The sequence below is a fragment of the Chiloscyllium punctatum genome, chromosome 26 (genome assembly GCF_047496795.1).
Source record: "Chiloscyllium punctatum isolate Juve2018m chromosome 26, sChiPun1.3, whole genome shotgun sequence".
In the NCBI taxonomy this organism is placed as follows: domain Eukaryota; kingdom Metazoa; phylum Chordata; class Chondrichthyes; order Orectolobiformes; family Hemiscylliidae; genus Chiloscyllium; species Chiloscyllium punctatum.
Genome location: NC_092764.1, coordinates 25,425,595 through 25,713,952, shown reverse-complemented (window position 1 = coordinate 25,713,952; position 288,358 = coordinate 25,425,595). Strand labels below are relative to the sequence as shown.

The window sequence follows — 288,358 nt, the reverse complement described above, 5'->3', positions numbered from 1 at the left end:
TATCCATTTCTCTCTCCATTTTCACCACCCTTCTTGCTTTCAAGAACCTGAGCAAAATTCTTCGCTGTGCACACATTACCAGTTCCCCATTGCACCACCTTCATTTCTTTCACTATGCTCCTTTATTGTCAAATAAAATGAGACATCTTTCTGAATGTAGGAAGCACTATATAAAAACAGGTTATTGTAATATTACATTAATGGTGCTGAGAGTTATCTGGTTACCCCACTAGTGATGAAATTCTATTTTTGAAGTTATCGTGAATTCTCTATTTTGTGTGTAAGTTGCAAATCTCTGGTGCTTCCTTGGTGTTCAAGTTGGACAGATTTTACATAGGAGTGGTTTCAAATAATAATTATTGTAATGTAATTGTCTATTGATCACATGTAGTATTATGAAAGAGTGAATGATAAAGTAGTTGGTGATTTCAATATATTAAATCCTAAGGCTCCTTACAGTCTGACAAGTATTCAATGTTATATTTTTCCTCCTCAGTTACATTTCTTCTGAATGTGGTGGCTTGTTCAAGGATCTAGTCTTGTGTTCTCTTGCAGCTTCTGGTAGAAGATATAATTTGCAGTGTTTAATTCTGATTTATATGAGTTAAGGCAGTAAATGCTAGCAACTTAATTGATCATAGAAGGCTTTAAATTTGACCTTGCTCATGTCCCCTTCCAATGTCAATATATTCACATTCTTGTGCCCGCATGCGCAGATTATTGTAAATGTTATTGGTTAAAGACTAAGACGCACATCATTATTGATTCCCAGCTTTATCTCTAGGAATGGGGAAATCATAGAGAACAATTATACTGTCTTTCTTTGCTGCCCCAGTTTACACCAGTTAAAGTAGTGTAGAGCATCATAGAAAAGAACAACAGAATTGAGTTTCGCACTTCAGTTTTGTGTAGCTAAGCACCACAATTGTATCCATGCATTGCACTATGCTAAAGCTGCTTAGGATGTACATTTTTTCATGTGGAATAATCTTTTTTTGCTTTTGTGGCTTCTTTTGAGTCACTGATGTTCACATAACATATCTTGTTGAATCATTGACCTCCATACAGTGGAGAGCAGTATTTTGGCTACTTATTAGGCAATCTTGTCAAATGCAGAAACAAAACTAAGTTTGTTGTTTAAATTCAATGTTAAATTTGTGCTGTAAATACAGTTAAATGCGGAGTTTGTCTAATTGACTCTCTGCTCAGCATTGAGACATGCAGGCCTGATTACATTTGGCTTCAGCATGTCTGGGGCAAAAATGAAAAGAAACCGCTTAACTTTCTAGCCCTGTGATTAAACTTCACTGATCTATTGGAAGTGTGCCTTTGGATTACATGCTTGCAAGAGTTAGGCCTCCATGGTGAAATAATTTGCTGTTTTTCACTGCACCGTCTCATGTAATTGAGATACCAAAGCGTGACTAACACCTGCTGATTTGTTCTTCATTATGAATCAGTAACTTCAGGACGGGAGAGAAATAAGAGAAACAAAGTAGAAGGAAAATTGAAGATCACTTTTTTTTAACTGGGTTCTAAAGGTGTTTTTTGACAAAATGGTTAAACATTATTACTTGAGCATCTGTTTTATAATTAAACCTGAGCAATATTACCAGGTTAATTTTGTGGTAAGATACCATAAAAATCATTGCCTTATAAATGTTCTATGCTGTCATTATTAAAGAGCACACATTCTTGCTCTAACAATTGAAGCCTAAATTACCACTAGGATAGTTAACTTGTGGTGCACATTATAGCAGCATGATTGGCCATAATAACAGGAACAATGTACATGCTGCTGTATATTAGGCCATAATGTAGTTTCCCCAATATAATTTCACATCAGGATTATGTACTTTTTTAACTTTTCTAATTTAATTATATTAAAAGCAGAATAAGGATAGGTACAACAGGACAACAATACGTTCATTCTTCAACAGTGGTAATTAGTTTAATACAGTATAAGATGCAGTGATGTTGCCCAATCAGTAAGGGAGAGAAATTGAATTTGGATGGAGATGCATTGAGCAGCCTTGTTAAGATAGCAACTTCCAATATCAGAGATTTTACATCAGTGCTATCCAGCTCCAGCTATACCACTGCATGTGTACCACTGCCTATTCCAGTGAATTTGATTTTATTTGTTACACCAAAAAACACGCTATCCAGTAATTTGCATTGACAGACTTCAAAGTAACAAGTATAGACTATAATAGGTGCGTTTCTCCATTTCACAGACTTTGACCATTTTTGCATTTGTGTTTATACAATTAAAATATAAAGTTTATTCAATCTTTAATTCCTTTCCTTCACCTTCCAAAAACACATTGGTACTGTTCATGTAACTTCAAGCTGACAAAATCTTCGTAAGCAGGTACAGCTGTTTATTCAATTTAAGAATGCTCAGTAGTCGTTAAAGAATTCCTATAAAGTGTTTTTGATATTTAGTATGATTTTTTTCTAAGTACTTATCAGACATTAATAATTATATTTAAAATATGGCAATAATTTTTGCATCAATTTCCATGAACCTTTGCAGCTTGGAAAAATTTGAATCCCAACCAATTATTTTGTGGCATTCTTTGTAAAATCTTTTAAATTGACCTATGATGTTCCTGTAGAAATACAAAATTATGAAATTATCACTGGGGCATTTGTCTATATCAGAAGGCTTTTTGCATCTGATCTAAATATTTAACATGGTATATTTAAAACTATTTATACTCCTTTACTGAAGTTTCCCTCCCTTCACCAATGTAACAGGTGAACTACAGTTTCAGTCAGAATTACAAAATTTAGTTAATGTTTGCTATATTTTCATAGATTTAGGATTTTCATTGTTTTATGTAATGAGATATCTGAATGAATTGAAACAGGGACAGAAATATTCAGCGAAATTCAATAGGTCTGGCAGCATCTGCGGAGTGAAAACAGAGTTAATGTTTCAAATCCAGCGACTCCTTTTCAGTTCTGAAGAAGGGCCACTGGACTTGAAATGTTAGCATTGCATTCTCTCCACAGATTCTGTCAGACCTGCTGAATCTCTCTGTAAATTTGTTTTTGTTTCAGATCTTCCCCATTTGTAGTTCTTTGCTTTACTTTAGCTGAATGCATTAATTTCTAGTAACATACCAACAAAATAATTTTTATCAGCTTGCGCAGTATCCTGTAGAATAATGCATTGTTTGTTGTTTGAAAGCCCTCAGTCCAGTGAAAGGCAAAAAACATTTATAGTAATTGCCATTATAGAGTCATAGAGATGTACAGTATGGAAACAGACCCTTCAGTCCAACCCGTCCATGCCGACTAGATATCCCAACCCAATCTAGTCCCACCTGCCAGCACCTTGCCCACATCCCTCCAAACCCTTCCTATTCATATACCCATCCAAATGCCTTTTAAATGTTGCAATTATACCAGCCTCCACCACATCCTCTGGCAGCTCATTCCATACCCTTAACAACCTCTGTGTGAAAAGGTTGCCCCTTAGGTCTCTTATATATCTTTCCCCTCTCACCCTAGACCTATGCCCTCTAGTTCTGGACTTCCCGATCCCAGGGAAAAGACCTTGTCTATTTATCCTATCCATGCCCCTCATAATTTTGTAAACCTCTATAAGGTCACCCCTCAGCCTCCGATGCTGCAGGGAAAATAGCCCCAGCCTGTTCAGTCTCTCCCTATAGCTCAAATCCGCCAACCCTGGCAACATGCTTGTAAATCTTTTCTGAACCCTTTCAAGTTTCACAACATTTTTCGATAGGAAAGAGACCAGAATTGCACGCAATATTCCAACAGTGGCCTAACCAATGTCCTATACAGCCGCAACATGACCTCCCAACTCCTGTACTCTGACAAATAAAGGAAAGCATACCAAACGCCGCCTTCACTATCCTATCTACCTGTGACTCCAGTTTCAAGGAGCTATGAACCTGCACTCCAAGGTCTCTTTGTTCAGCAACACTCCCTATAGATGAGCATTCATATTTTTCTCCCAAAATCAAGCAGACATTTAAGTTCCCAAACGTTGATAAATAATAAAAATTAGTTTCTAGAATGTGCAAAATATTGGAGTGTTTTATGGACAGAATATATTAACTTTTACAAATGGCTTGACCCTCACTGTTATAGTTTCATGTCTTCTAAAGTGAGATGTGTTCAAGTTTTATAACTCTCTTCAGCGCAGGGCTTTGCATAATTGTTATGACTCCTGATAGACTTTAAGAACTAACATTGGACCAAAGAACCCTTCCAAGTGTCTAGTACTGTAGCATCAGACTTGGTTATAAATGAATTTTTTGTATTAAGGTAAACATGTGAAATGTACCGCATTGAGGTTCGTTGGAGAATGGAACCAGTCTTGAAATTTGCTTTCTGTTTTTAGAGAGATGACACATGTAATAAGTCATTGAACTGCCAGTTAACTATCTTCAGCTCAGCAATCCAAGCCATGCTTCATTGAATTGGGAATTGGAAAATGTACAGTTCCTTGCTATCTCTTCTAGTACAGACATGTTAAATAACAGATGATCATTTGATTGTTAAACTGGTTTCCTCAATGTGGTGTTGCTATGTGCTTATTGGTAACTGTGCCGCACACGAAAGATAAATTATTGATTGCAACGATAGCTGAACAATGAAAAGCAGGTCACTTACCTCTTTCAAACTTCACTATACTTGCTGAACTATTTTGTGGATATAACGCACACGACAGGGATTTACATGCTGAAAAATATCTCTGTTCATGAATTATGTTGTTCTATTTTCCATGAAGAAATAATTCTCAACCTGTGGGGCTCAGAGATGATTCTTGACTTTTTTAGACAAAGTAATCTTACAATCACCATAAAGTAGCTGGTTCTTAATAGAAAAGGGGCTCAACACCCTGCTTTGTCCAACAAACCTCTTTAAGGGCTTAATCTCTCAAAGTTATAAATGAATACAATCCTTTTTCAAAATTCAGTAGTACAGTACAACTTTCAAATTATGATATTCTCTGCCGAAGTTTGGGAAATGAATGGAACATAAAGCTACTTGCTCTGACAGATTTCTAAATTACTGAAAGTTAATGTGTTACTGATGTGTCAACATCTCCTGTACTGTGCTTAATCACTACTGATATAACTGTGCAGGTTTAGGCAGAGATAAAATTGGTTGGTATCTATTTTAATAGCATTATGGATCATTACGTGTCTGCTATTAAAATACAGTAATCTTATTTTTGGTTACCTAAATAGAGAGGTTTTCCTAAACAGAAGTCCCCTTTTATTGAAAATAAGTTTTGCCAATCTTTTAAAAAATGAATAAAATGTCACAAGCAAATGAAAAGGAACTCCTAAGACAAAACAAATACGAGAAATTCAAATATATTTTTGTGCAGAAGGCGATAGTCTGTTGTGAGATGTATGCTCCTTGATTTCTGTTGATGGACATAACATTTTGCATCCCTCATTTTAAGTTGCATGCATTCTAGATTGAGTTGAGTGTGTGTTGCTGGAAAAGCACAGTGGGTCAGCAGCACCCTTCATCAGGCTCCAGCTTGAAACGTCGATTTTCCTGCTCCTCAGATGCTGCCTGACCTGCTGTGCTTTTCCATCAACACATTCTCAACTCTGATCTCCATCATCTGCAGACCTCACTGTCTCCCTGCATTCGAGATTGAGCCTATCTTTTATATTATCATGTTTTTAATTATCCCTATCATATGTACTGCCAATTTACTTAGTATTGGCCTAAAACTACTTACAATGTCCAACGTGGCAATGGTAGTAACAAGAAAGTGTATCATTAGACCACTCATACTTCCACTTTGACCAGTTAAACCAGAATTAATGAAGTGTCTAACTCTGGACACACCAGGTCTAGAAAAACTGTATGGCTATTCATAAAATCTTGCTTCCTTGGGTGAGTAGGGGAGATGCTGGTGGGAAAGATAGCAATAGACAATAACTATAATCAAAATTGCAATACAACCATAAAGTTGTTACTCTAATTGCATATAGATTAGGGAGATGATGACCTTAATTTGGAAAAATTCAGATTTTGAGCTATAGGATACAGGCAAAGTGTATATTGCCTTTCCCTGTAATTTGAACTATTAATATTCATTGCACAAGATTACAAAATCAAGATCATCAGTTGCATTTGGCTTTGTGAATTACTATTATTTGGAAAGTAGTTCGATTGTGATTTTAAAAGCCACTGCTTGCTTTGGTGAATCTTATGATTAGGATTAGGTTCCAGTGAAGTGAAGCCTATAGGTACTTCAATAAATATGTTTTTGCAAAGGCCATAACTGGAGTTGTAATGTGTTCTCCTACGTGGTTCATTTTGACCATTTAGAAATGTAATCCTGCATTAATCACAAAGCAGTTTTTGCTTGTTTATAAATACAACAGAACAATTCATAAAACCATCAGTCTATTAAGTGAATCTTGCAGCAAGTGTTTTGTGCGGTTTCACATTTGATTGTACTTGTCGGATTTCATGTGTTGGTTGCCTTAAAGGTTTGTGACCAAAAGCTAAGACTATCTTGAGCAAAAGTCGATTTGATAAATATCCAGGAAGCGATATGTAACAGTACCCATATACAAACTATTGCTTGCCCATTGGAAAATTTGGGCAAGTCATTTCTGTGGCATAGATGGGATCCTATGGGATCCCAGCATGGCAGAGTCCAAGACAATTGCCTGAGAAATTGAAGGTTCCACTAGGCTGTTTCCTGTTGACTGGAACATTCTAAAAGTATCCACTTAAATCAGAAAATGGAGAGAGTTCCATTGCAGTAAAGTAAATATTTACTTAGGAAAAATTAAGCAACTTAAAAACCTAGAGTACCTCCTGAGTATATATTCAACTGCCTCCCAACCCCCCCACCCCACCAACTTCACCTCCCCACATCTTGACAATCATCAGGACCTGATCTTCCCCTGCCTGCCTTGGACCCTAACACCCTGAACACCAATATTTGGCACTCTATCCCCTACCCGCCTCTTTTGTTCGATTGAAATTAAGGAGCAAAGTGCCCATTTTTGTGCGATTGCCATTCCTTGGAAAATCTAGCCTAGTGAGCTCATTGGTTTGGTTTTGTAAGGTTTTGTAAGGTTTGGCAACTAGGTTTTAATAAAATTATCACAAAGAAAAGTGGAAGGGTCGCCATGAATGAAATTGGCACAGCTTTCCTCTCATTCAAACCATTTGGGTAAGAGTGTGTTTGACATCTGAAGTTCTATGTTAACATGAGGGAAGTAATGATCGACAAGATTTTTATTTGGTAGAACCCTGGCATCTATACTAATTTATTGTGCATGCCGGATTGCAAAATGGCACAGGGTATGTTTCAAACTTGAATCGAGACTCATCCAAACCCATGGTAAACTCTCCAGGCCATTAACATACTGATAGTTTGGAAAAGACAGTCTTTATCAGCAGAATAACTTGCTTTCATGTATTATCTTAAACAATCCCTTGTTGCTTTCTCCACATGTTTCTGATGCCTGCTTTGTATTCAACACAAAGCTTGCTAAGAACCCAAACCACTTTATATGGAACAATCAGATATATCTTATGGTTCATTTAGTCCACCCTTACAGATGCATTGAAACACTTTTGGCCTCACTTCCTTGGGCTTACTAAGTTAATATTTCAGCACTTTGCGATATATCCTGTTGCAATAAAAGCAAATATTCTCCAGAGACTCAGTTAAATGAGTAAACTTGACTTGAGTTTGTGTCTCGGATGTCACATACTGTTTCACCCCATCTTTTGTAGAACACCAAAACAAAATGCAGACACTGGGCAGAATAGATCACAAATCATATCCTCTGTCCTGTGAATTTATTCAATCTCTGACTGAACTACTCAGGCAATGAATATCTTTGCTTCAAACCATGGTATGTACCATGTTATCTGACCTTAGGTCAGCTGTACTAGTTAGCCTTTGTGCCCCTAGGTTAGCAAGAAGAAATTAGCCAGGTTTTCCACTTTGGATCCTGGTCCTCACTTACCACTCCACCAGTATCCACATCCGAAGAGTCATTAGCTGCCATGCCAGCAGGCTCCCCCCGCCCCATCCCAAATCAGCTTCTGCAGGGATCATTCCCTTGGGATACATTGGTCCACTCCAAACACTTTCCCACCCACCCACAGCACCTTCCGATACCATCACAGAAGGTGTAACACCTGCTTGTTTACTTCCTCCCTCCTCACTATCCAAGACCCTAATTACATCTTCCAGGTAAAGCGTCTATTTTCCTGCACTTCACTCCATTCAGTCTACTGTATTTGCTGTTCAGAATATGGTTTTCTCAATATTGTGGGAGATGATAAGCAGACTGGTCAACTGTATTGCACAGCATCTATATCCTGTCTGCAAAAATGACCCTGAACTTCCTGTTGCCTGTCACTTCAATAGACCACCATGTTCCCTGTCCAATATCTCTGTCTCCAGCTTGCTGTGTTGCTCTAGAGAAATTCAGTGCAATCTGGAAAAATACCATCTCGTTTTCCACTTAGGGACTTTGCAGCCTCCAGGACTCAATATCAAGTTCACTAATTTTAGGACCTGAGCTCCTTCTATGTCCTTACCCCAAACCTCTCACACCAAGCCTTGTCATCACAATTACTAAGGTGAAATCCAACATTTCTGCAACTTGCCAATGGTTAGATCTCATAAAATCTGTGCAGAATAATATTAGAATTTTACCTCCTGGGCTTCATTCACTCTGTGTAAGCTAAATCCCTGGCTGAAACACAATATTTATAAAATGATTTACCTGTCACATCTCACAAGCACACTTATTCTAACTTCTACCTCTACAAGATTTAGATGAGATTAAAAAACATACTTTTCATATCATTAAACCATCAGAATATCAAATCTCTGCAGTAGTACTTTTAAAATAGTCATTTGGTCGTATAGAATTTACATATTGCTGAAAAAGACCCATTTTATCTGAACTTTTCGTCTTTAACTCAGCACAATTTCCAACAAAGCTAAAGGAAAGACAGGCAACACTTTTATTGTATGGAGAGTGCTGAATGATTGGCAGGTATGCTCTGGTGGAGACATGACTGTCTGTCAGTTATAGCCATAACTAACTGGTGTCTCCAGTGGACTCCACTTGCCAATCAATCAGCGCACTCTTCTCATACAGCTTGTGTTTGTTTCCTTTGTTTTGCTAGTTCTTCCTAACTGTGCTGAGAAAAGCAAGATAAAAAGCTTCAACAAAGTGTCTTTTTGGCAACAAATTGAAAATAGTAATTTGCAAATTTTCCCAAAGACAGAAGTGTGTAACCTTTGCATACTTTTACAGCGCCAGAGACCCGGGTTCAATTCCCGCCTCAGGCGATTGACTGTGTGGAGTTTGCACATTCTCCCACGTGTTTGCGTGGGTTTCCTCCGGGTGCTCCGGTTTCCTCCCACAGTCCAAAGATGTGCAGTTCAGGTGAATTGGCCATGCTAAATTGGCCATAGTGTTAGGTGAAGGAGTAAATGTAGGGGTATGGGTGGGTTGCGCTTCGGCGGGTTGGTGTGGACTTGTTGGGCCGAAGGGCCTGTTTCCACACTGTAAATAATCTATCTAAGTAATCTATCTATCTTTTATACATTTAACTGCATTTATTGCTGAGACCACCACGAGAGAGTGCAGTGAGCGCCACATTCAGAAAGAAAGAAAGCAAGCTGAGCATAAGGGCTGCAGGTAACAGTGGGCAGGGAATGGAGAGGACGTGGGGTGTTTGTACCTGGCACCTCGAGAAGGTCGTGTCAGCAGGCAGCGAGCAACAGCAAAGAGGTGTCACAGTGATCAATAAAGGTGATGTGAGTGGGACAGTCACTTCCCATATCGATTTGCTTACACAATCATGGAACAAGAAATGGTCCTCTGACCTAACTAGCCTGTTGAATTATGATGCATCTTGTATCACAATAAAAGAAAATCTACTCCACCCAAAAGTCATGCAATAATCTCCAGAGAAGTGCGAATCTACAACACAATACCTATAGCCATAAACACATTACATGTAACATTTCACCATCATTGGACAGCAGTATGAGCTGCTTCTTTGTTCTGTGTCCGAATTCATACCAGTTTAATTTTGAAGGAAATGCCTTGTACAAAAATATTGTTTTAATTTTAATTGAACTAGATTGCGGTTAGTTAACATTACATAGTTCATCTTTAGTTTGCACACTCCCAGTTTCTCTTTAAACTGTTTTTCTTCCCTTGTATCATGGAAACAAAGGCTGAAACAGGCTATTCAGCCAATCGAGTCTGATTAGATTAGATTAGATTACTTACAGTGTGGAAACAGGCCCTTTGACCCAACAAGTCCACACCGACCTGCTGAAGCACAACCCACCCAGACCTATTCCCCTACATTTACTCCTTCACCTAACACTACAGGCAATTTAGCATGGCCAATTCACCTAACCTGCACATTTTTGGACTGTGGGAGGAAACCCACGCAGACACTGGGAGAATGTGCAAACTCCACACAGTCAGTCGCCTGAGGCGGGAATTGAACAGGGGTCTCTGGCATTGTGAGGCAGCAGTGCTAACCACTGTGTCGCCATGCCGCCCAAATTGACCATTGCTTGACCATTTAATACAATCATGCTGAACAAAAACTTCAACGGCTCATATGCTCACTATCCCCATCACCCTTTATGCCATTGGTAATCAAACATTTGGTAACGTTAGCTTTAAATATAGTCAAAGACTGAGCTTCCACAGCCCTCTGGAGTAGAGAGCTCCTAAGGTTCACCACCCTTGAGTAAAACAAAAATCTCCTCATCTGGTCCTTAAGGACACATCCCTTAATTTTAAATTGTGTTCTTGGTTCTCGACTCACCATCCAGGGAAAACGTTTCACCTGCAACTGCCCTGTTTACCCTTTAAATGTTTTGTATGTTCAAAAAGAACACTTATCATTCCTTAAAACTTGAGAGAATACTGACCCAGTCTGCTCCACATCTTTCACATGACAGTCCTATTCAGACAAACTTCCTTCCTTACTCCCGTTGTGCAATAATACCTTTCCTGAGAAAGGGACCAAAATTGCACATAGCACTGTTAAGTGTGATCTAACCAAGCCCCTCAGAATATAGGGAAGGCTTTACTATTCCAGAACTTAAATCCTCTTCCAACAAAGGCTCATCTTCCATTTGCCTACCTAATAGCTTGCTGCACCTGTAGGACATCTTTATTATAGCTATCATTATCTCATTCTTAGCTAAGATGATATAGGGTGGGAAATAAAACAAGTGACTTCACACAAGGCACGGTGGCAAGTGGGTGGCACGGTGGCACAGTGGTTAGCACTGCTGCCTCACAGCGCCAGAGACCCGGGTTCAATTCCCGCCTCAGGTGACTCTCTGTGTGGAGTTTGCACATTCTCCCCGTGTCTGCGTGGGTTTCCTCCGGGTGCTCTGGTTTCCTCCCACAATCCAAAGATGTGCAGGTCAGGTGAATTGGCCATGCTAAATTGCCCATAGCCTTAGATAAGATGTAGATGTAGGGGTATGGGTGGGTTGCGCTTCAGCGGAGCGGTGTGGACTTATTGGGCCGAAGGGCCTGTTTCCAACTGTAAGTAATCTAATCTAATCACAAGCCTTCGTCAGTAATGTTCTTTAGCCAGCCTTTAAGAATATAGAAGCAATTCTGTACATTGAAGCCATTGGTGCGAAGTATATCATTTGAGAGAGTACAGAATCATGAGACATACCTAGATTCTGTTGATTCAGCAACCCTCTCCAAAATTGTCAGCTGCCTAAAGATCTTTTTCACACTCCTTCCCTAAATACATCTGTGAACTTAAACACTATTTTGTCTCCATATCAATTTAATATTGCATATCCAGCACTTATATTGGAAACCACTGAATAGGAAAATAACTGGTGGTTGAGCTATAATGTACTTTGCTATATTTCCATCTATGCATGTATCTGCACTGGCTGTGTTAGAATAATTGACAATTATCTGCACAGGGCAAGGAATGGCAGTCTAATTGTGCACAAATGACCAGTGTTAACTTTTAATAATGTGATGTTTAGTCATTTCGTTCACATTTTTGATGTGATAGTAATTAAAATTCTGAATGTTAATATAAATTATAAAACAATGCTGCTGAATTATTTAAAGCAGAACTACATTCTGTATGGAAGAAAACAGCACACTAATTCAGTGTTCAGTGTGACTTGTTAACATGTCTAATGGATGTAGTCCTCAAATATAGTTACCTAACAATGTTGTAAATGATCAGAATTTTATGAAAAGTACTAATATTTTGCTGAAGCAATACTGAACTTCAGAATGTCTACAAATCTTTGATAACACAATGTGTTATAATGAAGCCGTAAAAGCAAAATGGCAGAGGGGCTAACCATTCTAAGTATTTCACATGTGACACTAATAGCAGTTTCTCAGAGCATACTAAGTTATTGTATTCCATTTAAAAGAAATTGGAAGCACTTGAGGCAAAAATAATGAGCTTGTGAATACAAGAGTTCTCCTAGTGCATTGTGGTGTTTTAAAATAAACTGTAAATTTGTCATATTGCATTTGCTCACACTTTATTGGAATTCCCATGCACAACAGAATAATAGTTAATGGATATAAATGAGTGAAATCAATAGAGTGGTGTGGGAAACTGCATCTCACCTTGTGCAATCAACCATTTGTGTTTCAATTCAATAGTTTTAGAGTTAACTTTGTACAAAGTAGAAAATGAAACAACTTTAAAATAACATAGACAATTGGAATGCAAGCTGGAGTAAATGGCAGATAGGACTTTATCTGTTTATCTATAGCTAGTTGCATTTATATCCCTTTAGCAGCAGTCAACCACTTGAGATTAAGTGATAAGTATTGCTTAGTATAGTATTAAAATGGAGTAAATGGAAGGGAAAGGGTAGAAGGATTTATTAAGTTACAGAACAACCCCAGCTCCTGTGAATCACTTCAGGTTTGCATTGTGATTATTCAATACATGAATAATGCTTTATACTAAATATAGCTTTACATTTAAAGCTAAAATATAAAATAATCTGTTGTTGCTGTGTGAAAGGTGTTGTTTTCTTTAAGTAGCTGGTATTGTAGCAACCATTTCTTTGGATGAATGGTGATGCTATCCTCACTTGAGATTAAACATGTGATGTAATCAGTTTAAGGTTACCAGAATTTAATCCAGAGTGGATTTTTAGGAAGTAACTCTGCACAATTTTAAGAGTTAATCAGCATTGAGTAAAATGAATCCAGTATCAAATCCACTGTTTTTGTTATATGAAGCTGCTTGCAATATATTGGACCATCTTCTTGTCTTACACTTGGTCATGAATTTCCCCAATTTTGGCAGCCAGCCAACATTACTTCAGAAGTGTGAAGAGTTGATTCTAGTTCAAATAAAACAAAGAACTTATGGAACAACTATTGTGTGTAATGAAGAGGAAAATCATCTTTAAATAACACTGGGCCAAATAAAAGTTTCTTGTAGTCTTCAGCTAGCCAACAAATTTTGATAGCCTGTCAAAATATCTAATCTATTCACTGATGACATTCCTTGTACATAATATATTTCCAGTTATTCCTATGAAACAATAAAGTCACAAACATCTGCATGTTTTTACCTTGCAAAGAATTATGTTTCATCAGTAATTGTACTTGAAATATGTACTATCAAGTAGCCACTTTTAATTTTCCACTTAGTACTTACTCAAAGTAGACTGGGCAGCCAATGTAAAGTGACCATTAATGTTCTTTCATATCAAACAGAATAACAAGAATTATTTTACATTTTAGCCTGTTGATAACTTGACTTCATTCTGACATCATTCATAATCATTCTGACAATCAGGAACTTTGTGAATGTAACGTGTAACTTAAATAAAAAGAAAATCATTCATTTGTGTTTTATACCTTCTATTGTATAGTGGTCAGTCGATCACCAGTGTTTATTTGTATGCACCAGTTTTGCAATTGACATATCCAAATAAGGTTTTAATGTTTAAATTTGCCTGTGCATGTTCCATCTCTACTTTCTTCTGATCACCAGTATCATTGTAATAAAAGATAAAAGGTGGGGTTCAATATTGCTGTTTTGTGGTATTGTATAGACCGTAAACTTTGTGTTTGAATTGTTTGAAAAATGTTCGAGATTTTTATGGTGGTGACATTTATATTGATATCTTTGTGTGTTTTTCTTGAGTTTTAACCAAAACGTCAACTGTAATGCAATGTTTAATCACTGTGCCCCTATTCTGCCTCTTCTAGCATGTTTCAATGCAAAGCCAGTTATAGTGCTGAAAAGGACCTCTGCTGGACATGTGTTCCTTTCTAAAGTGTGGTTAGCATCTTTAATGCTGAAATAGAAATTTAAACAAGATGTGTACACAAGCAGTAGTGCTGACTATTATATTATTTAACGCCAGGATTTTTAAACAGTGCATATTTTATATTTTGAGGAAGGCAACTAAAAATGGAGGCAAATAAATTAACTAATTTTCCATATGTATAATTTAATTCAACCAAATAATATAACATTTGGGACCTTTATCACATTTCCTTTTCTTACTGTTTTCATTGTACTTTTTGTTGTGTGACATAACATTTTCTGGCAGTAAGAATGCCAGTGATTAGTCTCACACCCTTAAATAATCTCCCATCGTCAACATGTGAAATGAAAACCTGGTACTCAGCCTTGTTGGAATGAGCAAATGTTGAAAAGTCTGAAGTATCACCCAGCTTAAATTTCAAGATCCCATTGCCCCTGTCCTTGTATTTCAGATGCCAGACAATACAAGATATGGAGAGAACAGAGATCACAAACTCAGTGTACTCACATAAAAATATCACTATAACTTTTTTTTTGTTCTATAACCTTCAGCCATCAGATTCCAGGCTTCTGTGCAGGTGCCATTCCCTCTTGCCCTATTCGCAACTGCATATTGGGTCAGCTATCTCAGTTGTACTCTTTGGATTTAATTTATTTCTGTCAGCTTCCATTAATCTCCAACTGATGCTCAGATTTGTTTCACCTCTGTGAACTTTCTATTTCATTTTACTCATTCATGTGATGTGCAAATCACTGGCTAGACCAGCACATATTGCTCTGGAGAAAATGGTGGTGAGCCATCGTCTTGAACTGGTACAGTCCTTGGGATGTAGTACACCCTGTGTGCAGTTTGAAAGAGTTCCATGATTTTGAGTCAATGACATTAAAGAAATGGTGATAGTTCCAAGTTGAGATGATATGGGGCTTGGAGGCGAACTTGCAGGTAATGGTATTTCCATGCATCTGCTGCCCTTGCCTCTGTAGATAGCCAAAGATTATGTCAAAGGCACCTTAATGAGCTACTGTAGTGTATTCTGGAGATGCTGCACAATGCTAAAGATTGTGACTGGGGTGTCAATCAAGTGAGCTGCTACTTCATGGACAATGTTAATGTCAGAAATCACAAAATACCAGGTTACAGTCCACTTCACCTAAGGAAGGAGCAGAGCCTCTGAAAGCTTATAATTTCAAATAAACCTGTTGTACTATAACCTGGTGTCATATGACTGCTGACTTTATCCACCCCAGTCCACTACCGGCAACACTATGATGATGTTGATGGCCTTGAGTATTGTTGAGACTGCATCCATCCAGGCAATTGGAGAGTATTTCATCACACTCCTGACTTATCCATTATAAATTCTGGACAAGCCTGAAAAAGTTGGTGAGTGACTCACTGAAGAATTCCCAGCTTCTGGTGTACTCCTGTAGCCCCACAGTATTTATATTGCTGCTCCTAGCAATTTTTTTCTTTCCAGTTGCTATGTAATTGTAAATTGTGGGAATTTAGATTAGCATTTGCAATTCAGTGTATCAATTGATATGAATTCTGTTGCTACTAAGAAGGATGTTATCCGCAGGGACAAAAATAGAGAATTATCGTCGCTGAACCATCTCAAATTTTTATTGAAGCTGATCTCTGTTTGACATTTGTTGGGGTGAAGGAGCAGATAAATTGTCACTTAGATGGCTGTGTAAGTCAAAAATGAAACAACATTTTAAAGAGAATTTAGCCATTCTTTTTTGGCCCACACCCACCAAAAAGCAAAAGACCGATGGTAACAGACTCCTTTTAATAATGTTTGAACTTTAACATGCTTTGTTGAAATTTGGGGCTAGAATTAAACACTTGTGTTTCAGAAAAGGTTTTGTGTAATAATGTTACCATATTGCCTTACTTGAATGTAATCTTTTTCTTTTTTTGGTGTTAACAAATGCTTTAAATTATACAAGTCGCAGCTTTTATTGCTATCCAGCAATTTGAGGAACATAGCTGCCTAAAATTTGATTGAGAGATCTATTTGAACTTAAGGCTAATGTACAACCAGTACAACTGCTATATATTGATACAAATCGTTGTGTAGATTATCTATATAACTGAGGCACTTCTACTTTTTGATTACAGTTCAGAAAAATGTATTGCATGAACACATTTTATTTGACATAAAACTTGGTTTCAATATTGAATATACCAGTGTCTGAAATAAAATTGAAGTGCCAGAGGAACTCAGCAGATCTGGCAGCATCTGTAGAGAGAGAAATAGACTTGAATGTTTCAAGGTCAGTGTGACTTCCTTGGGAATTCCTCAGAATTGTGAAGAAAAGCCATATTAATCTCAACACTCTTTTTCTCTCCAAAGATGTTGCCAGAACTGCTGACCTTCTCCAACAGTTTCTGCTTTTATTTTAGATGCCCAGCATCCATAATGCTTTGTTTTCGCCTGAACACTAATATTTGAATTGGAGAGAAGTTTGCTGATTTCAGTCCTGTGGTTTTGAGCAAAATAAACTAGTATATCTGGACCATACAGCTTTGTAATTTGTCTCTATATGGCAGGTGTACAATGGTTGCTTGTATTTGTTACTTCTTAGTGGTAACTGCCCTTGAATAGACCGTACTCTCATTGGATTCCTCATTAAAACATGTTCTCCATTGTTGTATTACACCTGACAAAAGCAGCTCTTGTTTTTAATTGAGCAAATTTCCAAATTGACTAAGTTAAAATTGGTGTTACTTTTCATACTGGCAATCTTGATGCAACCTATCAAATGAAGCACGACAAAAAGTACAATCTTTTTCAAGTGGCCATATAAATGATAGATTTAAAGGTGTTGAAAATTGTCTTTTTCTGAAGATTATGAATATGAAATAGTACTGAACATGAAAAACTGATGAAATGACTGCAATTGGCATTTGGTTTGTACAAATTTAATTTTTATTCATGTGATTAAATGTTATCTAATTTATCTTGTCATGTTAACAAAAATGGTTGGGTTCTGCTTGCCTTTATGTATTAGGGTGTATTAAAACTTGACAATAAAAACTATTTTACCAGAAATAGGGTTATGATGGTCAAAACCTACTATGTAACTTTGACAAACACAACATTAATAAAACTGGTGGAAGTAAACTGGTGTCTAAAGAATATCACTCAACTAAAAATAGTATTTTCTTCTGGAAGTTACTGCTTTTGGCTCACAATTAATTTATTCTCGTTTTGATTTGAAAGAATAACAAAAGAATCTTTCTTCTATCACAACTAAATGTAGCATCCACACTGTTAGATTATTCCAAATACGTTTATAAACTATGCAGCTGTTTCAGTGCTCAGAGTTAAATCTAATAACACTAATATTGTTTTTGTTTAGATAACTAAGTGTAAATGGGAAAACATGCACCCACAAAGGAGAACATTCACTGTAACTGGGAATGTGTTAAGAAATTTAAATGAATTTACAGGTAATATCATTACATGAATGTTGAACTCTAAAATCACATTTATTGAAACTGTTTACGAGTGTCTTTAAGATGTTCTACAATCATTTATCAATGCATGTATCACATAAGTACATGCCATGCCTAGTTCATTCGAAATACATTACTAATCAGTAGTTAGTGGATATGAAATGGGCACAGTTCTGTAGGTGTTACTGTTCCTTCAGTATCTTGCTGGGTGGAAGACCTATATACTTCAGGGTAACAAATGTATTGAAAAGAATGCAGAGATTTGTAGAGTTCATATTAAAGTTCAAAACCAATTGATTTTCATCCGACATTGAACAGAACACTAGGGTCCATGTTCGTATTTTCAGTCATTTTTGCCTTATCTTAGCCAGGCTAGTTATTGTTTGCCTCAGTTTCCTTTTTATTAAGGAGGTCAAAATCAGATGAGTTTCTTCTCTTGATGGTTTTCCATTAACTTCTGTGAGAAAAAACATTAAAGTGGATATTGATGGGAACAGTTGCTTTTCGTTGTTTTGTGAATATACTAAAACTAAGAACTAAGGATGCTGGAGAAACTCAACATGTCTGGCAGCATCTGGACGAGAAAGCATAGTTAACATTTCAAGTCCAGTGACGACTCTTCAAAACAGATCAGGTATTATACATCATGGATACAGTTTTCTATTGTATTCATGTAAGAATAAGCATCTTCAGAAGAGATGGGGTGTAAGTTTGTGAACACACAGATTATGTTCATGTGACAATTTGATATTCTTTATCATTAGATATATTCTGAGAAACGAGAGAGGAAGAGGAATAGGAAAAATGAGGAACAGGAGTAGATTGTTTGGCCATGTGAGCCTGCACGGCCATTCAACAGGATGGCAGATTCAATGTTCCTCACGTCCATCTTCCTGACCTTTCCCCATAATGCTTGATGTCCCCCTTATCATTAGGAATCTATCTACCTCACAGCTTTGTGGCAAGGAGTTCCAAAGTTGCTCAACCGGGAAGAAATTTCTCCTCATTTCTGTCTTAATGGTGTTCCTTTATTCTGAGACAATGCAGTCTGGTAGCTGACTCTTCCATGAAGGGAAGAATCCTTTCAGCATTTACCATGTCATGCCCTTTTAAGGATCCTATATGTTTCAACAAGATCACCTTTCATTCTTCTAAACTCCAGTGAGTAGAGTCCCAACCTGTTTAGCCTTTGGTCATTAGATAATCCTTCCATGTCAGGGATCATCCTTGCAAATCTGCTCTTCACTGCCTCCAGTAAAAGGTTACCTTAAATAAGTGGACAAAAACTGCCCACATTACTCCAGATGTAGTCTCACCAACACCTTGTACAGTTGCAGTCAGACTTCCTTACACTTACTTAAAGGGATTGGAGTATAAGGCCCAACATTTTACCTATTTTTCTAATCAATCTGTTCAGAGATGTTATTACGCACCTCTGGAGCAAGTGGTACTTGAATTTGAGCCTCCTGGTCAAGGGGTAGGGACACTACCACTGTGCCACAAGAGGGCCTCTGCACCAACAATCCATTTGACTTCCTATTTCCTTGATTATCTGCTGCACCTGTGTGGTGGCTTTCTGTGTTCTATACACAAGGACCCCCAAGGTCCTTTGTGTTGCAACTTATTTAGTTTTTCTTTCTTTGTTCTCCCTTCCAAAATGAACAACTTCAGATTTTCCCACATTGCTGACTTTTTGCCCACTTACTTAACCTACCAATATCTCTCATACAACATGCCTTTCCGCTTATTATTGTGTTGTCTACAAATTTGATGACAGTACATTCACTTCCTTCCTCTATGTCATCAATATATACTGTAAAACCCGTTGCAGTCCCAGCACTAATTCCTGTAGAATCCCACTGGCTACCTATTATCAACCTGAAAAAAAACCCTGATCTCCTCTCACTGTTTCCTGCCTGTGAGCGAATTCTCTATCTATGCTAGAGCTTACTGGACCAACCTCTCCAACCTCTCTTTACAGGTTAGGGAAAATAATTATTACCAGAATCACATTCCTCCCCTCATACCAGTAGACTCGAGAGATCCATTCACATGGTAAGTATTTGCAAAGTTTGTAGTATTAAACCCGAATTATTCTCAATGGAGTACTCTTCTGAGGGTCGGTGTGGACTTGTTGGGCTGAAGAGCCTGTTTCCACACTGTAGGGATTCTGTGATTCATTGTTTCCTTGCAAGTTCACTTGTTGTTGAAGTTTTTGATATTTTAATTGACTCCTTTCTAATCTCTTACTGGTAATGCATTCACAGTGCAAGGGAGCAAATATTGCATAAAAATGTTCTAAAACTACAGTAAAATCCCATAAAGACTGACCTCTTTTGGAAAGGGATTGTAATTCAAAATAACTGACTCAGAAGATCTTGTAAAATTTCATGTTTTGGAATTTAACAGTAGTAACCTAAAATCAACTTCAGCTAGATACTGCTTAGGGTTTCTATGATTATGACTGGCATAGATAGGGGAATAGCCAAGGTATTTTTTTCTGTGGTAGGGGAATCCAAAACTTACAGGGCATAGGTTTAAGGTGAGTGATGAAAGATTTAAAAGGGACCTAAGGGGCAACGTTTTCACGCAGAGGATGTTGTGTGTATGGAATTAGCTGCCAGAGGAAGTGGTGGAGGCTAGTACAATTACACCATTTAAAAGGCATCTGGATGGGTTTTTGAATAGGAATGGTTTAGTGGGATATGGGCCAAATTCTATATTACTTTAGAATTTGATGGGTCTAGATTACTTTAGATGGGTCTAGATTACTTTAGGACATATGGTCGGCACAGATGAGTTGGACCAAAGGGTCTGTTTTTGTGCTGTACAACACTATAACTGTGTCATAGGACATTAAATTTGCCGATGATTCATAAGTTTTTGGCAGCAGTAAGACCTGGTGCCTTTTCTTACAGGGCACAAAACATTCTTTTTGGGGACTTTTCTTGAGATTTACATGAGGGCTATATTTGAATTTGTTAAACATAATGCTTTCCTGTGTACATGTATTGTGGATTTTAATTTTTTAGATGCCACAGTTTTTAAATTTAAACAAGACAACAGGCATAAGTCAGCAACAAATATTTCTTTCAAAATAACTGGTGCATATTTTAACACAAATAAAAAAATCCACCCCAAACATACCTCCCACGGTCTGGTGAGGTCAAAGCTAATATGTTTCTATTACATGTGCATTAAACTAGAAAGTTTTAACTTGCCATTTGTTGCACACTTTCCTGCTCTAAGATCTCAATTTCAAATTCAAATTTAAAAACTGGCAGACTTCATTACAAGAGCATCAGAATATTTGCCCAATATTTTAGTTCTTACACAAATAGTGTTGTACTAGAGATTCCACGTGCGAGGAATTCCTGACCAAAGTGATTTTTCTGGTTCCCAATTGGCTGAGTATTCCTTTGTTTACAAGTTTTAAACACTGCCCCCGTTGCAGCTTTCTTCTTTCTCCAGCTTCCCCCGCTCCCACGGTATCTCTCATACGACTTTTGTTGAATATTTAGAGGAGCAATTACTCACTAACTCATTATTCACCTAGTAGACAAGTTTTCCTTTCGTGTTTTGGGAATTTTGGGGCAAACTTGCCTGTTGACCTCATGTTGTTTTTTGAACGCTCATCTCCAGGCGTTCAGAATTTGCAACTTTGTTTCAATAGGGCTTCACATGCATGACCTCCAAGTCACCAGGGAAAATTAGTGGTTGGTCACATTTGTCCCTTCACTACTCCGCTTTGCCTTGAATTAAGTATGAATGCTAAAAAAATCCCCCTTAAAGAAGTTTGTACATATAAAATTGATAATGTAAGTTTACATACATCACATAAAGAAATCATAGAATGCCTACAGTGTGGAAGGAGGCCATTTGGCCCAGTGAGCTCCCCTCCGAACAGCATCCCACCCAGACCCATCCCCCCACCTTATCCCTATAACCCTGCGCTCCCCCTGGCAAAACCACCCACCCTGCACATCTCTAGCCCCTGTGGGCAATATAGCATAGCCAATCTTACCTGCAAATTTCCTCAGTCATTAAGGCATTGCAATCTGCTTACTTCTAGTCCTCTCAAAACCTTGACCACGCATTGAGCTAATAACATTGGAGAGACTTAGTATGAGAAAGAAGTGGAGGAAAAAGCACAAAATCGTGGGTCAAATAGCACCTGTGGAAGAAGAAACACGGTCAATTTTTCAACTCTTCAGATGTCCAAATGAGCAACCTGTTTTATGCCAGGATGAGAACTCTACACTTCTGACTTTGTAGAAAGAAAAGACAAGCATACAGCTTTACGTGTTCAATAGATTTTGTCCTTTTTTTTCATTTGAAGACAGTGATAATATCCCAACGTTTGTGAACATCTCCACAATTTGTGTCCTTGTCTATAAGACCTTTTTAAAGGAATTTGATGTCTGGATGAGGATTTGCACTCAGGGTAGGAGTCACTGTTAGACTATCTTAATGCAGTGGAATAGTTTTTTTAACCAATGAGCAATGTTCCTCAAAATGAATTTCTGTGTGACCAAAAGAAAAGTGAAACTGGAATTGAGTTGAAATTAAATAACTCCTCCTTTATTCCTGAGAAGTATAAACTCTATACACAGGGGTTGCACAGTGGCTCAATGGTTAGTAATTCTGCCTGAGCACCAGGACCCTGGGTCCAATTTTAGTCTTGGGTGATTGTGTGGAGTTCACATGTTCTCCCTATCTCTCTGGCTTTCTGTTGGGTAACCTGATTTCCATCCAGAGTCCAAAGATGTGCAACTTAGGTGGATTGGTCATTGTAAATGCAGTGTTATCAGGACAAGGTTGAGGGCTGGGACGGGGTGGGGTGGTCTTTGGAGGGTTAGTGGACTTTTTTTTCCACTTCTTCAGGTGGGGTCAGGTTGCTGTTACAGTGAAGAACAGAGTGAAGCATGATGATACCAGAAGCACAATATCCATAAGTTGGCAGTATTTTAGGAAGAAATTTCAACAGCATACCTCAAGGCCTGTGCTCATAAACTGAGCAAGTTCCAATCAATGTAATTAAAGTGTTCCAACAACCATCAAGCATTGAATTTTTTCCTCACCTGTTAATAATTGCTATTAAAATAATTCCTTATCATCAACTGCTGAGCACAGGAATAGAATCTCCCTATTAAGTCGGTCCTATACTGACATTCAAGCTCTGATCGGATGGTAATAAAAATGAATTGTGAGTCGACTTGTAACAGTAATTAGAACTATTTGCCTGTCTGGGGCAAAACACCATGCAAAATGATAGGGCTGAATAATCTGTCAAGGAGCACGTGAGCAGGAGTAAGCCACAAGAGTATGCCTGTTTTGTTATGCAGCTAAATCATGTCTGATCTGCACCTCACAACCATTCATTGAGCTGCAATTCATATCTCTTGATGTCCTTATCAAGCATCTACTGATCGCAGCCTTCCACATGTCAATTAATCAGGTACACTGAACCTTTCAGAGAAGTAAATTCCAGATTTCCACTAAGGTATTCAAGGAATTTACTCCTAAATAGCCTAGATTTAATTTTAAGATTGTGCTGCCTAGTTTTGGATTTCTAAAACCAGATATGAAGAGAATATTTCATCAATGAGAGAGAGAGGTTGATAATTGGGTTATGGGAGGTGTAGCAAGGTTGGGAATAGTAGAGTTTAGGGCTTAGGCAGCTGAAAGCATGAATAAATAGTGAAATGACTGAAGTAGGAAATTATCAAGAAGTCATAATTGGGGAAGTGTGGAGATCTTGAGGAAATTTCAGGGATAGGAAGGGGTGAAGCCATGACTAAATTTTAAAACAAGGTTGAGAATTTTAGAATTGTGGTGTTGGTTCTTGGTTTTACAATGTAGAAACTCAAAGGATAGAGTTTTGGATAAGTTCTTGTTTATGCAGAGTGGAAAATGAAAGGTTTCCCAAAAGACCATTGAAGTATTGTAGGAAAAGATTTGCTAACCCACGATAGGCCCACAAAAGCAAATCGGCCCAGGACACCCAGAATTCCTGAGCAGCTCACAAACTGGGTCAGGTAGCACACAGACAATGGAATATGCTTTAATCACCCATGGACATGACAGAGATCTGAAAGCCCTAAGGGCAGTTTCACAACCCAGTAATACTAAGCCACACAAAGAGCAGGACAAACAGAGAGGCATCACAGGACAATGGAAGCACCTCACCACTTCAGAAAAGATCTTTAACACCTACCTGTGAAGATGAATGGAACCATGATACTGTCAGGATGTTGCATTGTGTGAAGGAACAGCACATTCATCCGATAAATTGTTTTCCAATTAGCATCCTTGCAACTAAATTACTCCATTTCCAGAAACATTGTAGTTTCCCATTTCTTAATCAGTGTCATTGTGCAGCATTACTATAAAACTGGTATCATCCTCAGCTCTGGGAGGAGACATCTGATCCATCTGTGCAGACTGTCTTTTCTGTGTCAGCCTGAGTCAATTTCTCCTCCAGCGATATCGCTTGCAATAAATTGTTTGTCAATTTCACTTCAAGCTGCGTTTTGTGATCTCTAATCTATTGGGCAAATTTCTCCAACAACTATGAACAAGGAACACAAGTGGACCACTTGGCTCTTCAAGCCTGTTCTGCTTTTCAATCAGATCATGGCTGATCTGATTTTAACCTCCACTCTACATTACTACAATACTCTTTCATCTCCTTGGTAATCAAGAATCAATCAAGCTCTGTGCTGAAAATATTTAAAGATTCTACATCCTTCCTTGAGGTAGGGCATTCCTAGAATTAAAACTCTCAAAGAAAAAAAAGTTTCCTTGTCTCAATTTTAAATGGGTGATCACTTATTTTTAAACTCTGACCCCTCGTTCCAGAGAAGAAACATCCTTTCAACATCCGGTCAATCCCTTCAGAATTTTATCTGTTTCAATTACATTTCTGACTTTTCTAAATTCCAAAGGATACATCTAACCTGTCCAGCCTTTCCTCATAAGGCAATCCATTCTTTCTAAACATTAGTCTAGTAAACCTTTTCTGAATCACTTCCAATGTGTTAACAACATTATGGGCAAGGCTAGATCTAGCAAAGACATGAGGGTGATAACAGAAGGTGAAATGAAGTCAGTGGGGTTCAGACAATGCTACAGAGGTGGAATTAGTTTTTGGTGATTGCATATTGTGCGGTAAATTGTTTACCTGGGGGGGGTCAAATACAATACCAACGTTGTGAACAAGTTGGTTCAGCCTTAAAAAATTCTCAGAGAGAAGGATAGAATCAGTGGCTGGGAAAATGTCTTTGGAAGGGACCTATGACAATTAATTGCTGCTGCACCTCGGATGCTGCCTGAACTGCTGTGCTCTTCCAGCACCACTAATCCAAAATCTGGTTTCCAGCATCTGCAGTCATTGTTTTTACCTAATTGATTTGGACTACCTATACTTAGAAGCAAATTTTGGCTCATGCACCATGGGATTCTGGATGAGCAGTCTGACAATTTAAAGACAAAAGAAATGTTCAAGAGAGGCAGTGTTGAGGTGGAGCTGGGTGTCACCAAAATACATGTGGAATGGGCTGTGTTTTTGGATGATGTCACTGAGGTGCAGGATATAGATGAAAAAGAGAAGGCCAAAAATCATTCCTTGGGCAACACCTGAGGTCATGGGTGCGAGAACTGAAAGAACAATTGTTGCAGGTGATTTCCTGGCTTCATTTGGAGAGGTTAAAATGGAAGCAAGTGAGTGGGTACGCAGCTCAGAGAAGTGTTGCAAAGAATGTTGCCATCAAGCAAAAGACCACACATGGGCTGAAAGGAACGAGAAAGAATAGTTTTCCATAATCATAGTGACATGGGTATAATTTCTGACTTTGATGAAAGTTGTTTCAGTACTGTGGCAGTGTGTGAAAACAGATTGGAAGGATTTAACCATGGATGGACCATAAAAATGAGTTTAGATCTGAGGGGTAATAAAATAGTCAAGTTCTGTAGTTTGCAAGTAGAGCGAGTTCAAGGATCAGATTTTTAAAATGGGATGATAAAGCAGATTTGAAGGTGACAGGACCACATCTGAAAAAAATGAACCATTGACAATATCATTTAACATGGAGGGTGCTATTTGGAGGGGCAGCATTTTGGTGGGATCAGGGTTGGCTGAGCAGGAAGTAAGCATCTGAGCAAGCTGAGCTCCAGGACAGCATAGCAAGATGGGAGAGAAACTTGAGGGAGATTCTGGTTTAGGGGTAGGGCACAGTATTTAAGCATAAGACATAGGAGCAATAGTTAACTATTCAGTCCATCATGCCTTCTACCATTTAACAGTTGATCTGATCATCCTCAATTCTTCTATCCTGCCTTTACCTTATAATCCTTGATTACCTTACTGATTAAAATTCTGTCTATTGCAGCCTTGAATATACTTAATGACCCAGCCTCCATAGCCCCTCTGTGGTAAAGAATTCAATACCCTCTGAAAAAAGAAATTCCTCCCCATCTCTGTCTTAGGTGTGTAACCTCTCATTTTGAATTGTGTCCTCTGATCCTAGACTCTCCCACAAGGGGGCATTGCATCTTCATTTCTACACTGTCAAGGCCTAAGAACTCTAATGAGTACAGGCCCAAACTGTTCAACTTCTCCTCATAAGAAAGTCCTTCCATACCTAAAATCAACTTAGTGAGCCTTCTCAGGACAGCCTAATGTCATATCTTTCCTTAAATAAGAGGCCAAGACTGTTCACAGTTTCCTAGGTGTATTGCAAGTAACATTTTGTATACATTTTGCAAGTCTCCTCTACCTTTTATACTCCATTCCTTTTGAAATAAAGGTCAGCATTCCATTTGCCTTCTCTATTATCTGCTGAACTTATATGTTAGCTTTTTGTGACCTTTGTACAAGGGCAACCAAATTCCTCTGTGCTGCACATCTCTGCAGTCTTTCTCTGATTAAATACTATTGCACTCCTCTATTCTTCCTGCCACAATGAATAACCACTTTGTGTTCTCCTCACAACATGCCTTCCCATTTATTTTTGTATCATCTCCAAACTTAGCAATAGTTTATTCAGTTTCATCATTGAAGTGATTAATACATATTGCAAAGAATTGCAATACATGCACTGCTCCCTGAGGGAGTCCAGTAATTATAAGTTGCCATTCCAAAAATGTCCATATATCCCAACCCTGTCTCCTGTTAGTTAGCTATATAAATGCTATGGCTACAAAGACAGGCAGAGGCTAGGAATCCTGCAGCAAGTTACTCACCTGACTCCCCAAAGCCTTCCACCATCTATAAAGCACAAGTCAAGAATGTGATGGAATACCCCCCATTTACCTGGATGAGAGCAGTTCCAACAATATTCAAGTAACTTGATGCTATCCAGGACAGAGCAGCCTGCTTGATTGGTTCCACATGCACAAACATTTGCACCGTTCACCACTTATGTTCAGGAGAGACAGTGTGTACCATTATGAGATGCACTTAGCAAATTCACCAAGCCCTCTCCAATAGCACCTTTCAACCCACATCCATTACCATCTAGAAGGACAAGGGCAGCAGGAACATGAAAACTCCACCACCGTAAGGTTCCCCTTCAAACCACTCACTGCCCTTACTTCGAAATATATTACCTTCGGTTCCCTCAGTGTAATTGTGATTAAATCCTGACAGTTCACTAGCACATTCTCAAGGCCAACTAAGAATGGGCAAAAAAGTAGGCCCAGCCAGTGATGACCACATGCCGTGAATGAAGTTAAGAAAGGCTAATCCTCCATCCAGGCTAATATCTTACACCAGGAGCTCTACTTACATAGCCTTTAATGTTAGTAAATAGTCAGGCATGATTTCCCCTTTATGAAGCAATGCTAATTCTCCTTGACTATATTATTTCTAAATGTACTGCTATTACATCTTTTAAAACATTTTCCCACTTACAGATATTAAGCTAACTTGTGCATATTTCCACTTCTTTTTTTCCCTTTCTGTATGAATACAAATGTTATATTGATAGTTTTCCAGTTATCTGTTGCTACTTATTTTAATATCTGAGGATACAACCAATCAATTCCAGGAAAATTGATGACTTGGAGATGCTGGTGTTGGACTGGAGTGTACAAAGTTAAAAAAAACCCCACAACACCAAGTTATAGTCCAACAGTTTATTTGGAAGCACTAGCTTTCAGAGTGCTGCTCCTTCGTCAGGTGGTTGTGGAGTATAAGATTGTAAGACACAGAATGTATAGCAAAAGTTTACAGTGTGATGAAACTGAAATTATATATTGAAAAAGACCTGAATTGTTTGCTAAGTCTCTCATCTTTTAGAATGTTAATGTTGGTTTAAGTTCTTTCATATTGTAAATCGCAGAACTTTTTAAAAGTTACATTTTAACAATAGGTGACATGTCGGCCGCGATAATGCATTTGCTTATATTTCATTTCTCCAAAAATACATTTCTGGCATGTTTGTTTTCAGGCCATACATCTGGTATGGGAAGAGGTCATAATTAGGTGTAAATGCAAGAGTAGGTGATCATGCTACAAAACTAGACTAGGATTTTCAGTTGTATGTGCCTAATGAAGATGCTTTCAAAATGTAATTAGCATGTACAAGTGAAATATAAATTAATGGAGTTGAAACAGCTGAAACAGATGACTGGTTTTATGAACAGTTCTGACTATGAACAACTAAATACAAACAAATACCAAAAATAAAACCATTGAAAGTTAAGGTAAGGGTCAAGGATATTCAGGGAAGTTATAGAGTGATCACAGGAAACATAACAGAATGAGATAAGCAAAGCAGTCTTGAGGATACTATAAAACAAGGACAAAATGTACATTTATGGTTTGCAAAATCCATGGAATAGGCAAGATAAAATAAGGGTCAGTTTTACTTTATGGTTTAAACAAAGAGCTTGATGCACTACTGATGCAGTAGACATTGAAGAGAAACTACCTAGGATGGATCCATGTTGACTTTGCTCTGATACTCTTATGTTGTTATTTGAGGCTTCAAGAAAAGAACAAGGCACAGAAAAGGTAAAGAAGAGAAAATGACAAGTTTGGTACATACCAGTTGTGTGATCTGATCTGGACTGGGTTTTGGTACTAATCATGGTTGTATGTTTTGCTGTATAATAATTATTATATTGATCTGAATGATATATTAAAACCCAATCAAAGAATATAACACGTTACAGCGCAGTACAGGCCCTTTGGCCTTCGATATTGCACCGACCTGTGGAATCAATCTGAAGCCCACCTAACCTACACTGTTCCATTCTCATCCATATGCCTATCCAATAACCATTTAAATGCCAGTAAAGTTGACGAGTCTACTACTGTTGCAGGCAGTGCATTCCATGCCCCTACTATTCTCTAAGTAAAGAAACTACCTTTGACATCAGTCCTATATCTATCCCCCTCAATTTAAAGCTATGACCCCTCGTGCTAGCCATCACCATCCAAGGAAAAAGGCTGTCACTGTCCAACCTGTCTAACCCTCTGATTATCCTAATTAATTCTTCTCTCTAATGAAAACAGCCTCAAGTCCTCAGCCTTTCCTCATAAGGCCTTCCCTCCAGACCAGGCAATATCCTGGTAAATCTTCTCTGCACTTTTTCCAATGCTTCCACATCCTTCCTGTAATGGGTGAACCAGAATGGTATTCCAAGTTAAACCGCACTCGTATTTTGTACAGTTGCTGCATGACATCACGGCTCAATCCCTCTATCAATAAAACCTAACACTGCTTTCTTAACAGCACTATCAACCTAGGTGGCAACTTTCAAGGATCTATGTACCTGGATGCCAAGATCTCTGCTCATCTACACTACCAAGAATCTTACCATTATCCCAATACTCTGTATTCCTGTTGCTCACCTCACACTTTTCCACATTAAACTCCATTTGCCACCTCTCAGTCCAGCTCTGCAGCTTATCTATGTATCTCTGTAACCTACAACATCCTTCATCGTTATCCACAACTCCACCAATCTTAGTGTCATCCATAAATGTACTAACCCATCCTCATCCAGGTCATCTATATAAATGACAAACAACAGTGGATTCAAAACAGATCCTTGCGGTACCCCACTAGTAACTGAACTCCAGAATGAATATTTTCCACTAACCACCATCTTCTGTCTTGTTTCAGCTAGCATATTTCTGATCCAAACTGCTAAATCATCCTCAATCCCATGCCTCCATGTTTTGTGCAATAGCCTACAATGGGGAACCTTATCAAACACCTTACTGAAATCAATATATCAAGCTTAATATAACAACCTTAATGATTGTGGTCAACACTGTTTGATTATACTCATTATCAACAATATTGTCTACAATTAGGGAACTTAAAAACCAACACAATCTCTCCCTCTGGTACAATCCCTCCCTCTGGGCTAGAGGTTTGGTTTCAAGCCCACACCCGCCTCAGAAGTGTGCTATGCCAAGTACAAACAAGGTGATTAAAAATAATTATAAGCTAACAAATGGAGTGTTGCAGAGAGGAGTGAGAAGGATTGATGAAATATAAAAGCATCAAGGTAGTGTTCAAAAAAGCAGACACACACTTGCAATCTTCAGTTCTGATGAAATGTTAGCTTGCTTTCTATTGCATGTACACTGCCTGACCCGTTGTTACCTCCAGCATTTTTTGTTTATAGTGCAGATTCCAGCGTCTGCAGTAATTTGCCCCTTACACATTTGCAGGATGTGTTGTTGGTAAGCACACATCAGTGCCATATTAGTGACACGAAATCTCTACTCAGACTGCAGACCTCTCCCAAGTCCATGTGTCATTGACTGCACTTACTCTATAGACTACTTTACATTAATCCCACTATTTCATGAAATAGTAGGATTAATGTAAAGTAGTCTATAGCATGAGTGCAGTCAGTGACACATGGACTTGGAAGAGGTCTGCAGTCTGAAGAAACCCAACAGGTTGACCCTGCTCCTTCCTCCTGGCTGTTGCAAGCATCAAATGCAGATGGACTGACATTGCTGATATTCCCTGTGGCTGTGTGGAAGAGTCAAAGAAACTAAGGACCACATTGATCTTGTGGCAATACTGAGCCAATGGGTGGCAGATCCTATGCCAGGATACCTCTGTAATGACATCCTTAAAGAAGGGCCGCTTCTTGTACACCATTGCTCAGAGAATTATGTGTGCATTCTCCTGGGTCTGCAAACTTTATTGGAAGAATAAGACCCTTCCAGATCAGCTCCCCTGATGCAGCTTTATGTGCTCCTTTGCTGTTATTTTTCTCGTGTACACATGCTAGAGGGATCTAAATGATGCAAATACGTTGCCAGAAATCCTTTAAATATGCAGAATATTTTGATGGCACCAAAAACGTTTTAAAATTATTTATGTAATCAAACTTTACAAACTATGGAAGCAAATGCCTCATGATCATCTCATAAATTTATCCATCACCAAGAATAATCACCATTTCCACTGGTACCAGCCTCGATTTGTTGATCAGTTGAAGGTAAGACAGAGATGTAAGATAGAGAAAAAGAAATTCCAAATTTCAGACAATGTTATTTGAACCTGCTTTGTATATCTTCATTTCAATCTTGCCATTTGGAAGGCTTGAGTGGGGGCTATATAAGTTGAAAAATTCCAGATAAATCAGATTTCCTGTAACACATTGTCCATGCTTTTCAATTAAGGCTTTTATGTTGTTACCAGCCTAATGAAGAGGCAGTAGCAAGTTGAAAATGTTTCCCAGTGTGTTTCAGTATCTCTCTGGATGTGGTTAGTTGCCTGTGCTTTTACTCAATGGGAAGGTTGAGTATAGAATATTGGCTAACTTATAATTCAACACATATAAGGATGCTCTCAGTATGCCCTACCGGTTTTCCAACTTGCTGTAAAGATTCAGTTTCTATCTCTCACATTGATGACCCAGCACTGAAAAACTTGCTGTGAAAATTCATATAAAACAGCTGACAGGAAATTATAGTGAAGTAATTGTGGTATAGCTTTTGCAGTTCAAAGGCGGAAGTGTTGACAAGCAAAGCGAAAAATATGATTTTTAGCGTGGGAGGGAGTGGAATATTGCTGCTTCTTTGTAGACGCATCATTTTTTTTCCATTGTGTAATGATTAGTGTTGAGTGATTTTGGCTGAATTTTACCACAAATTGGCTGACTGTCAATTTTGGGGAGTTTCATTGAGGGTTTCTCTCCAGGAGCTCTTGCAAGTTGTCCCCCACAATTCTCAGCTGCTCACCTCATTATCTATCCATGATAACTCAATGATGCCCTGCTCTGCCCTATCGTGCATTGTGCAATGGCCTCCCGCGATTCCAGGCACCTATGCAGTTGTGCACAAGGTCGGCCTGGAGCTGTCTTTTACAGTTCCGGTTTGTGAAAAATTGCCTCAGAGATGATGAAGAAAGAAAAGTTAGTTTCCTGCTCTGTAGCACAGAGAAGGGCATGTCAGAGAAGACCATGGCACCAAACCCTATCATTCTGGTCAGATATTGCCACCTGAGTCAGTGCAGTGTCCATGATCTGAAGGAATGTCCACCAATGGCCCTCTTGTCTCTGCGAGGGTAAGTGCCATCATCTCTTTTTTACCTCACACTTCCTCTTCCTCTATTACTGCCCCCACATCCTGCCAAGGTTCATGGTTTACCATTCTGACTTTGGCCAGCTTGTCTTCCCTCTCTCACTCTCAACCCCCAATATGGCACTGACAAACTCACTTGAAGCTTGGAGCCGCACACCAATGCTGTTCGTACCATCCTGATCCTGCCATGTGAACTTCTGACTGCTCCCAAGGACAGGTCAGCAGCTGCAAAGTTGCCTGGCAACAGCATTATAGCAAAAGGTGCTGGAACACTCCAAATCATAGTATTGAGGTGAAGGACGAGATTGTAAATGGATAAGGGATGATGTGGTGAGGTTGGTGCATGGTCAGTGTCACTCTCCATGGATGGGGTAAATGAGATGCAGGCAGTCATGGACCATAACCTGAGCTGTTAGGCACTGCTTTCTAAGATGGTAAACGGCAAACTGGAGCCCCACGTACCTGCTCTGACTTTCATACTGGGAGTTGTGGGCGGCACGGTGGTACAGTGGTACAGTGGTTAGCACTGCTGCCTCACAGCACCAGAGACCCGGGTTCATTTCCCGCCTCAGGCGACTGACTGTGTGGAGTTTGCACGTTCTCCCCGTGTCTGCGTGGGTTTCCTCCGGGTGCTCCGGTTTCCTCCCACAATCCAAAGATGTGCAGGTCAGGTGAATTGGCCATGCTAAATTGTCCGTAGTGTTAGGTAAAAGGTAGATGTAGATGTAGGAGTATGGGTGGGTTACGCTTCGGCGGGGCGGTGTGGACTTGTTGGGCCGAAGGGCCTGTTTCCACACTGTAAGTAATCTAATCTAATCTAATCTAACTTCGATCTGGTACGTAATAGAATAGGAAACTACAGATCAGTGAGGTGAGAATGGGTACTGATAGAAGGCTAATGAATATAAATAGACGCAGATCTCTAACCGGTGAGATTCCAATCTCACCGTTCAAAACTTGGTTACACTTCTGAACTTGTTGTCCATTGTTGCCCATGTTGTTGAAGGGCTAGAAAAACTCCTCCCATTGTTTTGAACTAACAAATTTACTGATGAACTTTATCCAGTTATCTTAAACATAATCAGTAAAGCAAATGGGAGTTCATAGAGTCATAGAGCTGTACAGCTTCGGTCCGAACTGTCCATGCTTAACCTAATTTAGTCCCATTTGCCAGCATTTGGCCGATATCCCTTTAAACCCATCCTATTCATATACCCATCCAGATGCCTTTTAATCAAGAGACAGATCTCAATAAAACAAAGAATTTAAAAAAACACTCTACTCACTATTGTAGATTAACAGAGAATAACGCTTTTAAAATTAGTTTCCCCACACAGGTTTCTCCAAGGTCAACTGTGAAGTTCACTGTTTGTTTAATTTTCATGGAATGACCTCCAAGGTCCATAGATTCTTGAAACGAAACAGTAGAGGTCAGATAGATGTGCAGGTTCATTGCCCGGTCAGACAGCTGTGCAGGTTCACTGCCCAGTCAGACAGCTGTGCAGGTTCACTGCCCAGTCAGATAGCTGTGCAGTTTCACTGCCTGGTCAGACAGCTGTGCAGGTTCACTGCCCGGTCAGACAGATGTGCAGGTTCACTGCCCAGTCAGATAGATGTGCAGGTTCACTGCCCAGTCAGAGAGATGTGCAGGTTCACTGCCCAGTCAGACAGCTGTGCAGGTTCACTGCCCAGTCAGAGAGATGTGCAGGTTCACTGCCCAGTCAGGCAGCTGTGCAGGTTCTTTGCCCAGACAGACAGCTGTGCAGTTTCACTGCCTGGTCAGACAGCTGTGCAGGTTCACTGCCCGGTCAGACAGATGTGCAGGTTCACTGCCCAGTCAGATAGATGTGCAGGTTCACTGCCCAGTCAGACAGCTGTGCAGGTTCACTGCCCAGTCAGATAGATGTGCAGGTTCACTGCCCAGTCAGGCAGCTGTGCAGGTTCTTTGCCCAGACAGACAGCTGTGTAGGTTCCCTGCCCGGTCAGACAGATGTGCAGGTTCGCTGCCCGGTCAGACCGCTGTGCAGAGTCACTGCCCTGTCAGAGAGCTGTGCAGATTCACTGCGTGGTCAGACAGATGTGCAGGTTCACTGCTCAGTCAGAGAGCTGTGCAGGTTCACTGCCCGGTCAGACAGCTGTGAAGGTTCACTGCCTGGTCAGACAGATGTGCAGGGTCACTGCCTGGTTAGACAGCTGTGCCGAGTCACTGCCCAGTCAGAGAGCTGTGCAGATTCACTGCCTGGTCAGACAGCTGTGCAGGTTCACTCCCCAGTCAGACAGCTGTGAAGGTTCACTGCCTGGTCAGACAGATGTGGAGGGTCACTGCCTGGTCAGACAGCTGTGCAGAGTCACTGCCCAGTCAGAGAGCTGTGCAGATTCACTTCCTGGTCAGACAGATGTGCAGGTTCATTGCCTGGTCAGACAGCTGTGCAGGTTCACTGCCCAGTCAGACAGATTTGCAGAGTCACTGCCTGGTCAGACAGCTGTGCAGGGTCGCTGACTGGTTAGACAGCTGTGCAGGTTCACTGTCCGGTAAGACAGCTGTGCAGGGTCACTGCCTGGTCAGACAGCTGTGCAGGGTCACTGCCCAGTCAGACAGATTTGCAGGGTCACTGCCCAGTCAGACAGCTGTGCAGGTTCGCTGCCCGGTCAGAGAGCTGTGCAGTTTCACTGCCTGGTCAGACAGCTGTGCAGGGTCACTGCCCGGTCAGACAGCTGTGCAGGGTCACTGCCTGGTCAGACAGCTGTGCATGGTCACTGCCTGGTCAGACAGATGTGCAGGTTTAGTGCCCGGTCAGACAGATGTGCAGGTTCATTGCCCGGTCAGACAGCTGTGCAGGTTCAGTGCCTGGTCCGACAGATGTGCAGGTTCAGTGCCTGGTCAGACTGCTGTGCAGGTTCACTGCCCGGTCAGACTGCTGTGCAGGTTCACTGCCCGGTCAGACAGCTGTGCAGGTTCACTGCTTCATTGTTTTCACCTCCCACATGGTGTCTGCTTATTCTCTCTTCTTCCATTTTTAAAATGCCATTGTTTTGAACTTTTAACCCAGGCCTCTTCATTCTGTGGTAGAGATCTGACCACTGTGCCACAACAGCCCCCTATTTACAGTAGTATGTGAGTAGGGAGGAGATGGACTGGATTTCACAGTCACAGGAGTGTGCTGGCACACAGCAAGCTGGTTTGAAGTGTGTCTACTTCAACGCCAGGAGTATCTGGAGTAAAGTAGGTGAGCTTGCAGTATCGATAGGTACCTGGGACTTCGATGTTATGGCCATTTCAGAGACATGGATAGAGCAGAGTCAGGAATGGATGTTGCAGCTTCCAGGGTTTCGATCTTTTACTAAGATTAGGGAAGGTGGTAAAAGAGGGGGAGGTGTGGTTTTGTTAGTCAAGGACAGTATAATGGTGGCTGAAAAAACTTTTGACGAAGACTCGTCTACTGAGGTTAGATATTGGAGAGGGAGAGATCACATTGCTGGGAGTTTTTTATTGGCCTCCGCAAAGTTCCAGGGATGTGGAAAAGAGAATTGGCAAAACAATTCTGTGTAGGAATGAAAGGACTAGGGTGATCATTATGGGGGACTTTAACTTCCCCAAAATTGACAGGAACAGCTATAAGGTAAAAACAATGACTGCAGATGCTGAAAACCAAATACTGGATTAGTGGTGCTGGAAGAGCACAGCAGTTCAGGCAGCATCCAACGAGCAGCGAAATCGACGTTTCGGGCAAAAGCCCTTCATCAGGAAAAGCTATAACTCTAGTGTTTAGATTAGAGTGGTGCTGGAAAAGCACAGCAGGTCAGGCAGCATCCGAGGAGTAGGGAAATCAATGTTTCGGGCAAAAGCCCTTCATCAGGAACTTTTGCCTATGCTATAACTCTAGTACATTGGATGGATCAATTTTTGTCCAATGTGTGCAGTGGGGTTTCCTGATACAGTGTGTCAAAGGGCCAACAACAGGGGAAGCCACATGGATCTGGTACTTGGTAAAGAACCACGACAGGTGTTTGATTTAGTGGTAGGTAAGCACTTTGGAGACAGTAACCATAATTCGGTTACATTTAGTTTAGCAATGGAAAGGGATAGGTACATTCCACAGGGCAAGATTTATAGGGCAATTATAATGCGATTAGGCAAGACTTAGGAGGCATAGAATGGGGTAGCAAAATGCAGGGGATGGGGACAATCAAAGTGTGGAATTGGTTTAAGGACAGATATTGCATGTCTTTGATAGGTATGTCCCTGTCAGGCACAGAGAAAGGGAACCATGGTTACTAAAGAAATTGTATCTCTTGTTAAGTGGAAGAGGGAGGCTTATGTGACATTGAGATGAGATGTTTCAGATGAGGCGATGGAGAGTTACAGATAAGCTGGGAAGGATTTCAAGAAAGAGTTAAGAAGAGCAAGGAGGGGATATGAGCAGTCTTTAGCAGGTAGAATAACTGAGAACCCTAAACCTTTCGATAGGTATGTGAGGAATAAAAGGATGACAAGGGTAGGAATACGGCCAGTCAAAGACAGAAATAGGATGTTGTGTGTGGACTCTGTGGAGATCAATGAGGTGATAAACCAAACTTTCTCATCTGTTTTCACTCAGGAAAGGGAGAGTATTGTAGAGGAGAAGACGGAGATGTGGGCCATTAGACTAGAAAGGATTGAGGTTAGTAAGGAGGCGGTGTTATCATTTCTAGAATGTGTGAAACTAAGTAAGTCCCCTGGGCTGGATGGGATTTATCCGAGGATATTCTGAGAAGCTAGGGAGGAGATGGTGGAGTTTTTGGTCTTGATCTTTGAGTCATCATTGTCTACAGGTTTAGTACCAAAGGACTGGAGGATTGCAAATGTTGTGCTCTTGTTCAAAAAGGGCAGTAGAGATGACCCAGGTAATTAAACACTCATGAACTTTATGCTGTGATAGGAAAAGGTTTGGAAAGGATTATAAGAGATAGGATTTATAATCATCTAGCAAGCAACAATTTGATTAGAAATAGTCAACATGGTTTTGTCAAGGACAGTTCATGTCTCACAAACCTCATTGAGTTTTTTGAGAAGGTGACCAAGCATGTGGATGAGGGTAGGGCAGTTGATGTGGTGTACGTGGACTTCAGTAAAGTGTTTGATAAGGTTCCATGTGGTAAGACTTTGGAGAAAATGCAGAGGCATGGGATTAAGGGTGATTTAGCAGGTTGGATTAGAAACTGGCTTTCTGTAGGGAGGCAATGAGTGGTGGTTGATGGCAAATATTCAGCCTGGAATCCGGATATTAGTGGTGTGCCAGAAGTATCTGTTTTGGGAACACTGCTGTTTGTCATTTTTATAAATGACTTAGACGCAGGCATAGGTGAATGGGTTAGTAAATCTGCAGATGTCACTAAAGTCGGTGGATTGGTGGATAGTGTGGAAGAACGTTGCAGGTTGGAGGGCGACTTGGATAAACTGCAGAACTGGGCTGAGAGGTGACAAATGGAGTTCAATGCAGAAAAATGTGAGGTGATTCATTTTGGGTAGAATAACAGGAAGACAGAACACTGGGTTAATGGAAAGATTCTTAATAATGTGGATATGCAGAGGGATCTTGGTGTCCATGTACATAGATCCCTGAAAGTTGCCACCTAGGTTGATAGTGCTATTAAGAAGGTGTGTTAGGTTTTATTCGTAGAGGGATTGAGTTCTGGAGCTGTGATGTCATGCTGCAACTGTACAAAATGCTATTGCGGCCTCACTTGGAATATTGTGTACATTTCTGGTCACCCCATTACAGGAAGGATGTGGAAGCATCGGAAAAGGTGCAGAGGAGATTTACAAGGATGTTGCCTGGTCTGGAGGGAAGGTGTTATGAGGAAAGACTGAGAGACTTGGGTCTGTTCTCATTGGAGAGAAGAGGCTAAGAGGGGATTAGTAGAGACGTACAAGATGATCAGAGGATTAGATAGGGTGGATAGTGAGAGTCCTTTTCCTGGGATGATGACATCAGCTTGTACGAGGGGGCATAGCTGCAAATTGAGGGGTGACAGATGTTAGAGACAGGTTCTTTACTCAGCATGCTAAGGGTGTGGAATGCCTTGCCTGCCAATGTAGTTAACTCAGCCACATTAGGAGCATTTAAATACTCCTTCGATAAGCATATGGATGATGATGGGATAGTGTAGGGGAAGGGGCTTAGATTAGTTCACAGGTCGGTGCAACATCCAGGACCGAAGGGCCTGTTCTGTGCTGCATTGTTCTATGTACTATGTTCACTTTGTCCCAGTGGAATAGTTAATTTACTAATGCCGATGTCCACTATCTAAAAAATGGCCTTGTCCCTTCAAAGGCAAGAAAGAGTAGAAGATGAATTTGTGAACTCAGTCTATTATAGCTCATATCAATCAATAAACAGTCAATCACAGTCTGAAAATCTGGTGTTTCCCAGAATCTTATAAATTCAGTGTAAAATTATATGAATTCAAACCTTTTAAATCTCTTGTTGTTTTTTGTGGTGAATACTCTGAGTTGGAAAATGCAGAAGTATCATTTTTAAGCTTAAAATCAAACAGTTCCAGATCAGATAGAATATCTTGTCTCGTGTCACTCTTGAATGGGAAAGTGCAGAAGCTATGAGTACTTGTCTCTGACGTGCAGTAAAATCATTTCATCTTTTAGAAATTTGATAATGGAAATATGAGGGTTTTTCCACTTGGAAAGGAAAAGTATCACCGCAGGGTATATCAGGTAATTTTAAAGTTTAGAACATAAGAAAAGCCTGTACTGACTACATTCATAATTCATTGACAACTTCTCTAAAATGTGGCAAAATATTGCAAAACAATGATGCAAAATATGTAGTATAATATTTAGGACATTGGATAGAGAGTGGAAAAGTCTTCTTTCAGCATCCACTCCCTTCTCACTTCTCACTTTAATTTAAATTGTGTGAATATCTATTCCCAATCTTGAGTTCTACTGACAGGAAATGATGTTGATTCACAGCATAAGCCAAACATAGCAAACATTTCAGATGTACAATTGCAAAGAACTCAATAGTTCTGAATCAATTGTCCTGGATTTTTTTTTTCTCCTTGGTAGTCACTTTACATTGCTATTGGTAAGCTGTAGGAATGCCAATGTTCTATTCCTTACTTATACTCTATCATAAAATTGGCCAGCTGTTGATGCAATTTCCTAATCAAAGAAAGATACGGATAACATCCTAATCAATTCAAGATTCCATCCCAAGTTTCTGCAAACTGTACTCTTACATTGACATTAGGAGGAAGTAACTAGTTTCCTCTTGAACGTTTTCCTCCAGCTTCATAAATTCATTCTGCAAGTCTGAGGTAAGTGAGAGAGCTCCAATCTCCGAGCCAGAAATTTGTGTAGCCAGGCTCACTGCAGTGACATGAGCACAAAAACTATGCTAATATTACCTTACGTTGTCATCTGGCCTGCCATCCATCTTTGACAGTTATGTGTTTTTTCTTTAAGTTTGATTTTATGTTTACATTTTTTTACTTATGGCACAGCTGGTTGATCCTCCCTTGGGATTGTTCTTTATCATTGGAAGGTATCAGTTCTGTATATTCTGAGATATCCCACTTAAATATCTATAATTGCATCTCTGTCAATCTATCCCCGAAAAATAAAATGCCTGTGCACCCCCCCCCCCCACCCAAACATGACACACACTTTGAGCCACTCATTAATTTCTATCATCTTATTTGCTCGTGATTAGTTTGCATGTGGCTCAAGTAATAATTCAAAACAGAATTACCTTTGATGCCATGCTTCTTAATTTGGTGCCTAGCTCCTGATAAAGAGCACATGAACCTCAGCAGTCATCCCTTTTCTTGCCTAAGCTGTTGGCATGGAGTACAGCAACTGGATCCTCCCCTCCCTCTAAATTCTTCTCCATCTGAGCAAATAACTTGAGTGCAGGCACCGCGTAGGCAACACAGCTTCAATCTTGTTTTCAGATATAAATGCCAATTACCCTTACAATGAGTGATAACCTTACCCCTAATGCCATGATATTCCTTTTTGGTCCCCCAACTCCAAACTAGAATTGCTTTCTCCATCACAATTTGCTCATCCATTTCATCCAAACAAAGAACTTTCAAGAACTTAAAACCTGTTAGACAATTACAAAGGCAGATACACCTGCATTTCTGCCCTCTGTCATCCCTTACCTGACTCACTGAACAAGTTATTTCACTCTGAACAAGTCAAATCAGAAGATTCTATCCTAAGGGATATAACCACTTCCTGGAATAAAGTGTCAGGGCGGGTTCCCCGTCGCTGATCAGTTGTTGTGTCTGACATTTGTCCTCTTGATCATACACCGTGAGCCAAAGCTGTAAATATGTAGCACAGATGTGTTTGCGTTGGATCATATTGGTGTCCAGGAACACTCATATACTGGAGTCACATCTCATCACCTGACCTTCCACTGTTATGGTATTTCAGTAAATAATTAACTAAATGATTGATTGATTAATTAATTAGAGTAAATTACTATCTCTTGTCACCACCAGTTACTGCATTAATTAAAGCTTAGAATCCAATAAACTTTACTACTTAAGAAGAAACATGATTTCCCTTTCACAAAACCATATTGATACTGTTTAATTACATTAATCTTCTCCAAGTTTTTTTTTCTCTTTAATGGAACTTTAGCATTTACCTAATGCTGGATGTTATGCTAACTGGCCTATAATTTTTGCTTCCTATCTTCCTTTCTTCTTGAAAAGGGGCATAACATTACTGGTTTTTCAAACTGCTGGAATCCTCCCAGAATCCAGTGAGTCCTGGAAAATTTCAGCCAAAACCTCTATCATCTCTTCAGCCACTTCCTTTAGAATTCTTCAATGCAGGCCAATGGGTCCTGGTGACCTACCTGCCCTTAGATCTATTAATTTGTCAAATTCTTTGTCCTTTGTGATAAAAACTTGCACCCTCTATTCGCCCATTAGCTCCTCGCTTGTCTGTCATCTTGGTATGTCTATAGTATCCCCCACAAGAAAGATCAATGCAAAATATGTTTTAAATTGCCTTCCAGTTCCCTGTTCCCTGTTCCCTGTTATTAATTTGCGAGTTGCATGCTGCAATGGTCCAAAATTTACTTTAGGTACTCTTTTTTAATTTTTTTTCTGTTCTGTCATGAGATGAAGGTGTTGCTGGCTGGCTAGCATTTACTGCCCATCTGATTTTGCCCTTGAGAAGGTGGTAGTGAGCTACCTTCTTGAACCACTGCAGTCCATGTGCTGTAGGTTGACCCACAATGGCAATAGGGAAGCAATTCCAGGTTTTTCATCCATTGACAGTGAACGAACATGATGTATGTTTCCAAGGCAGGATAGCAAATGGCTGAGATGGGAACTTGTAGGTGGTGTGTTCCCACATAACTGCTTTCCTTATCCTTCTAGTTGGAAATGGATCTTGGGTGAATTTCTGTCATGCATCTTGTAGACTGTACGCACTGCTGCTGCTGAGTGTTGGTGGTGGAAGGAATGAATTCTTATGGATGTGGTGCCAATCAAGTGGGCTGCTTTTCCCTAGATGGTGTCAAGCTTCTTGAGTGTTGTTGGAGCTGCACTCCTGACTTGTGCTTTGTAATTGTTGATAGGCTTTGGGAGTCATGAGCTCTTGCAGTTTGTTTTTATTTTTCTTGCCAATTTACTTTCACAATCTATGTTCTCCTTCTTTATGAGCATTTTATTCATTATCCGCAGGTTTCTAAAGAATTTTCAATCCTCTGCCTACCACTAGTTTTCACTGCTTTGTTTGACTTAGTTTTTGATTGAACACTCTCCTTGACTGCTTTTGTTAACTATTAGTGGTTCATCCTTCTCAGCAAGTCCTTCTCTTTGATCTGAATAAGTTATTGCTGAGCATTATAATATATCTGCTTAAATGTCTCCCACTGCTTCTCAATTAACCTTCCCAGCTCATTTCAGACAACCCTTTCTTCATGCTTCTGTAATTATTCTGACTTACATTGAGGACATTGGTTTGAGACCTGTATTGCTCTCCCTCAAATTGATTTGAAATTCACCAATGTTGTGATCACTATCCCCGAAAAGATCCTTAACCATGAGATGGCTTACTAATCCTGCTTCATGTCATGTTACTATATATAAAATAGTTTGTTTCCAGTCTGTTCTATAATGTACTCCAAAGAAATAATGCACTCTCCAAATTTGTTTTCCATGAAACACTTTGTCTAGTAAATATGCAGTTTAAAATCACCTGTGATAGTTATAGTGCTCTTCTTTTGTGCCTCAATTGTTTCCTACTTTCTACTTCGTCCTGCAGTAAGGCAACTCATTACTGGCCTTCTGGATGATTCCCACATATGACTTATTTCCCTTGCTATTCCTTATTTCCATTCAATTTGACTCCACGTTATGATCTATTGCACCTATAACACTACTCACCACCATGACGATATTTTCCTTTATTAAAAAAGCTTCCCCACCACTTTTTGCCTTAGTTACATACCTTTGAATATTGGGTTCCCAGTCTTACTCACCCTAAACCCGTATTTGTATCTTAGCTATCAAGTCACATTAATTTATTTCTGATTTTTAGGTGCCAGTGTTGGACTGGGGTGTATACAGTTAAAAAATCACACAACACAGGGTTAAAGCCCAACAGGTTTATTTGGAAGCACTAGCTTTTGGAGCACTGCTCCTTCATCCAGTAGTTGTGGCAAATGAGATTGTAATACATAAAATTTATAGCAAAAGTTTACAGTGTGATGCAACTGAAATTATTTATTGAAAAGGACCTGGTGCTGTGAATCATCTATATTGTTACAAATGCTGCATGCATCCAAATACAGACACTTAAGTTTTGACTTTTTACCATTATTACTTATTCTAGTTCTAACTTCATTGCATTCATCTGCATATATTTGCTATCATTTCTTGTCACAATACCTTAATCATTCACCACTTTACTTCCCGGCAACCCATTCCTCTGCTATCATTTTGATTTTTAAGCTTCCTTTCAAATGAATCCAAACTAATTAGTTTAAAGTCCTTTCTGCAACGTGAGATATTTGATTTTGCATGGCTCAGTACCAATATGGTTCGAATGAAACCCCATCTCAAAGAAACTGCTCATTCTTTCCCCAGTACCAGTGCCAGTGTCTAATGAATCAGAACGCATTGTTCCCATGTGCATTTAAATCACGCAATTACCTCTCTAATAGTATTTGCCCTATGGCAATTTGCTTAGTTAGTAATCCAGAGATTATTACCTAGTGATTCTGCTTTTTAATTAGCCCTGACCTGCTCTTAATGCTCAGCAAAGTGTCTTTCCTAGTGCTAACTGTGTCATTGGTATCTATGTGGACCACAACAGTTAGATTCTTCCCCTTCCGTTCCAAGTTCCCCTCCAGCTCAGCAGAAATGTACTGAACCTTGGCACAGGGAAGCAACAGAATCTTCAGGACTCACTGTCTTTGCTCATGAGAATAGTATCTATTTCGGCAATTTTGCTATCCCCAGTACTACTGCATGTCTCTTTTCTTCCCCAACTTTGCTGTAGTCAGGTTGCTCCTCCTCCTTGCAGTTTGTGCCCTTGTCTCCTTCAGGGGCGAGATTCTTGTATCCATTGGACAAGGGCTCTTGCTGAGACTCCTCCAAAGCTAAATTCTGGATCGCACACTTGCCTCTTTCATGGCCATACCCTCCTGTTCCTCGTCATGGACTAAATTTGATCCATTTAATCTAAGAGGAGTGTCCAGATATTTCTCCTGCTCTCTGATGTGTCACAATGTCAGCACATGGAGTCCAGCTCAGCAGGTCTAAGCCAAATTTCCCCAAGCAGCCAACACTTGCTACAGAAATGGCAACCACGGGCCGTACTGGTAATCACCAACTCTCACATACTAAAGCTACAACACATTACCTGCCCAGTCATCTCTATTTTATTTAATTAGCTATTTCGGATGTTAAATATTTAAAAGTTGTATTTCTTAACTGTACTCTTCAGCTGTAATTGACCTCCTGATTTAAACCACTTGGCTGATCAGCACAGACAGGGAAGAAATACCCATCTACGACGTTTTCCTGTGGTGTCACACTTTGGTTCTGACAGGTAGAAATAAGTTGAATAGGCTCACTCTCATTGGTTTTATCACTGACCATCACAGCCTTTCCCATGCAGTTCTGCTGTTCTCTTTTATGAAGCGGCTATACCTGTGCTCTCTCACATCTTTGAAAGGTGCTAACTCCTCCCTCTCCCATTGTTTATAAAACTGCTGTCCCCACTCTCTGTCACCCTCTTGATGAAGCTTCTGTTCCAGACATACAGGGTCCTTCTTGCTCTTGCTCTTTTAATTGTTGATGACTGCCTCCGGGCTGAAATTTTCATATCATGGGTTCCAAGGGACTGTGACAGTGTCAAGTCTTAAAATGGGTCAGAGGGGGCAAATATTTAAGAAGAACTGCTTTAGACATTGTAGCAGTGACTACAATGCTAGGTCACTTCAGGGACGAGTTGAGCATCAACTACATTGGTAGAACATAGAACATAGAACATTACAGATGTTGCACTGATCTGTGGAACCAATCTGAAACCCATCTAACCTACACTATTCCATTTTCATCCATATGTTTATCCAATGACCATTTTAACGTCCTTGAATTTGGAGAGTCTACTACTGTTGCAGGCAGGGCTTTCCATGCCCATACAACTCTCTGAGTAAAGAAACTACCTCTGACATCTGTCCTATGTCTATCACCCCTCAATTTAAAGCTATGTCCCCTCATGCCAGCCATCACCATCCGAGGAAAAAAGCTCTCACTGTCAGCCCTATCTAACCTTCCAATTATTTTATATGTCTCAATTAAGTCACCTCTCAACCTTCTCTCTAACGAAAACAGCCTCAAGCCCCTCAGCCTTTCGTCATAAGACCTTCCTTCCTTACCAGGCAACATCCTGGTAAATCTTCTCTGAAGCCTTTCCAAAGCTTCCACATTCTTCCTATAATGTGGTAATCAGAACTGTACACAATGCACAAGTGCGGCCACACCAGAGTTTTGTACAGCTGCAACGTGACCCCATGGCTCTGAAACTCAATCCCTCTACCAATAAAAGCTAACACACTGTATGCCTTCTTAATAGCCCTATCAACCTGGGTGGCAACTTCCAGGGATCTATGTACATGGACACCGAGATCCCTGCTCATCTACACCACCAAGAATCTTACCATTAACCCAGTACTCTGCATTCCTGTTACTCCTTCCAAAGTGAATCACCTCATACTTTTCTACATTAAAATCCATTTGCCACCACTCAGCCCAGCTCTGTAGCTTATCTATGTCCCTCTGTAACCTGCAACATCTTCCGCATTGTCCACAACTCCATTGACTTCAGTGTCATCCGCAAATTTACTAAACCATTCTTCTCTGCCCTCATCCAGGTCATTTATAAAAAATGACAAACATCAGTTTCCCCAAAACAGATTCTTGGGGTACCCCACTAGTAACTGAATACCAACATGAACATTTCCCATCAACCACCATCCTCTGTCTTTTTTCAGCTGGCCAATTTCTGATCCAAACCACTAAATTACCTTCAATCCCATGCCTCCATGTTTTGAGCAATAGCCTACCGTGAGGAACCTTATTAAATGCCTTACTGAAATCCATATTCACCACATCAACCACTTTACCCTCATCTACCTGTTTGGTCACCTTCTCAAAGAACTCAATAAGGTTTGTGAGGCACAACCTACCCTTCACAAAACCATGTTGACTATCCCTAATCAACTTATTCCTCTCTAGATGATTATAAATCCTTTCTCTTATAACGTTTCCTAACACTTTACCCACAACCAATCTTAGGCTCACTGATTTATAATAACCAGGGTTGTCTCCACTCCATTCTTGAACAAGGGAACAATAGTTGCTATCCTCCAGACTTCTGGCACTATTCCTGTAGACAATGATGACATAAAGTCCAAAGCCAAAGGCTCTGCAATCTCCTCCCTGGCTTCCCAGAGTATCCAAGGATAAATCCCTTCTGGTCCAAAGGACTTAACTATTTACACACTTTCCAGAATTGCTAACACCTCCTCCTTGTGAACCTCAATCTCTTCTAGTCTAGTAGCCTGCATCTCGTATTCTCTTCGACAGCATTTTCTTGAATTTCCAGTGTGAATACTGATGAAAGATATTCATTTAGCGTTTCCCCTATCTCCTCGGACTCCACGCACAACTTCCCACTATTGTCCTTGATTGGCCCTAATTTTACTGTAGTCATTCTTTTATTCCTGACATATCTATAGAAAGCTTTAGGGTTTTCCTTGATCCTATCTGCCAACAACTTCTCATATCCCATCCTGGTTGTTCTTAGTTCTCTTTAGGTCTTTACTGCCTAACGTGTAACTCTCAAGTGCCCTAACTGAGCCTCCATGTCTCATTCTAACATAATCCTTCTTCTTCCTCTTGACAAGAGATTCAACTTCTTTACTAAACCACAGCTCCCTCGCTTGAGCACTTTCTCCCTGCCTGACAGGTACATACTTATCAAGGAAACAGTGTAGCTGTTCCTTGAATAAGCCCTACATTTCAATAATGCCCATCCCATGCAGTTTACTTCCCCATCCTATGCATCGTAAATCTTGCCTTTCCCCCATCTATAACTCTTGCCCTGCGGTATATACCATCCCTTTCCAAAGCTAAAATAAACATAACCGAATTATGGTCACTATCACCAAAGTGCTCACCTACTTCCAAATCTAACACCTTGCTAGGTTCATTACCCAGTACCAAATCCAATATGGCCTCACCCCTTGTCTACATGCTGTGTCAGGAAACTGTCCTGCACACATTGAACAAAAACTGACCCATCTAAAGTTGAACTATAGTATTTCCATTCAATATTTGGAAAGTTAAAGTCCCCCATAACATCTACCCTTTTACTCTCACTCCTGTCCAGAGTCATCTTTGCTAACCTTTCCTCTACATCTCTGGAACTATTTGGAGGCCTATAGAAAACCCCCAACAGGGTGACTTCTCCTTTCCTGTTTCTAACCTCAGTCCATACTACCTCAGTAGACGAATCCTCAAATGTCCTTTCTGCCATCATTGTACTGTCCTTGACTAACAATGCCACACCTGCTCCTCTTTTACCATCTTCTCTGTGTGACTGAAACATCTAAATCCTGGAACCTGCAACAACCATTCCTGTCCCTGCTCTATCCATGTCTCCGAAAAGGCCACAACATCAAAGTCCCAGGTACCAACCCATGCCACAAGGTCACCCACCTCATTATGGATGCTCCTGCCATTGAATTAGACACACTTCAAACCACCTTCCTGCTTTTTGGTGCACTCTTGTGAGCTTGAAATTATTTGTAGATTGGCAAATTTCCTTTGCAAGGAGGACATTGCCAAACTTGACTTTTTTAATATCAAATGTTACATGGTGACCCATTAGAGTTAATTCCAAATTTTATTGAATTCAAAATTTCACTTTTTGCTGTGGTGGGATTTGAATAAATGTCTCAGAACATTAGCCTGGAGCTCTAGAGTTTTATTTGAGTAACATGATCAGGACACCATCTTCTCCCTGCAATTACTTTAATCTGAGATCAAGTAAAATTCTTAAAGATTTAACAGTTTTTAACAGATGTCTGGAAATGGTGCAAAGGCGATATAGGCATCACCAGGTACACAGCCCCCAAACTGTTATGACACATGTAAACCCTCCTGCTTAATTCACTCCTGAGGACATGGGCCTCGCTGGCTGACCACCATTTACTACTCATTCCTAGCCAGACATTGGGTGAGTTACTCGTCGCTAGATTCCTATCCAAAGCATACATAGAACAAGAGAATTGAGAAGGTATTACCTGATTTCCAATGAACGCTCCTTATTTTTGATTTTGCAAGCATTTTCTGACCTCAACATCAGAAAGGTAGCAAAAAGTGTTCAACCAATTCCAATAAGTAGCAAGAAGGTCAAAAGAAACTAAATTACGCCAACACTGTTGAAGGGGACGTCTGTCAGAGCAAAATCGCCAAGGCACAATTGGTGGAAGATTCATTGGGCTTCCTAGACTCATGGTAGAATCCAAAAAGAAGAAAGAATGTCTGAGATTATGTATGATGGATTAAAATAAATATTTCATATGACCAAGAAGATAAAGTAGCCACAAGAGACTAAAATAAATTCAACAAGAACAAAAAGATCCGAGAATAGGCTACCAGTCATTTGTATTGTGTTGAAGGATGGCCAGACCAAAAAACTCAGTTGTCCAAGAGTAGATACTTTAAGCACCAAGAGTATCATATTGTCACAAATAACTTATTAATGTATAACAGGAGTTCAATTATCCCAACTTCCCTTTGGGAAGATGTCTGGAAAGGATGCGTTAGGGATATAGGCATCACCAGGCACATAGCCCCCAAACTGTTACGACATGGGTAAACCCTCCTGCTTAATCTAAAATCAGCAACACAGAAAAGATTTATCCAGTGCAGTAATATGTAAAAATTGAGTGGCCAAGAATTATTTAAAGTAAAAGCTAACAAATTTATTTCTTAAAGGAAAACAGAGATTAATTAACTAATCACTGTTTACAATTTCTTTCTCTAACCTACCTTTTAACTTCCCTTCTATAACACTAGTCTGATAAAACTCCCAATTAAATACTCAGTCAGCAGTGGTGACCAGAGATCTCAAAAGAGCTTCAAGATCTCATTGTTAACCCTCAAAAACTACAGGATTGTCAGGTCTGGAAAACACTCTTATCATTGTTGAAAACAGATCAAGACAAAGTTTGCAAGAAGTACTGTGTGCAACAATGCACAGTACAACCTACTGAGAAATCTTCAACAAGTTGTTCAGGAAGCAAAACTGTCTCAAGAAGAAATTGTTAAATTAGAGTTGAACTTAATGACAGATAATGAAATGACACATGTTCAAGTAGCACATTGCAACACTTAATCTTCCAAAGCAGTATTATGTGTACCAGTGAGAGAAATAATCTTGAGTAAGCAGCAATGGATAGGAAATGTCGGCTGTACCAATACAACAACCAGAAAGGATGCATGATGATGTCAAACCTACTCAATGCATTTCAGTCAAGAGTTTACAGACCTCAATTGGTAGATTGAGAATAAAGATTTGCTCGCACAAAAAGAAGTTGAGCTACTTTGGGTGTGAATATAGGAGCTATGGTTAGTAAATTTGCAGATTACATTAAAATTAGTGGTGTAGTGGACAATGAGGTTTATGTCAGAGTGCAATTGAACTTTGATCAGATGAGTAAATGGTGGTAGGGATTATTTTTCAGACTGGAGGCCTGTGACCTGCAGTGAGCTGCAAGGACTGATGCTGGGTCCACTGATTTTCATTATTTATATAAATGATCTGAATGTGAATATAGGAGCTATGGTTAATACGTTTGCAGATGACACCAAAATAGGTGATGTAGTGGAGAGTGAAGAAGGTTATCTCAGAGTCCAATGGGACCTTTATCAGATGGCTAATGGGTCAAGGAATGTCAGATGGAGTTTAATTTACAATAATGTGAGGTGCTGTATTTTGGTAAGGCAAACCAAGGCAGGTCTTACAGTTAACTGTAGAGGCCTGGGGAGTGTTGCCGAACAAAGAGACCTCAGGATGCATGTGCAAAGTTCATTGAATATGAAGTCACAGGTAGACAGGATGGTGAAGAAGGCACGCCTGCCATCATTGGTCAGTACATTGAGCATAGGAGTTGGGATGTCATGTTGCACTGTACAGGACATTGGCGAAGCCACTTTTAGAATACTGTCTTCAGTTCGGGTCTCCCTACTATAGGAAAGATACATTGAAACTTGGAAAGGTCCAGAAAAGATTTACAAGAATGTTGCCAGGATTGGAGGGTTTGAGCTATAGAGAGGCTGAATAGGCTGGGACTTTTTTCCCTGGAGCATTGGAGGCTGAGGCATGACTTTATAGAGATTTATAAACTCATGAGGGGCATGAATAAGGTAAATAGCCAAGGACTTTTTCCCAGGATAGGGGAGTCCAAAACTAGAGGGTTTATGTTGAAAGTGTAAAGATTAAAACAGACCTGAGTGGCAATTTTTATTTCACACAGAGGTGCATGCACAGGACAAGCTCCTAGAAGAGGTGGTGGAAGTCGGTATAATTATAACATTTAAAAGGCATCTGAATGGGTATGTGAATAGGAAGGGTTTAGAGGGATATAGGCCAAATACTGGCAAATGGAACTGGATTAATTTAGGATATCTGGTTGGCGCTGATGAGTTGGACCGAAGGGTCTGTTTCCATGCTGTATAACTTTATGACTCTACATGTGACTCCATGGAAGCCTGGCCAAAATCCTCACGTTGAGGACATAGTCAAGAATAAAACTACCCAGCACAGAGATCCAGGATACTATCAAGAAGAACTTAACTGGTCCAGAAATCCAGAAACGGGTAAAACAAAAAGCTGTTTCATCAAGGCAGCTGTCTTTTATGAAGTGAATTCATGAGATTAAAAGATGGATCAGATGTTGTTTTAGGGTAACTATCTGATTCAACAGGGAAGAGTTCCTTCAAAAAGGCTTTCAGGAGATGAAGGATCCTTCAGAGAAGTTAGTAATCAAACATCTGGCATAGCATGAACAACATTCCCCAAAAAGGACTTCAAAAGATTAAAACTTCTCTGGTGGAGAGAGAGTTTACATGCAAGGTCAAAATCAGGGTTATGGTCAACATTCCCCAAGACAAATTCCTCAATATTTTGCAAAACTATATTCATAAACTAAATGTAAGTACAATGAGACTATCACATTTCCCATCTGGGTATTTTCACATTTTGCTCCTTCAATCAAATATAAAACTGGAATATTTACTAAATATGACAAGAAACTATTTACATTGCAATATGAGTCGGGGCCTTCAATAAGTTAACTGGTTTGGAGTATTGTGTGCAATTCTGGTCTCCTTCCTATTGGAAGGAAATTGTGAAACCTGAAAGGATTCAGAAAAGACTTACAAGGATGTTGACAGGGTTAGAGGATTTGAGCTATAGGGAGAGGTTGAATAGGCTGAGGCTGTTTTCCCTGGAGTGTCGGAGGTTGAGGGGTGACTTTATAATGGTTTGTAAAATCATGCAGGGCATGGTTAAGATAAATAGACAAAGTCTCTTCCCTGGTGTGGGGGAGTCCAGAACTAGAGGGCATAGATTTAGGGTGAGAGGGGAAAGATATAAAAGAGACATAAAGGGCATCTTTTTCATGCAGAGGGTGAAACGTGTATGGAATGAGCTGCCAGAGGAAGTGGTGGAGGCTGGTACAATTGCAACATTTAAAAGGCATCTGGATGGATATATGAATAGGAAGGGTGGATGGATATGGGCCGGGTGCTGGTAGGTGAGGCAAGATTAGGTTAGGATATCTGGTCGGCATGGACGAGTTGGACCGAAGGGTCTGTTTCTGTGCTGTACATTTCTATGACTCTACGATCAACAATGTGTCATGGTACTTGGATAATGGCCTTTCTCCACTGTGTCTTGGCGAAGCTGCCCCAAGCTTTAATGTGTCCCTCAGCACGTTGTACTGGAACTTGGAATGTACCAGTCTGCAACACTCCATCACAGACAGCACTTTGCACTGGAAGACCAATAGGTTTTGGGCAGACCAAATTAGAGTAGAGTAGAGTAGAATAGCTTTTGAATTGTCATTTCTACCATATACAAATGATACAATAAAAATGACACAGCATTCCTCCAGGATCAAGGGTGCTATATGGACAGCACAAACTACACACTCACACACAGCATAAAGTGCATAAATGCAAAACATGCAAGTTAGATTGTAATAGAAGAATGATAAATAATAGGCATTTTTCTAGTAGCAATTCGAAGTTGTGCAAGGAAATTCAGAAGGAAAAGAATCCAATCATACTGTGTTAAGGAGCCTGATGGCTTGGGGGAAGAAACTGTTGCACAGTCTGGCCGTGAGAGACTGAATGCTCCGGTATCTTCTGCCAGATGACAGGAGAGAGAAGAGTTTGAGTGAGGGGTGTGTGGGGTCTTCCACAATGCTGTTAGCCTTTCAAATGCAGCGTGTGGTATAAATGTCTGTAACGGAGGGAAGAGAGACCCCGATGATCCTCTCAGCTGTCCTCACTATCTGTTGTCGAGTCTTACTATCAGAGAAGGTGCAATTCCCGAACCAGGCAGTGATATAGCAGCTCAGGGTACTCTCAATGAACCCTCTGTAGAACGTGGTGGCAGGGGTGTGGTGGGAGGTGGGTGTTCCTCAGCTTTCCTGATGATTTCCTGATGAAGGGCTCCTGCCTGAAATGTCAATTCTGCTCCTTGGATGCTACCTGACCTGCTGTGCTTTTCCAGCACCACTCTAATCTTGACTCTAATCTCCAGCATCTGCAGTCCTCACTTTCTCCTTTTCTCAGACTATGCAAAAGTAGAGGGTTTTCCACAGAATATTTGGTCTTCCAGGTGCAGTTAATATTTGTCTTGATGTGCAGCCCAGGGAATATCTGTTAAACCACAGAGTCCTACATCATAAGAGTTTCAGGATGAACCGCAACAAGAACCATTGCTTCTCTTTGCAGATATTCTTTGTTAAAGGCACAATCCAGAAAGAGATGTATGACAGATTCTTCATCAGTGCAGCTGGCTCGAGGACACCACACAATGACACACAGAAGCTTTAATCTTTTGATATCCCTTTGGGGGGATGTTGTTCATGAATATGTTGTTCATGTTCATGGAAACAGACCCTTCAGTCCAACTCATGACACATGAAATATCTCACAGATTGTCAGATCTCACCGCGAGCAAAACCCTGTGTCTTTGTGCTTGCTGATATTGTTGTCCAGTTCCTTCTTAAACAAGTTAGAGACCTTCAAGCAGAATGTTATGAATGAATTGTCCCAGATATCTCACAATACCAGAGCGGTCTAATCAAAACAAACACAAGCTGATATCAATGCAAAACAGTCCCAACTTTATCAGAAAGAAAGTTACAGTAACGTTTAATGCTACCTCTAATGCTATTTGACTTCTTAATGTTACAATTATTCCTGAGTCTCTTGTGGAGTTACACAGTTGCCCTCTCTCTCTGTCTCTGGGTCTGTGAAGCTGCTTTCTTCCTCTTGTCTGGTTGGTCAGCTGGTCATTGCCTGTTGCCATGTTGGTTTCCTCGGAAGACTTTATTTAATTTCAAAAATATATTTTATTCATTCAAAAATCTCTTTGCATTGGTACAGCCACAAATGCAGTTCGTTTCTGTACAGTTGCATATCAAGAAAGCAAACAAAACATTGGACATCCAAAAACGCAAAGACCTCTCTTATAAATGCATATATTTGAGGGACAAGGAGGGTCTGATAGCTGAACAGACCCTCATTTATCTTCAGTAGGAAGACCTCAGGCAGTGCAACAGGTAGATGGAGGTGGGGGTAATATTGCTATCTATCTACCTTTTACACTCTCACGCACCTTTTCCCAGCCCCACCCCATTCCCATTTATCTCTCCACCCCCTTGTCTCACAGCCCCATTCCTGATGAAGGGCTTTTGCCCGAAACATCAATTCTCCTGCTCCTCAGATGCTGCCTGACCTGCTGTGCTTTTCCAGCACCACACTCTTGACTCTAATCTCTAGAATCTGCTGTCCTCACTTTTGTCTAGACCTCAGACCACTTTTGTCTTACCCCACTGCGCATTGACAGCAGCTGCCCTAAGCTTTACTGTGTCCCTCAGCACGTGGTTCTGGACCTTGGAATGTGCCAAAGAGCATTCAAGAGATTCCAAGAGAGGTCTGCAGTGAACTCTGTTTTTATATCTTTTAGATGGTTTTCTGAAACTTTCTATAGTTGTGGCCAATCAGGAAGATTAATTTAATAGTTTGAAACAGAGTCCAGCATTTAGATGGCATGTGACTGTTAGTTTATTTTTGTAGCAGGATTCGGTGCCTTTCTGTCTGGGCCCTCTTTTGTTTAGTAGATAAGTTGTTGGGGGACTGTCTGTCCTGGATAACTATTGCCTTTTACATTATGCTAATGTCATTAGCACCTGGCTGCTGTGTTTGTACTGTGTCTGGTGTGTGGATTTTGTGATTTCAGAGTTTTACTTGGCCATTGTACCCAGCATCTCTTGCTGTTTGGCCAGTTTAGCAACCTAGTTGTGTATAAACAACCAGGAGACTACAGAATGTTCTGGCATTGAGGCATTCTACTAAATGGGATGTGAAAGTTTCTCAGGAAGCCCAAGGAGTTCTAACAGGACTCGACAAGGTAGACAGGAAGGATGTTGAGGATGGCTAGGGATTCAAGAGGAAGGAAGAGAGCAGTAGGGATTCAAGAGCCAGGGCTCACAGTCTAATCATATAGGGTAAGCCATTTAGGACTGAGAGGAGAGAACATTTAATTGCCCAAAGAGTGGGGAGCCTGTGCTGCAGAAAGCACAAGGCCAAAACATTGAATGCTTTCAAGAAGGAGGTATATGTATTCTTAGGGTTAAAGGGATCAAAGTGTATGGGGAGAAAGTTGGAATGGGGTACTGGTTGGATTAGCAGCCATAATCATAATGAATGGCAGGTAAGATTTAAAAGGGCTGAATAGCCTACTCCTGCTCCTATTTTCTGTCTTTGCATGATGCATCCAACAGGTTTGAACTTTCCCTTTTCCCACAGGGCTTCAAGGACATTCCTTAATGGAATTGTGGTCAAAAGTATTTTCCTGTACAAACTTTTTCATGAGGAATAGGTGTTGTGTAAGGGTCAAATTTACAGCCATAGAGTCATAGAGATATACTGCTTGGAAACAGACCCTTTGGTCCAACTTGTCCATGCCGACCAGAAAGCCTAAATTAATCTAGTCCCATTTGCCAGCACTTGGCCCATATTCCTCTAAACCCTTCCTATTCATATACCTATCGAAATGCCCTTTAAATGTTATAGTTGTACCAGGCCTCCACCACTTCCTCTGGCAGCTCATTCCATACATGCACCAGTCTTTGCATGAAAATGTTGCCCCTTAGGTCCCTTTCAAATCTTTCCCATCTCACCTTAAATCTATGCCCTCTAGTTTTGGAGTCATCCATCTTGTCTATTTACCCTATTCCTGCCCCTCATAATTTTATAAACCTCTATAAGATCACCCCTCAGCCTCCAATACTCCAGGGAAAACAGCCCCAGCCTATTCAGCCTCTCCCTATAGCTCAAATCCTCCAACCCTGGCAACATCTTTGCAGCAGACAGCAGCGGGAGCTGGGTGGAAGTGAAATCAGAGCGCAGAGGCTGTTTGGAAGATGGGTGAATGTTATTTAAGTAGATGTTTTCTAGACCCCAGATCCTACACAGTAAGGCCTCCTCTAACCTAAATTAAAAGTCCACAGACTTGCAACAAAACACGGGGATCGAGGGAAGTTTCTGTTGAGAAAAGAGTGAGTCTTTGGCTCAGGTGTCTTCAACAAAGAAGTTGAGAGAAGTGATTACGCCGCAGTTGAAGAGGGTGAAGACATGACTGCTAAGCTGATTCAATGTACTGCGTGCATGATGTGGGAGGTCAGGGACTCTGGTGTAGCTGGCTCATATAACTGTGGAAAGTGTGTACAAGTTCAGCTTCTGACAGAGCATATTGCAGCACTGAACAAAGAACTAGATGACCTCAGGCTCATCCGAGAGAATGAAATCTTTCTGGACAAGACCTTCAGTGAGGTTATTACACCGACCATACCAGAAGAGAGTAGAAGGGAGAAGATGATGAGGAAGGCAGAGAGGAGACAAGTGCAAGAGACCCCAGTGGAAGTACCTGTCAGGAACAGGTTGAATCTCTTGGAAACCGTAGTGACAGACGTCACTGCCAGTCCGAGAGGCGTTCAGGTCTGCCAATCAGAAATTGGCGTGGAGGCAGAGCCGAGGAGTCAGACATCACATAGAGCCGTGGTAATAGGGGACTCCATAGTGAAAGGGACTGAAAGGGGTTTCTGTGGCAACAGTTGGGATTTGAGGATGGTGTATTACCTTCCTGGTGCCAGGATTAAGGACATCGCAGACAGAGTGCAGGAAATCCTCAAGGGCGAAGGTGAAGAGCCAGACGTGCATGTTGGCACAAATGACGGCGGGAAGAAGAGGAGGGACATTCTACAGCGGAACTTTGGAGAACTCAGAAGAAGGCTGAAAAGCAGGACATCCAGGGCGGTTATCTCCAGTTTGCTTCCAGTTCCTCAGGCTGGTGAGGACAGGAACAGGGAGATAATGGACTTGAATGTGTGGCTGGGGAACTGGCGCAGGAAGCAAGGATTTAAATTCTTGGATCACTGGGGTATGTTTAGTGGTAAGGATAAATTATACAAGAGGGACAGTTTGAACATTAATAGGTGGGGGACCAGCATTCTGGCAGGCAGGTTTGTCACTGCAACACAGCTACATTTAAACTAAATAGCAAGGGGGAGGGGACAAACTGGAAGTTTAAGAAAAAGTTAAAGGGAAAGTTAGAACAAGAAAAGTCAAAAAAGACAACGGTATCAATGGAACAGAACACTCAAAAAGGGATCATGCCGTAAGGTCAAGTGAAATAGGAGTTGGTGGGAAGGGTAAGGGGAGTAACAAATTAAAAATATTATATATGAATGCACAAAGCATTAGAAATAAGGTGGATGAGCTTGAAGCTCATTTGGAAATTGGCAGTTACGATGTTGTAGGGATAACTGAGACGTGGCTTCAAGTGGACAGAGCCTGGAAAATGAATATTCAAGGCTATACATGCTATTGTAAGGACAGACTGACAGGCAGAGGGGGTGGGGTGGCCTGTTGGTAAGGAATGATATTCAGTCCCTTATGCGGGGGGACCTAGAATCGGGGGATGTAGAGTCAGTATGGATAGAGCTGAGAAATTCTAAGGGTAGAAAGACCCTAAAGGGAGTTATCTACAGGCCCCCAAACAGTAGCCTGGATGTAGTGTGTAAGTTGAATAAGGAGTTGAAATTGGCCTGTCGCAAAGATATTACTAGAGGATATCACACATGTATATGAGAGATGTTCTCTCCCAAATGGGCTTTGGGGATGGAACCTACAATTGGATCAGACTGCTCTACACCAACATTGTCAGTGCAGTCTCAGTCAATGGGTGGGAATCAGATAGCTTCCCAGTCAGATCTGGAGTCAGGCAGGGCTGCCATCTCTCTCCTGCCTTGTTTGTGTGCTACATAGAGCCATTTGCCGAGTCCATCAGGAAGGATGTGAGCCTGAGAGGGGTGACTATTCCTGGCAGCAGGGGCCTACAGGTTAAGGCCTCCCTGTACATGGATGACGTCGCCATTTTTTGCTCAGATTCGCTGTCAGTGCACAGACTCATGTGCATATGTGACCAGTTCGAACGGGCCTCGGGGGCCAAGGTAAACCGAGGCAAGAGCGAGGCCATGCTCTTTGGGAACTGAGCCGACCAATCTTCAATCCCCTTCACCGTCAGGACTGACCAACTGAAGGTTCTGGGTGTTTGGTACGGGGGACTGGGGTGAGCACCATGCCTTGGGAGGAGCATGTCAGCAAAGTGAGGCAGAAACTGGGCAGATGGAAGCTACAGTCGCTCTCCATCGCTGGAAAAAACCTGGTCATCAGGTGTGAGGCACTGTCATTGCTATTATACGTGGCACAGGTCTGGCCTATTCCCAGAACCTGTGCCGCTGCAGTCACCCGGGCCATCTTCCAATTTATATGGAGGTCAAAGATGGACCGGGTCCGAAGGGACTCTATGTATAAAGATCTGGGCAACGGGGAAAAAATACACGCAATACCACCCTCACCCTGATGGCCACCTTTGTGTGTGGCTGCATCAAGATGTGCGTGGATCCCCGGTACGCAAACACCAAGTGTCACTACGTAATGAGGTTCTACCTGTCCCTGGTGTTGCGAAGGATGGGCCTGGCCTTGCTGCCACGGAACGCTCCGAGTAGTTGGACCGTTCCGTATCACCTGTCCTTCGTGGAGAAGTTTATGAAGAAAAACATCTTTGATCACAAGTCCATTAGGAAGTGGTCAGCACGTAGTGTCTTTGAGAGCCTTCAGGAAAAGGAGAGGGCCGATCCTATCGAGCGGACTGTCAAAGCCATTTGGCAGAATGCCTCATTGCCAGGACTTTCCAACAAGCAACAAGACTTGGCTTGGCTGGTGGTTAGAAGGGCTCTGCCTGTGAGATCCTTTATGCACGCCCGGACTCTCAGCTGCACCGCACACTGCCCTCGAAGTGGCTGTGGAGGGGACAAGACTGTCACACACCTCCTTCTGGAATATGCCTACACAGAAAAGGTCTGGAGAGGAATGCAGTGGTGTTTGACGAGGTTCGTCCCGAGCAGCGTCGTGACGTGGGATTCCGTGCTCTACAGTCTGTTCCCCAGGCCGCACACCGAGACGAACATCAGCTGTGCCTGGAGGATCATCAACTCTGTGAAGGACAATCTCTACGCAGTCCGAAACCTGTTGATCTTCCAGCTGAAGGAGTTGACCCCGACTGAGTGTTGCAGACTGGCACATTCCAAGGTCCAGGAAGACGTGTTGAGGGACGCGCTGAAGCTTGGGGCAGCTGCCGCCAAGGCGCGGTGGGGAAAGACCACCATGTAACATCTGCCTGCCTAAAGAAGAACAGGGGGCCCACGCAGTCATTTGAGCTCCGCTGATGCCTCAGCTAAGTATATGGATATACGATTGATAAACGTACAGACCTGTATATACAAATGATAAATTCTGATCTCTGTATGCAAACAAATGGAATGTTTATGTATGTATGGCATGACGAACTGTGCAGCCCATCAAAATATTTTATGAATAAAGTATATTTTTGAAATAAAAAAAAGATATTACTACAGTTGTTATGGGGGATTTCAACATGCAGGTAGACTGGGAGAATCAGGATAGTACTGGACCCAAAGAAAGGGAGTTTGTGGAGTGCCTCTGAGATGGATTCTTAGAACAGCTTGTGCTGGAGCCTACCAGGGAGTAAGCAATTCTGGATCTGGTGTTGTGCAACGAACCGAATTTGATCAGGGACCTCGAAGTAAAGGAGCCATGAGGAGGTAGTGACCACAATACAATAAGATGTAATCTGCAGTTTGAAAGGGAGAGGGTACAATCGGAAGTGACAATATTTCAGTTGAATAAAGGGAACTATGGAGCTATGAGGGAGGAGCTGGCCAAAGTTCAATGGTGCAATACCCTAGCAGGGATGGCAGTGGAGGAACAATGGCAGGTATTTCTGGGTATAATGCAGAAGATGCAGGATCAGTTCATTCCAAAAAGGAAGAAAGATCCTAAGGGGAGGCAGGGTTGGCCGTGGCTGACGAGGGAAGTTAAGGACTATATAAAGACAAAAGGGAAAAAATGTAACATAGCAAAGATGAGTGGGAAATCGGAGGACTGGGAAGCTTTTAAAGAACAACAGAGGATTACTAAGAAGGAAATATGCAGAGAAAAAAATAAGGTGCAAAGGTAAACTGGCCAAAAATATAAAGGAGGATAGTAAAAGCTTTTTTTAGGTATGTGAAAAGAAAAAAAGTGATTAAGACTAAAATTGGGCCCTTGAAGACAAAAATGGGTGAATTTATTACGGGGAACAAAGAAATGGCAGAAGAGTTGAATTGGTACTTTATTTCTGTCTTCACTGGGGAAGACACGAGCAGTCTCCCAGATATAATAGTGGCTGAAGGACCTGAACTGAAGGGAATTATATTAGGCAGAAAATAGTGCTGGAGAGACTGTTAGGTCTGAAGGCTGGTAAGTCCCCGGGACCTGACGGTCTACATCCCAGGGTACTGAAGGAGGTGGCTCTAGAAATCATGGATGCATTGGTGATAATTTTCCAATGTTCTATAGATTCAGGATCAGTTCCTGTGGATTGGAGGGTGGCTAATGTTGTCCCACTTTTTAAGAAAGGAGGGAGAGAGAAAACAGAATTATAGAGCAGTTAGTCTGACCTCAGTGGTGGGAAAAATGCTGGAGTCAATTATAAAGGACAAAATTACGACACATCTGGATAACAGTAACAGGATAGGATAGAGTCAGCATGGATTTACGAAGGGGAAATCATGCTTGACTAATTTTCTGGAGTTTTATGAGGATGTAACTCTGAAGATGGACAAAGGAGATCCAGTGGATGTAGTATACCTGGACTTTCAGAAAGCCTTTGATAAAGTCCCACATAGGAGGTTAGTGAGCAAAATTAGGGCACATGGTATTAGGGGCAAAATACTGACATGGATTGAAAATTGGTTGGCTGACAGGAAACAAAGAGTAGTGATAAACGGCTCCCTTTCGGAATGGCAGGTGGTGACCAGTGGTGTGCCGCAGGGATCAGTGCTGGGACTGCAGCTTTTTACAATGTACATTAATGATATAGATGAAGGTATTAAAAGTAATATTAGCAAATTTGCTGATGACACAAAGCTGGGCAGCAGGGTGAAATGTGAGGAGGATGTTAGGAGAATACAGGGTGACCTGGACAGGCTAGGTGAGTGGACGGATGCATGGCAGATGCAGTTTAATGTGGATAAGTGTGTGGTTATCCACTTTGGTGGCAAGAACAGGAAGGCAGATTACTACCTAAATGGAGTCAAGTTAGGTAAAGGGGCAGTACAACGAGATCTAGGTGTTCTTGTACGTCAGTTAATGAAAGCAAGCATGCAGGTACAGCAGGCAGTGAAGAAAGCTAATAGCATGTAGGCCTTCATAACAAGAGGAATTGAGTATAGAAGCAAAGAGGTCCTTCTACAGCTATACTGCACCTGGAATATTGTGCGCAGTTTTGGTCTCCAAATTTGAGGAAAGACATTCTGGCTATTGAGGGAGTGCAGCGTAGGTTCACAAGGTCAATTCCCGGAATGGTGGGGCTATCTTACACTGAAAGATTGGAGCGACTGGGCTTATATACGCTTGAGTTAGAAGGCTGTGAGGGGATCTGATTGAGACGTCTAAGATTATTAAAGGATAGGACACTGGAGGCAGGAAACATGTTCCCGCTGATGGGTGAGTCCCTAACCAGAGGACACAGTTTAAAAATAAGGGGTAGGCCACTTAGAACAGAGTTGAGGAGAAACGTCTTCACCCAGAGAGTGGTGGGTGTATGGAATGCTCTGCCCCAGAAGGCTGTGAGGCCAAGTCTCTGGATACTTTCAAGAAAGAGTTGGATAGAGCTCTTCAGGATAGTGGAATCAAGGGTTATGGGGATAAGGCAGGAACAGGATACTGACTGAGGATGATCAGCCATGATCGTAATGAATGGTGGTGCTGGCTCGAAGGGCAGAATGGCCTACTCCTGCACCTATTGTCTATTGTCATCCTTGTAAATCTTTGCTGAACCCTTTCAAGTTTCAAAATCTTTCCTATAAGAGTGAAACCAAAATTGCACACAGTATTCCAACAGTGGCCTAATCAATGTCCTGTACAGCCGCAACATGACCTCCCAACTCCTGTACTCAATACTCTGACCAGTAAAGGCAAGCATACTTCTTCTTGGAGTGTTCTACAATACACGTCGTCTGCTAAAATGTGCGTTTCGTCAGCTCGAATTGGTTATAATGCAATTGACAATTTGTGGTCATTGTTCGGATAATACGAACTTTCTTGTGAAAGGGTATAGTGATTTTGTATTAGCGATCTTCTACAAAGCGATTTTCTGTAGCAGTTTTCCATGGCAGGATTTTCTATACCGAAAGGTTGCAGAGGAACACAACTGTTGCAATTATAGCAGAATGACCTGTACCATGGCTAAACCCATCATTTGCAACTGGGACACAGAGAACCTCAGCACAAACTTGTTTCTAATCACTCTTATCCAATTGTTAAGACATGAGTCTGTCTTGTTAATACCCTGTTGAAAGGAAAGAGAATTAGTGATAGCATCTTTTCATTCCTCCAAGAAAGGGAAAGAAAACGAATTGTAATTTATCAGTAGTTACAATCTAGAAGTGGAAATAATGGAAAACTATAACTAAATTTAAGATCAACCACTTGGAAAGATTTAATGATGTTCAATTCCCCAATGTACTTATGTAAGCTATGATTTGTCTGGTTAGTAGGCAATATAATACTTTTCACTGTCTCAATTCGTGACAACAATAAATCATATCAAATTAAAATCAAGATGTGACAACTGAGTTATTTATTTTACAGCATCATTGTCTTCATGGTTAGAAGTGAAGTTTGACGTTTTTAACAAATATGGATTGATTTGACGGCTGCCTCTTATTGTGAAGAGGAGGAAGAGCAGTGGCAAAATACTTAGAAAACATTTTTGAAATCTGAAAAAAAGGAAATGTTGGCGAAACTCATCGGTGGAGAGAGGAACAGAGTTAACGTTTTCAGTCCAAAATGACTCGAAAGAATTCGTACTGGATTGGAAACATTAATCCTGGAAACATTAATTCTGTTGCTCTCTCCACAGTTGCTACCAAACCTGCTGAAGTGCAGCAGCAGCGCTATGTATATTTTTATATCAGAACAAACAGATAGTTGTGTGCAAAAATCTAATGTTGACCATTTGCCAATTATTTATAACAAGGTTCCAAAAGTCCCATTTTGATAAAGCAGAAAATTTCAAATGGTAGATTAATATGAATCCAAAGACGGCACAGCTCCCTCTACCGGGACATTCAGGTTTCCTGTATCTATTCGGATTCAATATGTAGATAGTCGTGTTGCACGCTTTTCTCGTTAACAATTGATTGTCATGGCTACATCGGTCGTTTTAAATGTCATTACTCCTTCCGCGAAACACTGAGTTGTTGGCATTCCAGTTAGTCACTATCTAGTGTGATTTCAAAAGATGCAGAAATTCATTTTTGATTTCCACGGTGATACACATTAAAATGGTGGATTTTCTCTGCTTTGTGTTGCAAGCTCATTTTTCGCAACAATTGGACTTGCACGCCTACAGTATCCGGTAACAATGCAAACAGCGTCTGTTGGCTGCTATTGAAACTTCACTGCTGAATCAAAGAGCCGAAGCAGATGTCACTGCATTTAAAACAAAATGAACAGAGGAGGGAAAAATGGTGGGACTCAATGCCTTTAAGAGAGACAACTGTTCATAACCATGTGCACTGAAGGTGTGGGTGTGATAACAGCCAGTCCCAGTCATTAGTGCTAGGGGTCATTGTCACGCCAGATGAAAAGGGCGTTAAAATGTGTGCGTTGGGAGGAAGGTTAAATATCGATTCTGCTTCGATCAGAAGAAGTCTTCACAAAAGGATCACTGCCCGTTAATATCAAGGGTGGAGCTCGACTTGCTTTGTTCTCTTCCCCCTCTGGCGCTGACAATATGAACGGAGCTGTTTATATTGATTAAGTTGCTGTGTAAAAAAAAACAAAAACGACAGATTTTAAAAAAATACAAGGGATGGGGAGGAGAAAGAAATGCGCTTCTTAAAATGGTGGTATTTGTCGCCTCTGAATCTATCCCTTTAAAACCACGCAATGCATCCGCTCTGGTCAGTTTCACCAAGTCTATTGACGTCAGTGAAGAGCCACATGATCAGGCAGAAACCAACCAGACGGGGAAGGGTTTCTGCGATGTTCATTGCTCTGCTTCTTGGAGTTACATTATCCCCACTCAATTAACCACCAGAATCGTGACGTTTCAGCCTTTGTCTCTCTTTCTGTTTTGGGAATATCTGCTCCGCTTCGGTTCAGAGAGGTTTTGCTTGACCATTTGTTTGGGGGTGGTGGGGGGGAGGAGGTTACACCATGGCTTTCTTTCCCAGAACCCAGATCTAGGACCAGAGGAGGAAGGAGCTACTGAAAAGAGGGGGATCTTGTTGTTGGCTGCGGAGGACGGCGCCTCTCGCTTGGTCTCCCGGTGGTTGGGGTGGTCGACTGGGAGTGCTCGGGGTGACTGCTATGGATTTGAACAGCAGTGGCGGAGGAGGAGGCGGCGATCACACGCAGGGCTCCGAGGAGAGGTCCTGCCTGCTCGCCGAGACCTCCGCTTCGGATCTGAACAGACTGGGAGCAGCGCCCTGCAGGCGGGCTACTTACTGTACTAATGGCATGAGGTACAAACTGCTGCAGGAAGGGGATATACAGGTGTGTGTGATCAGGCATCCCAGGACATTTCTCAGCAAAATCCTCACATCCAAATTCTTGCGGAGATGGGAGCCCCACCATCTGACCCTGGCTGATAATAGCCTGGCTTCCGCCACGGTAAGTGTCGATAGAATATACTGTATACTGTTCCCTATGATGAAGGCAGCTGACAAGACAGATACATTGAAAGGCACAGTGTTCAACTGCAGAATCAAAGGGGACTCTGTGTCTTGTCAGTGACATTCTTAGTTAAGAAGATTAGCTCTGAGTGTTATTTGATTAAAATCAACGTTGTACAATCAATGCGCAGGAAACACAAGGACATTCGTGATGACAAAATGCAAAACCAAACCAATTTTCATTGGGTGTCCGTGACCTTGCTTCATTCATATGTTTTAACCTTGATGATTGTGTCCAGGTTTTCCTTTCATTCACTTTTTTTTTGTTTAAAAACGAATATTTGAGCTATTTCAGATCCGAACACGAGTTTCCAAACGTTAAATGGCTGTCCTCTGATATAGGGATCAAACACCTGGATTCCAGATCACTACCCGTGGCGGTAAAAGACGGGTCCAGTGTCGTGTAGAAAATGTTACAGATTGCATGCAATTTAAATCTGTTTCCCCACCCCATCCTTCATAAATGAAAAGAGAAAGTAAATATGTTGAGCTGGGTATTTCGATCTGAACGTGAAGATGGTCTAACGCAATCCAATGTGTTACTGTATCGAATTCAATGTTGCTGTTTCCCCCATTGACACCCAAGTTGTAATTTGATGGCAACGTGTGAGTTCACTCCAAAATAGTTTGCCCACCACAGGAGGGGGAGGCGATTCCTGTTGTTACTGATGGACCATGAGCTGGGAAATTGGCGTGGAGGGCAGTGCTGTTTGCTGTGTATTTATTGGATCCAGGTTTGAGGGAGCAAGGGAAAGGAGTGTGGGTGTTATTTCCAGTAGATACATCCGGGAGCGCGCTCGCTCGCTCGCTCTCGTTCGGCTAAGCGTCTTTGTGTTTCATTTTTATTTTGAAGCGATACATTTGTAAATTAACGATTTGTTTTTATTAAGGGGCTGTGAGAGTAATTGATGGCCAACTTGTGTTCTGAGCAAGTCTCCTTCAGCTCGGAGACATTTCGGGGATGTATGTTGTTGTTTCAGTGTTGTTGAGGACCATTTGGAAGTGAACATGTTGTATTTCAGCAGATGGGTGAGCGGGCAAGCCTGTGAAGAGATAAGGGGGCTCATTTCCAGCATCTTTCGTTACCTTCTCCAACTGATTAGTGTTGGGAAGCAAAACGATGGAATTCTTGATACCAACAGGTCACATTGTAACAAAATAAGCCTCAAGAAACCTAGAGAGAATACAATTTGTAATTTCAAGCTGTTACCGCATTCCTCGCTTCTGTTCTTTCATGCAGAGATATGACAGCACAGCGGCCAGTGGCAATTATTGGGCAAAACGAAGGGTTTTTCTTTACGCGTTTGTTTCCGATGGAGCCGGTCTTTCTGCTTTAGTGACCCGGAGGGGGGGGGGGGGGGGGGAATTCTCGAGCTTTCGGAAGCGCACGCAGATTAGTGTGCAGTTCATACCCTGAAGTAAATCCCAGTGGTTAATATTACACATTCAGTTCCTGCAGCTGCCTTTTCGGATCGATCATGTTCCAGCCGCATTGCTGTAGCTTTCCCAGTCTTGCCAAGAGTCCGACACTTATACACCACAATTAACACACACACACACATAGCTATTGAACGGGGCAAAGGGAAGAGGAAGTAAAGTAGTTCCACAAAACGTCCAGTTTATTCCGTTCAGTCACGTTTCCTTCAACTCCTTTTTGTTTGGAAAAAAAAGATAAATAACTCCGTGGTTATGAAACGTTTCAGTTTGGCGTATTTCTTTTTAATATTAAACGTTCCGTACCAGGTGAAACGAGTTACTTAATACCGGGACATCATCTACACCGGTTTCAAGATGACAGCCAAACATTTATTGTTGCAAACCCACTCAGTTTTCTTCGAAGTACAATCTCGAAGATGGTTAAATATCAACGCTCAGATCAAATCCGTTAATTAAATAAAAATGAGAATGATACTGTTGAAGCTCCATATACCAGTCTATGGGATTTCATCCAGTTTGCAGTGTTAACAACATGCTTCACTTGGATTAGATAAAGGTTGCGATTAGGAATTGTATCACTCCAGCGAGAGCGCTATCTGCTCCCATATATATACATTTAAAAGACCAAATTTGACAAATCAAATACAACTTATTATAAATTGAATCTTTTTCTAAACTAACTACCCAGTTTCAAATTTGTATTGGCATGCGTGTACTTTTATTTATTGTCAAATTGATATTTTAACGAATGATTAATACTGGGACAGAAATAAAACCCTGTCTCGGTACTTGCTGAACTCTACTGGACTTCAAGCCAATTTAACATCTCATCCCTGATTCCTAGCTCACCGTATGATCTTTATACTGAGCCCCATTCACAATTATAAGCAGTTAGAATTTAAATAAGAATAAAAGAAGCAATTGGGTTGCATCTGGAGACCTCGACATAATGGTGCTTCAATTGATGCTTTATACACTTTGTACTATGACACGGGTTCATTTTTATTGGTGTTCTGATGGAATTGTTGTCGAGATCTTTTTTTTCAAACGAGTGGTAATGGACGTTGCACATTTGACACAGTTCCTAGAAGACTCTTATCCCAGTGAAAAATTAACTGTTTATCTCTCCATAGATGATGCCAAACCTGCTGAGTTTTCCCAGCACTTTGTATTTATTTAATATTTCCAGCATTATTTTGTTTTTATCTAATGCAAAGGAGTTGACCAAACAGCCTGAACTAAAAGCATACATAAACAGTTTTTAGATGTAGGTTTAAACAGTTTCTAACTAGCCCCAGTTTGATTTGATGAACAATAGCAGAAAATAATTCTCATTAACCGGACAATGAAACGTATCTATACAGGAGTGATAATTGTATTCAAACAGCTTCAAATCTATGTGGCAATAAGGGAATTCTGCAGGCATTGCTGTTCTCTCACAAAGTAACAGCTACTCATCCAATTTCCATCATAACCATTGGTTCATCATGTTAGTGTATATAGGTTGTCATTGAAATATACCCAGGGACTGGAAAAATCTCATCAACAATTTAGAATTTGACTGTCAGGATAGGGCCCTATCTTAGTGTCTGAGTGAAAGAACACATTGAATTTATAGTACAAAATAAAAGTTCTTGTATGCAACACTAGAACGTATTGTTTCACTTTTCTGTAATTTTCTCTCAATATTTCTGAAATCAGTTGGTGCTAAGATGGGATATACATTGCTTGTAACAATGCTGTAACCTATCTTCTGTCTCTTGGGTTACCTTAACCTCAAATCCCTTTACCATATGTGTCTGGAGTTATTTTCATTCTTGCGGAAAGTTGAATTAAATAGAGATTAAAATCATTAGCAGTTGTGAAAAAAATTAAGTGGCTTGAATAAAAACATTTTTTGAAAAAGTGAAGTGAAATTAAGCTATGGCCCATAAATACACTTTTGTTAGTTTCTGGTTGCTGTACAAATCTTGACAAAGCAATCTGACATATTGCAATGTCAATTTTTATCTTGATTTAACTTTTTAATAAAGTCTACCAAACAAAATATCGCAATTCTGAATGACAGTGAAAGCAAAACCTATTTACTAACTACTAATTAATAGTAATTGGTGAATGGAAAGTGCATAATTGCAAGTTCTTAATTTGTCCCAGTGGTTGCAGTAAGCATGATTTGCCACATTGTACTTCACACACCAAACATTCTTTGGCTTATTCTGGTGGAGGCTTCTATTATTAACTTAAAACTCCATGAGACTAAGACAAAAGTTGTCAAATAGTTCCAAATTTTCAGAATGTGCAACCTTTCATTTCCCATTTTTGATAGGAAGAATAACAAGAACAGATGCTGCTTAGAAAATGTGTTTAAATGGGTTAAAGCAGCAAAGAAACCCAGAGCTTCCAAATCACTAGAATTAGTTCATAAGAAAATAGGGGACCAAGTATTCAGGTTCTTTTCCAGAAATCTGTAATTCAGGAACCGAATTAATGTTAATGTGCATAGAACCTTTTATTTGACCACACTTGGAGTATTGTGAACAGGTCAGGTTTCAATCTTATCAAAAAGATGTAGAGTTACTTGTGAAGGTGCCAAAAAATCACAAGGATGATAGCAAAACTGCAAGGTTACAGTTATCAGGCAAGATTGAAGAGGCTGGGATTCTTTGGAAATATGAAGGCTAATGGGTAACATGTTTGAGGTATTTAAGTTAAGGCACATGTTGATAAGGGAGATTTGGAAAAGATGTTTCTACATTTGGAAAAGACAGAGTCCCATTCATTAAAGATAATTACTCAGATCCAATAGGAATTCAGGAGAAATTTCTTGACCCAGAGAATGGTCAGGATGTAGAACACAATGCAGGGAGTAGCTGAAGTGAACTGTATGTGTAAAAAGACACTAGCTAAAACTTGAGCATGAAAGAGATATAAGGAAGTGCTGATACGAATAAGAGAAGGTTCAGGTGGAGCAGAAATACAAGCAAGAACTTGTTGGATGAAATACCCTGTTTCTGTGCTGTATGTTAGATGTCATGTTGTTATTAAATAAACCAACTGCTGGCCAGCATCCTTTTTTTAATGCAATGCATTGTAAATTGGAAAATTATACATATCCCTAGAAGTGATTTATAATTACAATTCATGCTATCAGTAAGCTTCGTTCTGGGCTTTATTTGCAATATGTGACACCTTATGCACTAATTTTAAACAGAAGTTACAATGTGGCAAAAATAATTTAAAATCAGAAATAATTATTTCATTCCATTTGTACTTTGTATACATGGAACATACTAGGGTGGGTGATAATAAAAAAATGTCACTGAAGCGTATGAGATACCTGTGATTTTTATTTTTCCTAGCTGCCTTTTTTAACAACCAGCATCTAAATTTAGAATGTAATTTGAAACGAAACATGCATGTTTTTGTGGTAATTGTGTAGCAAGCTTGTATAGGTGTATGAGAAATATCTGTGCTAATTTGTTAGTGTCAACCAAACCGGTTTCTGGTGGAAGAGAATACTGTCTGCAAAATAAATCGTGATTAAGATTTTGAAGCTATAACAATTGCAGAATTGCTCATTTGAAATTTGCCTTTTTCCACAATAGAAGCAAAAAAGGTAGCATTAGCGAAGGAATGCTTTGTCATTTCAGAAATCTAGTGCCAATATTGACCAGATAGATAAAACTTTCTGATTGTAGCAACATTGTACCTTGGCCCCTTCTGCCAAGGGAATTTGTTTGTTTATTTCCATGAAATTAAGGGTAAGTCTATTTTGTAGCTACAGCTTCACAGCCACTAGAAATGGATTTGCAATTAACAAAGCCAATTTTACATATTACAGTCAAGACATTCAAATCATAATCCTGAGCTGGATTACATGCAACTCCCTAGAGGGGAAAGCACAAAACGCTAAGTTACTGTATCCTGTAGTACCATTACTTGAAATTTAGCTCATTTGTAGAATTGGAAAAAATGATTCCAAGGAAAGAAAAATCTGTAGATCGGAGCTGTTTTCCAATTCCTTGTGATCCCATGTGAGTGTCCGACAATCTGTTTGCAAGCTGCATCACACACCCCGCATTGTTGTAAAAAGAGCTTGTGGAAAGAACTTGTGATTTATGTACATTTACTGAATAAAATTGTCTGAAATGTATTACTCAAGGATATTGTTTAATATCCTGGCTTTGTTAGATCTTTGAAAGATCGTTGCAACAACATCAATCACATTTTTTTTTCCCAGTGGAGACTGAATTGTGCAGACTAGGAAGGTCTTGAGTACAGTTTCTACTCTGAGCATTCTCCCAATTTTAATTGAAATGGCAGGTTGCTGTTGGAAAGGAGCAAACACAAGCCAGAACACACGCCGAGCATTCCTGACACTTGCTGAACTTTGTGCATGTGTGTGTATGCCTGTTGAAGACAAGATTACATTTTGATGCTGTATTCTGTTCATGATGAAGTAGTCCATTGATGTTTATTGTTCAGTTCCAAGCATGAAGAACTGACATTTAGTTGATGTGCAGAATGCTCGATAATAGTATGTGAGCATCTTCAGCAGGGGAGAAATAAACATGTAATAGTCACTATCTGAAATTGCAAACTAAAGGCCAAATTATAATTAAAGGATAACTGTTAGAAGTGATGAGTTTCTGTGTAATTTCATGTTGTGACCAAATATATAGCAATTAATATATAATATACAAATTACTTATGACCTTTAATTAATAAAATGTACTGTTTTGAAAACTAATGAAAAAAATATGACAAAGAAGCTGGAGTTGCAGAGAATCCATGCATGTTAACATGCTAATGTTACTACTATAGAGTTTAGAGCGGACAGGTTTTAATAAACAGTGACTGGGCTTTTGTTTAGACAGGTTATTACACACCAGAGCTAGTAACAATGATATTGAAATCCCCTTTAATTAAATGGAACAGTTTTACTAAATATTGTCTTGGCTTTTATTAGTTTACAGCTTGTCATCAGCAATCTCAAGTCAGACATTCAGATGTGTTTATATAAACATGTTAGAAATCCCAAAACGCTGAATCCTTTTTAAACACAACTCCTCCGATCTAATATTTGGATCATTTAAAGTGAATCAATGAGTTGACATTTTCGGCTACCTTTTGTACCTTTTACTAATATTATTAACCACACCAGAATTCCAGCAGCCACAGTCAAACTTTATATTAGTTCAACACTTTCCTTTTCTCTTCCTGAGAAATAACCGCATTGTACTTAACATTGGCCTACTGTGGAAAGCTGTGATCTTAGTTTATTCAATTATGACTATGTGCATAGTCTCACGATTTTTTTTCAAAAAAGTTTTGTTGTGGAATTCCATCCATTGTATTTTATTCTGGTCTGGTTGTTTTGATAATTAGTTAAACTGTCTGCACTATTTGTATTCCTGAAGGAATACATACTGTGATTACAGTTAAAAATAAAACCAGCCTGATAACAAACAAAAAAAAATCAAGTCTGCTAAATTTAAACTGGCAAAAATCAATGTAAAACCTAGAATTGGTCCCTTTTAAAATAATTACTACCCATCGTTGTGAATTCCATTTTTGTTATGGGTTGGTCTTTTCAATTTTAATTCTTTCATCATGTTTGAGCCAGTGTTGATGTGAATGTGTAGAAAAGTGTAGTATATCAACTGTTAACAAAGACTTTTAAAATTTATTTCTTTTTAGTGTTTGCTATGTTAAAGACGCAATATAGTGCAAATTCTTGATTTTGTGGTGTGGGTTACATTAGCAGCAGTGATCACCAATCTCTAATAAAATATTCAGGTGCTGGTGGACTTTAACTTGGGTAGTAACTGTTTTTCCAACTGAGGGGTTTTCTCAGTGATGCCAGTGAGTATTAAGAATTCAGCAAATACCTGTAATCAGTGACTGGAGTTAGATGTAGGTTAATTTGAATATAGATGGGTAGCTTCCTTACCTTGGAGGATGTGAATAATCGGTTACGCTTTTCAAAGATCAAGCAGTTTTTGTGGTTGTCTTTGGTGCCAGTGCTCATCTAGCAGATTTATTTAAAAATGAAATAACAGTGGATGCTAGAAATCAGAAACAAAAACAGAAATTGCTGGAAAAACTCAGCAGTTCTGGCAGGATCTGCAGAGAAAATCAGAATTAACGTGTGGATTCAGTGACCCTTGTTCCAAACTTAGTTTTAGCAGCAATTTCTTTTTTGTTTGTAAATAGATTTATGAAATAGATTTTCACAATTTCTCAAAGTAGAATTTGAGTTCACAACTTCTTGGTTATTAGCTCAGTATCATGTATGCATAACCTTTTTTGAGCTAATATATTGATTTGGATTGCGTCCAAATATGTCAGAAAACTGGACTATGTTGGAGACAGGATTCAATCTAGATTGCTTTGCACAGAGTAGGTACGCAGACTTTTCATAATTTTACTGAGTATTTGTACCTATATATGTAATTTTGGTCTCAGAGGAATGAAGTGCCTTGAAATATTCAGATACTTTGAATATGCTCTAATCTCCTCAATCTCTGAGAATGACCTGATGATCCCTTCCAAACAAAGACCAAAATTTTATCTGAGACTTTGGCTATAGTCCCAAGCTTTGTAAAGACCTTTCTTGCAATTGGTCTTGCTCAGAGAGTCATTTAGGATTGTAATCAGATTTTGATGTGCAGTATAAAAACAAATTCACTTTTCCATCTTTTAAAAACATTTAAAACATTATAATTGAAAAGAATTATCCTAGCTGAGACATGCATAATTCTTGATCTTCCTTTGCAATTTTATAACACCAGTATAAGTCACATTGATATCTGTAAGTTTGTAGCAGAAAACATAAAAGCATTTCAATGCCTGTTGTGCAGGAATCGTGGCGAAGGAAGTTGAAACTTCAATATTGAGACTTAAACCAGCAAAATATGAATGTTAGTCCCAAGCTTTCATTGGGACCCAAACTAAAACAGAAATTGCTGGAAAAGCTCAGCAGGCCTGGCAGCATCTGTGAAGAGAAATCAGAGTTAATGTTTTGGGTCTGGTAGCCCTTCCTCAGAACTTAGCCTCCGTGAAGAAAAATCGAAGTTACCAGACCTCCTGAGCTTTTCCCGCAACTTCTGTTTTTGTTTCTGATTTTCAGCATCTGCAGTTCTTTCAGTTTTGCCTTGGGTCCCAATTGTTTATGTTCACTCATGTTTTATTTATGTTTGAGCATATGCCAATGAGACTGACTGGAAACTTTGATATTACATTGGCTTAATGGGTGGTACACCAGCGATAATTTTGGGTGGAAATTCAGACTCTCAGCTCTCCAGGAAATTCTTGACGCAAGATTTTTTGTATCAAGGGACATCTAACAGGGAGACTTTTGGCATGTTTTGCAATTTATTTCTGAAGTAATTTGATATCTTCAATGCCATTTTACCTTTTTGTTTTAAATCTTCTTTCAACTTTGACTTTTCTATTTCAGAAATTTTGTTTTCATCATACAAAATAGATTTCAGTTTTCTAATTGAAGATCGAATCTGCTTATATTCTGAAAGTGTGGCTTGTAGTTTTACTGTTTTGTAGTCAGTAAACTTCTAGTATGGAAGGCAGCAATCAGATTCTTGTTTTGGTACGGAATTCACCATGTGGTACAGCAACATATTTATCTGAGCTTGCGTCTGAATCGTCCATTCTACTTCCTTTGCATGTGCATTTAACTGGATTAAAATCTTTCTGGGCCACTAGTGCAAAATTAGGTTTCCAGTTGACTGATCAGTTTGTCTCAGTTTCCATCCTGTCTCCCAGTCATTTTGCTTTTGAACACGTCTCTTCTTTCAGCATTTACCTGACAACCATCTTTTTTGCCAATGTCAGTGAGTATCAGACTTGCCTGTTTTGATACAAGAAATTTGCAGGCATACACACAGCCTGGGACATAGGGTGCAGATGGTGCTATTTGCCATGACCCCTGTCTCAGGAGGGGGAAGATGTTTGTAGGGCTCTTGCTTGGGCAATATTGCCCTATCTGTGACCAATCAGAGCAATGTTGTCCTTGACTGTAGGAGGTGAGGACCAATCCAAAATTCTATATGACTTCCCATTCCTCCAATCACCGGCTCATTCTCACCCATGTCTCCCACGTATAGGAGAGAGAACCAGCCTCTGACTGGAAGAGCAGCGGTGAGGCAAGTGGTTGTGGTGAATGACGCACTGGAATTGCTATCAGCTTAAGCCTAGGCTTCTGGGATTGCTGACCCTGGGTCTGGGCTTTATGGGGCTTGCTGTTCACCAAATCTACAGTACTGCGTGTGACCTGCTGCAGGGAAGGGACAGAGAAAAAGAGGAACTTACTGAGGGAGGGGAGTGAGGCTGCAAGGTGGAGGCTAGAAAGAGTTAGGTGGAGGAAGAGACTGCAAGGGAGAGAGAACAATTTTAAAATAGTTGACAAAGCAGTACTTGAAACTGGGAAATCTTGAAATCACTGAGGTAAGTAATTCATTAAATTAGAAGCTTATGATTGCATAAAGTCAGGAATTAATATTTGGGAAAAATGTACGTACGAAGAGCCAGGAGTAGGCAATTCATCCCCATTCAATATGATTCAACATGATAAAGGGTGATCTCATCTCGGCCTCAACTCCACTTTCCTGTCTGCTCCTCGGCCTCAATCTGAAAGTCTCTCTGTCTTGTGGATTTTATTGGAATGGATTCTGTTAGTTGTTTAATTTAAATCTAAGATGCAATAAAAATGTTACTAGCTGTCTGGTTAAAAGGTTCTAGCTTTGTGAATATGCAATGGAAACACGTTAGCTGTGACCTCAGTGGTCTGTGAAAGGTGATGTTTTATTTTTGTTTACGAGTGTTCCTCAGTTGCACTGCAAAAAAACCTTTTGTTGTTAACTTCCACTCCCTCCACCACTGATGCTCAACAGCAGCAGTGTGTATGCTCTCCAAGGTGCACTGTAGAAATTCATCCAAGATCACTATATAGCACTTCCAAACCAACAACCACTTCCATCTAGAAGGACAAGGGCTGCAGATACACAAGAACACCATGTTCCCCTCCAAGCCACCCCCACCCCTGACCTGGAAATATAACTCCTATTCAAAATGATTGGAGGAACCAAAAGGAAATGAGACAAAAGGGAGCGCTTTGTTTGATCACACTGACTGGATTTCTCTTTGAAAGTTCTGGACTGAATGGCCTCCATCTGCCTCACACTGTTTTATTGTTGGATCCAAAACACATTACAAATTTGCTTAACATAAGCTCTGGAGGGTTAGAAGTGAATGGGGTGTGGGCAGAAATAAAAAGGACCAGAAACAGAAAAAGCACCAGGGCCCATGATTTCCCCACCAACCTGGGCACACACATTTAGCTTTCTGAGCAATGCTCAGTTGGCATTTGGAACAGAAATAATCAAACACTTGGCAGTGTTTTGACTGGACAGCTCATATTTGCTGTAAGTTGCATTTGACTTTCAACATTAATTGGATGTTTCCTTTTTTAAAAAAAAAAGTTCTCCTTTCATGAACGAATTCCCTACCACATGAATTAGCAGCAACGATGGTCACATTTATGTGATTTATGAGATTTACCAGGATGTTGCCTGGTCTGGAGGGAAGTTCTTATGAGGGAAGCCTGAGAGACTTGAACCTGTTCTCTTTTGCAAGAAGAAGGCTAAGAGGGGATTTGATAGAGACATACAAGATGATCAGAGGATTAGATAGGGTGGACAGTGAAAGTCTTTTTCCTAGGATGGGTGATGTCGACATGTACAAAGGGGCATAACTACAAATTGAGGTATGATAGATTTAAGGCAGATGTCAGAGGCAGGTTCTTTACGCAGAGAGTGGTAAGGGTGTGGAATGCCCTACCTGCTAATGTAGTCAACTCAGCCACATTAGCGAGATTTAAATAATTCTTAGATAAACACATGGATGATTTTGGGAAAGTGTAGGGGGACGAGCTGAGAATAGTTCACAAATCGGCGCAACATTGAGGGCCGAAGGGCCTGTTCTATGCTGTATTGTTCTATGTTCTATCTGTTTAGCCATTGTACCAACACTGCTAGAAGGAGCTCCTGTCTACCTAAGAACAGAGAGGTTGCCAAATGTTTATTTTCATCAAAGCAATGCATTTTCTTTTAAATAGCTATCATCTACGGGGAATCCTTCCAGTTGTTCTGAATAACTGTTGGAACCGATAAAGCTGTTATAAGAATTGGAAGCTATACAGGAATGACCATTAACTGACCTAGTTAATTGGGAATGCTTGAGACAGGGTTCACATAACTTTAATGTTTTTGATCAATGAATTTGGCAGATCTACAACCTTTCATGCCATCTGTAGTCCACTATTAATCTGTCTTGTTCAAAGTAACCAACCAAGTGATTATCTATCACTTCTTTTACAAGAACAATTGTTGCAAAATGCATAACTAAATGCAAGATTTTTAGTCAAGGTATACAAGCAAATGAGATCAAGTAGCACTTAGAAAGTCATTGTTTTAGCATCAAAGCATAATCAAACATGACATGACTTGCCCAGCTAAGTCCTGTTGGCATACTTTGAACAGGAACAAGCTTTAAACAGAAATTTTTGGAAAGCTGTTGAAAAATAAGTTGTAACATGACTGATACGTTTGAAAAATATTTTTGTATTATCACAAGAGTGTTGTCATGTGCATGGTTTGCAAGAAACTACAATCGATTATAGCTTGATCGGGGCTTTTGTTTTAAATTTGCATGGATGTGGCATTGCTGGTTGGTCAGAATTTATTGTCTACCTCTATTTGTCTTTCAGAAGGTGGTGGTGAGCTGCTTTCTTGAATCATTGCTGTCCACGTACTGTAGGTAGACCCAATATGCCCTTAGAGAGAGAATTCCAGGATTTTGACCTAGTTACAGTGAAGGAATGGCAATATATTTCCAAGTTGGGATGGTTAGGAGAGGAACTTGCAGGTGTATCTGCTGTTCTTGAAAAGTGCTGGCTTAAGGATCTTTACTGAATTTCTGTAGTGCATCTTGTAGATAGTACACACTGCAGCTACTGAATGTTGGTGTTGGAGGGTGTAATGCCAATCAAGTGGGCATCTTTGCCCAGGATAGTGCCAAGCTTCTCGAATGTTGCTGGAGCTACACTCATCCAGGAAAGTGGGGAGTATTCCATCACACCCCTGACTTGTGCTTTGTAAATGATGCTTTTGGGGAGTCAGGAGGTGAGTTACTCAACACAGTATTTCTAGCCCCTCTCCTGTTGTAGCCACTGTGTTTATATTGTAAGTCCAGATAAGTTCCTGGTTAATGGTAACCCCAAACAGGTTGATAGTAGCAGATTCTGAGATGGTGGCACCACTGAATGTCAAAGGCTAGAGGTTATGTTTTCTATTTTTAAGAGATAGTCATTGCCTGCCATTTACGTGGCAAGAGTGTTACTTGCCATTGTAGCCCAAGCCTAGATATTGTCCAGATTTGCATTTGAACAGGATTGCTTAACTATCTGAGGAGTCATGAATGGTGCTGAACATTGTGCAATCATCGATGAACGTCCGCACTTCATCCTCGTGATGGAGAAAAGGTAATTGATGAAGCAGCAAAAGATGATTGGGCCTAGGACACTACTGAGGAGCATGCCCAGGGTGGTTATGGTGGTGTCTAGGACATCATCATACTCAGAATCATAGCTTATAGAAAATGTCAGGCTGTTGCTTGACTAGTCTGTGAGCCAGCTCTCTCAATTTTGGCACTGGTCCCCAGATGTTAATAAGGAAGACTTGGCAGGGTCAATAGGGCTGTTTCTGCCATTGTTTTTTCCAGGGACAAGGTCAATGCCAGGCGATCTGTCCAGTTTCAATTCTTTGTTAGCATTAATCACAGCCTGAATATGTGTGTGTGTGTGTCTGTGTATTTCCACCCCACTAAGATTTATTTATTGAATGTCCATACAGCATCTGCTTTAAGATCATAAGTGGTCCATTTGAACTATTGAGTCTGCTTTGTATATTGTTAACCACAGCAATTCTATCATTTTAAACTCAATTCCCTGATTTTCATAGCCATTAACGTAATTGGAGAAGGTCTAATTTACAGTCAACAGAATGACAACTAACAAAGTATGCATCATCCTTTTAATCACCTTAATGAATATCAAATTGTCGTCATGATAGTCATATACTGACAGCATTCTGTTTAAAATGTTTTCTCTGGATAGGTTGTTAGCCATTTGCTGAAATTCTGAAATTGTGTCCATTTAGCTCTGGATTTCCTGATGAATGTGAAAATCCTTACTGGCCTGTCAGTGCTGAATCAGAAGATTGTTCACCTCCACTCCAGGAACACAGCCCAGTTTTACTTTGTCTTGTGTCATAACTTAATCCCTTCATCTCAGATATCATCCTGATGAATTGTCGCTGGACTTTGTCCAACAACAGTGTATCACTCCTAAGATGGGGCACTGGAGGCTAAACTCAATCTATTAAACAAGGTCTGATTATAACACTGCTATCACAGCCTTGTTTTATTTCTCTAAAATCCCTTGAAGGAGCTGAGAATTTATTCGTCTTTTGCTTATTTTTCAGGCCTGTGAGCTATTCTTTAAAAGGAATATACCTGAATCCATGAAGAACTTCATTTATATGTTGTGTGGTGCTTCCCAGTTTTGATTATACTTGCATTTCCTATTCTTTCTTTCTCTGTACTTTACAATTTTGCCTAGTCACTTAATCTATTAATATTAATTTGCAAATTTGTTCTCCCTCTCAATTTACCTCTAACCTTTCGTTATTTGTAAATCTAATATGTTCCGAGATAGCATTTTTATAGACACTACCACTAGCCTCCAGTTGCCAACATGTGGAACCTTTCTCCTACAATTTTGAAAATGTGTGCGTAGAACATCCATTGAACCCCCTCTGTTCATCTTAGTGACTCAAATTATTCTATTTCATTTGTTGCACATAACTTATAATTTGCAAAACCATCCTGATTCTCCCTATTCTGATTACACATTCATGTGTTACTCCAGTGATTTTCCTACTGCTATTGTAAGTGGTTTGGCTCTTCCTTTTTAATGTAAGCTCTTTTTTTTTTGTTTGCTCATGGGATGAGGGTGTCATTGCATTTATTGTCAACCCTAACTGTTTTGGAGAAGTTGGTGATGAGCTGCAGCATGAATGGAATATTGTGTATTTTATGGTCCCTGGAAAACACAACTGCTTTGGAACAATATAACAAAAGCATCCCAAATGTTTTATATAAGACAATAAGAAATAGGAGCAGGGGTTAATGATCTCAGCTTTTATTTTCAATATCATACAACATACATTGTGCAGAAAGTATGTTGTAACAATATGGAAAAAGACAAAAAAAGTCACCAATCTGAAAGACAGCTGTTGACACTCTCTGACCTCACTAAATTCCATTATTCCGAAAGGACAGAGATCTGTACTCCGTATTTGGCTTCTTCCTGACTGGTAGACTGTTAAGCCATCCAATGATTTTTTATGTACTTGCCATCTGACACTATAGAAATGGCATAAATATCTTCAATGGAGCAGGATCAAAGAGGCATGCTTTCATAAATTAGTAATCTACTGCAGAAAACATGCTGCAAGTTTTGAATTTCCTTAATGTACACATTTGCATTGTTTCTTTCCCCCATTTTTACTCACATCTTATGTGGAGGAGAAACATCTGACATTTTTTAAAGCTCACAATTTAGCTGCTTCTCCTTTCAAATGCTGAATTTATTAAACAAGTTGCCCCAACTTTAATTGTTTTTCTGCATTGCACAAACACAGCTGCCTTCTGTATGGCTCGAAATATGGCAGCTTGTATAGTCAGGGATTCCTGGTACTTTTTTGTTGTTGTTTTGATTTGTTGGCCAAGAAACCGGTGACATAGTTGCAATGCACAATTCCTTCAAAAAGAAACTTTGATGACGAAACAGTCTTCAAAGCATTTTTAGTTTACTGTGGTGATAAGTTATTGCTGCTTTTGAATCTATAGCTGTGATAAGCAAGTGGCAATGGGTGGGGTGTCGTGTGTTTTTTAAAGTATTTGTAGAGATATTAAAAAATGACCAATGGAAGACATTGAATAAAAAGCTCTCAAGTCATGAGTACAGATCAGGATTTCAAAAATAGGTCATCTTTCTCACATCAGCCACTCCCTTAGTAGGGGGATGGTGCTAAACACATTAAGAGTTGACTCATTTATTACATCAGGCAACCAGTCACCTAGAGGGGAATGAATGACACTGCCTCTTCAAAAGCCACCTGACTACCCAGAAATTAGATTGGAAGTGTTAATTATTCCCAATTTTAAACAACATTCATTTTATCGTGTTCCTACTTAATCACTCATGCGCAACAGGGAAAAATAGAAATGGATTATGTTCTAATCAATCTTCTCTGTGTCACTGATCTTAAAGATACATCCATTGGATTCTATAGAGCCCTGAATGATTTGGGCTATGGCAAGATTTCTGACAGAATCATAGAAGGTCAAACTCAACTTTGGGAGAAACTTGCTGCCAGGTATCAAAGGGAGTTTTTCACTAAGCAGCAGCAAGTTATCAATTAAGGGTGCTTTATAGCCTGTTAAATATCGTATAGATTAAATTGCTCGGCTCCCTAATATTCAGCTTCCAATCTTAGCAAGCTAGACATTGAGAAATCACGAGGTGGACATCAGACCCTGTACCTGTTTGATTTTGGTTCACTGTTTGCTCCAGAGGATCTCCCTGTTGGACCCATTCTATGCCCATGGATATTGGTATCCAACACATGCCAGCCTCTAAGAACCTTCATGGCACATCTCCAAACCACTGATTTGCTCTACAGTGCTGCACCTCAGAATGCCCACCACAAAAGGGGGGTGAGGAGCTGAATGTTGGGCAGCCTACCAACTGTGTCAACTCTACTGGCCTATTATGGGTTGCTGTCCTCATGGAATGAGAGAGACAGGCAGGTATAAAGGAGGTAAAAATAAGTGGCAGAGCTGTTACTGTCAGTGTGTGAAGTGGGGTATCCTGAGCAAGACAGGAGGCAGCACAGAGGACAGTAGTGGTGTAAGAAGTTAGGGTAATTGAGAACAAGTGATAAAAATGTTTGCAAGTAGTAGTAAACATTGGTACAGAATGAACCCTGGTGGGAGGTATCGAAGAGAAGATGATGGCTTTTACTCTGCCAGAATGGAGGTAATCTCCTGACACTATTGGGTACTCCTCCAGAGGATTACGATGGCACTGACTTAGGTGGCAACCATAGACAAGACTGGCATGGTCTAATCTTGTTGCTTCCTCTGCTGGTCTTGGAGTAAGAGGAGGTCCTGTCTCTACATGATCCTGATTTACAGAACCTACAGGTCTCTGCCAGCAAAGCAGAGTGCAAGAATTTTCTTGTCTGCCATGTTTGGGAGCACATATCAGGAACCAATGAATTGGGCTTGTCTGGGCGCACATCAGGCTTGTAAAGATGGTGCTGGTGCCAGGGATGCAGGTCAATTCCCATGGTTATCCCAAGAGTGGAGAGTTATTCTGGGAACGGCATGTGATCAAATAGGGATTGAATCATTTAAAAAAGGATGCCAAGAGTTTGGGTAGGCAAATAGTGACATGAGTTTGATATCATGAGAAAACTCAGTGAAAACATCTTCAAAAATCTTGACTCAGTCTTTTTGGCGAAGAATAAATTAAGATTCAGACCATAATTTTTGCCATTCAAAATGGCTCTATTTAAGCTTTTATTCCTAGCGTTTATTGTTGGTATAGAGCAGATAATAAGATGCAGTGGATGTAGTAATATTTAATCTTTTGTTTCTTTTGAATGATGAAATGCCATATGGCCAGCGTTTTAAACACTTACATAAAATGGCACCTGTTTCTCAGGTGACCCTGTTTAACCAGGAAAGAGACTGCACCTTTTGTTTAAGGAGCAGAATTGTTGCATCTGGTCCAATTATTATTCAGTATGTTTCAGTCCAAACTCCAACCTTATTTAAACATCAGGCTGAAAAATTCATAAGAGGCTCATTTGCATCTATTTGTCTGTCTAAAATCAGGTGTTTTGTAGTCCAAAAAGGAAATGTTCTTCCTTACTATTTATTGTTGCATATGTATATTGACTCATTCTGTGTAGTTTTCAGTTTGAACAGGCAATGTGTTTTGGAAAGTAAATGGTTGGCAGTGGTATTACAAGGTGGTAATTCAATTAAATTTGTCTTTTGATAAGCCTCGAGAATGCAGCTCGAGCAGTTTATGGGCATCAGTGTTTCCACTCAATTTGGATTACAGCCGTAAAACCACTGCCAAGCATTTGTAACATTGAAATTAAAAAAATTAACAAAATACCTTTTGTTTTTTAGGAAAGGAGAAAAGCATGTTTATTATTTATCTGGTGACTACAAAATATGATGCGTTTAGAGTGATGTGGACAGTGTAGTAAATATTGATAGTGAGATAGGAGCTGGCAGTAAATTCATTCATGGCGCTAGACAGCTTCAAACCTATACTTTTATCAGTCTATTCATGAAGATCCTGGACTCTCAAGGTTGCAGGCAAACTGTTGAAAACACTGCTCCTTGGCTGTACCTGAACCTAAGCAGTCAAAAGGTTTGCTACCAGGAAATTTGGTTGATACTGGCACAAATGATCCTGATGTCATCAGCCTCTATAATACAATCTATTATTACTAGCGTTTTGTTGGTAGCAAACTACTGTGGAACAGGCTAACATTTATGGTTTAATGTAATGCTCAAATGAGTCATTTGGGAAGGCAGCAACTTCGTGGTGTTATTACCAGACTATAAAACACAGAGTCAAAATGTATGATACAGGAATTCCTGATGAAGGCCTTATGCCTGAAACATTGACTCTCCTGCTCTTCGGATGCTGCCTGACCTTCTGTGCTTTTCCAGCGGCACACTTTTCGACTCAGATCACCAGCATCTGCAGTCCTCACTTTCTCCTAGTAATACAAAGACCCAGACTAATGTTCTGGGAGCAAGTGTTGGAATTTTCCCACGCCTGTTGGTGAAACTTAACTTGACCCACAGTATTGTGACAGTCTCTGAAATGCCATCCAAGCAATCAGTTCAACAGCAGCAGTTATGGATAGGTAGTAAGTGCCAGAAATGCTCATTTCCCATGTAAGGATAAAAAGAAGTGCAGAGCTTGAATTTTGCTGAAATGCTTATAGTTGTGATTAAAAAATAATTATATAATACTGAAATGGTTACAGCACAGAAGGAGGTCATTTGACCTATCTGTGTAATCATTCAACAAGAACTTGGGTCACCCAAAAAATGTGAAAATGTACTGAATTATTTGTAGAAATGTCCCAAATGTGTCAAAAATGCACAGCTAACAAAACCAACCTGGCAATTAAGGACATTTGGTTCTAATTTTCAGAGGCTGTTAATTTTTCTACATGGAAAACTGTGGCCAAATCTTAGAAAATTCAGCTCAATATCCCTCTGTTCGGTAATGTTTTCTTGGTATTTTGAAAAGCATTTTTGACTTTGTTCCCATTTTTCTTTAATATCAAAATATTGTCACTCAAGTGACCTATGCTGACACACAAACCAACTATTGTGAATATTTGAAACTGCAAAATAAAAGCAGAAATCGCTGGAACTGCTTAAGCCAAGCGGAATCAATAACATTTCACCAAAAACAATGCGGGCATTTAAATGTGCTTAATTTTTTACTATTATATTTGCTTATAGTCAGCTGTGCAATCTTCTGTGATGAAGATGATTGAGAATGATATTCCATTTGTGCTGTTTGGATCATTGATTAAGTACATGTTTAACTGCTTGATTCTTATCATGAAGAAATGGGAATACTTGTTTTGCTCTTCAAAATATCAACAGATAATGGGAGACCAAAGGTGTACTTCACAATAATACTGCATTCTTTCTAGATCATTGGGTGATTCTAGTGTAGACGATATACCTATTCATCATTCCAAATCCATCTTCAATTGTAGATACTGAAGGACAAGTGCAGTAGGTTGTAACTTTTCTATAACTGCATCGACAAGGGACTTTCAGAAAACACTGCTGTAAAATCTTTTTATCACAAATCTGTTTTTAATTTTGTTTTCTAAGCAGCTTTTGCAGAGTGGTTACCTATGGCAACAATTCTTAAATTCAGAGCATGGTGACCTGGCACATAGGTTTGTCGAAGAGTGTTGCTGTATTTTGTGTGTGATTGAGGTTGATGGGCAGTACTTTAATAATGGTAATGACCTGTTTTTACTTGTTGAAAGCACAGCTGCTGTGGGTTATATATTTTGGCAGACCTTTCGACAGGCTCCACAATGCATTCCACTTTAAGCTTCACTAATCATCTCACCAATAGAAACATCATAAATGTCCTGTACTGAATAAGGGTGGCCATGGATATTTGCAAAATTACATAAAAATGTAAACCATCATAATTTATCGAGTTGGTGTGAAATGAATTTTTTTTTTGCTTTGTTGCTGTTATTTGTATTAATTGATTAAATTATATCATTGTGGTGGATAGGGGAGTGGGGGTGCTAGAGGATTCTGTCTGCAGTTACCTGTTCAGCATATCATGATTTTCAGTGATGTCACTTTCTTAATGCTTGTTGACAATCCAAAATTCTGACAGAATTGCTCCGTGCTTGTTTGGAAATAAACTGTGGTTATCAGGCAGGAAGTTGTGTTTTGGTGTGTGTTGGATCATACTAGGCTAACTACATATCGTAGTCCCTTCTGGTGATCCTCAGGGAAGAGGACATCCATCATCTGTACTGCCCATTCAACAGAACTTCCAGGGCCCTGTCCATAAAGTGAAGCATGAATTTCCCCTTCTTTGCCAGATCAGGGCAAATGTCTATACACAACAGCCTGTTAAAGATGACACTGATGCCATGGATTCCAACGTCCTCCTGCCAGTGCTGTGTACTTCCAGCTGTGGTGAGTGTGAGTGAGACTAGCACCAGACAGGAGGGGTCCACAGGGGCCTGGTTGGTAGTTAATGAGGCAGGTTTTAGATGATAGTGTCAGAAAACTCACTGGGCCAATCATGAAACTCAATGAAAATGGCACCACCGACATATTGGAAGCAGCCCATTATCACTTGATTTTGAATTTTTTTCTAACTCAAGTGGGAAGATTCAAAACATTTTTTGCAATGATGTGCAGACGATGAGCAGCACAAGGTCATGCTGTTCTACCACTTGATAAAAACCGAAGTCTTGCATCCTGCAGATTTGACATGGAGCTCAAATGTACTAAAATTGCTGATAACTTTAAACTGTTTTCTTTCTCTCGCTCGCTGCAGTTAGGGGTGGTTTTCTGCCTAGGAATGGCACATGTTAAAACTTAAAGGTTACAAAAAGTCAAAATATTTTCTCGGTGAACTAAGACAACCAAAGATGGCTTACTGCCGCAGAACTTTTTACTGTTACAGGAATATTTTTTGTCAACTCGAAACGAGAGCAGAGGGATTTGGTCTCTGGTTTGGTATAAACAACATTGAATTGCCCAACCCTGAAACTTAAGTGCATCATATCTTCATTTCACCATGTCCGGATCTTTCCATCACAATACTTCCCTTTTATGTCTCACTGGACAGCTTTACGTTGGTTAGCTTTAACCCTTTTGAGAAGGAATCTAAATGAGAAAATAATAACAAGATTATAAAGGCACTTACTAAATTTTAGTAGAATTGTTCCGATAAAATGCTAAATAAATTATGGAAATACTTTTAACTGAAAGTTAATGCATGAAATGACAACAGAATGATAATTAGACTGGCATTTGACCAAGTAATGCCAATGTTCACTTAGGTAGCTCCCACACTGGTACTTCAAGTTTTTTTTTGCAGAAAGGAAACCTAACAATCTATGCAAACTGAAAAGTACCTTAAAAACAAAGCAAGATCTTTCAATTATACAGTAGCTGCTCTTGACTGCTTCTATCAGAAATCAAATTTCTGAAGTAATGCTGACCCTGATGTTCATGCATCGTGCTAAGTTGCTATTGAAGGAAGTTTCTGGTGGTTCCTTGAATGGACTTGAAACCGTAGAACCCACCAAATGAAAGCAAATAGTGTTTTCTTAAGATTCTTATGTTTCTGATGTTTTAAAACAAAATTAAAAACTTCTGCTCTGTTGACGAATGAGGGAATGACTTCTGATTTTTCTAACTATATAAATATATATATATAAATGTGAAGCCATTTCTGGAAAATGATGTGGGATAGTTATAGTGAATTCATTGAAGTATGTTGATTCTTTAAGCCATTTGTGTTGAAGGTTTAGGCAATTTTCATACAATATTATGAGGGGCATGAATAGGGTAAATAGGCAAAGTCTTTTCCCTGGGGTCACACAGAGGGTGGTACGGATATGGAATGAGCTGCCAGAGGAGGTGGTGGAGGCTGGTACAATTGCAACATTTAAGAGGCATTTGGATGGGTATATGAATAGGAAGGGTTTGGAGGGATATGGGCCGGGTGCTGGCAGGTGGAACTAGATTGGGTTGGGATATCTGGTCAGCTGGACAGGTTGGACTGAAGGGTCTGTTTCCATGCTGTACATCTCTATGACTCTATGAGGTACATAGATGGCAATGACTACTTTATCAGTAAGAGGGTAGCTCATCACTATTGACAACTGAATTCGGTGCAATTTATAATAAACCGATTCTGCCTGATGTTCTGTACACTCTCTGAAGTTATCTTTGACAGTAGGATGATACAACTGCCTTTGGTTAATAGTTTATTTAACTGTAAAATAACTTTAATCAGGAGTGAAAATGCAACTGAATTGCAGAACACCACTTTTGTTAAACCTGCTAATTACAGGGCCTAATTGTAGTTGTGTGTAAATCGATGGGTTTTGAGAGTTAGAATTTTGCCCACAACAGTATCAGTTCTTGATTTTCTCATGAGATACCCGTTGGATCTCTCAAAACTAGAAAAAGACAATATGCCCACAATGTTCATGATTCTTTTTGATTTCCTGTCATATTTTCCCAATTTGTCCCTTCACTCATTTACCTTTGCAATGTTTTTTTTCTCTCACTTCATGGACTCCATCATCTGATTGAGGATGGACAATAAATGCTAGCCTAGCCATCTGGAGATGATGCTTTCCTTTGTTAGAAATGAAGAAATAAAGGTTTAAGCCCTGACCCACCTGAGCCCAGAATTTTCTGTATTGAACATTGGCCAGCTGACCTGCTGAAAACAAATTGCTCTTGTCGCCAAAGAATCGGTTTCTGATAACTGTCCTTATGCGAAGCCCCTTCCCAAAAAGATTTGTCTTACTGATAGTGTAGGAATGTAAATTTTCAGATGAAGTTTTTAGAACACCTGGTCCCCTGTTGTTGATGGCTGCAGGTTATTTTTTGTCCAATATAAATAGTCATAGAATCAAACAGCAAGCAATTGTCCAAATTGATCATTTGGGCCTTAATAATTGGAACATTGAATCTGACCCTTGCAACAAAAATATAGAATAAAAAAATCCATTTAAATTGGACATTTGAATGGGTGGTTCAGTTGCCTGAAACTGCTAATTTTCTATACATTTCCATGTACTGTAAATGCTCAATAATGACCTCATCTACTTTGATATACTTAACCTCAAGCCCACATAGCAGACCTTTAGTACTAATGTTGCAGTAACAATATACTTACAACATTTTAGTAATTTTTGACCTGTCCTTCAGTTGTAACTTGCAGAACACATTTCAATGCACATTTTGAGCTCAAAATGGTAGGTTTTCCACCAGTGTGAACTTGGCTAATAATGGCTCATTTTTAACAGGCGCTGCTATAGAGACTTATTCTGCCTCATTTACTATATTTGAAAATTGGATCACACTTCACAAGTTCAATTTTATTGGCTCACTAGCAAGGTATTACATGGCATTATATTCTAACTATCAGAAATGTGAATTGCTAAGGTATAGAAAGACTGAAAAATATCAGTTTAATTGTTCCTTTAATTTACTTAGCATGGGATTAATTCTGCAATAATGTTTTCAGCAAACCAACTCTATAATGGCAGTTGAATGTTCTTATAATAACAGCTTTTTTTTTGACCAACTTCCTTCATAACTTTGACTAAACCTTTTACAACAGATTCAGCATTTCCACAAACCTTCTCTCAGTTCTTTATTTTGACACAGTCACATTTATTTCTTATATTTGAAAACCTTCCTTTCTATTTTCTCCAACTTTTATCATTTTAAAATCTTTGTTAGAACACTAGTATGCTTTGCCATCAAAGTTAAATAAATGACAGGTCATTTCTCCAATTAGTCTCTGTGCAAAATTTGAGATATTATTTGCATGCACCAGCTGTTGACTTTTAACTGAAAATCCCAGTCGTAAATGATGTTGACGTAAGGCTACCTCTTCCTCTTTCTTCTTCAAGGTCAGCTATATCGTGAGATGGGAAATGCCAGTTTTGAACTTTTCAGTTCAGATTGTATCTGTTTTGCATAATAATGCCTTGGTTTCATTTGGTTGCCATTGAATCATAGAATCCTACAGTATAGAAGCCTTCAGCCCATTGAGTCTGCACTGACAGTAACTAGCTGAATCAACACTAGTCCCACTTTCCAGCACTTAGTCCATGACCTTTTAAAGCTATGACCCTTCAAATGCTTATCTAAGTACGTGTTAAAGGCTGTGAGGCTTTCTGCCTTAACTACCCATTAATGTAGTGCATTCTAAATTATTACCATCCTCTAGGTGAAAAGGCTTTTCCTCAAATTCACTCTCAAGCTTTCACCATCAAATTATGCCCTCTTGAAGTTGACCCTTTAACTAGGAGGGACTACTGTTTTCTGTCAGCCATGTTCATGCTCCTCATAACACATACACCTCAATCAAGTCTTCTCTGTCTTTTCTGCTCTAAAGAAAACAACCCAAGCCTGTCCAGTCTCTATTTGTAGCTAAATGCCAACCAAGGCAGCATTCTGCTAATCTCCTCACAAACCCTGTTCCAGGATAACCACAACCTTCTGATAATACAGTGACCAGGACAGTGCATTGTACTCCAGCTACAGCCGAACCAAAGTTTTGTATGTTGACAACATAATGACCCTGCTCTTATGATCAATGAAGAGTGAGCAGTTTGGAGCATGCAATAAGTGCAGTCATTTTGTCCTGCAAACGGTGATTATACAGTGGTAGTGCACAAAATGGACTAGGCAGAATTGTTACATCTATTAAGCCAGTTCTGTTCTGCCAGGTTGAGGTTGCCATGGTGATATTTTGCTCTGTGCCTGGGAGAATCATCAAATGAGAGTTTCAGTAGGAAGAGACTGGATTACTGTTCGAACTGTTATTGTTTGGTGTTCTGTCTGATGTTGCAAATTTATGGAACTAATACTCAGGATAAGGAGAAATATTTGTGTACCATTCATAATAAATCTCTTAGGAGAATGTGAGGACTGCAGATGCTGAGATCAGAGCTTAAAAATGTGTTGCTGGAAAAGCACAGCAAGTCAGGCAGCATCAAAGGAACAGGAGTATCACGTTTCGGGCATAAGCCCTTCTTCAGGAATGGGGAGGGTGTGCCAAGCAGGCTAAGATAAAAGGTAGTGAGGAGGGACTTGGGGGAGGGGTGTTGGGAATACGATAGGTGGAAGGAGGTTAAGGTGAGGGTGATAGGCCGGAGAGGGGTAGGGGTGGAGAGGTCGGGAGGAAGATTGCAGGTCAAGAAGGCGGTGCTGAATCTGAGGGTTGGAACTGAGAAAAGGTGGGGGGAGGGGAAATGAGAAAGCTGGAGAAATCTGCATTCATCCCGTGTGGTTGGAGGGTTCCTAGGCGGAAGATGAAGCGCTCTTCGTCCAGGCGTCGTGTTGCTAGGGTCTGGCAATGGAGGAGGCCAAGGACCTGCATGTCCTTGGCAGAGTGGGAGGGGGAGTTAAAGTGTGCAGCCACGGGGCGGTTGGGTTGGTTGGTGCGGGTAAATCTCTTTCTTTCTCAAAAAAATTACTTAATTTATATTGCATCATTCCACCAGGATGTAACTATTTAGCACCCAAGTTCTTGCATTAAGAGGTGAGAGCATGTTTGGCGGTGTTAGAAATTAGTCATGCTTTCTATTCTTGATTGGTGACCTGTTATGAGAGTCTTTCATGATAACCAGCCATCCAGCTAACTGGGCTAATTGTGATCCCCTGTAGATCCTGTACAGTGACAAATTCCTGCTGATATCCTAACAGGTAGAAAATATTAACCCAACTGCTTGAGTTCTAAATTAAAAATATCTTGGTCTTCAATCAATGAACAGATTGGACTATCAATCCTCTGTATCCAATAGAAAGTTTATTTCCGCTCGTGAGATGTGAGCTGGATCACCACTTATTACCCATCTCTAATTACCTTTGAGGTGATGGCGATTAGATACAGTGTTACAGGAGTTAAAAATATTTAGTATCAATTTAAGTATGCAATTGTGCATTTTAAAGGCCTAAAATGGACATATTTATAATACATGCGTTCAGTATTACTCATGAATGTGACGTTAGACATGGTTTGATGTACAAAATGCTTTGCCACAAGGAGTGTTCATGCAGAGAGTGTTGCATTGTTTAAAGGAAATTCAGTCAATATTTGACATGGGGAAATATGCAGACTTATTAGAAGAGAGGAGGCAAGTGATGTTAGTTTTAGATTGCTACAGCAAAAAGCTGGCACAAAAACAGCGGGATGAATGTCCTTTTGTTTGTTCTGTCACCTATGCTTCTGCGGGTTGAATGAGTAGGCTAGAAGGGTCAGCCACCCGCTTCTGCCATAGCATTCCTATATAAGTGCATGGTGTACATATTTAGTAAAATGTAGATAAGACAAATAATCTTCATAAGGAAGTAAAGTTTATGAGAGACAAAATTTCATCTGCAGTAACTGTAAACAATATTGCCATTCTATGGAAAAAGGTTTTTTTTAAGATACTTCAATTCCATTATGCCATCAGTTTGCTGATGATAACTTTTGTGTGATTATTGAAGTTCTGATGACCCCAATTTCAATTCTATTTACAACAATGAACCACAAAAAGATAAATAATTAATTGGTCTATTTTTCTTTTCCTGTCTCTCACTTTCCACTGTATCTTTCTTTCTTGGGGGGAGAAAAAACTTCCTAAATTCTAGTTCCCTTTGTAGGTGTCTTTTGTGTGGCTAGTGTGAGGTATAAGGAGATATCTTCAACGTGCTCACTTCCCCTTCTCCTTGACGTTTGTTAGTCGAGCATCTCAGGGAAAGATAGACAACAGCAAATGTCATAAAAAAAGAAGCCCTGACACTTCATTACTTTCCAACTACGTAGTATCTTGAGTTATGTTTGAGCATTTCTTTAAGTTTGGGTTGGTAATTTTTTGAGGATTTATACTTTTAGAAGCAGATTATTGGTTGGGCTGAAGGGTCTGTTTCCTGTGCTGTGTGACTCTCTGACTCGATCAACTCTATTAATATCCTCCAAGTACATTCTAAAGATTTTTAACTTTGCATCAAACCTGTTAAATTTGTGATACCTTTCAATTGACTGCATTTTTGACCAAAAAGATTATGGTAAACGATTATTCCCCAGTACTAAGTCACGCAGATTTGGTTTTCCACTTCTCCTGAACTCCAAAGCAGACAAAGTATCCTAAGTCACTCTGACAGTCCCATATTGAAACAGCTTCACATTCTTGCAGATTTCTCAACAGAATCAAAACCATCACATTTTAACATTGCTCAACATACTATTGCCTCAATATTTGGTAGTAACTATCAGAGCCTTGTTCCTTGGAGTACACATGCCACCAAATAGTTCATCCAAATATAAAGTTCATGTGAATTGATATAATGAATTTTTCAGGGTGAGAAATGTGTATTATCTTCATGACCTTTTAGTGAAGAATGATCCCTGCCTTTCAAAAGTAGTCCCCTCAGCTGGTCTTCCAAATGGATTAAACTTTCACCAGTACAGTGACTGTACTTCCATCTCACAAATTGGACACCATTGTTCCTGCGGTGTTCGTATTAAGCGTGAGGGGGCTCTGCTCTGGTGATTGTGTTCATCCATAACTATTTGCACCAGAGATCAAAAAGCAGTTTTGCAACAGGAAGTAGAACTCTCAACTCCAATCATCCCAGTGCAAGTTGTAGAAATTGCAAGGCAGGATAACATTAGATTAGTCTCATACTCCTTTTAATGGATACGTTGCTTCTTAGTTTTCTAATTATCAATGTGGGGGAGGAAAGATTTCTGCACATTTATCTGTTGATTAATAAATATGGCTGTTTACAATCTCCTTTAAAGTTAGTCTCTGAAGAGAACAAACCTTCCCTTTTGTAAGCATTTTCTACTTCAGTGGAATTCACAGATTAAAGATGTAACAGATCATTCACTCAACGAAATGTGCTGTATTTTGTTCCTTTCTTTCCCTTCTTGGCTTTTAATTGAAGTATAATTTTGTGTCCCTATCTTCCCTAGTTCCACACTTTGCATCATTTTGTGATTCCTAAATTAGAAAAACAATCTAGCTAAAATAAATCTATTTGTATGCTATCTTGTCTGTGTCTAGCAGTAAACAAAGTAGCCAGCTATTGCTTGTTATTGCAGAGAAACAGGACAACCATTTTACATATCAACTGTTGGAAATGGGGAAAGCAAAAATAATGCATCATTTGTTGTTAAGGATCTATCTATGCTTACTTTCCATTCCAATATAATTCACAACCTGTTGAGACTTGATACTTGAAAATGCTTCAGTATATTGTGATTTGATGCAACAGTGCCCATTCAAGTTGTAAGATATTGTAGAATTTCTCTCTGTTGTCTGAGTGAAATAAGCCAAATTAAAATGCTTGTTGTCTTGTGTCCAAATGTGAAAATTTTCACTGTTACAAATTTGACATTTTTGTTCCATTTTAGGATTTATATTTGTGCCTTTGATGTTACAGGTCCATTGTCCTTGGCTATAAAGTGACCACTCAGCTGTAGAGGCAATATGTTAGAGCTCTGTTTAGGACAAGGATGGAGTTGAAAGAATTTATGGTACAAATGAGAGCATGACTTATTGATCTGAGTGGTCACTTATCCATCTTTTTGGGATTATACAAACACGCTTGGCAAATATTGACCCCAAGCCAACTTGAAATTTCATACATCATAAAACAAAGTGCTGGGAAACTCAATAACTGTGCAGCTTTTCTTTAGACTCATACAGCATGGAAACAGTGTCTTCGGTCCAACTCTTGTTGCAATTGTACCCACCTCTACTGCTTCCTCCGGCAGTTCGTACTATTTAAGCTCCACTGTCTGTGTGAAGAAACTGCCCCTCAGGTCCCTTTCCCCTCTCACCTTAAACCTATGCCCTCTAGTTTTGGTCTTAGTGCCACCTGCAGATATCTCCCAAAATGCTTAAATAAAGTAAAAGTGTAAATCCCACACGCAAACAGTTTCAATAACTAACTTGTTTTCAAAAGTACAGCAATTCCTTGCACAATCTTTGGTTTTAAAACTTTACCATTTTCGTCTACAGTCAAAAATACAAAAAAAATCTTTATATCCTAGAGTTTCCTCTCTTGATATTGCTAAGCTCCCTGACATTTCAGAGCTGCCACCCCTCCCTATAACCCTCAACCTGCAATCTGTCATCCTTGAACCTCCCTCGAATCTTTGGCCTGACCTTGTTACTTTCAACTCTTCATACTTCACCAATGATGTTCCCTGTGGTTTCCTTGTGTAGTTCAGTTTCCTCCTCCTGTCCCTCATGAGCCTTTACAAGGCTGCCTCTTCACGTCATTGGTCAGCCATGCTCCGTTTCCATGTTCACAGCCGCAACCATGATTTTACGGCATCAATACTTCCCTCACTCTTGTCCAGAGCGCCCACAAAAGACAAAAAGCTTCCACTCAGTCCAAATTCAATATGAGGACTACTTTGCCTGCTACATGTCAGACTTTGTGGAGAGAGAAACAGATTTAATATTGTGTGTCCATTATGACTTACCTTTGGAACTAGATTATTTCTGATTTCCAGCAACCACAGCGTTCTGTGTTTTTTATTTGAAATGGGCGGGTGGGGGGTGTTGTACCTTCTGGGCTCCACCTGTGCATCTGCCATTCTTTTGGAAGGTACACGAAAACCCAGGAAATATGGTGTTGACAGGTGAATGAGAAATTCACCTTTTGCTTTCGTGAATCACCCATATTTAACTGTTCTCATTTAGTTGTTAGATTTGGTGTCGGCCAAAGTCCGTAATAATCAATGTTGGAAAATCTATTTGTTTGCACTTGTTGCTGGCACTCCCAGAGAGTTTAAACACAGGAGAAAATGTCTTTTACAAACCATAATCTGCAAAACCCAGCACTGAACAGCATCTCCTCTTTCAAAGTATATCATATAGGCAGAGATGGATGAATTGTTTAGTTGTAATGCTGTGACTGTCATAGACTGGGGAAGCTTTGATAGACAAACTAGTCTTTCCCTACACATCAACTTGTATGATTCCTTTTTCCACGCAAGTGTCTTTCAGGTCTCTTGTGTCTGGTTGAATTCCTGTACAGGGGAAACTGAATGAAAGAAACTTGGATTCATTGCATTCTAGACTTTAAAAGCTGACTTGGTTGAGAGAGTACAGGGCTGGATTCACTCTCAAGGTCACACCAGTTAAATTGCTCAGCACACATTTAAATATACTCTGATTTGGAAAATTTATTATTTTTTCCACTGTAGAGCAGCATCCAATGTATCCAAATTCATTAAAATTGAATTTAAATGCTGGATCTGCATCAAAAGTAGAAACTATATTTTATGGAGAAGGAACAGTACAGAGGGTGGACTTTGTTATGAGGAGGCACTGTATGAATAATTGCCATAGAGTGTTCCTGAAAAAACATGATTGAGGCATGCAGCTGCTATCACATCTAGGTTAAATTAACTGCTTGAATGAGATATGATTTTCCAAAATAAAATTGTTTCCTACCAGCATTTTTGCATTTGATTGATTAGAAACAAGGTACTCTGTACAGTTTGAGAAAGGGAATTTACAGCATGAATATAATTTGGTTAGCCAATCCTCTTTGTATCTTGACTTTGACAGCACAGCTTCTTTCTGTTGTGGGGTTGAAACAATTTTAAAGGTATCACTATATGACTGGCATAACCGTGACCTTTTAAAAGTTCAAAGCTTTCTCACAATGCCTTCATGCTCATTGCTAAGGAGGTAGTATTGAATTAATCTGGTGGTGCTACTCTCTGTGCTACAAGTTAATCATGTCTGTAGCTTTCAGTGATGCCTTCTATGAAGGTTCCTTAATTTTAGTGGAAGGTATTGATTGTTGTTTTGGTTATCGAAGAAGTTAACATGCTTATTAATTAGTTAGATTTTCCATTTGTCTAAAAAGATGTATCACAGATAATTTTAAAAAATTATTTGTTGACCGGAAGTGGGCCTTACTGGCTAAACCAGCATTTATTGCCAATCCCAAGTTGCTGTTGAGAAGATGGTGAGCTGCCATTTGAACTGGTGTACTTCATAGAAATTATTTATAGCTACAGATGTTAGATGGAGCTCCAGGGGTTTGATCCAGTGCCACTGTGATATAGCCCTGCCTTGTTAAATCATCATCGTCCAGAACACATTATCGTTGGAAGGACTGAAACGGTCTTCCAATATAACGTATTTATCTATCTTGTATTTTGAGTTATAATGCATAAATTGGAAAAGCCAAATTAGACTTTGGATTGTAGCAGAGACAGTATGCGGCGGGCTCTCTGACATATTTAGGAACTGGCTGATTCTGGAACAAAGCTTCCATCTATTCCCAAATACAGAGGCAACAATTGAGTCTTTCATATATGCTGTGATTCATCAAACATAATAGGATTTCTCCTGACTGTCGTGGTGTTGTTTGCTATGGCTTGGAATGTGCTGTGGCATGCTGGTGATGTCTTATGACTGGTATCAAAAATGCAACACAATAAAGTAAATCAAAAGGAAGAACTAGTTTCACAGATAATCAAATATACTTGAGCTTACAATATTTGAATCCTGATGGGGACTTAGAGCTTCTAATCACAATTGCCGTGTAATTTTCATCATTATGTTGTTAGTCGACCTGATGATTACAAAATGATTCAATACCTACCCCTACTATCGACGTGCACTGACTTGATGGGCTGAAAGGCCTTTTCTGTACTATAGATCTCTATGGCTTCTAATTTTGATTGAAAAATTAAGGAATTATTGAATCCAACCTTTGGCAAAGACAATCCTTATCTCGCACTATTCATGTTACTTTGGCTTATTGCCTGATATGTTATTACTTTCAGGTTCAGATATCCAACGCAGTTTGAATACATCTGTATTTTGGAATAGAAGACTAATGACAGTATTTTTTAAAAAAGCATGAGAATTTGCAAAATACGAAGTCTTACCTTAGACTGTGAATAATGAATGTGATTTAAAACCTTCTGAACAGGAATGAGGGCAATTAAATTGAAAAATTATTCTGTTGAAAGGCCTTGTATTGACCACATTCTTATTTCAATCATGGAGTATTCCAAGAAGTTCTGTAACAAAGAGTTCTTGCTTATCCTGGGATTGAGTAATCGCTTTGAAAATCAGAGACCCAGCTAACAGTGTTATTAGGCACTCAACTTAATAGGGCAGATTACTTGAGAAAACTAATGCTTAAGTTCCATTTGGCTTTTGTTTAACACTGAAGTGTTCACAGACCACTGATCTCAAGATGCCACCAAATATGTCCCACTGGAAGCATTAAGCAGATGCTAGATATTTATTATAAAAGCTTTCAATATCAATCTATGCACAGGAAGCTTGTTTTTGGAAGCCGGGTTTTAGAACTGATTCACTCTATATTCTGTGACATAGTAAGACTCCAGATCGCTGATTCAGACATATGAATGAGAAACAAGAGTAGGCCACTTGACTCTTTGTGCTTGCTCTGCTATTCAATAAGTTTATGGCTGATGTGATTTTAACCTCAACTCTACATAGCTGCATATACCCGATAATCCTTCGTCCTCTTGATGGTCTTAAATCTATCCACCTCTGCCTCTAAAATATTTAAAAGTTCTGCATCCACCCTGTCTATTGAGGAAGCGAATTCCAAAGACACTCAACTCGTTGAGAGAAAATATTTCTCCTTGTCTCTGTCTTAAATGGGCAACCCCTTAATTTTTAATCGATGGCTCCTAGTTCTGGATAGTCCAACAAAAGAAAACATCCTTTCCACATCCACCTGGTCAAGTCCAATCAGGATCTGATCATTTCAATTAAGTCACCTCTGACTCCTCTAAACTCCCGAGGATAGACACCAAACATTTTGAGCTCTCCTTCATTAGACAATCCACTCATTCCAGGTATTAGTCTAGTAAATCTTCTTTGACTAGCTTCCAATACATCAACAATGTAATTTTGGTAATTATGGTTATTAAATAATAACTCCGTATTTCAGAAGATATCCATACCAAGAAGATGGACATCATCTGGGAAATGGGCACAGATGGTATCAACAAACAAGATCTGTTGTATTTTTTATCACCTGGGGAATCATATTTTCAACAAATTTTGAGATAGAAGTATAAAATCGGTCACATAAGAAGGGATGGGTTGTGATTATTCCTCTTAACCTTGTGAAAATGTTTGCTATTTGTATTGCCCATTCGTGAAGGTAGTGTCAGCAGAATATTTGACATGGTGAAATCTTAACACACCCTATTGCTAGGGATCAATAAAGCCTTTATTATATGAAGAGTGTTTTACATGACAGTGGAATTCAACACAGGGTCAACAATTCTCCTGTTTTTGCTGTTTTATGTGACAATGATTGATAGAAATTGGCACCAAGTAGTATTTGTTTGGCATCCTTAACACAAAACACCTCAAGATGTTTCTCAGGGGCACTTAAGTCAACATGACCCTGGGCTAGATAAAGGGATGCTAACCAAAAGCTTGGTCAAAAAGGTAGATTTTAAGAAAAGTCTTTAAAGGAGTACAGAACTTAGGAGAAGGAAGTCTGAAAGCAGCCATCCAATGACCTTAAGGAAAATTATTATCACTCAATGGGGAAAGAGACATTTCACTACAAAGAGACAATCAAAAGAAGGTGGCTTTGAAAGGAGAGGTCTAAAGGGAACCTCATATTGTGCCCATGTATGTTTCAGAGTGTACCAAAGGAGAATTTTTCTTCATAAATGTTCATCACAATAATGCTTGGCCTCTGAAGGCACTGTCTGTATCTTGTAAAGAAAGACTATATCCTCCTTTAACCCAACCCACACTCAGGTCACAATTCAAAGAATGTGTTGATGAAGTTTAGAGGCTGTGACGTCCAGCTGAAATAGAACTTCCTTTTTCTCAATTTATAATACAATACTTTCCCTGTGTTTGAGGTCATGCACTCTCAGTAACTCAAAATGCCAGAAGAGTTGAATAACAAAGTTCAAAGAAAATATGTTAGAATACGAAAACAGCTATGACTAACTTGGACAATATATTTGGAGTTATACGCATGTTCTTTTAATTTAGTCAATAATTTTCACTAACTCTGCTTATCACTTATCCAGGGGTGAAAGTTACCTGATGTATCAGAAAGATGAATATGATTGAGCTTGAATTTGGTAGCATCTTTTCAAGGAATCCTCTAGAATCACAAAATGTGTCACAGCTTTTAAAGTGTAGTCACTATTACAGTGTCGGGAGCAACAACACCTACTTTGTGCACAGTATTTCCACAAATAGCAATGAACTGAATGACCAATTAACCTGGTTTTAATGATGTTGGTTGAGAGGTAAATGCTATCCAGACAACATTTCTCTCAACAGAAATTATGCTGTATGAATGCGGGTGTCTGCATTTGTGTGTATTTTCCTGGCTATTTAATGTGTTAATCTCCCTGTATAAAGGCTGTTATAGTAGTACCAGGCTGCCCTTCAGCTATTGTCATGATATTTAATTGTTGTTTAAGTAATTTTATTTAAGCCCTAAAACTAAAATGAATAACTCAAAATTAATGTATTTGTGCTAATCTCATGCTGATGTTGCGTAGAATTTCCAGGTCATTGCTATCATCTTAATGGTCATTGAATCCCAACAGTGTTTAAGCTGTCAGAATACAGGAATTGACTGGGTGAGAGAATGTACGCAGCGGTGATATTCAGGAGCTAACGCATTATTATCTACGTATGTTTACACATAATAATATAGTTGAGCAAAGTTCTGAATGCACTTAACATTTGTGACGTTAGTAGCATTTCAAAGTGACCAAAAATTGAACATTTATAGTACATTACTTGTTGAATTATGTCACCACTCTTGACCAGTCAGCAGTAACCATTTTGTTTAAGTGAAGGCAGCAATGCATGTTTAATCTTGTCGAATAGCTCAGCATTGCCTCTGATATTAGTAGCTGGAATGTTTCAGCTATATTATTCTGACAAGAAAGTAAAAAGCCTCTACTTTGTTTTTAAAAGTCCTGGTTTATTTGAGACCGTTATATTTGTAAACATTAAAAAAATCTGAGGCCTTGGAGTTATGATGGATGGGAATAGATTTATGCTTAACACAATTGTGCAAAATGCTCAAAGCCAAAGGTTGGCAAGTTGAATGTATTCCTGGAGGTTTCATTAAATGATTTGCAACTGCCTTACCCTGTCATTGGATGTTCAACATGTCCATCCTTGTAGGTCATTGCCAGTTGGAGAGCAACTAGATTTTTCTATAGCTGATCGGGTAACTTTTGACTGTCAATCAAATAGGTTTTTCTCCCCACATTCCCTCTACTATTATAATCTGAGAACAAAAGTAGTTAGAGAAAATGAAAAGGGGCTAATTATTTTGTTCATCTGAAATTGCTCACTGCAGTGTTCAAATTGTAATATTTATGTGTTGGCTATTCTGCTCAGCTTAATGCAAGAACAGAGTGCTGAAGACAACATACGAAGAGTTAACATTTGAAGTTGGTGGCCTTTCACTGGAATTCATTGTCGGACCTATTTTAATGTAAATGGATTAATTCCCCTATAAAATATAAAGTAAAAGTGCTGCTTGCACTATGTAATTTTAATACTGGAGTGATCACCATTTATCCGAATATCTGCTTGTTCTGTTTTCCATACTCTGGGGAAGGCCTAACCGTTAAGTAAAAGCACTCTTGCAAAACCTGATTTTATAAATTTTGGGTGTGTGCACGCGCTAACATAGAAACTCTTAATTTCATATTATTTTATATTTACTGGTATTTTCTCATAGAATTTTGGTCTTTGAATAGATGTGAAGTCATTTGTCTGTCTGACCATTAATAGTTAAAGATGAAAGCATTAAGTCGTTTCCAGGGTAACTGAGCATGATTTTGTTTCCAAGGTGACTGCTTGGCAGTGTTTTAGATAATGTAAGCTAGTCTGTTACCATTTTTTTTGTTCCACTAATCACTGTGTAGACCTGCCTTTGGATACGTGAAATAAAGAGAAAAAATGCAAATCAAATGTTACTGGGAGCAATGCAAATGATTGAATTATTAATTGCTGCAGCCAAATTAATAACCTTTTTGTTTTCTCTGTTTACTAACTAATAATGTATTAGTTTGATTTGATGTAATTTAACCATCTGAATTACTGTCTGTTATTGGTTTCTCATGTACATAATTTGAAAATACATCTGCTCACATCATTCTTAGTCACCAAATAACAAGATTGCTATTCATGAACATTCAGACTAACCTATGGGGTGTGGGGTTCTTTGAATTTGAGACCTGTACATGTCAATGGAGTTTGGAACCACAGTCTACAGCAGAGTGGATAGTTGGGTACTGAAGCAAAGTTGTCTTACTGTCCTCCAAGGAGCAATGGATTATTGACCAATTAAGCTGACTCTTTGACAGACCTAGAGAAATTAGATGTATCATTGGAATTCATTCCAGCTCCAGACAAGTGAGGTGGTTCAGACGCTACGTGGAGAACTAGAATTATCACTGGAAGTCTTCGGATCCTACAGGACTTCTGAACACACATGCTCACACTTTTGAGTACAGTTTAATGAACAAATTTCCTTTTTTAGGTGAATTGACTATGTATAACAAGGAGGAAATCTACTGGGGAGATCCAAATTGTAGTCATGTGCATTTTTCAACCACTTAGAAACCAAGCGATAAGACCGCACAATTCACATATCCAACTGCTTCCTCAAAATTCAGAATTTATACTTAATAACATTTACTTCAATACTAACGTAGACAATGGGGAAAAAATACTAATTACGTAAACATTTTCCTTCCCGTTTTTCCCATTTACATCTTGAGGTATATACCATAGCAATAGGTTTTCCTGTATGAATCTGCCTAAGTTATCTTTCTACACACATGAGCTTAAAACGTACATACATAAATAGCAACAGGCAATTTTGGCTCCAGGTATCATGGTTGAGCTGATTCTACACAAATACTGTTCTGCAAAGATGTACTGAAAGAACCATTCAGTCAGGAGTATGGGGTGGGTGGGGGTGGTGGTGGTGGTGGTGGAGGTGGCGAGGTGCCTCTAACACCACCCTGGCTACAGTCCACCAATTAATCATAGTCCATGGAATGAAACACAAAATGTCCTGGTCTGGATGGCTTGGCAATCATTTCCTCAGTGAATCATCAGCAACGGCTCATGTTTTAATATTTTCATCTTGGTTTTAATGTAATGGAATCTGCAATACCAGTCACCAGTGGATATAGAGTTTATAAATAAATATCAAGGGCCGTTTCCAACACAACATACTCCACAAAGACAATACTGTACCGTAAATTCCTTTAGTTATAGAAGCTCAAGTGGCTCCTTGTTCTGAGTCAATGTCAAGTAATACTACGACATCGTAGCCTTAAAGATGCAGATCTCAAAACCAGTTATTCTAACGGTTAATGTGAACTCGTCCCCTTTAATTCTATTACTCACACCTTTTATAGCCTAGTGGCTGGAAATGTTTAATCTATTGTTCTTTTGGTCATTGAGCTGTGCATGGGCCTCTTCAGGCCATCTGTGTTTCCTGACACCGTTCACCTCCTATGAGCTAAGACCAGTAATTGTTGCTACTACATACACAGTTCCTGTAAAGGTTCTCCCTGATGTATACCACAGGTCTGATTTTAAGTAGCACACACCCTCTGTCATAAGGGGTGAATTTTACACTCAAACTAGAAAAGGATATTATCTTATGTGCAAAACGTTTAATGAATGAGAGAATGCAATGGGGGGAATAACTTCTGTAACTTCCGCAGTTCATTTCAGCTTTAGTCACAGCTTTGAGTGCTGGTAATAATTAATGTTCTGGTGATCTTGATCAAATCCTGCGTTAAGAAAGATATTCATTTTCTTCTGTGGATAATTTATAAAGAAAATAATGTTGTTTATCTGGCATTCGGAGTGAGAATACACTGTGGAAGTTGATAGGTTGCCTACACCTGCACAGTGCTGTTGTTGCAACTTAAACACATAGAGGAGTTTTCATCCCAACATAATGGGTGAGGTGGGCATAGCTGGCTGTATCATCATGTGATTTGAGCAAAGCTGGAGGAATGCCACTTGTAGTGTTAACTCTTCCAGGGAATAGAGGAACTGCACAGCCCTAGTCAGTTGGTCACCTGGACAGAGGAGCAGTGTTATAAGTTGTAGGGGACTGTGACTGAGGTGTACCATCTGGATCTTGATGATCTTCATGCAAAGCCAAGCATTCAAGATGACCTTATTTGTGAAGGAAATGAGCTGGCTGCTGAAGTCTTTTTTTTCTTCAATAGCTCTCTGCTGAAACTTAGCAAAAATAGTGCTTCATGAGATATGTTTGAGATGTGTTGAATTTTAAGTGAGGTTGAATTCAAATTGTGGTGCGATCTGGAAGTTAATTTAATTTTGAGTAACACCCTAGGAGGATCAATTTTTTTTAAAAAAAGCTATGTTCCAGATTCAGACAGGGTCATATAGCATGGAAAGAAACCCTTCGGTCCAACCAGTCAATGCTGACCATAATCCCAAACTAATCTAATCCCACCTGCCTGCACTTGGCACAATTCCCCCCAAACATTTCCTATTCCTGTACATATCCAAATGACTTTTAAACATTGTGAATGTACCTGCATCCACCACTTCCTTTGGACGTTCATTCCACATACAAACCACTCCCTGTACAAACAAAAAAAATTGCCCTTCGTGTCTTTGTTAAATCACTCTCCTCTAACCTTAAAAATATGTCCCTAATCTTGAAATCTCCCACTCTTGGGAAAGTACCCCTTGTACCCCTCATGATTTTATAAACCTCCTATAAGGTCACATCTCAACCTCCTATATCCCAATCTTGACCAATCAGCCTCTCCTTATAATTCAAAACTTCCATTCCTGGCAACATCCTGGTAAGTCTCTTCTGAACTTTCTCCAGCTTGATAATATCCTAACAGGGCAACTAGAATTGGACACAGTACTGCAGAATTGGTCTAATCAACTTCCTGTTCAACTTCAACATGACGTCCCAACCCCAATATTCAAAGATCTGAGCAATGAAAGCAAGTGTGCCGAATATGTTCACAAGAATTTGTAACTGGGCCATTAATTATGGAGAAAAAGATGGCAATGCATGATAGGAAAGGTAGCTCCACATGGAAAAAGACAAATGCATGGGGAAGATTGTTTTCCCGACATAATTTAAAACATCAACAAAATGCTGGATAAAACTGCTCAGAAAAGAATAAGAGATGTTTGGATGTTCAGGTGCTTAGATAATTGGGATCACCTGCAAGTCTGGAGTTTGGTCCACTATCACAACCCTGAAACAAGAGCAAAATAATGCAACAAAGCACACTGCTACACTTCTACACCTGTCTAAATTTACATTGCTCTTCAACTGCTTGGCTGCTGACTGCTCCTTCTCTGTCTTTCTAAGTATATGTTGGTGCAGATGTAGAATCCGGTCAGCTGCCACGTTTTCCTGTGGTCCACAGCTGTTCTCACTGACCACAGGAACTGTCAGGGGATGGGGGAGAAATGGAAGGAGATAGCCATCCTTCGGGTCGAAAACGAAGGTTTGCAGGAAATTCTTTTCAGACCTTTGGGTTTGACCTCAAAAACAGAGAATTAGCTGGAAATACTCAGCTGGTCTGGCAGCATCTACAGCAAAGAAGAATCACTGGACCCAAAATGTTGACTCTGCTTTATCCTACTGAATTTCTGCAGCAATTTCTGTTTTTGCTTTTATTTAGTACCATGCAGGAACCCCTTTTGGGACTTTTGGGTTTGACCTCAAAAACAGAGAAATTGTTGCAGAAATTCAGTAGGAGAAGGCAGATTTAACGTTTTGGGTCCAGTGATTCTTCTTTGCTGTAGATGCTGCCAGACCAGCTGAGTTTCTCCAGCAATTTCTGTTTTTGCTTTTATTTAGTGCCTGTCTTAAATTTTTAAATATTGTTAGTTTAGATTATTGCAATTAGAAGGGATTTACTTTGATTGTCAAGTTTCACTACATTATTGACCTTAGTTTAATTGAAAATGCTGTCTCATAGAATGTCAACCTTGCAATTTAGCTTTTATGATCTTCGTTCACATTCTACTGACCTACTAAAATTGTGTATCAAATTCTTCATTTGCAACATTCAATTTTGAGTTTGCCACTTTTAGTTGATGTTAAAGATTTCATGGTGCATAACAAAGATGGTGGAAGTTATGCAGAAGCAGACTGTTTTCTGTAGATGAAATGTCAAGAACGAGGGACAATAGACACAAGACTATCTTAGAGATCTAGTGGAAATCAGGAGAAGCTGCTTTGCATAGAGGGTTATATTAAAAATAATTTCTTTCCAGAAGTAGTAGTTGAAGCAGAAGATTTTGTTAACATTCAAAGTTAGATTAGATGGATGAAGGAAGTTTTGAGGACTCTGGGAACAGGGAGCAGAAATTAACAGACCTGAAGTGGAAAGGAAATGTAACATGGACAGGAAGGGCTGCATCCACATTTTAAGCTCTTCACAAGAACTGGGAATACTCTCAGTATGTACCCTGGCAAATATTTTTGTTTCCTATAACAGTCAACAGCAAAATGAGATTGGCAAATAAGATTTTCAAAATAGATGACAAACTTGTGTATATATAATCACACATCATTGAGTTGGACTGAAGGGTCTGGGTCTGTGCTGTATGATCATCTGTCAAAGCAACTTATGAGGTTGGAAGCACTTTCAGATGTTTCTTAGGAGTATAATTTAGGTGCTTGATATAACTTTCAGATTTTAATACTGAAATCACTCAGTTTTTCACTTTTACTATATTCCTATGCTAACAAATATTATGTATAGCTTTCATGGCCATAATGTGTAACGTGCTCCCATAACTTAATATTTTTTAGTGGCACTTTGTTTATCTTTGAGCACAGTTATGATGGAATTACTTGATCAGAAAAACATTCAATATTTTCCTTCTGAGGTATTTTCATGTTAGGTTCCCATCCTCTGAGTGAGGATTGATGATTTCAGTTTCTTGGCACCGTGAGGCACTGTGTGCAGCGTGAAACTGCTGTGATGTTTTGATGCAAGTAGTCCTTGATGTCAAGCATATCTTTCCCAGAAGGAGAGAAGGAAGACTGGATGATGCACCATATTGCAATCCCAACCAATAAGGCAAATATCATTGGTGTGAGACTCATGGGATCTTGGGCTTGAGCAATCAATCCACCAAGTGAAAGGTATGGAGATCAGATTCAGAGATGAATCTAAACAGCCTTGCTGCAGCCAATGACGCAAAATCCAGTGAGGGTGTCAAATTGGGTCAGGAGTGCTGCAATCCCAAGGCCTGGGGTTGGGAACAAGCAAGGGTGCCAAAACATCATGAGGGCCTGAAACCACAATCAGGCCACCATCAGACAGATTGCATTAGTTTGCCCTGGCATGGGTGGACAGTGCAACACCACTCTGCCTCTGGTAAAATACTGGTAGAAGTAGGTATGGCGGCAGGTACAGGGAGAAAGTGAGGACTACAGATGCGGAGATCAGAGTCGAAGAGTGTGGTGCTGGAAAAGCACAGCAGGTCAGGCAGCATCCGAGGAGCAAGAGAATTGATGTTTTGGGCATAAGACCTTCATCAGGATTGAGCCCCTCACTCCTGACAATGAAGGGCTTATGCCCGAAACGTTGATTCCCCTGCTGTTCAGATGCTACCTGACTGGCTGTGCTTTTCCAACATCACAGTCTTCGACCATGCTTATAGGAACAGACCCCAACCCCAAACCATACTACCAGATTTTACCCACCGTCTTCCCCTCCCCTGCTAGCCCACTCCCTGCAAGAATTTCAACAGAAATTTCTGGCTTTGGTATGTGTTTGGGAGAGATTGGAGATGGAGGAAGAGATCTTGAAAACAGGCGTAGTTCAAATACATTAGGAAAATAATAATTGTAAGGAGAACATTAGCTAAATAGAAAAGCAAGAAATCATGTTTAACTGGAAGAAAATACTCATGCAGGAAAACAATCTTGATCACGGACCTATGGAATTGATTCATTTCTATTGGCACAGGATGTAACGTAGCTCTGCATGAATGTCTATCCCTCCAGCATGCCTTGGTGTTGTGGTGCCTGTTATTTACATATTTCACATAACTTTCTGATATGTTTACATCTACAGCCTGATTGGGGATTCCTTTAATCGGATAGGTTTTGTACAGACACATGCAATACGGTTAGTATCCATCTTGTTAATTTGGCCAAACTGTATCAATTTGTCCATTGCATATTATGTACAGCTCCGATGTGTTAATGAGATAGCTGATTATTGGTGTGCCAGATCTCATTATTTACTTGATGTATTATTGCTGCACAGACAACTGTTTATATAGCACCTCGCCTTGCCTGGTTGGCACTGCTCCTGACTTTAAGTCCCTTTTTACACACAGATGGAGAGTTTGGATTAGTTGTCTCATCGCCCGGATTAATATTGCCTCAGAGGGTTAGATATGTTTACTCATGTCTTGTAAACAGTATTGTGAGTTGGTTGACATGCGCACAGTTTGATGTGCATGTGTAATGCACAAAATTTGTCCAATACTTTTCCCATTTGAGCATTTTTTTTTCAAAGAAACTGTTGTAGAAATTGGTTGATCACAACAGAATGAGAGTCTTTAACGAGACTCTTTTACATCAGGTCATAGGATCATTTTACTTAGTTTCTGCTGCACTTTGAATACAACTAATGGACTTTCCTGAACATGGCTCACTGTAAGTCAGATGTTGTTGTTAGTCAAGTGTAGCTTTGTACTGACATGCAGCACATTATTCTGCTGTGAAGATGTCCTGCATATAATCTCTCGACGCTACTGAGCTGTGATTGTGTCAGTTCTGACATCAACTAGAATTGAATGGCTTACGATGAGGTAGTTCTGTTGACTAGCTGGTCTTATAAATTTATTGGAAGAATGCAGTTTTGATTCACGTTTTTTTTTCTGTATTTGACATCTTAGTGTGTAATGCTTGGAGTACAATGGAAGCCACTGTATATGTTTGTTTTGTATTTTTATAAAGCTGGATTATGGTTGACTCTCTCCAGTCTGCTTGAGTTTCTTTTTGTTGTGTAGTTGGATTATTGAATGGAATTAGTAGAGAAAATGAAGTTGCTGATCTCCAACGGAGCAGGAGCTTGGTTAATGTTGATATTTTCCAGTAGACAGGCGTTATTAGTTCGGAGTTATCAATTCTGATGAAGGGTCATTCGACTTGAAAATGTTAACCTTGCTTTCTCTCACAGATGCTGCCAGATCTGCTGAGTTTCTTCAGCAGTTTGTTATTTTTTTGTTTCAGATTTCCAGCTTCTGTTCATACTTGTTTTGTTATAATAATTAGATGTTCCATCTAATATGGATGGTATGGTGACTCAGTAGATAGCATTGCTGCCACACAGTGCCAGGGATCTGAGTTTGATGCCACCTTTGAGCGACTGTCTGTGTGGAGTTTGCACATTCTCCCTGTGTCTGCATGGGTTTCCTCCAGATGCTTTGGTTTCTTCCCACAGTCCATAGGTGTTCAGGTTAGGTGGATTGGCCGTACTAAGTTGCCCCAGTATGCTGGGATGTTCAGGCTAGGTAGATTAGCAATGGGAAATGCAGAGTTACAGTAATGCGACAGGGGCTGGATCTGGGTGGGATGCTCTGTGGAGAGGCGGCGTGGAGTTGATGGGCTGAAAGGTCTGCTTCGACACTATAGGGATTCTACGATTCCATGATCTTAAGCTGTTAAAGGCAACATTTAAGCACACGTGTTTGACAGGAATTTGAACGCCTGAATTAGAGTATATAAGAGTGCACCCTATTATATATATCTAGTATATAGGATAGCTAGCCCAATAAGGACACACTGGTTGATACAGAAAATTAAGAGAAGTATTGCTCATTCTCTCTTTTGATGTAACTTTGTTTTACCAATGATGTACATCCAGCAATGCCCAGGATAGGGATATTTCACTTTACTGGATGCCCTATTCCTCACTGTCATTACAAAGCAATTTTCATGATTTTATAATTTCAAAATGCAGCTGTTAATTCTGCTACGTCATACTGTCAAGCTTGCCTACTTAACTCTCATTCGTATCCCCTTGATGACAAACATCTGGGAAAGCATAAAGGTAAGAATTGAATATTAATTATAATTTTCAGACTGTTGTTCAGATCTGCTGGTAAGATCCTCCAGCATTCATGGTGCGTTAATGTACAGTCAGGCTACACTGTCTATTTTAGATGCAGGGAAAATGTCAAATTGACAGCGAAATGTTACGTTGCCAAATAAAAATCAAAAGAATTGTAGATGCTGTAAATCAGAAATAACAACAGAAGTTGCTGGAAAAGTTCAGCAGGTCTGGCATTCAGAACTGAGGAAAGGTCACTGGACCTGAAACATTAGCTCTGCTGTCTCTTCACAGATGCTGCCAGATCTGCTAAGCTTTTCCAGAATGCTTTTGTTCAACATTGCATTGCTAATGGGCTTAAGTTCGGAGCTTAATTGCACTCAGGAGGCTGGGAGTAGAAAAGAGCAAATACTGTCTCACCTGTATGAGCTGGATCAAGATGTTCCTAAGACAATAATGCAATGGTTTTCTCCATTTTGCAAGGATTTACTGGTCTAATGTTGCCATGTTAGTGAAAATAGTCTAATGACCATTCGCTCATCAGGGATTAACTCTTTGTAAATTTGTTCAAACACATTTCAAAGCAGTTATTACGACAAAACACCTGATTTCTGACTGTGGTATTTGCAGAATGACTAACTGCAGACAAACAGCCAGGCAGAGTTGTCGTAATGTACACACACAGCACGAGGCATTCTTTAAAGGCAAATTCTCTTAAAGGCTAGGTACAGGCAACAAGAAGTATAACTATCCACATAAAACTTGATTTCATCTGAGGGAAACATACTGAACCAAAAGTTAATGAGAAACTGAGATTATTTTCAGCAATTTTGTATAAACTGTGTGTATTCTTGGATGGTGCCTGGGAAGGGCACCACATTCTTTTTGTGATGGAACACACAGGTCCCATGTGCTGAGGGCATTGACATGCCTACAACCACTTAACATGCTTATACCAGCACTGTCATGCTGTAGAGTGAGCACATGGCTTAGCTCGGTTTGTGGGATTCTCCAGGATGTTGAGTATCACTGATAACACACAGATCATTTTGTGGGCGCAACATGCCAACTCTATCCGTTCCCACTCTGTTGCACAACCACGTACCCAATCCAGGGGGAATGCTGACACATTGATTTCCAGTTTTGGGAAATCCACATGGTAGGAGAAAATGAGAGGGAATGTTGATTTCACCCCCTCATCATCCAGCCAGTATATGACGATAGTGAATCATGCAGGTCAATGCCTGGTATCCTGGTAATAACTATGTTAATACGTGACAGTCCATATGCCATCTATATTTGAGCCGCTGCGTCAAACCAAGGCATGGCTACCAGGTGACGCAGCTGACTATATGGCAGATCACTTTGATGTGCATGATGTACAACATCATCAAATGCGATAGAGCTGAGCATTAGTGCACTGAAAATATGCTTCATCTTAAGTTCTCTACTACACGCCGGAGCTGTGATATCAGGATGACTGTATACTGCACAATCTCATCATGGTGAGCAGACAATCATCAACACCAATTATATGGTAAGCAACTAAGGAGGAGAAACAGCCCACACAGCCCTCCAATCAAAGACTTAGCTAGCACATACTGGACACTATCATTGAAATGATCTGGCAAACCAAGTTGTCTTCTGCCTGTATTTCAATTAATCAGTGGTAGTTAATTCTGCAATGTGATCCCTCTGCCTGCACTTGGGGCCACGAAATTTAGTTCCCACAATTTCCTCTGAGAGAAATGTACAGTACTGAGTGAAAAATCTAATTGCGTTTACAAAAGAAAGTGGTAAATGGCGCACTGAGCAGTAATAGGGAAGTTTATTTGATAAATAAAGCATCACGCCCAAGATTTGTAAGATTTTTGAAGTGCTGCCCATATCTTTGGTAACACCCACCAGGTATGAAAAGAATGAATCCATTCAAAGTAGGAGGATTTTCCTTTCTGTTGTCTTGGCTCATTGTGACCTTATGATAACCATTCTTCCAATTAAAGGTATACTTCCTTTTATAGAATCACTTTATTTCCACAGCTTTTTTCATGGTACTTTCGAACATTTTATTTTGCTAATGAAAAGGCTATGTTGCCATGGTGGTGTTTCTCCAAATTTTCTTTACAAGGGGAATTTTGCTTGAAATGCAGATAAAATGTCATCAAAAATATGTGAACAATGTTAAAAATGAGAATATACTATTTAGGGAGTACCACACTTGTTATGTTACGATTAAATCAACTTTAGGACTGTGTGAAGATTCAAATATGTGACCTTTTCTTTAAAATAATTGCTTTTTAATACTAATGATCATACTTGGGTCTGAGATGGATATAAGATTCAGGTTGAATTGTGTGTGAGTAAATCAGTTCTGACGCAGACTTCATATTGGCTTTTTTTTTCACAGTAAGTCTATAATTTCAAGGGTCCTACCTACATCTTGCCATGCTACCATTCTTCTTGTGTGAATCAGACAGTGAGTAATGGCAGGTTATTTGAAAACCAAGTGTTGACCCAGTGAGAAAGTGTATAATGAATGAGCAGGTTGGGAAAGAGTTAAATTTTGGGTTGTGTGAGACAAAGGCTCGGCTAGCATGGCTTGGATCAGATAAGAACTTCCAGTAAACAATAAGGTGCTGGAGGCAAGGGTAGTGGATTGACGAGATTAAAAAGTATTCATTATGTAAAGCCAGTTAACAAGGTGAAAAGCATTCATAGAGTCATAGAGATGTACAGCATGGAAACAGACCCTTCGGTCCAACCTGTCCATGCCGACGAGATATCCCAACCCAATCTAGTCCCACCTGCCAGCACCCGGCCCATATCCCTCCAAACCCTTCCTATTCATATACCCATCCAAATGCCTCTTAAATGTTGCAATTGTACGAGCCTCCACCACATCCTCTGGCAGCTCATTCCATACAGGTACCACCCTCTGCGTGAAAAAGTTGCCCCTTCGGTCTCTTTTATATCTTTCCCCTCTCACCCTAAACCTATGCCCTCTAGTTCTGGACTCCCCAACCCCAGGGAAAAGACTTTGCCTATTTATCCTATCCATGCTCCTCAATTTTGTAAACCTCTATAAGGTTACTCCCTCAGCCTCCTACGCTCCAGGGAAAACAGCCCCAGCCTGTTCAGCCTCTCCCTCTAGCTCAGATCCTCTAACCCTGGCAACATCCTTGAAAATCTTTTCTGAATCCTTTCAAGTTTCACAACATCATTCCGATAGGAAGGAGACCAGAATTGCACGCAATAGTCCAACAGTAGCCTAACCAATGTCTTGTACGGCCATAACATGACCTCCCAACTCCTGTACTCAATACTCTGACCAATAAAAGAAACCATACCAAATGCCTTCTTCACTATCCTATCTACCTGCGACTCCACTTTCAAGGAGCTATGAACCTGCACTCCAAGGTCTCTTTGTTCAGCAACACTCCCTAGGACCTTACCATTAAGTGTATAAATCCTGCTAAGATTTGCTTTCCCAAAATGCAGCACCTCGCATTTATTTGAATTAAACTCCATCTGCCACTTCTCAGCCCATTGGCCCATCTGGTCAAGATTCTGTTGTAATCTGAGGTAAACCTCTTCACTGTCCACTACACCTCCAATTTTTGTGTAACCTGCAAACTTACTAACGGTATCTCTTATGCTCACATCCAAATCATTTATGTAAATGACAAAAAGTAGAGGGCCCAGCACTGATTCTTGTGGCACTCCACTGGTCACAGGCCTCCAGTCTGAAAAACAACCCTCCACCACCACCCTCTGTCTTCTATCTTTGAGCCAGTTCTGTATCGAAGCCAGTTAACAAAGTTAAGAACATCCATTGAATAATGCCAGATGGCTTAATCTTTACTGTTGATGCTCACTGATTGTAACGGCCACTCAATCAATATAGATATTGCCTTATCTGGATGCTGCTCATTGTAAGTGACTATATAATTAATTAAGAATCTGCTGTTCGAGAGAAGACCAAGAATTCGTGTTTCTGTGCACATGAGCGACTGTTCTTTCTCCCTCCAGGGCCCTGAATAAAGATGAAGGAGGTAAAGCCATACTGTATCTTTGAGTGTTTGCTTTGACTGATACGGAGATAGGGAAATGGGGTGACACCAGAACCTTCTCATTGAAGACTAGAAGTGAAGTCCCTGATAAAACTCAACAGATAATGAATAGGAGAAAAAAGAACTTTGGTATTTTCTGCTCATCCTACTCTGGGAAGACAAAGCCCAGTTTTAACACTCAACTGCTATTCCTTCTGTGATAAGTTACAGAAACCTGGGTTAACCGTTCAGGTATGCGTAGCCTAGTGTTTTTCTGTATATTTTCTACTGTACAGATGCAAGTACAATTCTGTTCTTCTGTTCATTGATGTTGGATTTTTTTATTTTGCTTTATGAACCAAATTTTTCTTTCAATGGTTGAAATTTTAATATCCCATTTATTTGCTATTGCAGTGACCAAAAGACTTCCTGTTAAGATTTTGTTTTTACAGAGGCTGAGCTTACTTAGAATAAAATAATTAAGTCTGACTTTATAGTATCTGTTTTAATTTCCCTCAGTCATGGTGCTTTAGTTGACATTTTAAAATTGAGCTTTAGATGTTATTTGTGCTTGTGGCATTTTGTAATCCATTCATAACCAGTCGGGTCCTTTACCTGCCAATTAAAAGGTCAAAACTAGCAAATAAGAAAATGCTGGACATTTGTACAGACAGGACCCTAATTTTTTGAAAATTCAGATTTCCAATCAGCCTTTGTGGAGCCACTGGATTGATGATGTTTTTCTAACCATACAGGTCTCTGGAATTGATTTACAGCTTTGTGCTAATACTATTTATTTTAACTAGGTAATTTGCCTAGATGGAAGAAATATAACAACCAACAGACAGGAGCATTTAAGATTTGCATATAAGTAAAATGAACCCTTCTGTCAACAGCCTTTCTGGCTTTTTAGATATCATCAGTGATGCATGCACAAATTAAAATTAAAAAAAATTGTTTTCCAATGTTTGTGACTGTCAATGATGCTTCCTGCCTTCGCTCTGGACTGGAAAATTTCAAAAATACGTTGTTTCCTGTCCTGTGATCCATCTCTAACTTTTTACTTCCTTGACGTTTATATCTATATTTTGTATGACTATAAATCCACTCCCACCTATCGCATTTCCAACGCCCCTCCCCCAAGTCCCTCCTCCCTACCTTTTATCTTAGCCTGCTGGACACACTTTCCTCATTCCTGAAGAAGGGCTCATGCCCGAAACATCGATTCTCCTGCTCCTTGGATGCTGCCTGACCTGCTGCACTTTTCCAGCAACACATTTTCAGCTATAAATCCACACCTTCCACCAGTATCTTGATTGCTACCTCTTGCTTCTTGTAGGGATTCTATTATATTCTCTCAGTTTCTGTTGTATCTATTCTGATATCACAAGTCATACACAAAAGTCAGAAGCTAAAATTTTCAAATGTTAGACATCTGAAATACAAAGTAGAAATGTGGGAAATGATCAGGCAGCAAACATGGAGAAATGGAGTTCATGTTTCAGCTCAATCTCAAGAGAACTGTGGGTACCAAAAATGTCTTCCTTTTATGAAGACTTTGTTTCCAATGTGACTGATAAGGCTTCAGACTGTGCAAGTCCAATTTACTGCAGGCCTACTCTTACACCTGTATCTTTTCTCCCAGGATCACCTTTGGATTCCCCTTGTCCTTAATTTCTATCTAGCCCCCAAGCTTCATGTTCAGTGGATTATCTTCAACCATTTCTGCTACTTGCTGCAGCATGATATCACAATGCTTTTCCCTTTCACAATTCTAAAGCCACAGTTGATTTCATTTGAGTGCAGATAGATGGAATGAAGAGCCTATCTTTTACAGAGAAAGGCATTTGCATTGTCAGAATTTGTGTTGTTAGAATACCTTTCGTAAAATTTCTAGCTTTCTTCAGACTGTAATATTTTTAAGTAAACATAGTTAATTAAGGTTAACCTGCCTTCTTGAGCAAATCATACTAAAACATATCCCAGCCACAAGATGGGTGTAACTTCATCATGAAGATTACTCTGTTATTTTTAACAATAAAGTATTTCCATTTTTGGATGTAATCAACAATGGAGTTACAAATTGTACTCAGAATTATATCTGCCTTGAAACTTGCTTTATTTCCCTCAATTTCCAGCAAACTCATTTGTATTGCTGAATGCAGAATGCCATGAAACAGGGCAACTGGATAATATGTTAAAGCAGAACATTTTTAAAAAAATGTCTTATAAACATTCATTGATATATCCCCACGAAAAATTGCAGAAGTTTGATAAATATGACTGAAGCATGGCTTGATCACAGGATCTGAGCATTTTCTTAGCAGGTTCAACCTATCACTTATGAATAACCCAGGTTTAAATAACTGATGACTTTTATAAAAGCAGACTTATGCCTGTTAATGGGGATAATAGTCAGTTTCTTTGTTTTGTTTTTTAGTGACATCCAGAGCTTTTCAAGCCTGTCTATTATTGGAGACATAGTGAGGCTTGTGTATGGGCCAGCTTTTATTTCAATATATTTTAAGCAGATGGAAAAGATTGTGGAAACTGTGTGTTTGCATTTAACATAATTTAGGTTTAAGATTTTATGACCCTGTGCTCGAGTAACAACTTGGGGCAACTCAGGGGAACCTCCATTCCAATGGATTTAAGATGAAGCAAGCTTTACAACCATAGAATCATAGAGATATACAGTATGAAAACAGACTCTTCGGTCCAACTCATCCATGCCTACCAGATATCCCAATCCAATCTAGTCCTACCTGCCAGCATCCTGCCCATGTCCCTCCAAACCCTTCCGATTCATATACCCATCCAAATGCCTTTTAAATGTTGCAACATACTAGCCTCCACCAATTCGTCTGGCAGCTCAGTCCATAGACGTAACACCCTCTGCATGAAAAAGTTGCCCCTTAGGTCTCTTTTTTTCATATCTTTTCAAGATAGATTGAATGAATCCTTAGAGTATAAAGGCAGTAGGAGTATACTGAAATAGAGGGAAATCAAGAGGGCAAAAAGGGTATATGAGATAGCTTTGGCAAATACAGTTAAGGGGAATCCAAAGGGTTTTTACAAATACCTTAGAGACAAAAGGGTAATAGGGAGAGAATATGGCCCCTCAAAGATCAGCAAGGTAGCCTTTGTGTGGAGCTGCAGAAAATGGGGGAGATACTAAACAAGTATTTTGCGTCAGTGTTTACTGTAGAAATGGACATGGAAGATATAGAATGTAGGGAAATAGATGGTGACATTTTGAAAAAAAATGTCCATATTACAGAGGAGGAAGTGCTGGATGTCCTAAAACACATAAAAGTGAATAAATCCCCACGACCTAATCAGGTGTAGCCTAGAATTCTGCGGGAAGCTAAGGAAGTGATTACTGGGCCTCTTGCTGGGATATTTATATCATTGATAGTCACTGGTGAAGTGCCACAAGACTGGAGGTTGACTAACATGGTGCCACTGTTTTAAGAAGGGTGGTAAGGACAAGCAAGGGAACTATAGACCAGTGAGTCTGATGTTGGTGGTGGGGAAGTTGTTGGAGGGAATTCTGAGGGACAGGATGTACATGTATTTGGAAAGGCAAGGACTGATTCGGGATAGCCAACATGGCTTTGTACGTGGGAAATCATGTCTCACAAACTTGATTGAGTTTTTTGAAGAAGTAACAAAGAGGATTGATGCGGGCAGAGCAGTGGGCATGATCTATTAAGGGACTTGACAAGATTCCCCATGGGAGACTGGTTAGCAAGGTTGGATCTCATGGAATACAGGGAGACCTAGCCATTTGGATACAGAACTGACTCAAAGGTAGAAGACAGAGAGTGGTGGAGGTTTGTTTTTCAGACTGGAGGCCTGTGATCGGTGGAGTGTCACAAGGGTCGGTGCTGGGTCCACTCCTTTTCGGAATTTATATAAATGATTTGGATGCGAGCATAAGAGGTACAGTTAGTAAGTTTGCAGATGACACCAAAATTGGAGGTGTAATGGACAGCGAAGAAGGTTACCTCAGATTACAACGGGATCTTGATCAGATGGGCCAATGGGCTGAGAAGTGGCAGATGGAGTTTAATTCAAATAAATGCGAGGTGCTGCATTTTGGGAAAGCAAATCTTAGCAGGATTTATACACTTAATGGTAAGGTCCTAGGTCGTGTTGCTGAAGAAAGAGACCTTGGAGTGCAGGTTCATAGCTCTTTGAAAGTGGAGTCACAGGTAGCTAGGATAGTGAAGGCGGCATTTGGTATGCTTTCCTTTATTGGTCAGAGTATTGAGTACAGGAGTTGGGAGGTCATGTTGCAGCTGTACAGGATATTAGTTAGTCCACTTTTGGAATATTGTGTGCAGTTCTGGTCTCCTTTCTATCAGAATGATATTGTGAAACTTGAAAGGGTTCAGAACAGATTTTCAAGGGTTGGAGATGTTGCCAGGGTTGGAGGATTTGAGCTATAGGGAGAGGCTGAATAGGCTGGGGCTGTTTTCCCTGAAGTGTTGGAGGCTGAGGGGTGACCTTTATAGAGGTATATAAAATCATGTGGGGCACGGATAGGATAAATAGATAAAGTCTCTTCCCTGGGGTGGGGGAGTTCAGGTGAACTTCCCTCGTTTTCTTTTTTGAAATCGCATCCTCGGTGTGGTTCGGCTATTGATGATAGTTCCAGACAGCATACACAAATTGTCAAGTACCTGGGTAAGGAAAGATGAATTGGTTGCCTTTCTTTATACAACCCCCTCTTCTCCACACTTACACACAAACACACACACTCCTCATCAATTGGTTGCAGTCTCCTTCCTTGTGGATACAGTGACTCATCATAGAATCCCTACAGTGTGGAAACAGGGCTTTTGGCCCAACAAGTTCACACCGACTCTCCGAAGACCATCCCACCCAGACTCACCACCTCCCCCCTACCCGATCCCTGTAACCCTGTATTTCCCACAGCTAATCCACCTAATTTACACATCCCTGGACACAATGAGCAATTTAGCATGGCCAATGCAGCTAACTTGTGCCTCTTTGGGCTGTGGGAGGAAACCCGCACAGACATGGGGAGTATGTGCAAACTCCACACAGTCGCGAGAGGCTGGAATAGAACCCAGGTCCCTGTTGCTGTGAAGCTGCAGTGCTAACCGCTGAGCCACCATTGCACCTGAATACCTTCCTACCAATAAATGATTTTTTTAAAAAATGACTCCATTTAACCATGCTTTCTCAGTTAACAAAATGTGTTTATTTGTAACTGGATGTAAGAAGAAATATTTACGCAATACGCACAAATGAGAAACAAGAAGCACACCTCTGGGTTTGCAAGGTTTGCCTCGAGACCATTTGTAAAAATCAAGTTAATGGATGTTGATAGCTAAACAGTCAATTTTTAGGATTCTTGGCTTAGCAGATTAATTGAAACTCTTTTGTCCAGTCCTTTTTGACTGTGGTTTCTTGGCAGCATCTGGAATGAGAAAGCCCTCATTCTGACCTTTTGACTGGCTTGCTTGCTAGCTGACTTCTAGCACTTGGAATGAGACTGGTGGATGATTCTTTAACAGTGACTTCCACTGCGCACTACCTCAAACCCAGGCTCCTAGACATGAGTGCCTCAGCCCAATGGCGCGCTCACAAAGCACTTCCGCTCATTACCATACTTTCTTCCACTAACCCAACAGGTTGAACTTGCTTTTAACCCCTGATCCAGTGTGTTCTTGCAAGGGTAAGGTACAAAGCATGTCTCTCACCCAGTCTGTTGTCTTTTCCCCCATTATGTCCACCGTGGGCGGCACGGTGGCACAGTGGTTAGCACTGCTGCCTCACAGCGCCAGAGATCCGGGTTCAATTCCCGCCTCAGGCGACTGACTGTGTGGAGTTTGCACGTTCTCCCCTTGTCTGCGTGGGTTTCCTCCGGGTGCTCCGGTTTCCTCCCACAGTCCAAAGATGTGCAGGTCAGGTGAATTGGCCATGCTAAATTGCCCGTAGTGTCAGGTAAGGGGTAGATGTAGATGTAGGGGTATGGGTGGGTTGCGCTTCGGCGGGGCGGTGTGGACTTGTTGGGCCGAAGGGCCTGTTTCCACACTGTAAGTAATCTAATCTAATCTAATCTATCTAAAATAACACCTAGTAGATTTACTCCCACTTGTGTTACTCCCAATTTAAGTCCATTCCTTTGAAACTTTCTTGATACCTCATCAAGCGTGATATTCCAGTCTCTCTCTCACACACACACGTTTATGCTCTCTCTCCCAGCAACCACTGAATTTAAATCTGCAGAATTGTAAAGAATTTATTTTATTTTTAATTTCCTGTAATAGTTTCTGTAACAGTAAAAATAAGTCCTTTCAGGAATCGCACTGTTGGTAAAATTGTGTTTGTGCCAAAATGCTTCAATGTACCTCTCTTTATTCAATGTTCACAAGTTATGAGAGACTGTGCTATCTTTTTCAGCCAAGTACACTCCGTTCCCAAGTGTAGTGGTGAAGATAGTTAGTTAGTTAGTTACAGAAATTTTATCATGTTAAGCCTCCACCTCCAGAAGATTACAGTGGAGTACTTCCAATTGAGATTTTAAATCAAGCAGAGTCAACATGATTTCACTGAAATTTAAGCCACATTTGGCTAATTTATTGGAGTTATTGGATTTCTTTGAGGAAGTAACAAACAGCTTGGACAAAGAGGAGTCTGTGAATATACTTTACTTCAGTTTCCTGAAAGCATTTGATAAGGTGCCATTTCACAAGTTACTATGCAAAATAAAAGGGTCATGGATTCAAATGATCCATATGAGAGAGGATTGATTAGCTAACAAGAAATAAAGAGGAAGGCCATGTATGGATCAATTTTGAGTTGGCAGGATGTGAAGAATGGACTTCCAAAGGGATTAGTACTGGGACCTTGACCATTTACAGTTTATTTCATGCCTTGGATGAAGGGACCAGATGTACAGTTGCTAAATTTTTTAATGCATCAAAAATGGTTGAAAAGATTGAGAAAATGACATGGGAAGCTACAAGCGGATATAGATAGTTTAAGCAAGAATATGAAAATTTGGCAAATGAATTAAAACATAGGTAAATATGAACTTATCCAATTTGGCAGGAAGAAAACAAAAGCAGCATATTATTTTATTGGGAGAGAAATTGCAGCTCTATGAAGAACAGTGTGATCTCGGTGTGCTAGTTCACTAATCACAAAAGGTTGGGTTGCAGGTATAGCAAGTACTTAGGAGGGCAAATAGAATGTTGTTACCTATTGCAAGGTGAATGGAATACAAATGAAGGTCACTGGAGTTGAAATGTTAACTCTGCTTTTCCGAAGATGCTGTCAGACCTGCTAATTTTCTCCAGCCATTTCTGTTTTGATTTCCCATCATCAGCATCTGCAGTTCTTTGTGTTATATAAATGTAGAAATGTTTTGCTTCAGTTGTACAAAGTGATACTGAGTCCACATCTGGGGAACTGTGTACAGTTTTGGTCTCCTTCTTTAAGTAAGGATGTAAATGTGTTAGAAGCAGTTCAGAAAAGGCTCATTTAACTAATATCTGGGATGGGTGGGATGGGGGTGGCGGCGGCACAGTGACTCAGTATTTAGTACTGCTGCCTTACATTGGCAGTGACATGGGTTCAATTCCAGCCTCTGGAAACTGTCTGTGTGGAGTTTACACATTCGTCCCGTGTCTGATTTTCTCCCACAGTCTAAAGATGCACATGTTAGGTGGATTGGCCATGGGCAATTGCCCCATGGTCTCCAGGGGTATGCAGGCTAGATGGATTAGCTATGGGAAATGTGGGGTTCTGGGGATAGGATGGGATTTTGAGTGTGGATGGGATATCCTTTGGAGGGTTGGGGCGGTCTCAAATGACCCTTTCTGTACTTTGGGGACTCATGATTCTATTATAGTATGAAAGGTTAGACAGGCTGGAGGTAAAGTTGGAAAATGGAGTTGAGGCCATAATCCAATCAGCTGGGATTGAAGAGTGCAAATGGCCTTCTTTTGCTCTTAATTCATACATTCAAGCGATCATGACAAGAAGAGCCTGAGCAGGCTAACACAGACATCTTCTGCACTTACCTCTCGCTTTCCCTTCAAGATACTCAAGCAAGAAAAGAATATTCAAGGAGATTTGGTGGTGAGATTTGTGCTAGAACCATTCACAGAGTCTAAAGCCTATATGGTTCCAGAAGGAAAACTAGTATTTTCACAAAATTTTCTCTCTCTGGGCAAGCTACCGTTATCCAATAGAAGACTATTGTTGGAGCTGGGTTGTAGGCATTGCTGGCTAGCCCCCCCCCCCCCACTTAGTTGCCCAACCCTAATTATCCTTCAGAATGTGGTGCTGAGCCACCCAAGGCAGTCACACAAATGAATAAAATTGGAACAATAAACAAAACATTTAACTATATTCTATTTTGAATTATATAATTTTTTTAAGTTCAAGAGACAATAGTTGTATTTAGGCATTTGGATGGGTGAATGAATAGGAAGGCTTTAGAAAGATATGGGCCAAGTGCTGGCAAGTGGGACTAGATTGGGTTGGGATATCTGATCAGCATGGACGGGTTGGACCGAAGGGTCTGTTTCTGTGCTGTACATCTCTATGACTAGAACTCTGAGTTCTAATTTAGAGGAAGTGGAAATACAAGTAGAACGTAGAACACTGAAATGTTTTCAAGTGCTTTTTAAGGGATATGGAAGTGAAACAGAAATAACAAATACTGTTGTCAGTGTACAGCTAACTAAGAAAATCAAAAGTAACCTAAAGATGAAGGAGTTTAATCTGTTTAGATTTACAGCAGCCATTTGATACACATCTGGTTACTAATGTCCTTCAGGGAAGGAAACTGCCATCCTTACCTGGTCTGGCCTACATGTGACTTCAGACCCACAACAATATGGTTGACTTTTAACTGCCCATTGAGCAATTAGGGATTGGCAATAAATGCTGGCCTCACCAGGGATGCCCGTCTCCCATGAGTCACAGTCTTGAGAATTTGATGGCCTCTTACTTGAATCTTCAGAATAACTATGCTTAGGCTTTCTCAGTTTCAAATAATCTCTTCAGCATTTTAATCCACATACTTCTGGCGTAGAACTTTAAAACTAACCTCCTTACACTTGCTTCTTACCATCTTGTAACAGTTCTAAACTATCTCTGCTTCAGGAGAAGCTATGATAAGCATCCAGTTTCACCAGGACTTCTGCAAACTGATCTGAAACCAAAGTTTACTTCAAGCTTTGGGTTTCTCCCCCAACCCAAAACAAAACACATTCCAGATCTTTCTAACTAAATCTAATATACAACATTGTTTGTTTTGTTTTCTGGCAAAAACTATCAATATAAACACATTCCCATTAGCCTCCATTTACATACTTTATTTTTAAAGAAAGGCTTCAGGAAGTTTTACAAGTTAATCATTAAACACCTTCACAGAGACAGACCATAACCCACATGCCATTAGTTAGAAATCAAAACTCTAAAATAAATGGTAATAATATATAATCATCCCACAACTTCCATTATAGTACAAAAGGAAGAAAACAAACAGAAAACAAGCCATATATACATATTTTCATTCAAAAAATCTTAACACAAACATCAAAGCAAAGTTTCACCTTCCTTCCTAACACCTTCCATTAACAGGGACTCAAGTTCAGAGATACTCTATCTCAACTCCAAGTTTCCACTGAACTGAATCCTTTCAATGTCTCTTTCTTGAACTGTGAAAGCAATTTGATTCTTCTCCAAGTCTGATCACACCAACCATTTTACTGTTCTGATGGTGCAAACCTGTTAAGGCTAACAATACCAATATTTCTATCCCAAGCTCTTCCAATTTGGGGAGCTACCACAGTGACTGGCTTCCTTTCAACTTAACTGACTTATGTTCAGAGGCAAAATGTTCTCTTCAGAACTGATCCCCACTGGGAGAGACCTTCAAAGTTTGGGAGAAGATTTGTAGCTCGGGTGCTCGTTGTTGTGGTTCTGTTCGCTGAGCTGGGAGAGATCTAGTTGAGAAGGACTTGGGTTGAGAATGGGTGACCAGCTTCCAAACTGCAGGAAATGTACACCTGACCGTGCCCAGAACAGAGGGAAATATCCAAGGGATAAAAACAAGGAGTTTTTTTGCTTTTTTGCGACATAAGTATTTTTTGAATAATAACTATGTCAAACATTTGTCTTATGCTGCTGATAAGTTATACATTCCAGGTAAATTTTACAATACTGACTAATTACTGACAATATAAATTCCTTAACTAAACATCTTGACAAAATGTTTTCCTGGAACTCATAAGTATAGCGCTTAATCAGTCCTTTGAGTTTAATTATTATATGAACCTGTTTGAATGATCTTTTATAATGCATGTAAAATGCAAAAATTATATTTGTGATGAATTGGATTTAGTAAGAGAAAAGTTGACTTTATGTTTACTTGTACTGAAGGAAAATCCTGGAACTTGCTACATCAAAGGTTTCCATGTGTATTTTGTAAAGTCAAGGCAAATAGGTTTTTTTGTAATGTTTTTTTTGGCACCGTAGTGCTTTCTGGTAAACTTATTTGTTACTGCAGCTCGTGTGCTGTCATCTTGTGCTAAATTGCTGCACAAGTGTTGTTTGGATATACCAACTGCATCGTGAGTTCCCTGGAGTGCTAGCAGATGAAGGCCTCTCTAAGAGTTGATCTTGTAAATGTGCAAAGACCTACTTTCTGCAATCACATCTAATCCACATCCCTGAATTTTTCTGTGTCTTGTACTTAGTTGCCTGAAACTATAAAATATTTTCCATTGTATTTGCTTAAAACCCATGTAAATCTACCTTTATGTATGTCATACAACATAAAGCACTATTTGAATGATAGAAATACATATAAATGCAATAATAGCACAATCAGTTGAACAGTGTTAATACGTTCAGTGGTTTTGTGCATTAGTTTCTATTCTGCTCAAGAAACCACTTGCAGTGAGGAATGAAAATATTTGACGTTGAGCGGAGACATCATTATCAGCAGCATGTGTGGAGTTCTGCTAATTTGTGAATAGTTAGTATCATTGCATCAGCCACTGAAGATCTCCTTGCTTGGTCTGAGGTAGCGTTTGATGGTTCACTGTTAACATTAAAGAGGGCACTGATAGCCGTACTCTCAGAGGAAATGGTGATTTAACAATGGTCAAGTTATCAGCCAACCTTGAAAAGTCCACATTTAGCCAAGTACAATTCGATGCTACAGCTGCCATAGTCAGTCTTTGTTTGAGGCCAGTTTGGTCCTCTTCAAAACATAAATCTTTAAGATCATTATCAGTGCTACCTGGGAACCTAATCAATTCGAAGATAGAAGGCATCTGTTGGTCTAGCTTCCACAGCTTCAGACATACTACAATTCTAACCCACGCAAGCCTTGTTGACTTTATTAATAAGATAATTATTTTGATTAAAATAAATTACATTTAATGACTGATGATATTAGACTTGTGAATACAGCACATGCTATAGCATCTAAATGGTTCTCATCTGTTTTGATCTATGCACTAACAGAGGACATGGTATAAGCTATAATCAGCATTATATTTAATATGTCCACAAAGAAGAACATTTCTGGTGTTTTTAGTCCAGCTCTGCTCCATCCTTTTCTTTTAAGTTGACCTCCAATTCAAAACTGCTATCCAGGCTTGCTATAAAATGTACAGTTTTCCTTCTCGAGGTAATGTACGTTGGTAGACTATTCAGTTATGAATGTGTCATAAGCAAGTGTGATTTTTGTCTCCTCACCTCCACACACATACGTGTTTTGCATCAAGAGACACTGGGTAACAATCAAAAACAGAAGCATTGGTTGACGTTTCTCTCTCTAAGACTACAGCACACTGAGACCAACTCTAGCATTCCCAACTGTTATCCTATCTGAGATTCGAAACTGTAGCCAGTTTTACTTGGGACCAATGATTCTGTGCTGCATCTGGTAGCATTTTTATCTACTCAGTTATCAGGAATTTTGAGGAAGGCTTACATGTGAATGCATTGACATGTAAGCCTTCCTCAAAATTCCTGATAACTGAGTAGATAAAAATGCTGCCAGATGCAGCACAGAATCATTGGTCCCAAGTAAAACTGGCCACAATATCGAATCTCAGATAGGATGACAGTTGGGAATGCTAGAGTTGGTCTCAGTGTGCTGTAGTCTTAGAGAGAGAAACGTCAACCAATGCTTCTGTTTTTGATTGTTACCCAGTGTCTCTTGATACAAAACATGTATGTGTATGGAGATGAGGAGACAAAAATCACACTTGCTTATGACACATTCATAACTGAATAGTCTACCAACACACATTGCACGTTGACAGTCATATTTATTTTTGAATTTCAAACGTTTGGAACCTATGTTAAAGCACAAACACTGATTTCCATGCAACCTTTGTCTTTTAAATCAGACCTGGTACTTTTCTTTTAAAACAGATAAAGCTAACATCCCATATCTTGTTTGTGGGCTGAGAGTCAAATTGAGTTCATGCTCATTCTGTAACCCACAAATGAGCAGATTTATGGAATTCAATTTCAATATTATGTGTAGAGTTTAGGAGCTCATTATTTTTGGATTGTGGTGACAGTGTCATCACCACTATACTGTCACACCCTGTTCAACTATTACTTTCAAAAGGATATTCCTGAGTAAGGGAGAACTTGAGCATTAGTTGAATTTGCAGAGTGATGGTTTGACTTATCAAGAATGGCTAAACATAAGGGTAATATAACCATACTCCGATCAAATCACAGGGCTGCTGTCTCTCATTAGAGAAAGAGAAAGATTATTGGTGGTTTAACCTGAGGGTCACCATGCCTCAGGTGAGGGAAGAGGTTGAGAAGCAAAGTCCTCCTTGGTAACCGCAGCCGTTGAAAGAATTGAACCCATGCTTTTGGTATCAACTGCATGGCAAACAAGCTGTGCCAACTGAACTAACCAATTCCAACATGTTAGGTCTTTATTAATTAGAGTTTACAAGAATGAGGCATGATCTTATTGAAACATGAGATTCTGAGGGGTCTTGACAGAATAGATTTTGAGAAGATATTTCCATGGGTAGGGGAGCTGTGAATGAAGGGGCATGGTTGGAGAAGTGGCCATTCGTTTAAAATTGAGGTGCAAATCTTCTCTCAGATGGACGTGAGTATCTGGAATTCTCTATCCCATAAAGTTACGGAGGCTAAATTACTAAAAGTATTTAAATAGGTAGATTTTTGAAATATCAGGGATTTTTTGGATATGCTGAGCTGGCACAACAGAGGAGTTGAGGCCTGGAGCAGATCATTCACGATCTTGTTGAATCATAGGGTAGGCTTGAGGGGCCAGATAGCATACTGCTGTTCATACTTCTTATGTTCTTATTGATTTAGACCTAGAGGTTTGCTTATACAGGTAGTTCTTCTATAACAGGAGAAAGTGAGGACTGCAGATGCTGGAGATCAGAGCTGAAAATGTGTTGCTGGAAAAGCTCAGCCGGTCAGGCAGCATCCAAGGAGCAGGAGAATCGACGTTTCGGACATCCTGGAGAAGGGCTCATGCCCGAAACGTCGATTCTCCTGCTCCTTGGATGCTGCCGGACCTGCTGCGCTTTTCCAGCAACACATTTTCAGTTCTTCTATAACACCATGGTTGCATTCTTGTGCAATCACACTTTAGAAAACAGCGCTTAGTGTTGGCAATGTAATCATGTTACAGCTGACACATATTTTAAAAGTTCACATTTTAGAAACAGTGTCTCCAATTCATCGATCGCATTACAGCAAAGTTGTGTTAATGAAACACAAGACTCAACTGTCCTGTCCACTGATGTTGATTGACCTGTGTGTTTCTAGCATTCTTTGATTTTGTTGCTGAATTCCAGATTCTGCAGTTATTGTTATTTGTTTGAACAGAAAGTTAACACCTTTCTAAGAGATTTGACTGACTTGTGTAATCCCTTTTTACACCACACACACTGTAGTATTCAGTGTCGTATCTAGTCTCCCCTCTACTCTTTTGACTTTTCCCTTGACAATTTGAGTCATTCTAGTTTTACTTTGAGTTTTAAGTTTCTGATTTGTCTGTTCATGATTATATCTGGATTTGTCTTTTTTCTCATAGGAACTCAGGTTAGAGAGAAGAAGGTTGAGAAGTGACTAAATTGAGACAAAGAGGATAATCAGTGGGTTAGATAGGCTGGACCGTGAGACCCTCTTTCCTCATAGTGATGGCTAGCACAAGGGGACATAGCTTTAAATTGAGGGATGATAGATATAGGATAGATGTGGGAGGTAGTTTCTTTACTCAGCAAGTAGTATGGGCATGGAACACACGCCTGCAACAGTAGTAGACACGCCAACTTTACCGGCATTTAAATAGTCTTTGGATAGACAAATGGACAAAAATGGAATAGTGTAGGTTAGATGCACTTCAGATTAGTTTCACAGGTTGTTGCAACATCGAGGGCTGAAGGGCCTGTATTGCGCTGTAGCGTTCTATGTTCTAATCAACTTCCATTAGTTTTGTCTTGATTGCAATTCTTCGCGAACCTCAATGTTACACCACAGTATGGTGTTTGTGAACAGGTGGACATGGAAAGGATTTTCCGAGCGATTTTAGAGAAGATTTGTAGCTCAGGTTGATGATAAGTATGTAGTTAGCTCGCTAAGCTTGAAGGTTTGTTTTTAGACATTACTATACTAGGTAACATCATCAGTGAGAGTCTCCAATGAAGTGCTGGTGGTATGTCCCACATTTCTATTTATAGGTCTTGGTTTCTTAAGGTGGGTGATGTCATTTCCGGTTCTTGTTTTCAAGGGAAGGTAGATAGGGTCTAAATTGATGTGTTTATCAATGGAGTTCTGGTTAGAATGTCATGCCTCTAAGAATTCTCGTGCATGTCTTTGTTTCACCTGTCCTAGGATATGTGTGTTGTCCCAGTCAAAGTGGTGTCTTTCTTTGTCTGTATGAATAGAAACTAGTGATAGTGAGTTGTGTTTTTGGTGGCCAGTTGGTGTACATGTATCCTGGTAGCAAGTTTCCTGCCAGGTTGTTTGATTGTAGTGTTTTTTTTTACATTTCTTGCATGTTGTATTGTAAAATAACGTGAGTTTTGATGGTCATATCTATTGGATGCTTTAGGTTCGTTAGTCGCTGTTTAAGTGTGTTGGTAGGTTTATGGGCTATCGAGTTGTCTGGAAGTCATTTCTGATATATCTTTGAATTAAGGTAATGTGGCTATAGTTTTTGGTTGCATTGCGTCGGCTTATTTGGGTTTCTTTCTGAGGAATTGAAGGATTGTGTTTATTGGGTATCCGTTTTTCTTGAAAACCTTGTATGGATAACTTCTGCTTTTTGTTGTTCTTGGGTGCTGCAGTGTGGTGTAGCTTGTTTGAAATAGTGTCTTGATGCAGCTTCGTTTGTGGGTGTTGCGATGATTGCTTCTGAAGTTAAGAATTTGGTCTGTGTTTGGTTTTCTGTAGACGCTGGTTTGAAGTTCTTTGTTAACTGTCACATCTAGGAATAGAAGTCTGTTGTCAGTCTCCTCCTCTTATGAATTTTCTGCCTGCCAGGATATAGTTAATGGTGTTGTTTCTTCTAATTTGTTCCATTTTGAGATGACAAAGGTGTCATCTACGTAGCAGACCCAAAATTTGGGTTGGATAGGTGGGCGAGCAGCTTGTTCAAGTCTTTGCATTACTGCTTCCGCGATGAGCCCTGATATTGGTGATCCCATAGGTGTTCCATTGCTATATTTGTAAGTTTTGTTATTGAATGTAAATTGGAAGTGAATGAGGATTTTTCCTCTTGGTGGGTGAGCACAGAGCCAAGGGATTCCCTTTATTAGGACAGAATAAGGAGAAACTCTTTGAGCATTGTGCGACTTTTGTCTTGGAAGGATGAGTTTTAGAGATGAAGCATGCACTTGGATCACCTAACAGCAGAATGAGAAACAAGTCACATATTTTTAGCTAGATCTCTAAAATGAAACAGTACTGTTGGCCTGAAAGGATCCTCTCTTTTCATTCTTTGAAATCAATGGAGGTCTGACGTTTATTGGATTTTCATGGGAAATTGCAGCTGAACTTCAATAGAGAAGAAATATAATCTGATAGTTTAAAATCAATTACCTCTTTTTTCACTGCCTAAGATAATTCAATATTTTAGACAGAATTCCTCTCTTCTTGCCTGGTGGTAATCCCATTGTGATTTGTACCCAGACTCCCTTGCCCTGGGCTGTACTTGGTAGATTTAGATTTGCTATTTCTAGCTAGTTTAGTTAATGTACCCAGAATCCAAACGTTCATTGTTTCCACAATTGGTTTTGTCATAAACTACTGACACACAATAGGGATGAATAGTAGCTGTTCACACCTACTTGTGATTAAATGGTTTCATCAAACTCCTTTTTTTAACTTTTGAGTTTGCAGTTCCCATGTCTGGGGTGAACATCATATTTGGAATTCTGTAAACATCCAAATAATGGGAACTGTAAATTCCACGAATGATCTTGCATTGTGAATATCTTTTTGAGAGAGTCCACCACCCACATTAATTTTAATGACTTTAAAGATATGAGGCAGTCCATAACTTTAAAAAAAGCACAAAAAAATCAACTGACTTCCTGGACTCCATCTTATTTCAAGGCACGCTACCATACTCCATGCTGCTTTTTAAGAGTAAAAATATTTATTATCATCTTATGTTCACAGGTATATGATACATGCATAACAATGATCATCTTTCACAGGATCTCCCAGTTAACAAACATTCATTTTGTGTCAGATATTAATAATGTCTCTGTTTATTGTTCAGGTTTTAGCAGCTTGTGAGGGATGTATCCTAACAATCACAGGAAGCCAGGCCGAGGAACTGGCATCACAGATTTTACTTCCAGTATCAATAGAGGTGGCCTTTTACCATTTGAATTGAGTAACAAATCAGAGATATCAGTTATCCATGTCTATTTAGTGTGTAATATGCAGGAGGAGATATGATGGCCAGTAGAGAGAAAGAGATGAGCCATCTAAAACTCAAAAAAGGAGAAAAGGCCAAATGAGTCACAAGTAACAATCTTCTGAGTAAATTATGGGCATGCATATGAATATTTACAGTGCCTCCTTGTTGAGCTTATTTTTTTTATCGCCTGTGTTTCATGTTTTTAAAATTAGTTCTGCCTCAATTTGGTTGTTTTTTTTACATTATAAATAATATTGAATAATTCCCCCAGTTTTGCTAAAGCTTACAGATGGCTAAGGCTCTATTTCACTGTTGACAATTTAACCTGGCCATCTATTAATGGTTCGGAGCATTATACAGTTCAGAATTTAAAATTAGAACTGTACAAATCAATCAACAGGATTATTCTGATGCTTAAAATTAAACTGTAATTTATCTGGTAGTTTTCTGTATTTTCAAGGCTACAGTCTATGGTTTCCATTAGGTTTCCATTTTAAATGTGAACATTTGCATTTCATAAATATCTCTGACACTATATTTTAGACAAATACCAATCCATAACTAATCAAATTAGACATGTCATTATATGGTATATTAACAACTTTTGTTCCTTTAAGCCAGTCGAAAAAAAAAGAACAAAAATAGAAAATGCTGGAAACACTCAGCATCTGTGGGGAAAATAAACAGTGTTTACATTTTTGGTTAACTCTGTTTCTCTCTTCACAGATGCTGTCTGACTTGATGAATACTTCTAGTATTTTCTGTTTTTGTTTCAGATTTCCAAGATCTGCAATATTTTGCTTTTGCAATGAGAAGGAATAAACTCCCCAAAATATTGAGGCAAAAGTTGACACTCTCTGAGTACAACTTTCCCCTTCCTGCTGGTGGCAGAGAAGACACTTGAATGGGTACGTTGGTTATGGGGAGATGCTTGCCTCCCTTCATGCTACCTCTGCAATTAACTGCTGGATGAGAAGGTCCACTGGTGATCTTCTCGACCTGTCCACTTAAGGCCCTTACAGCTGTTAACAGAATCTACTTAAGTGACTTGCTTCATTGCTGCTCTGATTATTTGCCTTCCCATCATGGAAGAAATGTGGTTGGATTCCTGACTGGGATACGACAGTGACCAGCCTACTGGATGGAGTGGAGAGGTGGGTCCTCCATTTGCCCTAGTGTTAGGCCAATCAGGATCAGCTATGAGAGGCAAGGGACTGGCTTCTGAAAGCCCCTTTTGAACTCCCCCCTTCCCACAATGCCCAAAAGATCATCTCACCAATTAGATGCCCTGAAGATTAGACTTCCACCAATGATCTGTAGAATGCAGAAACTGCTGGCTTCTGATTGGATGGCAGCTTCTGATGAGGGAAGACTTTAAAATGGAAGCCTGCAATTCACTGAAGAGTGTGCTGGTTTGCTCTTAAGCTGAGTGGAGATTGTTCTGAGAGCTTTCTATTTCTGACAGTGTAGCCACCAATTTACACTACAAACTGGGAAACATTATGCCCAGCCAATATTTATTTCAGAATAATCATCCCTTCAAAACAGTAAGATAATTTCATTCAATTTTCAGTGACACATTCTTCAACTTTGCAACAGTAACATTTATCTGTTGGCTTTCAATTGCGAACATTTTTATTTTTGATGTCAGAACTGACCTCAGGCATTCAGTCAAGTTCTGATGAACTGGGAAGGTGATGGACTAGTGGTTTTATCACTAGACTATTAATTGAGAGACCCAGGTAATGTTCAGGGGACCTGGGTTCGACTCCCATCAGGGCAGCAATAGTCTGGAAATATGAGTCTAATGATCATGAAACCATTGTTAATTGTCTGGATAAACCTAACTGGTTCACTAATGTCCTCTTGAAAAGGAAATTTAACATCCTTATCTGGTCTGGCCTATACATGACTCCAGACCCACAGCAATGTAGTTGACTCAACTGCCCTTTGGACAATAATTGCTGGCCCAGCCAGTGATGCCCACATCCCATGGATGAATAAAAAATTAACTTACTCCAGCGAAGATGTTCAAGTCGCAGCCAGTCCCCAGAGTGCAAAAAATGTGGTCAATTCTTATTTTCATAGTTTTCTAAAATGGTGAAGCAGGAACTGAAGGTGGTTGATGGATTGCTTGACAAAGTGAATACCATTCTCTTCCATTCAATCCAACCTGATCAATGATGTTATTACATACTTCTGGAGTAGGTGAGTTTTGAACCAGAGTAGGGACACTACCACTCTACCGTAACAGACTGAATGGGTGTCTAGAATCTTGTATACTTTCCAGATGGTAATCAAAATCAAAGCCAAGTGGTTTGAGTGAACCAGTTTGAATTAATCGGTGAATATCCTATCCTTGAATCCATCTGGTTCACAAATGTCCTTTAGCAAAGTAAATCTGATGTCCTTACGTGGTCTGCCAATACTGATTGCAAACCCACAGCACTGCGGCTGAGTTTTAATTGCCCTTTGAAATGGCCCAGCAAGCCAGTCTGTTGGTGAGGGTGATTCATCACTGTCATCTTGAGCAATAGAATTGTGGCAGTTAAAGTTGTCCTGACCAACGATGCCACATCCTGTGAATAAAATCTGTTGCTTTAAGCCAATTGGCAGCGCAAATGCACAAAAGAATAAACTATATTTGCGCACATGGTACTTTATGTCCTGCCAAAAGTTTTCTACATGTCAATAGCTAGAGATAGTACTAATGACTTTAATGTTTATGTTCAATTCATTTTGTGGCAATATAATGCGTATTGAGGAAAGGAGAGTGTATTACATGCAGTACCTATTTAATGTTAATGTGTCACATTCAGTACCTTTTCAGTGAGTGTCAAATCCGGTATCCGTGTCAGTTTTTCCTTTATAATCCAGTACAAGCATAGTATGTTAATTAACCAATATTGTGGCAAGGTCAGGGATTGGTGATGAAAGAGCCTTCAAAGTTTAACTATTGTGGTTTTTCTGAGATTTGAATAAGTGTACTTACAATGGCATTATTTTACAATAATCCCTTCTCCAACTTTGTACTTTTGCTGTTATCTCCATTCCCTTCATGACATCCCAGTCCACAAAACATTCTGATCACTTGTGCTATAGGAAGGATGTCACTGATTGTACTTGAGGGGGTGCAGAGGAGATTTACCAGAATGTTGCTTGGGACAGAGCGCTTTCGTTATGAAGATAAGCTTGGGTGGTTTTCTTTGGAGCAGAGAAGGTTGAACAGGGACCTCATATGTTGTACTATTTTGCACTTAAATTGAGCTCAATTTTAGATATTTACTAATGTCTAAGCTTTATTAACATCTGAATTATTTAGCTAATGTTGAAGCATAGCAACCAATAATTAGGCCCTCTCCATAAAGTGGGACCAAATTAAACAGCTATAAAAATAAAACACAAGGGCAGTGCATTAGACTTCAACCTGGGCCTATAAAATTGTTCAATGTACAGATTGTGTACCTTTAACCCTTACTTAGATTTGCCATTGAGATTGCTTTTTGAATCATTTCTACAACTGCCATTGTTAATACTTTATTTGAGAGATGGTAAGGATGAGAGAATAGATCCCTGAGGCTCCTTCTATTAAATGTATTATCTAGAAATTTCCAATAGATTGTCAATATTTGGACCACCAAAAGCCATTGCTATGACATTGAAAGTTTCCAGTTTGACAAATATGTGTTGCACCAATATGGTATACAAAATTTGAATTTTGTGTTTTTAAAATGTCAGTTTCCCTTAATTCCCCAGGTGAAAGGCAAGGCTGAGTCTTCAAACTTCAGGAAATGCCCAAAAGAAAGGGCAGCACGGTGGCTCAGTCTTGGGAGAGAGAGAAACAGTTAACATTTCAGATCAATGACTTTTCGTTGGAACTCTGTTCAAAATTCCAGATATCTGACATTTAGTGCCTTCTATCTAAAATGGAAACAAATCAACACAAATTAACAAATGACAAATCAGGAAGAAAAAAAATTAATTAATCCTAATTGGTCAGGCTATTTAAATTTGAGAGAACTAAATGATTGAAAGTACTAAAGATGCTGGGGAATATGTGTGGCACGGTGGCTCAGTGGTTAGCACTGCTGCCTCACAGCACTAGAGTCCCAGGTTCAATTCCAGCCTCGGGTGACTGTCTGTGTAGAGTTTGCACATTCTCTCCGTGTCTGTGTGGGTTTCCTCCGGGTGCTCCAGTTTCCTCCCACAGTCCAAAGATGTGCAGGTCAGGTGAATTGGCCATATTAAATTGCCCATAGTGTTAGGTGTATTAGTCAGAGGGAAGTGAGCGAAGAGTAACCCACCCAGACTCTCTTCGGAGAGTCAATGTGGACTGGTTGGGCTGAAGGGCCTGTTTCCACGTGTTTGGAATCTAATCAAATAATCTGTTTCAAGTTTGTCTCCTCTTTCCCCTCTATCATGACTGAAATTGTGATGGTACAGTATCGTAGGAGGAAGGTTGTAATAGTGAATGGCAATTTGGGAAAGAAGTAGCTGTTCCTCTCATGTTTACTTTGACATTGCACCTCCACACATTTGCAGGCAACTTGGAATGTTATAACTGAAGCGAGGAAATCTGGAATGGAGATTGCATTCAGGTTTGGAAGCAAAGCAGAATAATGATTAATGAAGGCTTGCGTTAAAGTGTAATACTGATTGAGGTTTAGTTTGTTGGTAATGGCTTAACGTGCTTCCAGTTTTTGGCAGTCATTTTCATTATTGAATGGTTTAATGCCAATATAAACTGGGGTTAATTACTGAAGCCAAAATCTGTGGCTGCTGGAAAACTACATTTTTATAATGGACATGAATGTGATTGTGCTCTGGCCTGTTGCTGAAGTCATCTCTGGTCTGCATATGATTCTTGAACAACAGGATGATTTACTGAATTAGATTTGTGCACTTGTGATTGTGTGTTTAGATTGATAATGATAGATCCAGACTGCATGAAAATGAAAACTGAGTCTTTGTATTTTTTGTTAAATGTATACCTGCATGAATAACTGCTACAAAATGTGGTTCCCCTTGCTCTAAACAGCCATCAACTCTCTACAACTGAGTTCTCAAAGAGGAAGTTCTAATTGGTCACTTCATGCACTGAGCTTTCAGTCTCTCTACACAGTTTCAATTTTAAACCACACACCTAAGTATTTAAAGAAAGTTTTAAAATTTATCTCCTGAAATGTGCCCTTGTTTACCTGAGCCAGTTTTAGCTTTCATTTCACAGTAGACATTCTTATCTGATGTTTTGGATATGGTTGTATAATGAAAGCCCTTGGCCTTATACCAAATAGATTGCAGAGTGCTTTAATGCACAGTCAATACACACTTCATTTAGGATTGTTTCATAATGGTGCTGCAGCTGATCAGTAATTTTGTACTGTTCATAAATTTGACTAATATTGAAAAATCAAAAAAGATCTAAAGCCTAAGGCTTATATGTAAGATTTTCATCTTTAAAATGTACAAGCCTTTGGCTAATTTCTAATGATATATTTTAAGAGCAGAATCTAATATTTCAAAGTAATTAAAAGTGAAAGATATTTGAGCTCTGGCTCCTATCTGCTTTTACTATTGTATAGTTGCCTTTTTATTGGCATTTCGAATTTTGATGAGGGGGCAGGTGTTGTGTATATTTTCAATTTTGCATTTGTTCTTCCAAGATCACCTTTTTACCCAATAGGAACTTGTATTTGCATAGTCCCTTTATTTTCGCGAACACTCCAAGGCATTTATGTACTGCTATCTTCATCAAAACATAGGCTCTTTCAGTTATCTGAAACCATTTCAAAATTTCAGATTTTGGAACCTGTTCAGCAGCAGTGACATGTAAAATAATGTTTTCTTCACAAAAATATTTAAAAAGGAATTCATAATTGGAATATGAAACAAAGAACAGGCCTTCAGCACCTCGGGCCTGTCCCAACATGAGTTAGTTCATGATCATTATTCCAACCACTAACCTTAGTTCCATGTGCAATATTAGTTACATAAAATCTGTCAAAAGCAGCACGGACATTTTCAGTTGGGGTGATGATAGGTTTGTTTGGGTAACAGTGTTCCTACATTTCACTGTTCCTCCTGTGAAGAAGGGCCCCGACAGATTCCCTGAATGGGATAGGTTCACATTTAAAGTTACGTCTCCGTTATTGTGAACTACCCCAGCAGACTAAATAGCATCTCTCTATTGAACCTATCAAATGCTTTAATAATCTTGAACAGCCCAATTGCATCTCTGGTTAATCTTGGATACTCGAGGGAATAGAAATCTAATCCGTGCCGAGATTAGAAGCTGATTGTCCGAAAAAAGTTTTCGAAGTGTTAAATGATCGTAAGGAATTAATATCGCAGAACCTTATTATTGGAAATGCTAATTTTTTTACATTATTGAAATCTTTTGGATATACATGTGGTAGCAACATTAGTGTTGGATGATGTGTGATTGCAAAGTCATGCTCGATGCAATGATCTCATTCCAAAGCTTCATTGAATCTCTGCATTTTTGTTCTTAGATCACTTCAGATTAGTTCAAAAGAGAAAGTACTGGAAAATCTCAGCAGGTCTGGCAGCATCTGTAAGGAGAGAAAAGAGCTGACGTTTCGAGTCTAACTGACCCTTTCAATCCATCCGTGTGCAGTGGCAATCAAAGTAGATTCTTCCCAAACCCATGGTATACTTCAGTGATGTAGAAGTCAATATTTTATGGCAGCTTGGAATTCTTTTTCATAATTTCCTTAATTGCATGCATTGTAATAGAACGCTAATATAAGAACATAAGAACTCTGAACAGGAGTAGGCCATTCATTACAATCATGGCCAATCTCATCACTACCTGACTCCACATTCCTGCCCATTGCCCATAAACCCTTTAACCCATTACTAATTAAAACTCTGTCTGTCTGCCTCCTTAAATTTAGTGAGTCCCAGCATTCACCACCCTCTGGTGTATAGTGATTCCACAGATTCACAGGCCCTTGAATGAAGTAATTCCTCTTCATCTTTGTTTTAGTTCTGCCACCCCATAGTCTAAATCTAAGAGCTCCTAATTCCAGAATGCCCCACAAGGGGAAATGTCTGCCCAATGTCTATTTTGTCAACCCCGTTTTGCATCTTGCATACCTGAATTAGATCACCTCTCGTTCTACTATACTCCAGCAAATATAGGCTGAAACTGCTCAGTCTCTGCTCATAAAACAATTCCTGCTCAACGCTGGAATTAATCTATTGAACCTTCTCTGAACCACCTCCAATGTAATTACATTCTATATATTATAGTCTGTACTTTCATGTGCTGGTCATTTTTTTAATGAGAACAACAGCATAGTTACTTAGTGAAAATCTAAAGTATTTGTTCACATGTGAAGCATTTTTAAAATGGAATTATATGGTCTGCAGACATTGATCCCAGATTTTCTTTCTTGTGCCAAACCTCATGGAGTAACATATCCATTGAATTAATTAAATAACTAAAAGTAATATTCATTCAATGTAAATAAAAAGACTTCTGGAAGCACGTTATGGCTCATTTCTCTCTTAGCAAAGAACTGCCATAAGTCATGTGAAAAAATGTTCTTTCCATTCTTGCTGTGGAAATCTCTGTGATGGATTGGAAGACCAAATTAATTTGAGTTCCATCTATCAGTGATGGATTTTTCAGAATAAAGCATACTCTGGCATTGAAGGACTGCTTTAATGCCAACCTGATCATTTGCCAAAAGCTGACATGATCCAAGGCCATTTTCTTGGTCAGGAATGGTAATTTTCTCATTAATATTAAGAGATCATACGAGTGGAAAATTCAATTTGTCTCCTGATCTTAACTGAAGCTTTATTATAGTCAGTGGAGGAGTTTGGTTCTTGATAATGTGACCTGATAATGTTCCCACATGTAAGAACTGCACTGTTTGTATGCTGCTGCTGCTACCATCTATTTATATTGTTGAGATCTGGAGTTCGCTGCAGTGTATCTGACTTGATCATTTCCTGTCAATAATATTAAAAAAAAGGCTTTATTCTATGAAACATGTGTTTAGGAAGATATCAGATTAGATTAGATTCCCTACAGTGTGGAAACAGGCCCTTCGGCCCAATCAGTCCACACTGGCCCTCCGAAGAGTAGCCCACGCAGACCCGTTTCCCTCTTACTAATGCACTGAACACTATGGGCAACTTAGCATGGCCAATTCACCTGACCTGCACATTTTTGGATTGTGGGAGGAAACCGGAGCACCTGTGAGTCACCATGCCTCAGCTGCAGGGAGAGGTTGAGAAGGCAAATCCTTCAAGGTAACCTTAGCCAGTGTGGGAGTTGAACCCATGCTGTTGATGTCATTCTGCTTCACAAACCAGCCATCCCACCAGCCACCAGAGCCAAACCAATCCTTTATCAGTTACAATTGCAACAACTTGCAATGAAGCTTTCACATAGACCGAGAATAGAAAAGTGAGGTCAGCACTCATAAAATTACAGACAAAGCTGTTAACTATTGAGTTCTTTTTGTTTGCACTTTCCATTTTCTTTCTGCTGCTTCTTCATTTAAGCTCTTTTTATAGATTTTGCCTCATCTCCATTTCTGGTATTCCATGTGCTAACAAACTTTGGGGGGGGAAAAGAATCCTAATATGATTAATTTGCTTTTGGTAACACTCTAATGCTTCTGCCTGGATTTTATAATCACTCCAAATTCAATTTATTTTTTGTATATAACTCATTTAACACAAGTTCAGCAACTGGATTTTGTAAATATTAAATTAACTCTGTAATAACACAAAACATCATATTCAAATACTTTGAAGCAATGAATGATGGCTGTGAAAATGTTTGGTGTGGGAGGAAAGATTTCCCTACTATGTAAATTTTGTACTATTAATATGACATTAACATGTGCAAAATGTCATCCAGAATTGCTGTTTGGGAACTCTTCTTTATCCAAATGCCCGTATACACCTAAAAGCTGAAACAAACATTTATTTGTCAAGTGTGACAGATATCACAGTGATATAAACATAAAGAAACTACACTGCAAGATGCTGTAAAGCTGTATCCACAGTATATTTTATGTTTCTTAGCAACACTTTAGCACTCACCACACCACCTGTCAGCACATAACTTAAACTCCATTTAATGTTTTAGACTTGCTTCTCAATAATATAATAGTAGTGACTGAACACACTTGAAGAACAGTTTCATGGTTTAAGCTGCGAGTTTGCTCAATGCATTTGTCATGAGGATGTTGTGGGGAAGGGGTTAGCTGGTAAAGTTTCCATCGTCATCATAACAGTGAACGAGAATTTTTGGACAGGAAGCACATTTAAACACATGGAGAACTTCTGCAGTATTACAGGAAATTACAGCTCACACTTTCAATGGCAATTTCTTTGAACCAAGCATGTGTCACAGGATTTGCTCACAGAGGGATAGGCAATTTTTTTTTGAGGCAGAGTCAAAAGCATTCTCTTGGCCTGTGTTGCTTTTCTCATTGCCTTTCTTTGGAGTTCATGGAGTTAATTGCTAGAAAACTATGTTATCGTGGCCAGAGAAAAATCATAGCAATAGCTGGAAGCCCAAACGTTCATGCCTGTATGTTAATCAGAGGTTAACTGTAGGCTATGTGAAGCCTTTTAGGAGAAACCACTGACTGATACACAATTCTATTCATTTCAGTCTGTGGGCAAAATGTGGTTCAAACGTCCCACACAGTGAGCTAGCTAATGGAAGGGTAGATGCACTAATCATCTTAATCATTTGTAAACTGCAATTAGGGGGCAGTTAAACACCTGTAATTGTACTGGGAGTACAAAACTAGATGCTTATCCTCCAAAATTACTGTCGAATTTGGCATTACCAAATGTACAGATCAGGGGCTTTATGTCCTGTTACTGAAGGTCAAAGAAAGAAGCATGAGATTCCAACCCCTTTCACAGCTCACCCCACCTCCCGACAGAGTCATATCCAAACCCCTGCTGCCCCAGGCATGGACTAGGCAGCTTCTACTAAGATTGCTTTTGTTAATTAAAAATCAACAACTTCATATCACAGCAGCTTGTGAATACTTAAAACATGACACTTTTTAAGTGAATTGAGTCAATGATATTGTGCTGTTCAGAGGATATCCACTGCATGGCCTTTTAAATTGTGTGCTGACAGGTGGGGCAGTCAGTACAAAATTTATTGGCTTATCCTGAATGCATATTGTTTAAAAGTTTAGGGCTAGCAGAATCCTAGCAGGTTGCCAGCAGGATGCTTAAACCTTCCACAAGGTTTTAGGAGTCACAAATATGAAATGAAGGCACCAAGCTGTTACCTTTTCAGGCAAACATAATGAAGGAAATAGCTGTACTGCACACACCTTCTGCTGCGGACTTGCTGATTATAACACAATAGGAGTCGGCTTAAAGTGACAATAGATAGAATTGAAAAATGGGCAAGGGGTTTTCGGCACCGTTGTTTAGCAACTGGAGTCATAATGTGGTACAGCACAAAAACAGGCCCTTTGGTCCAACTCGTCTATATATTCTATAAATTTATCACGTCCCATTTGCCAGCATTTGGCCCGTATTCCGCTAAACCCTTTCTATTCATATACCCATCCAGATGCCTTTTAAATGTTGTAATTGTAACAGCTTCCACCACTTCCTGTGGTACTTTAAGAAATACTGGCACTTAGGAATGGACTTGGATTTAGTCCTCAATACATCACTCCCTTTGATGCGTTGTAGGTGTCACTGCTAATTACTTGTGTAATCTTCTCAGACCACTATGGATTCGCTATCCTGGTTGGTGACATCCATGCTGAGACCTCTATTATCCCAAACATAACAAACTCTTCCATCAAGAATGGAGAACTCAGAGTGGACATGAAGGACAACCCCACCCTCTAATTTTCCACTCCACTGAACTTGATTGGATGTAATTTTGAGTTGTCAGAATCCAACCTATTCCTTTTTGAAGGTGGGTAAGGTTAAAGTTGGGGCCATTTCAGTAAGACTATGGAGTACAAAGTAGTTGGCAATTTTTCTGAAAACCCTGGTGAAGGGGTCATAAACTAAGACTACTCCAAATAGTCCCAACATGTAAACTAACAAAATTGGCTGCTCTTTGAATTGAGGATGATGTTTAGTCATGGGTCTTTATGGCATGGGTCTTCATGGGGGCTGAGCAGCGTGATTCTTGAACAGCAGATCTTTGTCAAGCAGGACATCCCCTAGGTTGTGCATTGCAGAGTGTAGGATTTGCTTAGTTTTCTTTGCTGCAGTGTTGCCTCATCATTCAAATATTTGGATATAAAACATATTGCAGCTTGATGAACTTGTTGACATCATTTTGAACAAATCATGGCTGACTCCTAATTATTATCATCATATGGCTGCATTTCAAGGAGATCCTCTGAGTTGCTTTAAGGTCAGCCTGAAATTTACTTTCTATTGTCTTGAACCTGTTTTCCTTTGTTGTGCTGTAGTAAGTTACATTGAAATAATGCTGTAATATTCCTGATTTAGCTTTTACATTCCCCTAGCCAACATGACTTCCAGTTGTCCCCTCCCAAGAGTGTAAGTGATTGCTTTTTAGTGCACAGTTCCCATTTCTTTGTTTTGCTCTGGGTGCTGACTATACTTGAGAAAACAGGACCTTGTCAGGGAGATGCTTCTGGGCCTTCCCAGACATATTGTCCGGATGTCTGTAGTTGATTTTTCCAAGGGTTTTACCTGAATTATTGCAGGAATGGCTTCAAGAAGAAAAATGATGTTTTCTCAGCAGTCTTCCCAATGAATCTGGACATTGTTATAGAGGCATTGCCAATGGGATTATCTAGTACTCTTGTGTTGCTGACACGTAATCCAGATCTCACTGCCCTCAAGAGTGTGGTGATAACAATTACACTCTGTATGAGGACATTTTTGACTTTCAGCGGTCTTTGTTGGCAAACATACACTGCCATAGTTTGTAGAAGGCGGAGTAGGTAAAGCTAACCCAGTGCTGAATCTCCTTGTTAATGGTTGCCTTTAGGAGAGCCAGCTGCCATGGTATGATTGGTGCTCAACATTTTCCCAGATTGTTCCTCCAACATATATGGGGAATATTTAGCTGATTGGGTGTGTATTGATGTACACGTTTGTTTTGGCAGTGTTCTCGGGTAGAAGCCGACTTTCTTCTACTTCTACTTTTCTCTATTTAAATTAAGAGCCAAGTTTAGCCACACGACAACCCACCTATCACACAAAAGATTAAACTGGCGTACAAGTTTGCATTTTGTACAAAGGAGGCAAAAATTGCAATGTGTCTATTTGTTTGACCCATTTCTGACATAGAATACAATGATCTTATTAATCAAATATAAACGAGAGTTGCTATATGTGGTGTAGTAACATACTTTTTTTGATAGATTTTCATCAGGTGTTCCTTGACTATTAAGTTGCAGATCATGATAAACAATTGATTTCTTTCACCCTTGAAAGTGTGGAATTTTTTCATTGCACTGTTAATATGACAGTTAAAAGTAGAGTTGTTTACAATGCAAGCATTTTTCTGAAACTTTGGAGGCTGTCTGTTTATCTGCTGATAGCACACTGACCGCTGCCATTGCCTCCACATGTAAACAGCTTGCATCTTTTCAGTGAAAGAACCTGCATCCTATTTTAATCTCTAACAACCAAACTACCCAGATTTGCTCTTGGGCAGACTTCAGAACCATTCACACAGTTCTCTTCCGTTTATTTTGGGATTGAGATTTCAGTAATATTATAAACCCCAAATTTACACAAAATGGATGGCTTCCATTCGGGACTGCATTGCCATCCCTAACTGGACAATAAAAATATCCTCTGGCCACTAATGGAATTCAAGCAAATATCAAATAAAAACTGAAAGAACTGCAGATGCTGTAAATCAAACAAAATCAGAAGTTGCTGGAGAAGCTTAGCAGGTCTGGCAGCAACTGTGAAGAGAATTTAGAGTTAACATTTCAGGTCCGATGACCCTTCTGAGAATGATTTACAGCATCCATTGTTCTTTTTAGGTTTTCTTTAGTTTTTAATTCACAGCCACATCTCTTCCGTGCGTGCCCACCTTGGAAAAAGTTCTGCTGCCCTCACCAACGGGATTTCAAGTTCTGAGGAAGGATCACCAGACTTGAAACATTAACTTTGATTTCTCTTCACAACTGCTGCCAGACCTGTTGCTAGAAAAGCTCAGCTTCTGTTTTTGTTTTTTCAAGAAAATATCAGTTGTTTATTTACAATATGGTGAGGGATCAGGACCACATTTGACCCGAAAGCAGGGTCCTGACCTAGAAAAAGATAACCATTGCGTTTATATTTTGTTTGCCTTTGTTAAATTACATCAGAATAATTGTTTTAAGTGCATAATTCTCTCAGAACTGTAGTCATTTGTACCAAATGAATCTTTGCATGTTCATTTGCTGTGCATCTTTTAGCTGAAATAAATTCAAACTATTTCCTGTTTGCTGTACAAACATGTTTTTTCAAATATAGTGTTAAAGAACAATGATACTTCCTTTTAACACTTCCTGTTTCATGCCAGAGTACACTTGCTCCTCCAAAACAGTAAAAGGCCTCATTATATTATCATCTACCAAATATCGCACTTTAAGAGTAACTGTTAGGCATTATGGTTAATGTGTGACATATGTCCATTTTTACTTCCAACAGACCAAAAATAGTTCAATTTTTTTTACAACTATTATTGCAGTTTATTTCATTCAATCTGATTTAACCTGCCAGGTTGTTGGTGCTTTAAATACATGTACTTATTTCACAGATGTATGAATTATGAAACTCTAGTGCACCCTATCACTAAATCCACCACCACAAACATCCAGGGATTGCCAATGACCAGAGATCTAAAGGGACCAGCCATGTAAATACTCTTAACTACAAGAGCAGGCCTGAATTTGGGAATTCTGCAACCTCTCATTTCTTGATTTGCCACCATTTACAACCTAGGATTGAAATGAAATATTCTACACTTACCCAGATGAGTGTGTCTTCCAACAGTATTCAAGATGTTAAGCACAATCCAGGTCAAAGGATCCTGTTTGATCAGCATTTCATGCACCATCTTAAAGATGTTCTTCCTCCACCATCCATATAAGTGAACTGAGGCAGCTGTGTACAATAGAAGATGTATGCCAAAATACAGTTGTGATTTGGAGGTGCCAATGTTGGACTGGGGTGGACAAAGTTAAAAAATCACACAACACCAGGTTGTAGTCCAACAGGTTTATTTGGAAGCAGTAGCTTTCGAGGCGCTGTCTCTTCATCAGGTGGTTGTGGAACATGATCATATGACACAGAATTTATAGCAAAATGGTTACAGTGTCATGGAGTTGTAATGATATATTGAACAACTTTAGGTAAAAATCACAAAACACTAGGTTATAGTTCTTAAATTTAAACTTCATGACACTGTATCACTTTTTTGCTGTAAATTCTGTGTCATGTGGTCATGTTCCACAACCACCTCATGAAGAGGCAGTGCCTCGAAAGCTAGTGCTTCCATATAATCCTGTTGGACTATAACCTGGTGTCGTGTGATTTTTAAAAATGAAGTTGAGTTTTGTCAAGCTGTCGACTAGGCGCTGTAGGTTGGAGTAAGTGTTTGGATGAGGGTAGAACAGTTGATGGAGTTTGAATGAATTTCAGTAAGGTGTTTGACAGTGTCCCACATAGGAAATTGATAAAGAAGGTAAAAACTCATGGGATATAGGGTAACTTTACAATTTGGATCCAAAATTGACTGACTAACAGGAGATAGAGTAGTGGTAGAAGGCTGTTTTTGTGCCTGGAGGCTGGTGTGCAACAGTGTAACAGAGGGATTATTGCTGGGTCTCTTATTGTTTGTGATATCTATAAATGATGTAGTTGAGAATGTGGGGGTGGTGAAAATAAATTTGCAGACAACAAAGATTGGCTTGGTGGTTGACCATGTGGAGGAAGGTGCTAGGTTACTGGAAGGCATAAACAAATTTTGATGAGCAGATCCATGACAGATGGAATTTTACTTTGGATAAATGCAAGGTGATGCCATTTGGAAGAGGAAACAAGACAAGGGAGCACTCAGCGAATGTCTGGAAACTGAGAAGCTCAGAGGAACAGGGGGATTCTGGGATGTTTGTCCACAGATCCCTGAAGGTAGCAGGACAGGTAAATAAGGTAGTTAAGAAGGCATGTGGGTTGCTTGCCTTTATCAGTTGTGGCAAAGGTTGAGAGCAGGGGTGGTCAGTTTGGAGCTGCACAGAACTTTGGGGCAACAGCTGAGGACTGAGTACAGTTCTGGTCACTACACAATAGGAAGGATGTGATTTGCATTGGAAGGGGGTGCAATGTAGATTTGCCAGGATGTTGCTTGGCCTGGAACATTGAAGCAATGAAAAGAGATTCGACAAGTGTGGGTTATTTTCTTTTAGAGCAGAGTAGGTTAAGTGAGGGATTTGGTAGTGGTGCATTTTGTTATGAGGGACATGGAGAGGGTGAATAAAAAGGGAGCATTTTTAAAGTTGAAAAACAGCAGGTTTAGAGGGTACTTGAAAAAAATAGTTTTTCACCCTGGAGGTGGAAGGTGTTTGGAATGCATTGCCTACAAGGGTAGCCTCACAGTCTTTAAAAATTATTTGGATGAGCACTCAATTTCATAACATTCAAAGTTATGGTCCAAATGCTGGAAGGTGAGACTGGTGTAGGTCCCACTAGGAGAAAGTGAGGACTGCAGATGCTGGAGATCAGAGCTTAAAAATATGTTGCTGGAAAAGTGCAGCAGGTCAGGCAGCATCAAAGGAGAAGGAGAATCGACGTTTTGGGCATAAGCCCTTCTTCAGGAATGAGGAGGGTGTGCCAAGCAGGCTAAGATAAAAGGTAGGGAGGAGGGACTTGGGGGAAGTGCGTTGGGAATAGGTGGAAGGAGGTTAAGGTGAGGGTGATAGGCCGGAGAGGTCGGGAAGAAGATTGCAGGTCAAGAAGGCGGTGCTGAGTCTGAGGGTTGGGACTGAGAAAAGGTGGGGGGAGGGGAAATGAGAAAGCTGGCGGAGTGGGAGGGGGAGTTAAAGTCCCACAACACTATTTTTTGACAGTACAGACTTGGTGGGCTGAAAGGCCTTAATTGTATGATTCCATGAACATTACGGATCACTCCGCCATATTTTATATTGTCTCTTGTTGGCTTAGCTGTGAGTTTGTTTATTTATATTTAACCACTTAACCAATGATGAAACTCATAAAAACAGAGTTAATGGAATTTTCTCCTTTCTGGGGCCGGCAGGAAGGAATAATTGAACGAGTTGATTCTAGAGGAAAATGCTGCGTTACTCCTCTGCAATTAAGTGCTGGGTGAAAAGGTCCCATGGGTGATGTTCTTCACTCACCAGCTCTTAAAACCCTTAAGTGATCAATTAATAACAGCTTAATGGCCAGGACTCGCCACCTCCCTGATCAGCTTTCTCCCCAAAGGGCAAAAAGGAGATCTAGTTTCCTGAATAGGAAAGCGCGGTGAACTGCCTTTCAAGTTGGACGGAGATGTTGTTGGGTCTCTGATTACCTCATTCCTGATGAAGGACTCCTGCCCGAGACATCGATGTTCCTGCTCCTCGGATGCTGCCTGACCTGCTGTGCTTTTCCAGCACCACTCTTAATCTTGTCTCTGATTACCCCTATCAAAGAGCAATCTGCTGCCCAGAGATATGCACGTGTGGCCTTTACAAGCCACTCACAACCCCTTCCCTGTGAAAAGAAGAAAATTTATCCTAGCTGAGGAGTATATGTTGACTGTTTGCTTGTTTATAATGGCCACAGGCAGCTGGTGACCCATGGCTCCAGTGTTAAGGGCTGTGATGGGATGAGCTATCTCACCAGTGAGCTTGACACGTTAATCTTATCTTAACATGCTCTATCTAACACTTTGAAAAATATCACAAAATCAACATTTCCTCTTTCCATTTGATTAAATGTTCTGAAAAGGAATATTTATTTTTAACATTTAAGTCTTTAAAATGTATCTTCCTTGTCCCACATTTTTGAAACTGAATTCAATTGGAATATAGCTGTGCTGTTTGCAACTAAGTGGGAATGAAAAAAGCCAGCATTGCTCAGATTGAGAGGTGCACAGAGAACTGCTTCGGACATTCATGTAACGTACTGCATTACATTTAAATGAGGAATTGGAGGACAGTGGGTCAAGTCTGTTGGGGTCAACAATAAAATCCATTTTATAATCAACTGATTTCTGTTCATGCTCAAGGGAAGGTCTTGTGTGGAGAAGAGCAGCAAAGATTTTGCTGTGAGTGTTATCAGATTTTATACAGGGAAAGCTGTACACATCTTAAATCAAAATGAGCAAGTTCTAAGTGTTAGTCAGATTTTAGCCTAGATTTTGACATCCTGATATTGTTTAAGTTGTTGGACAATTCAGCATGGTGTATTTTCTGGATTAAATTGCAGAACATGGATGTTCAGTAAAATCACAGAATGGTTATTGCACAGAAGGAGGAGACAGCTTTTGGCCCTATGTCTATGCTGTCTCTGCAAAATCCACTTAGCTAGTTCCACTCCTCAGCCCTACCCACATAGCTCTGAACTGTTTTTCTCTCTTGAGAAAATTATCCAATGTCTTTTTGAAAGTCACAATTGAATGTGCCACCTCCACATTCTAAAGCAAGCATTTTGAGTCCTGATCATTCCTTGCACATGATTTGTTTTCCCTCTTGTCACCTTTTGATTTCTTTACCAGTTGCCTTATATCTGTGTCCTTTGGTTCATGACCCTTTTTTGTTAGTGGCACTGGTTTCTAACTGTCTGCCTTGTTGCCTTATACTTTTTAAACCCCTCTCATGGATTTCCTGTCAACCTGCATTCTTTAGGCAGATCAGCCCGAGTCAATTTATGCTGCTTGCAAAATGTAATTAAGTTAAAATAGTTCTACAAAATGATATAAGATTGGATGGAAATTATACTGCAACAAGTTAAATTGTGAAGTTCAGATAACATGATCTGCGTTCTAAGATTGTGTGACACGCTTGGATTCCTTTCCAGGAATTATTTTCAAAAGCTATATTTTGCAATGTTTTGTCTAAAAGCATTGAAAACTCTCTTCATGTTATGGCTAAAATGGTTGTCAGCTTTGTTAAAATGGTACTGTCTTCATGAAAAATGTGTTTGTTTGGAAAAGGCGAAAAGAGTTGGATCATATTTGTCATAATGATGCATTTCAGTATGACTCATTTTATTGTGTGTCTGTAAATAAATTATAAGATGGTTTGCCAGACACTTTTGTAATGTAAACCATATGCCCATTTAATGATTTTCTTTTGAACAGCAAACAAGTGTTATCTTCAATGAGTTGTGTGCTGAACCCAATGCCACAAAACTGACTGATCAGTATACTTAATTCCTTACATATTTTCAACCCTTGTTACCAATCTCATCTTGCCAATGACAGCCTGAGTTCTTTCATGCAGGTCATATTGGTAACATCATAACACAGTTAATCATACAATCAGATTTGCACAAAACCAGCCAGTAACACTCATTCCTTTTTTCTCGACCTAACCTACCCTAAACCAACATTTTCAAATGGTTAAGTTGCGAATGATGATAAAGTGATATCATGAGAACCACGTTAATGGGAATAAATGGAACCTCTTGGAATGCTCAGTTGGATGAAAAAAAAGCTACCAGATCTCTATCCTTCCATTAAAATATAAACTTTATGGGACTTTGTGCTACAATCCCCTTTGACCCAAGGAGAGTGTAGTGCCTGTGCAAACAACAAATGTTTGCTGCCCTTCTGCCAAGTTTATGGAAATTTGTTGGAAACTTAGGGACACTTGATACATCTGTCCCTAGTTTTCTGTCCCCATCAGAAAGGCAAAAGAGCAGAAAAGAAGAGAATTGAAACCACAGAAATGTAAATAGCTTTTTGTGTTAGTTTCTGTCTTTGTAGCAAGAAGCCACATTCCCAATGACCCTCATTGCTGCTGCAGTTTACCTGGCATTCCATCCTGACCTCTGGAGGCAGGCATAGCCATGAGAAAGGTTGACAAGGGGGTGCTGAGAGGAAAGTGTGGGGGGTGGTGGTGCAGTGGTGGTGGAAGGAGGAGGGAGAGTGGTGGTGGGGGTGGTGATTGATGGCAGGAAGGGAGATGTCAGGATCGTGCAACCAACCTGAACCCACAAGCCAAGGTGACTGGAGCCGAGGTATTGAAATCCAGGAATATCAAAAACAAGATTTCTTAACATTTAATGTATCTCCTAAGATCCCATTTTTATGTCATAGACATGTACAGCACAGGAACAGACCCTTTGGTCCAACTTGTCCATGCCGACCAGATACCCTAACCTAATGTCGTCCTATTTGCCAGCACTAGGCCCATATTGCTCTAAACCTTTCCTATTCGTGTAGCCATCCAGATGTCTTTTAAAATGTCATCTACCATCAATAAAGCTCTTCAATTCTAGTCCATGTTAATTGTATTATTAACAAGCTGTATTGTATGCAAATAATGAATACCCATTGGGGATACAGTATAGCCCTCTAAGTAGACTTAGATGATCAATGAGGCAGCTGGGTTAAAAGGTAAATGCTAATAATGTATGAACCTGTAAATAAATGTAAAAGCATTAAAAGATTGGCTTCACCCGGCTTCCTGGAATAGAACAGTCTCTTTCATAGATTCAACTGAGGAATCACCATCCCTGGTTTCACATACTGCTGTGGTCACTTTGCAGTCAGTTGACACCTTTCCGTTCATTGAAATGTTATGTGTGGTTGCAGACAGGCAACTCGACTTGCAGAATCCAAACCTTGTAAATATTTTGTATAAGGACCCTGAAGTACCATACACTACAATGGTCATGAAGAAAAGGCCTAGTACTTTGTTGTGAGATCATTTAAATGCTTTTATCTATTGGAACGTTGAAGGATTTGTTGAACCTTGAGTTAAACAGCCGTTTTTAAAAAAATTCCAGTAAATGTATATGCTTCCATAATTCTATAATTTTTAGAGCACAAAAGCTTGAGTGCTGCCAAAACCAGCTTCAGTTTCTCATTTCTTTTGGCAGAATTCTCTGCGGCTCTAGCCTCATTGACGTAAACAATGTAAGCCTTTGGGAACTAAATGAACACCAGCTTTTTCTATTTGAATAGTTCTCCTTTATCGAAGCCATAAATTTGACTCACTGTTGCTCTGATAGATAATCAACACATGCTCTGTTCCTGTGATCAACATTACTAAATGAACCTGAGTGACAAATTACCCTGCTTGTCAACTGACTATTAACATGACCAAGGTCTTTTTGTAAGTCCAAGATAGGATTCCAGTATTTAATTATGAAAGGGGCATTACTTTCCTCAAAATGCGTCAGGCAAATTGTTTATCCCTTAAAAAGTCCACGTTGGTTTCAAATGCTTCTACATGACAATTGTTATCACCTTAAATGAGACAGATGCACTGTGACCCTTTTTTTACTTCTTTCCCTCCAAAGAAAATCTGAACCAAATGCATGTTCTTGTCTTTTCAATGCAAATCTAACATAGTAAACTTTAATCTATTATTTTATTTGTTAAACTGTAAACTATATGATCAGTTAGTTGTTTTCTGCTCAGGAGTTAAATGCTAGATTATATTACCGACCGTTTACTTATACCGGATCATTAAAAGTTCATTTCAGGCAATGAATAGTGAATTGTCGTTGTTGCACTTTCTATAGTTTGTATTACGTCAAATGGAGAATGTTGGTGTTTATATGCATGTGGTGGGCAAGAATCATTAAATTACCAACAATTAAAGACATCAGTCTGTGAATTGAAGTTCACATCAGGATTTCTTCACTCGTTTCTGGGTTGAGCTCAGGCTTTACCCCCATTTGCGACCAAACCGATTGAAGTTGAATCCTTTCAGAAACCATTAGGCAAGGCTGAATTGGTACTAGACTATCCCAAAATGTAAATTTGCACATTCGATGAAACTGAGGCATTATAATTTGAGTAACTGGGCACATCTTGTTCAGTTTAGAAATCAGTCCAATGCTAATAGAACTGTGGGGAAGAAAATGAACGAGAATTCACTGGAGACTATTGAAGGGATAAAGAAGTTCTCCTTTCAAAGAATGTGTACACAGCTCAAATGCACTGAAATTAGTAAACAAAATTTGAAAATACTGGAAATACTCAGCTGGTTAGGCAGCTTCTTAGTGGAGTTATGAACAGAAATTGACTGACCTGACCTCTTGGGGGTCAAACTGATTGGCCAGTGGAAATGATGTGGTGTTCTCCTTGGAGTGGTTTGGTCATCAAAGAAATGTTTGGTCTTCATTAAATCCAGAAAAGGCTGGTTTGGTGGTGGGTTTGAGTCAGAAAGGAGAACTTTGAGATTTTATCTTCCACCTGACTGAAAGATGTCTGTTTCTTTAGGTTAAAATTCCAGTATTTCAGGGCAATGACTTTTCATTAGAATTGGGCAAAAGCTGGAGATTTATATATTTTTGAGTAAATCCAGAAGCTAGGAAAAGGGGACAAAGATGGAGGGATAAAATCAAGGGGCAGGGTATTAGGGTAGCAAGTAGTGACCCATTACTTCAGAAAATGAATGATGATGATACAAAAGATCCATTTCTAAAGCAATTGATCTCTACTTGCCACCTTCATGGGATGTGGCATTGCTACCTTGTCAACATTTATTCCCTGTCCATTTATTTGTCTTTGAGAAGGTGCTTGTGAGCTGTCTTCTTGAACTGTTGTGATCCAAATGGTGTAGGTAGACCTACAACTAGAAAGGGAATTCCACGGTTTGATTCCAGTGACAATGAAGGAACAGTGATACATTTCCGAGTCAGCATGGTGAGTGGCTTGGAGGGGAACTTGTGATGGTGTTACATGTATCTACTGCCCTTGGCCTTCTGAATGGAAGTGTTTGTGTGTTTGGAAGATACTTGTCGAATTTCCATAGTGATCCATTCTGGTCTCTCCTGTGCATCCGTTGTGGTGAATTAACTGGTTTCATGGAAGGACCCTTCAATTTTTGAACAACTTAGTTTTATTTTAAAGCAGCACTTGTTTATTTTCATCAAAGGAAAAAAATGAGCTTTTGGGAGCCAAAGACCAAAAACAACAGGACTGTTTAATATTTTTAAAAATGGCCTTGCCATGTAGCAGGATTTTGAAGGACTCTTTTGGAGACTCTATTGCAGGAAAGTTTTCTTTTTAAATTCTACTAACGCACATGTTTAAACAATTAGAATCTGAATCCTTTTGCTGAGTGTTCTTAATTTACAAAAAATCAAGTACTATAGAAGCTACCATCATGTATTGTGCTTATGATCATTGGAATAAGAGGCCATTTTAGTTCCTCAAGCCTGCTTCACTATTCAAGTAGATCATAGCTGATTCTTTGTTTACCTTGATTCCCATGCCCTTAAAACTTTTTAAAAATTTGCTCATGGGATCTTCATTGGCAAGGCCAGGATTTATAGTCCCAACATAATATCCCAAAGGTCACATTGCTATGGGCCAAGAATTACATGTAGGCCAGACCAGGTAAGGATGGCAGATTTTCTTCCCTAAAGGACATTAGTGAACCAGATGGGTTTTACATGGTTGCCATCAGACTAGCTTTTTATTGAATACAATATTCACCAAATGTCATGATGCCAAAATAGAGCCTGAGACTGGGAATTACAAGTCTTGTGACAGTCCACCCCTGCCTCGCAATGACATGATGCTGTCTAGTAAACTCAATGCTTTGTTAATGTTAAACTTTATGTTTTGTTGCATTCCTTAAAAAAAAGTTTAAAGTACATTGAATCCAAACATTGCATTACCAATTATAGAATGGTTATGTTGTAGGCCTTTTCAGAATCGGTAATGTGTGGTGATCTAGTTACAATGTCTCCGATCAAGCATTCCATTGGTTGGAAGCAACATCAGTTACCTCTCTGTAATCCTGCCGATGTGTGGATTTTGCAGCCTTTTGAGGGTATCACTTGCCTATTGCAAAGATGCAAATGTTTCACAAAGGCTGCTAACTTTATATTTTTAAAGTCCAAAAATTCTCTGTTCACAGTTGCTGCCTGACTTGTCTCGTACCTCCAGCACTTTCTGTTTTTATATTACAGTGTATAATATTAGTGTGGGTTAATGGATTCAAGCTGGCAACACAGGCTGGGAAGTGTATCTGTACAAAGTTAAAAATCACACAACACCAAGTTCTAGTCCAACAGGTTTATTTGGAAGCAATAGCTTTCGGAGTGCTGCTCCTTCATCAGGTGGTTGTGTATCTGCATTTGCATGTGTTTATGTGTAGCCATCAATAGATTATGGGTCAGCTCTGGTACAGTCCAGATTGAATAGTCTGACTCATGCCTTTATTACCTCTAGTTTGAGCTGTTCTGGTGCTTTTTTTGATTGATGTACTATCTTCAACCTTCCACTAACTTGGGTTCATCCAATACTCAGCTGCATGTATCCTAAATTGTGTCAGGGCCTGTTCAACCATTGCCCCAGTCTCAAGGACTTATAATAGTAAATGATCCATTAAAGTTTAAATCTTTGTTTCCAAATGCCAGCCTTGCTTTGACCTCTCCAAGCTCTGTAACCTCGTGAGTCCAACAACTCCTTTGAGATCTCTGCATTCTTCCCCCAATTCTGATCTCTTACACATTTCTGATTTTAAACATTTCACCACTGGTGGCAATGCCTCTAGATGCCTGAACATTAAGCACTGGAATTTCCTCCTTTAAATCTGTCCACCTTACTTAACTTCTTTAAGGCACTCCTTGAACGTTACTTCCTGACATCTCTTTCATATGACTCAAGGTATTTGACAATGCTCCTGTGAATCATTGTGGGACATTTACCACATTATAGGTGCTACTTGATGTTGGCAGTCATATATAAGAGAATACATGGAAAATGGACTTCGGGCTCATAAATATCTCTACTCTGTTGTATGTGTACTTTGACTTTAAGAGAGTTCGCACTTAACAACTCTGTGCTGTGTGAGTTGTCACTTTGTGTGCCTACTGTGGGACTGCAAGCTGCACACTCTGAAATCAGTTGGTTTGTTATAATGTCTGCTTCATTACTTATTATATATTTTACTGTTTTAAATAAACTAACCCATAGAATCAAGTCAATCCATGATGAGCAATTGATCAATAGATCAGGTCAAATAGAAGTCAAAGGTGCTTTGCGCAAACACTTATGAAATGTCACACTGCTGTAATAAGTTAAATGCACTTTGGAATAATTGCTGAAGTGCAGCTTAGCTTTTGTGTTATCAGTTAGATTCTGGTGGGAGGGTCCCAAAAGAGCTGCCAACCTGCTGACTGTATTAGAAGTATACCGTGGCGTTTGAACCATGACTCATTCTCCAATAACACCATTTACGTTATTCGCGTTATGTTCGAAAAGCAGCTACTAGTGCATACAATTTGCTGTGTTGCAAAGTGCACTTGAGGCTGTTGCATTGTAAATTACGTATCTTACAAATGAGTAGACAATATGCAACCATTTTTTATATTGTGTTGACAAACGTTTGGAGAGAGTGCAGTACCTTGGCTTGCATCATCAGGACAAATTATTCACCTCCTAGCAACTGTGGTTTAAACCTGGAGCACTCATTACTCCGGGTCTTTTTACTGCCAGTACTGAAATTGACGAGGATAAAAGTTCATTATCCTAGCTTTCTTTCCACTAATACTGTTCTCCCACATTCTTGTTGCTTATACTTAAAGCCATATTTTATTGCAGATATTAATATAGGGACTGTGTCCTCCTGCTGAAAGCAACCATCTGGAATAGAAAAAAACTGACCTGAAACTGACATGGTTGTTTATGACTTGGAGAAAAGGGAGCACTTCTGTTTTTACTAAGTGTATGATTAGTTTTTTTTGGTGACAGTTTAGGGAAAAGGTTTCTTATTGTGAGTATAGCACTTCAGTTTCCAAACTGTGTAATGTTCAGACCACCTAAAGTTGTAGGTTAACTAGAAAGCTCACCATCCTCAGATGCAAAATGTCGCTCCTAATATCAAGGTTACTAAGAATTTTTTGCATTCTTCCTGGCAGCTCCTTACATCCTCTATCTATGTTAAATGTTGCATTGAAACTTGAATGACTTTGGACCTCTGGGGGAGTACAGAGTTAGCACTGGTGGATTGACTGCCCGTTTCTATGATAGAGCCTATAAGAGGTGGTCAGTTCACAACCACCTGCTTTACACCCTGTCAAAGTTTGAGCTCATTCATTGCTACGGTGCTTGAGATCTTTTAACTTTATCTGCAATCATGTTTGGGACTTCTAGTTGGAATTTTAAATGTGAGATTTCCTTGTTGTACTTCATCCTTTAAATCCTTTAATATAAAGTTTTAACTGAAATGAATTTTTAAAAAATTCAAGACCGAATGATCCTCACAGATAAAAGGTGTCATGGATTCAATCCCCAATCTGACATGGATTAACGGATGTTAGCTGGAATTTGACAGCCATTCAGTGAGCTCTCTTGGAAAGGAGTGAGGTCAGTGAAGGTCTGGGCTGAGCCATACCGTCTTATATGGTTGAATAACTTACCCACAAAAACTTTCTCGGCTCACCAACTATTCTAAGGTGGAGGTGAAAATGACACACTGGCAAAAGGAATAGAGCCATTTTAAGAAGAATAATGGAAACATCCTTCTAGGAATACAACGAAGTGGTGGTGTTTTCCTGCTTGAACTTCTTAATTTAGCTGTGAAACTGTTGTCATATCCAGGGGGTCAGTTTATCTCCAAGGGTAGGAATCTGCCGTTGCTGTAGTCAGTTAAAGTAGTTTGACAAGCTTCTGTGATAGGCTTTTACAAAACAGTCTGAGGAACAGAAAGTTTCAATCTTTAACCCTGAAAATTGTATACCGTTAACCAGCTATAGAACATGAGAGTTAAAGGGTGAGTGCTTTTCAAATGTACAATTTAAATTGCATACTGCAGTGTTCATAACATATAAATAGGAATGCCGTAGCTTGAAATGTAAGAGACATAAGAAATTGGTGCTTGATGAAAGTGTGGTTGTAATTATAAATGATAATTCATATGACAGATGGAACAATAGACTGGATTTTTCTGAGGGCCTTGGGACTTTAATCTGGCGACTATGAAGGCATTCAGAACTCATGATTGTGAGTAAAACGGACTCCACAATCTTCCTGGAGACAATCTCTAATTGACTTCGGAGGCTTCCAGCTCAATCAGGCCAGCCACTGGATAAAAGCAAATTACTGCGGATGCTGGAATCTGAAACTAAAAGAGAAAATGCTGGAAAATCTCAGCAGGTCTGGCAGCATCTGTAAGGAAAGAAAAGAGCTGACGTTTCGAGTCTAACTGACCCTTTGTCAAAACTAAATAAAGGGGAGAAATAGGGAGATACTTATATGAGGCTGAGAGAAGGTGAGTCATGGCTCCAGAAGCAAAGGTAGCAATAAAGAGATGATAATGACAAGTGCATAGAGGGATTATAGGGAGGTTAGGAGCTGTGAATGACCAAGGCTGAAGCCAGTGCTATGTGACAAAATATGTGGGGAGTGGGGGATGGGGGGAGGGGTGAAGCAGAGGCAAAATGGAAAACCAGGAGAAGGGTAGCAAAGGGGGAAGAGGAGAGATAAAGGTGATGAGAGAGTGGGGAGCGAGAGAAAGAGAGACAATCAAGAAATAAGAGGTACAGAACAGTGTAAAAAATATATTAAAAAATAAATAAAATAAATGAAATAAAATTATCTGAAGTTGTTGAATTCAGTGTTGAGACCGGCAGGCTGTAACGTGCCTAATCGGAAGATGAGATGCTGTTCCTCCAGTTTGCGTTGAGTTTAGATTACTTATAGTGTGGAAACAGGCCCTTCGGCCCAACAAGTCCACACTGACCCGCAGCCCACCCAGACCCATTCCCCTACATTTACCCCTTTACCTAACCCTACAGGCAATTTGGTATGGTCAATTCACCTAACCTGCACATTTTTGGATTGTGGGAGGAAACCGGAGCACCTGGAGGAAACCCACGCAGATACGGGGAGAATGTGCAAACTCCACACAGAGAGTCGCCTGAGACAGGAATTGAACCCAGGTCTCTGGCGCTGTGAGGCAGCACTGCTAACCACTGTGCCACCATGCCGCCCACTACCTTCACTGGAACATTGCAGCAGGCCAAGGACAGACATGAAGGCTGGTGGGTGGAAGGTGAGAACAAGAGGGACCCTATCCTTGTTTTGGGAGGGGAGGGAGGGGGTGAGGGTCGTGGTGCGGGAGATGGACTGCACGCTGTTGAGAGCCCTGTCAACAACGGTAGGTGGGAAGCCATGGTTGGAGAAGAAGGAGCACATATTAAGAGCACCACTTTGGAAAGTGGCCTCATCGGAATAAATGCGGCAGAGGCGAAGGAGCTGAGAGAAAGAGATAGAGTCCTTACAGGACGTAGGGTGAGAAGAGCTGTAGTCCAGATAGCTGTGGGAGTCAGTGGGCTTGTAATGGATATTAGTGGATAGACTATTACTGAAAGTGGAGACAGAAAGGTCAAGGAAAGGAAGGCAAGTGTTGGAGATGGTCCAGGTGAAGGTGATGGAGGGATAGAAACTGGAAGCGAAGTTTATGAAATTTTCCAGGTCAGGACGAGAGCATGAAGCCACACCGAAGTAGTCATCGATGTACTGATAAAGCAGTTGTGGGAGGGGACCTGGGTAGGCCTGGAACAAGAAATGTTCCACATACACCATGAAAAGGCAGGCATAGCTAGGACCCATGTGAGTACCCATTACTACACCTTTGATTTGGAGAAAATGGGATGAGTTGAAGGAGAAGTTGTTGAGAGAGAGAACAAGTTCAGCCAGGCGGAGGAGAGTGGTGGTGGATGAAGATTGTTTGGGCCTCTTCGAGAAAGAAGTGAAGAGCTTTCAAGCCGTCTTGGTGTGGGATGGAGGTGTAAAGAGATTGCACATCCGTGGTGAATAGAAGGTGGTTATGGCCTGTGAATTGAAAGCTGTCAATGTGTTGCAAGGCATCAGAGGAATCCCGGATGGAGGTGGGGAGAGAATGAACCAGAGGAGTGAGGATGGAGTCGAGGTAGGAGGAAATAAGTTCAGTGGGGCAGGAGCATGCTGACACAATGGGCCTGCCGGGACAGTCCTCCTTGTGGATTTTGGGGAGTAGGTAGAACCGGGCTGTCTGGGGTTGGGAGACTGAGGTTGGAAGCTGTTGGGGGGGAGGCATCCAGAGGAAATGAGATCAGTCACAGTGTTGGAAATGATGGCTTGATGCTCAGTGGTGTAGTCATGCCCCAAGAGAAAGTAGGAGGAGGAATCTGAGAGTTGGCGCTCAGCCTCTACGAGGTAGAGGTCAGTGCGCCAGACACCAGCAGCACCCCCTTTGTCAGCAGGTTTGATGACAAGGTTGGGATTGGACCTAAGGGAGCGAAGGGCAGAAAGTTTGGATGGAGAGAGGTTGGAATGGGTAAGAGGGGCAGAGAAATTAAGGCGGCCAATGTCCCATTGATAATTGTAAGTGAAAGATCAAGGGCAGGAAATTGTCCTGGCGGGAATGTCAATTAGAGGTGGAATGTTGGAGGGATGTGAAAGGATCTGTGGCGCGGGGGGAGGACTCTTGCCCGAAGAAGTGAGCACGAAGGTGAAGGTGACGGAAGAAGAGCTCAGCATCATGTCGAGCCCGGAATTCATTGAGGTGGGGACGTAAGAGTACAAAGCTGAGTCCTTTGCTGAGAACAGCACGCTCAGCCTCAGAGAGGGGAAGGTCAGAGGGTATGGTGATCACATGGCAAGGGCTGAGGCTGGAAGAAATGGGATTGAGAAATTGAGACTGTTGGAAGGTGCAGGGTGGGCAGGGGTGTGGATGAGAAGTTGAAGCTCCACCACTAAGCACATCTTCTCTTCCCTCTCCCTGTCTGCATTCCGCAGAGATCTTTCCCTCCGGGACAACCTAGTCCACTCCTCCATCACACCTAACACCTCTCCCATCACACACGGCACCTTCCCATGCAATCGCAGATGGTGCAACACCTGCTCCATTACCTCTTCCCTGCTCACCATCCAAGGCCCCAGACACTCATTTCAGATTAAGCAGCGTTTCACTTGTACCTCTTTCAATTTGGTCTATTGCATTCGTTGCTCCCAATGTCTATATCGGAGAGACAAAACGCCGACTGGGTGATCGCGTTGCTGAGCGCCTTCAGTCTGTATGCAATCAGGTCCAGGACCTTCCTGTGGCTTGCCACTTCAACACCCAATCCTGCCCACATGTCTGTCCTTGGCCTGCTGCAATGTTCCAGTGAAGCTCAACACAAACTGGAGGAACAGCATCTCATCTTCCGATTAGGCACGTTACACCCTGCTGGTCTCAACATTGAATTCAACAACATCAGATAATTTTATTTCATTTATTTAATTTATTTTTTAATATATTTTTTACACTGTTCTGTACCTCTTATTTCTTGATTGTCTCTCTTTCTCTCGCTCCCCACTCTCTCATCACCTTTATCTCTCCTCTTCCCCCTTTGCTACCCTTCTCCCCTGTTTTCCGTTTTGCCTCTGCTTCACCCCTCCCCCCATCCCCCACTCCCCACATATTTTGTCACATAGCACTGGCTTCAGCCTTGGTCATTCACAGCTCCTAACCTCCCTATAATCCCTCTATGCGCTGTCATTATCATCTCTTTATTGCTATCTTTGCTTCTGGAGCCATGACTCACCTTCTCTCAGCCTCGTATAAATACCTCCCTATTTCTCCCTTGTTTTGGCTTTGACAAAGGGTCAGTTAGACTCGAAACGTCAGGTCTGCCAGATCTGCTGAGATTTTTCAGCATTTTCTCTCCAGATCAAATATCTGGCATCTCAACCACTACATAAATTGGGTCGTAGTGGAAGTGCAAATGCAAGATTGGACTCGGGTGCAGTTGCACATATTTCAGCTGTCTCTCTTTATGTCAATGGAGCCTTTGGCTCTAATGATTCCTCTGACATACCATAGTGAGACCTTCATCGTTGGGTTGGCAGACCATTCCAGTGCCAGATGAAATACAACAATGCTGCAAAAGTGTCTCAACAAGCATCAGTGCAATTAATGCGCTTCCCAATCTAATCTGGGAAAGATTGCCAGCAGCAAAAGTGCATCAGGGAATGCAACTCGTCTCTTTTTAAATTGTTTTGAGATTGAGAAGTATTAATGATAACTGTGTATTGTTATTAATTCACGATATGAATCGAGTCAAGTTAAAAGTTTGAGTTCAAGCTCTATTCAAGGCATGAGTAAAATATCTGCATTGATACTGCAATGTATCACTGAGAAAGTACTGCCCTATTGAAGGTGTTATCTTTAGGGTGAGATTTTAAACTCAGGCCCTGTCAACTTTCTCACATGCCATTAACGATCTCACTATTTCAGAGAACTCTAGGAGTTTCCTATTGGATGCTTTGTCAAATATTTACTCCACAACTGCTCTCAGTAACACAGGTAACTTAGTCAAAATGTAGCTTGTAAGGTCATGCTGTGTATATCTCATAACCATATTTCCTGCATTAAACTGTCAATATTCCTGCAAGTTGTTGATTGTAAAGTTATTCCAGGGCACCCTAAGATTATGGAAATGCTACATAAATACAGGTTAGGAGGAACTGTTTCAAGTAAATTCAATATCACCTAACATTATATCGACAAACTTGCAGTGTCAGAACTTCAGAAATGAATTCATCCTAACAATGTAAATTACATTCATACGAAGGAATTTTCTTCATTTTTAATGCATCATTTTTAATGGCCTAGCCTGGTCACATTTGAGTTTTGTGATATCAGAGACTTTGAAAGTAGACCATCTGACAGAGAGTTTATTTGTAATGAGTCAACCTAACATGTGAGTTGATCAACAAAGGTTTGTCTTCACAACTACTTTGCAAGGAATTGTCAGTTAAACTGGGGAATGAAAGATGAAGTGAAACTGCTGAAGGTTTTCTTGCTCCTTCAGTCAAGACCATGATGATTTCCAAACTTCTCCAGCGTTTTCAGGAAATGCAGTACTCTGCTGTTGTGTACACTCTGCTAGTAACTTACAGCAGTTCTCTTGTTGGTGATCACTTCAACAACACAAAAATAAAGTGCAATTACATGACTTAAAACATCCCAAACTCTCAGTATTATTAGACAGAATTTGATGCTAGGCTACACAAGAAGATATTAGGGACGTAACCAAAAATTCAGTCAAAAGATTAGGTTTGAAGGAGTGTTTTAAAGGAAGAGGATATGGATAAACAACGAGAGGTTTAGAAAGAAATTCTAATATTGGAGGTTAGGCAACTGATAGCACAGATGCTAATGGTTATAAGTGAGATGTAAAAGTACGCTAGAATTAGTAGAATGCAGAGATATAGTCATAGAGTTATACAACAAAGAACTAGCCCCTTTGGTCCAACTTGTCCATGCCGACCAGATATCTTAAACTGATCTAGTCCCATTTGCCAGCATTTGGCCTGTATCCCTCTAAGCCCTCCCTATTCATGTAGCCATCCAAATGCCTTTTAAATGTGGTAGATGTACCAGCCTCCCTGACTTCCTCTGACAGCTCATTCCATACACACACCACTCCGTGTGAACATGTCGCTCCTCAAGTCATTTTTAAATCTTACCCCTCTCACCTTAAACTTATGCTCTCCTAGGTTTGGACTCCTCTATCATGGGAAAAAGACCTTGTCTATTTACCCTATCCATGCCCCTCATGATTTTATAAACCTCTGTAAGGTCACCCCTCAGTCTCCACTCCAAGGCAAAAAAGCCCCAGCTTATACAGCTTCTCCCTGTAGCTCAAAACCTCCAATCCTAGCAAAGTCCTTGTTAATTTTTTCTGAACCCTTTCAAGTTTAACAGCATATTTCCTATAGCAGGGAGCCAAGCACTGAACACAGTATTCTAAAAGTGGCCTCACCAATATCCTGTATAGTTGCAATGTGACATCCCAACTCCTATCCACAATGCACTGACCAATTTGTTTGATGGGGTTGAGGAACTTTTGAGATAAAGACACTTATTTTTGGTTTAATAATTGCCATCAGACCTTTATGAGGAATTAACAGAAAGACTAATATTGAGAAGGGGTTTGTTTTGGCTCCATTAATATTGACTATTGAAAATGTTCTTTTTAAATCACTCCATTTTGAACTGGAGTCTCCAGTAGCTAACCTGTTTGAGATGCTCAGCATTGGCTAATGTAGTAAGTTTGCTGCTAGAATCCTCCATTGTTCTCAAGGCGCTTGTCAAAGATATTGCAGGAAGCTCTATTCTTTATTGTCGTCACTCAGAGAGTCTGTAGTTACATGAAGAATTCTTTCTGACAATAAACTCATTATGGAAATATTAGAACTGGTGTCACCAGAGTGTTGAAAGTTAAATCAATGCCAGGTCAGCTAGGTGGTCTCTGTATGTAAAATAATTGACTTTATCCAGCAGAGATTTGGGGGAGTTTCACTTTTGAGATGCTTTGGCTGAGATACCATTTTGGCAGGGTCAGTAACACCCCTGAATTACCAGAGGAAAGCCATAATAACCCAGCAAGGCTTCCATTCTCTTTCTATCTGCAAATCAGCATGTATTTGAGTCGTATTTAGATTAGTGGCACAGCTAGACAAGGTTTTTAAAAAATACAATTATTAAAAATTGGTATTTTTATGAACTGGTAACACACACTTTTTAAACAACATATATTTATGCCATGCAATTTGGATAGGAATGTGTTAACATGGCTTAAACTGAAACCTGTAGAAAATTGACTCTGAGTTTTAAAGTTGTAATTGCAGTATCAACTGTGGTGCCCGCAGTTCAGTATCCAGACAAGTGGCAGTCCCCTGTTTGAAACTTGTCGCTGTCCTGCCTAGTTTTCAGAGAAAATGCTGTGTATGTCTGGATAAAGGATTATTTATCATTCTTGTACCTCTCTCTCCTGCCAGCTGTAACAGTTAGAAATTTCAACATTTGGAGACTAAGGAAAGACAGAAGCACTACACCTAACGTTTCAATTTATCACAAGGTCTACGAAAAATGTTCACTGGATTCTGAAAGTAAACTTTATAAGTTAGATCCGACACCTTTTTGGAATTGCATTCTCCATGGTACTGAGCTGAAGGGAGACTTGCCTGCTGAACAAACTCTTCTAGTCACAGAGGCCGACAGCATAGAAAAAGGCTCTTTGGCTCATTGCATCCACGCCAGTCAAAAACAAACACCTAACTATTTTAATCCTATTTTCTACCACTTGGCTCTTAGCCCAGTATGCTTTGGCATCACATCTAAATCATTCTTGAATGTAATGAGGGTTTCTGCCTCTCCCACCCTTACAGGCAGTGAGTTCCAGATTCTCACCACCCTCTGGTTGAATACGTTTTTCCTCACATCTCGTCTGAACCTTCAGTCTCTTACCTTAAATCTGTGCCCTCATCCCCTCCCCCACCATCATTGATTCCTCCATCCAAGGGAAAAGTTTCTCCCTGTGTACCCTACCTCCACCTCTCATAATCTTATACCCCTCTATCTCCTCTGTTCTGAGGAAAACAACCCCAGTCTGTCCAATCTCTCTTTGTAAGTGAAATTCTCCAGCCCAGGCAACAACCTGGTACATCTCCTCTGCACCCCCTCCAGTGCTATCACCCCCCTCCTATATCCACCGCAGCCCCTCCAGTGCTGTCATCCCCCTCCTATATACTCTGCATCCTTTCCAGTGCTATCACACCCCCTCCTATATCCTCTGCACTCCATCCAGTGCTATCACCTCCCTCCTATATCCTCTGCACCCCCTCGAATGCTATCACCCCCTCCTATAGTGTGGATTCCAGAACTGCACACAATACCGTAGCTGTGGCCCTATTAAAATTTTATACAGTACCAGCATAACTCGCTGCTCGTAAACACTATGCCTCAACTAATAAAAGCAAGTATACCATATGCTGCCTTAACTGCATTAAGCAACAGCCTTGATACATTAATGAACCAATATGCACGCACACCAAGGTCCCTCTGGTCCCTGGTGCTTTTTGGGGTCCGACTGTTCATCATGCATTCCCTTGCTTTGTTTGTCCTATCCAAGTGCATAACCTCACATTTGGCTGGATCTAATATCATTTGCCACTGACCAGCCCATCTATATTTTCTTGCAGTCTAAGTCTATCTTCCTCACTATTTGCCATCCCACCAATTTTCGTATTATCTGCAAACTTACTGCTCAACACTCCCACATTAATGTTCTAGTCATTCACATTAGCCACAAGCAAAACGGGTCCCAGCACAATTCCCAGTGGGACTCTACTGGACACAGACTTCTTGATAGCTTTGTTCCAACGTTGGTTTGAATCACAGGATAGTTGCAGAAAAGGAAAACCATTATATTCATGTTTAGCATGAGACTTGCTAAATCTTACCTCACACTCTTTAGAAATTACTCCTGTGTGGAGAATTTCCTGATCCCTGTACAAAATGTAGCTGGTACTAGAATCCATGATTCTTCTTGAAACCTTTGTAGTTTAACTTGAAATAATGTTCTGGAACAACATTTTCCATAGACAATTATTTGTGTACCACTGTAAGACTAACTCTCAGCCTCCCATTAGACTGAAAAATGCACAATGCAAATTTTCACTACTTAGGTCTCTTTATAGTTCATCCAACACTTGCTCTGTTCTGTCTTAGTGACAAGTCTCTGAATTTAGACATCAAGTTCAGCAAAGTCCACTTTGCACTTAAGCTAAACCTGGCCTATGGTTGCACTTAAAAGGAGGGGAATGGTCGGAAATGATCAGGTTCTGGTGTGAAACCATACCACAGTATGGCAGTATCTTCAGGTTCAAAACTGAGAGGAAAGAAATTCTGCATAACCTTTATTTGACCTAGACTATCTACTGCTGACTCTGCAGACAGAAAAAAGTGGAGGAGATGTTTGATTTCCAGCTTTGATATCAGGCAGTGCATTGATCAAAGAAACTTTCCTGACAAGTAATGAATAATTGCATCCTGGAATCTCAGCAATGCCTTAAAATTAATTCTTCGAAAGCTGTAAATTTGGAAACTGATAACTTACTCATACATGCCTCACTGCTGTGAGCTCTGCTTCTCTGTGAAAATAATGCCATTCCTGAAGAATGAAGTAACTGAGGATATTGAAGCACAGCTTACTTGTCGATGTGAACATTTTAATTCACCCAAATGGTCTCAAAAATAAAATAACTCCTAACCAAAGGATTTGTGCACTGAGTGCATTGTATTCACTCAAAATCCAACCCACTAAGACTTATTTTTCAGTTATGTTGGAATGGACTTTACAGCCATTTTACAGGAACATGTTGTAATCACTAATTATTCACTTTCGTATTATGTTAAAAATATCTTCCATTTGCTCAAATTTCTCACAGATTTATATTGGCAATGGTTATGTAGGCTAGGCATGCTTATCAACTCTTTTCTGCCTACAGAACATAGAACAATACTGCACAGAACAGGCCCTTTGGCCCTCGATGTTGCGCTCACCTGTGAACTAATCTAGGCCCATACCCCTACACTATCCCATCATCATCCATGTGCCTATCCAAGGATTGTTTAAATCTCAATGTGGCTGAGTTAACTACATTGGCAGGCAGAGCATTCCATGCCCTTACCACTCTGAAAAAAGAACCGGCCTCTGACATCTGTTTTAAATCTATCACCCCTCAATTTGTAGCTATGCTGTGCAAGCTGGTGTCATCATCCTAGGAAAAAGACTTTCACTGTCTACCCTATCCAATCCTCTAATCATCTTGTTTATCTCTATCAAATCCCCTCTTATCCTTCTTCTTTCCAATGAGAACAGACCCAGGTCTCTCAGCCTTTCCTCATAAGATCGTCCCTCCAAACCAGGCAACATCCTGGTAAATCTCTGCACCTTCTCCGATGCTTCCACATCCTTCCTGTAATGGGGCAACCAGAACTGTACACAATATTCCAAGTGCGGCCGCACTAGCATTTTGTATAGGGTGCAGCATGAAATTACAGCTCTGGAACTCAATCACTCTACCAATAAAACCTAACACACTATGATGATGCTGGAAAGCTTCAAGCAAGTAATGAGCCAATTTCTCATGTTACAGGAATCTTTCCTTCCCAAATTACTACAATTGATCATTTTTCCAAAACAACAAATGGTACACATTTGATCCTTACTTCTATATAATATTATGTTCCATCAAATGCCTATATACTAAAGTTTGCTCCAGATGCAAATGCACAGTAAATTTCCATTCTTACATTTTACAATTGCAACATCTAAGCAGAATTCCAATAGGACCTTCAGTGCTAATTTTACAACTTGCCTGCTACAGTTCTTTGTCATTACTGTCTTTTTTCCTACGTTAAATGTTTACCCCACATGTCAACCAATGGACAAAATATTTCATCTATCATTTTCTTTTGGTTGTAGGTTTGCTCGCTGAGCTGGTAGGTTTGCTCTCAGACATTTTGTCACCATGCTAGCTAACATCATCAGTGAGCCTCTGGTGAAGCGCTGGTGTTCTGTCCCACTTTCTATTTATGTGGCTTGGTCTGTTGAGGTGGGTGATATCATTTCCAGTTCTTTTTCTCAGAGGCTGGTAAATGGGATCCAAATCAATTTGTTTGCTGATGAAGTTCTGGTTTGATTGCCAGGCCTATAAAAATCCCTCTGTGTGTCTCTGTTTAGCCTAGTAGCTACCTCCGATATGTCTTTAATGTATGTTAGTGTGGCTGGAGTGTTTGAACATGTTGTGTCTTCTTGTTTGCTTTTGTTGTTTAAGAATCAGCGGGCTGTGTTTGTCGGGTATCCATTGTTACTGAATTCTTTTCTTCTGATGCTTGTAGTTCCTGGATGCTGCAGTATGTTGTGACCCATTTATATAATGTCCTGATACAGCTCCATTTGTGGGTGTTGGGATGATTGCTCCTGTAGTTGAGTATCTGGTTGGTGTGTGTTGCTTTCTTGGAGATGCTGGTCTTCGGTTCACCATTGACTGTTCTTTCCACTGTGACATCTAGGAAGGGGAGTCTTGTTGTTGTTTGCTTCCTCTTTTGGTGAATGTATGCCAGTAAGGATTTGTTAATGATATTATAGGGTTCCTTTAGTTTGTTCCGTTTCATGACGATAAAGATGTCATCCAGATAGCGGACCCAAAGTTTGGGTTGGATCATGGAGAGGACTGTTTGTTCTAGTGTCTGCATCACTGCTTCTGCTAAGAATCCTGATATTGGTAATTCCCATGGGTGTCGCGTCAATTTGTTTGTAGTTTTTGTCGTTGAAGGTGAAGTGGGTAGTAAGGCACAGATCTACGAGCTTGAGGATGCTGTCCTTGCTAATGGAGTTGCTGCTGTCTGGTGTTTGTGTCCTTGATTCGTCAAGTAGTGAGATCAGTGTTTCTTTGGCCAGGCTGATGTTAATTGATATGAATAGAGCTGTTACATTGAAGGAGACCATGACTTTGTCCTCTTCTATATTAGTGTCTTTGACGTTCAGAAATTCTTGGGTGATGGATGGAGTGGCATGGGTCATCAACTAGGTGTTCTACTATGTTCTCAAAAATCACAATCATTTTCTTTCTCACTAAGAACCAAGGTGAGACAAGTGACAATATAACAAGGTGAAGGCAGGTGGATGGCTGGAACTGGAAGACAGAAAGATTAGATTAGATTAGATTAGATTAGATTACTTACAGTGTGGAAACAGGCCCTTCGGCCCAACAAGTCCACACCGCCCCGCCGAAGCGCAACCCACCCATACCCCTACATCTACCCCTTACCTAACACTATGGGCAATTTAGCATGGCCAATTCACCTGACCTGCACATTTTTGGACTGTGGGAGGAAACCGGAGCACCCGGAGGAAACCCACGCAGACACGGGGAGAACGTGCAAACTCCACACAGTCAGTCGCCTGAGGCAGGAATTGAACCCGGGTCTCTGGCGCTGTGAGGCAGCAGTGCTAACCACTGTGCCACCGTGCCGCCCAAAGGTGAAGGAAAAAGATGGCAGAGTGGAAAGCTAAATGAGTATTGAGTGTGATGGGATTTCTGAGAACTACAGCCTGCAGTCTTTAGCCCCTGTATAGACATGGCACCTCCCACCTGAAAAGTAAAACAAGTGAATAAAGCAACCCTCTCCCAAAGAAATTATCTTATTTATTTATCATTTGTTCTCCCCTTATTTCTTAACCATATAAAATGACCATATTTTTCTTGCACTTAATTTCATAAGAACATAAGATTTCAACATTTCCACTGAGATATAATTCATTTCTTCATTAATGTACAACAAAATGTGTTACATAACCTTAAAGGAACATTAAATCTTGGAAGAAATTAATTTGTGCTCAAGTATGAAATATTTTATACATTCAACAAAATAACTCAATAAAAATAAATTATGGTGTGTGTAATCCTCACAGTTATGGAACATATGAATCCAATGGAATTGACTTAAAACTACTCTGAATTTAGCAAGCGACCTAGCTGTGTTACTGTCATCACAAGGCAGCTAGGGGCAGGCAATAAGTACCTCATCCATGATATCTCGGTTTTAAGAAGGAATAAAAATAGATGTAATGTATCCATGTTTATTATTGTGCCTCTTTGCATATCAGGTTCACTCATAAATATTGTATCACACCTTACTGTTTGGTGCTCTGATTTTTAATATTACAAGGGCAAGCAATAAAACTGACAAAATGTTCACTCTTGCTCACTTGCAAATGAATCTGGATAGGTAACTAATTTATTTAATTTTGATTGGCTATTTCAGGCAGTTCCCCAAAAATGAGCAGTAATACCTCAGAACAGTCAAATGTAATTCAGCTCTCCTGCATGTCATTTTCTGTGTGATAAAGTCAGCATATTGGTTACAATGAAATTTTGATTTGACCTGTTGGCACCAGTTTGCAGGATTGGTGTTTACATTTCAGAAGTGATGTAACGTCAGTCAAAAGTCTTGGGATAGGATGAGGGCTTAAAAAGGTTCATTATAAATTCACATTGTTCATTGCAAGCAGTATTTGAAATATTTTGGAAATTGATCATCTGTATAATTATGGATTACATCTGGGCATGTTTGCAGTATCAATTTCAGCCAAAGCTGAAATACCTGTGGAAAATTGGAAAGTAACATTGGTTGGTTAAATCAGTCTATAAAGTATATAATCCATTCATCCATGCCTTTGATGATTCTAGACTTGATTATTCCTATGGGGTAATGTAATTCTGACTGGTCTCCCACATTCTACCCTTTGTAAACTACTGATCATCTAATACTCTGCTGCCCATTTCATAACTTGCAGCAAGTCCTGTTCCCCTGTCATTCCTACATTGGCTCCCAGTCAACCAATGGCTTGATTTTAAAGGTCTCACCTTTTGTGTGCAAATTCCTCGATTGCCTTTCCCTTTCTAATTTCTGCAATATTCTCCAGCTTCAGAGCCTGCTGGGATATCTCTGCTCTTCTACTTCTGGTCTGACATGCCTTCCCAGTCCTAATTCTCCATCACTGGTGGCTATACCTTTTAGTCATATAGGCTCTGAGTTCTGCAAGTGTGACCCTGTACATCTCCAGAAAGTAAAGGAATATGAAGAAATATTGTCACAGTATTACGATGGAAATTGAATTCTTGGCTCCATCAGGATCAAAAGCCTATTTTGGAAAGAAGTTCAACACAATGGACCTTGAGATTAGTTTCCATAAAAGTACTTGTCCCCTTAGCTGTTGTATGAATGCTTGCAATGAGTTTTCTTCTGTGTAACCAAACTCTTGCTAAAAGCAAACATTTGGTAGCAGATATAATTGGAATGAAATTACTGCACCATGTAATCAGTCAGGTGTGGTAACAATGAAATACAGACATTTAGTCTGTATTCTCAGCGCCAGAATGTCTAATTCCAAGCTTTGATTCATTGCTGGTTCCTATTCATTGCCTGTGAACATGCCTTTTTTACCCAGGTCTCACTTCCTCTGTCTCCAAATACCGATGATAAGGCATGCTTGTGTCAAACAAAGCTCAGACAAGAGTTTGTAATTTCTCTGTAGGGCAACTTCATTCTTGAGGCCCCTTGGAAAGAGAAATCTTTCCCAATGTCAATAATTTGAGGGAGAGTTAGCGGAGACACACAATGAGTTACGAGTTCCAAATCTGGAGTTTTGATTTGATTGGGATTGTGGGGTTCAGTTCCTTTTTTATATTAAGCAGGAGTCCTAGGTATCTGCTGTTAATATTCATTTAAAAAATGCTTAGGGTGTTCACTATCTTTTGATCTGCAAATTCATTATAAAATACAATAGACAATAGGTGCAGGAGTAGGCCATTCATCCCTTCGAGCCTGTACCGCCATTCAACATGATCATGGCTGATCATTCCTAATCAGTATCCTCATACTTAGGGTGTTCAGTATCTTTTGATCTGCAAATTTACACAATATCTATAACCTATCCAGAATTATATTGCTGAAGAGGTGTGAAGTTTAAGGAAAAAGATCTGTGGGCAAGCATAATTTACAACTTGACAGTCCTTAGTAATGTGTGTTAGTGTGTGTGTATATAATGTAGGATTCATTTTCTACACTTTCAAACATCAACCTATCACAAGGTTCATTAACTGTATAGAGTTATGTGTGCCAAGTAAAGGAGTGGGGAGCATATGACTGAAATCTAGTGATTTTTAAATAATTGGTAAATGCTTTTGTTCACACTGTATTCAGTGCACGCTTGTAATTTTAAATGATTTTGAAATTCAATCAAACAGGCCAAGTTGTTTTTAACAGAGGACAGTAGTCTGCTTTTCTTTGGGATTATAAGTTTGTTTTCTTCAGTATAAAAGTGGGGCTTGGCTTGGCATCTCGTTTGTAAATCAGGTAAAATTATCCTGAACATCACATCATTCCCACGCAGTTTCCTTTTCATTTATGTGATTAGTCCTGCCTTATTGAGTAAATTCACAGAACAGGATTCAAACTCTAGGCACAGTTTAATGCAGAAGAACACCAAACGATTGCAATTGTTACTGGCATAAATTATTCTAAATTCCTGCTGAATGGGGTCTGTTTGTGATTGCAGAATGCCTTGAGAAGTGTTTAGGTCTAAAAAGGGTGCAGTGATGTGCCTCTTGAACGTGCCTCCTGATGATAGTTTAGACACAAGTTGCAGCTGCATACAGTCTTGGGTATGGTAAGACAATGCTGGACATCAGCACACAGCACTGTAGCCAAGGGAGGAATTTAATGTCCTCCTCTGTAGTGAGCAGTCGTGTGGAGCTGGGAAGCAGGTATTCAATGGGGAGGGAGGGTGTGGGGTGCAAACCCCAACTTTCTTTTGCCTGTGCTTCAGTGAAGTCTTTGACAGGAAGTCCTATGGACTGTTGTCCCTTTCCATGGCCAACAGAGGCCTTGAGGTAGACAATTAAAGCCCATCTAAGGGACTGTTACCGATGCTTTTTAACAGTGGGTGGGAACCCACAAGTTCTCTCTTATGGCACTACTGAGCAATGCTGAACCTCCACCTCTGGTGCCAGCTCTTGGAGGAGGTACTTTATCCCCTGTTGTTCTTGACCTCGCCTTTGACCAGTTAAGTGTTTTGGTATAGTTCACTGAGTCTCCCAAAAGAGAAGTTAAATGGTTCACTCACTTGACAACCAGCCAGTGGTCAAGACTCTTGTTACTGTTGTTAACTATTGGCCTGAGCAACTCTACTTGACTGAAGTACTGTTAGTACAGAGGGGAAGAAAGGATTGCACTGTTGTGCTACCTTTAACTCGATAAAATACAAGTGCTTAACAGGAACATGTCAAACAAAATGAGACATCAAGCCGTGCAAGATGATGATAGGGCAAAGGATCAAATGTATGTTCAAAGAAGTAAATTTGAAATCGAGTCTGAAAGGAGAAAAGCAAGGTAGCGAAGCAGAGAGATTTAGGGAGGAAATTCCATAACCAAGGAGCTATTCCGTCAAAAGCATGGTAGCCATTAGAGGAAATATTAAAATAGTGGTTGAGAAGGTGTCAGTAAAAAGTTTTGTAGATGGCAAAGAGGGATTTGCAAGTAAAGGTGAAAGTTTTAAAACTGTGACACTGCTAATCAGGAGCCAATGTAGCTCAGAAAGCACAAGGATGACAGATGTGTTTTTTGTTGTCCTCTCCTTAGGTACAGAATAGAAGCTTTGCAGTACAGGATGTTTGCCATACAATCCCAAGCACTGATGGTTAGGGCATCAATTTAATATTTTGATATTTCACAAGTTGGTCCTAGTGTTGCCAGATTGGATGTAGAATGTCGTCAACATCAGTCGTTTCACAGGAGACCTCTTTTGTGGGGGAAGGGGAAGGCTGATTGTTCAAGTGGAGCTACAGTGTAAAAGGCAGACATGAAACAGTAACTGCCTTCAACAAAGCATTTCGTGTGAATTTTTCCTGACAGTGTTATATGTAGCGGCTTTGCAGTGTATTTTGCGATTTAATGCCTATCGTTTAGAACTTAAAATTTGTTGGTGGTTTCTGTGTTTATTCCAATATATTTATCTGAGCCATAAATCCCTGAAATTTTGATACATTGAGCTCCCTCCCTCTCTCTCTCTCTTCATTTAAAACGGTCTGGATATGGGTGCAACTGGATAGCCTAGTATAGGGGCATGGACCATAAGTGTGATAGTGGGGGATAAACAGTACATAGTCTGGCTTTGGAAATGTTGAGGGCCATGGGAGGAGGGTAGGGGCATCACATTGATGATTTTTCATCTCGAATCATATCCTAGCCATAAGAGGTAGGATCAAATATAGGTTATCAAGGCCAATCCATCAAGCAATGATTATGAAGAGTTTTGCCTGAAGTGTGATAAGGAAGTTTGCAACTTCTTTCTGACATCTTCTCAACCATTACTTTAATATTTCCTCAAATGTTAACTATGCTTTCAACTGGACAGGTCCTAGATTATGGAAGTCCCTCCCTAAATCTCTCTGTCTCACTGCCTTAGTTTTCTCCTTTCAAACCCGATTTCAAACTTGCTTATTTGACCATACTTTTGATCCTTTGCCCTAGCATCATCTGATACCGGCAGGACAAGTACTGTATCTGCAGTGTAAATTTGATTCTCATTCAGGATTACTTGGGAACCCTGCTCAAAGAGTCTGTGGAAGCTTGTGAGAGAAATTGAAGGAAGGTTACGCTGGCACAGCAGATGCTGGTTGTTCTTCTGAGGTTGGGGCTGAGACATAAGTATCTGAACGGAGTCCAGGGGAATTTACACTGTTTCTGTCTGACTTGTTAATCTTGGTATGGAATGAGGCGAGTTTTATTCCCCAGCACTAATACTTGATGAGTGCAAAAAGCAGAATGCTTAATAGACGTGATGTTTGAAGGAAATAACCTCTAAGCTGTGAGTGTTGTTAATTACTCCATCGGAAGTTTGTTAGTTACCAGCATTTGTAGAACAAATTTCAGTTTTCTTTCTATTTTTTGTCAAGTGAGTGTACAGGTATAGCCTCTGACCTTAAAGCGTTAAAAAGCATTACCAGTCACAAATAGGTACTGTCTTTTCTATGTATGAGTTTCTTTTCTTTTGTATGAGTTTATTGTCTTATTATCAAATTACTACTTACTACTTGCCTCCAAGTTTAAACTTGCCTATGCAGGTAGTGCTGAGAATTCTGTCAAAAAAACAAAAAATAGCAAAGTAAACCATCTAACTAAACGTGTTCTTCAATTCTCAAACAAGTAGACAGCTGAATTTATCAGACAAACACAATTTACATGTCTTTGATGTTGACTGCTGAGGTATTGTTTGATTATTGTTAAGAATAAACAGTAATTTTACTGAGCACTTTACTTCAATGGTATGCATCAAAGAGAATTACTTTTAATTTAAACAAAGATTTAACCACTCTAAAACAAAACAGTGCTTTTAATCATTTTACAGTTTTCCCAGTTAGATACTAATGGTGTACCTGGAGGGGATGTAAAAATACTTTATACCATTTACCTTATAAATGTAGAAAATTGGAAAAGTGAGTCTGCTCAGCTTCACATCACAAAGAGGCCCTTGTTTCCTCATCTTATGTCAATATGCTTATGTTTATTGAGATATCTTGTGTAGCTTTATAATTGCTGTGTAACTTTGGTCCTTTAAGAAATTCAGCAGGATTTGAACACCGGAACTTTGTTAAACAGGTGCTTTCTTCACAAGAATACTTTTGACAAATGCTCTTTGTGTTTGTTGGAAAGTAATATTTATCTGATCAAGGCATAGTTCAGTGACTCAGTTGTAAGCTTCAACCCATTGAAGCAGCTTGTGATTTATAAATACGTTTTTCACCCACAATGCGCACTACTTCCTTAACTATTTCCAGTGCCAAAGTGTGAGAGGGGTTAACCTATGTCTTCAGTAGCTGGGTGGTAATCTGGCTCAGTGAACCTATCCCTTTTCAAATGTTCACTCTGCTAGATTCTGTTGCAGGTGGTGAAAATGAAAATCCACTCCTTAGTCACTTATTGAAGTGTTTCTTTTTTACACACTTAGCATCTATAAATTTGTGATTTTCTTTGTTTGATTGGTCACATGCAGATGCAGATTATTGTGTTTGAATCTTCTTTTCAATACTGTCACTGGGGCTATGCCAACTTTATGCCTGCAAAATAACATCATTGCATCATTTATAATTTTCCAGGAATATTTTGCATCTGGTTCTTTGCCTTTCAATATTTGTAAATTTTAATATTCTTTTATAGCCCCACGATTTTTTGCTCTTGAGTGATCCAGTTTCTGCGTACTTTGTCTGCTGGGAAGAATTTTCTTCTTGGAAATGTACAAGTGGAATTCATTTTCTCCCTGGAACAGTAGGCTTATTAACAAAAGTGAAGCTAATTTAATCTTTAATACGAGGTTTTTGTCCAACTTTTTTTGTGAGAACGCAACTTTCAACATACTAATCTAATTTCTGCAGAATTGCTTCAGAAGAACTGAGTCATTTTATGCACAAGTTCTTAAGGATTGTAATACATACAACTCATGTACGAGCTGTATTCTGGTGTATGTATTCTGGCCCTTCCCTTACCTTACAGTGCCTTGTAAACTAAACATGCTGGAACAAATGAAAGCAGGATGCTGTAAAAGAAAAGTGCAGTTTAAATTGTGTTGCAATCCAAATTTCACAAAACTATTCCCAGTGCACCCGGTCACACAACATTTAAATTGTCTGAACTAGTTACTTTTGGGTGAATGTTAGCTATCTTTCTAAGCTCGCTAGTATACTAATACACACCTTTAGTATCTAGAGTTAATGTAGCCTCGTGTACTACTCGAGTCACAGATAAGGCACAGATGAAAAGAATACAGCACTGACAGCCAATCTGTTGTAAGTGATGGTGTCGTTTAGCAATGAGTAAAACAATTAGCTTCAACAGTCGTAGTCTTGAAAAGAGAAAAGCAGTCAACTCTGACTATCGTAAGGTCATAAGAAGTTGGATCAGATATAAGCCATTTAGCCCATCAAGCCTAGTCCATCATGCAATGACATTATGGCTTATTTGACTGTGGCCGTAACTACATTTTCTTGCCTGCTCCCATAACACTATTGTCAATGAATAATCTGTCTAATTCAGCCTTGAATATATTCAAATGACCCAGCGTCCACTGCTGTCTGGGTAAAGAATTCCAAAGACCGGCTACTTCCTGAGAAAAGAAATTCCTCCTTTTCTCTGTCTTAAATGGATGATCCCTTCTTGGTTGTCACTTGGTGATTGCTGTCTACATATTCTCTTGTTTAAACATCGAGGGAAAATAGAATTGAGCTGACTCCATACATCTCAGGAGTGAATAGCCTGTTTGTAGTCTGGACTGGCATTGGGCCATTTAGGTGGTGATCTCAAGGGACATCAATACCAGGAAACTATAACTCCATCAGTCAGCACCTACATGAGGGAAGGTGAGAAAGCTAACCATTAAGGTTGACTAATGACTGATAATTACAAAGCAGAAATTATACTGAGCAGTTTTAATAATTTCATAAACTGCATGAACAAAGCTTGTTCTGTCCAAGAATGCCATCAGAATCTAGGCATTGAATTACTGCTTCATGTTCATTCTAACAGTCTATTACTTCATAGTCTACATCAGATATGCCCATGATTTTGATTTTATGTAACTCTGAGCTATGTAGCTTCACAGGCTACATATAAAGTTTAAAGCAATGTTTCTATTACTGTGCATTTATTAAGCTCAGAGGAGAAAGTGAGGACTGCAGGTGCTGGAGGTCAGAGTCGAAAAGTCTGGCACTGGAAAAACACAGCAGAGGTCAGGCAGCATCAGATCTGATTTAACATTGACCATCAATGATGCAGCAGGATTCAGAATGGTGTCTTGAATGCCTCTAAGCCTACAAAATTCAACCAGGATCAATCAGCAAATGACAAAAAGAATGGAATTGTCCTGCCAGATTATCAGAACTTGTGCATTATCAGCAACAACGGCTTGCATTTATATAACATCTTTTAACATAGGAACATCTCTGTAGGTGCTGTGGAGGATTAGCCACATATAGGATGATGCTGAGGCAAAGTTGGTGTGGGAATATCCAACTGCAGGGCTCAGCTGAAGGTACTGCTATCAACAGCAGGAAAAAGGAAGTGGGTGGGAGGGATGTGTGCAGCCAGAGTTCCAGCGTGTGAAGTTCCTGCAGGGTTTACTTCCACAGGATAATATAGTGATTAAAAACCAATCCCATTTTAGGCGGCAATTTTTGTTTTATGTTTCGTGATTTGTTGGATATTATGGAATTGACATGATATGAACGTAATTCTTGAAGCATGGTATTAGATCCCACAAGTATTTCTTCCACAAATCAAGTTCCAAAACTGACACAATTCCTCTTGGCATAGATCAGTCTAATTGCACCCGTATTTTAAAATTGCATTACATACAGTCAATCAGATTGATCCTGAATTGTCCTGTTGAGTGGTTTTTAGCTGAGTTCTAGTCTAGTGGGCTCCATGATTCAGACAAAATCAACACTTTCACAGGCCATCTTCTGATGCCACCAAATATTTTCTAGTAAAGTGTACAAACTGATTTATTTTCTTATTTGCTGTTAGTACAGGTCATTTAATGCAGAGTATTTTGTGCTTTCTTCACAGCCTGCTGGTTACATGGAGGATGCCATTTCATACAGTGCTATTGAGGATGTTCAGCTGCTGTCGTGGGAGAATGCACCAAAATACTGTTTACAGCTCACCATCCCTGGAGGCACTGTTCTACTTCAGGTAAAGGTTTGCACACTGCCTCTGAGATATTCAACCACAGACATCTTATCATGAGCCAGTTTGCAACTATTTCATTTTGGTAGGGAGGATGGAAGAGAAGTGGGCAGGTATTTTCGAAGGATGGCCAGAAATGTCTGAAGGATTTGAGAGGGATTATTTAGCTAAAGCGAGCAATTACCACTTGCCTCACCCAACACCTGGACATGGTTTCTGCGATCAAAAATGAAGTGACACTGACCATTGACCTTGAGCAAAACAGCTACAAAGACGTATTGATTCTTGTAGAATAGGATTCCCCTTTTGAAACATTAAGTTGAATCTGGCTCGATATAGGGGGAATCTTTAGATACTCAGGATCAGTGACGTTACATGAAAGAGAAACAGTAAATCACATTGAAAAATTCTCACAGTGTGCAAACCAAGAAATAAAGCTGATAGATTTTCTTCATCTATCAATGCTCTAGGGAGCCAATTCGAGATAAGAACAGGCATTTTATAAACTTTGATTTTTATCATAATGGAAAAAATAATCACAGATATGAAATTATTTTGCCAGGGTCAAGGAGGTTTTCAGTGAATTAGTGTGCTGTCGAGTATTGAATCTTGTGGAACAAAGATCTTCAGCGTTCATTTGCTTCTTTTTCTGGGACCAAACCAAGAATGCCACAGCTCTCTGAAATTCATTTTAATTATTCCGCCGTGTTCCAGTTAATCCCTAGGATTTCATAAGAATTCTCCTATTAATGTTTGGCCAAGTGACTTATAACTTGTAGACATTAGACCATCAAGAGAGAGTTATGTACCGTAGAATTCCTAGACACTCACTATATGACTGTCAAGTTCAGTTTCTGGTCAATGACAGTGCCCAGAAGGTGGGGGAATTCCAGGATGTTAATGTCATTTGAGTGTCAAGAGAAATGGTTAGATCATTTCTTTTATTTGAGGTAGCCATTGCTTAACACTTGTGTGGTGTAAGTGCTATTTAAACTTATCTGCCCAAGCCTAAATGTTATCCAAGTCTTGCTGTTATAGGCACGAGCTGCAGTTGAGACTGGTGATGAATTTTGTGCAATTATCAATGAACATCCCCACTTTTGACCTTTTATGATAGAGTGAGTGTCTTAATGAAGCAGTGGAAGATGGTAGGTCTAGAATACTAATCTGAGGAATTCTTGCAGTGGTATCCTGAAACTGAGATCATTCATCTCCAATAAATAAAATCATCTTAATTTGTGCTAGCTATAATCTAAGACCAGATCAAGTGAATTGGTGAAACAGAAACCACAGAAGTCTTCGATATTTTCTAATCAACCTGTTCAGAGGATTATTATTACCCGCCCTGGAGTAGGTGGGACTTAATTACTCTGTCCCACAGTTACTTTCACTCACCATTCCCACCTGCTTTTCCTTTAAATCGGTCTGAGCAATTCATTAATAAATTAAACCCAATCACTACTTAACTACTTATGACATTGACAGACTCCCTTCTTTAGATAAATGTTTTGACAACATAAACAATCCTTGAACCAAAACAAATGAAAATGAAACAAAAATGTTCTTTTGTATTTTATATCTTCCCTTATAACCAATCAGAAACATTTTTTCATATTTTGCATAATACAATAAATTTTCCATTTCCCTCTTTCATTTCTTTGAACAATCCAAACAAAAATTGATTCGTTTTCATAGTCTTAACTTCTTTTGATTTTTTTTTTTGAAGGTCTCCAATTATTTATTGGAGCAAGCACTTTTTTGTGAAACAATCTGACAACTGATGTCTTGCATCAACCCACTTTATTTTGGCATTTTTAAAAATAATATTTCCTTTCTACCAACAAGGCATATTTTCAAATATTAATCAGCAATATCCGTTGTCACACTTATGTTATCCCAAGGAGAGCTGTTACCCTCGTAACATTCTATGTATCAAACTTTTTCAGATTGCCCTCGTATAGAAAATTAAGTGTACCTCTGTGTCTATCATCATGCTGAAATTTCAGCACAAAAGTATTTGTCACTTCCTGGGATACCGGACAGCATGTTATTCCTTCCCACCAAGAATATAATAAATTTTGCCATATTTGAATAGGTTTCTGAACTAAAAAGGGCTAGCTTATATTGAGTCACTGAAGTCAGGAAATTTGCATGAACATTTTGCTGAATTTAGTTTCTGTAATCTTTCTCAAGACTTCCATGAAGGGAGTACGTTTCACCACTATCTAAGTGTGCAACAGATTTCACTGTCAAATCAAACTACATAACTGGTCTGTTTCTTTCCTGGATGCACCATTTTCTTTCTGTGAGGACATGTTTCAGTTTATTTTTTCAAGGCCGACTATGATGTAAAGTAACTCCAAATTTATTCTGCCTTATTTAATCCTGTATATATAATGCTTCCAAAAGCCTGACTTCAATCTTAAATTCAATTTTTATTTTATTTATCTTGCGTCGCTCATGTGTTTTGGAGCCCATCCACAGTAAATTATTGGCGTGTGTCTTAGCAATGCTTGTCAGTTTATCATTGTGATTGTAATAGAACGTTGCTGGATCCGCTTTAAGCTAAATGCAACCTACCTTCAGCAAGATAGAATTAATTGAGAAGCAGCATATCTTGCCACATCATTCAGCACAAATATATTTGTTTCATTTCCAAATCTTTATAAATGCTTGGTACTACAGAACTTAAATTATTTCTAAAACGAGACGATAAGTTGAAAATGCAAGACCAAAAGCTTCAGCTTCTTGTTTCCTTTTAATGAAGTTCCATTGCTTCCCTTCGATATCAACTGTTCCTTTTGGTAACTTCTCAAAAATATCTTCCTTTCAAATTTTTCATCCTGCATCTTTTATAGTGATTGTCTTAGATTGCGAGGGATATGTTGTTTTAACAGCTAAAAGGATCTTCGAGATCAGTTTTCCTGCATTAGTGATATCCACTCGAACAGCTTCATCACCAGAATTGTCTTTGAAACTCCAGACCACTGTCTGACCGTAGCCTCATATGTCCCTTCAGGGAGTACATGTTTCCATCTGTCTGATGTGGGGGATTATCTCCAATGTATATATCAAGTTCTTTCCAACATTTTATTTTGGCATCTTTTATCAACTCCTCTTCTAGCTTATTTGTTGCCACTAAAGCTTTTCAATCATAAACAAGTGGCACAGTGGTGAGCAATGCTGCCTCACAGCATCGGTGATCTGGGTTCGATTCCACCCTTGGGTGACTGTATGTTTGGAGTTTGCACATTCTCCCTGTGTCTGTGTGGGTTTCCTTCCACAGTCCAAAGATGTGCAGGTTAGATGGATTGGCCATATTAAGTTGCACATGGTGTCCAGGGATGAGAAGGCTAGGTGGATGAGCCATGGGAAATGCAGGGTTACAGGGATAAGGTAGGACTGGGTGGGATCCTCTTCGGAGGGTTGCTTTGGAAGGTGAGCTGAATGGCCTGCTTCCACACTGTAGGGATTTTATGATTCTGTGAACTCTAAGCTTTATATAGTTTGTCTATTTTGAGTTTTGATCAAAATTAAGTTCAAATTGGAATTGGATTGAACAAAAGTTGTAAAGAGTTTTGTTTGCTACAAGTGGAGTTGCAGGCCATGTGTGAAACAATCATGTTTCACCTTGTTTATGAAGAATGTTTTTATATTTTATCCAATATTGGGAAAGTGAATTACAATGGGACACTATGGTATTCATTCTCCATGCATCACAATTTACCAAGTAAATGACCAAAGATTTGTTCCAATATTTCTTCACCACTTGAGAAAATACTTGTATGTTTTAAGAAACGTGATTACACATTAGTTAGGCATGATTAGACAAATGCCATCGAGGGCTTCTTTTCCAGAAAAAGCATGGACATATATGGACTTGTTAATGGATGAAACATATCCTAAAGTGCTTCAGGGAGTTATAAGGAGAAAACTGAAAGAAGGCAACATTTCAAAAAGCAGCTAAAAAGCTGAGATAAAGCGGAGGAAGCTAATAAGGGTGTTAATGGAATTGAAAAGGTGGAGGGGATTAGAAAGTGAATTCCAGAACAAGTGAGTTACGCAGCAAAAAGCAAGGCAAGCAATTCTGGCATATGGGAGAAGGGGGCTGTAACAGTGATTGTTGTTAACATTGGGATCCCTCTTGTAGGGCTGGAGCAGGTTACAGCATTCAGGAGGAAACGAGGCTGTGAAGAGATGGATAACAATAGAATGATAGTTCTATATATAAGTGACATTCGGAGATTGGGTGCCAGTGCATGGTTAATTTTTCACTTGGGATTTGGTGCAATATGGGATGCGCAGTAAAATTCTGAGTGAGTTGAAGTTTACACTGAGATGTTGAGAGTGAAGACTTGCAGTCTGGCTGGGAGAAGATTGGAATAATAGGGAGTGGTGCTCGTAAGTCATGGATGAGGGTTTCTGCAAATGGGTGAAGCAATGGTGGAGAGATCTGTCAAGATTGAGGATAAATGGGGTCAAAAGCTCAGCTGGCATTTGAAAAGACACTAAAATTGTGAATAATTTTCATTCAGCTTAAGACAGAATGCTTTGCCACATTATCAGGATATCTCTGATGGATTTCAAGGAATGAATTGTTTTTTGACATTGAATCGGTGTTGATATGAAGGCAATGGCAGCAACTAACTGTACATAAAGATTCATAGAAACATTCAATTTGATGATTGATGAGTAGAATTAATTTTTGGTGGAGTAAGTTGAAGGAAGAAGACGAGCCACAACACTAAGAAACACTATTTCTTCCTTGAATAGCAACATGAGAGTTGCCAAATCCAGCAATTTAACATTGTTTCAGGACTGCTGTCTGATATTATTTTAGATTATCACAGATACAGAGAGGATGTTTTCTCGAGTGCACTGGAGCCGGTCAATGAGCAGCTACCGTGGAATAAGATATGTCTAGTTGATTTCTTTAAAAAAAAACCTGGATTCCAATGGTGACAACATGGGGAGCTGTTGGGTGTGCAGCACTAGTGTATGGTACAGTTTGGAGAGTAATAATATTTGACCGCATTTCATTCATTGGGTGGGAATTCAAGAAAGAATGAAGTACTCATGACCTATTGGATGTAGATAAATTAAGACAAGTGACCAGTTGCCTTATACATCGGGACAATCTAGATTTTTCTGAAATGAGGATTTCTATTTTTGAACATTAAAGCAGGAATAATTATTTACAGCCTTTTGAGGATAGCTGTGTTAATGTGAAACATATAACCATATCCACTTCAGCATTTTGTCTCCTGAATCCTCAGACATTTTGAATTTTGCCCCAGATTACACCTTCAACATTTAAAATGGGAAAAAAAAAGTGAAAATTGATGGAAAATGATGCTACAGTTTCCATTTAAAAATCAAGCAGCACCCACTTCAAACACATTTGAGGTGTTTTTTTTCCTGAAGATTGCAAGTCTTTGGAATTCTGTACCTGAAAAGGTGGTAGAACACAGGCAGAGACAGAGAGATTCTTGTTCAGCAAGTGGGTGAAAGGTTATCAGGGTAGATGGAACTGGGATTTGAGGTAATAATCAAATCAGCCATGATCTTATTAAATGGGAGAGCAGGTTTGGGGGTGGGTTGAATGTTCTATTCCTGCAGCTATTTCGTAAGTACACATGTCAAAATGCAATCACCAGCTTTCTGATCCAAGTGAATTTAGAAATTAGTGATTTTTTTTGTTGAAGAACTGGCTTTTAAGAAATAAAAACTTGCATTTATATAGGACCTCCACCAGCATTTTGAAGTGAATTGTGAAGTGCAGTCACTTGCAATGTAACACCCAATCTTTGGCAGCAAATTCCTACATATCGCAATGTAATGATGACCAGATACTTTGTGCTTGCAATGTCAATTGAGGAATAAGTAATATCTAGAAAATTGGTGGAATAGCTACCTGCTGTTTTTGTTTTAAATACTGTCAAATATTGGGATCCTTTGTACCCACCTGAAAGGGCAAAGGGGGCCTGAGTTTAATGTCTCATCTGAAAGGTGGCACATCTGATAGTGCATCGCTTCCTCAAAGTGGCAGCTTTAATTTTTGCGTTCAAAACAAAAGTGGGAGTTGGATCCAAAACCTTTGGACACAAAGGCAAACATAATCCCAAACTAAACTAGTCCCACCTGTCTGCTCTTGGCCCATATCCCTCCAAACCTTTCCTATTCATGTATCTGTTCAACTGTCTTTAAAATATTGTAAATTACCCACAGCCACCACTTTGTCAGAAAGTTTATTCCACAAGTGAACCACTCTGTGTAAAAAAAAATTGCCTCCTGTCCTTTCTAAATATCTCTCCTCTCACCTTAATGCGCTTCCTAGTCTTGAACTCCCTCATCCTAGGGAAAAGACCCTTGCTATTCACCTTATCTATGCCCCTCATGATTTCATAAACCTCTATAAGGTCACCCCTGAACCTCCTGTCCTCCAGTGGAAAAAGTCCCAGCCTATCCAGCCTTTCTTGATAACTCACACCTTCCATACCCAGCAACATCCTGGTTAATCTCTTCTGAGCTCTCTCCAGCTTGATAATATCCTTCCTATATCTGGGCCACCAGAGCTGGACACAGTATTCCAGAAGAGGCCTCACCAATGTCCTGTACGACCTCAACATGACGCCCCAACTCCTATACTCAAAGGATTGAGCAATGAAAGCAAACATGCCAATGCCTTTTTAACACCCTGTCTATGTGCGACACAAACTTCAAAGAATTATGTTCCTGCACCCTGAGGTCCCTCTGTTCTACAACACGAGCCAAAGCCCTACCATTAATTGTATAGACTCTACCCTTGTTTGTTGTACCAAAAAGCAATCCCTTGCGTTAATCCAGATTGAACTCCACCTTCCATGTGAAAATAGACAAGTCTCCTGGGCTGGATGGGATCTATCCTAGGATCCTCTGGGAAGCAAGGGAAGAGAGCTTTTGGCATTGATCTTCAAATCATCATTATCTATAGGAATAGTGCCTGAGGACTGGAGGATAGCAAATGTGGTTCCCTTGTTCAAAAAGGGTAGTAGAGACAACCCTGGTAATTACAGACCAGTGAGTCTCACTTCAGTTGTTGGTAAAGTGTTGGAAAAGGTTATAAGAGATAGCATTTATAACCATCTAGAAAAGAATAATCTGATCAGGGACAGTCAGCACAGTTTTGTGAAGGGTAGGTCGTGCCTAACAAATCTTACTGAGTTTTTTGACAAAGTGACCAAACAGGTAGATGAGAGTAAACAGGTTGATGTGGTGTATATGAATTTCAGCAAGGCGTTCGATAAGGATCCCCACAGTTGGCTATTATACAAAATGCGGAGGAATGGGATTGTGGGAGACATAACAGTATGGATCAGTAATTGGCTTGCTGAAAGAAAACAGAGGGTTGTAGTTGATGGAACATGTTCATCTTGGTGTTCAGTTACTAGTGGCGTACCACAAGGGTTGGTATTGGGTCCACTGCTGTCGTCATTTTTATAAATGACCTGGATGAGGGCTTAGAAGGGTGGGTTAGTAAATTTGCAGATGACACTAAGGTCAGTGGAGTTGTGGATAGTGATGAAGGATGTAGTAGGTTGCAGAGAGACATAGATAGGATGCAGAGCTGGGCTGAGAGGTGGCAAATGGAGTTTAATGTGGACAAGTGTGAGGTGATACGTTTGGATGAAGTAATCGGAATGCAAAGTACTGGGCTAATGGTAAAATTCTTTGGAGTGCAGATGAGCAAAGAGATCTTGGTGTCCATGTACACAGATCCCCGGAAGTTGCCAACCAGATTGACAGGGTTGTTAAGAAGGCATACAGTGCTTTGGCCTTTATTAATAGAGGGATTGAGTTCCGGAACCAGGAGGTTATGCTGCAGCTGTACAAAGCTCTGGTACGGCCATACTTGGGAGTATTGTTTACAGTTCTGGTCACCGCATTATAAGAAGGATGTGGAAGCTTTGGAAAGAGTGCAGAGGAGATTTACTAGGATGTTGCCTGGTATGGGAGGACTGTCTTACGAGGAAAGGCTGAGAGACTTGAGGCTATTCTCCTTAGAGAGAAGAAGGTTGAGAGGTGACTTAATAGAGACATACAAGATAATCAGAGGGTTAGATAGGGTTGGACAGGGAGAGCCTTTTTCCAAGTATGGGGACGGCAAACACGAGGGGTCACAACTTTAAAGTGAGGGGGGGATAGGTATAAGACAGATGTCAGAGGTAGTTTCTTTACTCAGAGAGTAGTAAGGGTATGGAATACTTTGCCTGCAATGGTAGTAAATTTGCCAAGTTTAAGTGCATTCAAGTCCTCATTGGACAGGCATATGGACGTACATGGAATAGTGTAGGTGGGATAGGCTTCAGATTGGTATGACAGGGCAGCGCAACATCGAGGGCCGAAGGGCCTGTACTGCGCTGTAATGTTCTATGTTCAATGTTCTATGTTCCATCTTTCAGCCCACTGACCCATTTGATCAAGTTGCCTTTGTAATCTTAGAAAAAAACTTATTCACTGTCTGCTATGCCACCAATTTTGTTGTTGTCTGCAAACTTAATAACCCTGCCTTCTATATTCCCATCCAAATCATTTGTATAAATGAAAAGCAGAAGATGGCCCGGAAATTATCTCTGTGGAACACTGCTGGTCACAGGCCTCCAGTCCAAAAAGCAATCCTCCACCATTACTCTATCTCCTCTTGTTAGGCCAATTTTGTATCTAATTGGCAAGCTTGCCCAGAATCCCATGTGACCTATCTTTACTAATTAGTCTAACATGCAGAACCTTGTAAAAGGCTTTACTAAAATCCAAGTAAACCACGTCTATTGCTCTGCCCTCATCAATCTTTTGGGTAACTTCCTCAAAAAACTCAGTCAACTTTGTGAGACATGATTTTCCTCGCACAAAACCATGCTGACTATCCTTAATCAATGTTTGCCTCTCTAAATTTCCATAAATCCCTCCGACAACATACCGACAACTAGTCAGATTCACAGGTCTTTAGTCCCCCCGTTTCTCCTTACAGCCTTTCTTAAACAAAGATACAATATTAACCACCTTCCAGTCATCAGGCACCTCACCCGTTATAAATGATGCAAATATTTCTGCAAAGGGTCTCATAATTTCCTCTCTTACTACTCATAATGTTTTGGGATACATTAATCAGGACCCGGAGATTTATCCACCTTTATATTCTCTAAGACATCCCGAATTTCCTCTTTTGTAATGTGAACTTTCGTAAAATAAAATCAAAGTTTATTTCTGTACATTCTCTAGACTCCATTTCTTTCACCACAGTAAAACCTGATGAGGAATATTCATTAGTATCTCTCCCATTTCCTGTGTAAAGATGACCTCCTTGATCTTTAAGAGGCCCTACACTCACTCTAGTTACCCTGTTGCTTCTAATGTATTTGTAGAATCTCTTTGGATTATCCTTAACCGTATCTGCCAATGCTATCTCAATTGAGATTCAGTTGAACGAAGTTGTCAGTGTCTAAATTGAGATTCCCTTTTATTCTTGACTAGAACCTCAATATGTTTATTCATCAATTGTTTGTTAATTTTATCAGTCTTACCCTTCACTCTAACAGGAACCAAGTGCCTCTCTACTCTTGTTATCACACTTTTGAAAGCCTCCCACTTGTCAACCGTCCCTTTACCTGTGAACAATCTACTCCAAACAACTTTTGAACATTCTAGGAGAAAGTGAGGACTGCAGATGCTGGAGATCAGAGCTGAAAATGTGTTGCTGGAAAAGCGCAGCAGGTCAGGCAGCATCCAAGGAGCAGGAGAATCGACGTTTCGGGCATGAGCCCTTCTTCAGGAATGAGGAAAGTTTCCTCTTTCCTCTTTCCACTTTCCTCATTCCTGAAGAAGGGCTCATGCCCGAAATGTCGATTCTCCTGCTCCCTGGATGCTGCCTGACCTGCTGTGCTTTTCCAGCAACACATTTTCAACTTTTGAACATTGTCTCTTACCATTAAAATTTGCCTTCTTCCAACTGAAAGCTTTAACTTTTGTGGAAGGCTTATCCTTTTCCATAACCAAGTTGAAGTTAATAGAATTATGATCGCTAGAGCCAAAGTGTTGCCCCAATTTTACATCAGTCACCTGCTCTGACTTATTGCCCAAAAGGTCTAATTTTGCTCTTTCTCTAGTAGGAGCATCCACATGTTGATAAATCAAAGGGTTTGTTTCTGTATTACATTACTCTATGACTCTATGTTGCCAAATGAGCAGTGCTGACACAGTTGAAATAAATATGTTGCATACTATTTTGGTAATCCCATAATGGAAGGATACATTGAATGCATACATACTCTTAAAATCTATTCATGATATTTGTCTTTTAGATCCAAATGGTGGAGAGTTATCATTTGGAGCATTGTTTCTGTGGAGATTTTTGGATGGACTGATAGTGAAGATGGTTAGCTAAGATTACAAAGAGAGCTTGATCAGTTGGGTCAGTGGGCTAAGGTATAGCAGATGGAGTTTAATTTTGCTAAATGTGGTGTACTGTACTTTGGTAAAACAAACAAGGGCAGGACTTATACAATTAGTGGTAGTGCCTTGGGTCATGTTGTAGGGTAGAGAGACCTACAGGTTCAGGCACATAGTTTTTTGAAATTTGCATCAGAGGTAGACAGGGTGGACAAGAAGACGTTTAGCATGCTTGCCTTCATTATTCAGACCTCCTGAGTACAGGAGATGGAATGTCATGTTGAGGTTGTATAAGACATTGATGAGGCCTCTGGAGTACTGTGTGCATTTCTGGACACCCTGCTAAAGGAAAGATTATTATTCAATTGAAGTGGGTTCAAAAAATGATTTACCAGGATTTTGCTGGCAATGGAGAGTTTCAGTTATAAAGCTAGGCTGGAACTTTTTTCACTGGAGTGTAGGAGGTTGAGGGAGTGACGTTGCAGAGCTTTATAAATTCGTGAGGGGCATATTTAAGGTGAATAGCAAGGGTCTTTCCCCTATGGTGGGGGAATTCAAAAGAAGGAGGTGTATTTTTAAGGTGAGAGGAGAAAGACTTTAAAAAGGCCATGAGGGGAAACTTGGTTTTTACACAGCTGGTGATTCATGTGTGGAGTGAACTGCCAGAAGAAATGATGGATACAAGTACAGTTATAATATTTAAAACACATTTGGATGAGTACTTGAATAGGAAAGGTATGGAGTGTTCTAGGCCAAAAGCAGGCAGGTGGGACTAGTTTAGTTTGGGATTATGTTCAGCTTTGGACTAGTTGGACCAAAGGGTCTGATTCCATGCTGTATGACTGAGTATATTATTTTTTAGATTATTTATTACGACAGATGCTTTGTTAAAGCATACAAAATGCTTTGTTTCCAAAGGCAATGGCACAAGCCATTGAAATGTTCTTCTGTCTATTGGTTTGGAGGGGAGGAAGGTACATCACAGGTTAAGGCAACACCAGTAAGTTAATCCAGTGATGCCATAAACTGTTGACATGAGCACTTGCATGATAAAAGCAATGATGTATTGTCCCAATAAAAGCACTGCAAAAGGATGGCTGCCATGGGCATTTACAAATATTTTGTAAAATTGCACACAAGTAATTGCTTTGTGACATACCACCTAAGATGGCTCAAGTCAAATTGTTATTCACCGAAAAGTGAACTCCAATGATAGGATAGAATGGAACCAATATGCTGTTTATTATTTTCTGAAGGGTTGGCACTTAGCTTGGTTGATTACACTCAACAATACACTTTTTCACAGCATGGATTTCCAAAACAAAGTACCTTCATGATAGTAATTTGTAAGTTGTTTGCCAGCAGACATCATTTGCTAAAAGCCCTGTGTTTATTGATGATAGTGATAACATTGTTAAATATTAGCAATTGCAAACAACACTGGCCAGTCACTGGTTGGAATGTTAAACACTATTAATCTACCATTCTAAAACTCGTAAGTTTAGGTGACCTTTGTCATGTGCTGGATCAAAGCCTATCAACATTGAGCTAAGTATATTTTGCAGTGTATATATAGTGTGAATTTTTATCCAAGAGAAAGTTATTGTTCTCACCTAAACAATGTGCGAACACTGTTTTACAGGTGTTTTAAGACACTTTTGGAAATTTGCTTTTGATTTGGGAAACATGGATATAGTGCCAAATGCTGGACTATTTTAATATATAAATCTTTGGTTGTTTGCAACCTTCAGACTTGACTGAGACCTAAGTGGTGTGTTTGTTGTAGGATGAGGGAGGATGTTGATTTGTGTGGAAAACTTGGCAAAATGAGCCTGTGTCTACTGAAGTTTAGAAGAACACAGTGTTTTTATTTGAAACAAGAAGAAACTTGGCAAAAAAAACCCGAGTGAACTGCGAATGTTGGGGATCAGAAAGAAACAGAAATTTCTGGAAAATCTCAGCAACAATGGCAGCATCTACAAAGAGAAAGCAGGGTTAACATTTCAGGTCCAGTGACCCTTCAGAACTGTAAATTTTTAAACTGTTGTGAAGAAGAGTCACTGGACCCAAAATAAGAAATTTGGCAGGTCTGGCAGCAGCTGTGGAGAGGGAAGGAGTGTTCACGTTTTGAGGCTGGTATGATTTTTCTTCAGAAGTGAGGGTGGTAGCTGAAAAGGATGTTTCTCCTTGGAGAGACAAGAACTAAGAGATACAGAGGTCTCCCATTGAAAATGAGGATTTTTTTTCTGGAAGTCAGGTATTTTTGGAACTCTTTCTTTTCACCAGAGAACGGTGGAGGAGGCTTACTGAATAATCTTAAGGCAGAGGTAGTAGATTTTTGACGCAACAAGGAGGCCATGATTATTATGGGGCAGGTGGTATTGTGGAGTTGAAGCCATAACCAAATCAGCCATTATCGAGTTGAATGGTGGAACAGGCTGAAGAAGCTGAATGACCTACTCCAACTCTTAATTCGCATGTTGTTTGCATGTTTAACCACCAGTCTTAATCATTTTGAATAAAAAGTTTCATTTTCGGAACACTACTCAAACTGTGGAAGTATTTTATTTGTGGAACTCTGTTAATTTATCTTGAGGTCATACATAAAGGATTCCTCTGTGATACGTTTGGATTCAGTAATTATTAATTTTTTAAAAAAACTCTCATCATGTGGAATCACTTCCTAAAATGGCCATAAAGCTTTTTCAAAAGAAATGCTTTCTGCAGTTCTTTTCTGTCTATCCTCCCCTAGCATTAGTTACCGTAATAATTACTAAGCTTTCCCCAAGGAAATCTGGAATGTGTGTCTTTATGCTATTTTAAAAAATAAAATAAATGGATATTGGCTCATTTCCCAGATACAGGGCATTATTCATTATGATTTGCTGTGAAGAGACAAAAATAAGAGTAGGCTTTTTTTCTTTTAATGTCTTCAAATAAATTTAGTTTAGTTTTGATTATTTCCCGAAATGCTTTTCCTTTGTGAATGACAGCCAGATGAAGAACTGAGGCAAATGTAATGTTTTTCAATAGAGAAACATTGGAAAAAGGCTATTTCATGTAGCCTCTCTGTTTGATGATACAGGGCAACAGGACTTGTGCTTGGCTAAACTATCATTTATTAAAAATCCAATCTGAATTGTTCAGTCACAGGAAGCAGAAGGTTAATTTGAGACCAAAAAAGAGAAAATGCTGGAAAATCTCAGCAAGTCTGGCAGCATCTGTAAGGAGAGAAAAGAGCTGACATTTCGAGTCTAACTGACCCTTTGTCAAAGATGGCTTTGACAAAGGGTCAGTTAGACTCGAAACATGAGCTCTTTATTCTCATTACAGATGCTGCCAGACTTGCTGAGATTTTCCAGCATTTTCTCTTTTTGGTTTCAGATTCCAGAATCTGCGGTAATTTGCTTCTATCCAGGTTAATTTGAGAGGCAAGTCAGTCCGTAACATACCACCTATTGTCTGACCCTAAAGAGGGATGAAGCAGCACTTGGGACTAATTTGCCAACCCATCCTTTGGTCAGTTATGGGCTTAGACTTTCAATTTGGTGTCAGGAGTTCCACACCTGGATCACTCCTTGACCCTGGGCCATGTTATTGTCACTGACTTCATGATTTTGATAGTGAAGTCCTAATTATAAACATTTTTAACATATAACAAAAAAACAAGAGGAGGCCACTCAACCGCCATTCAATAAGATCGTGGCTGCCCTGATATTATCCTCAACACTGTATTCCTACATATCCCCCAAAACATTTCATCCCCTTAGTAATCAAGAGTTTATCTACCTCTGCCTTAGAAATTTTTTAAGATTCTGCATCCACCGTCTTTGAGGAAGAGAATTCCAAAGTCGCTCAACCATTATTAGGTCAGAAGCAATTTGTGAATGCTGCCTGGAAATAGGAGCTGCCTTCAGAGTGTTGTTCCCACCCCCCCGTTACAGCAAAACGCTCAAAGACGCAGTATGGTATTACCTCCTTAATCTTTATTCCTGGAGGGAGAGAGAATGATCGCCCATGTGCACAGAGACATAAGTTCATGGTCTTCTCTGGGAGAGCAGTTTCTCAATCAACAACATAGTCATTTTACAGGGAGGAGCATCCAGATAGGGCAACATACATATTAAATGAGTGACTGTTAGAATCAACGAGTATCAATAGCAGAGACCAAGCCTTTTACAGTTATACAATGAATGTTCTTAACCTTATTAACTGGATTCATACAATGGATACTTTTTCCCCTTGTTAGCTGACCTTATATACTGAATGCTCCCAATAATGTTAAATGGCTCTACATAATGACTGCTTCTCCACCTTGTTAACCCATTACCCTTGCCTCCAGCACCCCATTGTTAACTAAGTTCTTATCTGATCTGAGTCATGCTCAGCTGAACCTCCTGTTTTACAAAACTCAGAGCTTAACTCTTTCCCTGCCTGCCATTCTCAAGAGGGCAATTCCTACTGGGAGATGGCAGCCATAACTGTGTTTGCTGCTGCCTTGCAGAATGGAGCAAGCAGGAGATCAGGAAGACCACAGCCTTGTAGTCTAAACAAATAGTAAATGCTTTGAGAAGTGGTAGTTAATCCACTTTTCTCGAGTAATGACAACTTTAGGGCACGAGCGGCCACCACTGTTTCACTTTTCCTTCCCCAAGTTCATAACTCAACAACAATAAATTGTAGCTTATGCTGAGTTCTTGATTTAGCTGTACAAGTATTTCCCAGGGATTCCACTCATCCCATTCTTAGTTTTGAAGATTTCCTCCTGTCTCTTACCAATTCACCAATAAGCTCTTCAATGACCTTACCAAGCGGTTAACTGGAGTTATGTGCATTGTCAGTTGCGCTTCTCCATGCCTTTACTTTCTCTTGATAATTGAAGTGTGCAGTGGAGATGTGGGATGACTGTGCCAACTGAGGGTGCTATTTTCAAAGTGCACATCCAACTGCAATTACCCCCTTGACCAATGGAAAACTCAGTCCATAGTGTGTGTTTCTTAGAAACAGGGATTGTGTTTTTAAAAAACATTCCTCAAAGAATTTAATATTGTACCCATTGTGAAATAGCCCCTAGGGAACCATATAGCCATGGCACTGAATTACTATTCCTTATTTATTTTGAAGCCAGTGTTGTAGTTGGGCTGCATATTTGAATGCCTTACTGGCAGATTCCCTCTATTTTTATGCAGAATGGGATAGTTCTGTGGCAGTCATATGGGTTTATACATCTTACTCACTGTTTGAGCCATCAGTTTATAGAAGCCTTCATCATATCCTCAATAATATGTCAACCCTGAAATTGGGAATGTGGGATCTTGAGATGTGAAATTCTGCAGACATTTTCCCAGTTATAACTTTGAAACCTCCCCAGAGATATATTTTTCTTAATGTGGTGATTTTCATCAGTGTATTTGATCCCATTCTTTTTCTTGACTGGAAAGCTCAAGTGTACATACTGTATTAAAGCTTTGATTCATAACATAATTAACTTTGACGCATTAATGTGTTTTTAGAATAAGATTGTCTTGATACAGTGTTATTGTGTTGGAGTAATAGAGTACTATCACTCAAATTTAACTAGTCGATGTAATTAGATGTTCATAATATATTTGATTTTACTGCATGATTTAACAGCTTTTCTTCATCTTTTCAGGCAGCCAACAGTTATCTGCGAGATCAGTGGTTTCATTCGTTGCAATGGAAGGTATGTCGCTGGCCAAGTGTCCAAAAATTGCTGATAGCTAAATCTGTGTAAAAATTGACTTTTCAAAGCAGAATGGCACAGGGTAATCTGGTAAGAGGTTGTGAGCTGTATTTAACACTCAAAGCCCACATAACCGTTGGAATGGCATTATTTGTCACCTTAGTTGAAATACATATTCATTCTGAAAATGTGCTACAGAAGAGAGAGAAACAGGTTCAGTCCCTCAAACTTATGTATTGTAAGTTGTTATTCATTGACGGATGATAACTCTCAAAACAGAGGAAACGTTGATTGGCGTATTGACCAGAAACCACAGCAATGATGATTAGTTAAAAAGTCCACCACTGGCACTATCCCAGCAGCAGATAACTTGGCAGCTGCTTCGACAAGATCAAAAGTGATAAGTGAAAATCACTAATGCTTTGATGCAAATATGCATATCAGACTTCCCCAGTTTTAGCAATTAGTTAGTCATCATCAAACACACCAAACTGATGGGAGTGTGTTTGAGAGAGGTGAAAGTTTTGTCTAAGACAGTTTAAAGACAGCAGCCTGGAATGGATAAATGTGAGACATTGATTTTAATTTGAACATCATTCTCAGGAATAAACATGAAATTGTTATTGGGAAAAAGATCTTTATTTTTGTATTTCAACTAAGGTGACAAATAATGCCATTCCAACGGTTATGTGGGCTTTCTAACCCAGAATACATGAAATAAGCCATGCACAACAGAAGCTAGACTTTTGCTATTAGTATAAAGGCCAAACAGCAACCAATGATTGTAATACAGAAAAAATGACATGTGAAACACTTGCTAACTAACATAGTAGTTCTAATATATTAATACTTGTTTGTTATTAATTATGACCTTCCTCGTAAATATAAATAGATGGAAATTTGATATATCTTTTTCTAACTGAGCATCATTTAAAAGAAAATCACGTCCTGTTCTTCCTGTTTGAGTGTTCTTTGTCATAATTGTTACTTGTCCTTAAACTAACAACAAAAATATTATCTCTACATTTCAGTTGCTTTGCAAATTCAGATTCATTGTTACTGGGTCTGATATACAAGACCAGTGAGCATCAGGGCTCACAACTGCTAAGAAAGTCATCCTCAATGCTGAGGGACAGCCCAAGAAGTAGTATTTATATTCCCTGTCATGTTGGCCTCGTGGCATTAAAGCTTTTGAGTACAGTATTGGTGCTTTATAATGTGTGCATAAATACTGCAAGTGTCCAGTACTTATCTTGGTAGTGAAAGATTGATGGAAGATTGGTCAATTGGCTACAACTACATCCAATCCTGCCCTCAACAGGATTGGATGTAGTTGTAGCCAACCCTCAACATGCACTTCAAATTAGGAGTTGTAGATAAGACATCTGGCGGGGAACTCTAGTTAAATTTTTCCCTCTGAATTTAAAGACTCAGAAGTCAGTTACAGTGAAATTAGTAATTACTTCAGTTGAGGACACGTAACTTTGCAAGGACTAGAATAGAACTCTTGGAACACTGAGGTCTATATGGTTTCGGAGATTGAGCCTGTAGGGTTAATTTTGACCTTGTATGGTAGAGTAAAATGGATGACAGTCAGCCTACAGCCCAGTTTACATCTCACTCTTAACAATTCCCTTGACTTAAATGGAAATATAACTTAGGAGAGATGGAAAATATGAAGTTAAGATATAGAAGCAGAATTAGGTCATTATGCCCATTGAGTCTGTTCTTCTATTTTGTCATGGCTGATATGTTTCTCAAATGCATTCTCCTGCCTTCTCTCCAAATCCCTTGATCCCCTTACTAATCAATTACCTATCTATCTCTGTCTTAATTACACTTGATGAATTGGCCTTCACAGCCTTCTGGGGCAATGAGGGAATTCTTCTTCTTCTCATCCCATCATCTTGAGCCTGTGCTTTTGGATCCTAGTCTCTCCTTGTGGAAACATCTTCTCCATATCTACCCTATCTGGGCCTTTCAGTTTCTGGAAGTTTCAATCAGATCCCTGTTCATCCTTCCAAACTCCACCAAGCAGACACCCAGAATCCTCAACTGCTCCTCATGACAAGCCATTCATCCCTGGAATCAGTTTGTGAACCTCCTCTGGAACCCTAACGTGCTCCAATATCCTTTCTTAGATACAAGGTCCAAAACTGCTCACAGTATTCCTAATGTGGTCTGGTCAGATCTTTACATATCCCCAGTAGTACATTTCTGTTTGTGTATTCTCGCCTTGGTGAAATGAATGCTAACTTTGCATTTGCCTTCTTAACTGCCAACTGAATCTGTATGTTAACCTTAAGAGAATCCTGAACTAGGGTTCCTAAATCTCTTTGTGCTTCAGATTTTCAAAGCTTTTGTCCTTTCAGAAAATAGTCTATGCCTCTATTTCTCCTATCAAAGTGCATATCCTCACACTTTCCCACATTGTATTCCATCTGCCACTTCTTTACCCCATCTCTGTCTGTCTAAGTCCTTCTGCAGCCTCCTGCTCCCTCATCACTCCCTGTCCTTCCACCTATCTTCATGTCATCTACAAACTTAGAAACAATGTTCTCGGTTCCTTCATCCAGATTGTTAATATATAATGTGAAAAGTTGTGGTTCTAACACTGACCCCTGTGGAACTTGACTGGTCACTGGCTGCTACTCTGATAAAGACCCCTTCTGCCCCACACCCTGCCTTCTGCCAGTCAGCCAATTCTCTATCCATGCCAGTGCCTTGCCTCTAACACTATCGGCTCTTGTCTCACTAGCAACCCCTGAAAGGCTTCCGGAAATCCAAGCTGATCACATCTACTGGGCTCTCCTTTGTCTACCTTGCTTATTGCCTCCTCAAAGAATTCTAATAGGTTTGTCAGGCATGACCTTATCTTGATGAAGCTGTGCTTACTCTGCCCTATTTTACCATGCACTTCCAAGAACTCCACAATCTCATCCTTAATAATGGACTCTCAAATTTTACTAACAACTGGGCTGCTGACTTGAGACCATGCATTTTACACGAAGTCATAAAGTCAAGATCAGCTCCCCTGGATTCCAGAGCAAAAGGAGAGAAAGTAAAACTGACAAAAGCTATCAGAAAAACTATAGTTGCTAATCGAAGATTACTGTGTGTTTTTCCAGGATTTCCGAGGTATGTATGGATCAAGAGAATGATTTACTGTCAGTCTGCTATATTTGTTTGACTTGGTTAGAAAATGCATTGGGGCCATAGAGTCATACAGATGTACAACATGGAAACAGACCCTTCGGTCCAACCTGTCCACGCCGACCAGATATCCCATACCAATCTAGTCCCACCTGCCAGCTCCCGGCCCATATTCCTCCAAACCCTTCCTATTCATATACACATCCAAATGCCTCTTAAATGTTGCATTTGTACCAGCCTCCACCACATTCTCTGGTAGCTCATTCTATACACGTACCACCCTCTGCGTGAAAAGTTGCCCCTTCGGTCTCTCTTATATCTTTCCCCTCTCACCCTAAACCTATGCCCTCTAGTTCTGGACTCCCCGACCCCAGGGAAAAGACTTTGTCTATTTATCCTATCCATGCCCCTCATAATTTTATAAACTTCTATAAGGTCACCCCTCAGCCTCCTACGCTCCAGGGAAAACAGCCCCAGCCTGTTTAGCCTCTTCCTACAGCTCAAATCCTCCAACACTGGCAACATCCTTGTTCCTTTTCGGAACCCTTTCAAGTTTCACAACATCTTTCCAATAGGAAGGAGACCAGAATTGCACACAAGAAATGATTTTGCGAAGTGGTGAGGGAGACACTGGTCATGCTCATTTGAGGATAAAGTTTAGACTGGAGAGAACCAGTTCACTGGTGCATTCACTAACACAAGTGCACTGGTGTCCAAATCAGTGGCTTATGAGTCCTGGAGACAGTTGTCCAAATAGGTGTAAGGTCTCTTGAATGTGGCTTCTTCAAGCCCTTATTGCCAAATATACAAGAACCTGAGCAGAAAATGCATGTGACTGTAAGCTAGCCCCTGGCTTTTGAAGGGATCACTGGAGGCTGCTGAAGAACATTTAGATTTCTTTGATTTCCTTAAATGTGGGGTGAGGAGCAGAGTTAACTGTCCTCGTATGGCCCTTTATACATCTGCCATTCTCCTGCCCGTGCCCCACGCATAACTACACTGTTTGTGCTGCTGGACTTATCAGTATTAAAACATTAAAACCAGAAAGTGCTTAATTCAAACATTATGTATTAGGATACATTACTGTCTCACTTACATTTAAAACGTCCCTCATTTACTTTCACATTTTTATCTTTTTGTTTTCATTTCTAATCACTAATGGTTATAATTTCAAAAGTCGCACTAACTGCCGCTCAGTTTATTTTAAATTTCGGCCATATGATTGCAATCTCAATCTTAAGAGGCAATGTGTGGTGAAGCTGTAAACATTAACAAAAATATAATGTTTACATTGTTGCTGCACATACTGATGAAAACAATTCCTTTTGATGGAAAAGTATGAACTAGGGTCCTTGCTGAGGGGTTGAGGCATGTACCTCACATTTCTGTCCATCCATAAAGCAAGTTTCTCTAATTTTGTGTTAGGTGTATTTTACAATGCACTCTCTCTGTGGCATGTCTAAGTGTGTGCCACCCCTTTCATTGAACTGTCAGTGTTCTAGGTGATGTGCAAGTAAATATGCTGTAGGATGTTTCTTCAACTATCAAAGCAACCAGCTTTTAAAGCAATGAATAAACACTGCATCCTTGCATCTCATAAATTACCTTGTTGTGCATGACATATTTTATTAATAGGCTTGGGTATTGCACCTGAGCCTGTTGATGTGGCTTGCCTCAAGAGATACCGAGCAATGTGTATCCTAGGTACCTAAGGAGCAAATTAAACACCTCTTATCCTCTTTGTTTGGTCTGTCTGCACGCTGCTTTTGATAGGCAGTTGACACAGAATTTCCATTCTCATTCTAAGTGTCAAAGGAACCAAGTGCTCAAAGGCATTTGAAAATGTTGTTTGGGACACAAAGTTGGACCATGCCTTTTTCTTACTTTATATCCATATTTCTGAAATATATCAGAGGCTCTGCATATGATGAGGGGTAAGAGGTTATAGAGTGCTAAGTGATTCTTGACTCATGAATTCAAAGCGGTCCTGGCTCTAAAATCCTAAGAAATGTGGAATGAAAGGGTTAGGAGAGTAATGTTGATTGCACGTGCAGATATTCTCCTTCAGACATTGAAGGACTCCTGACTTGTAAAGCACTTTTGACATTCTCCCAGCAATGAAGATTTCTTCATTCTGAGCTACTGTCAGACTAACTGTCTCCTGTACAGATTAGTGGAATATGTAGCACAGGTTTTAATCTTGCATATCTGGCAATCTTCCTGGTAAGTTTGCCTCATTGGTCCTACCCTGAGAAGTGTGAGATAGGGGGTCAGTAACTTGGTTTGTGGTGCAAACTTATGCCAACAGCATGGGTTCAATTCCCACATCGGCTGAGGTACCGTGAATGGCTTTCCTTCTCGACCTCTCCCCTTACCTGAGCCATGGTGATCCTCAGGTTAAATGCCCATCAGTTGTTAATCTTTAAGAGAGAGTATTATTTCTTCTGAATTCCATATTTGGTTTGGGGTTACTATCCTGTAAATTGTCTTTAGTTTTGCTGTTCCCAACACTCCCTCTGTGTCTACTTGAACAAAACCATTCATCATTTTAGAGACTTCTATTAGGTCAGCTGTACAACTCTTCTTTCCAATAGGAAAGAGACTCATCCTATTCTCTTTGGCTAATGTGTATAATCTCACAGTTCTTTGTCATTTTGTTTTGCATACTCTCCTGTGTCTCTATATCCTTTCTATGATATGGTGACCAGAACCTCTCACTAATTGTGGTCTTCCAAGATTTGGTCTAAGTTTAGTACTGGTGCTCTACTTTGCAATATTTTTCCTTTTGAAATATAGCCTTATACTCAGATTTTACTTGTTATATCCTTAATTCTGAGAGTTATTGTTGCACTGCACCTATCCAGGTGAGTATTCCAACACAACCCTGGTATCTGAATGCCTTGAAACTAATTGGCCCTGATGATTTTTAACAGGCTCTTTCAAAAAAATTATTTCAGATCATAACAAAACCCCCATGGGACTGTTGAATTGGGAGTTTTCCATCATTACACTGACTCCCTGAGCACTCTGCTAGTCTTCAGCAAGAATTATGATGAAAAAACCTGTAGACAATCTACAGAGGATTAGGACCATCCTTCTGGTGCAATATTTTAAATACCTACATCTCTACATCAGGTCTGAGGCATTTAATTGCATTTCTTCATTTATTTCCCTGTCTGCTTTCCTAAGCACAGTCCATTTACTGAATGCTTGTTGGCTCATAATAAAACCAATTCAGAAGAATAAGCAATACAAAGAAAAATATTCACAAAGTATATAAGGGTAGTCTTGAAAGATGAGCCTTCCAATGCGGAGACATTTGAGACTGGATTGTTAGCTGCGGAATCAGTGGTATCTCCAATTTGTGCTACTGTCTTGTGTGGCTCTAACTTGGGTGGGCTGTGGCTAGGATGGTGCAGGTGGAATCAGTAACTTTTATTGATTCCTTTTCCTCACCCAGTGACAAGTTTCCTTCTTACTATTCAGTTACCCCTTGCTGGAAAGTGTATTTAAACAGACGCTGAGTGGAAATAGGATCAGGCTCAACTTTGGATACTGTGCTCAGTTAGTCCACGGGCATGCCTAGTCAATGCCTCTGTGAGAAAAATTGCTACTTTGGTGAGGTACAGCACTGTTGTTAATTCATGCAGTTGTGCACTTGAATCTGAAGTTTTAAGTATGTTGAGAAAATTGGTCGAGGCAGCTTTTGTTTTATAATTTATTGTGACAAGTAAATATGTATTCCTGCAAAATGTTGACAAGTTGCAAGATACATGCCAGCACAGTGCTCAAAGGCGCTCCTGTCGTAACACAGGCAATGCTGTTTCATAGAAGGTCTGGTGAAAAGCCAAAAGGTTCTCCCTTTTCTTCCAGATTCAAGCAAGTATTTGGCTGAAGAATGGAGGAAGAATGATTTTTGCTTTGTACCTTTACTGCGCAAAGCCAAGAATGCCTTGGCTGGACTGTAAACAAGACCGTAACAGTGAATAATAGACTAGCATAGAGCATAAATACCTTGAAAGACATGCTACAACTTATAATTAGAAGAGAAAGAAATATTAAGCATGGTTTATTTTACGAAACTTGATAGAAATGTTTCCGGACCTTTGGCTAATGAGATGTGAGAGTTGGGAAGCAAAAAGGTTGTTTGAAAATATCCCAAGAGAAAGTTAAACAGAAAGTAAAAATCTTGCATTCTGAATTGGAAGATTTTCTGGCAAGCATTCTGACAGTTTGAGTTTGTCACAATGTACCGAGGTAGTCTCTGAATACCAGAGTAAATCTGTGTGTGAAATGAGTCAAATTGTCTGCTCCTTGAGAAAGACTTGAATGTTCTTGCAAATTAGCCGCACGTAGCCAAAATTAACCACAAAAGTGGCAGCCTGTTCAAAATAAATAGAAGGGGAGACTTGATGGAAGGAAAATTTTTAAAGGACACTACACATTGATTTTTCACCTTTGGCAATGGGGTCAGGTCTGATGTAATCGTCATTTTCAGATTAATAATGTGCAGGCCATGACAGATGTCCACAAGACAAACTTTGAACATCAAATGGTGCTTACAATCCATACCTTTCTTGGATCCTTGAAGGACAGGTGTGCGGCACTGAGAACATTTCTTTTCCTTTTCGTCCCCTTTAACGGACAAATTCGAATAAAAAGGGGAAAGGATTGCGTAGGTTTAACGCCAATCTTCCAGAAACTTATGCAAACCTTTCGCTGTCAGCTTTGGATTCCCACATGGGCGTAGATCCAGAACCCAGAACTGTTGCCAACTCAGCATTAAATTGCAGTGTTATCATTGAATGGAAGGCAGAAGAACGTCATTGTAATTCAAAAAGGGACTAGTTCTTTGAGGCTGGGTCACGGGAGGAGCACAAATCTTGGCTTACTTCACAACTTATATCTGATCTTGGGAGTGCTTCATGCTGATGGGGTTTAATATCTTAGCATTGCCGTTCCTCAAATTAACAAGGACAAAGTTCACTATAAAGAAGTCAAATGCAAAACAAATAGAAAAGCACATTTATCTTTGGCAAACTAGTTTGAGGTGTTAAACACTACTTTGCAGTATGGACAAAGCAAACTGAAGCTACCGTTATTTGATGCAAACTTATGCAGGGACACCTTGTCTCCAGAGAATCTGCTGTCCATAGCTGTGCTTTGTATCAGGATAATTTGCCCAGCTCCTTTTTGCAGAACTTAAGCCACCATACATTGCATACTCAAAAATATCTGAAATTGAATGCTTTCGAGCAAAGCTTACAAAATCCAGTATTTCATTGAGAAGATTTTTGCAGCCCACACAATCCGATTCAAGGCTAAAGAGATCGGAATGCCACAGAATGTGAATATTATCAGCATCATGAGATATACCTGCACTTGGAACTTTTTGTTAAAACTTGGTACTTTCTGTAACAGTGTGTTTGACATCATCAAACCACACAATAATATACAGTTGCAAATTTTCTAAGTTATGTTTAACAAAATTGCAATTGCTTCCATATATGAATCTTAGAGAGTACTGATTAAAGCTGATATTTTCTACACCATTAGGCTTCTGATCTGACGCAAGACTTTAAATGCTTTAAAGATATAGTCCAAACTATCTGTGTTTCAAAGACAATTTGTTTTACAAAAAGAAAACAATGCAACATTCAGAGATAAGTTTGATGTGGAACTCCGCTGGCTCAGTAATTATACCATAGAATTAATGCACTTTTGCCTCACTGTTGCCTTCCACATCAATGTCAGACACCACAGTTCAGATATAACATTAAGGATAAAACTCTATTTGCATTGTTGTATTGTGCTTCCATTGTGCATTGCCCAGTTGTGAAATACTCACCATTTTATTTCACCCAAATGCCTGTGTTGTGAGAAACCAAAGTCTGTAAATGTCACTTTTGCACCAATGTGTGAATGTGTGCATGTCTAAACTTTCTCATTCAGGATTTAAAATCAATCACTTCTATATCTTGCAATGATTTCAATTTGGACATGGACTGATTTCTTTCATAAGTAAAATGAGCTTAAAAAGTGCTCTTAGATTTTGCCTGTTTTTGTTAACCTATCAGGATAATTTGATCCAGTGTGAAGTCAGGGTTCAGAGCAAAGCCTGGTACCTATTTATATATAGGGGCTTTGGGACAGGGAGTGGTCATGTGAGGTCACCTGTAAATGAATAATAATGCACTCATTATATTTGGTCATTTTATTACCTCTATTATTTAATTGAAATAACTCAATGCTGATGAATTTAATCAGTGATTCAATATCTGCATCAGTGCACAATAGTAGTAGTGTGTACTATCCACAAGGTACAATGCAGCAAATTTCCAAGCCTCTTTCAACCGTATATTAAAAATATATAATTTGTAACATCTAGAAGGATAATAGGTGTAGCGGCGTAGAATGCTATCACCTCTTAAGTTTCCCTCCAAGCCACTTGAAACTGTATTGCTGCTGCTTTACTGCTCCTATGTCAAAATCCTGGAATTGGTGTACCTATGGGTGTACATAAACCAGCAGGACTGCAGCAGTTCAAAAGGAAGCTTACCACCACTTTTCAAGGGTCATTGGAGATGGCTGACAAATACTTGCCCTAAAGGTAATGCTCACATCGCATGAAGGAAAGTTCCATCATTCACACATTGGCGTTTGTCCGATTGGTGGTGCAGTTGAGTCTGACATGGGGTCTATGCCGTGGCCGCAACTTTTTACAATTTACATCAATGTCTTAGATCAGCAGAGCAAGGGAATGCTGACTAAATTTGTAGATGACACCAAGATAGGCGGGGAAGTATGCCATGAAGAAACCACGGGGAAGCTGCGGACAGAGATAGATAGTTTGAATAAGTGGTCAAAAATCTGGTAGGTGGAGTATAATATGGGAAGGTGTGAACTTGTTTACTTTGGAAGGAAGAATAAAAAGCAGAGTTAAATGGAGAATGACTGCAGAATTCCAAGGTGCAGAGGCATTTGATGTTCTGGTGCACGAGTCACTAAAAGGTAGTGTGCAGGCACATAGTCAAGAAAGCTAAGGAATGCTGTCCTTTGTTACGAGAGGTATTGAATGTAAAAGTAAGGATGTCATGCTTCAGTTGTACAGGGTATTGATGAGACCACATCTTCTACACTGTGCAGTTTTGAACTGCTTGTTGAAGCAAGATGCTTTGGAGATAATTTGGAGGAGGTTTACTAGATTGAGAACTGGAATGAGCAGATTGTCTTCTGAGGAAAGGTTGGACAAGCTGATTTTTTTTCCTCATTGGCAAACAATGACATGAGACAAGTGGGTCCTACAGCAGAAGCACAAAAGTATCTTGATGCTGAAGTCCCAAATGAAAAATAGCCTTGTTGGATGCAGTCAATGATGCTAAAGCAAAAGGGTATTGAAGAGAATGGCCTAAGTTGGAAGAGTCAGCCAAGGAGATTTTGAATCAAAACCTGACAGCACATTGTTCCAACCAGCAGACATTGGTGAAAAAACAGACAACCCCATGTTACAAGACACAAATATGTTAAAGTTCATATGTGCCCTATGTGTAAATATCTGCACAAAGTGGGACGAGCTAGAATACCAAATAGTTGCTAACGTTTGAAAATAGTACATGTATAAAGTCAGACATTTGGGTAACTAAAAATGTACATGATGCATGCTGTTTTTACCTTTTTTTGTACCAATAGCAAGGTGTTTGGATTGAAATGCAACCATGTAGATGTCAGTGTAGCCTGCTGTGACCTCTAACGCAAGGCTGTAGTAGACAGTATGTCTGAGTATACTTCAGTAAAGTCTTCATGTTAACACACTGCTGTGTTGTACACTCAAAACAGCAGCAGAAGGTAGAACTCTAAACCAGAATTGTGAAAGAAGGAGACTTGTCCAAGGTGATTTTTGGTCTGTCGATGTTGATGAGCAATCCTCTCAAAATACTGAGAGCTAGGATCTGGGCCATGCTCGATTTCAGGCACAAACCTAAGGGTGATCAGGTACCATTAAAGTGAATCCACTGTGCTAGAGGACCATGCAAACTTGTTCCTATTGCATTATTGTGTTGGTGAAAGCCACTTATGCTCCAAGCTAAAGGAGAAGTGGTGACAGGTCAGCCTATGCTGATTCTAGACCTATGGGACAGTGAGAGGGAAGGAAGTGGGAAAGTGGAGGACAGGCAGTGAACAACAGAGGCTTTAGTTTAGATACTGAGCCAGGATAAACTGTCTTACTCCATCTGGGTCTACATTCTGGAAAGTTACTTAACTTGATGACAACTTTCCACAGTTTTGGTGAGAAAATAAAGAAGTGAAAAAAAGGCACGTGGTAACAGCAATAGAAATCAGGAAGCGTATCTCAAGTGCAGAAATAAGGCTAAAGCTGGAATAAAGAAAGCCACGTGAAAGCATGAGGAAAGGATGGCAGATTGAGCCAAACAAAAAAGTAAGATGTTATTCAAATGTGTTATTAGTAAGGATTGACAAAGGAGAGAGTGAGGCCCATAAGGAACAAGGTGGGAGAGAAGAGGGGTTGTATACTGCTCACTGAAGCAAAGGGTATGGGGGAGGTACAAAATTAATACTTTGCCCGTCTTTACCAAACTATAAAATGGTGACAATAGCCCAGTTTAAAATAGTAGGTATTGACCAACTAAGCAGTGTAGTAACAGATGAAAAAGAGTTGTTAAAAAGACCAGCAGCACTTCAGGTAGAGAAGTTGCCAGGCCCGGATGGGATGCATCCTCGATTGCTGAGAGAGGGGGTAAGGGAGAAAATTGTGGAACTATTGTTAGAAATTTTCTAGGACTCTCTGAAGATAGGATTAGTCCAGGGGACTGGCGGATTGCAAATGATATGACACTGTTCTTTAAGAAAGAGGCAAAGGATAACCCAAGAAACTACAGACATGTCAACTTGACATCAATAGTGTGGAAACTGACAGAAGCCATAATACACAATAATATAAATATATACTCAAAGAAAAATACGTTAATGCTAGACAGGAAATATCACTTTGTCGAGGGCAGGTCACATCTGAAAATTTCTGAGTTCTTCAAGGTGGCATAGACAATGGCTGAGGGTGGTGCTGACGATGTTGTCTATTTGGACTTACAAAAGTATTTGATATGGCAGGGCAGAATGATTAGCAAATTAGAAATGTTTGGAGTAGATGAGTTCCTTGGCAGCATGGACTAGAAGTTGGCTTAAAGATAAGGAATAGAGGGCGTTATAGATGGGCATTTCTCAGTCTGGACTCTAGTTGAAAGTGGAGTTCCCCTGGAATCTGTGTTAGGACCCTTGGTTTTTTTCTGATTTATATACATGATTTTGGAGATGGGGGTTGAGGGCAGAATCTCTAAGTTTGTGGATAATACCAGACTAGGAAGAATAGTGAATTGTGAGGGTGATGCTGTGACTTCAGAGGGACATTGGCAATTTGGCCAAATGGGCAGACACATGGCAGAGGAATTTCAATGTAGGGAAATGTGAGGTAAAGCATATTGGTAGAAAAAACATGGAGGCAATACAGACTCAGTAATGTAACTATGGGAGTACAGGAGCAGAGGGACCTCCAAGTTTAACTCCATAATTTCTGAAGGTGGCTAGGTAAACTGGAACAGTAGTTAAGGCTTACAGGATCCTTAGGTTTATAAATAGAGACATCAAGAATAAAAGCAAGGAAGTGATGCTGCATCTCTACAAATCATTGGTAAGAACATATTGAGAGTATTGTGGTCAATTCTGGGCACCTTTATTTATGGAAGGGTGTTAAAATCCTGGAGAGAGTGCAAAAGAGATTTACTGGAATGATACCAGGAATGAGGGATTTTAGATACAAGGAAAGATTAGAGAAAATGGGTCTGTTCTCCATGGGGCAGAGGTGACCTTATTGAGGAGTTCAAATTATGAACAATTTTGACAGGGTAAAAAGGGATATGCTGTCTCCACTTGTTGGTGCATCTGTAATGAGGGGCCACAATGTCAAGATTGTCAGCAAGAGAGCTGGGAGTGAGATGAGGAGAAACTTCTTTACTCAGAGAATTGTTAGGATTTGGAATGCATTGCCTGGCATAGTGAGGCAGGTCGATTCCATACAAGATTTCAAAAGAGAGCTGGATATGTAGTTGAAAGTGAGTATAGAGGGTTACTGCGATAGGGCTGGACAATGGGACTAGCTGGGTAACTTCTTTTTTGAGTTTTAGTATAGATATGATGGGTCAAATGGCCCTCTTCTACATTGTAAAACGCTATGATCCTAGTTTCTGTTAATACTGCTTGTTTAACTTGTGTGCTTAGGAAACTGGAACCGGTTTTATAAAGGAGTGTAAATTAGGCTTTCGGGCCTTGGATTAGCACAGTCAATTGGTCTTATGCCAGTTTCGGGTAGATACCATGAGTGACTATGGGGCATTTTGTAGATGTAAGTTTGCATATCCAAAACACACTGAAAACGTGCATCCTTTACCTTGAAAGCAGATGTTGTGGATCCAATTTCTATATCCACATAGCCACATAGGTTGTTGTGATAATTTGAAAATTATGTGCATTTTTCACTGTAGTTGCTCATTTTATGTTTTACCCTTTAAAATAGTTCACAGTGTTGGCCAGAGAGCATTCATAGGCTGTTGTCTTTCTAATTTGCTAGTATACAACAACAACAAAAAATCAATAAGATAACTGCACTTTTAGTATGTTTGTGGAAGGTCATCAATATTGTAATTGACTCTCATTTGTAAGTGTTGAAGCAAAGAACAATATTACCTATTTGACACAAAGTCATCTTTAGAAATTGTTGTTTGGAAGGAAGCTACTGGGGATGTTCCAAACTTCCTGGAACCAGCTCTGTTAAATCATTGCAAAGTCCAGGATAACCCAACTAATCAAAACTTAAACAAGATCACTCGGAAAGATTATAAATCATAAGATAGAATATATTCAAAGCTGGAGAATCACTGTGTTATTTCAGGGAATTGAGATGGAACCAGTCATCAGTTTGGTGTATCACCTACTTTCAGAGCTACTTGAATATCTGTGTCAACAAAATCAAACTGCTGGAGAAACTCAGCACGTCTTGGCAGCATCTGTGGGGTGAAAAATAGTTAATATTTTGAGTAATGTCCAAGTATGTCAAGTTCATATTGGACTTGTAATATTAACTATGTTTTTCTCTCCACAGATCCTGCTGGACCTGCTGAGTTTCTTCAGCACTTCCTACTTTTATTTCAAATTTCCAGTGTTTGCAGTTCTTTTTTTTGAACGCTGTGTGGTATTCTTTATGTAGATTGAGGCACCTCGTCTTAGCTGCATTTTCCAGTCTGCAATTCAATCACTGTTATTTCCTGTCCCAATGAAATGAAAAGCCCAATGTCACCACATTGCCATTCACCCAACAAGAAATATTTTATGTCTGAGTAGCTTCACTGCAGCCATCTCTTTAATTATAATATGCATATTTAACTCTTCAGCTTGGAAGTGAACAAGATTTATGGCAGGAGAACATAGGAGTCCTTACTGAACATGTGCAGTTGGGTTAACTGAAGTGGGACGGATGAGGAAAAATACTGGCACAACTAACATACTTACGTTCTGTAAATTCTGTGTTTTTTTTTCATAATTATGCATACAGTGCAAAAATTTATTTTTATATGGAGACAGAGGGTTGTGGTGGAGGAATGCTGTTTGGACTGGAGGCCTGTGACCAGCAGTGTACCACAGAGATCAGTTTTTTTTTCATTTATATGAATGGTTTGTTTATGAATATAGGAGGCATGGTTATTAAGTTTGCAGATTATACTAAAAAAGGTGGTGTAGTGGAAATTATCCTTGAGTACAACAGGACCTTGATCAAATGGGCCAATAGCCCGAGGTGTGGCAGATGGAAATTAACTTAGATAAATGTAAGATATTGCATTCTGGTAAGACAAACTGGGACTAGACTTGTGTAGTTAATGATAGGGCCCTGGGAAATGTTGCCGAACAAAGAGACCTAAAGGTGCAGGGTCATTGTTTCTTGAAAGTGGAGTCGCAGGTAGACAGGGTGTTTGGCACATTTGCCTTCATTGGTCAGAACTTTGGGCACAGGAGTTGGGGCATCATGTTGCAGCTGTACAGGAGACTTGTGAGGCCACTTCTAGAATGCGGCATACAATTCTGGTCGCCCTTCTATAGGAAGGATGCTGTGAACCCTTGTGAAACCTGAAAGGCTGCAGAAAACATTTACAAGGATGTTCCCAGGACTGGAGGGTTTGAGTTATAGGGAGACGCTGATTGATTGGGACTATCTTCCCAGCGCCTCGGAGGCTGAGGTTATAGAGGTTTATGTATTCATGGGCATGGATAGGCTGAATAGCCAAGGTCCTTTTCCAAAGGGAAGGGAGTCCAAAACTAGAATGCTTAGGTATAAGGTGAGAGGGGAAAGATTTGAAAACGGGCCTGAGGGGTAACTTTTTCACACAGAGGGTGGTGTGTGTATGGAACAAGTTGCCAGAGGAAGTGGTGGATGTGATTGCAATTACAATTAAAAGGCTTCTGGATGGGTTTATAAATAGAAAGAGTTTCGTGGGATTTGGGCCAAATGCTGGCAAATGGGAGTAGGTCAGATTGGGATGTCTGATCGGCGCAGACAAATTGGACTGAAGGGTGTGTTTCTGTGCTGTATGACTATAATTATCCCTTGGATCCTGCTTGACTTTAGTTTTAACATAAATGTACACGCATTATTTCTAGAAACTCCCATTCTCTCAACCTCTATCTGGTGGCAGGGTTATTTTACTGAGTGACCAAATGGTTTTTGTGATGTTTTCCCTGAATTAGTGCGAGGAAATTCAGTTATGGTAGAAAAATGGAGCAAAATTTCTTGTGTCCAAATTTTCTTGAAGCGTGTCTACACAGTTGTTCAATGCTTTTATTTCAGGAGATTTGGAGCCAGTGTCTTTACTGTAATGACTAACTTGTGGATGCCATTAACATTATTACGTTGCATAAATGGCTATTTGCAGACCTTCTAATTGCAGCAGTGGCCTTTGTACAGTATCATTTTGTGTGTTAGACTTAGGAGATCAACAAGCCCCGTTTGGACTGTTCACACACCCTGTTCTCTGTTGACCTGTAATTGCAGCAATTATTCAACAGAACATAAAACATATTACCCTCTGAAAGTAGTAGTCAAGCCAACTATTGTGACCCACACTGCCTCCAGCAAAGCAAAATTCAACAAGAATGATGCCTGGGTCCTCCCAGCCCCCAGGCAATGCATTTGCCATTTGATTTAGTCCCATTAAGTGCCGAATGAACGATTCCTCAGTTGTTTTCCACCTTCAATGGCATTATAATTTTGAGAGTAATGAAAATCAACTCAAATGAATGACTATGTAGGAGTGGTTTAACTAAGGATACTTTTTCTGTGTTACAGTCAGAGCTTTAGTTATGGATTAAATCCATAAATGTGGTGACGTGCTCTAACATCAGGAGCAAAGGTTACGACATTGGTCAAAGCTGAAAGTGATCATCCCTTCCTTTTGTTATTTTCATTTCTCCAAATTGATATTGAATTATTAAAGTGAGGCAGAACTCGAAAGAACTTGAGCAAATATTCTCTCAGCAATCTAGAACTCTAAACAGCAACCACTGGTTCATTGTTCAGTCCTTTTTTAGGGATAAGGGCTGCCACAGTAAACATTTAAATTTTTCTCCTGTTAATAAAGCCAACATCACTTTTATGAAACGAGAAGGTAACAGCTAGAAAGGCTCAGGTGGTCTGGCGGCATCTGTGGAGAGAAAGCAGTGTTAAAGTTTCAGGTCCAATGAAACCACCCCCCGCCCCCCAAAGAACAACCTTAATGAAAGGAAGTTCACTCAAATGTAGGATTTTTGGGGTGCATTTTCTGAATCGAGAAAGGAGGAAAGAAAATCTTTCTATTTATCTAGTGCCTTTTGTATCTGCAAGATGTCCCAAAATACTTGACAGTGTTAAAAATCACACAACACCAGGTTTTGGAGCGACGCTCCTTCATCAGGTGATTGTCAAGGAGCGTCGCTCCGAAAGCTAGTGCTTCCAAATAAACCTGTTGGACTATAACCAGGTGTTGTGTGATTTTTAACATTGTACACCCCAGTCCAACACCGGCATCTCCAAATCTTGACTACTTGACAGTGAAGTGCTTAGAATGTGTTGAATATGGTTCTATTGTAGGGAATGTGGCAAACTGTTTATAAGCAGCAAAGTCTCACAAGCAGTAAGATAACAATAACCAGGTATATCGGAGCTAGTACTTGATTTGAGAAATAAATGACCTGTATGAAATTTGTATATGTTTTGGTTCGAAGCATTATGTAACTGTGCATTTTGACAGAGTATTCTTTGGAAACTAATGGAAAGAACAAATATGCTCATATCAGTCAGAACCATTTCAGATGGAATGTAAATTTGATTCTTCAGAGTATTGTGAACTGGTAAAATTATCATCAAATGTACTCTGTTTTCTGGCTATTCTCTTAACCAGAACTGTTGCTGGACTTCTGTTTTGTTTTAAAATAGTTGCAGATAATTTAAAAATCCAATTTGTGAAATTTTGCAAAAGCAACTTCATCCCTACTACATTCTAAGTTTCATTTTATGTACCAAGTGAATTCTCCGTTGATGAATATTCACATTATGATTTTCTTCGACATAATTAATGACCAGGAGTCATCATTAATCCATGTTGGAAGCTTTCCAGTTGTGCCTATCAATTGTTTTCACCAGAAACATGAAGATTGAGGTTTTAAATTTAATAGGAGGTTTTGATAAAGTAAATGGCGAAAAGAAGATTCCCTGTGGAGATTAGTCAGTGACAAGTTATTCATTCAAAATTATTCGGGAAAAAAAAATCTAGTGAGAACATTAGGATGCTTTTGCCACTGAGTTGTCAGGTTCTGGGACACTCTATGCCAAAGATGGTGCAAGTTGACTTTCATATACAATTTTAAATAAAGAGTTCATAGAATAGAGTCCCTATGGTGTGGAAGCAGGCCTTCAACCCAACAAGTCCACATTAATTCTCCGATGAACATCCCACCCTGACTCTCACCCCACCCATGCCCTCTCCCTATAACTTTACATTTCCCATGGCTAATATAATCTAGCCTATACATCCCTGGATGCTACTGGCAATTTAGCATGGTCAATACACCTAACCCGCATATCTTTGGACTCTGGGGTGAAACCAGAGTGCTGGAGCAAACCCACGCAGACATGGGAAGTATGTACAAACTCCACACAGACAGTCGCCCGAGGGTGGAAATGAACCTGGGTTCCTGGTGCTGTGAGGCAGCAGTGCTAACCACTGAGCCACCGTGCTGCCAGTTAGTTTACTTTAAGAGGAACTTAGAGTTAACAGGAATGAGGGACTCTGCTTCACTGCTCTTTCAAAAGGCTAGTATAGATATGATGGGCCAAATGGCTTCCTTCTGTAATGTATGTTTCTTCATGTGTGAAAGATAAAGGAGTGCTTTGTAATTGTATGTCTTCAAAACGTTTGAATTACTTTTCATTAAAATGGTAATATGATTTATTTAAAGGAAGCTGCCCTAAAATATAGAGCTCCCCTTTTGATTAAGCCCCAAATTATAATAATGCAAAAGGTATTTTTGTTAACTGACCTGCTCCCAGTTATTGTCTACAATCTTGGTAATACTCAACATGGCTCAATGTGCATCAGAAAATAAACAAATACATGTGGGTGAAGATTGGATTAGCAGTCCACGGCTGCTCAACACTCTGTGGCGATATGCACTGCTGATTGCAGTTAGTGATGCAGGGAAACAGTATCACATTTCAGTCGCTCTTCCTCTGCCCGTCAAAATAGCTCATTTTGTGTTGCATTAACTTATGTTGGCACTGCTTTGAACCATTTCCAGAAGATCAGTGTCTGCGAGCTGATTCCTGGCGTTCACTCTGCCAACTTCCTTGTGGCTGCCTCAGACCTGAAGCCCATATTTTATAATTCCACACCACTGCTGCAGAGATCAAGTAGCTAAATTTGGCAACATAAACCTGGAAACCTGTTCACTTGCCTTCTTGTATCCAGATTAACATGGAGGTAAGATAAAAGCAGCTTTAAAGGAGTCAAAGGAAGCCAACTGACCAGCATGTCCAATGCAGAGTTTGCAGCTGTGGAGGCACCTTAACATTGAGCTGAAATTGTGCTGTGGAAAAGCAAGGGCCAGAGAGCTGTACTGCAGAGGAATTAAAGCAAGAATTAGCCATTTTTACAATAATCGAGAAATGAATTTCAAAACAACTTTTATTCTCCTGTTAGCACATTTCTGTTGTTAACCTTGGTGGGGAATGGTGGCGTGGAGGAGGGTGATGTCAGTGGTGAGGGCAGTAATGAGTGGTAGGCAAAAAGCCTACTTATAATGATGCTACTATTAGTTGCTGTTTGTCATCATCTCTCTTGTATCAATTGCACAGAAACAAAATTGCAGTAAACATCCTTAAATTAGAACTTTGAGATTCAATCATATACTTTGTACTTTGCCAATCAAAATACAGTTAATATTATTCGCAATGATTGACAAATATTGCTTAACTGTTAGCGTTGGTTTGCAAATTCTTTGGAAATTTAATAAAATTTAAACAACATGTGAAAAGCACAGCAACACCCCCATAACAATGACTAGCAACAGGGCTGCTTCTTGCGGTTGGACTTTCATTGAAATATTTAATTTCCCTAAGTTGTTTAGAGCATTCCATCATTATTTCTGTTTAGATTGATAAACCTGGCATGCTTTATTCATTCAATTCACATTACTGTGTTAGTGTATTCCTGGTCCATATGACTCTCCTAATTGCATCACCTAGACAGCTATCAAGAATAGAATGTGCTGGAGAACTCAGCAGGTCTGGCAGTATCTGTAAAGAGAGAAATAGATTTGACATCTCAAGTCCATGAGAAGATGCATTGGATTCGAAAGTTAACTCTGTTTCCTTCTCCACAGAGGCTGCCAGACCTTGCCAGACCTGCTGAGCTTCTGCGGCACTTCCTGTTTGTATTTCAAATCTCCAGCATCTGGAGTTTTTTTTTGCTTTAGCTGACAAGAACGTGTTCATTTGAAAGATTTGGTCAAATGAATATATATGGATAATTTTGCAAGTCTGTACTAATGGTGAGCAACTTTGCCCACTGACGTTGCAAATGAATAACTTGACAGGCACTACGAACATTCTTTCCAACCCATGGGTCCCATGGAATTAACCATTTGTCTTTTTCAAACTGGATTAGAAAATTTTCATAATTGGCCTCTTTTTGTAGAGCAGCAGTTCAAGATCTCCTGGTGAATACAGGGCACTTTTGCTCTGGTTAAACAATATTAAGGATGAACTGATTAGATCAGTTTATGACAGTTTAGGTAACAGAACTAACTGCAGTGATTACAAAAGAATTGTTGGAGCACCAGCCTTGACCACATCCTGCCGTTGATTGGCATTAGTTGTTTGGCTTGTTACTGTCAGCACAGCTGTAATGTAGCACAGCCTGACTCCAGATATAGCACTATTACAACAGAGCAACTTTTACAAGGTCAGTAACCAAATCAAGAAACTGGGTTTAGCTTCAAAGGAATAAATATGTTCTTCATATCCTGCGCAAAAATATTCTGGAGAAGACATGTTGCCAAGCATTTCAGAACACAATGAAAATGTAGTATCAACGCATGTTTGCATTTATACCATGTACACTTCCATGGAGGTGGGCACAATTATAACATTTAAAAGACAGCTATTGGGCATATGATTAGGAGGGGTTTAAAGGGAAATGGGCCAAATGCTGGCAAATGGAACAAGGTCAGATTGTGATGTCTGGTCAGCGCAGATAAATCTGTTTCCGTGCTTTGTGACTCTATGACGTGATATAAACCTACCATTGATATCTTACTGTTATGCATCAAAATGTGAAAGAATGGACCTGTAGCAGAATTGACTCATTTGTAACATATTGATTTGGGTGCCTGGAAAGTTCCAATCTGTAATAGTTAGTATCGTATATCTGCGTGTAAAATGTGGACGAAGCAAGATGGATTAGCCAGCTAGTGGTGTATTAATAAACACCTTCCATGTTTAATTTCTCTCACAGGCTGCAAGTATTCTGAAGATTTTTAATTGTATTGCAACGGCATCCACAATAGGTGTACAATGAATATTGTCATTTAGTAATTCATCAATACCATCCTCCCCAACATGGTCACACTGTTGCTGTCACGCTCACTGTCTCACTCACACACTCCCGCTCGCTGTCACTCTCACTCCCAAGCAGACTCAGTTAAAACTCCTCCTTTATGACTTTGCTAAATAATCCAATATGAAAGTAAAATACTAGATTACAGCCAAGGGCAAAATTATGCACAGGTTGTAAACAGAGCAGTGTCTTTCTGCCCAGAGTCCACACTTGGAAGGAGATAAAGTGGTAATTAGTGAACAAATGCAGTTTTAGTAACTGAACCTCTTCCCAATCCTGCAGCACTGTACATTGCTAAACTACTCTATTATTGTGTTTTTAAAAGGAGTGTGATTGCCCTTTAAGAAAAATTAACTAAAATAAGCCTGGTCATTGCAGAGCTGTAGTGAGCTATTATAGCCAATTACTCCAAATAGAACTTGAGCATATACATTAACCATGTTTAAGCTGTTCCTCATGCTGCACTGAACAACATAGTGCATCCTCAAAGTCAGTACTTTACTCAGCATCAGGGATCCGGGTTCTATTACAGTCTCTGTCCGTGCACATTCTCCCCGTGCCTGTGTGGGTTTCTTCCCACAGTCTAATGATGTGCTGATTAGGTGGATTAATCATGGAAAATGCAGGGTTACAGAGATAGGGAAGTCGGGGGCAGGGGCTTTTGGATGGGATATTCTTTGGAGGGTCATTGTGGAAGATGGGTCGAATGGCCTGCTTTCACACCATAGGGACTCTATGATTTCTATGAACCTTGCTGACTAATACCACTTCGATTATTTATTGTAGGCATCACCCATTCAGATTGTTGAAAATTTGAATTGCTAATGCGAATACACTGGAGAAAAGAATTACATGCCAACCAACATTTTCCTTTTTTAAAAATGCAGCACTGTGTTGGAACAAAAATATTAGCTTTTCCTGCCTCACCCTTTTGTCAAAACAATGAGCATGTCTAATACTTTTCATGTGAAAATCTGTATTAGGTCAAATTAAGTAGAATTCTCTACATTTCACTTTTGACTGTCACCTCAAGTTTCAAAGTCTTCTAATTTATTTATTAATTATGTCCCCTCCGCTCCTTTCAGAAAAAGATCTACAAGTACAAAAAGGTACTGAGTAACCCAAGTCGCTGGGAGGTTGTTTTGAAGGAGATTCGGACTCTGGTGGATATGGCACTTTTTTCACCTCTTCAGGATGATTCCATTCACCAGGCACCACTGGAGATAGTCTCTAAGCTTCTCTCAGAGGTATGGACCAACTGTTCCATTTTGGCACATACTATTTTAATCAAATTAACATCATTTCTGAGCCTCTTTTTTTAGTACCTACCAATTCTCTGTAGTTTTGAACAAAAAGTACAGAGCACTGGTTAACTTATTAACTTGTATCTTGTTAACTCTTACTAACATTCAAGAACAGATTTTGATAAACAATGCTCTTGGAAATTCCTATTTTTGGTCTCTGTCCCTTTTTGGTTATGATTGTAACAAGGTCAGCCAGATGGACCTCATAGAAATATTAATCTAGTCCAATCAGGGAACCTGGTTGACTGATTTTCTCAGGAGTGTCAGCGATTCTGCTGATTCTGAGAGCTGGCTCTGAGGGAGCTGGATGAGTGTCCAGGACTTTTCACATCTAACTAAAGGGGAATTTGGCGATTGGCCTTTGTGGAGTTATTTCAGGTTGGCCATTTCAGCTTCCTTGGATGTAGTTAGAACTGGGCCTGAACCTGTACAAAAGGCAGGACTTCAAGGGCTGTTCCTGGTCTCCCAGCTTACTTGCCTGATACACATCTCACCAGGTACCGATGTTCAATTAAACAAGGGCATGATTTCTGTGAAAGTTTCAGAATCCCAAAGTGGGGACCAAATGGGGGACCCGAGTCTGCGTCAGCAAGTCCAACACTGCAGTTTCCCAGAATCAGCCTGCAGTCTCTAGGTTCCTCACACTCTAGAAACTTGATGGGCCCACTGAGAGAGAGAGATGGACACTGCTGGGAGAGGTGGTCAATGTGTGAGAAGGTGTATAGAGATATAATACATTCAGTGGGGTGAAGCTGGTCGACAGCTGGGAGCAGAGGAACAACCCTTCTGTTGGATTACTGTGGGCCATTGCAGCCCTGCCAACATATCAAAGTATATACAGCTTTCCCTCAAATAACTAAAATATATTGACATCTCTATTAAAATAATTGTTGTGCAGAATGTCATTTACAATAGCCTGTAATACCTTTACTGCATTCTTATGTTGTGCAGAATTGAAAGCTGGCTGAGTTAAATTAAACACCTTTGTTAACTATAGCCAGTGTAACTTTTAAAATATAAGCAGCTAGTTTTAAGTTTCATTTTCCTTTTGTGTATCCTTCCAGAACCTCAAGCTAACAACCCAGGAGCATGAAAATATCATTGTGGTAAGTCTTTACGTAAGAGTGATGTTCGGAGAATTTTGTAAGCATAGAACCTGCAGAACCTTGAATATGTCTACAAGTTTGGTGCAAACTTTAGAGGTTAACACTTCCCAGCAAGGTTCCTTGCTTAAATAACTGATTAGATGTCTAGGCATGGTCTTCAGAGCACCTAATTCTCAATTCTCTAGTTTCTACTTTAATTAAGGGAAAGCCATTAGGGATTATTGGTTCAATACACTGAACCTCAAGTTTTTTTTTAATCAAATTTCTTACTTCTCGTGATGTTTCATGCTGGACTCCTTTACCTGAGCCTTTCTACCTTTTAACTAATACAAGACAGATAAAAACAAAGTTTACAGACATCCAATCATAGTAATTATCTCCAAACCTATGAGTATAACCTACTTGCAGTGCATTGGACCATCTCTTTCAGAGCAGTGGGAGAAAGTGGGAGTTTTGATGATGTGTTTGACCATTTTGTAAGATCCAATGTGTCAAATCTGCTCCTGGATATTTGCTTATCATCATATACATCATGCTGCTCAGTTGTCATTAAATGTGCAGGTAATCTTAATTGTTCCTCCACATTTTGAGGTTTTATCACATTTTTATATGCTTTGACAAAATTAGACATTGGCCTGAGATTCCTGTACTGGCAGTGTTGATTTGAATAATGCTTTTCTGATATTTTATAGTGAGAAGTATACAAGTGAAAGCTGAAAATGCTTTTAAAAGCACCAAATTATGCAATTCCTGTTGGAATGGGTTTGTCTCAAAGGAGTGCACCATATTCATCCAACTGTGCATTATCATTATTTACATTTTTGTAACACAGGAAAACAGGGCAATATTGCAGGAGTGTAGTCCAACAAAAAGTAATGCTGAGTGGAGAAAGGAAGTATTAGGGGAAAGCAACTAAGCACAACATTTGAAGAGGGCCCTGAATGCAGGGGAAAGAGGGGTTTTACGGAGGACCATGGGACTTCCATGGCCACTAGTGGTTGGCCAGAGAGATTGATTAGTATGGTGGAGTGGGTGGTAATTTGTCCGAGTTAGAGGAACATAAAAGTTGAGCTATAGAAGTGGCATGTCATAGACTATTATATTGGGGAGAGTCCAGGCCATGGAGGACCTTAAACTTAATTTGAGGCATTGGTGGACAGTGGTCCAGTGTCATTCAGTGACAATGGGGGTAATGAGTGAGCAGGATTTGGAATAGATGAGGACAAAGCAGAGTTTTTAATGAGCTCATATTTGTGATGAGGAGACATGTGATGCCATCAAGGGGAATATTAGAATAGTCAAGACTGGAAGTGTCAAAGGATTTGTTGAGGGTTTGTGACAAACCTGCTCCTTTAACAAGGTTATGATGTTCTTGGTTTTTTTACAGAGAGATCATAAATGACACAGACTCCAAGTCTGGAGGTGAGGGGTTTTAGGACCAATTTGATAATAGCTAACCGATACTGCCTCAGGCAGAAGGCTTTCAAGATTTAAAAAAAACACTTGTACAATGAAAGTGGAGTGAACAGTTCTCCCAGCTCAGCTTTGGTTTTTTAACAGTAGTGTGGAAAAAGCTACTGAACCCAAAGAAGTAGGTCCAGGCTGGTTCTCTCTCTCTCTCTCTCTCTCTCTCTCTCTCTCTGACTTTTCTCCTATAAGAACCTGTGTTTGATTTTACCTTTTGTGCCAAGATATTCTGTATTCTGTTCTCTTTTGTTTGTGCTTCATTTGGTAATTGTATAAATAGATTCTGTCTTGTTTAAATCTAAGTGGTGTGACCAGCTGATATTCTCCTGGAATATCCACTGTACACCTGCTTAAAGCAACCAGCAAAATTAGGGTCTGGGGCTACCTTCTTAAAATTTTTTTGGGGGGGCAGGTGTCTGGCCTAGTGCATAACAGATTTCACCAGCAGATCAGCTGACATGGAGGTGGAGATAGGCTGATAGTGTTTAAAGATGAGGTAGATAGATTTTAACAAATATTGATAATTTGAAGGGTACAAGGAACTGGCTTGAAAGAGGAGTTGAGACCTGAGGCAGATGACCCTTCGTCTTATTGAATGGTGGGAAGATTTGAGGGGTTCAAAGGCCTATTCCACTCCTTTACCTATTTCTTATGTTACGGATATTGAAGTAGGCGGTCTTTATGATGGCAAACCTGTGGTTCCAAAGCCTAGCTTGAGGTCAAACAAGAGTCCACATGTAGTAACTGTCTGGTGGAATCTGAGACAAAGTCTGGGGAGGGATTAGAATTGGCTGCAAAGCAACAGATTTTGTGGTAGGGGCCAAAAGCAAAAGTTTTGATCCTCTCAACACTTCATTGGAGTGAAAACTGGTTCATTGTTGTCGCAATATCAAATGAACAAGGTGGAGAATGAAGAGAATGTGTAAATCTGGGCTTATATTTTGTAACGTGTTCACATCTATGGCAGAGAGCTTTTCATTTCCACCAGTTGTAGATCTCTGCAGGAGCAGAGTTACAAAGCTGTTTGAGATTCTATTGTCGCTTAATGGCTGCTGTCTTTGCCTACATTACAGTCATTGCCTTCAAAGTTGACTTTTTGCCTGAAATGCTTTGAGATGCTTCAACATGATATCTCAGTATAAGTACAAAGAACATGCAGGCATATAGACCGTGCCATTCGAAAACTGCAATGTGAGCAACATATCTGGGTATTTGTTGAATTCATCTCCTTATTCTTAAAGAAATTAATCTGGAAATGTAATATAATGTTCAGAATTTGATGCCTATCATGATTAGGTGACATTGAGTGGAGTCAGTCTACATTGAGTCACTTGAAGCCAGATATTGCTGGTTCACTTGTACGTTTTATATCTTCACACTTAGTGCTTTTAATTTAGGGAAAGATGTGGAAGTAGCAGGCTGAGTATCAACCTGTTTGAACCACTTTGTGGACATTTCTTTGATGGCTTACTGGGTTCTAGAGTGGGACTTGAACTTGGACCTCCTGCCTGGTCCAGCAGTGGATACTGCTGGGGAAGGTGTGTCACTCAGAATTAATATTTGCCTTCCTGTGGGGTCACACTGGAAGGCAAAATAAAATGTTTGAGGACTACTGCTGTAGCCTGTGTTATGGAACGAAGCACATTGAAGATATTTATACTCACATATTTTGTTGTGATGTCATTTTCGGGGTGAGCCGGTGAGCAAATGGCATTAGACTGAAAATACTTTGCTACATGATTGCCTTTTTAAACCAAAAGCCAAACCGACTTAAATGTTTGATTTGCCCAAAGCAAGATTGTAGAATAATTCGAATGCCTTATTTCTGTCCCTTAGGCAATAGCACCTTTGCTGGAAAACAACCATCCTCCTCCTGATCTCTGCGAGTTTTTCTGCAAGGTACGTATTTATACATCATTGTTTGTCAATACTTGTTCGGATAGAGGCCAGAACAGATCTTTTGCTACACAATTTGATTCAAATTTGCATTTGCTGCCAATCACTGAGGCGAGCGGCATAATTTTTTTTGTACTAGACTTAGCTGTTAATTGAAGCAAATTACATGGAAATATACATCATCTTGCAAATGCAAAATTTAATCTCCGTAACCATCACTACATTATTAAACAAGTACACTCTAAAGGATTCCCTTGGGGTGTCTGGTTGTACAGAAGTGGAGAAAGCAGGGTCTCTCGGATTGCTCACCTTAGAGTAAAGAAGATTAAGGGGAGATGTTCAAAATGAAGAGCTTTGATGGCAGAAGGGCCAGTAACCGGAGCTTATAGATTTAAAATATTTGGTAAAAGAGACAAAGGTAAGATGAGTAAACAGTATTTTAGACAGCCAGGTCTGATGGTCAGTAATATACTCTCTGTGAGGGCAATGGAACCAGATTCAGTAGTAACTTTGATTAGTAAATTGGATATGTACTTGCAAACAAAATCTTGATAGCAGAATAGGACAAATTGGATAGTTTTACAAAGGGTCGGTGAAGAACAAAGAGCCAATAGCCTGCACCTCTGCTTTATGGTTCTATGATCGCATGCTCCACGTAGATTGAGTTTCAAAGGTGTTCTTCTTTTGCAGCATTGCAGGGAACGGCCTCGATCGATGGTTGTCATAGAAGTGTTCACACCTGTGGTTCAGAGAATCCTCAAGCATAATATGGTATGTTTTGTACTCAATCCATATCACACATATTCAGAGCTTCCATGGTTGAAAAATATCTCTCCTGATTGATAACTATAAGGATTCTTTCTTAGTCTGACCTGTTAATGCAAATGAAACTTCTCAATTCTCCAGAATGAGCAAATACAGCTTAGAATACACCGCAGAACTAATCGCTCAATTGTGGCTGAAACAGATTGGTTAGATTTTGTAGCTTGAAAATATAGTGTCTTCAAGCTTCAGCAGACAAAATTATAGTGTTAATGGAGAGACTTAGACTTTGTCAGCACTTTGATCTCACCGTGTCATATAGGAATCCCAGTGATGTTCTCATGCTCGCTAAATTCAGAGTTATGATTAGATTAGATTCCCGACAGTGTGGAAACAGGCCCTTTGGCCCAACCAGTCCACACCGACCCTCCGAAAAGTAACCCACCCAGACCCACTTCCCTCTGACTAATGCACCTAACACTACAGGCAATTTAGCTTGGCCAATTCACCTAACCTGCACATCTTTGGACTGTAGGAGGAAACCGGAGCACCTGGAGGAAACCAATACAGACACTGGGAGAATGTGCAAACTCCACACAGAGAGGCTGGAGTTGAACCTAGGACCCTGGCGCTGTGAGGTGGCTGTTTGACATCATAGGATCATAAGACTTAGGAGCAGGCCATTTGGCCCTTTGAGCCTGCCCCACAACTCAATAAGATCATGGCTGATCTCATTGTCATTTAAATTCCTCTTTTGGGTCTGTCCTGTATAACACTTGACTCCCTTTTTATTGAAAAATCTACCAATGGGAACATTAGCATTACATGATTAGTATAGAGTTCCTGGTGGAAAACAGAACATTAAATACATATAGGTAGTTCTATAACATGCTGGCTGTGTTCTTGTGCAACCCTGCATTATAGGAAACTTGTCCTTTACAAACAGAGCATAAAGTATTGATAATGTAATCGCATTTTAAAAGTTTGTGCTTCAGAAACAGTGTCCCCAATTTGTCATTCGCTTTACAGTGAACTTGTGTTAAAGAAATGCACATTATAGCAGAATGACCTGTCTATAACAATAATATTGCAAAGCTCATGCACCTACCTCAAAATGTCACAGCATTTGGTCCTGTTTTTCTGTCAACACATATCCTTGTATATTATAATGTCACTCAATTTCACTATCAGTTGTGAAGATCTTTCATTACTAATTGCAAGGTCTGAGCATCACTGTCAAGGCGAACAATCGTTGACCATCCCTGGCTGTTATTGAGTCGGTGATGATGAACTACATCCTGAGCGATGTAGTTCTTGCTAACAACTACATAATTTGCTACCCTGTTTGAGTGGACATTTAAGGCTAGAATCCTCTCCATTTCTCCAAGGGCATCATGTATCACAATCTTGAGTAAGGCAGTCAATTAAGAGGCCACATCTGCATTCATTAAACATTTAGGACTGACGAGGCAGGAGGACCACTATGAGCTGGCATGTGAAGGAAGCCTGCAGTTGTTGTGTAATCACAGACTGGGGGCACCAGAGAGACTAGCACAATCAGAGGGATCTGAGGAGGAAGGGGCACAGCACGCTTACTGGTGACAGGCTCCACAAGATTGTGATCCAAAGCCAGACTGCTGCACATATTTGAGTGAAGGCATCCTGTCTGTGTGACAGTAATTGCAGATCGAATGTAATCCTCAAGCCATTGGGTTCAGCCATGTACCTTTTGCCTCCTTTGAGCAGTCAAGTCATGCATGTTGTGGGCAGCCCCAATTGGCACTGGGAAAACAGGAATGCTGCAGTAAAATCCACCTAATCACCAACACAAGTGTTTAGCTGTGCAGATTGGTGCTCACACCTCAATATCTGTATCTGAGAAAAGTCTTTTGGGGAGCTCACCCAACAGACATCTCTGCAACACTTTGATTCTATGCCTCCCTGCAGCGTAGCCTCCAACTCTACGTTGCAGGTGAAGAAAATTCTGGCCCAAGAATCAAGTGTGTTGATCTGGGTCAGTAATCTTACTGGATCAGATTGGATAAAGATGACTGGTTTCTTTCCATGAAATATGATGGCATGTTTAGGTTTTTAATCTGGATTCATAGTTTCACAGTCACTTATGGCAAGCTTTCACTCTTAGGTGGCTCTGTTGAGTGAATTTATTTTGTCGACAACTTGGAGTGTGACAATGCTGTCAGAGAGTCATAGAGATGTATAGCATGGAAACAGACCCTTCGGTCCAACTCGTCCATGCCGACCAGATATCCTAACCCAATCTAGTCCCATTTGCCAGCACAGTCCCATTTGAACAAGTTGATTAGGGATAGTCAGTATGGTTTTTTTGAAGGGTGGGTCATGCCTCACAAACCTTATTGAGTTCTTTGAGAAGGTGATCAAACAGGTGGATGAGGGTAAAGCAGTTGATGTGGTGCATATGGATTTCAGAAAGGCGTTTGATAGGTTTCCCCGGTAGGCTATTGCACAAAACATGGAGGAGGCATGTGATTGAGGCTGATTTAGCAGTTTTGATCAGAAGTTGGCTAGCTGACAGAAGGCAGAGGGTGGTGGTTGATGGGAAATGTTCATCCTGGAGCTCACTTACTAGTGATGTACCCCAAGGATTTGTTTTGGGGCCACTGCTGTTTGTCATTTTTATAAATGACCTAGCTGAGGGTACAGAAGAATGGGTTAGTAAATTTGTGAATGATTCTAAGCTCAGTGGAGTTGTGGATAGTGCTGAAGGATGTTGCAGGGTACAGAGGGACATAGATGAGTTGTAGAGCTGGGCTGAGAGGTGGCAAATGGAGTTTAATGTGGAAAAGTGTGAGGTGATTCACTTTGGAAGGAGTAACAGGAATCTTGGTTAAAAATCACACAACACCAGGTTATGGTCCAACAGGTTTATTTGGAAGCAGTAGCTTTCAGAGCGCTGCTCCTTCATCAGTTGGTTGGTAGATTCTTGGTATTGTAGATGAGCTGAGAGAAAATTTAAGGGCATTTAAATGGTCATTGGATAGACATATGGATGAAAATGGAATAGTGTAGGATAGATGGGCTTCACATTGGTTTCACAGGTTGGCACAATATCGAGGGCTGAAGAGCCTGTACTGTGCTGTAATGTTCTGTGTTCTACTTGGCCCATATCCCTCTAAATCCTTCCTATTTTCATGGAGTTGTAGAATCCCGAAAGTGTGGAAGCAAGCCATTTGGTCCAACAAGTCCACACAGACTCGCTGAAGAGTAATCCACCCAGAGCCATTCCCCTACCCAATTACTCAACATTTCCCATGACTAATACTCCTAGCCTACACATCCCTGAACACTATGGGCAGCCTAAGGCAACCCACACAGACACAGGGAGAATATGCAAACTCCGTACAAGCAGTCGCCCAAGGCTGGAATTGAACCCGGTCCCTAACGCTGTGAAGCAATGGTGCTAACCACTGAGCCACTGTAATTTTAGAGTAATAGAGATGTGCAGCATTGTAACAAACTCTTTGGTCCATCTTGTACATGCTGACCAGATATCCTAAATTAATCCTGTCCTATTTGCCAGCATTTGGCCCAAATCCCTTTCAGCCCTTCCTATTCATCTAACTATCCGGATGCCTTTTAAATGTTATAATTGTACAAGCCTCCACCACTTCCTCTTGTAGCTCATTCTACCCTCTGTGTGAAAACATTGCCCCTTAGGTCTCTTTTATATCTTTCCCCTCTCACCCTAAACCTTTGCATTCTAGTTCTGGACTCCCCCACCCCAGGGAAAAGACCTTGTCGATTTATCATATTCATGTTCCTATCTGATAGGAAGGAGATCAGAATTGCATGCAATATTCCAAAACTGGCCTAACCAATGTCCTATACAGCCACAACATGACCTCCCAACTCCTGTACCCAATACTCTGATCAATAAAGAAAAGCATACCAAATGCCGCTTTCGCTATCCTATCTACCTGCGACTCTACTTTCAAGGAACTGTGAATCTGCACTCCAGGGGGTATCTTTGTTCAGCAGCACTCCCCAGGACTTTACCATTAAGTGTACAAATCCTGCTCTGATCATTTTAATAAGGTTATTTTGTCCTTGGTTTTTTCCAAGAGAGGTCATAAAGGCAAAGGTGTCGAAATGTCTGGGAAAGAGCCTAGTTTAGCAATGGCAGAGGAGTGGTCAGTTCTCCCAGTTTATTTTAGTTGTAACAGTGAGAAGCTGTCGTACTCCAGACAAAGGTTCCATGCTAATTCTTGCCTGAACTTTCTCTCTGAAATCTCTCCTGCCTGTAAGAACCTGTGTTTGCATTTACCTTTTGCCAAGGGGTATGTCAATGGGATGTTATGGGAATTGGAACAGCTCCTTAGTTAAGTTGTTCTATTGAGTCGGTCGAGTTTTCAAATAGTTGTTATTCTAAGTTCTGTTTTATTTTGTGCATGTTTTAAATATTGCATTTAAATAAATTCTGTTTTGCTTAAAGCTGAGTGGTTTGACCAACTGCATCAGTCCTGGAATATCCACTGCACATCTGCCTCTTAAAATAAGAAGAGTTAGGTTCTGGACTACCCTAATAACATAATTTGACTCGGGTCTGACCTGATCCATAACAGGGGAACAACTGAAGTGACATGGGCAATTTACTTGTTCACTTTAAACCTTGCTTGAGTATTACCTATTATGCAAACCTATAAAATTTCTAATTCTCGAAAAAGAAATTGCTATCTAAATTGTTTGTCATGTAACTTGTAGTTACATTGCAGGGTTCAGAATTTTATTTTTAAACTATAATTCAATGCTCTGGCTGAACTGGGACACTGTCATATTCGGAAGTTTGAGCATGCCTCCCTGAGCCTAGATTAGATACACTGAGTCATACATATGTGCAAAACAAAAATGCAATGATTTGGGACACTCCCAAAGGAAAACAAAAGAGCCAGTTCCCATACAACAGTCAAAAATTGCAACAATATGCAAACTTTAACAATAGAGAGGCATCATGTCTGCAACAATGGTTGAAACTAGGGACATTGGGAAAATTGGAAACCATAGCAGAACCCTCTGTTCTTGTTTCATGCCAACGGAAGATATTCTGTTTTACAGGCCTTATTTCATACGCAGAATAATGCCCTTAATGGAAGGGGGATCGTGCAGATACAACCTGGTCATGATTCCTTCTGCCACAGTTCAGTGTTTGCAATGTGTTCGAATTGCTCATTACCTTTCCATCATATCAAATCATAAATATAATCATGGAGACCTGAATTTGGGATGCAATAAATTAGTGGTTTGAGACAAGTTGTGTGTAGCATGCTTAAAAGGACAGAGTCATTTTAGATGTTTGATTGCAAAGTTTTCTACCATCGGGTTTTCCTTACCACGTGAGCAGGACTGTCGAATTCTAATAGATAGAGATTGCTTGCTATGACTGATCGATAGCTCCAGTATTATTTGTATAATTTAACCATTAGGATAGTGAAAAGAAGACCAGATGCACTTAAAACATGTTTTTTGGGGGCTGTCAACAGCTGCTTATATGTTCGCACAAAAGAGCAGTATGTTCAACAATAACCATAAGAAGAAACACAGCCATAGATGGGGTTCTTGTTTTTCTCTGAGGTTTTATAGTTATAAATTAAATAGTTTATACTATAACCAAATATCAAATACTGGTGAATTGGGTACTTAAATCTTTAACAAGGTTAACGATGCTAGAGGTGAAGTCAGCATGTTGATTTAATGGAATATACGTAGGTGGACAAGACAGAATACAGTATTGCTGCAGAGGCCAAGGATTACATTCTCCAATTTTTTTTTGTTCTGTTGTTATTGGCAGTGTAGTAGTGCAGTTGGTTCATAGTTTGCCGGCAACCAAAGTAAAATATGTCCTGGTGGAATTGCTGTTGAATTTTCTTTGGCATTGAAAGGAAGGAATATTTATTAAAATGGAAGAGTTTCATTTGCCCTTTCCTGTATAATTGAATATAGTTTGACCACAGTGTATTAAATTCCAGAATTAGAGAAACCTAATGTTAACTGTGTGAAGAACAGCTCAAAAATGGATTATATTTTGAATGTTACATGGAAACTATTTTAAGTTTCTTTGCACAAGTTGTATGAAAGTGTACTACAACACTGTTTCAAAAGACCATATAAAACCCAAGTGATATTTAACAATTTCTAAATCTTGGAAATCATTAGGAATTTGGCCCAATGGTTGGCAGTCACAGGGGAAGGTGCCTAAAGAATGACTTCTTGTCAGAGAATTGATGTAAGATGCAACATTGCATAGTCTGGGGTTTTCTTTGTTATTTATCTAGCCTTTGCCACGTTTGATGAAGTAATATTGATGGTAAAACTTTTTTTTAAAAAAATGAAGTCAGAAGTGTAGTAGATTACACTCCACTTACCTCAATGATTGCAGCTCCAACAACGCTGAAGAAGCTTGACATTATCTCGGACAAAGCAGCTCACTTGTTTGGCACCCTATCCACCACCTTTACATTCATTCCCTTCCCGACCAATGCACAGTTTTCCAGAGTGGACTATCTGTGAGATGCACTATATTACCTCACCAACATTCCTCTGACAGCACCTGTTAAATCCATGACCTCTGGCACCCAGAAGGACAAGAGCATTGGAGCACCATCACTTACAGTTCCCTCAAAGCCACACACCATCCTGATTTGTAACTATATCAATCAATGACTGATTAGGCATTTCATAGCAAAGGCAATGCTAATGGTTGGTGCTAGAAGCCATGGTATATGGGTACCAATGCATAGGACCTCAAACTCTATTTGATGCTATTGTTAGTGACAAGCTGAATTGCTAAAATGGTTATAATGCTGCTGGACATGTAATGTAGAGGATTGAAATTATGATCAAGATGAGTTCAGATCTCAAAAAAAGCACCCAGGAGTCTTGAACTAAATTAAATGATTAAATAATCTGATATGAAAAGCTACCACTGGTAATGATGGCCTTGAAACTAACAGATTATCAATAAGAATGCTAATATGGCTCACCAGTGTGTATAGCTATATGGCCACTCAGTCAGGTGATGGTCAATAAGTGTTAGCGTTACCAGTGATGTGCACATTGCAAGAATGAATTAAAAAATAGAAATACTTCAGGCCCATCTGAAGTAAAGCATATGGTTGCAGAGTAAATTGCACCCAAAATACACTTGATTTTGCATTGAATGAGAAGTTTCAATGAAATAAATTCAGAAAATCACAAACCAATACATCATCAATGAATGCAATCTTATAGAGGTCTGAAGTGCCCAGGCTATGCCAGGATTTGTGGCAGAATTGATTGAGACATCCAGTGAGGCCTGTCTTGAACATCTCGCTTTATCTTTTGACAAGCTGCGAAGTGGATTTCTTACCAGGCAGCAGTGATTTGCCAGTCGGGTTGCACTGTTAATAAATGCCTTTATTAACAGTGCAACCCGACCTTTTGCCCACCTGTGGCCTGTTGTCTTCTGTAAACAGAAATAGGGAGGGATTGAGTGAGGTGAAAGTTGTTGGCACCGCTGTTGCGGCTGGTGAAGGTTGTCATCAAATGATGAGATGCTCTGGGCAACTGAGTCCCCAATGCAGAGGCCATGCTGAGTTAGTGAAGTGGGGAATCGCGACTTGAGTGAGGGAAGGTGTTACAGGCAATGGCGAGGATGACAGACTAGTAGGTGGTGGGTACAACAGCAGAGAGAGTGAGGTCGCAGGGAAAAGAGTACATCACTCAGTGACCTCATAATGGCACAGCTGTCCATTCCTCCATACTGCGCAGGCGGAACTGACCCATGGGGTGACCTCAGACCAGGCTGCCAGGGTTTGATGGCTTGTCCTTTGCTTGGGAAAGACAATGCCCCTCCTTTGCACCAAGCTTTCCTCCAGCACCTCCAGGTCCCTAATGGAGAATAATGCCACCACCTACCCCTTCTCAAACATTAGTTTCTGTCTTTGACTGAGCAGGGATGCCAGTGCTTGTCTGCGTACACAACAGTCTTTTAAATATGGTGTGGGTACCAGGGTTGCTGCTCTTCTTAGTGGGAATGCAACAAGTGGCCAGTGGTCCTGGGAATGGTGCATGATGAGATGGGGCTAAAATTGGACATAAGAGAATTCAGAGGGGCGGGGTATATAGTTAATGAGTTAGAAAAATACAATGAGGAGTCTTGTCCAACCTCATGGCAAGAATCTCTCCAAAAAATACGATGCAACTCACACTTCATCAAAAAAAATAAGGCATTAGCCTGTTTTTTTTTACCCCCTCTCACTCCTTTCACTGAGAATGTAATCCCTAATGTATTTACAAACAGTGACCCAGTACAGTTTTATTACTACAGCTGAAAATAAGTATATCGTCATTGTATGCTCATACTTTGTGTACTGATGTTGACCAGTTACCATAGGACCATAAGATGTGGGAAGAAAGACGAAAGAATTACGAGCAGGAATAGAGTATATTTAGCCCCTCAAACCTGCATTGTTATTCCTAAGATCATAGCCTGTCTTCTAACTTGACTCCACTTTCCTGCTGGATTCCCTTATCCCTTGATCCCAAAGATCTATCAGTTTCAGCTTTAAGTTCACGCTACAAATTTACTCAATGTTTAGTAAAATATTAGATGATTAACCACTGAAGAATTCATACATGTCAGTGCTGGCTTTTCTGAGAGCAGCAGCGTTTACTTCTGAAGCAGATTTGAGTCAGTTGAAGTTGTGGTTTGGCTTGGAAGACATGATTTGCCTTGTTAATTTTTTTGGGTGGGAATAGGAGGACAGAAGAATTCAAATGCACCAGGCCAGCTTGCTTAAGGCCATTCCTTTTTCTCCAAAGCAGCAATGGAGTAATAGGAGGTTTACAATATTCCAAACAGGAAATTGCATATTGCTCCAAAAATTGATTAGGTTGGTTAATCAGTCACTACAAACTGTGTGATTCATTAAACAGTGCACAATTGACAGTTAAATGGTGCTTGTTTTTCCCATACTTTAACCTTTTGCCTCCACAAATTCAGTTGTTTTATTTTATCCCTTCTATACTCTTGTTCCTCATTAACTTTAGAAAATATTTCAGTTCCTTTGCTCTTTGCATACTACATTCAGAGATAAAGCTACTGTTTTTCTGATTCATTATTCTTTTGCTTCTTGGAAGAGATATTTCTTTTTGACTTGTTCCAACAAGCATTGCTTTGATCCGTGGAATAGTCATGGGATGGAATCTTCCTGGTACCTTGGAGTCAAAGGATGTGAGGAAAATAGCACAATACCCAGTCAGGATGCTTCCCTGATGGTCTCCTCCTTCTGGGTAAATGTCCGAAGATGATCTGCCACGTGAGTTGGCCGCTTCCTTCATGCCATGGAGATGGTAGCCAGTGGCTCCACATATTGCCACAATCGAGGACTATTAATCCAAGCTGTCAGAACTTCCCTGATGATGAATAGGTTCCTCTCTGAGACCAGAGCCCAGCAACTATTTTGGGGGAAGTCTACAGTCAGCAGGTTGAATAGCTGCCATATGGTCTTTCCAAACTCTGAGTAACACATCCATAACGCCACAACAGCTGCATTTATAGCCACAATCGCTTCTGGTCCCGACATCTCTGGGCCTTTCGCCTTGACCATCCAAGAGCATCTCCATTTTGAAGTGTCCTCAAGCTGGATTACCCCTTTAACATTGTCAACCCCTCTTCAGAGTCATGTGTGTGTGGAGGTGGGGGATGGGTAGTTGGGGTGTTCAGTGTTGCAGGCCCCTATTGCATCACAGTCCCACTGAACCATCCTTAATTGATTAGATTAGATTACTTACAGTGTGGAAACAGGCCTTTTGGCCCAACAAGTCCACACCAACCCACCGAAGCGCACCCACCCAGACCCATTCCCCTATGTTTACCCCTGCACCTAACACTACGGGCAATTTAGCCAGGCCAATTCACCTGACCTGCACATTTTTGGATTGTGGGAGGAAACTGGAGCAGACATGGGGAGAATGTGCAAACTCCACACAGTCAGTCGCCTGAGGCGGGAATTGAACCCGGGTCTCTGGCGCTGTGACGCAGCAGTGCTAACCACTGTGCCACCGTCCGGCCACAATTAGCAATTGCAGAAGCATTTATATGACCAGTTCCAGTAAGATTGCAATATTATGTGGATTGTAGACACTGGCAGAGCTAGGAGCTGGAAATATTCCCAACCTTCCATGATCTTCTGTGTTGGGAATATTCTGCCTACACAGAGGTGTAACCTGTTAGGAACGTAAATCCATCATAGAACTGAATCTCCCTTAAAGGGGTCCACAGATGAAGTTGCAACCTGCAACTAGTTCTATTTCTGGTTCTTTTTGTTCATCACAGCCTTTGAAAATTATAGGATAGATGAATAAATTCAAGAATTGATATGACCAAAATGGACTCTTGTCTGTTGGCTACACAGAGAGATGTGGTCTCCATAATTTTTATTTATTATAATTGATGAGCTTACATATTTGAATATGTTACAAATTGCATTACCAAAGCAATCAAAATACTTTGACTCCAGGTTGATGTGACAACAGAAAGCAATGCTGCAAAGCCTATGGATTTCAGTGAAATAAAGAACAATCCAAGCAGATTAGTAGATGTGGAGAAAGTGTGAATGCTTGTACCATTATAGTTGGGTCATCTTGCAAAACCATTGGTATAAGAAATAGTACATTTGGTCACCTCACTTCCACTAAAAAAATGCATTGTAATCTATTGGATCCTTTTAATACATAATACAGGAAGGGTAACTTATGAATAGATTTGTTTTGCAATGTCTTATTAAATTGACGAACTCTAAATACATGGCTGTGACGATAAAGTCTAGCCCCAGTAAGCAATTACTTCACATATTACAAAGATTTGCTGTGCATGAGCAGACTTTCATCTGTCACTGCAATCAAGCATGAGCAGTGAAGTTGTATTTGCAATTTCAATTACCTTGAGGCATGGATTATTGACAAATACTTGACTCTGGCCTTAACAATTGCCACTTTGAGCTCAGACAGATTCACACCCGATCTCTGATAGTATAGTGGTGACTTGGCAAAAGTTTCAGAAAAATATCAAGCTTCCAGATCCACCCAATGTGGCCTTGAGCGATTCGAAATTTTTGTTTTAAATGTAAATTTTCTAATGGGCTATTAATCAGATAATATAACATTAGTACTAGCCAAACATCTTCAACACATCTATCATATCCCTTAATTGTCTTGTGGTATGGCCAAGCTGTGAGCCCACTTGGAGCCTGACATTAGAAGTTCACCACTTGAGGTAGTGAGTAAGGGGCATACTTTATGGAAGTATATTTCAGCGCTGTTTACAAGGGAAGAGGCACATTTCAAGGTTCAATTAATGGTGATTGGCTATGTACACAATAGGATTAATGGTAGGCTTTACAAGGATTGCCAGAATTTTTTAAACATATGTATATAGACCTAGCAAGATGTTGGCTGGGTGACTAAAATTGCTAGTAGATCCAAATAGCTGCTGCAGTATCTGTCGAGGCAGGAAACCGAGGCCATTTTCTGGATGTGGGTGTCATTTACAAGGCAAACTTTTATTGAACTTATTAGTTGACCTAAAAAGGTGGTGTTGGCAGCAGACCTTGTTGAACCTGTGTAACTAGATTGATAATCAATGGCTTGCTAGGCTATTTCAGAAGCAAGATTCTGGATTAGTGGTGCTGGAAGAGCACAGCAGTTCAGGCAGCATCCAAGTAGCTTTGAAATCGACATTTCGGGCAAAAGCCCTTCATCAGGATATATTTCAGAAGCAAGCTAAGCATCAAGAGCATTGGTGTTACAGTGTTGTGTATATATGGACACATTCAGAAAAGAACAGCAGGTTTTCCCTTCTAAACATTAAATTACCAGTTTGGTGGCACAGTAGTCCAGTTTAATGACTGGTAAAGTGGAGATATTAACCAGGAGAATAGTTTTGTTTGCCAGTCTTGTTTTTGGTACAACATTCAGCATGTGTAATGGGAGTGGAGAAAGAGGACATGATTAAACTTTACTGCCATTGCCATTCCAATCCTACAGTGTGTATTAGCCTCAAGCCATATTGGAGAAGCTGACGGAGCTCTGGCTTCTGAACCAGAACCTCTGTGACAGTCCCATGCAGCCTTCAGGAACTAGAGGAACCTTAAGCATTGTCTTGTGTTCATCAGGCTGTGTAGGCTCTTTACTACAGTAGTCCAAAATTAATCCTGTTGTAAGGAAGATTGAGATCTCTCCCATTTTCTGAGGTAAAGCCTTCCATTCTGTAACAACTCTGCACAATGAAGAAACAGCTCTATAAATGCTCCTCTGCTTGTAAATTTGCAAGTTTCAGTCAGTGTTGGGTGAAGTTTCACTTGCCTGCCACCTCTCCATTGTTCTTCCTCCAGTCATTATAAAGGAGATTTTTCTTTTAGAAACTTGTGGTCCAGTAGATTGATACATATCCTTTAGAAAATGTCAGTGAGCTTGGCTCAGAACTTCTGAGCAGCACAATGGAAACAAGGAAAAACATTTCTGAAATTACCTCAAGATGTAGCTATGTATTTTATTATGAAAGAAAATTAAAAATCCCTTGTAAACACACATCCTTCCAGTCTGGATGCCTGTTCTATCTAGGCAGCTTGACGTCTGAGTACTGGGCCAATATAAATGCTGGGAAGTTATATGAATGTCTGGCTAATGTAACTGGAGCTCAGGATTTTAATATAATTATTAAACAAGTGGCCGTCACTTCTGGAATCAGCAAAAAGCCTAAATGGACAAAAACTAAGCATTGGTGAAATCTACCATTCTTCTCCTGGGATAAATCTATAGAATGCCAATAACTTTGAGGGTGACATCCATTTTAACGTTAAGATAATTGTTAACTTAATACAGTGCCCAACCAAGTTTCCTCTTTGTTTTTGTTTTTTGATGTGTAAACACAAAGCACATCTTGAAACTGACAAAATTGTCCATTGATCCCTGCAGTCTCTCAGATCCCAACCCCTCACCCATCACCCCATCTCACCAGCTCTAGGTCTGCTAGAGTGGACCAGTTGGGATCTACAAACACTGACTGAAATATTGATCTAGTGCCTCTGTCCCAAAGTGCCAGAAAGCTGTTGGTCTGTAATGGGACTTCCTAATTGAAAAAGGCAGAAATTCCCCCATGCTGTCTTAATGGCTACAAAGCAGCTGGTGTTTCCATTGATGGACTTCCCTCAAGCCCATCCTTCTACCTCCAGCATAGAAATGCCTAAACCAGTAAAAAAAAACACACACAGGCTGCACCTTGTCTGCAGCACAACAAGACAGTATTGATTTAAAATAAACCGCAGTCAAGACAACAGAAAAGCTCCCTTGTCCATCTTGGAATAACATAATGGGATCTTTCACAAACACTTGAAATGACAAAGCCTTAGCTGAACGTCTCATACAAAAAGCATGACCTTCAACAATGCGACATTGACATGGCATAAATTACTGCAACCTCATTAGCTAAACTGTTACTTACTTCCATTGTTGTTAGCCTTTAATTGGATGCTAATGTACTGATGGGTCAATGATGCTTTTTTGGCATTGTGGTAACAGAATTGACTAACACAAAGGTAGTGCTATAAGGAAAACAAACCCCTTATACAGTTCGCCATCAGAGCTATCACTAAGTCCTTATTCTAAGGTATTATAGTTTTACTGTGTTCTCCCATTATACAAGCATCTCAATGCAAGGAATTGGCAGAATTGCCTACTCAGACTAAAACAACGAAGAATTTACTTTTTCACCTGAGCTGTGAGTGTTTCTCTTGAACTTAAAAAATACTCCCAGTCCCAAAAATACCACTGAAAACTTGAAATATAATTGTCTCTCTTGCTCCATTCTAAAATCCTGAAGTAAATCAAAAAATTAAGCTGCTAAAGTAGCCCATATTTGGAAGTAACTGACCATCAGTAGAGAAACACTTGCAAGTTAATTATTAACTTCATTCACTCAGAAAAGCCACATGATACTGAACGATAATTCCAAATCCAAATTTACAATATATATTAAAAGACACATAAATCAGTTTGTATCAGATTATAGGCAGATTAATTGGTAGTTTACCAAAGTTCAAAGCTCCAAGTTCTTATTACAACAGGTTATTTGAGTAGAAGACAGTGAGGACTGCAGATGCTGGAGAATCAGAATCTGAAGGTGTGGCACTGAAAAGCACAGCAGGTCAGGCAGCATATGAGGAGCAGGAGAGTTGATGTTTTGGGCATAAGCCCTTCATCATGATTATTTGAGTAGCTTCTTATTGCAAAAAATTCCACTTAAATTAGACATGATGTCAATTCAAGCTGATTCTAGGTATGATTGACATCACTTAACGTTGCAGTCTTGATCATAGTTTCATAAGAATTTCAGTTTTCTGTTGCTTAATTCAAGCATAATAGAGCTTAGATTTCCCTAGCAAAGCCAACATTATTTTGCAGTGAGAAGTATTATTGTCTTGTGAGAAGTAGAAGTGACTTTGCTAAGTTGCTATAAGCATGAGTGTGATATGCAAACAAAATGTTATCAAAATAAATGGCAGTTCTTCGAACAAATGTATTTTATACAGCAGTGAGCATTGATTTAGTATGGAGCTCTCATTCTCCTATCTGTTAATTTGTACTAAATATATTTATTTGTAGTGATAGGAAAGTCATTAGTTAAAGGAGCAGACAGGTGTGATGATGATGCTTCTCCTTTAACAAGATTATGTTGTCCTTGGTTTTTTTCAGAGGGGTTGTAAAGTCAGAGGTTCTGCTATGTCTGGGTTTATGTATTTGAAGAAACGTTTTAGGTGTGTTTAAAATACTTGTGCAATGAAAGGGGACGGCCAGTTCTCCTAGTTCAGGGTTTGGTTTGGTTTGGTTTGGTTTGGTTTTAGCAAGTTGTTTGTTTGCAGCAGCTGGTCAAGTTTTAGCTGGGAACCCAGAGAAGCTGCTGGACCCAAAGAAACAGCTCCACACTGATCCTCTCTCTCTCTCTCTCTCTCTCTCTGACATCTCTCCTGTAAGACCCTATGTTTGATTCTATTCTTTTTTTTTGCCAAGGGAATGGTTTTGGGGATGTTGCAATTGTTTGGAACAGCATCATTCAGTTGTGATAGATGCAATTTAAGTTTTCAAATAGTTACTTTATTCTCAATTTGTTTTTTTGTGTTTGTGTATAAATAAATTCTGGTTTGTTCAAAACTGAGTGGTTGGGCCAGCTGCCTCACTCCTGGAATATCCACTTTTACACCTGCTTAAAGCAACTAGAAAAGGTAGGGTCTGGGCGACCTTCTTGAAATGTTTTAAGGGGGTCTGGCCTGGTCCATAACACAGGTGCTTTTGCAGTCGCAGATATGACTGCTGGATGGTGTGTTGCCTCCAGGTATGTAGGGCATCCTGAAGGGAGAGGGTAATGAGACAGAGGTCCTGATGTACATTGGTTCAAATGATGTAGATGGAATGATGGATGAGGTCTTGCCTCAAGAATTTAAAGTGCTAGGTAATAAACCAAAGAGCAGGACCTCAAAGTTGTAATCTCTGGATTAGTTCCAGTGCCACATCCTAGTGAGCACAGAAGCAAGAGAATAGGGCAAATGAATGTGTGGTTCAAGAGTTGGTGGCAGAGGAAGAGTTTTAGATTACTGGCATCAATTCTGGGAAAGTGCACCTGAGCTAGAATGGTGTTGTCGTCCTTGTGGGTTTGCTAATGCTGTGGGGAGGATTAACCTATTTGGCAGGGGGAAAGGGGACACAATGTTTTTGTACAATAGGGACTTTAGTAAAGGAACCCAGGAAGAGGGAGTTCAGCAATGTTGAACTTCAAAGGAGTAAGGTGAGACTGGATGAGCCTCTAATGCTAGGAGTATTGTAGGCAAGACCAATAAGTCGGGTGTGGATTGACAGGTGAAATTGTGATGCTGGTGGTAACACATAGGTGTTCTTTTTCAGGGTGGGTGGAGGAGGGGTATGCGCAGAGCTGGGAACTTGATATTCCGGGGTATAGGATCTTCAGGCAAGTGAGGGAGAGTGTAGAAGAAGCAGTGCTGCCACATAATTAAGCAGTCAGTTACTGCATGAAGGATGGACAGTATCTTGTGTATTGAGGCGAGGTTCTATGGGTAGAGCTTAGAATTAAAGATGGCTGTCACACTGAAGGAAGAATTATGGACTCCTAAACCCTTGATGTTCAATAGAAGAGCAGTTACGCAGTCAATTTACTGAAGTGCATAAAAACAATAATAGTGTAATTATATATGGAGATTTTAACGTCTCGAACATTAATTGGGATAGTTCTGGTGTAAAGGGTTTAGAGAGGCGTATTTCTTGGACTGAATACAGCAGACATTTACAGTTGACACTTGGATGCTTGAGCACAGATCCCTGAAAGCAGCAAGACAGAATAAGAGCGTAGTTAAGGCATACGGGACACACAGCTTTATCAGTAATGGCATAGATCATCAGAGTAGGAAGGTTACGTTAAATCTGTACAAAGCTTTGGTCAGGCTACAACTGGAGTACAGTGTGCAGTGTGGGTCACCACACTATAAGTTGGATGTGATTGCACGGGCTGGGGGGGTGCAGAGGAGATTTGTTAGGACATTCACCGGGATGGAGCAATTTAGCTATGAAGAGAGTCTGGTTGTTTGCTTTAGAGCAGAGAAGGCTGCAACGTAACCTGATTGAGCTGTATATGATTATATGGGGCATGGACAGGGTGAAGGGAAAGCATCCGATCCTCCCAGTTGATGGGACAGAGATGAGGGGGCATAATTTTAAGGTGAAAGGTAGGTTTAGAACGGATTTGAGGAAAACAGTTTTCATCCAGAGGATGGTGAAGAGTTTGAAATGCATTGCTTGGAAACATAGTTGAGGTAGAACATTCAAAAAACACTTTGCAATGTATTTGGATGAGCACTTAAAATGTCATAGCATTTGCTGGAAAGGGGGCCGAGTGTAGATTTAGGGTAGTTTTTGTCTGTGCAGACTCAGTGGGCTAAAGGGCCTCTTCTGTATTACATGGGACTAAATCAATTTTAAAATGACATGATGAGATAAACACTTGCTTAAGGTCCTAGTGGATAAATCCTTTTGATTTAAACCCTACTAATCTATACAAGTCTGAAAAAAATCAAATTCACCTTGAAGTACCCAGTACCCACTCTGGCTTCTTTCTGTAGTTAAAAGGGAGGATTGGAGGAAATTTCTGAGTTCTCCTTTATCACCTTCTATGATTGGCAAAACCTAGGAGGTGCATTTCTCTAAAGTAAGATCAAGTTAATTCTTATTTACTTTCCTTTTGGTTTTCAGTGGGCGATGATGAGTTATTTTTTGTCTCTTGAGGGCCCTCAGACTCCATGTATTTAACCACAATAGAGTTAACCAGATTATGTTAGTTTTTAATGTTAAATGAAGGTGGAATTTTAATTTGTACCTTTCCAACATTGATTTCAGCCATAGTCTGTCCATGAACCCTAGACATGATGATAGTGCTGGTTGTACTCTTGCCTATTTTTTGATATGACGAAAAGATGCTGGCCAGTTCAATTTTAGTTTCAGTTCTCATTTCACTGATATTCCACTTTTGCTATAAATATATTTTTCTGTGTACTAGAAGGCATGTAAATTATATTCTGAAAGTTATGGTTACACATGATTACACGTTTCAAGAGTTAAGAATTCCTGCATAATAACAGTAATTGGCATTTTAAAATTGATATTGGACAAATTGTTTCATTTAACTGTTCATTGCAGTTTTTTTTTCCAGCTTGGAAAAAATATGCAAAGAGCAGTTTACTTCAGTATGGGCTGAAAGTTGGTGCATACTTTTGTCTCAATCTCTTCTGTGAATTTTCTGTAATTTTAACACCAGAAGGAACTCCAGTGATTAGAAAATCATTAGTACAGAAATTGTTAATTCAATGATCAAATTCCAGGAAGACTAGGCAAAAGCAAATTGGTTTATTTTTAATGTGTTGATCTGATACTTAATAGTTAACTTGTTATTCCACTGTGTGGCACACTGATTTGATTAATGGCCAGTGACTGTAATGTTAGAACTTCACAGCCATTAGAAGCAGTTATTAAATATTAATAAACCAAGGATGGTTTTGGCTGAATTTTATTGCAATGTTTTAAACAATAAGCCAACTGATATCCCATGACTTATGTGGCAAAGGATTCTATGTTAACCAAAGCAAATGCTGGTTAATATATTTTTGAATTCCTTTGGGGCAGACGTTTATTTAAAGTATTTGAGAGCAGTAACTTTTGAATGGCATTTTGCCTAAGTTATCAGGCAAACCCTGAGTGTCTTTTCAAAAGATGTTAATGATAATGGTACTACACCAGCCAAGAGATTTCAGTCTGTACTCTTAGGCTAGACTTGCTTTACAATGTGTTGGTGGGTTCTTAACATTTGGCCAAGATCAGAGTGGTGCTGGAAAAGCACAGCAGGTCTGGGGTGGAGGCTCCCAGCCTCATCCCTGATGAAGGGCTTCTGTCCAAAACATCGATTTTCCTGCTCCTCGGATGCTGCCTGATCTGCTGTGCTTTTCCAGCACCAGTCTTGACTGCATCTGCAGTCCCCACTTTCACCTCTTAACACTTGGCTCTGACCCTTTCTTTGTCCTGGTGTAACAGCAGCAACTGTGTGATCTAAGAATAGTTCTTCCAGTTCCACCTCTCTTCTGTCGAAGGGACTGAAGTGTTGAGGTATGGTTCCCTACTCACCTGGCACCCTCTGGTGCATTTCACAAGTGGCTGTCCTTCATGTGCAAGTCTGCACATGCTTTGCAGCAGACTAATTGTGGAGATGTCACAACCAAGCTAAAACCTGTTCCCATTTAATGTAAAACATGTAAGTACTAGCTCACGAAATCAGAAGCAGAATTTCCTCCATTCTGAGTGGCATTGAACTCAACTACAGCATCCTCACTTCTGAGCTGAGTGAGATATTCATTGGGACTAGGACTTGGAACACAGTCTGTCTAGTTCAGTGCAACACAAGTTAATGTATTATCATCAACAAGGATGCAGAAGAATAGTATCAAATTTTAAACAGAAAACACGGCTGGCATTAATGCTTTTCATTTGTAACATCAATTTTTCATAATTCTCTACAAAACAAGACTTTAGAAAAATATCACCTTAAGTGAACATTTACCTGCTTTGTTTTCTGATTCCAATTGGTGGTCTTGACCCTTTTACAAAGAGATCAGGTCAAGAAAGCCAAATTTCACAAAGACTTGTCAAGTTCGGTTTTTTATATTAGGTCCAAGAAAAGTTATTCAAGCAGAGATTTAATATTAAGTAAAGTGAGAGAGCAAAATACCGTGATGCTGAAAACTGAGAGAAGCAGAAAATGCTGAAAAATAAACAAGAGTCATTAACCTGGAATGTGAACACTCTTTCGATCTCCAAAGATTTTGGAAGGCCTGTTCAGTATTTCCAGCATTTGTTGTTTTTCTACATGAAAGCATTTATGTTTTCCAGACTTGGCACTTTGCATTTTGTTAGGTTTTTGTTTGCAGCACTCTGATGAGGTATTTAGTGGAGCTGCACCGTTGTTTAAATGATACTAGACATTGAACCAAACAACATTATATTCTCCTTTCCTCAGGATTTTGGCAAGTGTCCCCGTTTGAGACTTTTCACTCAGGAGTATATTCTTGCTTTAAATGAACTGAATGCCGGAATGGAAGTCGTGAAGAAATTCATTCACAGGTATCCACAATTTTACATTCTTCCTCACTAACTGTTGAAATAATGACTTAAAAATTCTTAAACTGAGTTGAATAAGCTCATACAATAACATAGGACCATTTTATTTTAACTTAAACTATCAAAATAATTGACCAGGTATCACGTTTGTTTGTTTGTTTGTTTATTTGTTTATTTATTGTTTTGATGAAATTTCAGAGTGAATATTTCTAGAAAAATGTAATTATTTTAGTTACATATTTAATTTATACTGTATATAAACTGATTTGAGCTAAGTATGATCTCTCTTCTTTTTATGTTATAGTATGCATGGTCCAACTGGCCAGTGTCCCCATCCAAGAGTCCTACCAAACCTTGTAGCTGTTTGCTTAGCTGCCATATATTCTTGTTATGAAGAATTTATAAACAGGTTTGTACAAATGTCTGATATTTGTTTAAGTTTTAACTCAGAATTGGATTGATTTAATAATGAGGTACTGTCTCATTAGGCTGTTTAGGATCTCTGGCCTCCCCAGTCTTCCAAGTAGTACCTATTGAATACCTATCTAATTGAAGCAAGAACAGGTTATTGGACACAAAATGTTCGCTCTTTTTTTCTCCCGATGATACTGTCAGATCTGCTGGGTTTTTCGAGCACTTAGGTATTCACAATACAAACAATCTCATGTATTGCAAAAGTCAACGGCTTCATAAAAATTATTTGGAGTTACCAAACATGGAATGCAGTGAGATCGAGATGATCTCAAAAATCTTCCTTGCTTTTAATTACATCTTCATGATGAAATTAATCTGTGGCTTGACTTCCACAAACAAGAAACTATTTGCCAGATGTCTTTTGATGAAGTCTGTGCTGCTTTAAAGTATAGTGTATGCCCTTTAATCCTCAAAGCTGAAGGACAGAATGTGCGCTTGCATCAGAGATTGAAAATCTAAAGCGTGTGTCTGCTGGTCAGGGTGACTGACCCATAAAGAAATATAATCCTCTCTATAGTTAAATAGGAATCTGCAACCCGATCATACATTCCAAAAGCCAGAGAATCAGTGCAAGGTCCAAGCAGGCTTGTATTGAAGAGTACATAAAACGTGATGAAAGCTATGACACAAGGAAGATACCAGGACAGGTGTTTTGTAGAGCTCCACCAACAATGCAAAAGCTATGGCTGCAGATCTGTTCTGAAGTCTGAAGATTCCTAACCAAATGGTTTGAAGTCTTTGTTCTGTAAGTTTGTGAAGTGTACAGAAAGTGAAGTGGATTTTGAGCAAAGTCCAGTAGATCAGAAAGGACTGTTGCCAATAATTTTAGAGAAACTCAGAAGAGGACTAAGATTGGATTGAAAATATGATCTTGTGATGCTTTAAATTAATACATTTGCACACATTTCTGCCTCTGGTACTTGTTCAGTAATTTGTGCTGAAGATATAAACAAGTAGATAATGATATATTTAATAGCCCAAACACTTCTTTGTGTTCTTCTGTAGTCGTGACAACTCGCCCAGCCTGAAGGAAATACGCAATGGTTGTCAGCAACAGTGTGATCGAAAGCCGAATCTACCCCTCCGGCTGCTGCATAGCAACCCTGACCTTGTGTCACAGGAGGTCACTACTGACGCCAGGATGAAATCTATCATTGTGAACTCAACCGAGATCCATGTGGAATTGGAACGGAGCAACATGGTTAATCAAAAACTGAAAGGAAGCACCAGCAGTAGTAGCAACAGCAGCAGCAGCAGCAGTAGTAGCAGCAGCAACAGTGACAGTGAACCCAGCCTGATTGACTGCTTGCTGGTCAGCCCCACTTGCAGCACCATGGTCATTGAACTGAGCTCGCAGGCTGAACGGGTCCTCAGCTGCTACGTGGAAATTCTCAAAATGCTGTAAGTAGATCCACTCTAAAAGCATGTCTGGATTATGCTAAGCTGCCTGTTCTGAATCACACTAAGTCAAGGATTGGCATTAGCTGAGAGGATTTGAGGAGCATGATAAGGGAGATGCTCCTGCTGCAAAGAGAGTGAAAAGTAGCTTAAAAACACAATCACTGCTCAGGTTGTGCTGCCCTGGGATTTCCTGATGCTTTATCAAGTTACATTTGGGAATTCACCCTGCACTGTCAATATGCTGACATGAAATTGCTTCCCTCAGGTCATTCCTTTCCCAGATATTCTCATTAAGTGATCCATCAGATGAGCACTTGATGACCTTTGAAGCGATGGTTTTCCCTACACGTAGCATCCTTTGGGCAGACCATAAATGTGGAAATCTTGTTTAGCCAGTTCCTTCTGAGGGAAGTTTCCACATTCTGGAAGCCTCTGGTGGATACTGTCACCAAAGTTTCCTGATCTTTCTTACCAGGAGTAAGCAGGACTGTGAGGTCCTACAACGACCTTTACTGCCAATTGATCTGACACCCAAGACAGATCAATGACCAGGAGCACAAAGCATTCAGCTGTTTCCTGTCATGGATGCCATGTCGGTCAGACACGAGAGAATCCCAGAGAGGGAAGTCTGCTTTATTTTTAAGGATCAACGTTGTCTTTGCATGTACATATTTCTATAATGCTTTCTATTTAACATGTTTGTAAGAAACAACAAATATGGTTCTTCCAACATCATCTTTTTGTTCTGAAGAATTTCAACAACAGAAAGGTCATGATGCATAAAAATTGTCAGCGTAATGAAATGTGTATGAGAAGATGTTTAATTGTATGCTGCTTGTTTCAATGGAATACTTGTTTTCCTTGTTGTAATCTCTTATCACTCAAGATGCTGACAGCAATAGTTCTCCAAGCATCTCAGTTTGACAGAAAACTGAACATGTTACTTTGGTTTTGCTGAACAAGTTTTACCTGTTGATGCATAATTTATTAGTGGAAAGTCTGCAAAGATTAGACACGTACTCAGTTGGCACATATTTTTGCGACTGAGGCATTAACAATCAAATATGTGCTTATGGTATACCAGTGTTTTAGTGAAGAGTGTAAAGTGATGGCTGTGTACCAGTGAGGTAAAAATCACAAAATTGCCCTTCACCATCTCTGGAATAATTGATTCAGTTGCAAATGTTTAAACTCTGGCATAATTCTACAAATTGCTACAACTTAAATACTGTGATTTTGGGAATTGTTTAATGTTTATCCCCTCAGTTTACCCAAGGTTTCTGTGTAATATTTTCTAATAATTAGTATCTTTTAATACGGGTATGAAATTGGGCACAGTAGCAGCAGAGTTCCAAAATGGCATCCTCTTTTGCCACTGCCACTTCCTGATGTTCCTCTTCCCTCTTTTAGTAGTCTCCATGGCTTCTGCTCACCCAATCCTGCTTGATTTTCAGAGGAATGCCATCCATGACTGGCAGAAGGTGTGACGTCAGCATTTGCCAATCACTTATGAAACTTGAAGTAAGTGTAGGAAGCATCAAAAACATACAGAATTGCAGCAACAGCCAGAAGTAATCAGCCAGCAACTAATCTGTAAGTTGTTGATGATCACTTTAAACAGTGCTGGTGTGGCTTCCTCCATGCTATCTAACGTATGTTTAGCTATACAAGATTTAAAAAATAAAGGTGTAGCCTGAAATGTGAGACACCAAAATAGAGCTGCTGGTTTCAAATCAGTGTTGCATGCTGATCGATGCCATGACCTGCGTGCTTCACGTTATTCAGAAGAAGTTAAGTGAACGTGAGCTCCTTTACCCTGCTGTCTTCAGACACGTACTTGCAATACCATGGTTGCCATTTTGGAATCCTTGAGGTCCTAGTGCTGTAGTCTTCCTGCCTGGGTGACTGCAGCATGGATGGTGGAAGGAAGTCTTTAGCCTTGGGCGATGTGCTTGAGCAGCTCTGATGCCAGGAAGGTCTAGTTGCAGTTGCTCTATCTCAGCATGGGCATCGATGGGCACCAAACAGGGCACTGGTCGAGTGGGGTATTGGTGCAGTCTGACTTCTTAAGAGAGGATAGCCAGTTCCACACTGCTGATGCCACCTCAACATCTGTAGGGATGGCTTGGAGGACAGATTGCTGGACAGCTGTGAACACTGGTATCCACAGCCATGATGGCAGCAGCACTCGGGTTCTAGTGGAAACTGTTTGTGATTCAGTGGAAGCTGGGACTTGGGAATCAGGTGCTGCATCGTGATTGGATCCACGAACGCAAAGACAGATATGGCCACCATGTTAGCTCCAAGGTCTGAGCAAAGCCCTGTGCCCAGTTTCCATTAGATCATTCCACAGTCTTTGCCAAGTACATCAGGAAGGCTTCCTTGAGCACAAAATATTTTATTGTGCATGTTCATAAGCCTTCCAGCTTAGCTTGCAACATTTGAAGATCAATTTAAAAGCTATGCAACAGAACTCCTTTTGCAACCTTGCTTTCAAGTGAACCTGCACTACTCTTGTCCACTGTCCTGGTTGCCACACAGTTGAATTTCAATTCTGACTGCATGCAGATCTATTCACCCATGATGTTCGGAGCTACCTGTACCAGTGACTGCGATTGCAACATCAAGTGACTGTGCTGTGTCTTCATCATCACTCTCATCTTTGATGTGCACCCACTATTTGGTCAGGTTGCACCTCTTGGATACCCAAAAGAAAAAGGCACAGGATCAGTTTATGTTGAGGGAAGCATGGATAAAAGGAGGTTGGGCACACTAATACTATTTGCAGCTTCTCAGTGAGAAGAGATTATCGAATGATAGGAAGTGGCACCTGAGAAGAATACCAACACCTGTTGGTTTCAGCTTCACTCCTGGCTGCATCTTATCATTGGCTGTTTCAATAATGGATGCTTGGATACTGCCTGACCTGTGCTTTTCCAGCAACACACTCTTGGCTCTTTCAATAATGGCCAGTGTCACCTGACATTTGGTCATGCTGGTGTGCCTGTCCCTCTCCAATTAGTTCCTGCTGTCCCTTTTTAAGCAGGGAGAGAGAGAGAAAAAGAGAGAGAGATATGTGTCCCTGAATGATGTGCAATTTGTTTGGATGATGTGGTTATCATTGTTGAATAGCTAGGAGTGTGTATAAGCTGTGATGTGTTTGATGTTTTAGCATGGCTAAGTGTGATGGAGAGGTCAAGCTAATCACATATGAGTCATAATTGATTGCGTTTGCTGATCAGTGAGTGATGAGCATGTGATGCATTGAATATGATGCTAGTGCTGCATTTGGTGGGATATATCACTTGAAAATGCATTCTGTAATCTTGGCCACTTGTGTGAGGTCATTAACTCTCCGCTGCTTTGCACCCAAATCCAAACTGCTGTTGTCAAACTGTGGCTATCTGTTCTTGCTGCCACCTCAGTGTATGATTAGAGGATGGATATAGGATTTGCTACTCCCTTCTACGTACTCTGCTAAGATTCCAAGTGCATCATCTGCACATGTCTGTCTCCTGTTGACTGACCATTGGTGATTGGTTCTAAAACGTTCAACTTCCACTGCACAGCTTCCTTTTATGAAATGCAGACACGACCCATGTTTGCGAGCAAATGATGTTTTTGACACACGTCTTCCCCCCCCCCAACCCCACAAACACCTACAACCTTCACCTTTTGTATTTTCTTAAAAATATCATAACTGATAAATAAACTGTTGGTGTTATTTTGAATTGACGGTCATTATGTTTGATCACATTCTGAAATATGTGAGCTCTGCATTTATTTCTAAGTACCTTTTGAGATTCTTATTCGCCAGTGACAGTCTACCGGAAGAACACGTGTTGTCTGTTGGTATTTGGGGGGAGCCTTGTTGTAAGCAAATATCAATACTTCCACCTTCAATGTCCTAGTTATTATTAAAACCCATTTTGCTGTTTCTAATTTTTACTGGTTCTCTCTCACACTGCACTCATCTCTACCTCTTAAATCTAAGAGGCAGAAACATGAAGCAACTTGGCAGATCTTTGGTTTTAGCTGTTCACTGCCAGATCTGCCAAACCTCGCTAAAACGTTGTTGAGTCTATTCTCATCTGCCAAAGCTGTCTTTAATTATGGATCATTCAGCAATGTAAAGATAACCTCTGTAGTGACATCACAGGTGAACCTTAAATTCATTGGTTGGAAATACTAAAATTTGACTGTAGTATAGGTTACTTGCACATTGAAAGTAAATAGCAGACATATTTATATACAACAAAGTAAAAGACCAGCACGGAACTTCTAAAAATCAAATGAACTGTGTAAGTGAAACTGAGATGGTGAGCCAGCTGATGTGTTTTACCCACACGTTGTGGGGCTATTGGAACTTATTATGGTTGGTTGATGAACTCTGGCTCAGAGTTGATGAGCTGAGTCTGAGCTTTGAACACTGTGACATATCAGGGAGCTGGAGAGTTACCTGGATGCTGTGTTTCAGCAGGCAGGTCATGTGCCTTAGGTTAATAACCTCTAATTCAGTCAGGGGACAGGAACAGGAGGATGTTAACAATGAGTCAAGTAAAGGGATCCGGGAGGTAGTGCTGAAGGAGCCTCATCTTGAGCTTATCATTCCTGTGTAGATGAGAGTGGGGGCTGTAGGGTGGCAAAGCAAACTGACCATACCACCATGGTACAGGAAGCCGTTCAAGAAGTGGGAGAAAAGAGAAATGCAGTTGTAAATGTGGATCGTATAATCAGGGGAATAGACACTGTTCTCTGTGGTCAAGATTGAGAGTCCTGATATCTCATCTGGGATGCAAAGGATCTTGGAGTGGGAGGGGCAAGATCCAGTTATCCTGGTTCACGTGGGTACCAATGATACAGGTAGAAAGAGGTTCTGCTGAGGGAGTATGAACAGCTGGCAGTTAAATTAAAAAGCAGTACCAAAAAGATAACGATCTGTGGATTACTACTTGTCCAACAAGGAAATTGGCACAAGATCAACAAGATTAGATATTAAAATGTGTGGTTCAAAGATTGGTGTGGGAGAAATGGTTTGTATCACATTTCACAGGAGGAGAAACCAGCAACTTACCAAAACCTCAAGAAAATTGGAGCCAGAGGTGAGTGTAGTGGCCATGACTTAGGAGAAGGTGCTGGGGAAGCTGAAAGGTGGATAAATCACCTGGACCAAAAGAACTACAACCCAAACTTCTGAAGGAGACAGACAAGGAGATTGCAGAGACATTAGTTTTTTTTTCAAGGATCACTGGAATCAGGGAGGGTCCAAGCGGACTGGAAATGGTTAATGTAACACCCCTGCTTAAGATGGGAAGGAGCAGAAGATGGGAAACTATGGGCTGGATGGTCTGACTGTATAGTTGGTAAGATTTTGGGACCATTATAAAGGAAGAGATTGCAGACTACTTGGAAGTACATGGTAAAAAATAGGGCTGAGTCATAAAGGGGATGTCATTGCTGGACAAATTTGTTAGAATTCTTTGAGAAGGTAATGAGCATGTTAGACAAAGGAGTGCTAGTGGCACAAAGATAGGTGGAGGGATAGGTGTATTGGGCGGTTGCAGAAGAACTTGAGGCTAGGAGAGTGGCAAAGAACTGGCAGATGGAATACAATGGGGGGAAGTGTAAGGTTATGTATTTTGGTTAGAAGAAGAGGCATTGATCTTTTTTTTCAAAATAGGAAAGGCTTTGGAAATCTGAAGCACAAAGGGATTAAGAGTGCTAGTTCAGAATTCTCTTCAGGTTAACATGTAGATTCAGTTGGTGGTTGGGAAGGCAAATGCAATGTTATAGAATACAAGAGCAGACATGTACTGCTGAGGTTGTATTAGGTCTAGCCCTGTGCTGTACTCCAGGCAGGTGTGCACTAATGGCCATTCTTCCTCTTCATCCCTTGAAGATCTCTTTCTGGTTCTCTCTAGGCTATTCACTAACTCTACATTAAGCTTAATGAGCCATTAATTGGAAGCATGTAGTTTACTGCGCCCCACCCCCCGCCCCCCCCTGCCAAAACCTGCCCTCATTTTAAAAATTATGTGTGCACTATAAACACTGGATATAGTACTCCAGGTGTGGTCAAATCAGGGCTTTGCTTAGCTGTAGCGTGACTTCCAGCATCTTGTATTTCACTCCTATTAGTACAAAGGCCAACATTTCATTACATGTTGAATACATATTTTCGACCAGGTCATGACAGTTTGAATACATATTTTCGACCAGGTCATGACAGTTTAATGATCTCCGTTAATGAACTCCTAAGTCTATTGGAATTCTGCTGTTTTGAGGTTTTCAACACTTAAAGCATATTATGTTCGATCCTTTCCAGGTCTAATGTTGATAATTTTGCTTTTTTTCTTTATTTCATTTGGCATATCTTTGCCGTTTTGTTAAATCAATATCTGTTTGTAATTTATTGCTTTCATCTCTGTTGCTTAACTTTGTGCCAATTTTTTTGTGTCATTGGCATACTTGGAAATGAAGCTCTTCCTCTTATAATCAGAGTCATTAAATATTTGAGGCGACGACACAGATCCTTGAATGACATGAGTAGTCAAAGCTTGCCAATTATAGTACCTGTCCATTTCTCTTTCTTATGTTGCTCAACCATTTACTAAGCAGGTCAATCACTTGCCTTCAGTTCCATGAGCTGCAATTTGAGCTAACAATCTCTTATGAAGACTTCATTGAATGAACAGACTCCAGCAGAGCAAGTTGCAACTCAATATGGTGGTGAATTGAATAACTAGGTTGGTTTAAACTGATAAGGAATAGGATGGGCTTATTTAAGGATTTAATGTAGTAGCAGAATCCTACTAGAAGAATCCATCACAAAGGACAGGTTTAATGACAGTCCTACCATCCAGTCTAAAACATCAATGGCTCACTTAAAATAGAAAGTGGTATCCTATCAATTTCCTAATTACTTGTATGACTGGAAAGTGTAATATTTTAACAATGTTTTGTCAAATTGATATCAATGAAGCAACATTTCAGAATTTTATATAAAGCAAGGTGATAATCTTGTGATTTCCTGCTGAGATTTTGATGTTGCATCACTTTTTTTCCATTGTAATCAGTTGCACAACTCAGTTGCACAGAGCCAGAACTCTGTCCACGTCATTTCAAATAGAGTATCAGAAATCAACATAGTAAGCTGCTCCATCTTTAAAAATAGTACCATAGAAAATAAATACAAAGTTGCAAGTATGTCATAACTTTTATGTTTCTAAACTTATGGGCTTAATAATAACTAATGGGGACTTGGCAAACCAGCACTGCCAGAGGCAATGATTGCATAACTGTTCTACAGTGTCTTGTAAACTCATTATCCTTCACTTTGCAATTCTTCATACACAGTACTGAAAAGCTTTTCCAGAAAAGACAATGGATCAGTTAGTGAAGCTGTCTGGAAGAATTTAAATAAGACATCTTGTTTTGAAGTTAGGGTCATACTGAAAAAACATTTCTTAAACAGCTGAATTACACATTTGACGCACAGGATCAGTACAGCTTAAGCTAGACAATTCTGAAAGGACTTTTGATCATTACTTGAATTTCACGCTGCAGGGAAGTCCATACGTAGACCAAACATGAAATTAGATAAAACCTGTTCTGGTCAGACTTATTGTTGATTAGTGTGAACTAAGTGGCATATTTGACAAATTTGCTGATGTTTTGAAAGTGTAAAATGACTGTAATTTACATGCAAGAGAGTGAGGTCACTTTTTTTTATTATGGTCTGTTACATAAGTGGAAAGCATCCAGAATTTTCTTCCACTGATAATTTATCATTAGGTGGCATAATTCAGTAAGGGCGCTGACCCCTTGAATCTTATTGTGTCTTTTAAATCCATTCTAGAACACTGTGTGCAGTTGTGAGTTATGTCTAGGTTATTCACATCAATGTGTCAACGATTTTATTTTTCGCTTTAGCGTGTGAAATATTTACTCAAGAAATAAATTGTTTCACACAGAAAAATTGTAGAACCTCCCTAACCATCAGAAATGCTTATGGGAATAATGGATATAGAGATAGGGTAGGAAGGTGGAAATTAATTGGAAGATCACTCTCGATTTTATTAAATGACTGAGCCAGCTCTGAGCATGTGACCAGCTATTTCTTATGTTCTTCTACAGTTTTTGGAACCTTATTGGTTGAGCACACATAAAATTGAATAGTTGCATTGTATAATTACTTTTTTGGGAGAAATGTTTGAGTTGTTAGGTAGAGTGAAGTAAGTATTGGACTTTTGGATATTTGTTTTGATTTTTAGGAAATGTGCTTGTTAATTCTAAACATACGTGTAACTGGTGCAGGAATTGATATTTGTCTGTCTCTCCTGCAGGTCAGATTACGATGACTGGAGACCTGCACTTGCGAGTCTCCTTCAACCTATTCCCTTTCCCAAAGAGTAAGTATGTTAAGATGGAGAAAACAAATATTGCTTCTAAAATGTATTCCTTTTCATGTGAAAATCATAGCTTTGTCTCCTGGTTGCCCACATAAAGGATGTAATGTGGTTGGTAAAATATAAATTGAGGTGGAAACCTTTGCAGAAATTATGCTTCACACAAATCAATGGCATAGGAAACAATTAAGATTATATAGATAAAGTTTGATTTGTTTCGGTTCTAGACTCAAAAGTGCAAGATCTTGAAACTAAAGCAGAAAGAGAGTGCTATTCAGAGGAGTATAATGACAAAATAATTAAACACATCTCTCTGCAAAGGGATGGAAATAGATGCTTTGAATGTTGGAAGTTTAAGGATTAAAATGGAGAATTCAGATCTCCCTCCTGAAGAGGGAAGCTGTGGAAGAACAATCAGAACTGACATTTTGCTCAATAGTCACATAGCTGAACAAACATACATGACTATACAGCAGAATAGATTAACTTCAGATATAAAAATGTAAACATGAGAAACAGTGCAATTTCTCTGTGAAATAGAACTTAATTAAAATTGTATTTTACTTTGTTAACTGGTGAAGTTCTTTATTACTAATTGTTCTTGTGTACCTTGCTAGGCCATTTAAAAGGACCCAGTTAAGAATTAATCAGATGGCTGAGGGTCTGGAATAAAATATAAGCATAAACTAGCGATAATGATAGACTTGCATCTCTAAAGGACATTAGCAAACGATTCAGTATTTTCATGTTATTATTACTGAGTCAAGCTTTTCTTCCAGATTTATTTAGTTTACTGAATTTAAGCTCCCCAGTTGCTGTGGTGAGATGTGAACTCTCACACCTGGTTTACTGGACAACTAACATGATCACTTTGCTACCATATTCCTAATGCCAGGAATTCTATAGATCTGAATGACAAAACAAAGGAAGCCAAAACATTTATTGACATCGGCTAAATACTACCAGATCAGGGGAAGGCTTTAAATCAAAAATGGTTTGAAATGCACACCATTATAGTTTGGAACTATATCATCATTCCTTCCCTGTTGCTAGGTCAAAATCCCTCCCCAACAGCATTGCATTGTACCTTCACCACGTGGAGTGCAGCTCATCACATCTTCTCAAGAACAATTATGGATGGACGATAAATGCTGGTCTAGTTAGAGATGCTGATGTCCCATGAAAGAATTTTTAAAAGATTTTGAGTGAGACATCAGTGGTCAGTTATCCAAAATTGAAAAGAGGTAAAAACAATGACTGCAGATGCTGGAAACCAGATTCTGGATTAGTGGTGCTGGAAGAGCACAGCAGTTCAGGCAGCATCCAAGTAGTTTCAAAATCGACGTTTCGGGCAAAAGCCCTTCATCAGGAATAAAGCTTTATTCCTGATGAAGGGCTTTTGCCCGAAACATTGATTTCGAAGCTACTTGGATGCTGCCTGAACTGCTGTGCTCTTCCAGCACCACTAATCCAGAATCCAAAATTGAAAGTTAGTTCTGTATCTTAAAATAAATAACTTCTCAAATGTTCTGTTCCTGTAAGCAGAACATTATGTTAGCCTTCTTGATGTAGACAGCATTGCCTAGCTAGGGGATCAAATGAAATGTAGCCTCTACTGTACAGTAGTATTCTTTGGGACTTTTCTTTGAGTAAACAGTACAGTAGTTTCAAAAGTACAGACCAAAGGGTCAGAATTAGCTTTAATCAAGCTTTCAAGATCATGTTAGCACCTATCACCCCGACCTGACGTGCACATCATTCAATTAGCACAGCAAACATCGACTGAAGCTCATCAACAAGGCAAAGAAAACATATTGCTAATTTCTTTTGTTTTTCTACCAACCCAGTAATCGGATCCTAGAGTTAACAAGATAAGCTGCTAATTTGATGTAATCAAAAGAATGATCTTTAATAATTTTCTACTGTATTCTAATCATGTATGCTGAAGTAAATTTCCATTTATTCACTTTAGCACTGAAAATGGAAATAATAAAAAATTGTAAACAGTTATTTTAGATTACAATATCCCATGTATCTAATGTGTAGATTGGAATTTATGAAAATTTGTGAAAATATTTTAAAATTTATGAAACCACCTACATTTAATGAATAAATGTATTAAGGCCGAATGAATGAAATGTTTGTCCATTTTATCAACAGGGCACTTGCACATGTGAAGTTCACAAAGTAAGTAACACATTTTATATATTTTACCAAGATAAGAGTAAAGTTCAATTTAATTTGTAATATTGAATACAGTGAAATACATGGAAAAAACATACTGAACTGTGAGACATTTCTTTACGTTCTGTCTTCCAAGAAAAGACAGCATAAACAGCATTTACTGGATGTTCCCTCAATCCCCAACTCCAGCAAGCAAACCTTCTTCATTTATTAATATGAGAAACCATTGTAAAATATATGGAATACAAATGTACCTCTTAATCAAGAGGTAAGGTGCACAGTTAAATTTGACTCAGTTGGCTCTTTCAACTTGTTTATTCCTAAACCATTAACCTGTTTTATTGGAAAATCCTTAATCGTTGATGTTCATTTTACAAAATCTGTTTCTGACAATGGATGTATCTTAGAATACATTAAATTAATCCTTTCCCTGGACAATATGAAATGATAAACAATGTTATGTGCATATTGTTTAAATATGATTGAATTCTACTGAAATGGAATACTTCAGATATTTGGTTATTAATTGGTGTAGAAGGTCTAACTCCGAAGATTTATGTCAGCAGTATAAATCATACCTTCTCTGTTGGCTACTAGTGTGCTGTGGATATACACTTTAGTGTCTGTGTATGTAGTCTATGTATATCTACAACTCTGAGGTATTTTTTAAACAATTCAGTTCTTAATGCTTGAGTAACTTCAATACAATTGTGTGATTGGTTTGTGGGTTAGTTCAACATTTTTTTAACTGCAGGAATGATTATAGGTCCACATTTCCAAACTGCCTTCTGGACATTTTCAATAATATTTTCCTCAGTTATTAATATGAGGTAATGCACTCCAGTAATCATTCCACTCTTAATGACCAGAGGAAAATATACTAAATGTAAGTGCAATACATTAATCAAATTTGTCAGCTATGATGTAGAATTCTATTCTAAAATGCACAACTTAACAGATGATAAATCTTGTTTTCAAATAATACAGTGCTTAAAAATGTGTTGAAATACGTCATCTTCTCACTTGGATGTGATGAAAATAACAGAGCTCATGTTGCTTCAGTCACTCCTTAAAAAGTTTTAATTAAGTACAGTCTTCACAAAAGCAGTGCTTTAGTGATGTTAACCTGGCTTTCAGTCAGTATCTGGTGAGAACATCGCAGTGAATTGACTGAGTTAAAAGTGCCACTTTATATTAATCAGTCACAAGAGCAGGACTTGTAGAAATTTCCAACTCAAAAGCAGATAAAGGTTTCAAAACTAGCCTTTTACATCTGTGTACCAAATAAATCTATTTTGATGAATTTTAGCTCTTCAGATATCTTGTGTCTTGCCCTTAGTTTGGCAAGAGAACAGGCAGGTGCAGTTCCAATAACTGGGATCTCTTCAAGCTTTTATCAAGAGGAAAAAATATCCAACCATGCTGTAATGTCTTTTAGTCTGCTGTGATTCTCATTCCAATTTCACTGACTGCCAGCAGCAAAATGAGCTAGGATAGAAACTATTCCTATTTTTAACCAAACTTCCTAATATACTTGGTTTGTAAAGACAGTAGGAGTTGGATGGTTTCGAGTTACCTATTTGTACTTCTTTTCAGGGAACTAAAGTACGTCATACAGAGATTTGCAGAAGATCCAAGGCAAGAAGTGAGTAAAATCCACAAAATACCTTGATAAAAATCTCGGTATAAACTAGAAGTTACAGGTAATCAAATTAGCAGACAAATATGCATTACACTTTTTGTTATAATGCAGGAGTTAATCATTTTCTTGTACTCTGTAAAGATTTAGATCTGCCATAGGATATAAAGCAGGAGTGAAACACAAGAATGCATAGCGCCTTCTCAGCATAGCAGATAGGCACAAACATATAAGGTATTTGTCTGTGTGAGCCAACAATAATAACATCTAGGCATATCTTTCTAAACCACATTTAAGCACGCTTTGCATTTAGTGCATCATAGAATCACAGAATGGTACAACATGAAAGGAGTCCATTCATCCATTTAGTTTGTGCTGTTTTCTTTCCCAAAGAGCAATGCATTTAGTGCATTCTGCACCACCCACTACTTTCACCACATCCCTGCAATATCCTTCAAGCATTTATACCGTTTCTGAGATTACTGTTGATTCTGTATCTACTACCCTATTAGGCAGTATATCCTAAATCATAATCACTCATGGCATTAAAAAAAAGATTGTCCTCATGGTACCTGTAATTCTTTGACCAAATACCCGAACTCCCATTTTTATTTGTAATCAATGCCTCAAAGATAGGAAATGGTTTATTAAATTGGCTAAATTCATTCTAATTTTAAACATTTCCATCTAATCTGCCCCTAGCCATCTCTTCTCCAAGGGGAAATAATGTCAGGTCCTGCAGAACGTCCATGGAACTTGCAGCTCCTGCATTCCCAGTGAATTTCTTCTTAAATTCTTTTCAAAGATTCAAAGGCTTCATGCACTTTCTAAAGTGTGCTGCCCAGATTAGGGTAGGACATTCCAGCTTTGGCCAAACTAGAGTTTTATTTAAGATGAGGATGAATTCCTGATTTTTGTAGCTTAAGTTTTTATTTGTACACATTGTATCCTATATATTATTAGTTATTTTGTTAAACGGATCTGCCACCTTCAAGGATATACACATCCATCAAAACCTTAATGTTTATAATCTGTTCTAAATTTTTCTACCAGTGTTTCACCCCTCAATCTTCTGTGTTGAACTTCGTTAGCTATATGCCCCAATTTGCCAATGTCCTGAGATGATTGCCACCCAACCTTAAAAAAAATTCATTGCAACTCTCGATTTTCTAGATCTTAGCTATACCTTCAAAGCAACTTCATCCCCTGCCCTTTTGTCATGTATTTAGAGGACTTCCTGGCCCCTATGCATGCAGGACTTCTTTTTGTTTTTGCTGTTTCTGCACTAAAGGCTGTGGCAATATTAGAAAACCTTGCGCAACTGCTCTTTCCCATCTTTCAGATTTTTCCCAAATTAGATTCAGCAATGTCTTGAAGTCACAATACACTGTCCTCTTTAACAGTGCAGTAACTCGCTTGAAATTAAGCGAGTACTGTGTCCAGTTCTGGTCACCCAGTTATAGGAAGGATATTATTAAGCTCGACAGGGTTCAAAAGAGATTAACTAGGACATTGCTGGATATGGGAGGGTTGAGTTATAAAGAAAGGCTGGATAGGTTGGCACTTTGTTCACTGGAACATAGGAAATTGAGAAATGACTTTTATAGAAGTTTATAAAATAATGAGGAGTATCGATAGTTAATAGAAGTTGTCTTTTCCCGAGGATGAAGGATTTCAAGATGAGGGGGCACATTTTTAGGGTGAGAAGAGAAAAGTTTAAAAAGACCTGAAGGCCAAAGCCTTTATACAGAGGGTGAATCATGTGTGGAATGAGCTTCCTGAGGAAGTGGTGGATGTGGGTACAGTTAAAAGACATTTTGATAAGTACATAAATAGGAAAGGATTGGAGGGATGCGCAGGTAGGTAGGACTAGTTTAGTTTGGGATTATGTTTGGCATGGGTCAAAAGGTTTGCTTCCATGCTGTATGACTCTTAAGACTCGATGATACATGCAGAAAGTGATGGTGTTTTCACTGCTGCTCACCATCATGGAGATAAGCTTGCAGCATGAAGATGTCATCCAATTTTTTTAACATCAACCTATTCAGGGATGTTATGCACACTTGCCGGCAGGTGGGATTTGAAATTCAGATCATCTGGTCCAAAGTAAGGACAATTACCACTGTGCCTCAAGAGACCTCAAAGAGGGAATGCACCATGAAGTACTTTGTTAACAGGAATGATATTTTAACCCAAGTATACAAAGCATAATGAATTTCTTATATGTCATCTTCATGACTTGCCTGGGTGAATTAACTATATCATGTATTTACCTAAATGTACTCCAAACCTAAATTAGCCCTTAGTATTTTCAGTTTGTTCATTTATTCTGTGTCCATCAGTGTGCCTAGTTTCTATATTTAAATACTACACCTCTTTACCCAATCACCTTACAAATTAGTTTATACCCTCTTCCATCGCATTAGTTTACCTTTCCAGAATGATACTGTTTCCAGGTCTGATGAAGAAGAAACTTGCCTTTGGAACAGGCCCCTACTGCCCCACAACGTTAAATCATGAGGTCCTTCCTCCTGCACCATATCTCTCCTATAATCTACTTCACATTCTCCTATTTCTACCAACTCTAGAAACAGGTACGGCGAGTTTTCAGTGTGCTCTGAGCAAATTTGGGACCTGTGTGATCAGGAAAAAGTACTGTGCCCCTCCTTATCCAACCAGCTTGAAATATTATTCGTGAACAGCACAGGCTCAAAACAAAGAACTAACATTTACAACTGAGCTTAACATCAAATCAGGCACAGAAAGACATGGAGAGGAAAATATTAAATAAAGAGTGAGAAGACATAAGCAAAAAAAGGAAAAAAAATACAAATCATTTCAACAACTGAAATCAGATTCCAATCTCGTAAAAGTTGGTTTTCATTGACAAAGGGGTTGTTTTGCTTAGACGGAAATAGTTACTCCCTTATGTATTTGAGTTGAATTTAGTCTGCATATATGACATCAGTTCAGGAATGTCTCGCTGATCACGTCCAGCTTACAGGCCAGGATTTAACCTTGCATCGACTGCGCACCGCCATTTTATTTCAATTTGCACAGAAATAGCAAAGTGCTGTTCACCTTTATATTATCTTTGCAGTAAATGTTGGCTCGGTATCTTTTGAATGCATCCAAATCCAATCTCAGTCTTTGATTAAGTTAGCTAATTGGCATCAGGTAGGCTGCAATTTATTTTCATATTGCTGGGATAGGGAGGGGGACAAATTAAGCAGACTATCCATTGCTCACCTATTAAGTGGGGTCAGACTTTGATAATCAACCAAACCCATTATGACATTTACAGAACAACTGAAAATTGTGGCTAGCGTTGACCTCACATTTTTGTCACACTGACCATAAGGACTAACTTTTGTTTTGTCTCTGTGTTCATTCATGGGACCTGGACATCACTGGCTGAGCTATCATTTGTTGCCCATCCCTAACTACCCTTGAGTAGGTGGTGATCTGCAATCTTGAACCATTGCAGTCTAATTCATGCAGGTAGACCCACAATGCTGTTAGGGAGGGAGTTCCAGAATTTTGACCTAGTAGCAATGAAAGCATTATATTTCCAGGTCAGAATTGTGTGTGGCTTCGAGGTGAACTTGCAGGCAGTAATGTTTCCTTCTAGATAGTAGTGGGTTTTGGAGGTGCTGTCTGAGGACCCTTGGTGAATTATGGAATAGCTATCTTTGATATAGGTATAGAAAATTAACTTTTGCTTTGAGGGTTGGTTTCAACATGGGGATCATTGATTATTCAAGAAGTAGATCATAATGAAAACATCAAACAAAAACACAACAACAAATCAAGCTATTAACTCTCAGCATGTAGATTATTGTTGTAGTTTTGACCTTTTAATGCTCTCATGTTTTTTGGTTAATTCAGATGGTTAGATTAATACCTGATTTCACAAGTGTCCCTTTGAGCACTGAGGCTAGCAATTTACTCAGAAAACACCTCAGCGAAATGATGTGCCAATAATGTGTGTGTGTATGTGTGTGTATCTATATGTGTTTGTTTGTTTTCACGAAGCAATTATTCATTTCATGTCTTTTTTTAAATTAAAATTGCATTCAAGTAAAGTCATTCATTTGTCCACGACTCCTTGCTTTAAATGAGACACAGTACATAGAATGATTGATTCACTGGTTGTGAAAATATTAAAATGACCTGGATTTAAACATAGATCTCTGGATAAGTCAAAGTCATCCTGTACCGATGTAATATGGGTCACTGAGCATACTTTAACTACAAGGCATGGCACTCAAGCTGATTAATTGTATTCTGGCAGGTCCATTCCTGCTTGTTGAGTGTTCGAGCTGGCAAAGATGGTTGGTTCCAACTCTACAGTCCAGGAGGAGTCGCTTGTGATGATGATGGGGAGCTTTTTGCCAGTATGGTACGTGTTTGCAATAATGTGAGTTAATACCTTCTGTTTATGTTACAAATAAACCTAAGATAACAATTTGTTGCTTAAATTGAGTTAAAATTGCAATATTCTATCTAGTATATAATCAAAAACTTTGCTTTCTACTGCTGGAGTTCTGTTTCAGCTATTGGAAATGAATGATAGTTTTCTGTCCAGTATGTTTCCTTCTAACAATCCCATTGTGAGCAGATAAATTGTAATCTAACCTGCTTATTGTCAGCACACTGACTGTTATGCGTCATTTCAGCTGGAGGTGAAGCACTTTTCAAGCTGTACTTGTACATACGGATTGCATAGGGTAGACAGCATAGAAAGAGGCCAGTGTACCTAACTAATCCATACCAGTGTGCCAGTGTTTATGTTCAACTTGAATCCCATTGGGGCAGCATGGTGACTCAATGGTTAGCATTGCTGCCTCATAGCACAAAGGACCTGGATTCGATTCCACCCTCGGTCGATGTGGAGTTTGTAGGTTCTCACCATGTCTGCATGGATTTCCTCTGAGTGCTTTTCCTCTCACAGTCCAAAGATGTGCAGGTTAGGGGGATGGGCCATGTGAAATGCAGGCTTAGAGGGAGAGGGTAAGGCGGTGAGTCTGCGTGGGATGCTCTTTGTGGACTTGATGGGCTGAATGGCCTACTTCTACACTGTAAGGATTCTATGATTCTATCTTCTCTCAGCTAAGTTTATAATCTTAAGTTTATAATCTATTTGCTTCTCTCCCACATCCTTATTGCAGCCATATTTTTGCAATCAGTTTAGCCAGTACCCCAGTTGACCCCTCTGGCTAAGGAGTTTGGCTGTTAGAATGGTCACAGGGTGCCTCTCATCTGATGGTGTCAAGGAGTCTCCAGTCCACTTTAATGGCCAGACCACATTCAGTGGAAAACCCTGGGGTGGCTGAGAAACTAATGTTGGGTATTCCAGAGCCCAACCTATCAACAGGTTGGGGGTCCCTGATGAGACAGAAACCCAACTTTATTTGAAACACAAATGCTCATCCTGGCCCCTGCCCCAAAGGAATGAATTTTCTAGCACATTGGTATCCTAAATTGATAGTACCCACTAGAAGAACCCAGTTTGTGTATTATTGTTATTATATACCTCAATCAATTTGGGCTGTTTAGTAACCCAAACATTGGATGCTTAAAAGGTGGTGCCAACCACATTTGCAACAAATGGTAAGCCACTTTTGTGCTGCTAAGTCCCCTTTTAAACCAATTAAAATCTAATTCTGAGTGGAATCTGGCTGAGAACGGAAAGGGTTTGCATTTATTTAGTTATCAAGAGCTCATTGCAAATCCCATTTGGGTATAGGTTACAATTATGTTGAAGTTACCTGGCAGCAGCCTTATGCTCTAACTTCTTCTTATACCACGGTTCCCTTGCCTGATCCTCTGTGATGCTTACCATCCCATGCCTCTCACTGAGCTCGCTGCACAGATTGAGCTATTGTTAGTTCCATTGCAGCAGATTCAATAACACAGGAGCTTCCACTGAGTTTAACTCCAAATGCATAAAATAATTTAATTATTCCCCAGGCTTTACATAGACACAGCTCTAAGTTAGTTTCTGTGCTAAGAGGTATTAAATTTCTTGGATGACTGATGTATTATACCAGCCTGTTGCAAACATCTGCCTTTATGGCCATGATTTACGGAAATAACTAAAAGTGAGAAGTATTACTAGACCGATAATTTGAGTAAGTAACTTTACATTCTGACTTGCACTTTGTCCTCTAGTTGAAAACTCACCACAAATTAAAATTTGCAGCTCCGATATGAAAAGCTTGAGGGACTGAAACACAGTGGACAAATGGGGCCATTGTGTTTGTTGTCATAGGCAAGTTCCAGGGTTGCTTTCACATAACGTCATTCTGTCTGAACTTTAGTTGAACCATTTGGAGTCCACAGTCAATCTCTGGCACAGCCAATGAGCCTGCTCAGGCTTCCTTGCTGGAATTCTTGTAATCCTGATTTGACCAGGTGAAGGAGATAGGGGAGGACACAGCCGCATGATCCTCTTTCTGTTTTCTCTGGTAGAAAGAATAAAATAACATTTCTTTAAGCCAAGAGCAAGCCACATTGACCTGTTTCATCCTCACATTTTTTTTGTTTACTCGCAAATATGGCACAGGATGCAAATGCTTCGAATTAACAAAATAGTAAAGGCTTTATTTAGCAAGAAAATTATCATTGAAATGCACTTTCACAGTGAGGCATTTTCCTGCCCATTTAGGTTTATGAAATCTTGTAGCATTCAATACTTGGGGTTGCTGCCAGTATTAAAGTAAATGCGGCCAGTGAAGGATTCCAGGTTGCTGCTCCTTACAGTTTCCTTTTCTCTGTCACTCCAGTGACAAGGCTGGGGGAATGGAGGTTGAGTCCAGAGGAGGGCAGGCATGGGGGAGTAGCAGACATCTTTGTGTGCTTTTGCTTTGGGGGCCCTTTTGAGATTTAAAACATACCATGCGGGGGCAAGGAATGCAAATGTGTAGCTATTGGTGCATGGCACATGTGCAACTTAATTATCTCTGAATTATATGGTCAGAATTGTATGTCCCCGGCCCACCCACTGAAGTGGTGGCATTGGAAGAATGTACTGGGTGAGAGGGTCATGGTTGGGGACCGTACTGTCCTTCTACGTTTGCAGTGCCCTGTAGTGACCAGCCTTCCCAACCCCTACTACCACTGAAGCCTTTTCATTGAGTAATTAATGTTGGGTGGGGGAGTAACCTGGAGGGAAATCTGAGAAGCAAATTCTGTTTCTCTCAGAGCCTGACCAAGGGATTAGGAAGTGGGAACTGCTGAGAGCATGGCCTTTGCCCTTGCGGCTGATTCCCTTTCGTGCCTTCCTCTGCAACCCGTCCTTCTGCCATCACCGACATGCAGCCTGACTCACTTTGTATTCTGGGCCTGGGTGGGTGCAATACTGACAGCTGCCAGGCCCTGCCTGGTGGCAGTACTGAGCAGTAATACACTGAAGTTGACTGATTGGCCAGCCGCTCTTGGGAGTAGAAAAACATCTAATTGGCACTTAGTTCATGACTTTCTGAAAAGTGGGCAGTGCTGGTTCTCCTAGCAATAGATGAGATGGACATCACCAATATCACATTGCACAAATGGTGTCCTGATAAAAATGGGAAAATTGCAAATGTCTGTGTATGCATCGTGATACCTTGCTGGTCATGCAAGTAGTCATTTTTTTTATTTCTCCTCAGGTGCACATTTTAATGGGTTCCTGCTATAAGACAAAGAAGTTCCTGCTGTCGCTGGCTGAAAACAAACTGGGACCTTGTATGCTACTGGCTTTGAGAGGAAATCAAACAATGGTAGAGGTAAGACTCCCACATTGCAATGGATTATATAACCTCATGAATAGCATACCCTGCATGTATCCTAACTGCATATTGCATCAATATATTTTGTTTCAGTTGTCATGAGCAACATTACATTTGAGATGTAGGTCTTTGTTTCATAACATGGTTAGAAAGGAAGATAAACCGTACATTTCCAGTAAATAAAATCTCTGCTTTCAAGCCAGTATAGATTATTTTGATCAGGCAGTCACATGCAAACTGGATTTGTGTTATAGACTGATACTTCACTTTATTTTTCCTCCCCAACATGGTCTTTATTGTCTTTTGTTATTTGAGAGAGCCAGAGATTCAGTTTTTAAGATATCATCATGGATCCAGCTCCGGCCTAGTGGGAATAGATTGAACTTTCCGAAAGAGATAGTTCATGCCATCTGCTTCCAGACCAGTTGGTGGAAGGGGAAACCCACTCCCAGATGTTGACATCCAAATTTGAATCTTGAGTTTAGGAGTTGAGTTCTCTGGAATAGACACAAGGCCCCAGTGTTCCCTCAAAGCAGAGGTGGGACATTTCTCAATTTCACAAGCCAGATGTCAGCCAAGTGCCATGGAAGGTTTTATATTTCGGGGCTGCAGGGCTGCATGGTGTGAGGCTTGGTGACCCCCGAACTAGAGAAGAAACTGTTGGCTGCAAATTTGGGTTGGATGCAACAGCTGCCTCAATGCACTGGCGCTGTACTACAATTTGATTTTAAAAATAGAATAAAACCAAAAACCTTTTTCTCGTCTCCCCATCCCCCCTCCCTCTCTCTCTCTCTCTCTCACTCACTCACTCACTCACTCACTGTCTCTCACACACACACACACACACCTCCCCATCCTTCCTCTTTCTCTCTCTCTCTCTCTCTCTCTCTCTCTCTCTCTCTCTCTCTCTCTCTCTCTCACTCACTCACTCACTCACTCACTCACTCACTCACTCACTCACTCACTCACACATCTCCCCATTCTCTCTCTCTCTCTCTCGCCTCCCCATCCCTTCTCTCTCTCTCTCTCTCTCTCTCTCTCTCTCTCTCTCTCTCTCTTGTCTCCCCATCCTCCATCCCAGGCCAACCTGATGCTATCTCTTACCTCCATTCTTCCTATGCCCCCATCACTCTTCAATCTCTCTATTCCCACCAAATGACTCTCTTTGCAGGCACTTGGCCCCTCTCTCCTCCCGTGCCTCATCACCAAGCCTTTGTTAACAGTACCAAAGCATGTCACCATCTAGCCCCATGCCAACTCACCTGATATCCACAATAGGCAACCCCAGAAACTCTTTTGGCATGAAATAAATAGATGTATCAAATGGTTATATAATTTTTAAAAATACTCCAGTTGTTAAAAAAGATCAAATTTCTGCAACTAATCTCTTATGAAAACATAATTGGTATGCAAATTCTTTGACAACTACTTGACAATTTTGACAGTCCGTTTATAGTTTCATTCCTGTGTAGGTTTCATAACCTCATTTTTTTTCCTCTCGATCCCAACCTGCAACCTACACCACTGCCCCAATCCCACACCTCTTGCCCCAACCTCTCTGAGACATCTATCCCTCCCATTGAGGGGTCATCCACACACTTCACCAAAGGTCTCCCCGGCTATCCAAAGGAACTTCATTAAATCGGACTTCCTTGACTTAGAGTCCTTCTGATTCTTCGGGATGTTCACAAGAACAGAGAGGCTCTTTGCTGAGTTGAAAATCTGTGCAAATGTGAAGTTATATTGATGACTAATTAAAAACTGAAGCTTTTCAAGTCAGAGCCAAAATGTTCAGACAACATACATCTGTCATGACTAGCACAAACATTCTTTTACTTTCTAATTTAGTTTTATAGGAGTGGGAAAGGGATTCAATGACTGTTTACAATGTAAAACTTTCTAGACTTGAGAGCTGTACTCTAGTGAAATATCACCCCTAACAACAGTGTTGTTTGCAAGGATCTGAGTGTCAGTTAAATCTTACATTTACTTTGTCAAACTGTCTAAACAGCATACAATGAACAGATTACTGGATCCAAACATGGAAGCAACATATAATCAGAGGAAAATAATAGAAAATATTTGCAGATTGCATCGAGTGTTATTGTTAAGACTCGAGGGATAAAAGAGTACTAACAACAGAAAGTCACTCTGTTGAAATCCGAGCTGCTACAGTCTTGTACCCCAATGACTGTCATTAAATATATTGTAATCGGTAGCTGGCAGTGAATCAAATTCTGTAATTCAGTTGAGGATTTCTGATGACATTCATGAACCGTACAAGTGAAGCAGAGTTTGCCCCAGAGACTGAATCACAGCAATGAGTTCACTGCCAAGAGTTTGTTTTTTGTGAGTAAAATGTATCGTCCAAAATACTGCAAAAGCCTCTTTTGAAAATATTATTTGCCTACTGGTCATGCAAGTACCATGAACATTGGTCTCTGCATGAACTGGTATTTCAAGAGTGTGTCATTGAAAAATTTCAATTTGAAGGGAAAGTTGATTATACAACTGACATGAGCAGTTGCTCTCATTGTAATTACTTGCTGTCAAATCCTATTTTAAAAAGTCTCTGCGGACACCCATTAATAAACTTGAATGAAGAATTGGCTGCATCTGATTGGAGTAGATGGAAGGATGATAAAAGTTACAATGGCAGTCGTACCAAAAGTTATATTAAGTAGTTCATTTTTATTAACACTATACTTAAAATCTAGGCTGTGGCGCACCAATATGTCTCTATCTGTCAGTCTGTTCATCAATCTTACTATTAAAATGATACATTAACATGCATTTCTAATTTATTGTGACATTTTCATTTTATTTAATTGTAGACAAGTTTATTCTAGGCTAATATTTTGCAAGTTATTGGCTCATTTGAAATGTAGTTCATAACCTTGACATTTTCTTTTGAAAAGAGAAAAGAAGCAATATTTGTAGATTAAGAGGAACAAGTCCAGAGATTAACACAGCAGTCAGAATGTCTGCTTTAAAAAGTAATCCTGGGCAACTATACTTTAAAGACAACAAGTGAGAGAGAATTCCAACAGTTTCATTCTGAGTTTTGATTTTGTGCCAGAAATGTCCTCCAGCTAAATTTTGGGAAGACTGAAACCATTGTCTTCAGGCCCCCATGCAAAGTTCATTTCTTAGCTATTGACTTCATCCCCCTCCCTAGCAACATTTTGAAACTCAACAAGGCAATTTTCAATCTTGCTATTATATTTGACCCCACAAAGAGGTTGTCACCACATTTTTCTTCTGTGGTCAAAACTGCGTGTTTCTGAAACCATTGAAATGTTTTACCTAACTTCACCCCTGCCTCAGTTCATCTGATGCTGAAACCCTCACCCATACCTTTGTCACCCCTTGATACCTTCATATTCCATTGCTGGACTGGGCAGCCTAATGTCTTTCTTCCCATGACCTCAACTTCAGTTCCCAACAGTGGCTGTGTGGTTAGCACTTCTGAATGACTGTCAGTCTGGAGTTTGCACATTCTCCCGTGTCTGTGTGCGTTTCCTCCCACAATGCAAAGGTGTGCTGGTCAGGTGAATTGGCCATGCTAAATTGCCCATAGTGTTAGTGCATTAGCCAGGAGTATTTTTGGGTTAGGGAATAGGTCTGGGCAGGTTCTCTTCGGAGTGTCAGTGTGGACTTGTTGGGCAGAAGGGCCTGTTTCCACACTGTAGGGATTCTTCTAATCGAATTCTTCTTCTTCTTCGATCCAAAATTCTGCTCTGTATTATCCTACCTGTCACTAATTTCCTTCACCCGTCATCCCGTGTTCAATAGTTTTCATTGGGTTCCACTCGAGGTTAATTTTAATAGCTTCCTCATTGTTTTCAAACCCCTTCATGCTGTTGCCCCTGTAGGCCTATAATCCAATAACATCTCTATGCTCCTCCAATTCTGATCTTTTCTGATCAGAATTTAATGGCTTTCTTATACTTATTTGTGGGATGTGTGTGTCGCTGGTTGGCCAGCATTTATTGCCCATCCCTAGTTGCCCTTGAGAAGGTGTTGGTGAGCTGCCTGTTTGAACTGCCACACTCCACCTGCTGTGGGAGAGGTGCCATTAAGGAGGGGATTCCAGGAAATTCCAGGCTTCTCCATAGATGGCTGTGCTTTCAGCTGTCTAGGACTTAAGCTATTAGAATCCACTCCCTGAACCTATTATCTTCTTGACCTCATACATCTCTTTTAAGATGTTCCTTAAATATTCCTGGTTTGACCATGCTTACAATATCTCCTGTTTCTTCATGTGGCAGCATTGAATTTTGTTTGATAGCACTCCTCGGAAGCAACTTGGGAAGTCTTGCTATATAAATGCAACTTGTTGGTGTAAAGCGAATATTTTAATGACTGTACACTGCATTCTGACCTCTGTACCACTTCACATCAACTAATCTTTGTGGATGTAGAACACAGCTGTACCTTCAAACAATACATTCTCTGTCACATTCCATAACTTCTGTCATGTGACATTCCCTGAGCGGCAGCAAGAATCAATTAGTATTTTAGCAGAAAAGTATGCTACTGACGACCTAATGGGATGAAGTATTCATATTCCCCTGCATTTAATGGTGTGAATATGGGTGAGTGAGTAAATTACTGGCATAATATGAGGAAACAAATTGTTCCAATTGGGTGACGACTTCCCCATGTCATTCATCAGCTACCATATTAAATCAGGCAACTTTTAGTCACCAATGGCACCCATCTGAACCATCTGTTGAGCTGATTGTTTAACCAGAGAGGTACCACACCAGATTTGCAGTGCTGGAAAAGCACAGCAGGTCAGGCAGCATCTGAAGAGCAGGAGAGTCGACATTTTGGGCATAAGCCCTTCATATGCCCGCAATGTCGATTCTCCTGCTCCTCAGATACTGCTTGACCTGCTGTGCTTTACCAACACCACATTTCCGACTCAGAGCTCCAGCGTCTGCAGTCCTCACTCTCACTACAGCAGATTTGTCAGTTTGTGCTGGATCTTAAGCAGCCTTGGCAGGGAACCTTAAAGGTGCCGCTGTAAAAAGGCCCCAAAACAATGAAAGGTTAGCTTTTTTGGAAAGGAGCAGGAGCAAACGAACTGTGAAGCCACTGACACATTTGCTTTTGGAGAGTAGGGAGGTGTGGGGGATAGATTTGGGGAGGGGTGTCACTTTTTGGTGTAACATTTAAATTTAAAAAAAACTCTTCAATTTCTGTAAACTCTAGATCCTGTGTTTGATGCTCGAGTACAACATTATAGACAACAATGACACACAACTTCAAATTATCTCCACGTTGGAGAGCACAGATGTTGGAAAGAAAATGTATGAACAGCTCTGTGATCGACAAAGGGAGCTAAAGGAGCTGGTAGGTTTCATTTCAAGTTTATTTCACCATGACTCAGTTTTCTCTGTTTGTTTCTTATGTCCTTGTGATCAAACCTCAACCTGAGTTATCTAGCCGATGATTTGACTAGTAATACTTGAAGCTGGGAAGTCTTTAAAATTTTCTTGGAAAAGCTCTGCAAGTCTGGCAGAACCTGTGGAGAGAAATCAGACTTAACATTTAAGGTCGAGTGACTCTTCAGAACCTGAAACCTGAACTCTATGATTTCTCTCCACAGATGCTGCCAGACCTGCTGAGCTTTTCCAGCAATTTTTTTTCCCCTGGTTTACAGCGTCCGCAGTTCTTTCAGTTTTTATTTAAAATTTTCTGAACTTGTTGCCCTCTCCTTTGGAAATATGTAGTTCCCTCCGATAACCTTTCTGAGGAGTTCTGCCAGCCATAATTCAATATTTAATGATGACTGAAAGGTCTAGAAATCTGACTGATGAGGCAAATGGAAATGTTACTTTGGATTTAATCTTCAGAGGTTTTGGGGCAGGGCAGAATAAGTGTAATTGTATTTCTGACATTAATAATAACTGATGTTGAATCTCCAGTGTTAAAATGTCATTCTTTATTGATATGACCAATGTCACAGATAAGGGCTTTTGTTTTGCCAAATAGTCATTGATAATCTGAGTTGTTGTGTCAACATGCATTTTTACAAGCATCTTGTAGTCTGAAGTTTTGGATGACGATGGTAAAGGTTCCAACTGCACAACACATGGCTGATCTCCTGCTATTGGTCTATGTGAATAAACTTACATATTGATGCTCAACCTGTCTGGTATTATGATCACATCTTCCTTGGCCAGTAAGCCCTAGTGTGGAACTCCAAACCTCGAGGTTCTGACTCCGAGAAAGAGAGAATACTCAACATAGGGTAATGAGACATCATAATGTATAATAAATGGTGTCAGTGTCACGTGATCATAGAGTAATACAACGTGGAAACAAAGCCTTTGGCCCAATCGTGTTGAGGCCTGAAAGGAGTCAGAAGTTTTACCAAAGTCTTAGAGAATATTTGTACCTATTATGCTGTAAATAGAGTTTGAAGGAAAACAGTTTGTACTCCAGAAGTAGGACTTGGGAGACTAAAGCTAGTTAGACTTCATACAACAGATAACATATCCATTGTTCCACAAGACCTCCTCAGCAACTACTTAACATTACCCGAATTAAAGTCAGCTTTAAGTACACTTTCATTCACTCAAGTCATGTCGCTCAAGTTATATTGAGCAAATAATGAGGCACTCCCTAAAGAATGGAGTGTATAAAATACGTTTTAGTTTGGTTTTAGTGCTCTGTGCACTAAATGTTGAGTCAAGTGACTTCAGGGGTGACTAACTCCCTGCCCCCACCAGTAAGAGGTCTTCAGATCAAGTAGGTGCTAACTAATGAGCTTCTCCCCTGACCAGGATCCTTCCCACTAAAGTCCTGCCCAACTTGAGGTCGCCACCCAAAGGCTCTTAGCCTCATGGAGCTGGCTAGTTCTAAAGAAGGATCACTGGATCCAAAACATTGACTCCACTTTCTCTCCACAGATGTTGCCAGACTTGTTGAGTTTTTCCACCAATTTGTGTTTTGTTTCTGATTTCCAGCATCTGCAGTTCTTTGGGGGGTTTTTTGCCCCTCATCACCGCCTTTGTGACCTCTGTTCAAAGTGTTTCAGTCATGTCTGAACGAAATATCTCTTTATTCATGTGAAATTATTTTTCTTCATTTCAGCAAAGGAAGGGTGGACCCACACGCCTAACACTGCCATCCAAATCCACAGTAAGTTGTAATTTAAACTGATGTTTTCCAATAATAACTATTTTTTTACCCCAGTGCCTTCATACGACCATGAGTAAGCCTTCCCTTTTCTGCTTTAGTCATTTCTAGGTTTGTGTTGACTTCAATTTGAGCTCTCAGTTCTGTAATCATGAGGAGCCAGTCACTTGGAAGTTTTGTGGCGTAACCTACCCGGTTGGAAATTAGCAGGATCAGCCCTGACAACAGGGAAAATTAGGCAGGGAATAAAACAGATCATAGAGTCATACAGCATGGAAACAGGCCCTTTGGTTTAACTCGTCCATGCCAACCAAGTTTTGCAAACTAAATTAATTTTGTTTGCCTCCTTTTGGACCATATCCCTCTAAACCTTTCCTATTCATGTACCCATCCAAATAACTTTTAAATTTTGTAACTGTACCTGCATCTACCACTTCTTCTGGCAGCTCATGAACCATTATGTGTGTGTGACAAAGTTGCCACTTCAGGTCCCTTTTAAATCTTTTTCACCTTAAAATAATGCCCTCTACTTTTGAACTTTCTAACCCTAGGGAAAGGACCTTTTGCTATTCACTTTATCTCATGATTTTCCTTAAATGAGTTGGATGATCCGATTCTGTCAGTGTGCTCCAAGAGGAGATACAGCAGACAGTCGTTTCTTTGTGAAGTTCTCGGAAAACGCTGCTTAAGCAGAAAACAGAAACTCTTTCAAAGGAAATTTAAATATGTGGAGCAGACTGGCAATACCATGAATTGCTCATGTAAAAATAAATACCAGCCAGTTTTGCTGTTCTAACATCCAATGATTTCATTCTACTCTGCAATAGTTTGGGAACCCCCTGCCTCATGTTCCTAACCAGTTTGGAGACAATGAGGCATGCAGTAGAACCCTGTTTGCTTACTGAGGTTGGCTAATTCAACATCATTCAGAGATCAGTCTAGGACCTTCTTGGTCTCTGTGACTCAGCATTGCAACATAACTGCACGTTGATTCATCAGGGCCCTGACGTATTTCATTTCCATTGAGATGACTGCTGCAGTCCTCCTCCAATGCCTATCTTTTTGTTTTGTTCTTCTCTCTCAGCCGGTCTTTTGAACAAAGCCAACTGTTTTGAAATTGTCTTTCTGCGAGAAAGAACTGCTCTCAGAAGAAAGTGAAACCTTGTGCTCAAGGATATTTCCCAATCTGACAGGAAAACCGATGTACAATGATTGGGATGGCCTAAGGAGAGAGAGAGAGAGACCTTTCGCACAGTTGCACATTGAGTCAGACTGATGCATGCTGAGACATACTCAACATTGCACAGACTCAGACTGTGACGTGTTAGAAATTGCAGGCACAAGTGTTGCTAACTTCATATCGGCTGACAGTCACAGATTTCTGAGGCAGGTTATACAAGCTTCTCAGAAAAGCCAAAGGCTTCCTGCAGAAATGAGTCAATCACGGTGTATTAAAATATAAAGATGTTTGCATAGGTCATTATAACTCTTTTGGGTGATACGTAATTTTGTATGCCTTGTATATTTCAAACTTAATTCCTAACATAGCAATTTTAGTTCCTTAGAAAAACTTTTCCATAACATTTCTATATAGAGATGTATATTTCAGTAACTTGCATCAGCTTCTAATTTCTTTTGTTGATACTCTTCTCAGTTTTTAGTTAAACAGCCCTAATTTCATTATTCCTTTCGGAACATGAACTTTAAGCCAGTGATGCAAAACATATTCCAAACATACAAAAGAACTCTAATGTGGAAGGCAAATTGATTAAAGGGAGTGTTTTATGAATGCTGGTGTGCAATACAAACTTAAAGGCCTGTTACTGTTAATTGCACATCGTCGGTTTTTAATTATATTCAGGTGGTGGGCATTATCTTAGATTAGATTAGATTACTTACAGTGTGGAAACAGGCCCTTCAGCCCAACAAGTCCACACCGTCCCACCGAAGCGCAACCCACCCATACCCCTACATCTACCCCTTACCTAACACTACGGGCAATTTAGCATGGCCAATTCACCTAACCTGCACATCTTTGGACTGTGGGAGGAAACCGGAGCACCCGGAGGAAACCCACGCAGACACTGGGAGAACGTGCAAACTCCACACAATCAGTCGCCTGAGGCGGGAATTGAACCCGGGTCTCTGGCGCTGTGAGGCAGCAGTGCTAACCACTGTGCCACCGTGCCACCGAAAGTTGCACATTGAGTTGCACAACTGAGGTACTGTACTGATTCTTTTCAAATGAGTAAAGTCTCTGGTTCAAAACTAAGTAGAAACATTATCCACGTTCAAACCAAAACTCTGGTTGCTGGCTTAGTTTTGGTAAATCATGTCTCTGAAAATAAAACTTTGTAAATGTATTCAGACTATACTTCAGTCACTTCCTGGCTTTGAGTTGTTACATTTAAATTCATGGATATGACGTAGTAGGAAATCTTTAAGCTGATGAGAGGAAGTTACTCAATTGAACTGAGGCTATTTCCAGAAACAAGTTCAAAACTGCAAAGGGTTTGAGAAGGAAAAAAAAGATTTTTTAAGTGTACAACAGCAGAAATCCTTTTTTGTTTAAAGTAATAAGGAAAAGATGGTTTTATGGAAATACAAATTGATTATGCTCTCTAATCCCAGGTCTAACCTGGAGTTAATGAATGTAATCAACAATTGGTTTTATTTACCCCTGTTTTTCCACAGTATTTGAATTTTGAAAGAGTTTGAAGTACAGAGCAACAGTAAACATTTGCACACAAGGAATGATTTTTACTAATGCTTGCTTTTCTGCTAAAATAAGTAAAAATAGAAATGTTCCCAATAGGATACTTGAAAAGATTGCTTAACTTTTGATTTAATTTGAATCAGCTGTACTTTGTAGATACTCAGAAACAAGAGATAACCACAACAGTTTCCCTTTTGATTTGATGCTGCATGTTTTTCACATTTTGAAGTGACTGCAATATACATTAAAAAGCTGTAGCCATGGCTGACTTTATTTTATCACAGCAGAGTTGACAGTAGCAAAAAAGCACTATGCTGTCAGACAGATCACGCTGACATTGAGGAAAGATGTGCTAGAAGATATAAATCCTCCTGACCTTCTAAAGGTCATTCATTCGAAAAATGCCCAAGGCATGACTGGTTCCTACAATGACTGCCATGTAAAAATCATTTGTGTGTTTGTGCCACTAGTCACACAATAAATGAGAGCAATCAATTGGGTAAGCAAAGAGGGGCAAATTGGGAAATAAAATACATACGTAAAATGACATTAAATGTAATCTGCACCACAGATATGAGAATTATAGGCTCCCTCTAAATGGTACATTTTTCATACGTCTGCACATTTTTTCAATGCCAAAAATGGCTTTGATTGATGTACCAAATGCATTTCAGTCATGGAGATTTGAACACATGCACATAACAATGAACTGTACAACCAATGTGCTTGCAACCATTATCATTCCAGGAAGTTGTTTTAAAAACAAAACAGCTGAGTTATCAGCTGACAGTGTGAGGCAAACTGAAGAGGTTGAGGAATGAAAGATCAGGAAAGTGTTTGTCCCTACTCCTCTCCTGAAGGTAGAAAATGTGTTGGATAACTCATTTTAGTAATTTACCTCAAATGGTCAACTTTCGTGTGTGAGTGTCAGCAGTGGCTATTAACACATTGTTTCGCTGCAGTGATGATTGCAGCTGAGCCTGGCTGTCTTGCTCACTTGATGTTTGCTTGTTAAAAGTGGGGAGCAATCAGAAGCCAAACATCTGACTACTTATTCCCTCCCAGCAATGGTTGTGTATAAATTAGCTGCTGAGAGGTCAGAGAGCAGTTGGGGGTGGGTGGGGGTGGCGGTCGCTTTGATCATACTTAATACCCAGTCACAGAATCCCTACTTTCACTGCATTTCTGATTTAAGTTAAAAAATCACACAACATCAGGTTATAGTCCAACAGGTTTATTTGGAAGCACTAGCTTTCGGAGTGCTGCTCCTTCATCAGGTAGCTAGGGAGCTGTGAATCCTGCTCCACAACTACCTGATGAAGGAGCGGTGCTCCGAAAGCTAGTGCTTCCAAATAAACCTGTTGGACTATAACTTGATGTTGTGTGATATTTAAGTTTGTCCACCCAAGTCCAACATTGGCACCTCCACATCTCTGATTTAAGTCAGCACAAACTTAATCCACACATTAAATTTAGGATCTTCTCGGTTAAAATATTCAGTGCCACACTGAACCATTTTTAAAGAAGTTAATAATTCAATAGGAGAGATCTCTAAAGAAGGATGATCCCTGTAATTTTTATTTACTTACTACAATTTTTAATGATTATGTTTGGTTGGGTCAAAACTTAGCAAATGTGTTTATGGGCATGCACAGAGCAGTTGTGTCAGAATAACATGCATATGGTGAATTCTGAGTAAAACTAATTTGTAGTTTATGCTTTTGGATCAAGTTCTGGAAGCTGTTGATGTGGATAGCAACCACTGAAACAGCATACAATGTCATCGGATGGCAATAAATCCTTCTTTAGACTATGTGGTAGGATCATCCTTTGATCCTCTATTAGCGCTCTAGCACATTCAATCTAGAGCTCTTGTCTAAAGCAAAATCCAAGCTGAGCTACAGTTTGAGGATTTAATACCTATCATCTCCCAAAATCTAGCAAGGAGTTTTAAAATTTTGCTGCAGCTAAACAGATGAACATTTACATGTCCAATAGAGTTCAGTTTGGATCACTGAGATGTTGTTTGCATTTACTTCAATGGGGCCAAATATTCCCCAGATTGAAGCTATCATTTTTCAACTTGTTCCATACTAATTTCTCAAAAGAGATATCAAATAATAAGTGTTTGTAGATTGTCTCAAAATACCTGTCATTTCAATTTTACAATATCTGGAGAGAATATGTTCGATTTTTCATAATTTTAAGGTACACCAACATTTCAAAAAGGTTTTAGGGTTAGAAGAGATGATTGAGATCGGGAGGGGCAAAGCAATGGATGAACTTACAAATAATTTCATAATTTCCACCTTTGTTTCCAAAGAATAATTATATTGGACTCAAAACATTAATTTTATGTCACTTTCTGCTACCACACCTGATGAGGTTTTCAGCACTTTCTACCTTAATTTGAGAATTTCAATAACAGCAACTTGTATTTATTGAAACACCTTTGGCATAGAGAAATGCCCTGAGACACTTCATAGAAACATTGGGACAAAAGTTCACACCAACCCAAATAGAGAGGTAGCAGGACAGATATTCAGGAGTCTTTTAAAGGAGGGAAGAGAGGCTGAGAGATTTAGGTATAAAGTTCCAAAGTATTAGAGCCTTGACTGCTGAAGATAACACCACCAATTGTGGATTAATTAAAATCAGGGATGCTCAGGAAGAGAGAATGAACTATCCCAAAGCATTGAGCGCTTGAAAGATATTATCGAGATAGGGAGCGGTCAACTTATGGTTGATTTGAAAACAAAATGTAGGATTTTAAAGTGGAGATTACAATGTTTAACCAGAAAACAATATAGGTGAGCAAACAGGACTTGATGTGAGTTCAGACATGGATAGCATTATGTTAAGTTTGGATGGAATGAACTTGGAAAAGTAGTAAGGATTATGTTGATGTGATCAAGTTTAAAGTTAATAAAGGCACAGGAGAGTTTCTAGTCACTTACATTTCCTGAGTCAGATAATGCTATGGACAGTACTAATGAAAAGTTCAACTCATTTTGTAAAAGGAAGAAATATTGTATTTTTTAAAATGTATGTTCCTATGTGTTCTTTAGACCAGTATTTAGCAGGAAATGGGCACTTGAACACTTATTTTGCTCACAAGATTGTTAATGTTTCTCGGAAAAGAGTGTAGTTGTGTACATTTGCAAAATTATGAATATTGGAATGACCAGTTAAACAATGTTGAATTGGCTCCCCTCTTTTCAACATCCTTGGTCAGCCATAACCAAAGTTTTTAATTCTTTTTACCACATAGCTATTATCACACTTCATTCAAAACTAGCACTTATTGAATTTAAGGAGCCAATTGCAAGACAAGCCAATTGAGTGAATGACAGGAATTCTATTAACTATTAACATTGAACAAAAATAAAATATGGTGTCAAACACACACATAAACACTAAAATAAAGTTTAAAAAGGGAAAGAATGGCTGGTACAATAGGAAGATAAAAGGATATGCAGTTTAAGCAGTGCTTGGATTTATTGAGTTGTTCTGGTGGAACCTGAGACCTTAGCTGTCTTGTATCCTCAGCAGTAATGAAATTTATGGGACCCTTTTTATTCTTGGTGCATGGATGTTTCTCTGCTCTGTTGTATCACTGATGCTGGCTTTTGAGATGATAAGAAAGAAACAGGAAGGACTAAAGTTTTCCAGCCCCTGCTATTACCTATCCAGTTTCTTTCCTTCCATCTGCTGCTTTGCCAAGCAGCTAACAAAATATCATTTATTGATCTATTTCTGAGTCTAGCTCAATTGTCTCTCCAAGCAGGATCGTTGCAGATAAATAACCCCTTCATGTCTGATGTGTGCACTTTCTCAGACAAGTACAAATTAAAGCAGGAGATACGTGTTACTTAAAGCGTAACTCCAATAGCTGGTTTCATTGCCTTACATAAATTATTTTAGTTCAGTTGATTCCATTTGTTCAACATTGGTGTACTGGATGCACCTCAATCAGTGGTCAGCTAATTTCTGCTGCCTTTGCAGGGCTACGCCTGTTTCTTTTTAAAGTACTACAGTCCAGGTATTAAAATCAGATGATAGAAAATGCAAAGCTTGCTTCCTACCTGAGAGTTTGATTTAAGTATAAATCAGGCACTGTTAGGCTGGAATTGATTCTGCAAACACTGTCTGACTATAAGCACAGGTACCTCAAAGGAGGTATTCCAAGGTGTCAGTTTTGGTAGAGCTCTTATCTCTAATGTCAGGTTTTAGGAATGAGCCCCAGTGCAAAGATTAGAGCCATAATCTAAATTGTGTGTACCGAAGGAATCAGAGATCTTTCAGGTGATACTCAAAGCCAAGGTTCCCTTACTGTTGCAGGTGGGCACAAAATACCCTGTAGCACTATTCCTAAAACAGTAAGGAAGTTCTCCTCGTGTCCTGATCAATAGTTACCTCTTAAACAACACCACTAAAGCAAATAATCTGGATGTTTGTCTCGTGGCTGTTTGTGGGACCTTGTCGTTTCCACATGGGCTGCTACATTTACTTTCAGAGGTGACTGCCCTTGAAAAGAAAATATATTTTTGATTGGCTGTAATTGGGGTGTCCCGATGTGGTGAAAGATGGTAAGTAGGTACAAGTCTCTTCCATTCTCTCTCATACACATTTCCAGAGCACCTTGTGTAAATCTTGCTTGAAAGTTCTTCTAGAAAAAGATGAACTTGGACAATAATTTGAAACATTATTTCTCATTCACAACCATTCATCCAGCTATGATTTGGTGCCATTCCTTGTTCTGAATACCAGTAGAGGCGCTAAAAACAATCACTAAGAATCATTAGTCTGTGACTTTAATCACAGAATAAACTGCTGCACAGGTTAGCCCTGCTTTACAAGGCTCTTATCTCTGTGTTTTGTGAAAATCTGCAGGAGCCAGTCACTGAGTAACTTATTTCAACTCAAGACCCAAGCAAAAACCAAGATTAATTACACTGAGAGTAACTTTTAAAATCTAGTTAGGCATGACTCAAAATATATGCGAAGGTTAACTTCTATTACTTACTGCAAAGGCCATACATTTCAATACTTCTCTGCGAATTTGTTATTTCCAGGATGCAGACCTCGCCAGACTTCTCAGCTCAGGATCTTTTGGAAATCTGGAAAATCTAAGTCTGGCCTTCACCAATGTAACGAGTGCCTGTGCAGAACAACTAATCAAACTGCCATCTCTTAAACAGTTAAACCTGTGGTCTACCCAGGTGAGGAGCTTGTATTTCTCATATTTATTTATCTGCCGTTATAGCCATGTTACAGAGAATCAAATGTTTCATTAATTGTTCCTCACCATAGGATGCACCCGGTAATATAACAAGTTTTAATTACTTACAGTGTGGAAACAGGCCCTTCGGCCCAACAAGTCCACACCGACCCGCAACCCACCCAGACCCATTCCCCTACCCCTAACACTACGGGCAATTTAGCATGGCCAATTCACCTAACCTGCACATCTTTGGACTGTGGGAGGAAACCGGAGCACCTGGAGGAAACCCATGCAGACACGGGGAGAATATGCAAACTCCACACAGTCAGTTGCCTGAGGCGGGAACTGAACCCGGGTCTCTGGCGCTGTGAGGCAGCAGTGCTAACCACTGTGCCACCATGCCACCCATCTCTGCTTTTTGATGTTCAGCATAGGCAGACTTTGAGGCAGCCGCAGAATGCCCTGTTGAGGGGCAGCTACTTCACAATTTTGTCCCAGCTAGAAAGGTTATGCATTATATTAGATTCCCTACAGTGTGGAAACAGGCCCTTTGGCCCAACAAGCCCACACCGACCCTCTGAAGAATAAACCACCCAGATCCATTTCCCTCTGACAAATGCACCTAATACTATGGGCAATTTAGCATGGCCAATTTACCTGACCTGCACATCTTTGGATTGTGGGAGGAAACCGGAGCACCCAAAGGAAACCCACACAGACACAGGGAGAATGTGCAAATTCCCACAAACAGTCCCCCGAGGATGGGATCGACCCCAGGTCCCCGGCGCTGTGAGGCAGCAGTTGATGCTGCGACAATGAATGAATTTAAGAAGAGAGAGACAGATATTTGATTTGTAATAGGTTATGGGGAGTGGGCAGGAAGCCCTGATAAGATCACAACCAAAGTCCCCTCCGAACCCGGTTATACCCACTTCTACCCTCTTCCATTAGACAAAAAAGCCAGCAGAGTCATTTAAGCTGATAGTTGTGTGGCTGGATGAGAAGGAAACACACTCTGCGTCTGAAATTGCATTTACTGTTCTAGCTGGGGCTGAACTACTGTTTTATGTCAATTTTGAATAAATTCCTGGGTTTGTACTGATATGCCTTTTTTCATAATACCCATGACCATGTTACCACTTGTTTCGTCAACCTGTTCCACCCCAGAGTACAGGACACCACTAATCATTGATCTCCAGGCAGAATATTTTCCACCCACTACCACTCACTGTCTTCTGTTGACCAGCCAATTTTGTATCCAGATAACCAAATTTCCCTGTATCCCATACCTTCTAACTTTCTGAATGAGCCTACTGTGGGCAACCTTATCAAATGCCTTGCTGAAATCCATATACACCATATCCACTGCTCAACTCTGTCAACTTGTCTCGTCATATTCTCAACAAACTCAATGAGGCTTGTGAGGTATGACCTGCCCCTCACAAAGCCATGCTGACTATCTTTAATCAAACTATATTTTTTCAAATAGTCATAAATCCTATCTCTCAGAATCCTTTTCAGTAGCTTGCTTACCACAGGCTGGTCTGTAATTCCCAGGGATCTCCCTATTGCCTTTCTTGAACAGAGGAACAACATTCACCTCCCTCCAATCATCTGATATTACTCCCGTGGAGAGTGAGGATGCAAAGATCATTGCCAGAGGCACAGCAATTTCATTCCTCGCTCCCTGGAGTAACCTTGGATATATCTGGTCTGGTCCTGGGGACTTATCTATCTTGATGCTTCGCAGAATTTCCAGCCCATCCACTTTCTTAATATCAATCTGTTCAAGCCTATGGTGTTCTCACTGTCAACAAAGTCCCTCTCTCGAGTGAACACTGAAGCAAAAAAACTCATTTAGGTGATCTTCCAATACTTTGGGCTGCAATGTACAAGTCTCAGTATCTACCACTGGAGTGAAGAATGAAGAAATTGTGTTTACACTGCCTTACATCATAATATGAATTTGTAATGGATACCCTTATCCCATACAACCATGTATATAAGGATGAAGTAAATGCTATAAACAGTTGATGAGGAGAGGTAAACGAAGCATCCTATGAAAATGTGAAGTGAAAGAAACAGCCCTGGTTTCCAACACTTAAAAGATTTTTTACGAACAAAAGATCCAAACAAAATGCAATAATCTTGTTCAAAAATACCAATGATGACCTTCATGCTCCGGCCTGTGGAAATGATCAGACAGGCAAACAAAGCGTTTAACTTTAAAGCAGAAGGGCATTAACTTTTGTTAATTTAACATTAAATACTGCGCATCTGCACTTTTGGTATATGCTGGGAACGCTTATTGCAGAACTTTGCGTTCTGTAGTTTTCTGTTCATTAAAAATCACTGGGTGGAAGATTATGGGAAAGCGATGAACAGTTTTGCAATATGTGCTCACAGCCTGTGACAATTCTCACTCCATAATTTTTAAAATTGTGCTCGCCAAAGCTCCAACACAATTAAATTGTCCAGTACTAGACAGTGTTCAGCTGCCAGCTGCCACTAAGTTTTTAAATTGAACATAAGCACACCAATCACTAACCAGGACTCCAAGGAATACTAAACCCATGCGTTATTAAGATGAAACATCCAAAATGCAAGATCTATAGCAAGCCACATTCTCTTACTCACTGTGAAAACACAACAATCTGCCTCTCAATCAGTTGGAGACAAATATTTTTATGGGGAAAAAGTTATACGATATAAATTGTTAGACATATTGTATTTCACACACATAATATGTTCTGCCTGGCAGAGACATGTCACAACTCAGACCCATTTTTAAAGTGTGTTGGAGAAAAAATTTAATATCACTGCAACAAAGTAAGTTTCAAAATGGCTGTAGACTCAAGTAACTGTGAAGAGGAAGAAATCTATGTTAATGGAAATTCTGAAGAAGTTAAGTGAATCAGCAGTTTCTTGTGATATTTGTTGTGGTCAGGCTGTTACAATCTGGTTTTAAAAACTGAATTTGTGTCTTCTTTACAGTTTGGTGATGCAGGGTTGCGGGTTCTTTCAGAACACCTCACGTCGCTGCAAGTTCTGAACCTTTGTGAGACACCAGTCACAGATGCAGGCCTCCTGGCACTTAGCTGTAAGTGGAAGACAGTTCTCAATCCTATGGGATTGGAAAACCAATGTTTGTTAAACCGCTCCATTGACAGGTTTCAAACTGAACCAAAAGCAAAAGCTCATGCACCCAGGCAACATGAACATCCAAAAGTACAAAAAGTGTGGTTGCATCTTTCCATGACACTGGGAACACTAGTTAATCTTGCACTAGTAGAAAAGAATTAGCAAATTATGTTTATTAAGAAATTGAGCAGTGATTACTTGCAAGTGGTGCAGAAAACATCCCAACAGTCTAGTTGAACAGACAGTTCAATACTGTGGGGTCTGATTACCTATAACAAAACCATTGCAGAACATCACAATATCACTTTGCGTTGTAGCTGCAGACTCCTTGATTACATTGTGCTTATTAAATATTTACCATATGAAACAAGAGTAGCATGATTGGGAGAACCAGGTTGACTTTCAATCTGTAACTCTTAAAAGTTCTCCCATCACTGGGATTTTCCTTATGTCATATCTGTCTCACTTATAAGTTGTTAGCAATTGATGCCATGATCCATTGACAATACCATTATCGTTGCATCAAACACCAGGATGCTAAAAGCTGAACAAAATTGATTTCAGTCCTTTTGTCTAACAATCCCTGTTCTTTCATTTTGACAAGTTAACCCTATTTTCATCCATTTTGCACAGGCAAACCTATTTATGTTTTACTCCCAAAGAAAAAGGTTTGAGAGGAGCAAGGACTTTCTCTCTGTTGATAATTGTAGACAATATGTCATAGTTGGTTTTCGGCTTTCTTCATTCACACTGCTTTGGATCATATCCAGCACCACACTATTGGAAAGCTGGGTTTTTACTGCCTGATCTCTCAATCACCGAAGCATGCAGGCGGATTTTACTATGGCCTCTGCATACTTGAGAAGGTCAGATTCAGGGTCAAATGCTGGATCTTGAGCCTATATTTGCTGTCGCTGTGTCCCTCTGACACAGTTTTCCTGGAGGCAGTCACCTATTTAGTATCCTCAGGCGAGATGCCGATAGTCCAGCCAGCGACCAGGCAGTTTTGGAAAGCTCCGTGTATACAGAGTCCCGAAGGCATGTCTTTCTATTCAACATGACAAAGCCATTAGGTGCTTAGGAACAGACAGAAAACCCTGCTGATGGATCATTTTGGCAGCACCCCTCCCCCCACACACCTTTCCCCTTAAACCTCCCCTGATCAAAACCTTAACTATCTCCAGTAGTTGGAGATTCCTGAAGAAGGGCTCATGCCCAAAACGTTGATTCTCCTGCTCCTTGGATGCTGCCTGATCTGCTGTGCTTTTCCAGCAACACATTTTCAGCTCCTATGTCCAGTAGTTCCTCACTTCCATGGAGCAGCCAGAGCCACCTCATTTGCCCGTGGGAGAGTCCCTGGTGGAAGACATGTGGAGAAGCCATTCTGAGCTGGCATTGCCTTCCCCAACCCACCCCATCCATGCATTCCCCACACGAGATTGACTTACTTATAGGTACTCTCTCAGACTCCTCGGAGTCTATTTTCAAAGTAGCTTTGACTAAGGGTCAGAGACCAATCTTGTTCCTCTGTGGAGGTGTAACTTGGTGAAGACATAGCAAATAGGAGCTCCTTTGCTCTGATGTAATAATGCCTGAGAGAAAGAGGAAAGACGATCCTTGGTGTAAAACTAAACTAATTGGTGACGGTGGAAAAGGCTTCAAAAACTCTAGCATTGTTTGTTTGGGAAGAGGTTTCACAATCGGAAAGCTTCTTGAAAACACATTGACGTCAATAATTCAATCTACGGGCCTGCAGCTTAAAATTTGTGATTTGTTGTTGAGAATTCTGATGAAAATATGTACATTTTATCTTTTAGCCATGAGAAGTCTGTGCAGCTTGAATATGAACAGCACCAAACTGTCAGCTGATACATATGAAGATCTGAAGGTAAATGTCCTGTTCAAAGCAGCACCTTCAATTTGTTTTATGATTATTACGAACTTAGCAACTGGGAAACAGAATATATAGGATTAGAATTGGCACCTTTCCCCGCACTGGTAGATAATTCTCAATGAGTGTCAGGGAGGGAATTGAGTTTATTGTCCAAAGATGGGAAATGTGAAATCAATGGGCCATAATTTGCTGTTAAAGGCCATGTCAAAGAATCATGCTGCTAATTAGGCTTACCTTTGCACATTCAGACTCTTTAATTTATTCTGTGGTAGGCCACTTTTAGAATACTGTGTTCAATTCTGGTTGGCCTGCTTTAGGAAAGATGTTGTTAAACTTAAAAGAGTTCAGAAAAGATTTATGAGAATGTTGCCAGGATTGGAGAGTTTAGATACTGAAGAGACTGGGGCTAATTTTCCCAGAGCGCCAGAGGCTGAGGGGTGACCTTATGGAAGTTTATAAAGTCATGATAGGGATGAATAGAGTGAATAGTCAAGGTCATTTTCCTGGGGAAGAGGGCATAGGTTTAAGGTGATAAGGGAAAGATTTAAAAGGCACCTAAGGGGCAACGTTTTCACACAGAGCGTAATGTGTATATGGAATGAGCTGCCAGAGGAATTGGTGGAGGAGTCTATAGTTGTAACATTTAAAAGGCATCTAGTTGGGTACATGAATAGGAAGGGTTAGAGGGATGCGGACCAAATGCTGGCAAATGGGACTAGATCAGTTTAGGATGTCTGGTTGGAATAGACGAGTTGAACAAAAGGACCTGTTTCTGTGCTGTGACTCTAAGTCATTTAAAGTATCACAAACCTCATCACAGTGATCAGGATGGAGTATATGATCTTGAATGGCCAAGTTATTCAATTGAGTCATGTGGTCTCCAAATTATAGATTATGTTTTTTTAAAGAAATGGATGATATTGTCTTTCACCTTATCGCATTGAACTCCTGTTTGGACACACTCCTAAATCTCAACTGAAACTGATGGATTTTTGTTAGGCAAGAGTGTTGAGACTTAATGAATCAAGGTAGTAGACTGTGTTTAGATACAGATCAATCATGAATGGTTCAAATGGCTGAATGGCCACCTCCTGTCCCTGTGTTCCATAACACCAGGCCAGAGTACCAAACAGAATGTTTGCATTAAGATGTGTAAAAACAACAATTTTTTAAAAAATTGCCAGTTTTTTTTTTGACTATCTTTAGTTGCCTTTAAGGAGGTGGTGGTGATCTGCCTTCTTGATTTCCTGCAGTCCATTTAAAGTAGATAGATTGACAATATCATTAAGGAGGGAATACCAGGATTTTGACCCAGCATCACTGAAGGAACAACAATATATTTCCAAGTCAGATTGGTGTATTGATCATTGGATTGTAAGTTGCTGTTCCAAAAGGCCTTGGTGAATTTCTTCAGTGCATCTTGGCTGCTGCTCCTGAGCATCAGTAGTGGAAGGGGTGAATGTCTGTGCAGGTAGTGCCAAGTAAATGGACTGCTTTGTCCTGGATGGTATCAAGCTTCTTGGGTGTTGTTGGAGCTGCGCCATCTAGCTATTCCATCACACTTCTGACTTGTGCTTTGTAGATGGTGGACAGGCTTTGGGGAGTCAGAAAGTGAGTTACTCACTGCAAGGTTCCTGGCTTCTGACCTGTTTTTCCAGTCGCAGTATTTGTGTTTAGTCCATTCAGTTTCAGTTCCTCTCATCTGGTATTTCAATTCCAATATCTACTGCTGTGTTATCCATGCCACTTTGGGACATGTTTTTCTGTGAAATATACCATAGCAACACAAGTTGGTGATGACCAAGTCCCTATTATTGTACAGAAACCTGTTTCTAGTTGGAGAGATGTATTCCATAACATGAAATCAAACACTAACTGTATTTTTATTTCAAAATCAAATAGGCAAAGCTGCCAAACCTCAAAGAAGTGGATGTCCGTTACACGGAAGCCTGGTGAATTCCTTGTTTGATGTTCAGTGATAAATCATTCTTTTGTAGAAGAATCAGAAAAAGAAACTTTTTTCCAGCATTTTTACCTTGGGCCAGGGATTGCGGAGATCGCCAGCTCGGGTTCTTTCACCAGAGGCCTGTACACTGCTGGGCTCATTATGGACCCTGCTTCATTCTTAATGCTTTTTGATTTCTGAAGATGAAAAAAAAATGTGTAGCAACAATCCAGCTACAAAAGGAAACTCCCTGCTCATTAATTGCCTTTGTGTTCATGCTGTGTGTAAAAAGATATCTTTTTCTCTTGTTCACTTCATCTACTTGAACGGACCAATGTCAAACTGATTTGGAAGTTCTCTGGCTGAAGATATCAATTATTCGATGGATACATTACCTTTGCCATCCCAAATCCTTGCAGTGACATGCAAAGTGATTTTGTTTTTTGTACATAAGTTTTACATCACACACATATTTAAAAATTGTTCACATAGCAGGTCTGGGACCTGATTCTTATTTATGGATTGTAATTCTTTTACCTGTTTTTGCATATAGTACTGTATAAACTAGTTATTTTAGCTGTCTAGTAGCCTGGAAGCTCTCCTTTAAGTGATTTTATGTTGCCTTTATGAACTTCTTTTGTCTATCCTGTTGGATCACTGCGACTTTTACAAGATACAGAAAACAACAAAACAGCTGGGTTTTCTGCTTCACCTCTGACCAAGAGACTGAAACTTTGAAAGAAATTAAGAGGCGAACTTTTATTTACAAAGACCAAATTGCCAATCTTTTTCTGAAGTCGTGGTGAGGTTCCACCAAAGTTAACTGAGTCCAAACGTTTTAAAAGAAACATCACTTTATATCTTTGTTTTTTTCTTAAATGTTTTGCCTAATTTAAATTTGCTTTCCTCCCTCTTTACCGAAGTTGTGCATAGTTCCAACATGCATGTGTGATTTGCATGGTCCTAGTAGCAATCCTCTTGTTAAACCCTGTAGCTTGACTTACTTTGTGATAGCAACCACTATGAGTGTTCCATAAGGTAATGGAACACCTTGATTATTTTCTGTTCTGTTGCCTTTATTTCATATGAGCCTTTGTTGTATAGAGCAAAGTTATCTTTGTCATTTTTAGCATGGTTGCTGCATTGCAAAATTTACAGCATCTCAGAAAAAAAACAAAAAAAAATTGTAACATGTACTTTTCATTTTGTTTTGTATGCAACTTATCCAGGAATGGAGGCCAGCCTTCTTTGTTTTATACCTTGTAGTTTTTTTTTCACTTTCCCTTTTGTTTTGAACTGGTTAAGTCTTAATCAGATTAGTGTGCCAGAGTTCTGCATCGAGTCTCAAACTGCATGATGATGCAGACGTGGAAAATAAAATTGAAAAAAATTGCAGCCGTTGTTTATCATCAGCACTGTTGCTTTTATCAGATGGTTTACTACTGTTCTGTAGCTGTTGTACAAAGAGATGTGAAATAATTTCAGGCAAATAAACAGTAAGTGAATATCTTTCACTTGTGTAGTTGGTTTCGTTTAATCTGTACTCATGAATCCAGGCCAGGTGAATGGTAAATGAAGACAATAGACTTCCCATATACAGTATTTACCGCTGCATGTCTTCATTGTTCCATCATTAATTTTTGTTTGAGGTAAGCATAGAGCCAATAAGATCATAGCAAGTTTTCATGAACAGCAATGACCTAGATGAATAAAAATTTTGTTTTGTGGCATTGATTGACAGGTAAGTGTCGGCTAACAATACCAGAGAACATCTCTCCAATGGGTAGTATAGTGGAATTTTTAAGCCCATCCAAGTCAGCAGACTGAAACTTGGTTTAACATCTCATCCAAAAATTTTGCATTGTTATCCACTACTCCATCAATACAAAAATCAACATAGGTTAGCAATGACGTAAAGTCTCAGTTTTTACCCTATTGAATTCATTTCAAATATTTATTTTAATGGATGTCTTTGGACATGAGCCTGCTTGGAATTTCAAATTTAAGTAGTGTGTGAAAAGTCTCTTCAGTTTTATGGAAATGGCTGCAGAGAATTATAAATAATCATGACCGCCAGACATAAAATGAACAGCAAAAGTCCTTTCCCAATTTTAACGAGTTTAAAACTAAAGGACATAATTTTAAGGTGAGAAAGATTTAAAAAGACCTAAAGGGGAACTTTTTCACCACAGGTTCAAATGTGGAATGAACTGCCAGAGGATGTGGTAGATCAGGTAGAGCTACAATATTTAAAAGACATTTGAACAAGTACATCAATAGGAAAGGTTTAGAGAGATGTGGGCCAAATGCAGGCAAATGGGACTAATTTAGTTTGGGAAACTTGGCATGGATAAGTCAAACCAGAGGGTCTGTTTCTGTTTGACTCTAAAACACAAGTTTGAATTGACAGAAATTAACCACAACACAAGGCGGGTGAGGTCTTTGTGTTTACTTTCAAAAAAATAGTTGCAAGGAACAGCATTTTAGGTAATGTCATAATTTACACAATAACTATGTTACTAACAACAGATTGGTGCAATACCTCATGATTATGTCCCAGCATTGAAATGGTGATTAGAGATGGATGAATATTTTATTACTTACATCCACATTCCAGAATCTCTTATAATCATTTTCTTGTGGGTTTAAACATCTTATTTTGAAAATGGAACTCAAAAGAAGTGAAATCTCCAGGATTAGCTTTTGGTAAATGAGATGTGCTTGGCAATTGCATAGTGCAGTGCAACTAGGTTTGCATGGGGCCTCATCAGTTTGATCTGTGTATGCCGCCTTGCCAAAGGTTGTTGGTGGTAAGTTAGTTCAATGTTGAGCCATTCAAACCATAAATGACCCTGTTGCTTTTCCACTGGTTGTGTCACTTAATAGACAGCTATTACAGGACAAATGTATGTAAGCTGCTATTGGATTCCAAAATAATGATTAATAACTGCAGCAAAGGCATGCACTTCTGAACTTTGAAACAAAACAAAATGCCACCATTTATCAACTGGTGAGAAACTAAGAGTGTGACATATTGGAAATTCTCAGCAGCATATGTGGAGGGAGAAATAAATTTCACGTTTAAAGTTAATGTGACTTTTTACTCAAAATGATAAATCTAAAAGGATTTTGAATTGAAATATTTGGATTTGACTTGCTACAGAAATATTTTCTTTTCCTAATAGGTTAAATAATAACACCATTTCACTTTGTCTTTTCATTTTGATATTTAATTAAACTTACCAGGGATCAGATCTGAAAGCAAGCAGATGTGCTGTTATGGTCTGTTGGTCTACTTTATCATGAGATGTCTAACAATATTAACTGACTAGAATTAATACAAAAGCTATTTTCTATAGAACCAAACGTTTTCATTTTCTTTTGATTTATTGATTTTTTTTCCAAAATATTTAAACAAAATTGTGTTAAATAATTTAATGGTGTTCACAGATAACGTGGTAAAGCCGAGAGCAATCAATGTTGATGTGACCATGTTCAGAGTAGGGGTGAAAATGATCCGAGGCAACGGCCAGACTACAATGATTTAGCAGCCTATGTTACACATCATTTATTTTCCTCTGCAATCAATAAGAATTTCGGATTTGATGATAAAGCAGTGCCCATTTGCTGGTGCCCAATTGCAATGATCCCCCAGAGACATTTCACCTGATGTTCTTGGCATTTTAGCACAGCTTGTTGCTATGGCTACTGCTAACAACTGTGTTGTCAAGACA

At 39.7% G+C, this 288,358-nt stretch overlaps 2 protein-coding genes across 4 annotated transcripts in view; both read left to right on the top strand.

Moving 5' to 3' along the window:
- The window catches only part of gan (gigaxonin), a 129,676-nt gene extending 112,217 nt beyond the window's left edge, over positions 1–17,459 (top strand). For both annotated transcript variants that reach the window (XM_072595959.1, XM_072595957.1), the window contains exon 11: positions 1–17,459. This exon is cut by the window's left edge and continues 1,349 nt beyond it. The gene's annotated coding sequence lies outside the window, so the exon portion shown is untranslated.
- Positions 17,460–63,791: 46,332 nt separating this feature from the next.
- On the top strand, positions 63,792–286,138 carry cmip (c-Maf inducing protein). 2 transcript variants are annotated; one of them, XM_072595955.1, is made up of 21 exons: positions 63,792–64,508; positions 176,789–176,914; positions 192,987–193,037; positions 215,485–215,646; positions 216,768–216,809; positions 220,113–220,175; positions 220,863–220,943; positions 240,574–240,677; positions 240,979–241,083; positions 242,154–242,549; positions 250,895–250,960; positions 253,118–253,144; positions 254,738–254,786; positions 259,075–259,200; positions 262,433–262,549; positions 267,773–267,913; positions 269,660–269,707; positions 277,496–277,642; positions 280,639–280,744; positions 282,603–282,673; positions 284,582–286,138. In XM_072595955.1, the coding sequence occupies exons 1-21, from the start codon at positions 64,206–64,208 to the stop codon at positions 284,633–284,635; spliced, it is 2,385 nt and encodes a 794-aa protein (XP_072452056.1). In that variant the 5' UTR covers positions 63,792–64,205; the 3' UTR covers positions 284,636–286,138. The 2 variants fall into 2 exon arrangements, with proteins under 2 accessions (XP_072452056.1, XP_072452057.1); XM_072595956.1 differs by having other exon boundaries at positions 63,793–64,508; positions 259,075–259,182.
- Positions 286,139–288,358: the final 2,220 nt, after the last annotated feature.

What these genes read in the sequence shown, in the direction of transcription:
- cmip (XM_072595955.1), top strand. Translation starts at nt 64,206, where the DNA reads ATGGATTTGAACAGCAGTGGCGGAGGAGGAGGCGGCGATCACACGCAG. An exon ending in TAAACCTGTGGTCTACCCAG is followed by an intron (nt 277,643 to 280,638) that starts GTGAGGAGCTTG and finishes TCTTCTTTACAG; the next exon opens with TTTGGTGATGCAGGGTTGCG. An exon ending in AGGCCTCCTGGCACTTAGCT is followed by an intron (nt 280,745 to 282,602) that starts GTAAGTGGAAGA and finishes TTTATCTTTTAG; the next exon opens with CCATGAGAAGTCTGTGCAGC.